At 39.9% G+C, this 288,358-nt stretch overlaps 4 protein-coding genes and 2 long non-coding RNA genes across 15 annotated transcripts; 3 read left to right on the plus strand and 3 right to left on the minus strand.

Annotated features, from left to right (window-relative positions):
* Positions 1-20,005: 20,005 nt before the first annotated feature.
* On the plus strand, positions 20,006-118,566 carry esyt1b (extended synaptotagmin-like protein 1b). The gene is made up of 52 exons (XM_053636218.1): positions 20,006-20,685; positions 21,577-21,618; positions 25,901-26,035; positions 30,888-30,961; positions 34,337-34,409; positions 34,591-34,680; positions 34,921-34,976; positions 43,724-43,844; positions 44,200-44,376; positions 44,631-44,713; positions 51,547-51,595; positions 53,387-53,476; positions 53,610-53,705; positions 56,589-56,660; positions 57,848-57,934; positions 63,336-63,485; positions 65,034-65,138; positions 65,216-65,392; positions 65,480-65,565; positions 65,660-65,708; positions 67,016-67,105; positions 67,215-67,310; positions 69,419-69,490; positions 69,785-69,871; positions 73,239-73,385; positions 77,566-77,669; positions 77,844-78,018; positions 80,766-80,942; positions 81,034-81,116; positions 81,258-81,306; positions 84,669-84,758; positions 84,862-84,954; positions 85,693-85,764; positions 85,845-85,931; positions 86,034-86,180; positions 88,642-88,937; positions 91,390-91,498; positions 91,621-91,736; positions 92,757-92,862; positions 96,025-96,201; positions 99,056-99,138; positions 102,946-102,994; positions 104,126-104,215; positions 104,445-104,540; positions 104,627-104,698; positions 105,926-106,012; positions 106,097-106,243; positions 106,797-106,936; positions 108,630-108,761; positions 109,015-109,120; positions 109,212-109,261; positions 115,638-118,566. Exons 1-52 carry the CDS (start codon positions 20,356-20,358, stop codon positions 115,660-115,662), a joined length of 5,592 nt encoding a protein of 1,863 aa, XP_053492193.1. The 5' UTR covers positions 20,006-20,355; the 3' UTR covers positions 115,663-118,566.
* A 515-nt stretch (positions 118,567-119,081) lies between these two features.
* Positions 119,082-127,114, minus strand: eif6 (eukaryotic translation initiation factor 6). Of its 4 annotated transcripts, none has more exons than XM_053636222.1 (7): positions 127,019-127,114; positions 122,604-122,753; positions 122,394-122,479; positions 121,124-121,299; positions 120,647-120,823; positions 119,636-119,817; positions 119,082-119,428 (listed from the first exon to the last, which is right to left on the minus strand). In XM_053636222.1, exons 2-7 carry the CDS (start codon positions 122,708-122,710, stop codon positions 119,419-119,421), a joined length of 738 nt encoding a protein of 245 aa, XP_053492197.1. In that variant the 5' UTR covers positions 122,711-122,753; positions 127,019-127,114; the 3' UTR covers positions 119,082-119,418. The 4 variants fall into 4 exon arrangements, with proteins under 4 accessions (XP_053492197.1, XP_053492200.1, XP_053492196.1 ...); XM_053636225.1 differs by having other exon boundaries at positions 127,016-127,039; XM_053636221.1 differs by lacking the exon at positions 127,019-127,114 and adding an exon at positions 124,694-124,791.
* LOC128614679 (uncharacterized) lies at positions 125,013-132,389 on the plus strand. Of its 3 annotated transcripts, none has more exons than XR_008387083.1 (3): positions 125,013-126,551; positions 127,000-127,120; positions 129,722-132,389. It is a non-coding gene; the product is annotated as an uncharacterized LOC128614679 (long non-coding RNA). The 3 variants fall into 3 exon arrangements; XR_008387082.1 differs by having other exon boundaries at positions 127,000-127,094; XR_008387081.1 differs by lacking the exon at positions 125,013-126,551 and adding an exon at positions 126,562-126,925 and having other exon boundaries at positions 127,011-127,120.
* Positions 132,390-139,272: 6,883 nt separating this feature from the next.
* Positions 139,273-202,426, minus strand: mmp24 (matrix metallopeptidase 24). 2 transcript variants are annotated; one of them, XM_053636219.1, is made up of 9 exons: positions 202,155-202,426; positions 185,879-186,027; positions 180,269-180,376; positions 174,054-174,358; positions 167,193-167,354; positions 161,727-161,941; positions 154,281-154,419; positions 150,443-150,709; positions 139,273-144,983 (listed from the first exon to the last, which is right to left on the minus strand). In XM_053636219.1, exons 1-9 carry the CDS (start codon positions 202,278-202,280, stop codon positions 144,646-144,648), a joined length of 1,809 nt encoding a protein of 602 aa, XP_053492194.1. In that variant the 5' UTR covers positions 202,281-202,426; the 3' UTR covers positions 139,273-144,645. The 2 variants fall into 2 exon arrangements, with proteins under 2 accessions (XP_053492194.1, XP_053492195.1); XM_053636220.1 differs by lacking the exon at positions 167,193-167,354.
* Positions 202,427-234,438: 32,012 nt separating this feature from the next.
* LOC128614607 (uncharacterized) lies at positions 234,439-243,004 on the minus strand. Of its 4 annotated transcripts, XM_053636061.1 has the most exons (4): positions 240,461-243,004; positions 240,258-240,323; positions 239,845-240,171; positions 234,439-239,733 (listed from the first exon to the last, which is right to left on the minus strand). In XM_053636061.1, exons 1-4 carry the CDS (start codon positions 240,477-240,479, stop codon positions 239,273-239,275), a joined length of 873 nt encoding a protein of 290 aa, XP_053492036.1. In that variant the 5' UTR covers positions 240,480-243,004; the 3' UTR covers positions 234,439-239,272. The 4 variants fall into 4 exon arrangements, with proteins under 4 accessions (XP_053492036.1, XP_053492033.1, XP_053492034.1 ...); XM_053636058.1 differs by having other exon boundaries at positions 234,440-240,323; positions 240,461-243,003; XM_053636059.1 differs by lacking the exon at positions 240,461-243,004 and having other exon boundaries at positions 234,440-240,171; positions 240,258-240,416.
* A 16,146-nt stretch (positions 243,005-259,150) lies between these two features.
* LOC128614987 (uncharacterized) lies at positions 259,151-284,119 on the plus strand. Its single transcript, XR_008387123.1, has 3 exons — positions 259,151-259,449; positions 279,682-279,938; positions 281,843-284,119. It is a non-coding gene; the product is annotated as an uncharacterized LOC128614987 (long non-coding RNA).
* The last annotated feature ends 4,239 nt before the right edge of the window (positions 284,120-288,358 follow it).

Here is a 288,358-nt window from a genome sequence, read left to right on the forward strand (position 1 = left end):
ATTACACTTACATTTATTCATTTGGCATTTGGCAAGTTTATGCATACCCTGGGGATTAAACCCATGATTCTGCCATTGCTAGTGCCTTGCGCTAGTGACTGAACTACAGGAACAACACTGATAGTATAGCTGCATGCAACAGTGCTCTTTACATGTCTTACACACAAAAAAACAACAGATTCTACTTTTCTGCAGGAGAGAAGGAGACAGGTGCAGACACAAACATGTCCAATTAATGTTTAATGGACTACTTGCACAACTGCTTGTTCTACTTACTCTTATTACGTCTCTGGTGTTACGGTAACACATTCAGTGCACCTACATGCAGAGGTTTAATCATGGGAATTGATTAATTGATCAAAACAATAAATAATTTGTCTTTGATGTGACTGATCTGGAATTTGCTCAAATTTGCCTCTAAATAATTTTTTCTAAATACACAGGGGATGATTTATTTATTTATTTATTTATTTATTATTTATAGAAATTTCTTAAACAGGCGACGCCACAATCTGATGCATGTGACTTGGGCTACACATAGCCTACAACATGAGCAGCAGATGGATGGGAGCATCTGTGGAGTTTTACTTTTAAAAGTAGGGAAACAAAGTATTTATCTTCAGTGACATTATGATATATAATAATGTTCATGCATAACTTGATTTGTTAGTTTGCAGAGGTTTACCTAACCACAAGGGAAGCTCTCAATGTCCAGACAGATACAAAATGTGGAAGTGGCAGGATATCGTATAGCATGCACATTAATTGAACATGGCGGGAAGTGTATTTATTTGCAATCAAATTCACTTTCGCCTTTTAAAGTCATAGCTGGAGACTGGTATGATGGTCTGTTGAGGTCCTTTTGGTGTTTCAACAGCACATACTTGGCAGTGCTAATACTTCTTTATTATCAAGCTTCCATACCCAAACACAATTTATTGATAAGGTGGATCATATTGATAAAGTAGTTTTGGTAAATACCCATTATTTTATTCCACAAGGTGACATTTATGCCCTCTGCACAGCTTGTAACAAGATAAACCCTGACAATGACATCTCTGACAGCTTTGCCATGGTAAATGACATATAAATTCATACTATGTTCACAAGATAAACTTTAAAATATTTTACGTATTTGTTTAATTATTTTTAATTTAATGTAATTTTAAGTCACTTGACTCTTTATAGTTGCAGTGAAATTTGTGTTGCACTTAACTTGCATCTCTGATGTCATGACTGCAGAGGAGCTTCCAATAGAATATAATTGCAGCCAATGCAGATAATAATCCAGTGTTTGGGATTCCAGCTGATCTGTTGTTTCACAATTTGATTACTGGGTTGGCTGTCTTAATATACACTACTGTGCAAAAGTCATAAGCATGTTAGATTCTTCACCCCAAATGTTTTTTATAAGATGGTTATTTCTATCTTTTGCTTTAGTGTGTCAATAGAAAATATCAGTTTACATTTTCAAACATTCCTTTTGCCATTTATTGTAATAATCCAGTGAGATATTTGTATGAACAAGGAGTCCAACAACAGATGGTCTGATCCACACAGAGATCTGATCTCACCATCAAGTCAGTCTCGGATTACATGAAGACATAGAAGCAACTGAGTGAGATACATCCAGAATAACTGTGGCAACATCTCCAAGATGCTTGGAGAAATCTACCTGTAATAAATTCTTTATAAATGCAGCAAACATGTCGGCAGTGTGGAAGCATTTTAAAGTGTCAGAGGAAGACGCAAAATGGCCGTTTGCAGACACTGTTCTTCTGAATTTTCTAGAGGGGGTGCATCTACAAGAACTTACAGCACTACAAGTTTAATTTATGATCTAAAATCAAGACACCCCAAACGGCATGCAGAGTATGAGAAAGACACTGCGACAGCAGCAGCGAAAAGGAAAGTTCCTCCTCCCAGTCCCATCACATTAAGTGATTGACTTAAGTAAGCTTATGTCTAGGACAATTATTCATTTGTTGTGGGTTCATCCACTTTTTTCGGTATTCGGCCTTCAGTCAAGTGTTTCATTATATTCGGTTTTGGCCAAGAATTTCCATTTCGGTGCATCCCTAGGTGATAGGAAATCAGAGAGCTTGTTACATCCATCCCACCATAGCTAATTTGCATTGTTTTACCTCATTGTACCAGCACAAGGCCCAAAGTGTCATGGAAAGGCTAAAAGGTGAAGCTAAATGACTAAGCAAATTGAATGGATAACAGGAAAAGGAAAAGCAGCAGTGAAATGCAAATAAGAAACGGAATTGCCGAATTTAAATGCCTGAATAAAACCTGTATTTGTAATTCAATTTGTGAATCTAGTTATATATTTCTCTTTTTAAATTGCATTTTCAAATGCATTGTGAAATTCCACTATTTATTTATGAATTCATTAATTGTCATGACTTCCCCTTGCAGCGTGCTCTAAGCGCGAATGCGCGAGCACCTGCTTTTCCATTGTTGATAGTAGTGACATCTGGACACGTGTGTTTTGTTTATGTTTCTGTCATGTCTCCTCCCTGTTCTGTCATTGGCTGGGATTTCACGTGTGTCTGTATTGCCCTCAGCTGCTAGCAGTTTAGACGCTGATCATGTCCGCATATATATCGCGCACCTCCCAGCACACAACGCGGAAGATTATCGCAGGGTTAGATTAGTTCGTTTAGTAGTCATAGTCACTGTCCATGGTTAGAGTTAGTTCACGCTGGATTATCCGCTCCCAGTTCCTCGTCATAGTTCATGTTTCTCGTTTTATTTATCGACCCTGTTTTCCGTGACCACGACCTTGATTCATGTTTAACCCTGTGTATGCCTGTTTGCCGATCGCCTGACCTTCGCCTGTTTTGGATTACGTTTATGGATCACGTTTTGGATTTGTCTGCCTGTCTCTCTTTTAAAATAAACAACTGTTCATACTGCACTTGCATCCATCCTATCTCCGCTCCGTCACGATATGTGACATTAATGTATTGTTAAATGAGGTACTTATGATGTTTTTGTAAATTCCTTTTTAATTTGAACTATTTATTGATGGATTATTTCATTTATAAATTATATTTATAATTACACTGTTTTTTTGGGGGGGAGGTTGCCCATTAATCTCATATCACAGCAAACCAGTGACTACATTTCCCATACTGTACAGCGGCCTACAAACATGGCCGCCATGGACTGCAATTCCCAGAACACACACACACACACACACACACACACACACACAGAACACTCATACTAATCGCACACACTCACAACCACAGTATATAAGAGACTGTTCTAACACTATGACCTTTGCAGAGTATTACGTGAGTTTTCCGTATACCAAGCGTTTGTTCTTGGTTTATGTGTTATTGTTTTGATCTCGTTCTCGCCCTCGTTCTTGATTCTGATTTTGCCTCGTTTATGCCTGTTTGCCAATCGCCTGACCCATTGCCTGTTTTTTGACCACACTATTGTCTGATGATTTGGATTTGTCTGCCTGCCTCTCTTTAAATAAAAGCTCTTATCTGCACTTGCGTCCATCTTAATGTCCATTACATTTATTATGTGACAATTAAAATATCAAATAATGAATTACTTGGTAACTTAGTCTATTTATTTATAGAGTAATAGCTAAATTAATTTGTAAAGAAATGTATTAATGCCTATTTTTAATGTACAATTAGTTTGTAGTTAATTAAATGTTTTATTGCTATTCCTGAGAGACTTGTGGTCTTCCATATTGTGAAGTGACTGATAAAAAAAAAATGTAATAAAATGCGCGCGATTCCTTTTGCCTCTGTCCAACTGTGAGCTCCACCTAACGGACGGCGCGGTGCAAACTAATCAAAACAAAAGCAAGAAATTAGAAGAGTCCATCTCACTCAGCCTGCGGAGTGAATTTAAAAACCACACCGAGTTGTCCATATATATTCATCAGAGAACGCTATTTATTTATTTTTCACTCTTAAATCTAGCCTTCTACTTTTAAAGTGTGGAGTGGGGCAAACCATGTGTACAAATCCATATAAGGCTATTCAAAAGCCATTTCTAGGAATAGATTATTAAGAGATTAGAAAAGAGTAAAGAGGTTACTTCAACAACAGGGATAAGTTGCTAGATTAAAATAATTGCAGTAATTTAATTCATTTGAGTTGAAAATATGGTCGGAATACATAAAGGTTTTAGTAACTGATTCAGATTGAGTTCTGCTTAATATAATCTGTTACTGAGTTCATATATATATATATACACACAGTATCTCACAAAAGTGAGTACACCCCTCACATTTTTGTAAATATTTGATTATAACTTTCCACGTGACAACACTGAAGAAATGACACTTTGCTATAATGTAAAGTAGTGAGTGCACATCTTGTATAACAGTGTAAATTTTCTGTCCCCTCAAAATAACTCAACACACAGCCATTAATGTCTAAACCGCTGGCAACAAAAGTGAGTACACCCCATAAGTGAAAATGTCCAAATTGGGCCCAAAGTGTCAATATTTTTGTGTGGCCACCATTATTTTCCAGTACTGCCTTAACCCTCTTGGGCATGGAGTTCACCAGAGCTTCACAGGTTGCCACTGGAGTCCTCTTCCACTCCTACATGACGACATCACGGAGCTGGTGGATGTTATAGACCTTGTGCTCCACCACCTTCCATTTGAGGATACCCCACAGATGCTCAATAGGGTTTAGGTCTGGAGACATGCTTGGCCAGTCCATCACCTTCACCCTCAGCTTCTTTAGCAAGGCAGTGGTCATCTTGGAGGTGTGTTTGGGGTCGTTATCATGCTGGAATACTGCATACTGATCATGCTCTGCTTCAGTAGGTCACAGTACATGTTGGCATTCATGGTTCCCTCAATGAACTGTAGCTCCCCAGTGCCGGCAGCACTCATGCAGCCCCAGACCATGACACTCCCACCACCATGCTAGACTGTAGGCAAGACACACTTGTCTTTGTACTCCTTACCTGGTTGCCGCTACACACGCTTGACACCATCTGCACCCAATTAGGTTTAGCTTGGTCTCATCAGACCACAGGACATGGTTCCAGTAATCCATGTCCTTAGTCCGCTTGTCTTCAGCAAACTGTTTGCGGGCTTTCTTGTGCATCATCTTTAGAAGAGGCTTCCTTCTGGGACGACAGCCATGCAGACCAATTCGATGCAGTGTGCGGCGTATGGTCTGAGCACTGACAGGCTGACCCCCACCCCTTCAACCTCTGCAGCAATGCTGGCAGCACTCATACGTCTATTTCTGAAAGATAACCTCTGGATATGACGCTGAGCACGTGTGTTACAGCCATTATGCCATTTTTTTGTGGAGTTGGAATTTGGGGCTGTTTTTGATCTGTTTGTTTGGGACTGTGTTGTGTTTGTGAGGTTTGGTGGTGCATTTGCTCCTGGGTCATGGGTCATGTCTGGTATGGGAGGTGCATATAACGCGGGTTAACCTTCCAACAGGTGTGGATAGAAATGGAGAGCTGGGAAGCACACCTTTTTTTTTTACCACGCTCCTGCACACCAATTCACAATAAGTCATTTTACGTTAAATTCAATAGTAAGGTTTCATTTCAACAAGTTTTCATTCATTATTTGTTTTTGTCAAGAAAAATAAAGGTCTTTTTATCTACGGCAGGCGAGAGAGTGTGTTAATCCATCCCTGGTTCCCCCGTTTCCCCTGCATCGAACAAATCGCCGAAACATAAAGTCAAAAAAAAGTGTATGGATGGAAGAGTTTGGACTTCAAAGGGCTGGAAAAGGAGATCGTTGGACAGTAAAGTTTGGGAAGATCATCTCTATGGAACCGTGAGTAAAATGGTGTTTGAAAGGCACAAACTGGGCCGCCGCACTCAGGACTTCCGCGTTCAAGAGAAGTCTGAAAGCACGGATTATATTCGCATCTTCGAATGTTGATTTTACTCTGAAATAATATGAGAGTGAAAATGCAGGAACAAGCAGACGATGTTGAATCCCTGGTTCAAAGGGAAAGGGAATTGTTTAAATTTATCGCGTCGCGAAGAGGAAGGCTGGGTGTCCTCACCCGAAAACGTAATGAGATAAATGCTCTTATCGAAGCTCGTGACACAAAGGATGAAATAAAACAACAAACTGCCACCTATATTCAGTATCTGGACGAGTTTATGGAGTTGCAAATCACGGTTCAGTCCTTTTTGCTTGATGAAGAAAAGGAGCATGATCATAGTGACTGGTATGAGCCTAAACTATCGCAGTGCAAAGAGTTCCTCAAAGGTGTTGAACTTTGACTCAAAGTGAATGACGTGGATGGTGCACTGGAACAAGTGTCTGATTATCTGCATGGTGCTGCTGTTCTGGAATCTGTATCGCCACACGACAGCGTTTCACAGGCCGCAGAAAAGGCCCGAAGCAAGGCCTCCAGTCAGGGCAGCAACGCGTCTAGCGCTCTTTCTGAAGCTCGAGTACAACGAGCTATGTTGATGGCGCAATCAGAGTCATTGGAGGAGCAACTGGAGTTGGACATGGAAGAAGTGAGAATAAAATCAAAGACAAACTTAAACTGAGAACGAAAATAGCAGAAGCTGAAGCCAAAATAAACGCTCTTATGGAGTCACAGTTCTTGCACTCCCAAATGAGTAACACCACAGCTTCATCTAGAACTTCAACTATTATATTGTTCCAGTGACAACGAAAAGGGTTCAAACGAAACACAGAGCATACTCTGACCAAAATGTCACTAACAAAGCAACACATATGCCATCACAAATGAAACTGGAGACCCAAGACCTATCTTCAATCACTATCAGAAGGCCTTTGCAAAGCTCAATACAAGAGGAAGCTCAAAGAGATGTCCCTCGTTTGGATGATGATTCCCTCACGGATGTCATGAAAAGGCAGAATGTAGAAAGAGCCGTGGCATGGCTTTTGAAGGTCAAAGAGACACTTAAACGAAGATGTGATGAAAAGACGAACAACACACAATCTGATAAAACCATCCAAAAGAAAGCGTCGACTCACAGACTCTCAGTGGTGGATCTCGATAAAGCCGAAAAGGCAATTGTTAGTTTTGTGCAAAATCAGCACTTTCCTGAGGAAATCTCATGCTTGAGTAAAGGAAAGGTTGTAAGGAAATCCAGTTCGCTATACAAACTGGATCCAACAATTGTCGATGGCATTATAAGAGTAGGTGGTCGGTTAAGCAAGTCTGCATTACCCGAGGAGGCAAAACATCCTGCTATCCTGCCAAAGGGTAGCAACGTCTCAGAACTCATCCTTCATTTCGTACATGAAAAGGTTGGACATAGTGGAAGAAATTATATGCTTTCCACACGTCGACGACGGTTTTGGATTCCTCGTGCCAATTCATTGGCTAGAAGGATCATTAGAAAATGCATGACATGTCGCCGTCAGCATCAAAGACATGGAGAAAAGAAAATGTCTGATCTCCCTTCTGACAGACTATCAATGGACCTCCCTCCATTTACTCTGGTGGGAATTGATTATTTTGGACCTATTGAGGTAAGAAGAGGAAGGAATACTGTTAAAAGGTATGGCACTATATTCACTTGTCTAACGTGCCGTGCCGTTCATCTTGAAGTGGCCTATACACTTGACACAGATTCCTGCATTAATGCTATAAGAAGGTTTATCTGTCGAAGAGGACAAGTCAAAGAAATAAGATCAGATAACGGAACTAACTTCGTGAGTGCAAACCGAGAATTGAAGCAGGCACTACAAAGCTTGAATCAAACCAAAATCCAGAACACTCTCTTGCTGGATGGAATAAAATGGACCTTTAACCCACCCCACGGAGCTCACCATGGTGGTGTCTGGGAACGTCTCGTACAACAGACTAAAAGGATCCTTTGCTCGATCACTGGGCAACAAATGGTTGACGACGAAGCCCTCAGTACCATATTTTGTGAAGTTGAGGCTATTTTGAATGACTGACCAATCACACCTTCCAGTGATGATCCTAACGATCTCGAAGCGTTAACACCAAATCACCTTTTACTGTTAAAAGGAAAGCCCACTCTACCACCAGGCTCGTTTGATAAACAAGAAACCTACGGAAAAAGACGCTGGAAGCAAGTACAATACCTCAGCGACATATTCTGGAAAAGATGGACCAAAGAATATCTCCCCATCATGCAACAGCATCAGAAATGGAATAAGCCCCACCGAAATTTCTTAGTCGGAGATCTGGTGCTTATTATTGATGATTCTGCCCCCAGGAACTCGTGGTCTATGGGGCGCATTATAGAAACTATGGAAGACTCCAAGGGGTTTGTACAACACAAACCAACGAGCTTGAAAGACCTATTACTAAGTTATGTCTTTTGCTTGAGGCGGAATAAGTTGTATGTAAATACGATGACTTACAGAAGATGCATAATAATGTATCCTGTAATGGATAATAACATTTACTCAGTCTATGCATTTTGAATCCTGGTCACAAGGTTTTGCCAACATGGACTATTTGAATGAACATTCTTTTTGCTGGCATCCCCTCTTTTTGATGTACTATTTTTCATACACACACACACTTAGGCACATGCACTTGAATGGACTCTAATATTCAACCAAAATCTGTTAGCCATAAATCTGTACTGACTGGTTGTTACATAATACTCAAATGATTCATGTTTGTTTGTGGTTAATGCATGTTGATGTTTGAATGGCTATAAATGTATGTTTTATAATTGTTTGTTACACAAAAATTAGGGCCGTTATGTTACAGCCATTATGCCATTTTTTTGTGGAGTTGGAATTTGGGGCTGTTTTTGATCTGTTTGTTTGGGATTGTGTTGTGTTTGTGAGGTTTGGGTGCGTTTGCTCCTGGGTCATGGGTCACGTGTGGTATGGGAGGTGCATATAACGCGGGTTAACCTTCCAACAGGTGCGAATGGAAATGGAGAACTGGGAAGCACACCTTTTTTTTGACCACGCTACTGCACGCCAATTCACAATAAGTCACTTTACGTTAAATTCAATAGTAAGGTTTCATTTCAACAAGTTTTCATTCATTATTTGTTTTTGTCAAGAAAAATAAAGGTCTTTTTATCTACGGCATTCAAATGAGTGCGTTAATCCATCCCTGGTTCCCCCGTTTCCCCTGCATCGAACAAATTGCCGAAACAACGTGCATTCAACTTCTTTGGTCGACAGTGGCGAGGCCTGTTCTGAGTGGAACCTGTCCTGTTAAACCGCTGTATAATCTTGGCTATCGTGCTGCAGCTCAGTGTCAGGGTCTTGGCAATCTTCTTATAGCCTGGGCCATCTTTACATAGAGCAACAATTCTTTTTTTCAGATCTTCAGAGAGTTCTTTGCCATGAGGTGCCATGTTGAACTTCCAGTGACCAGTATGAGGGAGTGTGAGAGCGATGACACCAAATTTAACACACCTGCTCCCCATTCACACCTGAGACCTTGTAACACTAATAAGTCACATGACACCGGGGAGGGAAAATGGCTAATTGGGCCCAATTTGGACATTTTCACTTAGGGGTGTACTCACTTATGTTGCCAGTGGTTTAGACATTAATGGCTGTGTGTTGAGTTATTTTGAGGGGACAGTAAATTTATATATATATATATATATATATATATATATATATATATATATATACATATCACACACACAGTGCCCTTCCAATAATATTGGCACCCTTGGTAAATATGAGCAAAGAAGGCTGTGGAAAATTGTTGTCTTAATTGTTTGAACTTTTGAGGTTTTTTTAAAAAAAATTACAAAAATACTCTGTTCTCATGGATATTAAACAATTGCAAACAGAACACAGGTTTATCAAAAAAAAAAAAATCTTTGTTAAATATAGGTGTGCAACAATTATTGGCACCCCTATGAAATCATGTGAGAAAAATATATCTGAAGTATATTCCCATTGATTTTTTAAAAATCTTAGTACAACTGGGTGACTAGGAACAGGAAATTGTTGAACCATGACTTCCTGTTTCACAGGGGTATAAATACAAGGTAACACATAGGACAAATTCCCTTAGTGATTCATAACAATGGGTAAAACCAAGGAATATAGCTGTGATGTGCAGCAAAAGGTTGTTCAGCTTCACAAAAGGGGAAGTGGCTATAAGATAATAGCAAAAGCATTGAAAATGTGCATTTCCACCATCAGGACAATAATTAACATGTTCCAGTCAACTGGAAATGTTATGAATCAACTTGGAATTGGACGTGTGTCTATATCGTCTCAACGCACTTTGAAGCGGATGGTTCAAGTGGCCAAAAAACCTCCAAGGATCACAGCTGGAGAATTGCAGAAGTTAGTTGTGTCTTGGGGTCAGAAAGTCTCCAAAATTACAATCTGAAGTCACCTACATCACCACAAGTTGTTTGGAAGGGTTTCAAGAAAAAAGACTCTATTCTCATCCAAAAACAAACTCAAGCATCTTCAGTTTGCCAGACACTACTGGAACTTCAAATGGGATCGGGTTCTATGGTCAGCTTTTTGCCAATAAACACAGAAGGTTTTGGCGTACATGAAGAGGTAGCCATATGGAAAAGTACCTCACGGTTAAATATGGTGGTGGCTCTTTAATGTTTTGGGGTTGTTTTTTTCTGCCAGAGGACCTGTACATTTTTTAAGGATTCATGGCATCATGATCTCAACAGATATTAAATGAAAACCTGACTGGCTCTGCCAGAAAGCTTAAAATGGGCCGTGGTTGGATCTTCCAGCGGGACAATGATCCAAAACATACATCAAAATCAACACAAAAATCCACAAAATCAAGGTCCTGCCATGACCATCCCAGTCCCCAGAGAGATTCTGTATGGGGCAATGGGCTCAGATCGCTTGCCATGTAATTTCCAACCTCACCAGGCATTATAGAAGACTCAAAGCTGTTATCTTGGCAATGGGAGGTAGCACAAAGTATTGACTAAAAGGGTGCCAATAACTGTTGCACACCTGTATTTAACAATTTTTTTTATTATTGTGAAAATGTATTAAATTATATATATATATAGAATCAACTTGGAATTGGACGTGTGTCTATATTGTCTCAGCACACTGTGAAGAGTTTGAATAGGGGCAGTAGTGGCTTGGTGGTTACGGCTCTGGGTTACTGATCGGAAGGTCGGGGATTCAAGCTCCAGCGCTGCCAAGCTGCCACTGTTGGGCCGCTGAGCAAGGCCCTTAACCCTTTCTGCTCCAGGAGCGCTGTATCATGGCTGGCCCTGTGCTCTGACCCCACCTTCCTAACATGCTGGGGTATGCGAAGAAAAGAATTTCACTATGTATATGTGACCAATAAAGACTCATTATTTTATATATATATAAATGCATATTTATTGTTACATATTTACATTTATCAATATTTTGTGCCATTTGTGTCTTGAATCTGTCCAATAAAATGATTAATAAATTTGCGGTGGTTATTATGAGTTGTGTGTTTTGTTTTTGATTTATCATTGCACAGAAGAACATTATTTTGTATAGTTTGGTGAAAGATTCATAATATGAACCCTGGACCGACCATGGGCCATCAGCAAGAATTTAGTGTAAACTAGTGTAAACTCTCCCACTACGGGGGGAAGTGGGTCACAGGCCAGCTGGTTTCCCAGCCTGCATCGGGTAGTGGAGGTACTATGGCAGATGGGATCATGGTTTAGCGGGAATCTGCAACAGGAGTGGAGGGGAATGAGCAGATGAGCAGAAATGAGCAGATTAACATGGCACACCTGTCGCTTAGTTGTGAATGCTTTTTTAATACACTGTTTTCTCTCTCTCTCTCTCTCACTCTCTCACTTTCTTTTTCAGTAAGCAGAGCTGATGTGTGTGTGTGTGTGTGTGTGTGTGTGTGTGACAGCAGAACTGAGCTGAACTGAACTGAACCAAGTCAGTGGAAAGCTGATGACCTTTTGTTTAATTTTTGTTTTTTGTCTTTTTATTCCTGTGCATGGCATAGGCAAAAAAATAAATGCTCACCATTAATTTCACCCTGACTCTACTGTGTCCTTGAGTTGTGTTCTATCACACACATACTGTTGTTATTACACAAATGTCTGGTTATTGCACATATTGCAGTTATTGCACCGATTTTTAGTTATTGCACATATTCCAGTTATTACATAAAATTCTTAAATATTACGCAAACTGTAGTAATTGCAAAACTTCTTAGCTAGTACACATGCAGAGGACTTATTGACAGTCCCAAGATAGGTCCCCAGTGATATCAACCCCAAGGAACTTACTTCTGGATATCCTAAATTATATGATCAGTTCCTTGGTTTTCTTGATGTTGAGAATCAAATTATTAAAGTTTTTGGCACTTTTGCCCTGCTTGTTGTCAGGGTCTCTATACAGGGCTTTGTGCACACACACACACACACACGCACACACGTGCATGCACACACACACACACACACACCTGTGCTGAAGAAGTCTTCAGTGTCCTGCCCCAATGACTACCGTCCTGTTGCACTCACATCCATCATCATGAAATGCTTCGAGAGGCTCGTCATGAGGTACATCAAGACCCTGCTGCCCACTTCACTGGACCCACTGTAGTTCGCATATCGCACCAACCGCTCAACAAATAATTGCCACCACCCTACATCTGGACCTCACCCACCTGGACAAGAAGGACACCTACGTTCGAACGCTGTTCATAGACTTCAGTTCAGCATTCAACACAATTTGTTTGGTTGTTGAATTCAGGAGAGCACGGAGCAACCACTCTCTGATGAACATCAATGGCTCCTCCATGGAGATTGTCAAGAGCACCAAATTCCTTGGTGTTCACCTGACGAAGAACCTCACCTGGTCCCTCAAGACCAGCTCCATAACCAAGAAAGCCAGCAGCGTCTCTACTTTCTGTGAAGGTTGAAGAAAGCCCATCTACCACCCTTCATCCTTGCCATGTTTTACCGAGGAACTATTGAGAGCATCCTGAGCAGCTGCATCACTGTCTGGTTCGGATATTTCACCTCACTGGATCGCAAGACCCTGCAGCAGATAGTGAAGACAGCTGAGAAGATCATCGGTTTCTCTGTCCCCTTCATCACAGACATTTACACCACACGCTGCATCCGCAAAACCACCAGCATTGTGGATGACCCCAGACACCCCTCACACACACTCTTCACCCTCCTGCCATCTGGAAAAAGGTACCAAAGCATTCGGGCCCTCACAGCCATACTGTGTAACAGCTTCTTCCCCTAAGCCATCAGACTCCTCAATACTCAGAGACTGGACTGACACACACACACACACACAGACACACACAGACACACACTCACACACTCTGAAGTGAACATCACCCCACTCCCATTGCAATATTTGCACATTCCTGCATTGACTCCTGCACTCCCATTTGCAAACTGCAAAGCCCAGATTGCACTCCCGTTGCAATATTTGCACATTCCTGCATTGACTCTGTTGCATTTTTGCTGCTACTGTATTATAAAAATATAATATTTAATTTATTGTCACTATTATACACTTTACCTGGCTGCTACCACAATAACTGCTATGTCCATATTTGGTATATGCTAATCTGCTGAAGACTAAGTCATAGCATGTTATGTTTACATTTATACCATTTGTAAATTATATTGTTACTCTTTGTCACCTATTTTCTGCACTACCTGTTATACCAGACACTTCCACACTAGAACTGTGTACTGTTTGTAATTTTGGAAAATCCAAATAAGCGTTACAAATCTTTATTGGAAAGGGTTTAAACAGTGTTTTTCATGCATGTTCAATGAACCATAAACAATCATTGCACATGTACCTGTGAAGCTGTCCTTAAGACACTAAGTGTTTACAGGTGGTAGGCAATTAAGGTCACAGTTACAATAACATAGGACACTAAAGAGACCTTTCTACTGACTCCAGAAGAAGTCAGGTGTCTGCTCACCTTCATGAACATGCCATAGCCCCCCCCCCCCTTCCCCCCCAGACGTGATCAAGAACTTGCATATGTCTTGTTGGAAGAATGGGGTAACATCTCACAGCAAGAACTAACAAATCTGGTCCAGTCCATGAGGATGAGATGCACTGTAGTACTTAAAGCAGCTGGTGGCCACACCAGATACTGACTGTTACTTTTGATATTGACCCTCCCTTTGTTCAGGGACTCATTATTCCATTTCTGTTCAGCAAATGTCTGTGAAACTTGTTCAGTTTATGTCTCAGAGAGAAATAGAGATATAGTGATATAGTGGCTTACTCAGTCAGATACTACCTTACTAAATTCCAAAGATCAAATTTCCTCTTCTGTGCGGAACTCAAGACTGCTGATACCAAGACCTACCAGCAAATGGTCACTGTTGAACAGACAATGGCAAAACAGTCAACCCTTAAAAGTTTCTTCCTAAAAGCAAATGATTCTGATCAGCCTAACTGAGCCAGTGGGGAACAAGTTGTGGTCACGGAGACATGTGATCCTAGTCCAGCTGCAAAGAAGCATAAATGTCGTACATATGAAAATATCTGTTGCAAGGTAACGTTTGGTTGCTTCTGTAAATACATTTTAATCTAGTTAAAACAAAGATGAATATTATTAGCAGCCATAGCCTAAAGTAATATATATATATATATTTTTAAAGTTTCGTTGTTCTTGACTGTTTGTTGCATTCTTAGGCCTGTTGACAATTTAATTTATGTGTTGACTGTATGCAATTTTTTTAAATCAAACTTTAATTTTGCTTGATGGCGTCATTCTTGTTTATCAAAAAAGTTTTTTTTTGCAACAGTAATAATTAACATATGACCAGAATTACACTATAAATAAATAAAACGTATATGTGTGCATGTGTGTGTGTCTGTATGTATGTATGTATGTATGTACAGTATCTAACAAAAGTGAGTACACCCCTCACAAATAATAGTAATAATTCCTCTATGACTCCAAGGATCCAGAAGTGTGTGCTAAAAACTGAGAGCAGCATATAAAGAGCTGCTTGAAGTGATTACTAAGGCTGGATGAGCTTTTCTCTCCAGTGAAAGTAAATCCCTCACACTGCAGAATACTCCCCTTTTTTCCAGAAGTGCATGACAAAATATCAGGCATCTGGGGGAAAACCATGCATAAGCCATATTTATAACCCCACGATGTTGGATTATTCGGCCATTGTGGGGAATGAACGGCATGGCTATTTAGCTATACTGAAGATTGAGGAGATGCTTGCGAGCTACCTCTCTCCATCGACGGCAGGTAATTTAGGGGGGCCGGCTTTGCCATCCAAGCCACCGTGTAAGGCCACCGTGGCATTGGTGGGCAAGGCCTATGCAGCAGTGGGTCTTGCTTGTGGGTCACTGCAGACAATGACCGTGTTGCAATGCTGAGTGAGCTCGACATATGGCAGCATTCAGCCAGTTCCTTCCCTGTTGTGTCGAGTTCACCCAGGCAAAAAAGGCACATGTGGAGCCCGGGCCAACGCTAGTACGAGGGAGACCCAGAAGGCGAGTATGGCAGCCCACCAACCCCTGCAGACAGCCAGGGGAACCGGGTGGCCACAGTCGCGGCCTGCTACTAGGCCTGATATGAGAATGGTCATAAAGGCCAAGCAGACAAAGAGGAGCGGTCCTGACGGGGCGTGGAGGGTCGTATCAGGGGACATGAGGTTGTTAGGGCAGTTAGCCCCCAGTGCTACGGTAGGACCTCCCCTAGCCAAGGCTGTCCCAAGTTTTCAGTGTTCTCTGGTCAGCGAGCTGTCACAGGGCAACAAAAATCTGATGCTTTCCCTCCAATAGATTGTGGAATAGTTAACGTCACTAAAAGTCCATCTGGCAGCGTGGAAGCTACTGCCAAATGTGTCTCCATGGTTTCTGTCTACCGTAGAAAAGGGTTACGGATCCAGTTCAGAGCTCGATCCCCCCGGTTCAGAGGTGTGCTCATCACAGTAGTCAGCACAGACCAGAGCCCGATGTTAGCGCAGGAAGTAAGATCCCTCTTGGACATAGGGGCCATAGAACATGTACATTCTGGGCAAATGGAATGTAGGGGCAGACATCCTGTGTAGGCAGGGGCTGAGGCCCAGGGATTGGTGGCTCCATCCACAAGTGGTAGAGTCCATATGGCAGAGGTTTGGCCAAGCGGGACTGCATGTGTTCGCCTCCGAGGAGACAACACACTGCCCACTGTGGTTCGAACTCACTCCTCCCGCACAATTAGGCCTGGACGCCATGGTGCACATGTGGCCGAGGTCAGATCTGTGCGCTTTTCCTCCGATCGCTCTGCTCCCACAAGTTCTAGCGAGAGTTTGCCAAGACAGTCTACGTCTGCTGCTAGTAGCACCTTAATGGCCAGCTCGAATATGGTTCTCAGCGATAATATCCCTGCTAGATGGCACTCCTTGGGAGATTGCCATCCGCAGGGATCTACTGTCGCAAGCCGGAGGGCTGATTTATCACTCTTGGCCAGAACTATGGAAACTGTGGGTCTGGCCCCTGAGGGGCACCAGCTCATAGATTCTGGTCTCACAACTGAGGTTGTAGAGGCTGTGTTGAACTCTAGGGCACCCTCCACGAGGAAATTGTATGCGCTCAAGTGGCAGCTTTTTGTCTTGTGGTATGAGGAACGCCAGCTAGACCCAGTGAACTGTGTAATAGCTACAGTCCTGGAGTTCTTACAAGGACGTTTCTCAGCGGGGTGGGCTCCTTCTACAATCAGGGTTTACGTGGCCACCATTTCGGCCAACCACGCCCCTGTTAATGGAGCCTCTGTGGAGCAACATCCTCTAACTTCGAGGTTTATGTGTGGTGTCAGGCGGCTGAGGCCCATCTGCAGGCCGTACATACCTTCCTGTGACCTTTCTGTGGTCCTGGAAGGTCTGTCAGGTGCCCCATTTGAGCCCTTAGAGTCAGCCTCTGAGAAGCTTCTGACTCTAAAGGTAGCTCTTCTGCTGGCTCTTACATCTCTCAAGTGAGTAGGAGATCTACAAGCTCTCTCTGTTGCCCCTTCCTGCCTTGACTTTATCCCTGGATTAGCCAAGGCCTTCCTAGGCCGGATTATATTCCTAAAGTGCCTACATCGGCTGCCCAGCCTGTGGTGTTGCAGGCTTTCTGCCCTCCTCTGTTCCTCACACCAGAACAAGAGAGAATGCACCTGCTGTGTCCAGTAAGGACTCTCTGTACTTACGTCCACCGCTGTAGTGGCGTAAATTGGAGCAGCCGCTGGTCTGCTTTGGCGGCGACAGTAGAGGTGATGCTGTGTCAAAGCAGCGCATCTCTAATTGGATAGTGGAAGCAATCTCGATTGCTTATGAGGCGCGGTCTCACTACGCCTCTGGGAATAATGGCTCATTCCACTAGGGCGGTTGCCTCCGCAAAGGCTTTGTCCAAAGGGGTATCCTTACAGGATGTGTGTGCTGCTGCAGGGTGATCGATGCCACACACATTCATTCATTATTACAGCCTGGATGTTCATTCCACCCCGGGCTCGAGTGTCTTGCAGTGACCCTCGGGCGTGGGTCTTTTTGAACAGGCTGTACCCTTGGTATGACGGAGTGGGTATTCTCATTCCCATAGTGTTATGCTAAACGCAACGTCAAAGTTCCCTTTGAAAGGGAATGTCTGGGTTACGCATGTAATCCTGTTCCCTGAGAAGGGAACGAGACATTGTGTAGCTTTGTCATACCTGGGTAGGCCTGTGAATTGCATCTTCGCTTCAAATAATAAAGGCTGATGGCACAGTTCACAGGTGCCACGTACATGTAATGTCTAGTAATGTCTAAACCGCTGGCAACAAAAGTGAGTACACCCCTAAGTGAAAATGTCCAAATTGGGCCCAAAGTGTCAATATTTTGTGTGGCCACCATTATTTTCCAGTACTGCCTTAACCCTCTTGGGCATGGAGTTCACCAGAGCTTCACAGGTTGCCACTGGAGTCCTCTTCCACTCCTCCATGACGACATCACGGAGCTGGTGGATGTTAGAGACCTTGTGCTCCTCCACCTTCCGTTTGAGGATGCCCCACAGATGCTCAATAGGGTTTAGGTCTGGAGACATGCTTGGCCAGTCCATCACCTTCACCCTCAGCTTCTTTAGCAAGACAGTGGTCATCTTGGAGGTGTGTTTGGGGTCGTTATCATGCTGGAATACGGCATACTGATCATGCTCTGCATATGAGGGAGTGTGAGAGCGATGACACCAAATTTAACACACCTGCTCCCCATTCACACCTGAGACCTTGTAACACTAACAAGTCACATGACACTGGGGAGGGAAATTGGCTAATTGGGCCCAATTTGGACATTTTCACTTAGGGATGTACTCACTTTTGTTGACAAGTGTGTCTTGCCTACAGTCTAGCATGGTGGTGGGAGTGTCATGGTCTGGGGCTGCATGAGTGCTGCCGGCACTGGGGAGCTACAGTTCATTGAGGGAACCATGAATGCCAACATGTACTGTGACCTACTGAAGCAGAGCATGATCAGTATGCAGTATTCCAGCATGATAACGACCCCAAACACACCTCCAAGATGACCACTGCCTTGCTAAAGAAGCTGAGGGTGAAGGTGATGGACTGGCCAAGCATGTCTCCAGACCTAAACCCTATTGAGCATCTGTGGGGTATCCTCAAATGGAAGGTGGTGGAGCACAAGGTCTATAACATCCACCAGCTCCGTGATGTCGTCATGTAGGAGTGGAAGAGGACTCCAGTGGCAACCTGTGAAGCTCTGGTGAACTCCATGCCCAAGAGGGTTAAGGCAGTACTGGAAAATAATGGTGGCCACACAAAAATATTGACACTTTGGGCCCAATTTGGACATTTTCACTTATGGGGTGTACTCACTTTTGTTGCCAGCGGTTTAGACATTAATGGCTGTGTGTTGAGTTATTTTGAGGGGACAGAAAATTTACACTGTTACACAAGCTGTACACTCACTACTTTACATTGTAGCAAAGTGTCATTTCTTCAGTTTTGTCACATGAAAAGATAGAATCAAATATTTACAAAAATGTGAGGGGTGTACTCACTTTTGTGAGATACTGTATATATATCACGTGACGTGCTTAATTGCCATGTCGCTTGCTCATGGCAGGCCTATAAATAGGCATGATATTACCCAAGCTTCAGATGCCAGTCGCGCGCAAGGGCACTCCCATAGTGTTATGCTAAACTCAACGTCTTGTTCCCTTCTCAGGGAACAGGGTTATATGCGTAACCCAGACATTCAGTTGTCATTTCTAATGGTAGACATGGTCTGGAGAAACCGAGAGCGCGAGAGATAGACCTGGTGAGAGAGTGACACAGCATGCGTCCTGATTGGTCTCTCTTTGTGCTAACTAACCTATCAGTTTTCTTGGGAGGCGCACGACCTCTCTCTCTCTCCAGTTTATCTGTCAGTTCGGTTCAGTGTAGTGTCTGTAGCTTCTTGACAGTGTTCAAATAAAAAAAGAAGTTCAAAATGCACTTTACTCCAGATTCCACTAAAGTGTACCCATGCATAATAAGGGTAAAAAACAACAACAATGTAGCTTGCTGTACAGTTTGCAGCAGTGATTTCTCAGTTGCCTATAGTGGGTTAAATGACAGTAAAAGACTTGTTGAGGTGGATTTAATAGGTGTCATTCGTCCATTAGCACGGCTAACGTTATTTTAACTGCTATAAGGAGCTACTGTATTGATGTCTAGGCGATGAGGTCAAACTCCCTGTGGACATGTGTAAAGTAGTTATGGAATTAAAAAAAAAAATCACTCCATGAGTTGAATAATACAGTAATATAAAGCATATAGTATAATATAATACGAAACAGTATTAGTCCATATTTAAGTGTCACATTTTCTGCATATATCAGACTTAGATTAGGTGAAATCACAAAAACAAAGTATATGTAACCTATTACATAAGACAATAAGGATAAACCTGGGGGGGGGGGGGGGGGGGGGGGGGGGTGCTTTTATTTATTTTTGCAGGTTGGGATGTCTGATACCAGGAAATAAAAGCTGAAATTTTAAACACACACACACACACACACACACAGACTTTTTGGGCGTTTCCATCATTCGAAACTTCTTGCTTGCTTGAGAGGCGCATAAACAGTGTGCGTGAGCGCATTTCAGGCTCCATTACCGAGTGAGGAGGGGGAAAATCCCATTCTTTCGAGCTGAGTCACGACTGAGTCGAGCTGTGAAAGAGAGAGGGAGACAGAGAGAGAGAGAGAGAGATAAAGAGAGAGAGAGAGAGAGAGAGAGAAGAAGAAGAAGAAGAAGAAGAAGAAGAGAGAGAGCTCCGCACTGCGACGCGTTTTTCTCCGTACATTTTCATCGAACACGAGCAAAGCAGCCGGAACTTTGAGCCAGAGCGGATGCGTACTGTAAGCTCTAAATTGTTTTTGTTGCATTGCCCGCTATCTGACAAGTAAAGTAACCATTTAAAAACCGTGCAAGAATGTCGGAGAAAGACACAGGGCCGAGCTCTTCAGCAAAGGAGCAAGCAAGCGAACCCAGAGAGAGCCAGAACCCTGAAGCCAAGGGAATAGATGCCATGGGCATTCTTTGGACTTTTGGCAAATGTCTCACAGCTTTGTTGCCAGTTTACCTGGCCGGATATTACCGAGTGAGCAGCAGTCTGTTGGTGTTTGGACTCGCGCTATACTCGGGGTGGAAACACACTCGGGAAGCCAAAGAGGCGAGGTTGAGGTCCGCCATACAGCTGCTGAACGAAGAGCATGAATCATCCAGCGGCGTGTACAGAAGCCAAAAAGACCTACCTGCTTGGGTGAGAACGTTTAATAAAGCCGAACAAAGAAAACCAAACAAAAGTATTGCGAGACATTTCTGCGTCTGTGAGTGACGTTGTAACAAGCTACTGCATTTAGGAGTAAAAAAAAAAAAGAAAAAAAAAGGAGTCCTTAACCGTTAGACACATGTGCTGCCGCTAGAGTCCTCACGATCAGGTTATACTCTTTCCTTCGATCATCTGAAGGATTTATGATTAACAGCAAAACAAAACTAAATCTAATATGAAACCTATATATACACCTAATTACCTATTATGAAATCTAGCATGCAGGATGTCTGTTGAACTACTGTACTAAAGAAGCATTTAGGGGGAAAAAATCCTCATAGGCTACTATATATTTTGACTATTTAGTACAGTAGTATTCACTAATATTGTACATGCCACAATATTAAATATGGTAGCGTGTGCTAGTGGTGATTTTGCCATTAACTTTGTTAATGAATTCATGGGCAACATGTGTAGAAAATAATAGTCCCCCACCCTATCCAGAAAAAGAGGTTTGCTTTGAGCAACTAAATGGCCTACTTGCTAACTGTCCCTCACTCTCTGTCACTGTCTCTGTGTTCCAACCCCCATCTCTCGTATTTTATTGATCCTGTTTTGGCAGTTCATGCTGGCCTTTTCCAAATGTCCTGACGTGTTTCTTTGAGGGCGGGTAAACTTCCTTCTGAGCAGATAGGGGAATATGCCCATTATTTTATCCATAAAAGGCATGTTTCTTATAGTAATGAAAATTTTAGGTTTAGGTGGCTATGGAAGAGCTGTGTATTTGCTACAACCACTTCCTTTCTCACATCTTTTCTGGTGCAGGTAATGCCATATGACACATTTATTACTCACAAACATTTGTCTACCTATGTCCCACAGGTCAATTTCCCAGATGTGGAGAAGGTTGAATGGCTTAATAAGGTATGTCACTCTATGCAGTTTTATGAAATATGTGTTTACTGCCTTTAGCAGGTTTTAGTGGTTACATGGAACCACAAAACCATAACTTACGCTATACCTCTGGCAGAAGAGAGAAACTTGCTGCGTCTCCTAACCTCTCACAATATTTTTTTAAAATAAATATACAGCATCTTTATTTTGGTCCTTTGTTATATAAAACAGTTGTATAAGTCAAGAAAACCTTTACAATAATAAGTTTAAAAAAACAAAACAATGAAAGTTCAGTTTTTCTGCTCCCCTGTACAGCTGTGTGTCTGGAGAGGTTTAGTCAGAACAGGAACTGCATGTAACCCTGCCTAAAACCAAATGCTTGCCTCAAGAAAAGGGGCAACTAGTTCTGTAAATGCCATCAGTTTTGCCATGTGCACACACACACACACACACGCACAGCCACTTCCTGGCATAGATATGTTTTGCTCGAGATACTTTTCAATTGAAGAGTTCACAACCTGCTACTGCCAGAATTTTCAAATTAGCATTATATGAAAAAGGAGGGCCATGGAGAACACACACCATTCCACTGGCCAGAAGTCAGTTACAAATCTGCTTGTTTTGAAGCCAGGCCTGTGCTCTAAGAATAGAGAAATCACTGTGTAACAAAAAATGCATGGCCAACAGTTCCTGAGTTTGTCTACAAGTTGCTCTGGACTCATTCCACTACCACACCCAGTGAGTATGTTAACCTGTGTTCTGTTCAATACTTGGAAATGTCTCATAAAAACAATAAATGTCTCATTATCCCAGGCCATGTATCAACAGTTCTGATTTTAAACCAATACAAGTGTAACCCTTTGAAAGATATCCAGACTCCTTCAATGTTTTATTGTCTTATAGATTTAATTTAAGATCGATTAAATTTACTTTTTTGCCATCTACACACAATAGCCAATAATGAAAAAGCGAAAATAAGTTTTTTGCAAGTTTGTTAAAAAGCAAAAACTGAAAACCTCTCATTTAAAAAGGTACTTATTAGAGCTGTTATTTGGTACTTTGTAGAAGCTTTGAGTATTTTTGGGTAACTCTCTACAAGCAAACCTGGATTTGGGCAGTTTCTCCCATTCTTCCTGGCAGATCTTCTCAAGCTCAATCAGATTGTAACTACAGTATGAACTGCCATCCTCAAGTCTCTTCACAGATATTCTATAGGGTTAAATTCTGGCCTTTAGTTGAGCCACTCAAGGAGGTTCACTTGTCCTGAAGCCACTCCAGCATTGTCATGGCCATTTCGTATGGTTCAGGTCATTGTCCTGCTGAAAGGTGAACCTTCTCCCCAGTTTTGGTTTGTGTGCACTCTGGAGCAGGATTTCTTCAAGGACCTCACTGTATGTGGCCTCATTCCTCCTTCCCTCAGTTTTTGAGATGGTTGTCCTACTGGCACATTAGCCCATCTCTCTTGAGGACAAAATAAAATTGACAGAAACTGAAGGGTTCTGAATAAATTCGAAACCCACCGTATAAACATTTGTGTGGGCAGACAGAATTTGTTTGATATTTACTTTCATGTGAGTAATAAGTCCAATAAAGACTAATTCTAGTCCGCTAATTAACATTACATATGTTTCACAGTAGTTGTAGAGGGCGGGATGTTGGGTTGCATTCCCCCTCACAGCTCCTGGGTCCTGGGTTTGATCCTAAACTTGGGTTACTGTATGTGTTTTTCATGTTCTCCCTGCGTTCCTGTGCTTTCCACTGGGTTCTCCAATTTCCTCCTGTCCAAAAAACATGAAGGTTTTGATTGGCTATGCTAAATTGGCCCAGTTGTGAATGTGTTTATGTGCATGTGAATGGTGCCATGAATGAATAAATGAATTAATGTAGTTTTTAAAATGTAGACATTTTATTATCATGTGCAACATGATATGGACATGGAGCAGACCTGCGCTTATATTAACTGAATAAAGTAAGCTTAGCTTGTTGTTTCTAACTCCAAACATTTCTGCAGATTACATTTCAACCGATAGATGCATGGAACTGTCCTGCTCACCAACATACCCTAGTTTTTTTGGTAGAATTTTTCTCTCTGGCTGCTCTGGCCTTTGTGGATATATGTCACAGAGAGTTGTACATCATCCTGCCCAGTGCTCACAACCAGCAACCCCCTCCTCTCTTCGTAAAATTTAAATGACCATTTGCAATCACATGATGTTCTTACAGTTAGCTCTAAAAGTCTGAGGTCATTATTAAGAACTGATTTGATGCACAGAAGAGACTATCAATATCATGTCAACAGACATCAACAATATCATGCATGTGTTATTATTTGAGCGTTATCTGTTGTCCAAAAATATTATTCAGATATATTTAAATTTAATGGCAGGATTTATGTAGCAGGAGGAAAGAAATATATAATTACAAATTCAGTTCACCAAAACCACATTAGTTCTTTAATAGATGTGTATATAACTACTATGGCTGCAACTAACGATTATTTTCATAATCAATTAGTTGGCCAATAATTCTTTTGATTAATTGGACAGGGAGGGGGCAAACCTCCAGTACCATCGTTTATTTAAAATAAAATGCACAAACTGAGTGTTACAAAATAAAAACTTCAGACTGAAATTTTACACAACTGTTTGTCCAATTATATAAGACTGAAAAGAACCCAATACACACAGACACACACCAGAATATATATTATTAATTTAGGACTGTAGTTTAATTCAGTGCTTTTTGTGCATCCATAAAAAGTTATGCATAAATACTTACTTGCGCTTCCACTGTTTATCACTGTGTCTACACTGCGAGTGAGGAGCAACAGGGCCTCGTTACTAACAGATCACTTCCGTTATAATAAACGACAGAAATAACACTACAAGCATGCAAATACACTATATAATGACAATAAACTGGAATTAAACTAAACTTTTTAAGCAACTTGCACCAGTTTCCCCTGCCCCTTGCACACAGTGGAACATTTTGGATATAAACATAAGTTTGTGCTCGTGCATCACTGTCGTGTTTCCGTGCTACACAAACTCCACTTTATAATGTTTGATCTTCTTCAGGGTGTTTAATATAAAATGCCCACTGCCTTAGAGGAGTTGGAGGTCGCACACTTTCTCCTCAGTCACTTGACGATTACGCCTCCGTCTGATGGTGACTGAGGTCATGTTAAGAATAAAAGATAACCTTGACATAAATGTTAAACTGAAGAAAGTCATTGTCAGTGACTCTGGGTATCTGCTAAAGCTAGTGGCATCACATTATGTGGGTATGATGTCATGCGCCACTAATTAGGAAGCGTTTTTTTTTCCGATTAGTAAAAAAAACGCTCGTGTTCTATTTGAGACGATATTACCTTTCTAAAATTCACACACTAGGCCATTGGTTCTCAACCTTGTGTGAGCTCTGGACCCCTAGCATATTTCGAACAATCCACAAGGACCCCCTCACTCCACAGTAATTATAGGCTATATGTTAAACATTCATTTCTATATATGTTGCTTTATTTTATTTATATTTTTACATTAATAATATTAACATTGGGCATTTAAAATTGAATCAAAACATTTCAATATTTTATTTTTTACATTTTATTGTTGGTGTGACATTTAATTTGACTCTCTGAATTATCTTTTGTTTATTTTATCCATCAGTACGACACTTTAAATTGTCTACCACTCATAGGTTTTTTGCAAATTATCATTTCATTTTAAATACATTAAAAATAAATTCATTTATGAACGATCGTCAGCTCAGCTAACGTGATATTTGTGAATGCTCGCAAATAACCAAATTGGTTCATTTTAAAAAATCTCATTTGAATATATGTTGATACATTTAACATTATTATGTCTTATACACACACACACACACACACACACATATATATATATATATATATATATATATATATATGTGTGTGTGTGTGTGTGTGTGTATAAGACATTATTTAAACATTATTTAAACATTTTTAAAAACCTCCAAACCCCCCCTTTTTAAAATACTGCACTAGACGGTAGAGTACACAGTGTATAGTGTAAGTGTACAGTACTTCTTTTGGGACACAACTTTAGTATTTACTCTCCCAAGCGTGTTTTCGGAATAGAAGTAACATAGTATATTTACCCCGTGCAGCACGCAGACCAACTAATCGATAATGGGATTTGTTGACAACGATTTTCATAATTGATTATTATCGATTTTATCTATTAGTTGTTGCAGCTCTAATAACTACACTGTACAGTTCTCATTCTCACTCATTCTCTCCATCTCTCTCTCACTCTCTCTCTCTCTGCAGGTCATCCAGCAAGCATGGCCATTTATTGGTCAGTACTTGGAGAAGTTGCTAACAGACAGCATTGCACCATCCATCCGAGCATCCAGTGTACACCTGCAAACCCTCAGCTTCACTAAAATTGACTTTGGTGACAAGGTTTGTCTCACTACTAAGGGTTTTCTTCAATTTTACTATTTTCTTTTTTAGAATAATAATGAAGACATTAACACTATAAAATAATGTATGGAATTAAGTACTGGCTGTGAAGTGCTATATATATATAACAAATAAAAACTATGTTATATTAGATTCTTGATGAAATAGGAATAGCAATTTTTTTCTTAGAACGTTGTAAGGAACAATGTTTATTACATTTTTACATTGCTTTAGTAGACAGTGGTAGCTAGATTTTCCTACGGGATGTTTGAATGATTGATCATCTTGATTTATAATTACTGAATTAATGGTAATAGAGAGCACAGCATGTCCTCCTGAAGTTAAAAGGAAAATAGCTAAATTAATGCTCGGTCAGATAATTGTGGCAGAGTTTCTGTTCTTCTGCTGATAACAACTCATAAGCACATGAGGATGAAATTTGGTCTTGATAAACACACTCTATGCATGTCATGCTCAAGTTTTGAGTGAGAAGGCATTCGTATCCATGACTCCATGGACCTATTCTTTAATTTCATAGATTCAGAATCAGAATCACTTTCATCGCAAAGTACTGTGGGTGTACATGTACAAGGAATCTGTCTCGGTGTACTGGTGCTTAACAATAGCAGTAAAATACAATAAATAAAATAATATTAATAAGATAAACGAGAGAAAGTTATGAAAATGAGAATCATTAAAAAATATATCAAGCCATGTAAACTATGAGCATAAATATAAAAATATAAAGATTTAGGAAAATAAAAATAAAAGACAACTGTACATTAGTGCAGGATGTGCAAAAGTGGGTGTGCAAATGCTCACAGTTGTAGTAAAAAGGTGCAGTATAACAGTCTGAGTTGTGTGCGTTAATATAACACATATGAAACAACAATGTGGGGTTTTTCATTAATGTAATGTGTAATGTCCTTGGAGATGGATAAGAGACCATGGTAGTTCCTGAGTATTGTTAATGAGGCTAGTTGTGAATGGAAATAAACTGTTTTTTTGGTGTGAGGTTTTGATCTTGATAGACTGCAGCCTTCTGTCGGAGCTGAGTGACAGGGGTCAGCCATAATCTTAACTGCCTGATTTAGGGTTCTGGAAGTGTACAGGTCATGAAGGGGTGGCAGATTGCAGCCAGTCACCTTCTCAGCAGAGGGAATGACATGCTGCAGTCTGTCCTTGTCCTTGGCAGTGGTAGCAACGTACCAGATGGTGATGGATGAGGTAAGTATGTACTGATGGAGGTGTAGAAGTGCTTCATCATTGTCCTTGGTAGGTTGAACTTCTTCAGCTGCTGCAGGAAGTACATCCTCTGGTGTGCTATTTTAATCAGAGACCTGATGTTCAGCTCACACTGGAGGTCCTGGGTGATGATGGTTCCCAGGAAGTGGAAGGAGTCTACAGTATCGACTGGCGAGTCACACAGGATGATTGGGGCAGGTGGGGCTGGGTTCTTCCTGAAGTCTACCAACAGCTCCACAGCTTTGAGATCCAGTTTGTTGTGACTGCACCGTGTCACCAGACGGTCAATCCCCCACCTGTAGGCAGACTCATCCCCCTCAGAGATGAGCCCAAAGAGGGTGGTGTCATCCGCAAACTTCAGTAGTTTGACTGACTGAAGGTGCAGCTGTTGGTGTAGAGGGAGAAAAGTAGAGGAGAAAGAACACAGCCTTGGGTGGGGGGAGGGGGGGGGGCAGTACTGATGGTCCAGGAGTCAGAGACATGTTTTACCAAGCTCATGTGCTGCCTCCATGATCCACCTGCACGTGGAATCAGGCACACTCAGCTGGGAGAGCTTGTCCTGTAGCAAAGCCGGGATGATTGTGTTGAAAACACAGCTGAAATCCACAAACAGGATCTTGGAGTAGGTTCTTGAGGAGTCTATGTGATGGAGGATGATGTGGAGGGATGTCAGAGAGTCATACTTGTGGTGAGGGAGGAGGGGGAGGGAGCTGTTGATGTGTGCAGCTGTGGAGAGGCCCCAGCCCGTAGGATTAGGAGTTGTTTGTTTAGTTATTGGGAATCACTACAAAATATTATTTATTGGTAAGGACAAATTTGTTTGTTCTCACTACAAGTGGGCATTTGGACCATTTTAAATTCACTCTTTGCATTCCGTCCTTGCTTTACTAATTTGTCTCATTGGGTACAGCAAAAAAGGGAATAGTGGTTATTCAAGTGTTCAAGGAGGTAGAATAAATGCTTAGAATTACATAAATTAGTTGTGGTTACGATATAGACAGACCAGCAATAACATTAAAATCACCTGCCTAATATTGTATAGGTCCCCGTTGTGCTGCCAAACTAGCTCGCATGGACTCCACAAGACCTCTGAAGGTGTGCTGTGGTATCTGTCACCAGTATGTTAGCAGTGAGGTAGGGCCTTCATGGATCAGACTTTTTTGTCCAGCCCATACCACAGTTGCTTGAATGGATTGCGATCTGGGGAATTTGGAGGCCAAGTCAACACCTTTGGCATGTTCCTCAAACCATTCCTGAACAATATTTGTAGTGTGGCAGGGTGCATTATTCTGCTGAAAGAGTCCACTGTCTTTAGGGAATAGCGGTGCCATGAAGGGGTGTACTTGGTCTGCTACAATGTTTAGGTACATACATGTCAAAGTAACGTATTCATGAATGTCAGGACCCAAGGTTTCCCAGCAGAACATTGCTCAGCTCATCACACTGCCTCCACTGTTTGCCTTCTTCCCATAGTGCATCCTGGTGCCATCGTGCCCCATTTAAGGAATGCACATGCACCAGCTGTCCACATGGTGTAAAAGAATCATGATTCATCAGACCAGACCACCTTCTTCCATTGCTTCCTGTTCAAGTTCTGATGCCCACATGTCCATTGTAGGCCCTTTCGGCAGTGAACAGGGGTCAGCATGACCAGTCTGTGGCTATGCAGCCCCATATACAGCAAGCTGTCATGCACTGTGTGTTCTGAAACCTTTCTATCATAGCATTAACCTTTTCAGCAATTTGTGCTACAGTAGCTCTTTTGTGGGATCGGACCAAATGGGCTACAGGGATCTACAGTGCGACCATTTCACTTGCATTTGCGACTGAACTGTACTTTGTGCGACTGTGAAAAAGTATATAGGTGCTACTAATTCACCCAATCACATCCTATACGAGATTATTCAGATATATACATACATATAACGGTTGTTTTTTTGCATTCAGCCTGTAAAATTAAATGAAAATATAAAATTTAGTTTATCAGAAAGTAAATTAATTTGTCATGGCTCACACTATGTTCCTAAATTCTGTCATAATTGTCAAGCTCAAGTTTTCTCATGACTATTTGTGCGTTATATTGTGGCACGTTAACGTTACTATCTCTTAAAAAAACACTAAATTCAACCGTGCTCCTTAATTTTTGACTATGCTCCTAAATTTTTGTAATTAGGAGCACTTAGAGCACATTTGCTCCCCATGTGCTCTCCAACCTTGGACGCCCATGACCCTGTTGCGAGTTCACTGGTTGTCCTTCCTTGGACCACTTTTGGTAGGTACAAACCACAGGGAACACCCAACAAGACCTGCAATTTTAGAGATTCGCTGACCCAGTTGTCTAGGCATCCCAGTCTGGGCCTTGACAAAGTCGCTTAGATCCTTATGCTTTCCCATTTTTCCTGCTTCCAACACATCACCTTCAAGTGAACTGATTGTTCACTTGCTGCCTACACTGAAGACATTTGTGTTTGAGTCAAAATCTAAATACGAGATGATAGATCAGAGTTTCAGCTTTCATTTGCTGATATTTAAATAAGTTCCAAAAATATTGGAACATGCGACTGACAGGTGTTTCTTCTGGTCCAGCTATGTCCTATTATCTTGATTGTTTAATACTGTAGCTTGGAGGGCGTTGTGTGCTGCTCTGCCTACTGAATCCTGCTCAACTATCCTGTTTCTACTTCACTGCATCACAGCTGGTGCTACTTCCAGGGATTTGTTTGTTTGTTTATGTGGCCATGTGTGTTTTGTTTATGTCTTATCTCTGCCTCTGTCTTGTCATTGTCTGACCCCTTAATGTGTCATGATTACTCTCACCTGTTTTCAGTCCTTCACTTGATTAGTCTGTGTATTTAAGCTGTTGTGTTTCTTTGTTCCAGGGTGAAGTAATAATTTGTTCTAGGGCGAATGTATTCCTGCCTGACTTACCACGCCTTTCTATGTGTTTTGTTATTCTGTTTTTCAATCTTGTTCTGCTTCATGGTTTCTCGATTTTTGGATTTTGTCTTGTTTATTTGGTTTGCTGATTATATCTCACATTTTGAACTGTTTTCCGGTTTTTACTATAAACATCACTTGCAACTCCAACTGTCTCCTCTGCACTTGTTATCTACAGTAGATCTCTAAGTTCTAAATGAAAGCTACTAGTTTTAAGTAAAACCATCCATCCATCCATCCATCTTCTATACCACTTATCCTTTTCAGGGTCACGGGGAAACCTGGAGCCTATCCCAGGGAGCATGGGGCACAAGGCGGGGTACACCCTGGACAGGGTGCCAATCCATCGCAGGGCACAATCACATACACACTCACACACCCATTCATACACTACAGACACTTTGGACATGCCAATCAGCCTACCATGCATGTCTCTGGACTGGGGGAGGAAACCGGAGTACCCGGAGGAAGCCCCCGCAGCACGGGGAGAACATACAAACTCCGCACACACAGGGCCATGGTGGGAATCGAACCCCTGACCCTGGAGGTGTGCGGCGAATGTACTAACCACTACGCACTAACCACTTTATACAACATGAATAGTAGCATGGTTTCTGGAACAACATTTTTGGTCTCATATGCAAAAATCTGCATATCCATGTTTTTACAGGCTATGAAGGTTGTAGGAGTGAAGGCTCATACCGAGAACGAAAAAGGACATGTACTATTGGATGTCTACATCAGGTGAATCTAAAATGTTTTTATAACAATATTTTTATATTTATAAAAAAATATTTAATAATTATGTATCTGACTGCACAGTGAGAGGTAGGATCAGTGCAGAATTTGGCAAAAGAAAAAGTTGCAGTATCCTGAGCACATGACCGTGTATCTAGTTGTATTATAGTGTAGTATAGCATGCATTGAATGTACAGAACAAGAAAAATAATAGGTCTTGCATATCATGTTTGTAGAGAGAATGGATAGAAAAAGTGAAGTATTGGATGAAATAAAGAATAATTTAATGGTTTATACTGTACTTAAGGATCATTTATGCCAATATTCTACTGAAATTTTACTCTTTGCCTTTCGTCTCTCCCTACAATTCATTGTCACTTCTCTATTTTTAAAAAAAAAATTGTGCCATCTAAATGAAGTTTCAAATCATCTTCCAGTTTAACCTCCAACAGCTTCATTTCATTTTTGTGATAGTTCTGGTTTGGTTGACTATTATTGGGTGTTTTCCAAACCCTAATGCTGCTGGATACATGTTCTTGCTCAACCAATACGTTTGCTTCATAGACAGCACCACAATCTTGCACAATGCATAGTTGTGCTTTTGCAGATGTGCATGTTATATTAGAAATTTGTCAACTGTGAGTCAGGAACCATGAGACTAGTGTAGGATAGCAACACATTAACATTAAATGTTAACTACAGAGATGTAGGCATTTTTAGATACATTGAAAATGAACTTAACATGGTGTATTCACAGTTATTGGACTGTTTTTTATATACATTAAATTAATTGATGTATAATCAGTTCATGGTTGCACATTGTTTAAGCCATTTTTTAAATCATAAATATTTTGCTTGCTCTTTTAATTGTATCTCTTAGTCTTGTATAATCCAAGCACAGAAGGTGCTGAAACGCTATTGTTTTTGCTTTGAGTTTTTTCCCGCATCCCCTAAATCATGCATACCAAACCGTAAGTCAGAGAGACATGAAATTTGGTCAACAGATCCCAAGTCAGGCTAGTGAGATGACCTAATCGGCCTAATGGTGGCACTAAAGCATTGTTATAATTTTTGCTGTATCTTCACAAACTTCAAAATACTCAGTGAACTTCAATAATTATCAAAAACATGTTGAGACTTTTAAACAGCACAAGATTCGGAGGATATCTGCAAAATTTGGGTCGTCGTCACATAAAGGGCATGGAGGTACAGTCAGGTAACTTTTTCTCGGGAACCATAAGTGTGATTGCACTAACATTTGGTATACAGCACAGACTTTCTGCTAAAAAATGTTGGTGCCAGCCAACATGTGTGTGAGGTTGAGAGTTGAATAATGCGAGCAAATCAGAGTACATGTTACAGGAGAAGCATTTGCGAAAAAAAATATTTGCACAGTCACAGAGATCTTATCTAAGTGTGCAATTGCGAACGCACTTTGTCTAACATATGTCTGCTTCGTGTTTATAGTTTTACCGGACAAGTTTCTGATTTTATCGGACATTTTTAATTGTTAACGGACAAAAAACAGTATTTACCGGCTAACGGAAACTCTGATACAACGTCGTTGTGCAAACCTGTAACAGATTTTTGCCAATTTCCCCCCTAGTTGGTCTTGGACAATTCCCACCCTTTGCCTTGAGGACATTTGGCACTATTTACTTCCGTACTTATGCAACAATTATAGCGCATCTGTGAATTTGCAGCTCACTGAGTCGAAAATGCTGCTTCTAGCTTTAATTATTATTATTCTACTTCTCCTGCTCTTGAAGTCTATGGCAGCCCATAGAACCATACATAGGAAAGTTATGGAATTTAGCACACAGATAGGGGACAGTCTGAGATGTTACCATAGCAAATTTAGAGTCACTATCTCAAATCCTTTAGTGCCACCAAAAGCCCAAAATTGCACTTGTGTTTATACTAATAACTTTTAAACTGTAAGGGCTAGAAACAAAAATCTTTTCCCCTCTGATTCCTTGGCTCGTGCTGAGTCGAGATGTCATTTTCTGTCATGAAAGTTTTCCACCATTTTGAATTTTCTTTAAAAAACTTCTCATAGACCGCTTGTCCGATTTTCATGAAAATCATCTTCAGACCATGGCGACCAAAAGATACGGAATTCAAGTTGATTCGTCAAACTCTTCTTGAATAACGTGCAAACAAATTCGATGATGAGCATGCTGAAATGGACGTGTTTTAGCATATTCAGACCAAATTTAGTATATGTCATAGCAAACATTACCTGAGAGTACTTGCGCAGTTTCGGAACATCACCACTTAGTGATCACGACATATGAAAAAAGCATATGTTTGCTTATAACTTCTGAACGGTTTGTTCCTGAAATTCTTCTATGTCGGCCATATTTGCTTTTTTGTTTTGAAAATCAGTATGAGTCATTGGCACTATGCCCTGAAGGTATTTAAAAAGTTTAAGGACCACCTTGTGGCCTGTTTAGTACAAGCTTCTGAGGAGGTCTGCAAAGTTTGGGGCATGGTCATCAATAGGGGTGGAATTAAGTTTAAGTAGCTGTTTCTCTGGAACAATAAGTCTCATGTAATGCATCTTTGTACTAATTGCTAACTGGATTTTTAATGATATTTAGTTAGTTCAAATGCCAGGAGGGATGGCATTACTGGGTTAGTTCAAATTCCATCAGCAGGCATTTTACAGGCTGGACACAGTGGTTAAGGCAATGGACTACTGATTGGAAGGCCATAAATTCAAATCTCAGCATGGCCATTCTGCCACTATTGTGCTGCTGTGCAAGGCACTTAACCTTCAACTGCTCAGTTGTATCCTGTCTCATTTCTACGTTTCACTGGATAAAAGCGTCAGCCAAATGAGATAAATGTCAGTTTAGAAAGAACTGGCTGTTGGAAGAGGTAATTGTTGATCTTCCTGTTGTTTTGTTTTATGTACAGTGACAAGGTTGTGTGCCAGCTCAACATTTTGTCTACTACACATTTTGTTTAAACAGTAGGGGCAAATCCCACACGTAAATAGGCCCTTGGTGTGTGTATGCATCTAGCCATTTGCTAACCGTAATCATCCATTTGTGCTACCATTTGCTGTGGGAGTTAGACAGCTGCCCTGGTCAATCATTTTTTTAAAAAATATTTCTAATTCCAAACAAATGGGCTTGCTCATTTAATAGCTTGGATATTGTTACAGTGGCTGTTGGACACTTCAGTTGTGTCAGAAAATTTCTTATTTTGGCTTTATTCTCAGGTGTTAAACTAATGTTGCATGCAAACAAAAAAATCTCACTTACCAAAGTTAAGTATTGTTGCCAAGGAATATAAAATTTTCTTCTTTGGACAAAAACTATTTTTGTGTTATTGTCTTGATGTCTGTCTAACTGTATATCTCACTTTTTGCAGCTATGTGGGGGATGTAGAGATAAATGTGGAGGTGAAGAGGTATTTCTGTAAAGCTGGAGTGAAAGGGATACAGGTGAGCTTTAACTCATACTTTGCTATGTGCCTAGTTTTGAAACATCACACCATGTATCAAACTGTAATTACCATAATTACAATTGCTATATTGTAATTCTTGAATAAACTATAATTACTGTACCAAGAGTAGAGTAATTACATGAAGGTGAAGGAATATTCTTTAACACTGTCTTTCTCAGCTGAGTGGTATGATGAGAGTGATTTTGGAGCCTTTGATCGGAAATGTGCCCATTGTAGGAGCGCTCACTATGTTCTTCATCCGTAGGCCTGTAAGTTCCTGTACACTTACATCTCCTTTGCAGTCATCTATACCTTTCATCTTTTCATTGTAATCATTTTCCAGAAGTCTGTACTTGATTTAGTTTAGTCTTTTATTATATCAGTGTTGTACTTTCACACTATTATGTACCTACCTTGATCTTGTTAATATAGATTATTCTGTTCTGGAAGTGCCAAGTCTCCCTCTTTTCTTCCTCATCAGACTTTCTCCTTTTTCTCCTCTTTATCAGAAGCTGGACATCAACTGGACTGGTCTAACCAACCTATTGGACATTCCAGGACTCAAGTGAGTCAAGTAGAAATAACTGTTTTATAAAGGGACAATTTGATGATATTATTTTAACCGGTTAAAAGCTTGTTGATTTAAAAAATATTAAGTTGTACGTCCATTGTGATGTTTTTAATTGTTCTTAAATTACTGTTCTTCATTTTTGTTAAAATAATATTTTCCTAAAAAATCATACAGGCATTATTATGAAATAGCACTTGAGGAACCCCAGTCTGACTCTCTTCGAGTAGCATGCAGTGCAGTTTTCTGATCTTTCTGGAATGTAACATACTCAAAAACTTAAGTGAATTTGCTAACATATTATTCATTTTGTTAGCATAACATCATTAGCATAAAATACCGTGTATATACACCGATCAGTCATAACATTAAAACCACCTGCCTAATATTGTGCAGGTCCCCCTTGTGTGCCAAAACAGGTCTGTCCCATCAAGGTATGGAATTCCACAAGACCTCTGAAGGTGTGCTGTGGTATCTGGCACCAATATGTTAGTAGCAGATCCTTTAAGTCCTGTAAATTGCGAGGTAGGGCCTCCATGGATCAGATTTGTTTGTCTAGCACATCCCACAGATGCTCGATCAGATTTGGAGAATTTGAAGGCCAAGTCAACATCTTGAACTCTTTGTCATGTTCCTCAAAGAATTTTTGTGGCAAGTTGCATTATCTTGCTGAAAGACACACTGCCTTTAGGGAATACCGTTGCCAGGAAGGGGTGTACTTGGTCTGCAATACTGTTTATTTAGGTGGTACATGTTAAAGTAACAGCCACATGAATGTCAGGAGCCAAGGCATCCCAGCAGAACATTGCCCAGAGCATCCCACTGCCTCCACCAGCTTGCGTTCTTCCCATAGTGCATCCTGGTGCCATCATGTCCCCAGATAAACAATACACACTCATCTGGCCATCCACATGATGTAAAAGAAAACGTGGTTTATCAGACCAGGCCACCTTCTTCCATTGCTCCACAGTCCAGTTCTGATGCTCATATACCCATCGTAGGTGCTTTTGGTGTTAGACTGGGGTCAGCATGGGCACTCTGATCGGTCTGCAGCTATGCAGCCCCATACACAGCAAGCTGCAATGCACTGTGTGTTCTGGCACCTTTCTATCATAGCCAGCATTTTTCAGCAATTTGTGCTACAGTAGCTCTTCTGTGAGATGGGACCAGATAGGTTAGCCTTCACTCCCCACACACATCACTGAGCTTATTTTGAATGCTTATTGCATCTCTGAGTTTTGAAATCTCCTGCTTTTTGGCATGGGAAGAGAAATAAATATTTTTTCTCTGCAAAAAGGCTTTAAGAGGCCCCACAGTATAGCTCTTGAAATGCCAGGTACATCATTTGTCTCCAAAAAGAAAGCTATCTCTTTGGATCGAAATTTAATACATTTGTCATCCATCAGTAGGAGGGAATTCAACCTCCAGGGTTTAAAAGATGAATGGTGATTGAGGAAACTGAGCTTAAATGAACAAGATCTGATATGACCATATTATGATATTCACTTGATAAAATAAAGGGCATCAGTCTTTTAACCACCAAAAAAACCATATACAACCATATGTACGGAGGAGAAAAAAAGAGAATATCCTGTGTAACTTACAGCAAGGTTGATCAACTCTAATTGAGGATTGCTCTGTTGGACTGAATTGACAAAGTATTAATAATAATAATAATAAAATATAATCAATTATAATAACAGTAATAAATAACTATTATTAGTATTATTATTATTATTATGTTTATTGTTATTATTATTGACTACACACTAAGTAGGAAACAATGTAAAGAGCATGTCGTCACCCTTATAGATTGTCACTCTTCGTAGGCGGAGACGGAAGCATTTGCAGGTCAAAGCAATATAATCCAAACGGGAAAGGCAAAGTTCGTGGTCGTGAAACAGGCAGGGGTCAGGTGATCAGGCAAACAAACAAAACAAGGCAAGGCAGAAATCGGGGTCGAGAGCAGACATTATGGTAAAAGTCACTTGTCAAAAACATGATGAAAAGGCTTGGAGAAGGGCAAGTCTACTGAACGTTTACTTCGCGCCGTCTGAATGTTCCCAAAGTTCCTTTTATGCTGTGAGTAGGTGTGTGTGTGATTAGGTGTGTGAGATTAGAACTCCAGGGAAGGCGAGCATGTGCGTGTGTGGGAAGTGTAGTCCTCAGCGGCCATGTTTGTAGTTCGCGGTGCCTCCTGGGAAACTGAGTCACGGTTTGGCTGTGATATGACATAGATGAGCAAGCACCCAGAACAACACCAAGCATTTACTGTCCTGACTTGAATCACAAAATGCATTGCTTGTAATGTTGACTGTCCATAACTACCATTATTCATGGGACACCGCAAGTGAGTTTGGTCCTATGGAAACAAGGAAGAGTCTGTATATATCCACTGAACAGTCAACAATGTATTGAACCAACATTTCGTTGCTTCTCTCGCAAATGCGGATGGGCACATGCTCTCAGAGTGCTCAGGAATGCAGATTATTCTCACATTTTGCCCTAATTTTTTCATTGTCCTTCATCAGTGCTGCACAACTGGTTTCAAGGGCAATAACATAACCATCTACATCAGTGAGGGATTCTTCAACTTCCTTCTGCTTTTGCTCCTGTGCTTGCAGCGATGTTTTCACAGCCAAAATAGAGGATTTCACCTTGTATATAATCTCCACTCTGAGTGCAGCAACCTCCAATCTGATACCACCGAGGAGCTCGTGGATATCATCCCCCTGGCCCAGTGCAGTCATGTCTGCTGCTTGCATAGTTTGTTCGGCAATGTTCTTTTTCATATTGGCTTTCTAATGGATTTAATTAAAAGCAAATTAACTTTGTGCTAAGATGCCAGGTGTGTCGCACACGCAAATAAATAGAAATAATAGGTAAAATCAGAAGCGCTACTCAGAGCAGAAACTTCTCACTCCTCCAACTGGAAGTCCCTCTCTGTAGAATTTTCTTGACTTTGCAACACTTGCTATAATAAAGCAGTCAGTTGTAGTAAGAGGGGGAGTCATGCACCAAATATATTTTTAGTTATTAGAAAATCTCAAAGAAAAGAAAAGAAAAATAAAACAAACATTGACAGAAAACATAAACATAAATCAATCAACATTTATTTCTATAGCACATGTAAAAACAACACAAGCTGAATAAAGTGCTTTACACTCCCAAAAGTACAAAACACCAAAACACACACAATAAAACACAAAACTCATCACTGTTCAATCTCCATGCATCTAAGGACAATTATATGCAACAGAGTGGAGATGCGTTTTCAACATGGATTTAAAACATCCAATCAAGTCACAGGATCTAATATGTAGGGGGAGGCTATTCTAGATATATAAATATATATTGACCCTCTTCAATTTCCCAATGGTCATAGCATTGTTGAAGATCACTAATTCATGAAAGCATAAGACATAAGCATAAAACTACATTTAAATGATTTCACCAAAATTTCATGAAGATGGAAGACACCTAGAAGGTAACAATGAGACATAGTGTGTCATGGTCCTCAATTAGAGTATAGTCCAAAGTCTAAGGCAAGCATAGTGAGACATCATTGAGACATATAATCGACCCCATGAACATAAAGAGTGGAACAGAAGTGGATTATTATATATATATATATATATATATACATATACACACACACACACACACACACACACACAGTGGGGGAAATAAGTATTGGACGTGTTAACATTTTGTTCAGTACATACAGCGGCAAGAAAAAGTATGTGAACCTTTTGGAATTTCATGGTTTTCTGCATACATTTGTCATAAAATGTGATCTGATCTTCATCTAAGTCAAGGGTATTGACAAATATAATGTGCCTAAAATAATAACACAAAATAAATTCTGATCCCTCATGTCATTGAACACACTCATTCAACACTCAAAATGGCAGTGGAAAAAGTAAGTGAACCCTTAGAATTAATAACTGGTTGACCCCCCCTGGCAGCAGTAACCTCAACCAGGTGCTTCCTGTAGCTGTGGATCAGACCTGCACATCATTCAGGAGGAATTTTAGCCCATTCTTCCTGGCAGAACTGCTTTAACTCTGTCATATTATTTGGACGTCTCATGTGTATGGCTCTCTTCAAGTCATTCCATAGCATCTCTATTGGTATGAGGTCTGGGCTCTGACTTGACCACTCCAAAAGGCTGATTTTGTTTTTCTGAAGCCATTCTGTTGTGGACTTGCTCCAGTGTTTTGGGTTGTTGTCCTGTTGCATCACCCAACTTCTACACAGTTTCAGCTGACGTCCAGACATTCTCACATTATCTTGAAGAATTGTCTGATATACTTGGGAATTCATCTTCCCTCAATGATTGCAAGCTGGCCAGGGTGTGATGCAGCAAAGCAGGCCCAAATCATGATGTTTCCTCCACCATACTTTACGGTTGGGATGGTGTTTTCATGATGATATGCCGTGCCCTTTCTACACCATATGTAGTGCTGTGTGGTTTTTCCAAATAGTTAAATTTTAGTTTCATCAGTCCACAACACATTTTGCCCATACTGCTGTGGATTGTCAATGTGCTCTTTTGCAAACTTCAGGCATGCAGCAATGTTATTTTTAGTAAGCAGTGGATTCCTTCGTTGTGTCCTGCCGTAGATACCCTGCTTGTTCAATGTTTTACGTATTGTAGACTCATGAACAGAGATGTTAGCCAGTTCCATTGATGCCTTCAAATCTTTGGTGGTCATTCGGGGTTGTTTCTTTACCTCACTGATGAGTCTTCATTGTGCTCTTGGTGTCATTTTGACTGGGCGCCCACTTCTTGGTAGAGTAGCAACAGTCCCAAAGTGTCTCCATTTGTGGAATGTTTTCCTAACTGTAGACTGGTGAATTTCTAAAGTCTTTGAAATCACTTTGTAACCCTTGCCAGCTTTGTGTAAATCAACAATTCTTGATCGTAGATCCTCTGAAAGCTCTTTTTGGCGAGGCATGGCTCACATAAGTGTGTGGTTCTTGTGCAGAGCAAACTCCAAAAGTTTGAGGGGTGTTTATCAGTCAAAGTAGCTGTAGTCCACACCTCCAAACTCATTTTCTTAACGAGACTGCAGGTGTGCTAAAACCTGACTCCAATTAGCTTTTTTGAAGTCATTAACTCAAGGGTTCACATACTTTTTCCATAAGCACTATGAGGTTTTTTTGGTTGTTCTCAATAAATACATGAAAGATCAGAATTTTTTTGTGTCATTATTTTAGGCACATTATATTCGTCAATACCTTTGACTTAGATGAAGATCAGATCATATTTTTAACAAATTTATGCAGAAAACCAGGAAATTCCAAGAGGTTCACATACTTTTTCTTGCCACTGTATATTTCCAATGAGGCTATTCACATGAAATTTTCACCAGACATCAGTATTAACTCAAGAAATCTGGAACTATAAAGAATTCACAACATTAAAGTCCATAAATAAAGTTATGTGTAATAAAGTGGTATGACACGGGGAAAAAATATTGATAAACTTAATTGGTTTGTAAGACGATGTGCCAAGCTTGGGACTGTTAATTAACCTAATAAGGTTGAGTTGTTGCGATTTAGTGAACGCTAGCAATCACAACGTTAGCTAGCGTACTTGTTATTCCAAATTTCACTTGTATAAAGTTACTGACATTAGAGCTCTGGGACTACTTCTTTAACATTACTAACATTACCATTTTCCTGACGATTACAAAACAAGTTGAGCTCCTCACATTAAAGTGTCAACTTAACGTTAAAATTTGCCCCTGATGGTTCCATTTTCTTTATTCTAAGATATTAGCAAGGCTAATACTGTCATAACCACAAGATAATTAAATTTAATTTGCTTTTGGATTTGTTTTGGAACATGAGACTAATTCACTAATTCAATGACAAAATTGTGTGAGTAAATGCAAGATGGGTGGCAACATATGTGATCATTTACTTAACTTTTGTGGTTGGTCAGATCAGTGTAACACTGTTCTGCATATTGAAGTTTAACCCTCTTACCCCGTATGGCCGAAAAACCGGCTTGCCCGTCTTTGATCTATTTCCGTAAGGACGATATACTGGCTTGGTCGTCTATGCCAAATCCCCGTAAGGCCGATATAGAGGATTTACAGTGTAAACGTTATCCCGTAAGGCCGGTGTACCGGCATTACTCTGCTATGATTCCTTACTTATTTAATTATTATTTTTTGACCCGGAAGGTTGATGACGTCATGACGTCACGACGTGATTATGTTATTACGCCGGCATTACGATGAAGCTGATCCAAGCGTGAATATTGGTGTACTAGTAGAAGTGAACTAAAAATGCCGAAGCGAAAAGCTAATCGTGTTCCAGCTAAAGTTACACCTACAGTGAACACAGGTACATCTAAAACAGTGAAAAAAAGGAAAAAAACATATACAGTTACACAGGCGAGAGCGAGGATTCTAGATAGTGACAGCAGTGAAAGTTCAGGCGATGTTGAAACCGAAACCGAAACTGATAGAGACGCAAACTCTCCTGATTCAGACCCTGATCCATCTTCATCTTCAGCATCAACCAGTGCGACTGACACTGCAGGGGTCTGGAGTCATAACCTGACCATCTCTTCGTGAAAACACTACCTGCTGGTCTGATTATCACCAGAAACTTGACTTTAGGCGCTAAAATGCATTTATTTATTTATTATTTACTTGAATTTATTCAAAGGCATTGACCACGCTGATGCTTGTATGGTACTTCTAAATGAGTAGAAGGATTTTAGCGAGCATTTTTTTGTAATTTCTCTAGTTAAGAATTGTGCTCTAAGTTTAGTAAAAACACGGAACTGCTTCATTTTCAAAGTAATATTACACAAATACATTATTATAAGTTGTTTCAAGGCCTAAAAATGTTAAAATTAAAATGTTGATTTTGGCCCAGGAACTCAGGGTTGGCGTGCTGTTTCTCTGAGGAATATAGGGTTATGGGACATAATACTGTGGGAACTTAGGGGTTAGAGGGTTAAAGGGGTCATATTATGATTTTTAAACATTTTTAAATGTTAATTATGTTGTTTATTGGTGTAATAAAATAGGTTAACATGCCTTAATGTTCAGAAACACATTATTTGTCAAATAATGTACATTATTGCAGTACCTTTATTCCCAAGCTGCCTAAAATGCTCGGATTTCTCTCGGAAGCCCCTCCTTCCAAAAAGCCCAGAGTGTTCTGATTGGCCAGGTGACCTGTTGCATTGTTATTGGCCAAAAGTCTTGCATGTGTCAGAAATGTAACAGCCCTTGACTTAGCTTTAATCTCCAAAGTTGATAAAGAAATTCTACGCTCCTAAGCAACATGTCGTCGGTTTTACCGTATCAGTTTGATCCCGAGTCAGATTCAGAAAATGCAGATGATCAAGCGGAACCAACTTTGCAAACATGACTTGAGCAGAACATTTCACAGTGGTTTTTATTTTGTAACTCTCTTACCTTTCAGATACGATGTAAATTCCGTGGGAAAAACTATGCTATGTACACAGTTTCTGGGTGTACATAGGTACTCATGCAATATATCTTTGGAAAGCGCCGATTCTTGTGATGCAATTGGTATAAACTGTTTCAAGAGAGAATCACAACAGCAGCTACAATCAACATCTCTGTCAGACCACCAACATAAAAACAAATGATAAAAAAACTGAGGCAATTTAGCAAACATTAGCTAGCACGTTAGCAGAGGTCTACAACTGAGCCACAACACAAAACTCCGCATTTGGACAGTCAATAGCAGATACTTCATAAAATAATCAAACACACTTACAGGTTCTGATTCAGAAGCACAAGACTGTCTGAGCAAAGTGGGAATCACCCGACTTTTCAGGAGTAGCCTTTGTGTGTAACCTGCCTTGTACTCGCCCAGGTTCAGGAAGCTGTCCTTCATTAAATGTGTTGCACACAAGCATAGGTACAGATTGTACTTTTCAGGAAAATAATAAATAAATAAACAGTGTAAAAATAAATAAACAGTAACCACTGATTCTTACTTTGGTCCCTTTTGGAAGGCTAAACACACAGCATCTCCACAACATGGTAAATGGTCTGCACTTATATAGCAGTTTTATCCAAAGCCCATTCACACACACACTCACACACCAATGGTAGCAGAGTTGCCATGCAAGGCGCTAACGTGCCTATCGGGAGCAACTCAGGGTTCAGTGTTTTGCCCAAGGACACTTCAGCATGTGGAGTCATGTGAGCCGGGAATCGAACCACCAACCCTACAATTAGTGGACAACCCGCTCTACCACCTGAGCCACAGCCACCCAGTGCCTGGATTCACTGAAGCCTCAACTGAATTCATAAAGCCTCGCCTTCTTTCTTCATGGCTCCCTTTGAGGGGAATTATGCTGCTAGCACACTCCGTAACGTAGAGAAATTACGGAAGTAAATCTGGACTTCAAACGGTGCGTTTTGGGTAGGTCTGGAGCAGTGTTCTCTGTTAGATAGAATAATTCCCTTTGGGGAAAATATGAGTTTTGGGACATTGCAGAGTTTATACATGCACAGATACATTACACTCCCAAAGAGAAGGAAAACATAAAAAAAAAAATCATAGTATGACCCCTTTAGCAGGCCACCGGGGGTGGGGGAGCAGTTGGGGGAGGCATGTCCCCGAACCCCCCTAGGGGATTTGAATCTTTGTCACCGTTTTCACCCCTGATGAGTTTGCATCCCTGCAGATAAAACAGTAATCACTCTTTATTCTTTATTGCTTTCATTCTCTCTCAGCTTGAAGTCAAACACTATGATAATGGATGCCATTGCCTCCTTTCTGGTGCTGCCTAACCGCCTCACCATCCCATTAGTGGAGAATCTACCAGTGGCACAGCTTCGCTCCCCTTTGCCCAGGGTAACATGCACACGCAATTGCATATACACACATACAGTACATTTACCATTCATTCATAAATAGCTGCTCTCATACAAAATCATCTGTAAATACACCAACTGTCCAATTCAATTCAATTCAAGCTGTTATCCAATCATCCAATCATGTGGCAACTAGGTAATTATCATTTTTACTAGTTTTATGATGATCACTTTGTATAACCGCCGTGAGCAGAATAGCATTTCAGTATGTACAACACCTTGAGGTGGATGGGCTAAAACAGCAGAAGGCCGCATCAGACCACATTTTTCCATGCCAACTGAAGGTCTTAAATTATATACACATTCTCTTTCCCTGTTTCTCTTCCCCTTTTCAGGGTGTGGTCCGTATTCACCTGTTGGAAGCTGATAGATTGGCTGCTAAGGATAACTATGTGAAGGGTGTGATGTCAAGCATGTCTGACCCTTATGCTTTGATAAGAGTGGGGCCACAGACCTTCAGATCCCACCACAAAGACAACACAGACAGCCCAAAATGGGGTGAGGTATATGAGGTAAGACACACACAGACACACACACACACACACACACACTCAGCCATTACCCGTCCAGTTTTATAACAAAGTAATATGCAAGATGTAAGCGTCATGTTACTGAAACGTACAGTAACATGTTTCTGCTAAAACTAAAACAGCCTTTAAACCACCCTTGAAAAAAATACAAAATCATATATCAAGACATTTTCTCTGAGAGTGGTCCTCTGTGAACCATACTGAGTTTCACCTTGACTGTGTTGTGTGTCTTTCAGGTAATTGTTCATGAAGTCCCTGGTCAGGAGTTGGAGGTAGAAGTGTATGATAAAGATCCAGACCAGGATGACTTCCTGGGAAGGTATCATCATTTTTCTTTGTTGTACATTCATTTATTTTTATCTTTAATATGTTGCCATGCTTCTTTTACAGAGGATTTAAAATTTGTCCTCAAGGATATTTAGTTGTCTTTTTTTAACTTATATAACTCAGATTCTGTTTATATTTTTTCATATTTTTTATATTGTTTCATAACTTACAGCTGGAGTAACCAATTAACTTTGATTTAATTGGTAATTAAAATTTGGAATTACTGTGGTGCTTGAAAATTTGTGAACGCTTTATTTTTATTATATATATATATATATATATATATATATATATATATATATCTGCTTAAGTATGACCTAAAACATCATCCGATTTTTACATAAGTCCTAAAAGTAGACAAATAGAACCCAGTTAAACTAATTAGACAAAAATATTATACTTGGTCTTTTATTTATTGAGGAAAATGATCCAATATTACATATCTATGTGGCAAGCGTATGTGAACTTCTAGAATTAGCAGTTAATTGGAAGATGAAATTAGAGTCAGGTGTTTTCAATCAATGGGATGGCAATCATGTGTGAGTGAGCACCCTGTTTTATTTTAAAGAACAGGGATCTATCAAAATCTGGTCTTCAAACACATGTTTGTGGAAGTGTATCATGGCATGAACAAAGGAGATTTCTGAGGACCTCAGAAAAAGAGTTGTTGATGCTCATCAAGCTGTAAAATGTTACAAAACTATATCTAAATAGTTTGGACACCAATTCATGGTCAAACAGATTGTGTACAAATGGAGGAAATTCAAGACCATTGTTACCCTCCCCAGGAGTGGTCAACCAACAAAGATCACTCCAAGAGCAAGACGTGTATTTGTCTCTGAGGTCACAAAGGACTAAAGCCTCTCTCACATTGGCTAATGTTAATGTTCATGAGTCCATGGCAGAGTTGCAAGGAGAAAGCCACTGCTCTCCAAAAAGAACATTGCTGTCTGTCTACAGTTTGCTATAGATCATAAAAAAATGTTCTGTGGACGGTGAGACCAAATAAAATTTTTGGTTTAAATGGGAAGCATTATGTTTGGAGAAAGGAAAACACTACATTCCAGTATAAGAACCTTATCCTGTCTATGAAAAATGCTGATGGTAGTATCATGGTTTGGATCTATTTTGCTGCATTTGAGCCAGGACGACTTGCCATCAATGAATTCTAAACGAAAATGTCAGGACATCTGTCCGTGAACTGAATCTCAAGACAAAGTAGATCATGCAGCATGAGTGAACCCAAGCATACAAGTCGTTCTACCAAAGAATGGTTAAAGAAGAATAAAGTTAATTTTTTTGGAATGGCTAAAACAAAGTCCTGACCTCAATGTTGTAGAAGGACATGAAACAAGCACGGAATGTGTGGAAACCCACCAACATCCCATAGTTGAAGCTGTTCTGTACTGAGGAATGGGCTAAAATTCCTCCAAGCCGATGTGGTGGACTGATCAACAAGGGGGTCACAACAGATACTGAAAGCAAAGGTTCATATACTTTTGCACTCACAGATATGTAATATTGAATCATTTTCCTCAATAAATAAATGAATAAGTATAGTATTTGTATCTCATTTGTTTAATTGGGTTCTCTTTATCTACTCTTAGGACTGTGAAAATCTAATGATGTTTTAGGTCATATTTATGTGGAACTATAGAAAACTCTAACTTTCAAGCACCACTTTATGGTGGCTTTGTTGTACAGCAAAGCATCTACAAAGAATCTGATTAAGGCACTACAAAGAGTATGCACTCATGCCGGTGCTGTGTCACACAGCAAGGTAACACACTCTGAGAAAAGTCTTATCTGTCCTGTTCTGTGTATATGTGAGCTCACAGATGCCGATGATAGGCTTGTGTTGCTCTGATTGACAGGGGAGAGGCAGTAATGCCAGCCCCCCAACTTGAGAGCACGGTCAAATTTGCTGTCTTGACACCTTGCCCTGGATGTCTGTGGCACTGTTGGGATTCGAATTCTTGATCTCCTGATGATAGATCAAATACTTTTCTATTGTGCCACTTGGGGGCCCAAGACAGTTTCCAGCTGTCTAGTTGATTGTGTCCCAGTGACTGTTCTATCTGGGACAACAGGTTAGATTTATTAGATGCCATGTGCAGAGGGCCCTTCAGTATCAACAACAGGCAGAAACACTGACTGTACAGTAGGTTGAATGCCCTGCAGTGTCAGTGACAGTGCTGGAAGTGGGGAATCATGCACCAGTAATCCTGGCCTAAATGGTACCTCTGCAGGTATGTAGCTCATACAGACAGAATGTGTGAATCTGACAACTCAGCATTGCTTGGTGGTTGATATGAAATATCACTTTGTTTTCAGTCCTGAGATCATCTTTTCTTGTGATTGACTGTTAGTTCCAGAGTTTCCAGGTGATGAAGTCTGCCTGGTTTGTCTGTTTGGACTGTTCACACAGTCAATCATCCAGATAAGGGGTTAGACACCGAGCCTGATGTTGCAGAGGCACCTCACACTCACTCTGCTTATGTAAAAGCTGAGGAATGGCCTGTTTTCCACAGGAATTCAGCTGTGGAATTGTGTATTATAACCAGTTGCTTGCATCATACAGTGCCCTCCACTAATATTGGCACCCTTGGTAAATATGAGCAAAGAAGGTTATGAAAAATTGTCTATATTGTTTAACCTTTTGATCTTTTGTTCAAAAATTCACAAAAATACTCGGCTTTCATGGATATGGAACAATTACAAACACAATACAGGTTTATCACCATTTTGAAGTTGTGAAAAAGAGGGAAAATCAATCAGAGGCATTGCACAATTGTTGGGCATAGCCAATACAACAATTTGTAATGTCCTGAAAAAGAAAGAAGCCTCTGGTGTACTGAGCCACGGACACCGACTGGGTTGGCCAAGGAAAACAACAGTTGATGACAAACATTGTGAGAGCTGTGAAGAAAAACCCAAAAACAACAGTCAGTGACATCAACAACAACCTCCAAAGGACAGGGTTGAAGGTATCACAATCCACTGTTCAAAGAAAACTTCAAGAGCAGAAATATAAAGGCCATACCCCTCTAAACCCCTGTAAACCACTCATCAGCAGTAAGAATTGGAATTCCCAAAGAAATACAGAGATGATCCACAAAAGTTCTGGAACCAAGATTAACATCTACCAGAGTGATGGAAAGGCCAAAGTGTGGAGAAAGAAAAGATCTGCTCATAATCCAAAACATACAAGATCATCTGTGAAACATGCTGGAGGTAGTGTCATGGCTTGGGCTTGCATGGCTGCTTCTGGAACATTCTCACTAATCTTTATTGATGATGTAACTCATGATGGTAGCAGCAGAATGAATTCAGAAGTATACAGGAACATTTACAGAAAAATGAAATTCATCCAAACTAATCGGAAGGAACTTTATGCATGCAAGACGATGATCCAAAACACACTGCCAATTCAACAAAAGACTTTATCAGGGGGAAAAAGTGGAGGTTTTAGACTGGCCAAGTCAGTCACCAGACCTTATCCCAATTGAGCATGCATTTCAGCTCCTGAAGAGGAGACTGAAGGGAGAAACCCCCCCTAAACAAACAACAACTGAAAGAAGCTGCGGTAGAAGCCTGGAAAAGCATCACAAAAGAAGAAACCAACAATTTGGTGTTATCAGTGAGTCACAGGCTTGATGCAGTTATTGCAAACAAGGTATATGCAACCAAATATCTGTTTATATTTATATTTATTTAACATAACACAAAAGTGTTATGTACTAATTTACTTCAAGACTTATTTATTCCTATACTTTTTCTCACCTAAAAATTGGGTGATCTGATACAAAAGGTTCTGTTTTATGCTGTTTAACACATCTAGATGTAAATACTAGAAAATAAAAGCTGAAATCCTAAACTCTCATCTCGTATCTATCTTTTGATCTCAACCACATTTGTCTTTGGTGTATAGCACAAACAAATAAATTGGACTTGCCGTTCCAATAGTTTTTCTGCTTGGCCCAAAAAAGTCATACACACTAATATTAATTTCATTGCACCACCTTTAGCTTTGATTATGGCATGCATTTGTCATGGCATTGTTTCAATAACCTTGTGCAATGTCACACTATTGGGGCAGTGGTGGCTTGGCAGTTAAGGCTCTGGGTTTCTGATCAAAAGGTCAGGGGTTGAAGCCCAAGCACTGCCAAGCTGCCACTGTTGGGCCCTTGAGCAAGGCCCTTAACCCTCTCTGCTCCAGGACCGCTGTATCATGTCTGACTCCAGAGCGCATTTCTTATGCAAAGTTGACAGTCCACCACTATCCTTCCAGGTTTTTATAATGCAGTGGACAGGTCTTAACCCACTTCCGGTGATTTCAGCAATCTCCCTAGTTGTTTTCTTTGCTTGATGCAGGCCAATAATTTGCCCCTTCTGAAACACAGTAACATCTTTTACACGACAACGGGGTACGTTTTCTGACATGGTTGTTTAACAAATGAGAAGCTACACACTGCATTGGTTAGGGTTAAAAGAATTATAGCCAGCTGAAACATTAATCACTGCAATAATGATCCAATCATAGGCTCTTAAGTATTTGTTTATTTAAATCCAAACAGCTACCTATTTTTGGCCAGGCAGTTTATCTACTACCTATATCTGCTTGCTGTTTGTAATTGTCTTGTTGCAGTGTTGTAACTTTGCAGGAATAGTGTGATTGCAGACAGGGAACCAAAAAACAGAAGGTGGCGCATATAAATATATATATATATTTTTTTACCAGGCTCTGGCAATGGCATTTGAGCCAAGCAAACTTGTTTTCTAGATTGTATAATGTAATCTGCATAGCATGGACTATTAATTGGACATTAGTAAATTTGCTGTGTTAGAAATATGGCTTACATTTGCCAGAGTATCATACACTTTTGAAACCATATGTAGCATGACTTTACATGCAAAGTTTCATCAATCTGTACCCCATAATGGCAACACTAGTGTAAAAGAGGCATTGATTTCAGCCCTAGAGCTTCTGCATATGCTATTTCAGCCAGACTGTGTAACCTATTATCAGATTGCAGCATTAATGTGCTCTTGAACTCTTGAAGAGTGTCTGCAGCACCCACATTGCCATATGCCGATGCAGACAATGGGCCGCATATATTTTTCAATAACAAAACCCAAGATGCCTGTCAATGCACAGTCACTGGATAATTCATGAGGTAGCAAGGACCTTTTACAGGCTACCCACTTGGGGTCACAAAATTGAGGTGATGACTTTGTTCTTGAAACAAGTAGACAGGAATTGAAAAACAAAGAAAGCACAAGGAACATTGCAGAATGTAAAGAAGTACAACAGCAATCTCTGGTGTAGGGGAATGCACAGACTAAAAAACACATGACAACACAACAGACACTGCTTAGAATTTCAGTATGTTTACATTTATCCTTTAGTATATGCCTTTGGTAAAAAATAAATAAATAAATAAAAAATAAAAAAGTGAACTTGAAAATATTTAAGTAGTTTAAAGGTCAAGGGCTCAACTTTCAGAATTTTAACCCAAGTAACAGAAAGCATAAGCAATACTTTGCAAAAACAAAGACTAACAAATTATACTGGTTGAAATTAAAAAGCAAAAATATAGCTGCATGTAGCGATGATGGGCCCAAGCACTACTGTGCCATCGCCACCTGGTGGCTATATGAAAACAATGCCTGGTAAATAGAGTGCTGTAGAGTAACTTGTTTTGTGCTGATGTTAGGCTTTACAGCAGCTTCCATGTCCAAACATACAGCTCACATTTGCTGATATAATGCATTATAGATAAGATAAGAAGATAAGAGATATGTTTTATCTAATTATTAGCCATTAATTAATTGTAATGAAGTAATGTGTAGTGAGCACATGCATTTAAGGTGGTGCAAAATACCTTCGTTTATGTGCCTTTCTCCTAGTTTTTGATTTGACTTGAATTAAAATATAACAGTTATGCAAAGATTAAGTGTAATTATACCCACATTTAAGCATGTCAATATAAGAGGACTATTGCAAAGTCTGTTGTGTGTGCCACATTTCCTGCTGCCAGCTGGAGATGCTATGACCGTGACCCACAATAACCACATCCATGTGATCAGCCCCGATGTTCAAACATAGAACAACAATTTGATCTAAATCAGACAATGCATTTAGAAGATATGAGACTCTTCCTATTTCCCTTTTTTGTTATTAATTTAATTCTTTGCCATGGCCACACCGCTTGAGATATCAAATATCCTTATGAATTTAGCATCATCCATGTCTTCACATAATGTTGACACAGTCGGGTGACAATCACATGAATCCCCTAGGAGTATTTAAAAGTTCGCTGCATGTGCTTCTCACAAAATCCAAAATATCTGACTTCCTGTTGTACGGAGCTAGTGAGTGTCATTGTGAAAGTTGTTTGTGTTGATGAGAACAATACATTTACTGAGTTTCATACATATATGTACATGTATGTATGATATATGTTCCAAGTTTATGCACCCTGTAACGGGGTGCCGCAGAGTGCCCCCCACCATGCCCATGTAATACCTTTTGCCTGGGCCAATGACTCTGACGTATATGTAAATTGTTTGAGCATTGTTTGTTAAGTGCCCAAAAGACCCTGAAACCTTGAAAATGAATAAATAATAATAATAATAATAATAATAATAATAATAATAATGATCCTTAGAAGAACAATAGACAGAAATGTGAACAGTAATGGATGGTAGTACAATAGCACTAAAGAAGTGGATAACAATAGTGCTATTGTTTTCTGACAATAGCACTAAAGAAATGGAGTGGCTGGAGTTCCTTCAGGGCTGTATTTTTGTGTTTATTTTCAGAACTAAGATGGATTTGGGAATAGTGAAGAAGGCTAAAATTGTTGATGAGGTGAGATCCTTTTAGAAGATAACATAATTCATATTGATATTCATATTGCACCTGTTGCTCTTCTCATGTGTGTATGTGTTTTCTAGACATACACACACATACAGTTGTGCTTGAAAGTTTGTGAACCCGTTTAGAAATTTCTATATTTCTGCATAAATATGACCTAAAACAACAAAAATTTTCAAAAGTCCTAAAAGTAGAGAGAACCCAGTTAAACAAATGAGACAAAAATATTATACTTGGTCATTTTTTTATTGAGGAAAATGATTCATGAACATATCTGTGAGTGGCAAAAGTATGTGAACATTTGCTTTCAATATCTGGTGGGACCCCCTTTTGCAGCAATAACTGCAACTAAACATTTCCGGTAACTGTTGATCAGTCCTGCACATTGACTTGGAGGAATTTTATCCCATTCCTCAGTACAGAACAGCTTGAACTCTGGGATGTTGGTGGGTTTCCACCAAATGCTTGCTTCAGGTTCTTCCACAACATTTCTATTGGATTAAGGTCAGGACTTTGACTTGGCCATTCCAAAACATTAACTTTATTCTTCTTTAACCATTCTTTGGTAGAACCACTTGTGTGCTTAGGGTCGTTGTCTTGCTGCATGACCCATTTTCTCTTGAGATTCAGTTCATGGATAGATGTCCTGACATTTTCCTTTAGAATTTGCTGGTATAGTATAGAATATAATTCATTGTTCCATCAATAATGGCAAGCCGTCCTGGCCCAGATGCAACAAAACAGGCCCAAACCTGATACTACCACCAGCATATGTCACAGATGGGATAGGGTTCTTATGTTGGAATGCAGTGTTTTCCTTTCTCCAAACATAAACAAACATTCTCATTTAAACCAAAAATTCTATTTTGGTCTCATCTGTTCACAAAATATTGTTCCAATAGCCTTCTGGCTTGTCCATATGATATTTAGCAAACTGCAGACGTGCAGCAATTTTCTTTTTGGAGAGCAGTGGTTTTCTCCTTTCAACACTGTCATGCACACCATTGTTGTTCAGTGTTCTCCTGATGGTGGACTCAGAGAGAGGCCTTTATTTGCTTAGAAGTTACCCTGGCTGCTTTGTGACCTTGCGTACTATCACACGTCTTGCTCTTGGAGTGATCTTTGTTGGTTGACTACTCCTGGGGAGGATAACAATGGTCTTAAATTTCCTGATATCTGTCTGACTATGGATTGGTGGAATCTAAACTCTCTTTAGAGATGGTTTTGTAACCTTTTCCAACATCATGAACTTCAACAACTCTTTTTCTGAGGTCCTCAAAAATCTCATTTGTTCATGCCATGATACACTTCCACAAACATATATTGTGAAGATCAGACTTTGACAGATGCCTGTTCTTTAAATAAAACAGGGTGCTCCCTCACACCTGATTGTTATCCCACTGAATGAAAATACCTGACTTTAATTTCACCTTCAAATTAAACTGATAATCCTAGAGGTTCACATACTTTTGCCACTCACGGATATATAATATTGGATAATGTTCCTCAATAAATAAATGACCAAGTATAATATTTTTGTCTCATTTGTTTAATTGGGTTCTTTTTGTCTACTTTTAGGACTCATGAAAATCTGATGATGTTTTAGGTCATGCTTATGCAGATATATAGAAAATTCTAAAGGGTTCACAAACGTTCAAGCACCACTGTATAGAGTAACTGATGACAGCACATCTGTCTTAAGTCATTAATTATTCATCATATCACTTTCTTAATTAATTCAAATTTAATTTCAATTACAAAAGGGCTAATGTTCTTCCTCCTCAGTGGTTCACTTTGAAGGATGCTCCTACAGGGCGTGTTCACCTCAGACTGGAATGGCTGACATTGCAGGACAACACTGATACTCTGGAGCAGGTGAATGCCTGTATACACTTTTAAACACACCTATATTAAACAGTTAAACAGTAGTGAAGCAAGATCTTTAACTTTGAGGCATGTCTTTGTGTTCTGATTTAACACAAACACACACCTTATTTCTCTGTCTCAGGTTCTGAAAAGAAATGAAACAGTTCCGAGTAATACTGCACATCCCCCCTCATCAGCCATCTTGACAGTGTATTTGGATAAGGCCGAGGCGCTTCCTGTGAGTCACAGGTTTCACTTCATTTTTCATGTGCTTAAGTTGTTTTCCATTGTATATAACAGTTAAATAAGTACTTCTTAATAGCTGTCTGTGTGGCTATGTTTCTGACTGTTTTACTAATATGCAGTGTTAGCTAGTATTATTTCCTTGTACTGGATGTTTTTATTTGAATGTCATGCATTGTTTCATTGACTAAAATAAGAAAACAATTAGAAGTTTTTACAGGAAGATCCTATTTAATTTTACATTGCATAGATACTGCTATCATACAGTGCATCCAGGAAGTATTCACAGCGCTTCACTTTTTCCACATTTTGTTATGTTACCGCCTTATTCCAAAATGGATTAAATTAATTATTTTCCTCAAAATTCTACAAACAATACCTCATAATGACAACGTGAAAGAAGATTGTTTGAAATCTTTGCAAATTTCTTAAAGATAAAAAAACAAAAAAGCACATGTACATAAGTATTCACAGCCTTTGCTCAATACTTTGTTGAAGCACCTTTGGCACCAATTACAGCCTCAAGTCTTTTTGAGAATGATGCTACAAGCTTGGCACACCTATTTTTGGGCACTTTCTCCCATTCTTCTTTGCAGGACCTCTCAAGCTCTGTCAGGTTGGATGGGGAGCGTCGGTGCACAGCCATTTTCAGATCTCTCCAGAGATGTTCAATCGGGGTCAAGTCTTTGCTCTGGCTGGGCCACTCAAGGACATTCACAGAGTTGTCCTTTAGCCACTCCTTTGTTATCTTGGCTGTGTGCTTAGGGTCGTTGTCCTGTTGGAAGATGAACCTTCACCCCAGTCTGAGGTCCAGAGCTCTCAGGAGCAGGTTTTCATCAAGGATGTCTCTGCACATTGCTGCATTCATCTTTCCCTCGATCCTGACTAGTCTCCCAGTTCCTGCCGCTGAAAAACATCCCCACGGCATGATGCTGCCACCACTGTAGGGATGGTATTGGCCAGGTGATGAGTGGTGCCTGGTTTCCTCCAGACATGACAATTGCCATTCAGGCCAAAGAGTTCAATCTTTGTTTCATCAGACCAGAGAATTTTGTTTCTCATGGTCTGAGAGTCCTCCAGGCGGGCTGTCATGTGCCTTTTACTGAGGAGTGGCTTCCGTATGGCCACTCTACCATACAGGCCTGATTGGTGGAGTGCTGCAGAGATGGTTGTTCTTCTGGAAGGTTCTCCTCTCTCCACAGACACACGCTGGAGCTCTATCAGAGTGACCATCGGGTTTTTGGTCACATCCCTGACTAAGGCCCTTCTCCCCCGATCGCTCAGTTTGGCCGGGTGGCCAGCTCTAGGAAGAGTCCTGGTGGTTCCAGACTTCTTCCATTTACAGATGATGGAGGCCACTGTGCTCATTGGGACCTTCAATGCTGCAGAAATGTTTCTGTACCCTTTCCCAGATCTGTGCCTCGATACAATCCTGTCTCGGAGGTCTACAGACAGTTCCTTGGACTTCATGGCTTGGTTTGTGCTCTGACATGCATTGTTAACTGTGGGACCTTATATAGACAGGTGTGTGCCTTTCCAAATCATGTCCAATCAACGGAATTTACCACAGGTTGACTCCAATCAAGTTGTAGAAACATTTCAAGGAATATCAGTGGAAACTGGATGCACCTGAGCTCAATTTTGAGTTTCATGGCAAAGGGTGTGAATACTTATGTACATGTGCTTTTTTTGTTTTTTATTTTTAATAAATTTGCAGAGATTTCAAACAAACTTCTTTCATGTTGTCATTATGGGATATTGTTTGTAGAATTTTGAGGAAAATAATGAACTTAATCCATATTGGAATAAGACTGTAACATAACAAAATGTGGAAAAATTGAAGCGCTGTGAATACTTTCTGGATGCACTGTATAGCAACAAAAGCCTTTTAAGAGGTAGATTTAATTCACATTCAGAGCCGAAAAACAAGACAAAAACCTGTGAAACTAAAAACCTTACTAGAACAAGACACAAGCAACAAGATGACAGTTTAAAAGTGACATATATAGGGATATATTTTTTGAATTAGCACAGTGTTATTGGTTTATTTTTCATTCATTCATGAAGTTAAAATGCTTCAATATATACCTTGCTTGTTAACAAAGCTACCTATATTTCCTGGACTATATGAAGATGAGTGACAAATTAAAGGGGAAAAAAACAACATACAGTGTTGGGTCACCACAAGCCACCAGAACAGCTACAGTTTGTCTTCACACAAATTCCACGTGGCTTTGGAACAGCAGTGGAGGAATGAACACCATTTTTCAATTGTTATTTGATGATAGTGGTAGAGAGCGCTGTCTAACATATCAGTCAAAAATCTCCCATAGGTGTTCAATTGGTTTGAGATCTGCTGACTCTGAAGACCATTGCATGTAATTAATATCATTTTCATACTGGTCAAATCACTCAGTGAGCCCTTGTTCCCTGTGGATGGGGGTATTGTCATCCTGGATAGAAATGTTATCATTTTGTATTGATTTGTAGTGACCCAAGTTTTTCCAAACCATAGTTACAAAATTACACTAGTTTTTTTCCTTAAGTTGTCATTCATTTGTACATCCTGAATGCTTTTTTGCCATGATTGAAGGTACTGTAACTTATACTGTGAAGCGAGAAATATGTTGATTTTCTTCTTCAAGCAGAGAGATCTTTGAGACTATACTCCTTTCTCTGGGGAAATATAGAGACTGGGATTATAACAGGACAAGACACAAATGAGACAAAGTATACATGGGACAAAACATTGATTGGGGATTAGTAGGAAGAGGAGTTTGTAAAACCGATAGCATTAACCTCTTCAAAAAACAGACAACTTGGTTGTGTTCATATGTTGTTTACATCATTTAAAAGTCTCTCTTGTTATCAATTTCAGATGAAAAAAGGCAGTAAAGATCCCAGTCCAATGGTGCAGCTTTCTGTGCAGGACATAACCCAAGAAAGCAGAGTATGCTACACAGATACACACAAACACATACACAGTTTTTCTTTCCAGTGCAAGCATAATTTGATGAACAAGGCCAAAGTGTTGCTGTTTTGGTTGGGCTCAAGACAATTTTTTGTGTTTGGTTTCTGTTCAAATTCATCAACAGCAGTTGAGAGGCACTCCATAAAAACTCTCCATCTACTCTATTTTTATGTGCACTTAAATTGTATTTAACTAATAACCAGCAATATCAATGTTAGGATGCCAATAGCATTCTCAGACAGATTCCACAGTCTCAACGTCATAGTTGTGCCACACTTTTATTTGTTTACTCTCAAGAGCTTTCTGATACATTACTTTTAAACCTGCTTTCAAAAAAGCTGGATTCAGAGTTGAGTTAGACATGCAGTATTCAGTATTCAGACCTCAAATGCAACTACAGATTAATGTGCTGTTTGGACAGTTGTATGTGCATTACGCATGTGGGGCAGAGTTTGCCACTGAGGTGTGTCTCAGTTATGTAATGATTCTGACCTTAAGTCATTTTAAATCCAGTAGCGACAGACTGTAAATCACTCACCAAACTGGCTGATGCTTATTTTTTAAGGTTTACTACATTGAATGGAACATGAATTCTTTCTATTTCTTCACCCTTTTTTTGTGTTAAGAGGCCAGTTTGTGCGTGTTGCTGTGTGCATGGCACATAAATTGTGCTTTAGGCTCCAGTGGCAGGTTTGTATATAACAAGCAAGTTTTTTCGTGAAGAAAGTCATTGATTTGTACTTGAAAACAAGCACAAAAAGCTGACTACATCTGGCCCCCAAATCATATTGAGAGGAATGAGAGGAACTGATATGATTAGATATCACAGCTGCATGCCTACCCACACCTCTTAATAATGTATTCATCTGTACCCAATCCAATCCCGTTTTATATTTGCACAGCTCTGTGCCATGTTACCACTTGCAGTGCCGTTACCACCTACATTATGTTTTTAGTCATGGAGACACAAAAAATATGTATGGCATGATCTTTTGTCTTGTTTTTGTGCATATTGCATGATCTACAAAATAGAGCACATATGTGTTCAGCAAGCTTGCAAAGGTAGTGGTTATATTTTACAGAGGTACTGGTTTATTATTACTTATTTTTACTTATTATGATGATTATTTTTTATTACTCTGTTCTACCTCCATGTTTTCATGTAGACCTGCTGGAATACGGTTAATCCTGTGTGGGAAGATGCCTTCACATTCTTCATCCAAGATCCACACAAACATGACATTGATATCCAGGTATGGAAGTCCATTAAGACATTGTTTAGCTGGGCTAATGGTTCCATAGTGCACTGCAAAACAATCTTAACTCCTCTCCCAGTATAAAGAAGATATCACAGGCAACATTCTAATACCTTTATGCATTAAAATTACATAGAGGAATTTCTGGTGTCTTTCATCCCCTGTGTATTTGGCTACTTGACATGATCTACCCTATCATATCATATAGAGCAGGATAAAATAGACAGTTGAGGCAGCATAAAAACCTAATACTACATAAAACCTAATACTACAAAAAAAAAAACCCACAGTACAGAACACGGATAACTTACAGTCATGTGAAAAAATGGAGTGGAACCTGTCTTATTTATACCCCTCTCATATCTAGTGTCTGGTGTTTCCTTTGTTATTGAGGTGTGTGGTGTCAACGTGCCAAAATCTAAAGCGTTCTATAAGGCCTTCAGAAAAAAGGTTATGGATGCATATGATTCTGGCAAGGGATTTATAAAGATCTCCAAATTATTTGAAATACATCATTCCACTGTAAGGAAAATCATCTACAAGTGGCACCGATTTCAAACGACTGCCAATTTGTCAAGTACTGGCCGTCCCAGCAAACTCAGCCCAAGAGCAGACCGTCTGATGCAAAAAGAAGTCTCCAAGAACCCCAACATTTCATTACAGGATTTGCTAGTATGTCTCGCAACTGCTGATGTCAAAGTGCATGCTTCTACAATCAGAAAGAGATATTTTGACACAATTTTGACCTGCATGGGATGTGTCCCAGGAAAAAGCCTTTGCTGCCTAAAAAGATCAAAATCAATTTGCCAATGAGCATATAGGCAAAGACCAGACCTTTTGGAATAATGTGCTCTGGACAGATGAATCAAAGCTAGAGTTGTTTGGCCACAGTAACAGCAGACATGTTTGGTACAGACCAAAGACATCTCTTCACTAGAAGCACCTCATACCAACTGTAAAGCACAGTGGTGGAAATTTTATGGTTTGAGGTTGCTTCACTGCTTCAGGGACTGGACAGCTTGCATTCATAGATTCAACTATGAATTCTGCATCATATCAAAGAGTGCCTGAAGATAATGTGAGGCCATCTGTCCAAAAGTTGAAGTTGAACCGAAAGTGGACCTTTCAACAGGATAATGATCCTAAACACACGAACAAATCCACCAAGGAATGGCTCAAAAAGAAGAAATGAAGGGTTATGGAATGGCCTAGTCAAATCCTGGATTTGAATCCCATTGAAATGTTGTGGGGGATTTGAAACTGGCAGTACATGCAAGAAAACCCTCAAACATCCTGAAACTGAAAGAATATTGCATGGAAGAGTGGTCAAAATTTCCAGCAATCCGTGATCAGAGAATTGTGGACAGTTATCCAAAATGCCTAAAAGAAGTTATTTCTGATAAAGGGGGTACTACTAGCTTTTGAGGCCAAGGGTGTACTTACTTTTTCCACAGAAGAATATCACATCTATTGATATTTTTGTTGAATAAATGATTGAAAAAGCTAATTTTACTTGTGGGTTTGTTCAAGTATATCAACTTCATTAATAGACACTGTTTCAAAGACGTTTGCTTGTCCAAATATGTCAAAAAAGCCAACAATTTCCATGAGGTGTACTTATTTTTTCACATGACTGTATGCAATGATATTTCATTGCTGTAGCATGTCCTCTGAAAAGGCTGTCTTATTATCAATCAGGCTACAGGCTCATCTGGTAACACACCAAAACAAGCATATACAATGCATTGGGAGGCCTAGGAGGCAAAAAAAAAGATACATATATACTGTTGTTAAGTCATTGTAAGTATTTTATGACACATATACTTCCTTTAAGGAAGACATCATAAAATGCCTTTTAGAGTAACTCTCACAGGAGCCCATTGTGTTGGAGTTCCTTAAGACCTCCCTGTACCAACCCATACAGGATGCTGATCTGAAATGGGTATCACTGAAAACAAGCTATTTGTAAACTTGCACTGCATGTGCTGGTGGACAGATGTTTATGGGGAAGAGATCCTGTGGCTGAACCTTGTTCTTAGTCATTTGACCTTGCAGCATTCTAGGAAGATCAATCTGCAGAATACTCCCTGCTGTGTCTATTATGTACTGGACATTAGGCTTAAGACGATTGACAATTGGGAATCGCAGATAGATGACTATCATGATGACTATCAAGTCTTACAATTTAAATTTCTGTCAGAAAACGTGGTTTCTGCAGCTTTAAGATTGATAAAAATAAATTGATGTGTCTCATGATGATTTGTAGTCCAATATGAACCTTAATAATCTATATTGTCTCACTTCAGAGCAGAGCAACAAAATATCTTTCTCTGATGCATTTTAGATAAAGCAGTCTTTGTTTGCAAAACATGATTGATGGTTTAAATTTTGAAACTGAAAGAGCCTGTTGTTCATAAGGGCTATACAAGAATCAGTATCTTGAATTCTTGAATCAAGAGCATTCTTGACCCTGTTTATGGGTAATTAATAAAACTAGTTGGCTAAATGCTAATGCTAGTAATTAGCATGCAACAGCTGACAGCTTCTGGTATTTTTTTCTGCTGTAATGACGTGATGTGTGCACAACAAGTTACCATTGTATGGCCATACCTCCTTCTTTTCCTTTCTCAGCATCGGTGCCCCTACACCCCTCTAAAACCACATGTGATACTATCAGCAATCTGTGATAGTTAGTTGGCACGATAGGACGATGGCATATTGTACACAACCTCACAAGACTCCTGGGTGGTACTATTTGAACCTAACAGGTTATTCATCTGTCATTGTGCAAGGACATAGGGTGGCCCAATGTCTAAGCAAAGATTGGCCCATTGGTTGAGAAAGGCTGTCACTATGGACTACAAACAGCCTATACTGTAAGGTACCATTCCATGAGGAATTTTTCCTCCTCATGGGCACTACTGAGAGGCATGCCACACCACAAGGTCTGCACTGAAACTACCTGAGCATGACCATGTTATTACTCCAGATTATATGTTGTCCCTCCTAGTCTAAAGGTCAACATCACCTAGCTTAATAGTGTGGGTATCCAGGTGATAGACAACCCCCTGAGACAGAACGCTAATTACGGATGAAAGCACTGGCAACCTAATAAGCATTTAATTGGAGGTTCCAAGAAAGAAGTGACATGGCATAAAGGTATAGTGCATCCGGAAAGTATTCACAGCGCTTCACTTTTTCCACATTTTGTTATGTTACAGCCTTATTCCAAAATGGATTAAATTCATTATTTTCCTCAAAATTCTACACAGAATACCCCATAATGACAACGTGAAAGGAGTTTGTTTGAAATCTTCTCAAATTTATTAAAAATAAAAAACAAAAAAAAAGCACATGTACATAAGTATTCGCACCCTTTGCCATGACACTCAAAATTGAGCTCAGGTGCATCCTGTTTCCACTGATCATCCTTGAGATGTTTCTACAACTTGATTGGAGTCCACCTGTGGTAAATTCAGTTGATTGAACATGATTTGGAAAGGCACACACCTGTCTATATAAGGTCCCACAGTTAACAATGCATGTCAGAGCACAAGCCATGAAGTCCAAGGAACTGTCTGTAGACCTCCGAGACAGGACTGTATCAAGGCACAGATCTGGGGAAGGGTACAAAAACATTTCTGCAGCATTGAAGGTCCCAATGAGCACAGTGGCCTCCATCATCCGTAAATGGAAGAAGTTTGGAACCAGCAGGACTCTTCCTAGAGCTGGCCACCCGGCCAAACTGAGCGATCGGGGGAGAAGGGCCTTAGTCAGGGATGTGACCAAAAACCCGATGGTCACTCTGATAGAGCTCCAGCATGTCTCTGTAGAGAGAGGAGAACCTTCCAGAAGAACAACCATCTCTGCAGCATTCCACCAATCAGGCCTGTAAGGTAGAGTGGCCAGACATAAGCCACTCCTCAGTAAAACGCACATGACAGCCTGCCTGGAGGACTCTCAGACCATGAGAAACAAAATTCTCTGGTCTGATGAAACAAAGATTGAACTCTTTGGCCTGAATGGCACGCGTCATGTCTGGAGGAAACCAGGCACCACTCATCACCTGGCCAATACCATCCCTACAGTGATATAAACCTTTTTTAGCAGCATTAACTGGGAGACTAGTCAGGATCGAGGGAAAGATGAATGCAGCAATGTACAAAGACATCCTTGATAAACCTGCTCCAGAGCAATCTGGACCTCAGACTGGGATGAAGGTTCATCTTCCAACAGGACAACGACCCTAAGCACACAGCCAAGATAACAAAGGAGTGGCTACAGGACAACTCTTTGAATGTCCTTGAGTGGCCCAGCCAGAGCCCAGACTTGAACCCGATTGAACATCTCTGGAGAGATCTGAAAATGGCTGTGCACCGACGCTCCCCATCCAACCTGATGGAGCTTGAGAGGTCCTGCAAAGAAGAATGCCCAAAAATAGGTGTGCCAAGCCTGTAGCTTCATTCTCAAAAAGTCTTGAGGCTGTAATTGGTGCCAAAGGTGCTTCAACAAAGTACTGAGCAAAGGCTGTGAATACTTATGTAAATGTGCTTTTTTTGTTTTTTATTTTTAATAAATTTGCAAAGATTTCAAACAAACTTCTTTCATGTTGTCATTATGGGGTATTGTTTGTAGAATTTTGAGGAAAATAATGAATTTAATCAATTTTGGAATAAGGCTGTAACATAACAAAATGTGGGAAAAGTGAAACGCTGTGAATACTTTTCGGATGCACTGTAATTATAGAAAATACGATGTCACTGTCAGTTTGTGACTTTGTTAAATTTCTTGGCATGTATGCGCACATGTGCTAGAGGATATCCACATGTTAAGCCCAAAGTATACGTAGTTTTTTTTACACATACGCTAGCATATGTGCACAGTCGTTGCATAGCCTTACAAAGTATACTCCTTTTGATGTGTACGCATACACAGGCAGTTGATGCAACTTGCACTACCCCTCCTGGCCTAAAAGAAAAAGTCATAATGAATATATCACTGCACTGGTTGGAAAACATTAATGTTTTGTAAGATGGAGAAAAGTCAAATGTATCATTGTTTAATGAATAGAACCTAATAATAAATTGAACGCCAGGGAATCAGCATTGCTACAGCCACAAGCACTCAAAGTAATTTTTAGCATAACACACTAGTGCTTTCTACAAAAACAGTATGTATGATATATTGTGCATTCTAGTTCTATAATCACAATACCAGTGAACATAAGAGTGAAAATCTTGTAGGGATAATTAACTTTATTCTGTGATAACAGTTTTTTGTTATATAAAATAAATGCTTCAAACTTTCTTTCTTGATTCTTGTTCAGTTGAAATGTGCCACAGAGAGGCTATGGCTTGCCAGCAGTTAACTCTCTATCACTCTGTTTTTGTTCTGCCAGCTGAAAGATAATGACCGTGTACAGCCCCTGGGCAACCTGTCCCTCCCTCTCTCTCGCCTTCTGTCTAGCCCTCAGCTCAGCCTGGATCAGTGGTTTCAGCTGAATCATTCTGGCCCAGCCAGTCGTATTCACATCAACACTATACTCAGGGTAACATCATTTCTAATATTTTGCACTTTGCAATTTATAAATACAGTATGCCATAAGCTTGTGCCTTAAAAATATTTTGTTTTACTTAAGTAAATAATAGCAAAATAAAGTCCATAAAATAACCTCATATAGTGCTGTGAAAAAGTATTTGTCCCATCCTGACTTCTTCTGTTTTTGTGTATATCTCATACTAAATTGTTTCGGAAATTAACACAATACAGTTTTTATTTTTATTTTTTTTTATTGAAGCAATAAAACTAATTGCCCCCTTAAACTTAAAATCTGGTTGTACCATCTTTAGCAGCAATAACTACAACCAAACTCTTCCGATAACTGGAGATCAGTCTTTCACTTACTTCTAGGACTAGGACTTACTACTATGCTGTGGATCATTGTCTTGGTGCATAATCCAGTTGCGCTTGAGTTTCGACTTACAGACTGAAGACCCTGAAGTCCTTTAGGATTTTCAGGTAGAGAGCAGTATTCATATTTCCCTCAACTATTGCAAGTTGCCCAGGCCCTGAAGCAGCAAAGCATCCCCACACCATCACACTTCCACCACCATGTTTGACCATAGGTATGATGTTCTTTTTGTGGAATTCTGTGATATAACGGACCCCTGTCTTCCAAACAGTTCCACTTTTGACTCATCAAGCCACACAACATTCTCCCAAAAGGTTTGAGTATCATAAAGGTGTGCTTTGGCAAAATTCAAATGTGCCTTAATGTTCTTCTGGGTTAGCACTGGTTTTCGCCTCACTTTTTTTTGCCCAATGTCTTTTTGATAGTGGAGTCATGAACAGTGACCTTTATTGATGCAAGAGAGGCCTGTAGTTCCTTTGATGTTGTCCTTGGCTCTTTTGTGCCTTCCTGGATGAGTCGTTGCTGTGCTCCTGGAGGAATTGTCAAAGGTCGTCCACTCCTGGCAAGGTTCACTACTGTGCCAAGTTTTTCGATTTGGAGATAATGGCCCTCACTCTGGTCCTTTGGAGTCCCAGAGTCTTTGAAGTAGCTTTGTAACCCTTCTCAGACTGATGTTTTTCAATAACCTTCTTCCTCATCATTTCTGGAATTTCCTTCAATTTTGACATAGTTAGTTACTGGGTAAGACCTATAAACCAGCTCCATGCTGTTGATTTGATTGAACAGGGTTTGCAGTAATCAGGTCTGGTTGCGTTTAGTCCAGCTGAACCTCATTATGAATGCAGTTTCATAGGGAATTAGTAACTACGGGGGCAAATACATTTCACACAGGCCCAGTTAATACTGGATAACTTTTTTTTTACACAAAAATAGAAGAAATACTGTTTCACAGCACTGTATATACCTCTGCCCTGCTCAGATCTTAGTTTAAATTAAAATAAAAAGTCATGTATGCGATATGCATACATATGTAGTATGTATACTACAGCCATCCAAGAAGAGTTTAAAAATTAGGTTTTAAAGTTCAGGGATAACAGCTTATACCTTGATTTTAATAAAAGTGTATGTCAAATTAATAAATGTAAACTTAATGTATAATTTATTTGATGGCATTTTGTTTTTTAGGTGCTCTGGAATGATGAAAGTGCTGTATCCGCCTCCCTTCTCTCGAGTGATCTGTCTTCTTCAAGACCTCAACATACCTCCCCTGATGACAGTTTTGGCACTGAGGTAAACTATAAGCCAACAATTTTTTTGTCTTTGCAAAGCATTGCTCACTCAATTTTACCCATGATTCCTCTCTATAGGGGGTGCTGCGTATTCACCTGCTGGAGGGACAGAATTTGATACCCAAGGACAACTTGATGGGGGGCATGGTGAAGGGGAAGAGTGACCCCTACATCATCATCAATATTGGGTCCAGCACCTTTAAAAGCCGTGTGATTAAGGATACCCTCAACCCCACCTGGAACGAGATGTATGAGGTAGAAATGTTTGGATGTGTAGGTCTGCACTAGTCCAGAATGCCCTTCATTGTCATTTTTGCTTAGTTCATGAATTTCTCTTTTCAGGTGGTATTGACTGATCTCCCTGGTCAAGACTTATCATTAGAGATATTTGACAAAGACATAGACATGAAAGATGACTTCATGGGCAGGTGATGCACTAAAAACATAGCTGGGTTTCTGTTCTACTGTGTTCACACAGCATAGTTAGCATGGTTTTGGTTAATGTTAATGTTTTGCTTCCAGACTGAAGATCAAGCTAAGTGACATTATTACATCCAAACATATGGATGAGGTGAGTTTTTGCTGATCAGCAAGTTAATATTGAATGCAGTATAAAGGTACATGTATAGTGATCTGAGAAAATGTGTCGCTGTGGCTGAATTTTGGCAAATAGCCAAAAGAGACAAACATCATTTGGCCAAAATTGTTTTGTTTTTTTAAGAAACCATGAATATATTTCACCAAAACAAAATGGAAATGTTTTGATTTACTTTTTAATCTTTCCTAGGCTAAATTCCTGCAAATGCTAAGGAGCCAAGTTAACAAATGCTGTATTTTAACTGCCTAAAGATATCTAAACAGTCACTGCCAGGCTTTGATCAAATTGGATAGTTGGGTACCATAGTGAAACAGACATAAGCCTAATCAATTCACTTTGAAATCAGGCACCAGCTATGAAAATGTCCACAAGGCTCCTGCACCACCTTTTTTTTTTTACTTTTAAATGTAACCAGTATTTAAAACGTTATAACTTTAGAGTTGCGACAAGTAATCGCTAAAATCGATAAGAATCGATTACGAAAATCATTGTCAACGAATCTCATTATCGATTAGTTGGTCTGTGCGGTACATTTACTTATTACGTTACTTCTATTCCGAAAACACGCTTCGGAGAGTAAATAAGTTGTGTCCCAAATGACTAGACACTTACACTGTGCATTGCCTGCTCTACTGTCTAGTGCAGTGTTTCCGCGGACCCCTAGTGGTCAGTGGTATAATTGCAGGGGGTCCGTAGGAAAGTTTTAAAAATGTTTAAATAATACTATATATATTTTTGTTAAATATATCAAAATATATTCAAATGAGATGTTTTAAAATTAACCAATTTGGTTATTTGCATGCATTCACAAATATCACAATCGTTCATTGATGGATTTATTTTAAATTTATTTACAAATGAAATGATCATTTGCAAAAACCTGTGAGTGGTAGACAAGTTCAAGTGTCGCATTGATGGATAAAATAAACAAAAGATAATTCAGAGTCAAATTAAATGTCACACCAACAATAAAATGTAATTGAACCTGGTATTTGTACCAGTGGTATTTGAACCAATCCCTGGGGAATGACCGGTTCTACAAGTCAACCAGGGATTGCTAGGACAGTAGAATTCAGTAAAATTTAAGTAAATGAAAAAATGGTACTGTAAGTTTGCCCCGCCCGATCCGATTAATCGGAAAAATAATCGGCCAACTAGTCGATTATGAAAATAATCGTTAGTTGCAGCCCTACTTTACTTACAAAAGAGAAACAAACTTCAGTCCAGGAAAGCCTTTGTGAGCTGACTACTGACTGTACTGACTGCTCTCTCTATCTCAGTGGTTTACTCTGAGTGACGTGAAACATGGCCGTGTTCATCTGAGTCTGGAGTGGCTGCACGGAGTAACCCAGTCGGATAAACTGCAACAGGTAAGAAGACTTTCGTTAACTTTTCCTCTAACTTCAAATGTTATAATCGCTGGGCAACATTATTCTTAAAAGGAACACACTAAGCTGCTTTAATTAATTTTCACTGCAGGTGTTGCAGTACCAGTCTAAGAGCTCCTACATGAACAAGGCAGTACCTGCTGTGGCCTTGTTGTTCGTATATCTGGAGGCTGCCCATGATGTTCCTGTGAGTGTGTTAACATATCAATTCACTAATACTTATCTTACTTTTTCCCTGATTTGAATGATTATATGAACGGAATATGGCCATTTGCCAACACACCAAAATAGTCATAAACAGAATGGCAGTGTCCTTTAGTTAACTTAAAAGTTTTATGTCTTTGCTTGGAGAACATATTTGTCATATTTCTTCAAATTGCCAGAATGCAATTCAGAAAGCATATATAACCAGTACCAATTATTGCGGGCTGTAATGTTGATTTCCCTCATGATCTACAAAGTTCTCTTCACATGTCCCTCTTTATTTTACTGGCAGTCACACAGAAAACATAAGTTGCTTGAGTTGTAAAGGCTATGTAGTGACTCCAGAGTGGTGCAGCAGAGAAGACATCACCCTATTGTTGGGAGATCATAAGTTCAAATCATGACAATGCCATAGCCATTCATGGCGAAGAAAGCATAATTTCCTCTGTTGTCTGTTTGGAAGGGATGACAATTCTCTCGTCTGTCAATCAGAGCACTACTGATCAATTATAGACCATGCAAATTCTTACTGAAAGCATTTCTGAAGTGTCGATTCAACTAATTATTAAATCCACAATTCTAGCTACCATGGCAGGATAGATGCTTTAGAGTTTTTTAAAAAATAATAACATTTTGCTTGCTGTGTGCTGTCTTTACTGGGAGTATATTTGAAGAAAAAAGAAAGTAAATTGTGAAATCTGACAGGTTGATTAAACTGCCCATCATAATGACAGCTACAGCTGGTATAAAGTCTCACCCTTTATATTTACATATAGCACAATATCATGATTGTGATTTTCTGGGGGAAAACCCCACATATTCTTCCTCGTGCTATTAATTTATAGCTTTCCATTATGTGAGTGTCATTGAGGAGAGATTATTAAAGACATCAGCCTGAGAAATTAAGCCTAAACTGATATTTTTAGAAGGATTTTTTCCAGCAGTTTCTTTTCTTTCAGGCTATGATGTATTTTTAATGGACTGCACTTTCAAAAAGTCGTTGCAGGAGTACATCCTCAGTCTATAGAAAACGGAAAGTTTCTGGATGTGATAAGGGAACATTTTGCTGTTTACACTTTATTGTTTAAAATCATATTGTTTACGGTGATGTTATGTGATGTATTTGGAACAATATTACCCTGAAACCTTTGATTAAACCCCGGGCACAGGGGGACAGCTGGACACACTTCCCCACCAACCAAACAGTATTCACATGAAGGCTGGTTGATGCACTGTAGTGATATGCGATTGCACAGTTAGCTTCAAGGAAGTCAGATTTACCCTTAAACATATTTCTGCATTGCAATACAAACATACAAAAGTGCTTTCATGCAGAATTATAAACTAGCCCTGAAATGCTTCATTCTTTTTGTGTGGTTTTTGAATAGTGTCTTTTTTTAATAGTACGGAGAGCAGAGAGATGGGAACAGAGCCCACCGAATGTGGGTCAATTCCAGCTAAATTAAGACAAGATTTGCTATGGGTAAACTAATGTGATAATCACAACAGTCACTGACTGTCATATCAAGGTTAATGTATTTTACAATATATTTGGCTACTAAGGTTTATATGAATTTTTTTTAATCTTCTCAGTTATGGTTCGAGTACCGGTAATCTAAACATCATTTTAGTCCTTTTTTAGTCCTATTGCAAAAAATAGAGTCTGCTTTGTCAGTATGCATTGCCCTATTGCCTAAGTTTTAAATTGCATGGCCTAGACACAACTATCTGGTATCACAGCTATCTGGCCTAGACACAACTACAACTATCTGCCCTAAAACTGCTGCTAAAGAAAACTTCTGAACTGTGAATTGCACACAGGTATTTATAGTAATATGAATAGGTTGCCAGGAAAATAATATTAAGGACATGCATAAGAAGAGTCTGAATACTGACCTATGTATTTTTATTTTTTTTTACATATATTTTGAACTTACGTCTCAAACTTGTGTGCTTACCGAGACTGTATCTGAGTCATGTTAGCTGTTTAGTTTATTATGGCAAATTGCTGAACTAGACATTCTTAAAATAATATTTTAAACCACAATCATATTAACTTGATTAAGCGTGTGTGTGTGTGTATGTGTGTAGTTAAAGAAGAGTGGCAAAGAGCCTAAGGTTGGTGCTGAACTTGTTCTAGCAGGGACCACACACAAAACCACGGTGAGAAATTTAGAGTTCTTTGCTATTTTATACATAAAGAAATAGTTGTTATTTTCCAGGTCTCTTAAATGTGTTTCTTTATTTTGATCTTTGTTACCTGTAAACATTACAAGTAAGCTATCAATTACCAATTGCTTTGTTCACTGCTAGTAAATTTATACTGTATGATTGTTCACTGCCACTGTATTTCACTTAAAGGTCTTGATCTTATTCTGGATATTATTCATAAATCTTACTATTTAACCAAACTGTAATTTTGAGAACATTTCTCTGCTGGTTTCACTTCAATTAAAGGTGTGTGATCGTACGAGCTCACCCCAGTGGAATGAGGCCTTTCATTTTGTGGTTCATGACCCCAAGAAGGAGGAACTTATTGTGAAGGTATGGAAATATACTCTGTCCCAAATGCTAGAATTTTTATCTAGTTATGCAGTGTCCAGTAATATAAGAATATATAGGACCTATATTTCCTTCTTGGTAGTATAACTGGGTGTTCATATGGTGTAGTGTCTTCCAAAGGAACAGTTAATTTCATTGTGACCTTGCTTCAGTTCAATTCCAAAGGTAATTCATATACAGTCATGTGACAAAATAAGTACACCCCATGGAAATGTTTGCTTTTTTGACATATTTGGACAAGCAAACATTTGAACATCTTTGAAACAGTGCCTATTAATAAAGTTGATATACCTGAACAAAACCACAAGGAAATTTAGATTTTTCTATGATTTATTCAACAGAAATATCAATAGATGTGATATTCTTCTGTGGAAAAAGTAAGTACACCCTTGGCCTCAGAAGCTAGTATTTCCCCCTTTAGCAGAAAAATGTTTTTGTAGGCATATTGCATAATTGTCCACCAGGCTTGCTGGAATTTTTGACCACTCTTCCATGCAATATTCTTTCAGTTGCAAGATGTTTGAGGGTTTTCTTGCATGTACTGCTTGTTTCAAATCCTCCCACAACATTTCAATGGGATTCAAATCTGGGCTTGGCTAGGCCATTCCATAACCTTCTATTTCTTCTTTTTGAGCCATTCCTTGGTGGATTTGCTAGTGTGTTTAGGATCATTATCCTGTTGAAAGGTCCACTTTCGGGTTCAACTTCAACTTTTGGACAGATGGCCTCACATTATCTTCAGGCACTCTTTGATATGATGCAGAATTCATAGTTGAATCAATGAACACAAGCCGTCCAGTCCCTGAAGCAATGAAGCAACCCCAAACCGTAAGATTTCCACCATCGTGCTTCACAGATGATATGAGGTGCTTCTACTAAAAGCTAAACTTGTCTGCTGTTACTGTGGCCAAACAACTATATCTTTGATTCATTTGTCCAGAGCACATTATTCCAAAAGGCCTGGTCTTTGCCTGTACGCTCATACTATAGTCTCGCAAAGGCTTTTTCCTGGCACATCTGCCATGAAGGCCAAATGTGTGCAGTCTGTGCAATCTCTGATTGTAGAAGCACACACTTTGACACCAACAGCTGCAAGACTTTCTAGGACATCCTGTGATTAAATTTTGGGGTTCTTGGAGACTTCTTTTTGTATCAGATGGTCTGCTCATGGGCTGAATTTGCTGGGCAGTCGTTTGAAATTTCCCCCATTTGTAGATTATTTTCCTTATGTTGGAATGATGTATTTCAAATAATTTAGACATCTTTTTAAATCCCTTGCCAGACTCGTAGGCATACACAACCTTTTTTCTGAAGGCCTTACAGAACTCTTTAGATTTTGGCATGATGACACCTCAATAGCAAAGGGAACACCAGACACTAGATATGAATGGGGTATAAATAAGACAGGTTCCACCTGCACTACCTAAGCAGGTTCTAGCCCTGGCACCCAATCTTGAACACCTGATTCAAATTATATGGATTTGAAGGTGTGATAAATATAGGGGTGTACTTACTTTTCCCATGTGACTGATCTGTTTTATGTTAATTTAAGTTGTGAAAATTACTATAAAATGTCAATTTTATGTGTCATTTGATAGTGTATCGCCTTTATTAATAGGCACTGTTTCAAGGAGGATCAAATGTTTGCTTGTACAAAACAAAAAAAAAAAGAAAAAAGCCAGAACAATTTCCATGGGGTGTACTTATTTTTTTCACATGACTGTAATTATATTCATTCTAACCATTAGGCTTATGTTCATAGCAAAATCCTTATTACAAAAGACTCTACCTTCTGTAGACTCTACCTTCCTTTCAAAAATAACAGATCATAACATTAACCCATATTTTCTGTTCAGGTCAACACCACCCAGCCATCCATCCATATTCTGTACTGCTTATCCTACACAGGGTTGCAGAGGGAACCTTGAGCCTATCCCAGGGAACTTATGGCACGAGGCGGGGGGACACCCTGAATGGGGACAGCCCATCACAGGGCACAATCGCACACATTCACACACTATGGACAATTTGAAAATGCCAATCAGTGTACAACGCATTGGACTGGTTTAGGGAACCGGAGTAACCGGAAGAATCCCCTGAGACATGGGAGAAAACTCTGTGCATGCAGGGTGGAGGTGCAATCAAACCCCCAATCCTTGAGGTGGCAGATGTGCTAACCACTAAGCCACCGTGCCCCCCTACTAACATAGTATTTAAAATCAAATTGTATTATAGAGATTCAGAAGTCAGTTTGATTTCAGAAATAAAATAGGTAAAATGACTAGAAATAGAAATTAGTTTTTAGCCTTTGTTACCATTGTCTTTGTCTTATATTTGTACTTTTACCTGTGTACACAAACACTTGCCATTATAATAATCAATTGAAGCAGATGAGATTTATTGTGGCCTATAGAATCTTATATAGTCTCATATTAAGATCAAAGACACTATATGGCCAAAACTATGATGACATCCCTCGTAATTGTTGAGTTCAGGTGTTTCAGCCATACTTTTTGCTAATAGGTGCATAAAATCCAGCACATAGCCATATAGTCTCTATAGACAAAGAGCTCAGTGACGTTAAACATGACAGTGTCATAGGATGCCACAATGTCATAGGATGTTCTCGTATTATGAAACTGAATTGTATAGAAGCAACAACATTACACAATGTGGGACTGCTAAGTGCTGAAGCATGTAGCACATAAAATTGCCTATCGTCTGTTGCATCACTCAGTATAGAGTTTTAACTGTCTCTGGAAGATGCACAAGAACTGCCTCAGGAGCTTAATGAAATGGGTTTCCATGGCCAAGCAGCTACATACAAGCCTAAGATGCACAATGCACAATGCAATCTTCAGCTGGAGTGGTGTAAAGCATGCTGCCACTGGACTCTGGAGCAGTAGAAACATGTTCTCTGGAGTGATGAATCACACTTTACTACCTGGCAGTCTGATGGATGAATCTGGGTTTTGCAGATGCCAAGAGAACACTGCCTACCAAAATGCATAGTGCCAGTTACAGCTGTTACAGCTGCAAATGGGGGACAACTCCATAGTAATGCCAGTGGCTTTAGAATGGGATTTCCAACAAGCTAATATAAGTGTGATGGTCAGGTGTCCATATACGTTTGGCCATATAGTGTAAATTAGTCTTACATTCAATGTTACCATGGATGTCTTAGATTAAGATTTAGGACCTTTAAATTATATAGTTACTTCTCATTATAAATTTCTTTTTTAATGACTCTCAAAATGGTGCCTTGTTGAACCAATATCATGTGGTGGGGAACTAATATAATGTAGCGATCTGCACCAATTATTGTTATATGTTGAATTTTCCTTTATAGTTGTCACACTGCTGGGACTTCTCACTTGGCTCTGTGGTGATTCCTATAAGAGAGCTTCTCTCCCAACCAAATCTGCTGCTGGACCAATGGCTAAATTTGGATGGAGCTTCACCTCAGAGTCAGATCCTGCTGAGGGCACAGCTTAAGGTATATATCACAGGCCAATTCATAGGACTAGTGAGTACTAGTCCTTGCTGAGCCTTACTGGCATCAGCCAAAGAGAAGGTACACTATTTATATATGCACATATATTTATAAAATATTAATCTTAGCCATATCTTAGCTTGTATTATTTTACTTGATTTGTGTAAGGTTAGGCTCTGGGTATAGGTGAGGATCCATGTGCAGTAACATTTATTAACAGAGTGGTAAAGAATTGTAACTCATAACTCAGGCAAGAGTCAAACAATGAGAAATACAATATCATCAAACAGAGGGCAAACCAAAACCAAGAGGCAAGTATCAGAAGACAGCCATACCCATTCAGCAAACCCATAAATTACACAAACAGTGAGATTGGGAATACTTTGCATGTGTGGGCCTTATACTGTATACTTTACTATAGGAAGTATCCCAGAAGTGGTGAGCTAGGCTAATACCAAGGTGAGGGTGACTTCTGTATAATGTTTTGGACTGTCTTTATAGTGTCTTGGACTGGTGTAACAATTCGAATCACTGCTGTCATTCTATGTGATATTACAATATGTAGAAGTATATCATTGTGTGTGGATTGATATACATTTTGTTATTCCATTTGGGTTTTGTTACCTGTTTAACAAAACTAGGAGTGAAAAAAATATCTATAGGTTATACAATTAGATATTGCTTTTATTGCATTTGGATTTGGATTTCAACTTATAAAAGTGCAGTATCAACACCATTATCAGATAAATTTATTCTCTATAGATTTATTGATGGTGATCCAGTTTTGTTTATTCAATGACTAGTCAATAGTGAGTTAAATGAATTCTGAATATAAACTATGAATCCTGTTTGTAAGGTGTACTATATCACTGTTTTTTCTTGCTAAAACATTACCTGATGGAGTGGTAGTACGTGAAAGAAAGGAGGCAAAAAGCCTTTGTCACATATACATACAGTATAATGAAAAGTTTTCTATGCAAATCTGACTCATTAGGAAGTTGGGTTAGTTATAATATAGTGCCCCTGGAGTAGAGAGGCTTAAGGGCCCAAAAGTACAGCTTGGGCAGTTCCAGGGCTTGAATGGATTCTTGAATTTTCCTTCTTTTAAAATAAATGCAGTTTTTTTCACCCCACCTGACGCACAGGAAAGGTGAGAATCACTCATTTGCTGTGCACGTTCACACATACAAGAACTTTCAACAAAGTCACAAAGGGGTGCTATATTTGTGGTATGTCATTCTGCCATACAGCCATCATTCTTTTCTCACACGCATCAGACCACAAGTACACCATATGGAGCTATCTGCTAGGCAGCTTCCAGGACATTCTTCCAAGTTGACAATGACCAGGAGGTTAAAATGCCATGTTTAACTCTGACCTCAGCAATGTCTGAGGCTGGGTCTGCTAGATTGCAGAGACTGCTGACAGGCTCTAAACTAGCTGCAGTAGCCACTCTTAAAATAGTGGCAGTCAGAGTTGACTTCATGTCTCTTAGAGGAAGCATGTGCTAGGCTTCAATCTCCCTGCTTGGTATCTGTTCTGTTATAGGGGAGAGCTAGCTTTCAGGTAGGAATTGGCAAATGACCAAATGAGAAAATGGGGTAAAAAAAAATTATAAGTATTATAATAAAAAATATATATGATAAAGTAATATTTAAATATTATAAATATAATTTTTTAGTTGTTTTCACAGCTGGAGATATGAGCTTTTCAGAATTCCCCAAAAGCCACAAATAGACATGTGTTAGTTAGTTACAGTTAGTTACAGTTACATTTATATAACGCTTTTCTCAACATGCTTTACATAGTATGGGGGGGGATCTCCTCAACCACCACTTGTGTGTAGCACCCACTTGGATGATGCGACGGCAGACATAGTGCTTCAGAACACCCACCACACAACAGCTAATGGTGGAGAGGAGAGATTGATGTAGCCAATTCAGGAATGGGGATTATTAGGGGGCCATGATAGATGTGTATGTCTTAGCGAGAGGAACCCAAGGTATAGCTTGCTGGAGACATAAGACTTTTGTAATGGAAAGGGGTCTGCATTGGAGCAGTGCCCCATCGTACATTTGCTTTACAGGCTGGGGAGCAGTGTGATATACCAGGTAGGAACATAACCCATGTGCAACTGTGTAAGATCAGAACACTTAAATCAGCTGTATTTGAGGGTAGTTCCTCTGGCTCAAAGTTATTTTTTTTACTGGTTTTGATATGTCATGGAACTCCACCTGTAAGAATTTGAAGAGACAGAACTCAGAAAGACGTATTTTATTAGTAAAATTTTTGAGAATTGAGAAGCACTCTGAAACAAGTCAAGAGCACTTTTACTGAGGCTCCATTACATTGATAATTATAGGGCTTTCTTAGACATGACTCAATATCATAATCACATGCTCTTACAAAAACAGGATTGCATATATAGAAAACAGGATCTTCAAAAACTGCTTACATGACAGTACAGAGGATACATAAATTCAAATAGAAAATGTGTCTTTGTCACACTGCCCCTTGTATATCAAAAATTGTACAATGCCAGAAACAACACCTGGGTCATTCCACCTGGGTCACTCTATACTTAATGTTGTAACAAGTAGAAAGCAGGAATAGAACAACACTCATGCGTTCATGATTCTTGAGTTAAATAATACAGAAGTTCACATTTAATACATTTTTACATTCTTTATGTGAATAGATGTTCAAATATTAGTTCACATTATCAAGCAAATACTGATTCACTGCCATTATTGATTATAAGTAAATTTTATCACCACATGATGTCATTACACTACACTATGCATGTTACTCTCATCTCTGCACACCACAGCACTGTGAATGACATATTTATTGATTCTTAAACTTATTACAAAATTTCTGGGAGGGATGATGTGCCTCCACTTGCCACAATTTCCTAATTCCCAATTTCCTCCTTGGCTGAAGTACTTTAAGGCCTCTCCTTAAAGGTCTACACAAGATGCCAAACTGTAATGGGTGTCTCTGAGAACTGCCATTTCCTAGTTGTCACTTCAGCAAATCAGAGAACTACCTGCTGTGGAGATAAGGTCTCTTTGTATGTTTTGTTAGCGAGACAACACTGGGGTGACCATATGGTTGAATCCAGGATTCCTAGCAAAGGTCATATCACTCAATATTGTTAATCAGTTGATTTGTCCATCTGATTCTCAGACCAACTGTTCATTTGTCACAAAAGAATGAAATGAAGAGCACCCTTCCATAAGCAGAGTTTGGACTACTGTGTGGTGGATGTTATCACAATGGGCTACAGAGGGGTTGGATGCACAGCCCCTACTGTGCCATGCCACTCTACATTTTCTTGCCTTGGGCATTATGTAGTAGCATGCCATCTTTGGGAAGCTTGTGAATCTGCTACCTGTGATTCACAATGCATACACTCTCCAGGTTCTACATTCTCCCTTTCTGTAGTGTGAGTGTGGTGGCCATCACTTATCACCGTTCTCATTAGTCCCAAGGAGAGTACTGTTCCTCATGAAATTGTTGTCATATGTTATCCAGGTGTCCACATACTTTTGGCCATATTGTGTATATAAGTGTTAGGAAGTGGGGGTGTGCTTCTGTGTTGCAGTGAGTGGAGGCAAGGATAAAAAGGAGAGAGACAAGTGTCTGGAGAGACAGAGAGAGACAGCCAACACAGAGATGTGTGCATGTGTGTACATGTTTGATTTAGCTGAAAAGCTAAATCATATATCATATCAAAGCACTGAAAAGCAAAAGTAAATTTGTGAATAAAGCCGCTTTTGAGTTACTCCAAGCCTGCCTCCTACTTACTCATTCTCAACCCAGTATAAGTGTCACTGTGTGGTTCTACAAACCTTGGATAACTGCCAAGGTTAATTATCATTCAGATCTGGTGCCGCCTCTGTGAGAACTCAGTAAGAAGGTTCCAGGGAAAAGTGGCTGTATGACTGTAGTATTTATTACAAATACTACATGTTGATTATTGTATTACAAGACTACTTTTATGAAAGGTCTTGGTATACATGTCTAGGTGATCCTCACTGCCCTTGAGAGTAACCAGGGTTCATAAAACCACAGTTACATATGTAACGAGTATTTTATATTGCGAATTAGACAATAATGAGTAAGATAGTTTAGGAGGTTTAGAAATATTATTTATGAATTTCAATGTTTAACATCCTAGATCCTGTGCCCTAAAGTGACAGAGGGTTCCACAGAGAACACAGAGACTGCTGTACCGAAGACCACCTCCAAGGACAGCAAACCCGAGGAAGAGCTAGTTCAAAAGTGAGAATGGACACACAAACTCCCCACATGCACCTCCCCAAAGATAACCATCAACGCTCATTAATCCCTGCTTATTTTTAACTCATACTCATGAGTATTGTAGCATATATTGTTAAAGGTAAATGCACAAATTGTGTGTGTGTGTGTGTGTGTGTGTGTGTGTTTGATCCTAAGGTCAAGTGAGCTATTGGTTCCCATCACTATAACCTCTTCTGTAACTGCTCCTGATAAAAATGGAAAGGAGAAAGTGAAGGAGAAAGAGAAGGAGACTGAGAAACCTCCAGAGGACATCTCCTCAAGTGATGTTCAACCTCCACATACGAGCCCAGATCCCAACTTTGGCACTGAGGTGAGGAAAAATGGCAGGAGATATGGTAATTTTACAGTGGTTCAAACAAGGACTGGTTGAGCGAACACAAAAGAAGGGTCATAGGTCAAAGAGCAAGAGAAACTTTGCTTGTAAGTGAAGTACAATTTACAGTGCATCTGGAAAGTATTCACAGCGCTTCACTTTTTCCACGTTTTCTTATGTTACAGCCTTATTCCAAAATGGATTAAATTCATTATTTTCCTCAAAATTCTACAAACAATACCCCATAATGACAACATGAAAGAAGTTTGTTTGAAATCTTTGCAAATTTATTAAAAATAAAAAACAAAAAAAGCACATGTACATAAGTATTCACAGCCTTTGCTCAATACTTTGTTGAAGCACCTTTGGCACCAATTACAGCCTCAAGTCTTTTTGAGAATGATACTACAAGCTTGGCACACCTATTTTTGGGCAGTTTCTCCCATTCTTCCACTGTTCATTTTATTTAATGATAAAATTCATGGTGGACTCATGAATTTTATCATTAGCCAATGTGAGCGAGGCCTTTAGTTGCTTAGACATTACATGCAGTTCCTTTGTGACCTCATGGACTATTACACGTCTTTCTTTTAGAGCGATCTTTGTTGATCTTTGTTATATCACAAACAATGGTCTTGAATTTCCTCAATTTGTACACAGTCTGTGTGACTGTGAATTGGTGGAGTCCAGACACTTTAGAGATGGTTTAGTAACCTTTCCAGCCTGATGAGCATCAACAACTCTTTTTCTGAGGTCTTCTTTTGTGCCATGATACACTTCCACAAACGTGTGTTGTTAAGATCAGACTTGGATAGAACCCTGTTCTTTAAATAAAATAGGGCACTCCCGTACACCTGATTGTCATCCACTTAATTTCACCTTCAAATTAACTGCTAATCTTAGAGGTCCACATACTTTTGCCACTCACAGATATATAACATTGGATCATTTTCATCAATAAATAAATTACCAAGTATTATATTGTTTTTTTTGTATTTACATTTGTTTAATTGGGTTATCTTTCTACTTTTAGGACTTGTGTGAAAATGATGTTTTAGGTCATATTTATGCAGAAATATAGAAAATTCTAAGCACCGCGGTATATCCCGCCCCTTGACAGGTGCCATTGTAACAAGATAATCAGTGTTATGCACTTCACCTGTCCGTGGTTTTAATGTTATGGTACATGATGCCCTGTGATGGACTGGTGTCCCATTCAGGATGTATTCCTACTTTAGGACCAGTACGCACAGGATGTCTCCAAATCCTCTGCAACCCTGACCAGGATAAACCAGTTACTGAAAGCGAGAGAGATAGTGAATGAGTGCTGATACAGTTAACAGTAGGCAAAATAAGCAAATATCAGCAAAAAATCAGCAATATCAGCAAAATCCTAATGATATCCTTCTGTTGGTGTTGTGATTTGCAAGCACACAAAGCCATTCATATGTGCAGAGCAGTTACTCAAGTTCGTAGAGAAGCTTCTGTACGTAAGTGTACTTCTGTTCTGCGTGTGCTCGGCAGCAACACACTCACTCTTTGTGATCACTCACTCATGGGGCTACAATCTACTTGGGATTCAGGTTGAATTTTGGAGTGGGAATAAGATGTATGTTTCCATGGCTATGATTAGTCACCCTCAACCAGTCTTCCTGTCTTTTGGAAAACTTGATCGTATTCAAAGTAAAATGTCCAGAACAGTAGTGAAGAAAGAAATCAAAATAAACTTCATTTTAATGTTTGTTGTTACCCAAATGAGGATGGGTTCCCTTCTGAGTCTGGTTCCTCTCAAGGTTTCTTCCTCTTAAAACATCTTAGGGAGTTTTTCCTTGCCACCATCGCCACTCAGTGGCTTGCTCAGTTGGGATAAATTTGCACCTTTAATATCTGTATACCGTGTTGATATTTCTGTAAAACTGCTTTGAGACAATGTCTATTGTAAAAATCGCTATACAAATAAAATTGAATTGAATTGAATTGAATTGAATTGCTACAGCTACAGCTGTATGTTGTATGTTTCATTGGGTAGGGTAGCTAACATGATGCCCATTTATTTGTTTGGTTCAGACATTACTACCCTCAGAGATCCTATTAATCCACATATCTTTAAATGAAAGAAAAATACACATGTACTTGGAACCACAAGCATTGTAGTGAGATTTGGGACAGTTGCTAATACTCAAATGTTTTGTTTATATTTGAAATAATTTTTAAATGGTGGCATATTTCACCCACTAAGCATAATATACCATCACAAATAATCAAAACACCCATCAATACATTTATATATATATATATATATATATATATATATATATATATATATATATATATATATATATATATATATATAGTTTATTTATCCTTGCATAAGAACATAATAACTGTAACATAATTTTGTCTGTTTCCAAAAGAAAGGGGATTGGTTGAGAGTGACCAATCATAGGTGCGGGAACATCTGTCTTATTCCCACCCCCAAAGTGTCAATCTGCAGATTGTAGCCCATGACCAAGTGCTAGCAACGTATGAGTATATGTCATAGCTGACCCTACATTCAGAACAGAAGTACACTTGCATGCAAAAGCTTCTCTGAACGCTTGATCCTTCATGCTCACAGCACAATTTAATGCTCTCTATTAATGATATTGTTTAAACTCCATGTACTTGGTCTGCTTACATGTCATGCACCAATTAGGGAAAAACCTCTGCCCAGTTTTGTCCATTTTTCTTGTTTACCTCTGCAGGGCGTACTGCGTATCCACCTGCAGGAAGCTCAGAATTTGATTGCGAAAGACAACCTTATGGGGGGCATGGTGAAGGGGAAAAGTGATCCCTATGTTAAGATCACCATTGGAAACAACACCTTTAAGAGTCATGTCGTTAAGGAGAATCTCAACCCCACCTGGAATGAGATGTATGAGGTAAGCAGTATTCTGTATAGGGTTATGCTAGCAAATAAAAGTGGAGCAATAAGGTCAAGTCTAAGATTTGTTTTCCCAAATATTCTTGCAGCTGGTTTTGGCCTCTGAGGCAGTTTCAGAAGTCTGCATAGAGGTGCTTGATAAGGACATTGATAAAGATGATTTTCTAGGAAGGTATGTAGACTACAATTAACTACAATTAACATGTACAGAAAACTACTGACAGGAGTGCAAGATTTTATGGTTAAAAGTCTTAATAAATCTTTCACAAACATTTAATTTTTTTAAAATGAAATATGATATTTTTTTCAACAGGTTCCACATCAGCTTGAGTGAAATAATTCAGGCTCAATACATTGACCAGGTCAGTCTTTAACTGTATTGCTAAGGCTTTAAATGACCATTGATTTCTGACTTTCAAGAACATGGATCAGTAATATACAGTGGATATGAATAGTCTACACACAACTGTTAAAATTGCAGTTTTTTGTGATGTTAAAAAAATCAAATCAAGATAAATCATGTTGTCAGCCCCGAAGCACGTGCACGTCCATGCACTTGCATGGTACATCTTCTATGTTTCCATGTTCCATGTTCTGGAAATTATTTTGTATCCCTCTCCTAATCAGTACCTTTCAACAGTGAGGTCAAATACATGATTTGTAAGCTATTTGTGGAGCATGGCTTCAGCAGTTGGATGATGTCAAGAAAGGCCTACAGAAATAACTGATCTATATAAGTACTTGATCAAAATCACTCCATTGATGGTGTATGCTAATTAGTTTTGAACATGATTATGAATGTGATTAGTTAATTTATGAATGTGAAGTTAATTCTGAGCATACCCGATTACAAAATTGTGTGTACACTTGTGTAACCAGGTTATTGTAATTGTTTTCCTTTCCCCCTAAAACTTTTCTATTTGTTTTTCACTTGAATGTCATTGGTTGCGCTATCACATTGTTTTGATGTCACAAAATCCTGAAATTTTGTGTTGGTGTGTAGACTCTTAATATTTACTGTAGATATAGGGTGGGATTTAGGGCACCGAAGATTCGGGAAGGGGTGTGTCTGGTTCTAGTATTTGTGTGTGTGTGTGTGTGTGTGTGTGTGTGTGTGAGACTGCTTCTTAATATTTTTCATGCAAAACCTAGCAGCCTTTATTATGTTTATTGTCTGAAAAGTGGTCTCTTATGTAATATGGTGCTTTCTTTACTGACATGCAAACATTTTTTCTGTAACATTTAATTTTGTGCTGGAAAACTAATGTTTAATAATATAGAAGTCCACCCATCCATCCATTTTCTGTACCTCTTATCCTATATAGGGTCGTGGGGGAGCCTGGAGCCTATTCCAGGGAACTCGGGGCACAAGGTTGGGGGCATCCTCAATGGGGTTCCAACCTATTGCAGGGCACAGTTGCAAACAGAACATGCTCTGTGCACACAGGCCGGAGGCGGGATTCAAAACCCGAACCTCAGAATTGTGAGACAACAAGCCAACCACTAAGCCACCATGCACCCCTAATGTGGAAGTCATAAAATAAAAATCTATAACAAAGTTGCTACTAAAACAAAATGTACCTAAGTACTGCACAGTACTGTATATATACACCGATCAGCCATCACATTAAAACCACCTGCCCAGTATTGTGTATGTCCCTCTTGTGCCGCCAAACAGCTCTGACCCATCGAGGCATAGACTCCACAAGACCTCTCAAGGTGTGATGTGGTATCAGGCACCAAAACATTAGCAGCAGATCCTTTATTTCCTGTAAGTTGTGACGTGGGGCCTCCATGGATCAGACTTGTTTGTCTAGCACATCCCACAGATGTTGGATCAGACTGAGATCTGGGGAATTTGAAGGCCAAGTCAACACCTAGAAGTCTTTGTCATGTTCCTTAAACCATTCCTGAACAATTTTTGCAGTGTGGCAGGACGCGTTATCCTGCTGAAATAAGTCACTGCCATTAGGGAATACCATTGCCATGAAGAGGTGTACTTGGTCTGCAACAGTATTTAGGTAGGTGTTGCGTGTCAAAGTAACATCCACATGAATGCCAGGACCCAAGGAACAGCAGAACATTGCACAGACCATCACACTGCTTGTACTGGCTTGCCTTCTTCCCATAGTGCATCCTTGTGCCATCTCCTCCCCAGGTAAGCGACGTACACACATCTGGCCATCCACATGGTGTAAAAGAAAACGTGACTGGGGACCTGGCCACCTTCTTACATTGCTCCATGGTCCAGCGCTGATGCTCACATGCCCATTGGAGGCGCTATTAGTGGTGGACAAGGGTCAGCACAGGCACTCTGACCAGTGGTATTTCATATATACCACTGTGATATTTATAATTGAGGCCTGGGGGCACTCACTTGCACAAAAACCTTTGTGAATTGTTTGACAAGGCATGGGTTGACTAATTGTCAACTTTGGTTCTTGTCAGAGCCGGACAATCTACTGGTGCATGATACACTGTCCTAAGACTGGCCTCTCTGTCTGCTGTACACATTTCCTCCTCTGCCCACATTTCACAAAATTCAGGAATCAAGCCTCAGATTCCTGTCTGTGGACATGAAGGTTTCCACTGCTCCTCTTACTAGTGATCAAAACATCTAGGGAACTTTCTCCTCAAATAGACCCTCAGGCAGGTTACCTTTACCTGTGGGTTTGTCCCCTCTGAGTGTTGTGCAGGTTTAGGATTGCGACCCAGAAGCCCAGTAAACACAGAACACTGAAGAGTCTCTAGTACATGGTCCTTTCTGGCCCCCATGTGAAAACCATGAAATCCATGAATTAATTCACCATTCTTCCCCAAGTGCTCAGTGGGCTGGAGTCCTATAAGATATCTGCTTATGAGCCCATGCAGGATGACTAACTGAAGTGGGTTTCTCATCACATCACATCAACTAAAAGGGCTTGCTTTGGTGACAAGCTGCATGCTTTGTTGATAAGCTCATCTTGCCTAATTTGGTGGCCAGGTGGCTCTGCAGTGACCTTTTTGTGGAACCTTTGGTCATAGAAGGGATAATTTTTTAGTCAGTCCAGTATATCCTCTATGGCACTACTTGGACTGGACAGCAGCGACAGTCATTTAAGAAAAACATGGAGATCTCTCCAGTCCACTGGGTGAAGTATGTCATCACTATGGCTTACAGGAAAGCTAGGCCACTAGTGTGACCTGCCACTCTTAGAGTAGTGTATCCTCCTTGTGGACATTACTTACAGGCACTCCAGGAATTCTGCACTGCTGTGACCTGTGCATCACCATTGTGCCTCTTCACCAGGTTCTACAAGTTTAACATTGCCCCTGTCAGTTGTGTGAGTGCAGTTATCTCAGAACACTTGCCCAATTCGTCCTAAAGTGGTTTGGTTTCTCATAACATTATCCAGGTCATATTCACTGTGTTGACAGTTAACTAGGTGTGTGAGGTGTGTGATGGGGTCATATAAACACCGGAGATTTAACTAGCATTCTATTTCACAACACCCCCCCCCCCCCCACACACACACACACAGCTGAAGTGCTGCCCTGCCCTTGACCATCTATACTCTTTATCTCGCTTCTCTCCCCCTGCTAAAATAGAAACAAAGCATGTTAATTGCTCAAAATAGATTTTTTTTTATGGGTCAAAATATACTTGGCCAGTTGTCAGTATATCTGGGTGCAAGCATGGTTGGTGTTTGTTTATGTCATGTTTTTTTCCCCTCATGTTTTTCAGTGGTTTACTCTGGATGATGTGAAACATGGATGCCTTCATCTGGTTCTGGAGTGGCTCCCCAAAGTAACAGAGCCAGATAAACTGAAACAGGTACATATGTTTGGTATTTAAAAGTCTAATTTACATATGTTTGCACAAAATTATAGTCAGAGACATTTATTTGACAGTTGAAATGAATTAAAATACTTTTTAGGCACTGCAGTTACAATCCAGCTCCTATGAGAATAAAGCCTCACCCTCTGCAGCCTTGCTGTTTGTTCTTATTGAGAAAGCTCATGCACTGCCAGTGAGTTGCACACACACACACACACACACACACACATACACACACTCACGCAGTACACTCACACCCCTTTATCACACATTATGTGTAGATATCCATGAATATTGCAGTGTTGTCTATTTATTACTGTAGGCTTAAATACACAGACATTACATAACATTAAAACCACTTGACTGGTGAAGTGAATAACATTGATTATCTTGTTACAGTGGCACCTGTGAAGGGGTGGTATATATTAGCCAATTGTGAATAAGTGATCTCAAACTTGATCTGTGCGAAGCAGGAAAAATGGGCAAGTGTAAGGATCTGAGCGAGTTTGACAAGGGCCAAATTGTGATGGGCAGATGACTAGGTTAGAACTTTTCCATTTTTTTAAAAATTATTATTTCTTTTAGAGATAGAGATAGCACCAGGATGCACTATGGGAAGAAGGCAAGCTGGCAGTGTGATTTGCAAAAATTGTTCAGGAATAGTTTAAGGAACATGACAGAGAGTTCAAGGTGTTGACTGGCCTCCAAATTGGCACTAGATACCACAGCACACCTTGAGAGTTCTTGTGGACAAAGCCTCAAGTCAGAGCTGTTTTGATGGCACAAGGGGGATCTACAAAATATTAGGCAGGTGGTTTTAATGTTATGGCTGATCAATGTACATACAGTAACTAAAATTCACAGAAGGTGGGTAGAATTGCATGGATAGTCGACTATCGATAATTCAATTTCAAAATGTATATGTGTGTAGATGGTGAAGGGTGGGAAGGAGCCTAAAGCTGGAGCAGAGCTTGTAGTCACTGGAACCTCTTATAAAACCAAGGTAGGTCTTCATTAATATTTAATCATTTAATGAGGGTTTGTTCATTTTATATTTTAACTGACTTTTGTTATATCACAAAGTTGTGTGATCGCTCTACCTCTCCTCATTGGGGTGAGATTTTCCACTTCCTGATTCATGATCCCAGAGAAGACGTTCTTATTATTAAGGTAATTTAGACTTCCTTTTCCTTTAGATTCTGTAGACAAAGAATATCAGAAATTTCTAAGTTAAATTTTCTAACTCTTCCTTCTCCTTTCTTACCTCCTCAGCTCTCCAGTGGGTGGGATCAGCCACTGGGTTCCCTGGTTCTACCAATTAAAGAGCTTCTGTCACAAGAAGGAATGCTGCTGGACCAGTGGCAAAATCTGGATGGTGCTTCCCCTGAAAGTCAAATCCTACTCAGAGCAGAACTCAAGGTAAAACACACTGAAATCTGTAGAACCTATACTGTGCGGGTGTTGTCTGCATGTTTACTAATGTTACAGAGTAGATTTGCATGACACCAGGAACAAGGATGGCATGCTCTATAAGATGGTAACATGGTGTCACAGCGGGAAGCATTGGTGCCTCACAGCTCCAGGGTCCTATGTTCAAACCTGATCTCCGGTTACTATCTTCAGAGTTCAAATTCAAATTTTATTGGTCACACACAGCCATACACAGTATGATACAGTGACCTAAAAACAGAATTTTCATAAACCAGAATGTACTTGCATACAAGTAGCTAAAGAAAAAAAATATATAATATAAAGAATATAAAAGATAGATGGCAGAAAAATTATGTATTATATGCGGAATAAAGTGCCGAAACAGTGGGGGAAATAAGTATTGAATGCAACAACAATTTTTTCAGTAAATATATTTCCTATGAGGTTATTCATTTATGAAATTTTCACCATACATCAGAATTAACTCAAGAAATCTGCAAATATAAAGAATTCATAACATTAAAGTCCTTAAATAAAGTTATCTGTAGTAAAGTAGAAAGGCACAGGAAAAAGTATTGAATACGCTAATAAAAAGCAGTTCTCCAAGGTAACATAAGGCAAGGAATCAGCTGAAATCCGTAAGTAGTTAGAAAGTAATTATACCTCCTATCTGCAAATTTATATCAGCCGTGTTAGTAAATTGATAGTCTATAAAAAGGCTTTTCGTTACCAAGGTGTCATCCAAGAAACATCATGATGGGTAAAAGCAAAGAGCTCTCCCAAGACCTTCACAACCTTATTGTTGCAAAACACATTGATGGAATCGGATACAGATGTATTTCTAAACTTCTGAGTCCTCCAGTAAGCACCATTGTGGCCATTATCCGCAAATGGAAGCAACATCATTCCGTCATCAACCGGCCATGCACAGAAGCTCCTCACAAGATCTCTGACCAGGAAGTAAAAGAATAGTCAGGAGAGTAGCCCAAGAGCCAAGAACCACTCGGAAAGAGCTCCAGAAACGCTTGGAGGCAGCAGGTGCCGTCGTCACAGAGAAAACAATAGGCAATGCACTCCACCGCCATGGCCTCTATGCACGCTCATCCCGAAAGACTCCATTACTAAAGAAAAGCTTGTTTAAAGTTGAAGCTCATTTAAAGTTTGCAACAATTCATTTGGACTCCACCGCCTATGAAATGCTGGGAGAGTGTAGTCAGGTTAGACGAAAGCAAAATGTAACTTTTCATACTACACAACATGTTTGTAGAAGAAATGGCACTGCACATCACCCTTAAAACACTATACCAACAGTGAAGTTTGGAGGTGAAGCATCATGGTGTGGGGCTGTTTTTCATCGGATAGTACTGGTAGACTTCATAGAATTGAAGGAACGATGAATGGAGCCCTTTACCGGGAGATTCTTGAGAAGAATCCACCAGGATGATAAAGAAGAGACATGGGTGGACCCTCCAGCAGGACAACGATCCAGAGCATACAGCAAAGGAAACTCTCAATTGGTTTCAGAGGAAAAAAAAAATCAAGGTGTTAGAACGGCCCAGTCAATCACCTGATTTCAATTAAATTGAAAAAGATTTAAAAACAGTAAGTTTAGAAGAATGGGCCAAAATCACACCTGAATACTGCGGACCATTAATTTCATCATACAGGAAGCGTCTTGAAGCGTCATTGCAAACAAAGATTTCTCAACTAAGTATTAAATAAATTTCAGTTAGCGTGTTCAATACTTTTTTCCTGTGTTGTTCCACTTTATTACACAACTTTATTTATGGACTTTAATGTTGTGAAATCTTTATATTTGCAGATTTCTTGAGTTAATACTGATGCCTGGTGAAAATTTCATGTGAATAACCTCATTGGAAATATATTTACTGAAATTTTTTTTGATGCGTTCAATACTTATTTAATCCACTGTATCGGCACTTTATTCCACATATAATCCATACTTTTTCTGCCATCTATTATATTTTAATTTTGTCTTTAGCTACTTGTATGCAAGTACACTGTGGTTTATGAAAATTCTGTTCAGTGCTTATTTCCCCCACTGTATGTGTAGTTGTATGTGCACTACAATGCTGTGGAACATCAGGCTGAGGTATTTGCAGTGAAATTTTCATAAATATTTACAAATACAGGGTAATACAGGCATATTAACAGGAATGTAGGGCATGTGGGTGTTGTGTAAACAGATCCAAGGAGTTCTGTGCATGTTCTCCCTGTGTCCATGTGGGGTTCCTCCAGGTTCTTCACTTATAAATAAAAATAAAGCCTGAGTCCTTAGAGGTGTATGGTGTTTTGGGATGGACTGGCATTCCATCAAGTGTGTATACTTATACTTCTCAATGTCCAATATATACATCTCACTTGCCTACACTTAAGTAGTTGATGTGTATATTAGATAAATTGTATAACTTCTTCTTTTGGGTTCCAGATTTTGGCATCAAAGATAGACAGAAAAGGCGAAAAATCTACTGAAAAAAATACAGAAAAACATCCTGAAAAGTCTATTGAAAAGACACTGGAAAAGCCTGTGGAAAAACCTATTGGAAAATCTCCTGAAAAGTCTAATGAACCTGCAGAACAGGCTACAAAAAAGTCAACAGAAAGCTCTGTGGGTGCAAACAACTCTACTGGTGGGCAAAGTGGCAAGAAAACACCAATCAATGCTGAGCAATTGTTGACAACAGCCAATAAAGAGATAAAACAAGAGACCAAGCCAACACCAAGGTATGTTCTAGAGTTTGAGTGATGTCCATCCTTGTTCTTACATATAGTGCCCTCTAGAATTATTAACACCCTTCATGAAAATGGGCAAAAATACTGTATAAAGACATCATTCAGTAAGTGATATTCTGAGCTTGAGCATACAGGTGTCACATCTCAAGACGTAACAAAGATAGGGGACGGATGCAAATGCAGTTTTACAGTTTTATTGAAGAGTGAGACACAGGCAGGTAAATCCAAATCGTGATCAGAAACGTAATCCACAAACATGCAAAGGTCAGGCGATCGGCAAACAGGCATACACGGGGCAAAGCATGAATCAAGGTCGCGGTCACGGAATACAGGGTCGATATACAAAACAAGAAACATAAACTATAACGAGGAACTGGGAGCGGAGAAACCGGCGTGGACTAAATGCACTAATCTAAACATGGAACATGACAAGGACAATAACTAAGACTATGACTGTGGTTAACTATCGTATGGAATCTAAACTAATCTAACCTGCTATATCTAACGTAAGTTATCTTATCGAATATTCCGCGCCGTGTGCTGGGAGACGCGCGGTAATTATACAAGCACAATCAGCGTGTTGATTGACGACGGCTGACAGCAATCTAGACACACGCTAAACAGCAGGCAATGACAGAACAGGGAGGAAACATAACAGAAACATAACAAAAGCATGTGTCCAATGTACACAATGTCACGATTGTCAACATACGAAAAGCAGTTGCTCGCGCCTTGCTCATGCACGCGTGCCCACATGCTCTCCAGCGCGCTGCTTAAAGGGGAAACCGTGACAGCAGGGACATTGCATAGTTTTATTTAAATATGCTTTTTAACACAATGTTTTTTTAAGTAGTGCATTTTCTTCCACAAACAATTTTAAAATTATTGGCACCGTTACAATTAATATTTCATGAGGCCAGCCCTAGAGAGAATAAGAGAATGTCACTCAGTCTCCTTTTGTAATGTTTAACAGTGTTGGCGACACTCGTAGATAGTCCACTCCTCCATGCAGAACATTTTTAGCTCCTTTATATGTTTAGATACAGTATGTACAGTTGAGGTCATAAGTTTACATGCGCCTTGTAGAATCTGCAAAATGTTAATAATTAAAAAAAAAAAAAAGAGATCATAAAAATTGCGTTTTGTTATTTTATTTAGTAATAAGCTATTTCACATAACAGATGTTTACATATATTCCACAAGACAGTAATAACTAAACTTACACAAATTAACCTGTTCAAAAGATTGTGTGTTGTTACCTGGATGATCAATGATTGGTTTTAAATTTTGTGATTGTTCATGAGTCCCTTGTTTGTCCTGAGCAGTTAAACTGCCCGTTGGTCTTCATAAAAATCCTCCAGGTCTTGCACACTATTTGGTTTTCCAGTATCTTCTGCATATTTGACCCCTTTCCAACAGTGGCTATAAGATTTTGAGATCCATCTTTTCACACTTAGGACAACTGAAGGGATTCATACACAACTATTACAAAAGGTGCAAACATTCACTGATTCTCAAGAAGGCAACACGATACATTAAGTTTGAACAGGATAATCGTGTAAATTGTTATTTTTTTGTCTTCTCGGAAACGTAAATATCTTATGTAGCTTGTGAAGGGCAGTACTAAATGAAAATAAAAAGATCTTTAAACAAAAAAGGCACATGTAAACTTATGACCTCAACTGTACATGTGGAATTCCCATGTGTTTTCAGTAAGTTTCATATCAAGAGACTTATATCCAGAGATTAAGATGGTCATTACAAAACAGTATTTCTTTCTGGGACCAAAGCATGTTAGAGCGGTCAACACATGGAAGGGTGCTCAAGTATTTTACAGTTTTTTCATCAGATAAACAAAGTCTAACAGAAAAGGTGACAAGATCAGAGATGCATCTTTTGTTGTTGAGCACAGCCTGCAAGTGCTGTGCAAACATACAAGAAATCTATGTAGGAAAATGTGTTTCCTGACTCACAAGTCAAAAACATAGCCATGTACTTCATTAAATGTCACTGCTTCATCCACAAATTTATTAGTATTTTGCCCATTTTTATGTGGTGTCAATAATCACTGTAACAGTATCAATATTTATTGTATTGACACAGCCACTGAAGGGTTTTATTACCTCTGCTCGTTTCCTAAAATCATTGGTCCTGAATTTGACAATATACCCATGTATGAACTAAGCTTTACAGTTGGTTGGCTATTATACCAAATCCAAATATAACAGGTTTCTCAAAAATGAAAAAAAGCAAATGAATGTGTGTATAATGAATTCTAATATTAAAAATGTCTCTGTAGGACTTTATTTGACAGCACATTTATCCACCCAGATAAACCACCAACAGAAACAAAATATGGATTCTGTATGTTTATGGCATGAATATTTGTTATGTTTACAAAATAACTAATAAGCACATCTATTTATGTGTCTCCTTTCATCAGGCTCAATGAACTAGTGGCTTCTACAGTACCAGTACCTGTATCAGTTTCTGAAGACACACAGAAAGTACTGGCAGCAGATATCACTCATGACACAGGACATGAGACAAAGGTAGGTGTGTGGGTGTGTGCATATGTGTGTGTGTGTGTGTGTGTTGTGTGTGTGTGTGTGTGAAGGGGAGAGAGAGAGAATTAATGAAACTTTGCAAACCTTGTCTCGTACTATGTTTACAGGATTTGAGTAAAGCGTCCTCAGTGGGAGGAGCCAGTAAGACTGTGAAACCAATCACAATAAGCGATTCAGCATGTACAACCAATAATGAGCAACACTTGGATAAGGCAGCTGATAAGTGAGTTAAAAGCAACTCTGCCTGAAATGTAATCTCTGTTATAGACCTTTTCTTTTCAGAGGACATTGAATGAAATTTAGCAGTGTGGCCCTGTGCTGCTACACTCTTATTAATATGCCCTTGTTCATTTTCACTTGCAACCGGATGAGTGGTCACTTGTTGTACAAGGAGAGTAGGGTATATCAGGAGCAAATTTGAGTTGGCACAAAGCACATTATAATTGACAGTTCATGGATTATTTCCTGTTAAGTATGTACTGAGTAAACAGATGCTTAACAAAAAACATGCTAATTACCTAGCTAGTTGGCATAATAATGTGATGGAACTGTCATGAAGGAAAGATGATCGGCTAGTAAATATAAATTTGAAGCAGTTAAATGTTAAGCTTTTTATTTGCTCCCATTTGCCCTTTGGCTTTTCTAAAAAATTGGATATAATCACAGTGGTTAGCATTTGTAGCATGCCCATTAGAAATGGTTTTGAAATCGATCAGTGTTATTTACTGTTTTGGATATAATTAGGATATTTCCCATTTGTATATAATAATTTATTATTGATCAAATTGAATCCAACTTTAACCTAAGAGTCAATGAAAGAATGAAAAGTATAAACTAAAGGTGATTCCATATAATCCCTGCATTGACTTAACATTATGACAAACTATGTCAAACTATGACAAACTATACTATATACAAACTATGACAAACTATGTTACTGTAGCAGCCAGTTAATATTATTACCCTGATAAACAACTACACTTTACAACTACATTACTGACCAATACTAATCCAAGTTATGAATTTGTGGAATGCTTAATACAGATGTTTTAGAAAAGGAGAAAAGGAGGATTAAATATTTCACAGTGGTACTGAATATGTAACACTCATTATTTCTGTATTTATTACCTTTCTCACACTTTTGTGCATTGGTCAGCAGTTACATTAGTATTTAATGGCAGATGCCTCACCTATGGGTAAATAAATTGTGTGTGTGTCTGTGTATGTGATTTGTGTTTTTCAGTTCTCATGAAAAGGTTTATCCAACTGTTCCTGCTGCTGAAAAAAATACAGAAATAGCACGTGTGCTACCACAACACACATGTTCTTACCCTGGCTTTGGCACCCAGGTGAGGAAATATGTAAATATGCAAGTGACAATTTCCTTCTTATTCGTCCTCTTCTTCTTCTTTTTCTTCTTCTTCTTCTTCTTCTTCTTCTTATTATTAATAGTGGGCCAAGCACCAAAGGTACATAGGCACCCTATTGTTATTCTACCTTTTCTTCTTCTCCTTATTATTTTTTTCTTCTTCTGGCTAGGTTGTCTATAGCAACCCATAGAACTGTCTGGTAAATTTGGGCCTAATAGGGGGCCAGGCACTACCTTACTTAAGGTTTTACATCTGGGCTTGCCATACCTGTACAATCTGGACATGGCTGAGTTCTCATTTAGACTATCAGCCGTGTTGAGTTAAGTGAGTTAAGTCTGTTAAGTCTGCTCACAAGCAGTAGGGGTCCTAAAGTCCTGCCTGAAATAAGAAATAATATTTTCCTGTTCAACACTGTTAAAGTGTGGCAGGGCATGATAAAATTTGCAGGGAAAGGGGGCTTACTATCAGGCCTGACACCATTCATTCAGAATATAGATTTTTTCCATGGTGTTCAAAAATCTCTATTTCATACATGGCATGGAAAGGGCCAAGAGTGATAGGTGATCTGTACCAAAACAATACCTTGATATTTAACCAACTACGAGAACAATTTGAGTTTGGATGTGAATCTTTTTCGGGATACGTGCAGATTTGCCATTTTATTAATTCCACTAATCCCAAAGCTACCAGCAATATTCCAGAGTACTGCGACATAGATCATACGACATAGATAGACATTTCTTGCTGAAATTGAAAGACACACAACATCTTATCACAAAAATTACTTGCTTTTTTACTCAATGGAATCCATTGGTATTGATCATATCTGGTGTGATTGGAGAAAGATCTTAGTGCTGAGTATATACTGTACAGTGCCCGCCACTAATATTGGCACCCTTGGTAAATATGAAGTATGTGAAAAATTGTCTTTATTGTTTAGACTTTTGATCTTTTGTTAAAAAGAATTCACAAAAATACTCTGCTCTCATGGATGTCAAACAATTGCAAACACAACACAGGTTAATAAAAAATAATATCTTTGTTGAATATAGGTGTGCAACAATTATTGGCACCCCTATGAATTCATATGAGAAAAATATATTTGAAGTACCATTGTTCAATCATGACCTCCTGTTTCACAGGGGTATAAATATGAGGTAAAACATAGGCCAAATTCCCTTAATCATTCATAACAATAGATTAGACCAAGGAATATAGCTGTGATGTGCAGCAAAAGGTTTTTGAGTGTCACAATCATTGAAAATGCCCATTTCCACCATGAGGCAAATAATTAAGAAGTTCCAGGTAACTGGAAATGCTATGAATCAACCTGGAAGTATAATATAGACATATTGTCTCAATGCACTGTGAAGAGGATGGTTTGAATGACCAAAAAATCTCCAAGGATCACAGCTGGAGAATTGCAGAAGTTAGTTGTGTCTTGGGGTCAGAAATTCTCCAAAACTATAATCCAAAGTCACCTACATCAACACAAGTTGTTTGGAAGGGTTTCAAGAAAAAAAGCCTCTACTCTCATCCAAAAACAAACTCAAGCATCTTGAGTTTGCCAGACACTACTGGAATTTCAAATGGGATCGGGTTCTATGGTCAGATGAAACCAAAATATACCTTTTTACAATACACACCAGAGGTGGTTTTGGTGCACACAGAGAGGTAGCCATATGGAAAAGTACCTCATGTCCACGGTTAAATATGGTGGTGGATCTTTAGTGTTTTTGGGCTGTTTTTCTGCCAGAGGACCTGGACATTTTGTTAGGATACATGGCATCATGGACTCTATCAAATATCAACACATATTAAATGAAAACCTGACTGCCTCTGCAAGAAAGCTTAAAATGGGCTGTGGTTAGATCTTCCAGCAGGACAGTGATCCAAAACATGCATCAAATTCAACACAAAAATGGTTTACTGACCACAAAATCAAGGTCCTGCCATGACCATCCCAGTCCCCTGACCTGAACCCCATAGAAAACCTCTGGGATGAACTGAAGAGGAGTGTCCACCAGCGTGGACCTTGAAATTTGAAGAATCTGGAGAGATTCTGTATGGAGGAATGGTCCCTTGACATGTATTTTCCAACCTTATCAGACATTATAGGAGAAGACTCAGAGCTGTTATCTTGGCAAAGGGAGGTAGCACAAAGTATTGACTGCTCTTTGGAGAATTTTTGAGTGATGACACAAACTAGTGTTACCTTTTCTACTCAGTGGGGCTACTAGTCACAGAGAGCTCAAGGGTTAGTGTGCTAACCTTTCTGCCACTCTGGTGTAATTTCTATCTTTTCAGGTCTTTTCCCTTCAAAATGATTAATCAGAAGATAATGCTGTTGAATGAGCTCCATTTATTCCAGTTGTTTTTATTTCCACAGACGAAAACAAAAGAAACATATGCATGCTTGCAGACTAGTTTGCCTCCCAGCTCCAGGATTGTGGGTTCGAATCCTGCCTCTGCCCTGTGTGCACGAGTTTGCATGTTCTCCCCCGTTCGTTCCTCCTGGTACTCGTTTTTCTCCCCCAGTCCAAAGACATGCATTGTAGGCTGATTGGCGTTTCCAAATTGTCCGTAGCGTGTGAATGGGTGTGCCCTGAGTTCTCTGGGCCAAGGCTTCAGTCTCCCCTGAGAACCTGTGTAGTATAAGCATTATGGGAAATGGATGGATAGATAGTGTCTCTGTGGTTCACACACACTCATAGCCCCAACCCCCACCCCAGGCTATAATGCCCATAATGCAGTGCATCTAAATATTAACCCTAGCCTAACCCTAAATATTAACCCGAACACTAGCTTTCTCCAGTGTTTTTTCTGAACTCCTATGCACAATGCATAATGGTTGTCAGGTGTGGTAATACATAATAATCAGTGATAAACATCATGACGATGTAAAAATAATTTTATTATATTGTTATATATAGCACAAGTCTAGTAGTAGTAGTAACAAAGAGCAGACAGTAGTAGTGGTATTGGTAATGAAAGAATAATTAAATAGTAATAGTTGTGTATAAGTTCTTTTAATAAATTAGATAGATAGATAGATAGATAGATAGATATGTTGAAGTACCTCAGGTGCCTTCAGGTTTCTTGAAAGAGTTTCCTAATTTTTTCACTGATTTCTCTCTTTAGGGGGTGCTGCGTATTCATCTGTTGGAGGCTCAGAATTTGATTGCTATGGACAGTTTGATGGGTGGTATGGTGAAGGGAAAGAGTGACCCCTATGTGAAGATCAGTGTTGGAACCACAACCTACAAAAGTCATGTGATCAAAGAGAACCTCAACCCCACCTGGAATGAGATGTATGAGGTAGGAATTCTGGGGGTGTAACAGTATGTTAGAATGTGTATTAATTAGCCTAAATTTTGACTGGAGACTTGGGGTTTCATCTATCAATTGTGCACACAGTTTTGTGTGTAAGCTATGAATGCACACATTTCTATGCAGAGAATGGGAAATACTAAGTTATTCCTGTGTATGAGGATATGTGTACACTCACAGATGAGCACTATACTAATACTGGGTAGCAGGGGTGTAACCTGGCCTGGCCATTTGGGGTGTAGGCCTAAAGATTTTTTCTTTAGCCCCAGATAATTCTCCACTTGGAGCAGCTTGTCACTAACTGAACGTAACTGAACATAAGTAAAAGAAGACTTATTTTGAAATTAATGCATGCAACACATTCCAAATAGTTGGGACGGGGCAGTTTAGGACCGATAGCAATGTGACAAGTTGAAATAAGAAGGTGATGTGAAAAGGTGAGGCAATCGTCTAATCATAGTATATAAGGAGCCTCCAAAAAGGACCTAGTCCTTCAAGAGCAAGGATGGTCGAGGCTCACCAAACTGACAACAGATGCATCAGCAAATAATCCAACAGTTTGAGAAGAACATTCCCCAAAGACAAACCAGTAGGATTTTGGGCATTTCACCTTCTACAGTGCACAGTATAATGAAAAGATTCAAGGAATCGGGTCAAATCTCTGGGCAAGGCTGAAAACCACTTCTGAATGCGCACGATCTCCGATCCCTCAGACATCACTGTCTTAAAAACCGTTACGAGTCTGCAATGGATATCCTGGCATGGGCTCGGGAATACTTTAGTAAACCTTTGTCAGTCAACACCATTCACCTCTGCATCCCCAGATACAAGTTAAGGCTTCACTATGCAAAGAAGTAGCCATACATCAACACTGTCCAGAAGCACCACCGATTTCTCTGGGCTCAGTCTCATCTGAGATGGACAGTAGCACAGTGGAATTGTGTTTTGTGGTCTGACGAGTCAACATTTCAAATAGTTTTTGGACAAAACAGGCATCGTGTTCTCTGGGTCAAAGAGGAAAAAGACTATCCGCGTCAGGTCCAAAAGCCAGCGTCTGTCATGGCATGGTGGTGTGTCAGTGCCCATGGCATGAGTAACGTGTACATCTGTGAGGGAACCATTAATGCAGAAAGATAGGTACACATTTTGGACCCACATATGTTGCCATCCAGACCAGGACAACGCCGAACCACATTCTGCCCTGATTGCAAGAGCATGGTTGCATAAGCAGAGAGTGCGGGTGCTAGCATGGCCTGCCTGCAGTCCTGACCTGTCTCCCATTGAGAATGTGTGGCACATTATGAAGTGCAAAATAAGGCAACGAAGGCCCCAAACAGTTGCACAGCTGAAGAAATGCATAATGGATGAATGGGGGAAAATTCTGCTTGCTAAACTTAACCAACTGGTGTCTTCACTCAGCATCCAAACGAAAAGGTCATGTTGCACAGTGTTAACAGTCGACTGTACCAACTTTTTTTGAGTGTGTTGCAGTCATCAGATTTTAAATGAGTGTATATTTTCAAAAATAAATGAAATTCACAATGTAAAACATCAAATAATGTGTTAATAATGAGTTATCAATATAGTACAGGGTGGATAGAATTTTCAAATGACTCTTTTTGTTGTTGTTTTTTTTGCATTTTCCAACTATTTCAGAATTGGGGTTGTATTTTTTATCACTCTGGTAGTCCTGCAAACTGTGATAACACCCAATGCAGGATTTATGATAATTCCAACTTTCTTGTCCAATTTTCACATTTTTAAGCAATTAGCCCTCACATGCAAGAAAACAAATGAATGGAAACTATTATAAGTATGTTTTTTGTTTTTTAAAAACATTTTTTGATGGAGAATAATCTGGGCTAAGCCCTGCATGATTAACAGTCCAGCTAATGCCTGTGCTGGGTAAGGAATCCCTTTGCTTTCAAAATAGAAGTGGAACCCAACGTGGTCTTCTGCTATTGTAGTCCATCTGTCTCAAAATTGCTCACCCTAATTGTACAGTGTGGTTATCAGAGTTACTATTGCCTTTCTGTCAGCTGAAACCAATTTGACCAGACTGGCTAGCCTTCGATTCCCATGCGCATCAATGAGCCTTGGGCACCCATGAACATGTTGCCAATTCACTGGTTGTCCTTCCTTGGACCTCTTTTGGTAGGTACCAACCACTGCATACTGGGAACATACCACAAGGACTGCCATTTTGGAGATTCTCTGACCACGTTGTCTAGCCATCACAATTTGGCCCTTAGATCCTTAGACTTGCCCATTTTTGGAGAACTGACTGTTCACTTGCTGCCTAATATATCCCACCCCTTAACAAGTGCTATTGTAACTAAATAATCAATGTTATTCACATCATCTGATCAGTGGTTTTAATGTTATGGCTGATCAGTGTAATTTGTGATGCACAGTTAAGCTTCTTGAATGTTACTGCAAAGTGGCCAGGTTGAACTCAAGGTTCTTTTATTATGCAGATCAGCACAGTGGGACTTTGTTTTAAGATACATGACTTTGTATACAGTTTAGAATTTTATGGGATTTATCAACGATAATTCTTAATAAATTCTAAACTGTATACAAATTTGTGTATAAAATTTGTGTGTAAAGAAACATGTTGATGTGATAATGTTTTTTAGATGGCAGTTTCCTTACACACAAATTTAAAAAACTTGTTCTTTGCATGTTTTTATAAATGAGACCCTTAGTCCTGGAATGCCCTGCCCTGAATATTTTTCCTTTTTTAAGACCATGCAAGTAATTTTTTTAGTACAAGTGAAAAGATAAGAAAATCATATTGGATTATGGTCATTTAAAATTTTTATGATGATTTTTGTACTAGGTGATTCTGAATCCTGACCCCAATCTAGAAGTGAAGTTTGAGCTTTACGACAAAGACATTGACTCTGATGACTTCCTTGGAAGGTTAGTGAAGTCACTGTCAGTATTGCATGGGTGTTTCAACAAATGTACACACATACTTCAAGTATACGTCAAAACTGATCCTTATATGTACACTATTGTACCAACTGACACTGTAAAAACAGCCATAATAATAAAATGTTTTTCATTAAAAATAACACAATAGTAATTGAATTATGTATAGTAATGTGAAAAAATAAAGAAATTTGTTGGCTTTTTTGACAAGCAAACATTTGATCATCTTTGAAACAGTGCCTATTAATAAAGTTGATATATTTTAACAAAACCACAAGGAAAATTAGCCTTTTCAATCATTTATTCAACAGAAATATTAATAGATGTGATATTCTTCTGTGGAAAAAGTAAGTGCAGCCTTAGCCACAGAAGCTAGTATTGCCCTCTTTAGTAGAAATTACTTCTTGTAGGAGTTTTGCATAAAAGTCCACCGGGCTTGCTGGAATTTTTGACCACTCTTCCATGCAATATTCTGTCAGTTGCAAGATGTTTGAGGGTTTTCTTGGATGTACTGCCCCCCACAACAATGGGATTCAAATCCGGGCTTTTATAGGCCATTCCGTAACCATCCATTTTTTCTTTTTGATCCATTCCTTGGTGGATTTGCTAGTGTGCTTAGGATCATTATCCTGTTGAAAAGTCCACTTTCTGTTCAGCTTCAACTCTCAGACACTATCTTCAAGCACTCTTTGATATAATGCAGAATTCATAGTTGAATCAATGAATGCAAGCTGTCCAGTCCCTGAGGCAGCGAAGCAACCCCAAACCATAACATTTCCACCACCGTGCTTCACAGTTGGTATGAGGTGTTTCTCCTGAAAAGCTGCCATTGGTTTGTACCAAACATGTCTGCTCTTACTGTGGCCAAACAACTGATTTGTCTGTTCAGAGCACATTATTCCAAGAGGTCTGGTCTTTGTCTATATGCTCATTGGCAAACTGTAGTCTTGCAAAGGCTTTTTCCTGGCACACCTCCCATGCAGGTCAAATTTGTGCAGTCTCTTTCTGATTGTAGAAGCATGCAATTTGACAGTAACAGTTGCAAGACTTATTAAGACAGTCCTGGACAAATTGGCAGTCATTTGAAATCTTCACCATTTGTAGATTATTTTCTTGACAGTGGAATGATGTATTTCAAATGATTTGGCCTTACAGAACTTTTGATCTTGGCATGATGACACCACACACCTCAATAGCAAAGGGAACACCATACACTAGATGTGAGAGGGGAATAAATAAGACAGGTTCCACCTGCACTCCCTAAGCAGGTTCTGGCACCCAATCTTGAACACATGATTATAATTTTCTGCATTTTAATGTGTGATAAATGTAGGGGTGTACTCACTATTTCCATGTGACTGGTCTGTTTTTTGTTAATTTAAATTGTGAAAATGATTACAAAATGTCAATTTTATGTGCCATTTGATCGTGTATCAACTGTATTTATAGGCACTGTTTCAAAGAGGATCAAATGTTTGTTTGTCCAAATATGTCAAAAAAGCCAACTATTTCCATGGGGTGTACTTATTTTTTCACATGTCTGAATATTTATTATACATTATAAAAAATATATTATAAAAAAAAATATATATATTGATGCATAACTAGCATATAAAATGTACAGAGATTTTCAGACACTGTTTTGTGCACCAGATTATAGAACAATATTTACAGTTGACAGAATTATCAGAATTGATAACCTTTTTCTGTTAGGCCTCCAATGTTTCTGAACACTTTTCCAATATCCATAGTAACACTGATAGTCAGGGATTTTGGAAAAGTGTTCAGAAACATTGGAGGCCTAATAGAAAAAGGACCAACACAGTTGGAGAAAGATGGCTGACTTGTAGTCATTAACAATAAAAGTGAAATATTATTGGCATTTAATGCACATACAGTGGTGCTTGAAAGCTTGTGAACCCTTTAGAATTTTGTATATTTCTGCATAAATATGACCTAAAACATCATCAGATCTTCCTAAAAGTAGATAACAAGAACCCACTTAAACAAATGAGAGAAAAATATTATACTTGATCATTTATTTATTGAGAACAATGATCCAATATTATGTATTTGTGAGTGGCAAAAGTACATGAACTAAGATTAGCAGTTAATTTGAATGTGAAATTAGTCAGGTGTTTTCAACCAATAGGATGACAATCAGGTGTGAGTGCCCCATTTTATTTAAAGAACATTGATCTTTACAGCACATGTTTGTGGAATTGTATCATGTGATACTCAGAGCTGAAGCAGGGCAGAACATAGACACACAGGAGGCAGACGTGGAGAAAAGTGCTGTTTTATTTGTTAATAAAAGCCAGTGTGTGGAGGTGAGGGGTGCATGAGTGAAGTGTGCAGGGTGTGACCTTCTTGGCATGGAGCGCAGCGTGTGGGTTTCAGCAGCATCAAGGCGGTGCCCAGAGTGACGGGAGTGGAGCTTGGGTGCTGGCCGGGAGGCTGTGGAGCAATGTCTTGTGTGACATTGAAAGCTTCTGTGTGTGAGAGAGAGCCGTGTTACTCTCCTTAGTAATGGAGACGTTGCTCACCTCCGCACACTGGATGCGCCCTTTTATACCCTCCTGTCTCCTCCAGGAGGATGAAGAGCAGCTGCTCCACTTATTAGCTGCCAGCTGCATGTGTTTCTGTTGCCCCACTGCGTAGCCATGTGCTTCCATGTTATCCCAAACATTCAGGGTGCTGATGTGACGCTGTCCGTTCAGCACCCTGCCGGAAGTTGTGTGAGGAGCGCGTTGTATTTGCAGGCTTGCCGTCACACATGGCTTGAACAACAGAGATTTCTGAGGACCTCAGGAAAAGAGTTGTTGATGCTCATCAGGCTGCAAAAGATTACAAAACCATCTCTAAAGAGTTTAGATTCCACCAATCCACAATTAGACAAATTGCAGGGTTGCAAGTAGAAAGCCACTGCTCTCCAAAAAGTACATTGCTCCCTGTCTGCCTTTGCTAAAGATCACATGGACAAGTCAGAAGGCTATTGGAAAAATGTTTTGTGGACAGACAAGACCAAAATAGAACTTTTTGGTTTAAATGAGAAGTGTTATGTTTGGAGAAAGGAAAACATGCATTCAAACATTATCCCATCTGTGAAACATGGTGGTGGTAGTATCTTTCTTCGGGCCTGTTCTGCTGCATCTGGGCCTGGACGGCTTGCCATCATTGATGGAAAAATGAATTCTAAAGTATACCAGCAAATTCTAAAGGAAAATATCAGGATATCTGTTTATGAACTGAATCTCAAGAGAAAGTTGGTCATGCAGCAAGACAACAACCCCAAGCACACAAGTTGTTCTACCAAAGAATGGTTAAAGAAGAATAAAGTTAATGTTTTGGAATGACCAAGTCAATGTCCTGACTTTAATCTAATAGAAATGTTGTGGAAGTACTTGAAAAGCAGTTCATTGAGGAAACCCACCAACATCCTAGAGTTGATGCTGAGGAATGGGCTAAAATTCTTCCAAGCCGATGTGCAGGACTGATCAACAATTACTGAAAACATTTAGTTGCAGTTATATTGCTGTACAAGGGGTTCACACCAGATACGATTAATAAATAAACATCTATTAGTTATTCCGTCTAAACAGTTCACAGTGAAGATCCATCACTAATTGACATAATATATAATGCATTTTTCTGAGATTATGTGGTTCCTCATGAAGAGGTCAGGTCCTATTTTTAGCCCTGAATACATACGCACAGTTGTCTAAATGATATTATATTTGTTTGTCATAAAAGAAGCAAATGTCTGTGCATTTTACTTTTTCTTCTCTACAACAGATTCAAAATTAAGCTTGGAGATATTATTAAATCCCAGTACAATGATGAGGTGAGTATTACCTCCATTTTACTAAACCTTGTAATCCATTTTTGTTACTTTTGTTTGACACCAATTTCATAGCAAAAACCTAGTAGTATTTTGTTGAACATAATGCCCAAGTTAAACAGTGGGTGTAAAATCCTAACGTGTAACAAGACAAGTCATAGATTTGGATTAGGCACTAGTGACTACTACTGCTTCTGCTGAGATTCTGCAGTATGGAAGCAGTGGTCACTGCTTTCCGATAAGGCAGCAGGACTGGCTCAGAAGAGCTGCCAGAATCAAAAGTGGCGGAAGGCAGCATGTCAGCTCTTTTTAAGTTGTAGGTCACATGACAACACCAACATGGATGTAGCATGTCCAGACAGTATTCATACTACATACATATACTGATCAATACGTATTGTATCAAGAGCCAAGCAGTAGGTACTGAATCAAATGTAGTAGGTGCGCAGTGATTTTGAATACAGCCAGTGTCACATGGAAACAAATTCTGGGCAAACACAGTGCAATGGATAAATCTACACCAGTCACCTTGGAGGTCTCTACAATAACTGTGGAGATACCACCAGTTGTGAGCCAACTGTGTTGGATTCAGATTGGTGGCTAGCTTGCATTGATGTCCAGAAGCTCCATGAAGGCCTTCCAGTCCTGTGAAAGGTACTGGGTTCCTCGGTCAGAGACCGTGTCTTCAGGAAGAACAAGCGATGTAAGACATGCTGAAAATAAGCCTCTAAAGTCTGGTACGCAGTGAGGAGCCCAAGAAGAGGGCTCAGCCAACATCCTTTAGAAAAATGATCGACTGCTGCCAGTATGGTGGTAATTTTCTTGCTAAGGAAGGCCTATGACAAAATCCATTTACAGTACATTACATTTATGGCATTTCAAGACACCCTTATCCAGAGCGACTTACATTTCTCATTTATAAAGCTGAGCAGTTGAGGGTTAAGAGCCCTGCTCAAGGGCCCAGCAGGTGTTGCTGGCTGAAAAAAAAAGAACTTAGTATGAAAAATTTAAGAAGACATTTTGCTAAAAAGTGTTCATTTTCCCTATATTCACATACTTTTGGGACACCCTGTATAATGATTGGTAAATGAAAACCATAGCTGCATTGCAGTAAATTGTCTTTCTATGTTGCAGTGGTTTTCTCTAAATGATGTGAAACATGGCCGTCTACATCTGGTTCTTGAGTGGCTGCCCACAGTAACGCAAACAGACAAACTACAGCAGGCATGTACTAATGAATGTGTAGCTAAATGAAATTTGTCCAGTCTGACTTGTTAAGGTATGTGTACAGTAGTGCTTGAAAGTTTGTGAAGCCTTTTGAATTTTCTATATTCTGCATAAATATGACCTAAAACATCAGATTTTCATACGAGTTATAAAAAGAGAATCAAATTAAACAAATGAGACAAAAATATTATATGTAAAGTTTGTAAATGAATTCATTTTTAATCAGGTGCTGCAGATGCAAAGTTTCCAGTCAAACCAGAATAAAACTGTCCCTTCATCCGCCCTGCTGTTTGTCCTTATTGAGAGAGCACATGCACTGCCTGTGAGTTATACACACACACACACACACACACATACACATTTTCTATATGTAATTGCTTATGTATTTTTTTGTGTATGCATCTGTAGTTGAAGAAGAGTGGGAAGGAACCTAAAGTTGGAGCTGAACTTGTGCTTGAAGGAACCTCTTACAAAACAAAGGCAAGGAATTTAATAAAATAATTATATATTCTCTGTTATTCTCCACACACACACACACAAACATAATGTGTGTATATGTATGTATTTACCATCGGTCCGTAAGTATTTGGACAGTGACACAATTTTTGTAATTTTGCTTCTGTACACCAGCACAATGGATTTGAAATGAAGCAATCAAGATGTGATTGAAGTGTAGACTTTCAGCTATAATTCAACGGATTTAACTAAATTATTGCATTAACCAGTTAGGAATTACAACCATTTATTTTACATAAATGGTAAAGAAATTACTGCATGTTTAAGGGACCATAAATAATTTGACAAACTAATATAATCATAGATTACATTCAAATGATTAAAATTATTTTTAATGCTTGTTTGCAAATCCTTTTCAGTCAATGACTGCCTGAAGTCTGGAACCCTTAGACATTACCAGAAGCTCAGTTTCTTCCCTGGCAATGCTTTGAGCAGCCAACTGTCCAGTTAGTTCTGGTCCCTTATATAAAAAGTGTTGTAATTCCTATACCATTTGCCTGATTTGGATGCATATACCCTCAAATTAAACCTCAAAGTCTGCACTTTTAGCCCATGTTCATTATTTAATTTCCACTCCAACATACTGTGGGCGACAGATAAAAAAAACAAAAAACAAAACTTTGTCAATGTCCAAATATTTATGGACTGGACTATATTCAATTCAATTACATTTTATTTATGTAGCACTCTTAACAGAGGACATTGTCACAAAGCAGCTTTACTGAAATCCAGATATGAATTTAGATTTAAATCCCTGATGAGCAAGCTAAAGGTGACAGTGACAACTAAAAACTCCCTGACGCAACATGAGGAAGAAACCTTGAGAGTAACCAGACACAAATAGTAACCCATCTGTTTCAGGGTGACACCAGGTTATTGTCCAATTATGAGTCATTACTCATCCACAACTGGATACTATAACGTCAAACAACACTGAATTTGTTGAAAGTATGAGCATAAGAGGCATTTTTATTTTATTTTATAAGCATTTTTAACTTTGGGTTCAAATCTATATTATCCAAGTGAAGTTATCCACTGAATAATGAAAGTGAGACCATACAAAGCAAACTTTTGGCTATCCAGGTGAGACCATCCACAGCAATCAGACAGCAATCTTACAACAAACTTCAGGTTATCCATATGGGCTTGCATTACCTTACAGTATATTCTCCACTGCTCTCTTTTTTATAGGTGTGTGACCGCTCAACATCCCCTCAGTTTCATGAAGCATTTCATTTCCTGGTTCAAGACCCCAACAAAGACATGCTTGTTATTAAAGTAAGGATTTATATGTATTTAAATATAAATAATTCATCTGGTAATGATTTTAGAGTTTGTAACCTATTAACCTTTTCTTTATAGCTCTCTAGTGGGTGGGATCAGCCACTGGGTTCCCTGGTTCTACCAATTAGAGAGCTTCTCTCTCAGCCAGAGCTTATGCTGGACCAATGGCTCAGCTTAGATGGAGCTTTAGCTGAGAGTCAGATTCTACTGAGGGCAGAACTCAAGGTATGAAATATCACACACATCTGAGCTTTCACACATCCAGACTGATACTGACATGCTGAGAGTGATTTGAAAGGGGAAAAAATTAAAATAGACAGAAGCCATAAATATAGCTAGAATGTGAGAATTTATGCTGCAACAAATAATTAAAACTATCATTTTCCAGCATCCTTTGCATTGTTGCTGTTCCTCTTATTACCAGCAACAATAAACCAATTACATGTCCATTCTATAAATGCTGTTTATTTGAGTTACTTGACAACAGAAGTGTTAATAATAATTTCTGTGTGATTAAGCTTTATATATTGGGCTAACATTTGTCATTAGGTATGCCCTGTAAGTCAATTTTACAATATTATCATTTATCATTAGCACCTATCAGTTACAGTTTGAATTTTATGTCGTTTAAAAATTATTCAACAGTGATATAAATTATGCAGCATAAAATTGACGTTTCAGCTGCTCAAAGGAGTCCTGCATATTCAGAAAAAAATGTAAATACAAATGGTTAGTACTAGTACATTAATCATTATTCATGTTATGTGTTTCAATGCAGATCCTGAACTCTAAGATGGCAGCACTTGTGGCACTTGGTGCTGGTCCTGTCTTAAGTAATAAGCAGATGCCCACCACTGGACAGATCAGAATTTCTCTGTCCTATCAGACAAAACTTACTGTGATCATTCATGGCTGCAGGTATATTATTTTTCTTTTAATTTTATTAATTCTGCCAGATTTATTGTATCCAATCAATTTATAAGTGAGGTTGAATTCAGCTCAAGCATACAGTTGTGGTTAGGGTTTTTTCAAGGATCAAACTGTGACTCTACAAAACTTTTCCATAACCCTCAATGGAACATACACTTGTGTAATGTGAATGAATTCATTTAATTCTAAATCAGTTAATTAATACTGGCATTGAGCAATTCGGATAATGTCTCTATAATTGGCCCTTCAATATAGTTATATGGAGACTTTAAGACACAAACAGTGTATCACTTCCTAAACAAAAAGGCAAAATGAAATGAAATTTTAGTATTTCAGAAAGTAAACTTTCAAAGGTGGAAGGCATTAAAGATTTGTTTCTCAAGAGTGTCGAATCTTGAGTAAAAGATACTGATGCTTAAAAGACACTTGTATCTATAACAGGGGCTCCAAACTTTAACCAACTACCCAGCAAACATGACCATGTGGGCCCACTTTGGGTAGGAGTAGGTTTACTGTGGGGCATTGTGGTCAGGGCAAACCCACACTAATCCAACGTGGCCCCCATGTGGGTTAGCCTATGCAGAGCTCACAGCAATTTTGCCATTTGTGACCCCCATGTGGGCTTTCTGCAAGCAGAAAATATAAAGCAAATGCTTCCAGTCTATACTATTTTAAGTGGTTTTTGAAATACCAGCCGACAAGCCAATCACAGTAACTTTTTTCCACAGAATCTAAATCAAACTTTGGAATAGAAAACAATAGATTCTTGTTTTTTCTCGTACATTGCTTAGTTTTTCCTTAAGTAATATCCTGTTATGTGTGGAATCGATATGCCACTTTGATTGGCCATTCCATTAAACATATGCACAAGTCTTAAGCCAACGGAGATGGCACAGTACATGGAAAAATTTCTGCCATGCAGTGTTTCTCTAGTGTCTTCGAGTCTATATCTGCAGTCTATGCAAACTGAAACAATATCCTCCTGAAACACTATGCATGTTGTTTTATATACATACACAGTGTACAATAAATGGCTAGCTAACCAATAAAAAGTAATCTCTATTACAAATCCAATTTATATATATAAAAAAAATGCTGCTTTAGTTTTCCACTAAACTTGGGACTGAGATGGTCATCTTGTTTAAAACTGAAGTGCTAAACTGGAGTACCTCTGTTTTTCAGTATGAATTCCTTCTTACTTACATTCCTGTTCCTTACTGTTTTTTCAAAACTTCATCAATCAGCTACCAATAGCATTTTTGACTGTTCACATGAATAAGGTTTTTTCTTTTTGTAGTCCCGATCTCAACAATCTGAACAAACTTGCTCCCAGCTATAGAACATCATGGAAACACAACCATAGCAACTTTGAGGGAATTTTGTTTTTGTTTCTACAATTAGGACTATTATAGGATTATTGGTGAACTCATTGGTGAATTGGGCAACACATATATAGATTGAGTATTTGGCCTCCTTCAAAGCAATGATTGCCTTAAATTGGTTTACATTATGCAACTATATAAAATATGAATTACCTGCAAATTAATGAAAGAAAAAAAACCTGAAACAGAAACAGCAAACCAGTAGAGTAATAGTAGTCAGTATTAAAACATTCACACATGCTGAATATCTTGCATTTAAAATGAAGTACTGCTTTTTATGATTGTTTTTGGTATTTTAGAGGCCTGGTGACATCATCAAAAGAAGGTGTAGACACTTACATCTCTCTGATTCTGCTGCCTGATAAAAGCAAAGCCACGAAGAGAAAGACTGCTGTTAAGAAGAAAGATCTGAATCCTGAGTTTAATGAGAGGTGTGAGGAACCTGTGTGTGTATGTGTGCATAAATGTGAGATAGAGCATTATAAGGACAGTTCTTTCTTTGGCTCTGTTTATGAATTTATATTTCACAAATGTAGCCTCATAAATGTTTATTCATCATTATTATTCAATCCACACTTAAAACAATCACAGTTAATGATTAAAAACAAAGAGTAATTAGAACAATTTAGGATGGTGTGACCTGCCATGGTGTAGGTGTAGTACAATGTCTAAACTGTTTCTCAGGTTTGAGTTTGACATGAATGTGGAAGATGCTCGGCAGCGAGTACTCAGTGTGTGTGTAAAGCACAGCTTGTCCTTCATGAGTCGAGACAAAGACATCATTGGTCAGGTGAGTCAGCAATTAGTGAACTTTGGAAACATCCTGCCATTAAGCTATTCAAGAAGTATATTGATGTAATAAATACTTTTTATGCCTATAGGCAGAAATTGATCTGGCACAGATTGACTTTCTCTCAGGTGTTGCAGAATGGTAAGTTCTGTGATGCACACACAAATACACACTTTCACAATGTTGTTTGGGCTAGCTAGCAGAGGTGGCTACAGTTGTAGGTAAATGCCTTATTCAAAAACAGCAGGGAAACATTTCCAAAAGGAACACAAGTGCTTGGTCAAAAACAGGCAAAGGTCAGGCAATGAACAGATTTGTGTAGACAAAACCAGATTCCAAAAGAACAAGGCTTGGTATGTCAGCAGTGAAAAACAGGATGATACTTTGCATCATGAGTCTATCTGTGACTGTTTTTTATAGAGTGTGTGTATGTGTGTGTGTGTGTGTGTGTGAGGATGTGCGAGTCTAGGTACAACAGTCAGTAATCAGGTGAGGTGAAGTTTGACATGGAGCATGTGTGTTGGGAAATGTAGTCTGTGGCAGCCATATTTTAGGTTATGTAGCATTTGTCCTGATTGTCAGTATAGAACATTCTGAGGAATCTGCCAATATCCTGGTTAGCTCTCTCTACTTGGCCTTTGGCTTGATGGTGATAATCAGATGTGAGGCTTACTGACACTCCCAGTTTCTCCATGAAATTGTTCCATACACTGGATGTGAATTGTGCTCCCCTGTAACTCACTACGTCCTCCCAGGTGCCAAAGTATCTAAACACATGGTTAAAGATAGTTTCTGCTGTCGTGAAGCCAGACGGCAGGTACCGCAGAGGAATGAATCTGAAGGACATTGAGAAACAGTCTAGGATTACCATGATTATGGGGTTGCCCTGAGGTCAGGGAGAAAGTCTATGGCCAGGTTGATTAGGCGCGGGGAGCAGAACCAGTTTGCCAGCAGGCAGTATTCTGGGAAGCTTGGCTTCGGCACAGATGGAACATGATAAAATGAATGTATGAATGTCAGTGATCATATGGGGCCTCCAGTATTTACCTTTAAGGGGTTGATATGTTCTCTGAATGTTCTGTGCCAGGTGAGATGTGTGCCAAAGTGATCAGTTTATTCTGCAGGGTCGCTGGCACATAGGTCTTGCCTGCTGGGCATGAAGTTCTTGAAAACAGGCCACATCTTGATTTGAGGACCAAACTAATTCCTGATCAATGTCCCAGGATAATGCTCCTACAAAACATGACTGGTCAATGGGTGCTGTGGGGTTGTGGGACAAATGTGTGTGAGAGAGTCTGCTGTGATGGGTTTTTTTTATCTAGATGGATATGAGATGGTAAACTGGAATTTGGTGAAAAAATGAGTACCCACTGTGCTTGTCCTGAGTTGAGTCTCTGTGCGGTTTTTAGATATTAAAGATTTTTATGATTTGTATTGATGATGAACAGTTGCGTAGCCCCCTCCAGCCAATAACACCAGGGATAAATTCAGCTGTGAGGGGGCATAGTGCCAGGCATGAGCTCTATGGCACAGTCATAAGTTCTGTGAGGCTGGCCTTGCCTTTGCTGAAAACTTCTTTTCAGCTAGGAAGAACAAAATCAAGTGACCAAAGGCCAATGTATGGCCTGACAATTGTATTGCACAGACTGGATGCAGACCTGAGAAAAATACTGGAGAGATCACTGCGAGTGTATGTGGAGGCTAGGCTCAACCTGTTTGGAGAAATTCTCTACCAGGAGTATAAAGTCAGGTTCAGCATAATTACCACCAAGAAAACCACTGTGCTGAGACAAAAAGGGAGGCAAGAGAGAGCGATCGAGCAACTGGTGCACCAGCGACAACAACTCTGAAGGAACTGGAGGAAGGCAACACAGAGTGAGAAAGACGGTCTCAAAGTGCTGTGGAAGGATATCAAGCGAGTCCTGTGGAGCAGCCTATAGATTCCTGAGTGCACAGGAAAAGGAAGGAGAAGGAATGAGCAACTTCTACAAGAATCCCTTCAAGCATGCCAGGCAGCAATGGAAGAAGCAAAGAATGGTAAGCTATAAACGACCAGGTTAAGCTGGAAGAATACATCAGAAGGCAATACAGCAATCCAGCAAGGAATGAGCCATTAGGTTTGCCAGGGTAGTGCCTCATCTAGCCCTGCCCGTGTCCCAGTTTAACATCTTGCCCCCCAAGCTCAGTGAAGTCAGAGAGGTTGTCAGAAAAGCCAAATCATCAGCAGCTTCAGGCCTTAATGGTATCCCCTACAAGCTGTAAAAGAAATTCCCTGCATTGCTGAAGCCATCAGCGTGATGAAGAGCGGTGGCGGTATTCATCCCCAATTAAAAGGACTCTAGAGTGATCAGCCAATTTAGGAGCATCGCCTTGCTCAGCATTGAAGGAAAGACCTTCTCTGTTTTGGCACGAAGAATAACCAGCTACCTCACAGAGAATGACTATGTTGACACCAGCTCCAGAAGGCAGGGGTCCCAGGTTTCCCAGGGTGTGTGGAACACTCATCGTTGATTTGGGAGCAGATCAAATGGCCAAGTACGAAAAGAAAGATCTGCACGTTGTTTGGCTTGACTTTGTGAATGCATATGGTTCAGTGGCACATCAGTTCATCAACTACACCACTGAGTTCTTCCATATGCCTGATGACATTAGGCGCCTGGTCTCCAATTACTTCAAGTACCTGCAGATGTGCTTTGCCCTCTAGGATATAACTACTGGATGGCAGCAGTTGGAGGTAGGAATTGTCATGGGATGCTCAATCTCCCCCATCTTGTTTGTGACCACCTTCAAGGTAATACTCATTGGAGCAAGACAGGTGGTGGGAGGAGTCAGATTGCCATCTTGGCAGAAACTGCCCCCTCGAGAAGCTACATGGATGATGATATTAGCCTCTTGCTGACAGCACCATGTACAGCTAGGCTGCTAAAAAGGATGGATGAACTGATGTCCTGGGCAAGGATGAAGATCAAGCCCACTAAATCCCAAAGTCTCATGCTTAGGAATGGCAACACCTTCTTTGTCACTGGTGGTTAGAAAATCCCACTGCTGGATGAACAGTCCATCAAAAGCCTTGGGAGACTGTACACGGCTGAGCTCTCTGATAAGCATATGGGAAGAGTGTGGGAAGCATTTGGGAAGCATTTGCGAACAGCTTTCTGATGATCTGGCAAGGATTGACCGAAGCCTACTTCCAGGAAAGTACAAGGTCTGGTGCTACCACACCACACTGTATTAGAGAATAATTTGGCCATTGAAGTTGTGTGAAATCCTTTTATCCACAGTTAGAAAGATGGATGGGAAAGCCAACTCTTTCATCAGAAAGTGGCTAGGTTTGCCACGATTCCTATTTGAAACTGGTCTCTTTGGAAATAACATCTTACAGCTACCGCTGCAATCTAGCAGGCTAGTGTCAGAGATGAGGGAGTACACTGACCATACAGAATACAAATGTCCAAGTCCACATGGGCCGCAAGTGGAAAGCCTATGCTGAAGTCGATCTGGCAGTTAGCAGGCTTCAGCGCAAAGAGCTTGTCGACAGAGTCCAGATAGGAAGAGACAGGTCTTGGTTGGGGAGAAGCTCTGCAGGTCTGGTCCAAGGCCAGCAGGAAAATAAAGGAAGGAACTGGTAGTGTCTGAGGTGACAAGGATGGAGGATGAGCGCTATAAGTTCAAGGCTGTTGCACAGGCACAACCAGGGAAGGAATTGTTAGCAGAAACATTAGCATGGCGGACCTGTGGAAAATCCCACAGGCAAGGCATAATTTTCTTATCAGAGCAACATACAACACACTCCCCTGCCCACTGAACCTGCACTAGTGGTTTGGCCAAGAAGAATGCTACCCCCTCTGCAGCAGTCCAAATGCAAGTCTCCAGCACATCTCATCAGGCTGCAAGATTGCGCTTTCCCAAGGGTGCCAGAGGTGGCAACACGATCAAATCCTGAGCAGACTGTTTGAGGTGCTGGTGAGGTGTAGACAGGTCATAAGCAGTGGTATTAGGTGTAACAGGAGGAAACCATATGGAACCAATGGCACTGAGCATGCGTTAACTGGGCCAGTGGGGTTGTAGCCTTATATATTGGAGAGGCCTGTATGGTTTTGGTTCTGATAGGCATGGTGGCAAGGCTGAAGGAAGAGCGGTAATCCTATGGACACCAGAGGAGGTGCAACAGGCAGTAATGCCATACCATTACTCTGGAGACCATCTGCACTGTAACAATGGATAGACCTTCTGAAGGTCTAATCTGGACTAATAATGGAAAATGTCTGAGAATATAGAAAACGAGATGAACTCACTATAGCGGGGGGGGGGGGGGGATGGAAACTTGGGTGCAGGGCACGAGGGACATTGGATGACTTGATGTGTGCGACTGAACAGTAGTAGCAAAGTCCCTCTCTGCTGTGTTTTTGGCATTCCACAACATTCAGATTAGCTCGGCCAATCTGCATGGGTCCTATGGTGCTATGGTCTGATGATGAACGCCACTCCACTTTATTCATTCTTTTGTTCTTGAGGAGTTGATGTAGGCCTATGCAGAGCTCAGTCATTGAATCAAGAGACACTCTGTGGTCACGGCAGGTGAGCTCAGTGAGAATGTCCTAGTTTAAATCTTAGTGATACGTTTAAATCAAACTTCAGCAGTGCTTCAGCAGTGGTACATTGGCCTTTCTTGACAGAGAGAAGTAATTCCATGATTTCCTCTGCTTCTGGAGAGTGATCAAAGGTTCTTGAGAAAAGTTCAATGAAGTGGTCATACACTGTGATGTGTTCCCCACCTTGCGACCAGACTAGTGCCAGGCTAGCTATGCCAGGCTAGCACCTTTTCTGTCAGCAGTTTAATGAACTGAGCAATTTGGTGCTGCCCAGAAACTCTCTCCTGACCAGAGAAGTTGAGGGAATATTGTAGCAGGAAATCTTTACACAAGTCACGCTCCAAGTGAGTAGGCACATGACTGTTTTGGGAGATGTAGTCCGTGGTGGCCATTTTTGTAGGCCACGATGCATTCTGTGAACTGGAGTTTAATGTCTGGCACTGACATCACAGTTCGAATAACCCACAAAAACAAAACCTATCAAAAGTATAGAGACATTGTACAATTTTGTACATTAACCTTTCTTAACCTCTTTACATGTGCTTTAATTGTACCTGTTATTATTCTATCAGTGCTTATGGTAGGCACTTGATTGTAATTCATGTTGCCTTTTCCAGACTTGCTTAAGAACTCTGGAAAGATTTAGAAATGGCATTTTTTAAATAAAAGAACCTAGATGACCAAAATATACTACACTAAATATAGTATCCTAAGTTTATACTACATTTTACTACAATGTAATAAAACATTTTGTAGGACTTTAAAAAGCTCACCATCAGTTGTGTATTTTTAAACCTGGCACCACCAGACCATTTGTGGTGAATCATACTTTGGTGGTTTGGTCAGTCTTTGTCCTGACTGAACCCACCTTTGCACTCTGGTCCACTGCAACAGTCCTAATTTGGCATGTGCTGCATTCTGCATAACTCCTTCAGAAATAATGTGATCATGCTAAGGGCTCCCCCTGATAGCACTGCATATGTTTAGTTTGTGCTAGGAGAGTTGATCATCCAGTGTCTCCTGAACTTGTGCTCCAAAGACCTGCCCAATCACAAGTGGCAGGTGACCCAATGATTTTTCCAAGCCCTATTACTATAGGTCTCTTAGCTTGCAGTGATGCCTGTATGATCTCTGTTCCTACTGAATTAGTTTCCATTGAAATGGTGTTAGCAGTACAACTTACGGTTGCAAGCACGTCCTACACTTTGCAAATATGTCAGCTCTTTTATATATTAAGCTATTCATAGTGCTGAATCCTCTTCTTCCACTCCTCAACAAGATGAAAATGGGAAAATGATGAGTATACCAGCGTATGCGAGTTAGCAGCAGCCTTTTATAAGTTACACACGTCACCGCCCTCAGGTTACAAAAGGAAGTAAACCAACTTTGCTCTGGCGATGCCGTTGTTGCGATGCCATATTATCTCCACCAAATCTTTAAATTCTGCATATGATTGTGTTATAGCTGAATCCCTTCTCATTGCTTAAATATGTAAATGCCTCAGTGTTAGCAAAGGAACACTTAATATCTCAAAAATACAGTGTGATTTCTTAGTTTCTCTGTTTTATGTGAACATTGTTTCCACCTGTGTGTAACTGCCCAACCTTCATTACTTTTTACTCATTCACTCTTTTTACTCATTTTTTTTTTTGCAGTTAGCATGTTAATTACCTTTTGCATTTTCTAGTTAACTACCTAATTTACAACTAGCAGTTTGTAAGCCAACGTTACTATATAGTTCATAGTAAATGAATCTTGTGTTTTATTATACTATGTTGATTGTGAATGTGTAATAACAAGGTATTAATTTTTTTTTAGATAATTGTGTGTAGAACAGGTTAAATGTGCACTACAACCTCTGACTTGTATTGCAACCCTGTAACTGTCGCTTGGCTTAACAAATTTCTCCATTCTCTCAATGTAAGGTTTGACTTAAAAGATCACAACTAGCTGGAGTGTGTGAAGTTTGAGACCTTTTCTCAAAGTGGCAATACCCGGTCATCAATTCAACTGTCTCCACAGATGCCTTGCTGAAACATAATTTTCCATCTCCCCTTTTCTTTTACTGCAGCTGATATCTTTAGGGCACTAGGTTTACTGAAATTGAAAAATCGATGATGGAATCAGTATTACTTATGGATAGAGCTTTGTTAAAGTTTATTGAAGTTTATTGGCGAGACATAAGTGGTATTCCAGGAAATGTAATATATCTACATTGATTTTATAATTGCCACTATCTAATTATGCAGTTGGCCAACGATGCAAATTGACATAATGATTGTGTTTGATTATGCAATGATGAATGTTTCAGATGTTAATGTCACTTTGTTATTCCTACACTGAGCATTTTTCTAGTTTCAAGTTTAAACCATGCTAGCCTCTTTTACTTTGATCTACAAACTTCTTGTGTGTATCCAAACGTATTTAGTTACGCTGCTATAATAATGAGTTTTACTGTCAAAAGCTTATGGAGTTATCAAATTTTTTTTCACTGTTAAGCAAAATTAAATAAAAAATAATAAGTTGACAAACACCCATGTAAACTTCTGCACACACTTCTGTAAATGTTTGCAGATAAATTAAGTAGTTTAAAAAAGCATTTTCATTGGCCTCCATTATAATAATATGACATTGTAAGTCTGACCAATACCAGGGCTACATTACAATACAGTTACTGTTTTTATACAGTTGTTGACAACCTCTATTTGACTTCCTCCTGCCCACTTCAGTATTTTACTAGCCAAGTAAAATTCATTCTGAAATTCGGAAGTTTGGACAGAACGGTTATAAGTGTATAATTGTGTTCTAATTGTTTTTTTTTGTGATCACCTAATCGCACATCGCAGACAGCATTATTTAATTCTGCCAGATGTTAACAAGATGGGTATCACTATCTATTTAGCTAGTTTGCAAAGTTATATTAAAACAGTTTAAATTGATTCTACTAATTGCTAAGGAAATTGCTTTGTGTTTATCGCGAAGGGCAGGAGTGTTCAGATGTCTCCACTATACCCCTTGTGCTGCATATGCCAACTCGTGCAATATGAACTCACAATCCACTTTATTAGGAACACCTTTACACATGGTCATTTATGCAGGTATCTAATCAGCCAATCATTTGGCAGAATGCATAAAATCATGCAGATACAGGTCAAAAGCTTCAGTTAATGTTCACATCACACATTAGAAGCTGGAAAATGTTTCCAGTCTTCATCTGCCCAGGTTGGGTGAGTCTGTGCCTATGATGGCCTCAGAGTCTTGTTCTGCTCTTGTAGCCCAGCCACCTCAAACTTTGATGTGTTGTGCCATCTGAGATGCTTTTCCGCTCACCACGGTTGTCGAGTGATTATTGGAGTTACTACAGACTTCCTGTCAGTTCAGATCAGTCTGGTCCTTCTCCTCTGATCATCATGTTGTGGGCGAAAATCCCAGGAGATCAGCAATTTCTGAAATACTCAAACCAGCCCATCTGGCACCAGCAAGCACGCCATAGTTAAAGTCACAGAGATCACACTTTTGATGTTTGATGTGAACATTAACTAAAGCTCTTGACGTGTATCTGCATGACTTTATGCATTCTGGTGCTGCCACAGGTTGATTGGATAACTGCATGAATGTGCAGGTGTACAGGTGTCCTAATAAGTGGACGGTTAGTGTAGTTCATAAGCAAAACTGAGTGGTGAGAGGAAAATTAAAACTGAAAACCTATAGAGTACTTCCAATAGATGTTCCAAGAGTTGTCTGACTACTATTAAGGCCATTATTGCACATTAAATCAATTAGATTTACCACACATATAGGCTGCACTTCCAAATTTTGGGGTTGTTTCCCAAAAACACCGTAGTGGTAAGATCATGTGGGGGGCCTGACTGTACCAAATTGATATTATTTACAGTGAATGAGGAAACATTTTTGAGAATTCGGTTCTCAATATAAAAATGCAAAAATCAAGAAAAACGAACTTGGTGTGTTTCGGCCTTTTAGTCACTAGAATGTTGTTAATGCTTGCACTCAACCATGAATGGCCTTACAATTACGTGCTACAAACTGCATATATCTTTTTGCATTTTAATATTTTGCTTATTATATTTGAGTGAGTTTATAACTTGGGAGATATGGAGATGGACATTTTAACATTGGTCAGGTGGGACCCATCAAAATGTGTGTTTTGTATGTATTGTTGTATATGATGCTCTTACTGATGTTAAAATCGTTCAGTTTCATAGCAATAGATCAGGGACGTATTCACAAAGAATCTTTGGGCCAAGAGTAACTCTAACTTGATGATTTAGGAGAAACTCTTTAAAGAAAGGGGAATGCTAATCCCAATATTAATCACAAAACATTTTAGCACTAAAAAAAACAGGCCCTCTGGACTACATCCAAGTCAAAAAGCTTTAAATGGGTAAAGTATGCTATTGAACATGCCAATTTCATACTACACAAATAAAAAGGTCACGTTCTGGCATGAAATACATTTTCTTTAAGATGTTGGCAAATTATAAAAAAGGCGTGGATACACTGGTGTAGTTGGCTGCACAAGTTTTTCTCAGCACTTTTGTGAAGAGGTTTTAAAGAGAACTCTTATTAATAAGATTCTTTGTGAATATTGCATTAATTAGGAGGTATACATTTTGTTTTACCTACTCCCTTTGTTTGTTTTTATTCTATGATGCAAAACTTGCTTGAATGTAACTGCTGCATAGATGTACATGAAAAAGCAAAACACCAAAGAATGAAGCACTTCAAACAGTTACTAATAGACTGCATTTCTCACAGCTATGCATTGTTCAGTATTTACTCTGCTTGCAATCACCACATTAAAATGGCAATAAAGTGCACACTTATCCACCACATGGGCTCACTGAGATTTGAATGAAGTCATTACAAAAATCTTGCTTTTGTTATCTAACATTTTAACCAGCTGTAGCAAAAATGATCACATGGGTATAGAATATTAGATTACAATATATAATTACAACATTTAGTCCCAAAGAAGTGCAGTGCTACATTTAAAAAAGGCATACTGACACTTTAATCAACACTGAAAAATAGAGAAAATTCAATACAAGTGGAACCTAGTGGCAAATGCATTATATATATATATATATATAAAAATATAAATAAAAATATATAAAGGGATCATCTGATGCATAAACTTTTACATTTTTCAGTGGTAAAGTGCTGATATGAATGATATAAAACTGAATTTGATATATCAATATTATATTGTTGCTGATCATATGACAAATAAATCATTAACATATTACTTTTTTCCTCCAGTAAAACAGACTAATTTATTAAAATTATTGGTTTGCAATGACACAAGGAAACGATGAGGTTAAGCAGAAATTCTCCAAACATCAGCATGAGTATTAACCAAAGTTTTAATGGTACTGCACTACATTGACACAATAAGAGACAATAAAATTCTTTACTCAATGAATATTTTACATGGTAAGCCCCCCCCCTCACTTTGTTCTGCAGCTTTACCAATGAAAATGTTGCAAACTGGATTTATCAATGTAATTTTGCTTACTTAAATTTAGATTTACATCACTTTATACACTACAAAACAATACAAAGTGTATGTGTATCTCTATAGTTGTGTCCAGGAAGGGATAAATGTTGCACTTGATGGTGATGTCCATATCCTGGTCTGGTATTCAACCCATTTCCAAAACATGTTTTACATCCATGCAGAATTTATGTGAGGCTGGAACACAAAATGAAAACATTCCCGTTAGCACTGAACACACATCTTCACAAGCATTGCTTTTCCCCATAGACAAAGTTGTGTACTCTGTCCCAAATGCTGAAATTCATGTCGTTTGTGTTCTTAACTTTTTATCAGTGGGGTTTTTTTTGGACAAAGAAATAAGAATAAAAGGTTATGTAAATCACTAAAGCTACTGTACTGTACCTGTCAATAAGCGAGTCCCTCATGCTGGTGGCTATGGTGCTCGGTTGAGTCTCACTCAGCCTGAACACACTCTCAATGACTGACAGCTCTGTGCTTGTTGTATCCAAACCACAGAAGGCACACCAGTCATTCACCACCATGCCAGCAGCGATCACCTCACTGCCTCGGTTTACAGTACCGGCCTAAAACAAGAGCCCAATTACTTGCACTGCATTAAGCACTGCATCACAATAGCATTTAAGTGCACCTATTATGATTTTGAAACGTGCCTAATTTTGTTTTAAAGGACTCGTACAATATATTTACATGCATCCAAGGTCAAAAAACACTTTAATATGCTCATAATTTAAATTGCAGAATTACCCTTTCCTCCAGTTTCACAAACAACTTGTTCAACGATCTGTTCTAAAGGATTCATTCTAAACACCTCCTTTCAGTGAGAACACTCTGCTCTGATTGGTCAGATGGCCCAGTCTGTTGCGATTGGTCTACTGCGGTCAGCGTGTATCGAAAAGGAAACCTCATTACCATATCCAATTTCAGCTCAGTCTGTTTGCCAGCAGCCAATGAAGACCAGAGGTGGGTTTTTTATTACAAAATTACGTAGGTTAGTACAGGAAGTAAGTCTGGAATTACTAACGACTCATTTCAGCCATTCGTTCTTCTGGGAGTCAGTAACCCCGTTTGTCATGCGCTCTGATTTTTTTAAACTTTGCAGATGTTTTTACATTCAAAAACAGCTATATAAACACACTACATGAAAGGTAATATTTGAAAAACTATAATAGGTGCACTTTAAGTAAAATAAGTAGATAATAAAGAACAGCTGAGATAAGCATTTAAAAAGGATTATATTAAAAGTTTACAAACAGCATTTTAGAGCCAATATTCTCACAGTATAACTGCATAATTAATCTCAATTATATGTGACTATTCATTAAGAACAATGTAACAGAAAACCACAGTGTATTAATACGAGATTAATATGCGAGTTTGAGAACATTCACTCACGACTAAAGGCACTTGTAGGAGTGATGAGAGCTCATCTTGGTCTTCAATAGATGTTTTGGGGTGCACAAGGCCTCCCTGGTTACTGAAGGCACAGTAACTACCCACAAGCACCTGCTCAGCCACCGTCTGCCTGAACACCTCCACTTTAAGATTGTCAGCCAGAATCTCTTCTGTTTCCTGTGCAGCACAGCAGCCGTTAATCACACTTGAAATTACGTCACAGCACACCATGTTTTATGAAATACCTACAACTGCTGCCAATTATTTAAATTAAAATCCAATTTAAATTCTGCTACTGCCACGGTGTTCTATACAGTACACACGTAGGCAACATAGCACGTTTATTTACTTGTGACAGGCATTCACATCTTTACATAGTATACTGAAAACTAAAATCTTTTAGATGTTTTCATACACAAACTCTGGACAATAGGTATTGGTTCATTTTTAGTCTTTGAGCACAAAAATAATTCTGACCCTGTCAAGATCGGGGTGAACTAGAGCCACATAGTCATTGCAAGCAATGACATTTCCAAGTGCAGACAGTCGCTCCTCCACTCTCTGAATGCGCACAGCATCTGGCAAGCAGTTCCTCATGTGCTGCAGCTCTTGATCTGTTGTGTTGTTGGGCACAAGAAGTCCGTGACGGTTTCCTTGGAAGTAAAGGGGAGATTTTTGCCAGAAATCAGGACCAGTTCTCTACACAGATAAAGGTGAATGCAGTTATACGCACGTGGATTTGAGTTTGCCACTGAATGGTTCATTTTAACAGAATTTGAACATGTGCTTCTCAATAAAACTCCACACATTAATAGTGGAGTTATCCAAAATCAAACATCATCACAAGTATAATCTCAATGCATCAATTTGAAATGCACACATTTTTGGAAGTTATAATGATTGGAATAAGTAAGGAATAAAGTTTGAGAGTGCTGTGATGACAAGTGTATTATTTTCATAACATGGTCCTATGCATTATTCAGCTTATGCCACAGTAATGTGCAAATTCCCCCCCATTAATGAACACAATGTACTCCATAGTTACATCACTAGTTACAAAACTATATCACTTGTTATAGCAGTTATAAATAATCATCCCCTCACCATCCTGCAGTGGTTACTACAGAAATGATAATGTATTAAAATGAGAACATTCATATAAACTTGTTTTACCTCGCAGCCAGCACGACTGTCAAAGCTGCTGTTATAGATAATTAATACCACCCGACCAGCCAGATTAGGGAATTCAAAAGGGCTGTGGTATAATATGCAATTAAGCTTACATAATCTTTTTGGGGTCAAAACCAAATCCATTTAAACCAGATTGTTTACTGTCTTATTTATTGTATTATTGTCTTGTTTATTGTATATTCCACTGCTGTGAAAAGTTTGTCGCTGGTGAATTCAGCGGATGTTAAAAACTTATGATTTTGATATTGAATTTGATAAATAATTTAATAGTTCCTTAAAGAATCAGAATACAGTATGTCCTGAACTAACACATGACTAGGAGACATTAGGAGAATACTATGGATACGTGTGTTTTTGCATTACACAATTAGACTTGACTGAAAAGGCCACTTAGTAGACAGCTGTTCTCTGAACAAAGGCCATAGCAGTGACAATATTTTTCTTAAGAAAAGTCTGTGTTCAATATTACAATATATCATATGGCAAAAAAAATAAAATAAAAAAGTAGCAGATGTCTAGTGTCAGATGACAACCCAGTGATGAGTTTCAAACTTACCTACACACATCCTCCCGATGATCCGGCATCCTGCTATAGACGCGTGCACCACTGGGATTGTTTCTGATAGTTCACCTTCAAAGACACTGCAAAGATCGACCTCTATTTACTTACAAATTGTACACAGACTCATGTGCAGCACCGAAATGTTTATGTTGTTACAATTACCTATATTACATACAGCCGCTTACAGATTGACGCAGAGCTTACCTGTAGAAGTTTTCTGAGCCACCTACTGCCACCAAGCAGTATGTGTTGGTGAGCTTTGCAAAGCAGCCAATTTCATTGTTCTTCTCAAAGGATGCTCTGACTGCCATTGTGATAGAGAACTGGCAATAACAGGATCACTCTGACCAGAAACTGTGAAACAGTGTGGTTGGTAAGTGAGGTACAAACTTATTATTGCTTTTATAACGACTAACCTGAGAGCTGCATAGTAAGAGTGAAGCTCAACCCCAATGCTATGAAGGTCTGTGCTAGTTCTCAATATTATGACACTACTGCTACTAATGCTATATTACTAGGGCACTAGCTTTAGGGGGGGGGGCTTTCAGTATGCTGAGTTTTCTGCAGAAGAACAAGAGTGTCTTACCAAGAGAACAAAAACATTTCTTACAAAGGCTACCAACATATAACACTTGTTTTAAACACAAATAAATGGCTGCAGTAGCAAAAGTAAGGGTGATGGCAACATGTACTTATTGCTTAAGATTATGATGTTCTGTAGCTGATGTACATTGCATACGTATATTTAGACTAAAGCAATCTTATAAGATTTCTTATTTTATGCTGGTGTTTTTCATTTCCATAATTTGTGTTCATCTTAACTGTTAATTTTGTTAATACAGAAGTAACCCTTGTGGTATCAAATGCACTTGGCAAGTAATTAAAGTAGAATATGTCTACATTATTTTCCACAGATGAGCTTTTCATAATAGGCTGCATTTCCAAACAATAATAAAGCAAGCCCCTTGTATACTGGAGCACTTCATTTTCAGTCTGTAGCTAACAAAAAGAAAGTTGAGATCCAGAAAACATGCTAGTAGATCCATACCACTACCTTTCCCCCCAGAAGAGTATAATAAAGAGTGGGTGGTTATGGAAAGCATTTCAAGGGGCTGTCCATTAGGTGCCTAAAGAAATGACTGCCTAAATATAAATTATGACTGAAAGTTTATTTACTGTATGTCCCAGGAATATAATGATGTGGGGGGAAAAAAACAACAACAAAGTCACTGGTTCTCAAAGTGGAGCCTGTGGCACCACAGGGGTGTGTGAGGCAAAGCCAGGGGGTCTGCGGTTATGTTTTTTTGTTTTCTTACTAACTGGTTTGACTAGTTACTTAAATTGAAAGGGTTTAATGCAAACCTCAATAACTCAAATCCAACTAGGCCTATAAATGTCTTAGAATTAGTCTGTTTTGTCCAAGATAAATTTGAAAAAGCCCAATGTCCCCAATAAATAAGCCAGATTAATGTCATACATTTGAAAAATAAAGCTTTATATTTGCATAGTTACATTATGCTCATACAATAAGTCTTTACTGAGTGCTCTGTAGAATTTAATGTACAGTTAAAGGGGTCCATGGCTAAAGAAAGTTTAAGTAAATTGGACTGACATGAACTGTAAAACAAGCTTGTAAAATTACAGAACACAAAACAAATAATAGTATAAAAAATAGTGGGCCCCTGTCCAGGGTGTACCCCGCCTCGTGCCCGATGCTCCCTGGGATAGGCTCCAAGTTCCCAGTGACCCTGAAAAAGGATAAGCGGTAGAGGATGGATGATCGTGGCCTACCCGTGTAAACTCTAGTAGATTAACTCTTACTCTCATTTCACCTATAGCTTGTAAGCGCATGAACAAAACAAACGCAGAGAAAATCGTGTTCGATTTACAGCGCTGTGCTGATTGAACACTGCAGGCAGGTTTCCGCTGGAACGCTTCGAAACCTGCCGTTTTACTTTTTAGCTTCTGAGCAAATTGTCACAGTAACTGATTTTCATTTTGTCTTAATCAAATTTCTGATTTAGAACGGAAAACTCTAGATCTAGATAAATCACAAGCTCACCGTACCTCACAAACGCTACTATTCATTGCTATATAGACAGCAGCCATTTTGCTAGTTCAGTTAGTTAGCCTGCAATCCGGTCAGTCACGGAACTTTTGGATTTAGCAGTTCTTCCGACTGTTTTCTTGAAACCGCTTATAATATAATTCATACACACAGACTTCCACCTTACTGAGACCTATAGATAAGAAGAAGAAGAAGAAAAAATAATAACATAGAATAGTATATTTACCACGGAGTAATCTAAACCTTCCTGAAAAGCGTGGACACTCGTTACCCACGTGTTCACTTCCTCAACAACGTCTTTACGTATTCACATTCCGGGTTTTCACGCAATGTTGCCAGGTCCGCCATTTCAAGGGATTTGTAAACCCACAACTAAAGCGGGTTTGTCTGCCGTTGGAAGGGTTTGCATACATTTATCATAACGATATATTTTAACATGCACTATCGGTCACGCCAGATGTTGTGCTCTCATGCCCAACTCTTGTACCGATTTACAACATTACCTCTGCACGTAACAGCATGAATGTACTATTTAGCCATTGGTAACCTTTCATCATGCATAGGTATTTTGTATTTGTGACAATAAGTGTTATATATCTATACTACATTTTATGTATTTGTTTTGACTACTTTTGACTGACAATTAATCTGGCTTGGTCACCCCCCAAGTATGAGTCTCTGCAGGTCAGAGTAATGGTGGTGTCGAAAGGTTTCTCTTATAGGTGGAAAGAGGTTCTTGCTGGGAACTGAACTTATCAGTCAGACTTAACTGTACATAATTTCACATAAGCCAGGTTCACACTGTACGATTTTGGCTGCGATTTGGTCATCTGAGACAAATTTTGAGAGTCCTAAAAGATTCCTATAATCCTAGGCCAAAATCTGTAGTCTTTGATTGCTAGGTTGACATGTTCCACGACAGCCAATTAATGGCCATTGCGCTAAAAATTTTTCCTTCGATTCTGCTAAGGCTCACAAATCTGTATTTTTATAACAGTAAACACCCTTATGGTGTAATGTTAATGTTATATTGAGTCATGTTTATCAAAATAAAACTGTTAAAAAATATAGACCACACTTTATTGGTTTTTAAATAATACAGGCTTATGTTGAACTTTATTTTTGTACATACAGGCTCTGTATTACAGTGTAGGTAAATCTGTATAATAGGTTAAGTATTCAGTGTTTCTGGTTGCTACATGTAAAATTCTGACATCTGTTTATCTGAGAAATATTACATCTAATCCACTTAAAGAAAACAAACACTACGGGAAGCAGAAAGTGTCCGACTTGACAGCTCCGTTTTCAACTCCTACCCCGACTGCAAGCGGAAACTCTTGCTGATCGTTTACATCCAGCCACAGTTGTGATTTTGTTAAGCTTTTACGTGTCTTGAAAAAAGCAGTTGCTGAATTAGTGGCTAAATGGGACTACAGAAGTTGTCTGGGACATTAAACGTCATTACACCGAGCAGGAAAACTGTACTACAGCCTCAAGTTTATACTTGTTCTCTTGCAAACTTTCCAATGTGTAGATTTATCAGTTTATACTATTTTCCAATTGTAGCATTAAAAAAAACAACAATTTTTAGCACTATAAATTCTATTGGAAGTGTAGCGTTGTAGTTCGTGGTGTAGTTCGTTTATAGCTTAATTTTAATGTTTTACTTCTGCCGATTGTATTTGGGATTCAAAATTCATAAAAGTTGTGTTCATTTGTGAAGATTATCTTGAAGAACAAAACGTGTAAGAATCATAAACTTTTGTTGGTCACAGAGCTAATTTTCTGCATTAATCCAAAAGCCATTTTTGTCGAGGGAACCAGGGTGATTATAACTTCCGGGTTGGCCTACAAAAATACGTCATCTCTGCAACACTGCAGTTTAACTTACTTGCAGGTTACTAGGTGTAACCAACAGCGCTCTCGGCCGATTGAAATAGCCTTTCGACACGCCCCCTAACTTTCGGCACGACCATCATGACCTGCCGTGACCTTTTGGCTGGATATGTTGCCGCCTGGCAACCTTGCCTACGCAGGCCGCTGTGGATGATGGGATATGGTCCTGTTTTGTTGTGATGACCCAGGTATGTTCTTTTTAGTCAACCATGATGTTGAAGAAATGTTTACAAAAGAGTTTGCTTTAGGACAATGCTAAAACGTTAATATAGTTTATTGTTTATTAATATTATATACAATTATATTTCATATTATTAATCGGTGGTATAATATGCGTATGAATATAATGCTTAAGTTTGTAACACTAAAGACAGAGAAATACAACGAGAAACACCATAACATAAATTCAGAAGAAGTATGTATATATACAGTAGGCGAAAAGCAGTACGCCCAGGGGGTAGACTGTCCGAATGATCTCTTCTTATGATATGCTATAGCTGAAACGACCCCTGCATAGCAACCACTTCTCTATGCTGATGTGTCAACCAATCAGGTTAAAAAAGTACGCTATGACGCCAGTGTATTATTATTATTATTATTATTATTATTATTATTATTATATTTATTTATTTGTAGACTTTCATTAGCTCACCACCTGTTCAACGAACGTCACTGCAGCGACACATTTTCTGCCTGGAAACACGGCGAGCTAACCGGAGAGGGTGAAAAGGGTGTGTGCGCACACACATCAGCTAGCGTCAGTATCCTATTAGCAGCCAACACACAGGCTTATATGGAAGTCTTGTATGTTACATGTGTAGTTATGGGTACAAAATCAAGCCACCAAAGTTTGGATATTTTCATTAATTGAAGCTGTAAATTGCCCTGTGACTAGAGTATCTTTTGGAAATTAAAAATGAATATGTACTGTATAGTCAGAGCCTCATTGGATTGATATTTATTAGTAGCTTTCTCCACATGGGGGTGACACTGAGAACTAGGGAGGCCCAGAATGCTCCATTTTTATGCTTCTTCCGAACTAATATTGCCATCCTACTTACAGTGCCCTCCACTAATATTGGCACCCTTGATGAGCAAAGAAGGCTGTGAAAAATTGTCTTTGTTGTTTAACCTTTTGATCTTTTGTTAAGAGAAAATTATGAACATACTCTGCTCTCATGGATATCAAACAATTGCAAACAAAACACAGGTTTATCAAAAAAAAATCTTTGTTAAATATAGGTGTGCAACAATTATTGGCACCTTTTAGTCAATACTTTGTGCTACCTCCCTTTGCCAATATAACAGCTATGAGTCTACTCCTATAATGTCTGATGAGGTTGGCAAGGGATCTGAGACCATTACTCCATACAGAATCTCTCCAGATTTCGAGGTCCACGCTGGTGGACTCTCCTCTTCAGTTCACCGCACAGGTTTTCTATGGGTTTCAAGTTAGGGGACTGGGGTGGCCATGGCAGGACTTGATTTTGTGGTCAGTAAACCAATTTTGTGTTGATTTTGATGTATGTTTTGGATTATTGTCCTGCTGGAAGATCCGACCACGGCCCATTTTAAGCTTTCTGGCAGAGGCAGTCAGGTTTTCATGTAATATCTGTTGATATTTGTTAGTCCATGATGCCATGTATCCTAACAAAATGTCCAGGGGCCTGTACCATGAAGCTAGTTGAACAAACTCAAAACCAATCCAATCAGGCTTTATTGGTACAATGATGCTGGTTATCAACATACTCTGTCAACTCAGGCTTTGATCCATAAGCCATGATTAGTCCACGAGCATATACACGTGGTTGAAAAGCAAAACTTATTTTGTGGAAATATGAGGAAACCTAAACTAACCGCAAAAAGCAACACCGTTGCTGCTGCCAAAGCTTCGGAACATTGCTGATTGTGTAAATGCGCAAATGTACTTTTATAGGCTCACACTGAGAATCAGTTGATTGAAAACTTATAACCCCACCATCTTTCATGTAATTTCATTTAATATAAATGCAAAAATATTTTAATTAAATGTTTCTCTGTGAAGTGCTCTTCTTACAGTTTGCGCTGGGGAGTTGAATTAGTTGCATCACTTATATGTCACTTTGCTCACAGCTGATTGGTCCAAGTTGGGTTTGAGTTCTCTTACCCAGAACATAACCTGCCCCAGAGCAGGTTAGCCATGGAGCGCAAGTTTTCTATGATGATGAACATCGGTAAAAGCCGAGCCACTTCATGGTACCTAAAACCCAGGGTTGGAACAAACTAAACTGAAACTTACCTGGCTAGTCACCTAAACCAGCTTCATGGTACAGGCCCCAGGTCCTCTGGCAGAAAAACAGCCCCAGAATATTAAACATCCACCACCATATTTAACCGTGGTCATGAGGTGTTTTTCCATATGGCTACCTCTGTGTTTGCACAAAAACCCCCTCTGTGTTTATTGCCAGAAAGCTCTATTTTAGGTTCATCTGACCATAGAACCCAATCCCATTTGAAGTTCCAGTAGTGTCTGGCAAACTGAAAACACTTGAGTTTGTTTTTCGATGAGAATAGAGGCTTTTTTCTTGAAACCCTTCCAAACAATTTGTGGTGATGTAGGTGACTTCGGATTGTAATTTTGGAGAATTTCTGACCTCTAGACGCAACTAGCTTCTGCAGTTCTCCAGCTGTGATCCTTGGAGATTTTTTGGCCACTCGAACCATCCTCTTCATAGTGCGATGAGACAATAGAGACACACATCCAATTCCAGGTTGATTCATAACATTTCCAGTTGACTGGAACTTCTTAATTATTGCCCTGATGGTGAAAATGGGCATTTTCAATGCTTGTGCTATTTTCTTCTAGACACTTCCCATTTTGTGAAGCACAACAGCAACGTTTTGCCACACATCAGAGCTATATTCCTTGGTCTTACCCATGAATGACTTAGGGAATTTGTCTTATGTGTTACCTCATATTCATACACATGTGAAACAGGAAGTCATGGTTCAACAGTTTCCTGTTCCTAGTCACCCAGGTGTACTAAAAAATGTAAAATATCAATGGGAAAATACTTCAAATATATTTTGTCTCATATGAATTCATGGGGTGCCAATAATTGTTGCACACCTATATTTAACACAGATATTTTGTGTTTTGTTTTCAATTGTTTGGTATCTATGAGAGCAGAATATTTTTGTGGATTTTTTTTTAAGTAAATATAAAAATATTTTGAACAAATTATCACTCAAAAAGACAATTTTTCGCAGCCTTTTACCAAGGGTGCCAATATTAGTGGAGGGCACTTTATCATCTTATGTCATTCAAGTTCAGATCTCCCCATGAAACAATCTATTGCTCACATCTCTTCTTCTGCAGTCATGGATGCAAGTTCCAATTCCTCAGATGACAAACAGAGGAATCAAAGTAAGAGGAATCAAAGCTGCCCGTCCTCCCAAGGAAATGAAGCCCCAATCACATGGGAACTTAATAGAGAACATAGGAGTGATTCACTGGGAGCAGCACCTGAACTTCCCCAGTGTAAAATGGGTAGCAGGAAGGTAGACGACATGAGCTTCATGATATCGTGCACAAACTGGTACTAGGGACATGTGATCTGTGATCACGTCAGCTTAGTAACCACTAAGCCACCGTGCGCCCTTGTTATCATTTATGTTTAAGATCATTGTATTTTTTTTCTTGAACTGATGGCCACGGTACCCTGTGATGTCAGTGTGTCACACAACCACTAAATCCTCACTGGAATAACAAAAATACAGCACTGAAACTGGACACTTGTGATCAGATGATGTTTTTCCAATCTTCAACTGACCCATTTCAGAGAGCCTGTGCCCACTGCAGCCTCAGATTCCTGTCTGACAAGAGTGGACCCTGATGTGGTCTTCTGCTGTTGTACCTTATTCACCTCAAGATTCGATGTGTTGTGCATTCCGAGATGTTTTTCTGCCCACCATGGTTGTAAACAGTGCTTATTTGAGTTACCTGCCTGCTCCATTGAATTATCTGCCTAATTGGCTAATGAATGTGTGAGGTGTCCCTATTAAAGTGACTGAGTGTTTTTAATGTGTTTCAGAGTGCAACTTCAGAAGTTTAGGACACACAAAGCTTATTTTAGTTGACTACTTGTCAGTGGTACAACATATAGCTAGAACACAAAGGCTATAACATATAAAAGCTAGTCATCGTCTCCAACTTTTCTATTATGCATGCTATTTGTTCCAGTTTATATTAGGCTTGAATTGTACTGTTGCATGCACAGTTGCTATATGATAACCAATACAGTTTTCACCAATAAAGTGAGTTATAAAGGACTCAAAGGACTACATATTCAGATGTAATTACACAACAAGAAAAATCACATTTCATAAAAGCAAATATTCAGTGACAATTAAATAACTGATCATTTTTGCTTTTATTGAAATTATGTTGTTAATAGGAAATGGAGATGATGATATTAGGTACACCTTGTACAACTTAAAATCAAACAAAAACCCAGTTTAATCTGCACAGATGTAAAAAGGCAAATTTTTGCAAATAAAGCTTAAATATTGTTAGATCAAGACTTTTTAAAAATGATTGCCATTGTTAGGAATGACATCATTGTATATGATGTGTAAAATTATACACTACTCTTAAAATGTGAACGAAAAAAAATCTAAAAATCCTCCATTAACTGTTGTATTTATATGATCCATCTGGAAATTAGACAATATCAAAAAGCCGCACAGACAGATTCTCTGTTGTTTGGTCTACATAACTGTTTCCTTCATAAATTCTTCAAATAAAGTAAATATTTATGTACATTAAATACATTGAAAATTAAACATAAATCAAACAAATAACGTTAAAGCTTTATCGGATAAAAGTTCAGTTGTAATCAATCCTCTGTAGACAAAGAACATAAATCAATTTGTGTAAAGTTCTAAACAAGCTCTGATATGTTTGTTTGCCCTCTTTATTTATTGTTACTCTCTTAAAATGAGTACAGAAACCAAAGGCAACAGCAGGTAGAGTTTAAGAGTGGCTGTCATCCAGCGCCACCATCACACCAAAAATGAGGCAATATCAACAGAGAATATTCATATTCCCATTTCTCTTTGTACATTTTTTTCCAGAACAAACTTGTACTGGCATGGCTTCACCTTTACTTAAAAATTTTTCTATAGAAATTATTGATACTTTTAAAAATTCTTTCCATAAAAATCATGTATGTTAAAATTTGACTATCCAGTGGTATGTCCAGAACAGTTTTAGCAGCAGGCCCAAGAGTAGCACAGACGTTGTCATGGGGGGCATCAATGTATACTAAATCCTGATCATGAGTCCAGCTATCAGGATCCATACAGTCAATCATTTGTTTGTGATATAATTGACAAAAGTAGAGTGGTAAATAATTCACATAGAGTTTTAACATCTATGTTTGACACCTTTGTCCTTTGTTTGTAGAAATGTTTTTTGATGTGATAACGACTCTCTGAGGATACAAAGCCCAGCTGAGTAAGTATGAGAAGTGATTATTAAATAAGTCAGTTACAAACAGTGTAAGTCGAATCAAAGTGCATAAATTACAAGATGTATGATCATAAAATTAAGTTGAAGTTTACCATTTTGGGCTTATAATTGTACTTTGGCCTTAAAAGTGTACTTTAAATTAATGTAGATTGCAGAACAAGCAGTCATTTAGGCTTTGCAATGAATTTAGCTACAGGCTACAGTAAATATGGAATAAAACACTTTTGGTTCTGGACATCTGCATAAAACCACTCAGTCATGGATTGTTTTCCTATAACAGCACACACAAAACTTACTAATTGTTTCAAAGTATTGACATTGAGACTCCTTCCATACATGTTCAATAAATTCACTATATCAATGATTATACATTTTCCCTTTCAATTATTATAATTATTATTAGCCTTAGATTATGTAGAGTATCCACCCTTCGAATGAGATCCCTATGAATGTAACTCTAATACATTATTATTTGTATAATGTATTAATATAAACCTGTGATTTATACTCTAGATGGCACTACTGTCAGAGCTGTTGTTATGGAAAATTAATCAACACCTTTATACAAATCAGAATAGACAATTCAAGAGCACTGTCATATAACATTAAATAACTCAGCCCATTCTACTTTAAAGTTCCATGTACTTATTTTCCATCCATCCATTTTCTATACTGCTTATGCTTCAGGGTCATTGGGAACCTTGATCCTATCCCAGGAGACATGGGGCACAAGGCGGGGTACACCCTGAACAGGGTGCCAATCCATCACAGGGCACAATCACATACACATTCAAACACCCATTCATACATGCCAATCAGCCTACCATGCATGTCTTTGGACTGGGGGAGGAAAGCGGAGTACTCGAAGTACCTGGGAGAACATGCAAACTCCCCGCACACACAGGGCAGCAGTAGGAATTGAACCATCAACCCTGGTGGTGTGAGGCGAACATACTAACCACTAAGCCACTGTGCCCCCTTAATTATTTTCCTGTTAATCAAAATAAAATTGCCTAAAGACTTCATAGGCTTACTGGTTTTCCTCCCTAATTGGCAACTGAATAGTTCTTATCTTGATTTGCCTCATACATTTGTTTGTCCCGTGATTTTTATTCACCAACCTTAAAATTTTTTAACCATGCACATTAGTCACTTGTATTGCCGGTACCATGATTTGTTAACATGTATATCAAGAATTATACAATTGCATTCAAAATTATTCAACCCTCATTCCAAATCAGGTTTATTGTCAAAATTTACAGACTTTCAGCTGTTTGCAATGAACAAATAAAACAAAAGCAATTGAAATAGTTAAACACAACGAATGCTATAAGTGGTTTCCCCAAATTCAACTGAAAATGCAACTTTATAATGATTTCTTCAGTTTCAAAATTATTCAATCCCTTCATGGCAAGCATTTTTATACTTAGTAGAGCTCCTTTTGCTGTTATGACCTGCTGCAAATTAGATGCATAGCTTCTGGCAGCATTCCTGAGGAATCTTAGCCCATTCCTTATGGGCAATGGCCTCCAGTTCAGTAATATTCTTGGGTTTGCGTGGTGCAACCGCCTTCTTCAAATCCCACCAGAGATTTTCTATGGGGTTCAAGTCAGGTGACTATGATGGCCCTGTAGAATCTTCCAGGACTTCTTCTGCAACCAAGCCTTGGTGGAATTTGAGGTATGCTTGGGATCATTGTCCTGTTGGAAGGCCCAATGAGGGCCCAAGCTTCAGCTTCCTCACAGAGGCATGACATTTTCTCTTAGGATTTAATGATACTCCAATGAATCCATCTCGCCTTCCATACACTGCAGGTTTCCAGTGCCAGAGGATGCAAAGCAGCCGCAGACCATCACCAATCCACCACCATGCTTGACTGTGGACAGAGTGTTCTTTCTTCATTCTTCTTCCTCCAGACATACCGCTGATCCATCGTCCTGAAAAATTCCAGTTTTGTTTCATCGCTCCACAGAACAGAACCCCAAAACTTCTATGGCTTATTTATATGATTTTGAGCCGACATTTCTTGTGCTTTTGGGTCAGTAGTGGTGTACATGTTGGAGTTCTGGCATGGAAACCTTCTGCGTTTAGTATGCACCACACTGTGCTCACTGAAAGCTCAGTGCCTGTTTGCCACCAAGTCTTGTTGCAGGTCTTTTGCAGTCACTTGAGGGTTTTTTCACAACCTGCCTTCTCACAAATTTGGTTGCAGACATTGATGGCTTCCTTTTTCTGCCCTGTCCAGGTATTTAATAAATTTTCTGCCTCTAGCCAGTTCAGGTATTTCATGTGTTCCAGCTCAAGCACACCTGGTGCAACTAATGGAGCCCTTGATTAGTTGATTCAGCTGTGCTTGAGATGTTTTGCAAATATGTGCTGTTGTGAGGGATTCTATTCAGGGGGTTGAATAATTTTGAAACTGGAGAAATCATTATAAGTTGCATTTTCAGTTGAATTCGGTGAAAACACTTTAAGCATTCATAACTATTTCAACTGCTTTTGTTTGATTTGTTCATTGGAAACATTTTGACAATAAACCTGATTTGCAATGGGGGTTGAATAATTTTGATTTCAACTGTATATGAATTAAATAAGTTGAGGCAGTTCACTTTTTGGGTTCTATTTTATTACAGGAATAATCCAGAAACAAAGATTGTGAGTGTGAAATAACTCCGAACCCATTTCTGTGTGCTTGCCTGTATTTGTTTGACACATGGGACAAGGGTCATTCTGATTTAAAAAAAAAATAAGCACAATGTATAGATATTTATATATTAGGATCCATTTTTAAAAGCAAATTTAATCTCAAAAATTATTTGTGTGTGTATTGGCTGTCTTCATTATCATAATGGAATGACCATTGTGTTTCTCTTGTTCCTCTTTAATCAGAATGTCTGAATCAGAAGAGAAGACTGTTTCCCCTTATAGTTATGTTTTCAATCCATGACCATATCATAATCAACTTCATCAATCCCAGGGATTTATTCATCAAGGAATATACAAAGTACCTGGAGATTGCATAAAAGTACATAAAAAATGTAAAATATGGAATACATGCTTCTGTGCTACAACTCTGCACCCAATTTGCTTTTTGATTTTTTTTTTTTTTACACCCAATGCCAGTTCATCAGACCATTCAAAGTGGAGGAAGACAGTCAACACAGTGTGTTCCATTTAAATTAATCCCACGTAAGGACTTCCTGTACCCATAATATAGAATGCCTCCTTGCTACATTGTAGACTGGCACTGCCAGGTGCTCAAATCAAACTTTTCATTTGCAAGAAAATGTTGAATCTGGGTTAAGCAGGGACAGCCATTACTGCCTTTGTGCCATTTCTCTACCCACAGACAGACAAGCTGCTTAGATATGTAAATTTAAAAGTAGGAAATGTGTGATGTAGTGATAGAGATGCACTTAAAGGAGAAAGGGAAAACAATGTAATCATGCTTGCTTACATTAACAGATGCACAGTAAATTCTAATAAAAATGTCTTCTTGTAATTAATTTGAATTAACTAGGTCATGGCAAAGTTAAAATGAGGTACAGTGTGTTAAAGAAGGCGTAAATGCTGTCTTAAGACAGACAAACAATCCAAAAGTTTTGCCAGTGGTGAAAATATGTTTGGAAGACAACAAAACAGAAAAACATTTTCTCCCAGACATATATAATGCTAGCAGAATGTGTAATACATTGCATCATTTGCCAGAGGCTTTAATCTAAACAATTACAAGTAAGGCTGAATCAATTCCAAGCACATAGCTGAGCAGTTGTTAAGAACCTTGCTTTCTTACTTAGTCTTGGGAACTGTACTCATGTCGTATAATGGGGGCATACATGGAAGCAGTTGCAGGTAAGGCAGCTTTAATGAATAATCCAAATCGATAAGCAAGTACAAAATCAGTAAGCAGGCAAAGGCCAGGTGATCAGCAAACAGATTAGACTAGGCAGGGCTATAATCAGAAACAATAAACAAACTGTCAAAAAAAACAGATGCAATAATAGACAAAGGCTTGTTAACGTCAGAGACAAAAGGAAACTGAGCGTATACTTCGCAAAATACTACATCCACCATGTTGGTATTGTCATGTGACCTTCGACGTCATCATAAACACAATCTTAAAGGGACCACCAGATTAAAGCAACCACACTAATGGCAAAATGCACAACAGGAAAGTTAACTGAATTAGTAATTTAATGTGGGCAGTGTTAACTGTCTGAAGTAAATTCGTAGACATTAGCTTGGCTGGCTAAAGCATGATGGAGATCACAAAAAAGGTTTTGAATACTGTGACAACTATTTTCTTGTTTAAACCTTCACCAAGTTAACAATTTATCCGGATATTGTTAAACAAGTCCTGTTTAACCAAGGTTTAATACTTAAAAAGCGCCGATGCGCTGTCTTCCGCATTTTTTTTTCTGAGCTTGTCCGCACCAGTCCTGTTGTATTATGGGATTTTTCAGTAGCATAGTGTCCATCGGTTGCATACTGCAAAATCTCGCCGGAAGCAGTACGCCATCCAGGTATTTATTGCCTACTGTTTCTCGCCTACTGAGAATTTGGACATACTACCCCTCTGGTGCACTGATTTTAACCTACTGTGTAGTAGGGTAGTATGCCATTTCAGACGTAACCCATGTGTGCGGTCTGGGGAGTGTAGTCTGAAGTGGCTATGTTTGAAGGCCACGGTGTCTGCTGTGAATTGGAGTCTGTGGTTTGCTGTGATATGACAGAGACTTGTAGGTAACTTTATTTATTTGTATATATCTTCATTTATTTGTCTTAGAATCTTGAATGGGCCAATGTACCTGGGGCTGAAAGTGTGAGGCTGTCTCAGGTCCTTGGTAATGAGCCACACATGGTCACCTGGTTGGTAGTGGGGATGTTCACTGTGCCATCTGTCTCCATTATCCTTGAAGATACGGGCGGCCCGTTCCAGTTGTTGGTCCCATTCCATGGGAACAAAGGAGGCTGATAGCCTAGCACACACTGGAAAGGGGTGAGACAAGTGGCAGAGTGGTGCAGGGAGTTTTGGGTGTACTCTTCCCATGGTAAGAACTGGACCAATCCTGAAGATTAGCTGCATAGAAGGTGCTGAGAAATTGGTCTACCTCCTAATTCGCTCACTCTACTTGGCCGTTAACCTGTGGGTGGTAGCCTGAGCTTTCTCCTTAAAACTTGCCCATATCCAGGAAGTGTGGACTCCTGTCACTGACAATATCCTCTGGGATTCCATGACTAATGAGAAGTTCTGCTGTAGTAAAGGCAGATGGAATGGTGGGAAATGGAATCAGACGTAGGGATTTGGAGAAGTGATCAATCACAACTAGAAAGGCTTTGTTGCTTGAGATTCTGGTAAGTCTATGAGGAAATCTATGGTTATATGTGACCAGGGCCATTGACCTGTGGTCAGAGGGAAGAGTTTACCAGTTGGTAGAGTTTGGGTTTGTTCGAGGTTGAACAAGGAATCTGTTGTCTAGGCATGCATGCCAGGGTCTGATCCAGCTCCCAGTCTATGGTGCCCATGGCACAGGAAGGTGGGGAATGAACTTCTTCGCTCTCTTTGGGGTGAGTTGAGTGAATAAGTGAGAAAACATCTGCTTTGGTGTTCTTCGAATAGGGGCGGTAAGACAGGGTAAACTGGAAACGGGAGAAAAATAGGGACCAACAAGCTTGCTGAGGATTCAATCGTTTGGCGGTGGTATTCCAGGTTCTTATGACCTGGTGGAGCTTAGGTTTGTGCCCGAATCTATGTGAGAGGATGGCTCCAACTCCCATTTCAGAGGCATCTATCCCCACAATGAAAGGCTTGGATCGGTCAGGGTGCTTGAGAATTGGGGCTATGGTGAATGTGTTTTTGAGCCGAGTTAGGGTGTTTTTGGCTGCAGGGTTCCAGACCAGGTGTTTAGGATTTCCATCAAGCATGGATGTCGAGGGGTGTGCTATGGTGCTAAAGCCCTGGATGAAGTGCCAGTAGAAGTTGGCAAAGCCCAGAAATCTCTGCAGGTCTTTGATAGTTTGAGGTCTGGGTCAGTCCACAACAGCAGCTACTTTAGACTGGTCCATGGTGATGCCATCTGGGCTAATAATATAACCCAGGAATCAGATGTGCTGATGGAATTCACATTTATTTGCCTTGACGTATAGCTGGTGGTGCAAGAGTCTTTGCAGGACCTGGTAGACAATGAGGACATGATCTTCAAGAGAAGGGGAATAAATCAAGATGTCCTCAATGTGTATGTTATGACGTATTTACCCAACATGTCCCTTAAAACATCTTTAATAAAACAGTGGAACACCATGGGAACACTAGAGAGCCCATATGGCATGACAAGGTAGTCATAGTGGCCAGAGGTGGTGCTAAAGGCCATCTTCCAGTTGCCCCTTTTTCTAATATGCACCAGGTTGTAAGCACTTTGAAGATCTAGCTTGGTAAAAATTTGGGCTGATCTGAGCTGTTCCAGGGCTGCAGGAGCTAAAGGCAGAGCATACTGGTACTTGACTGAACATTGATTGAGACCTCGGTAATTGATGCATGGTCTGAGACCACCCCCTTTCTTCTCCACAAAAAAGAAACCAGACGATGTGGGAGATGTGGATGGCCTGACATAATCTTGTTGGAGAACCTCCTGAATATATTCCTCCATAGCTTGCTGTTCCATTATTGATAGAGGATAAATCCGGCTGCCAGGGGGATGGTTCCACGAAGCATCTCAATGGCACAATCATATGTACAATGAAGTGGTAGCCCGCTGGCCTTATCTTTGCTGAACATCTCCCTCAGATATAGGGACAGAAACATGGTTGTTAGGGCTCTCAAAAGATGTGGCAGAAAGTGAAATTACTGGGTTTCTGAGACAGTGGGCATGGCGGTACGGGGACCAGCGAGTGAGTGGCTTGTTGGACCAGAAAATAAAGGGGTTATCTTGTTCCAGCCATGGGAGGCCCAAGATTACTGGATGTTTGGCAGATACTGTGAAAACAATTTGATGTATTCTTGGTGGAGGGTGCCAACCTGGAGGGAGAGGGGCTGTGTGTGGTATGCGATGGTTCCACCCCTGATAGGAGCTCTGTCAATGGCCTGGATTTTGCATGGTTGGTGCAGTTGTTGAATGGGGATGTTGAGGTAGTTCATGGTGTCTTGATCAATGAAATTCCCCGCCGAATTGGAGTCAGTTAAGACTGTCAGAACAGAAAGCTTGCCTGAGTATTCCATTATGACAGGTAGAACAAAAGCTTGGTGAGATGAAAACTGTGTTTGAGTCACCATATGGGAGTGTGGTGGGAGGCTTCTGGTTCAGGTCCAGAGGGAACACTGCCTGATGAGATGGTCAGCCTGACCGCAGTAAAAGCACCGGAAATCCCTACGCTGCCTCTCCCTCTCCTCTTCTGTGAGTTGTGTGCATCCCAGCTGCATGGGCTCTGAAGAGTCACTGGTGCTTGGTGGAAGTCTCTCTGACCATAGTGAACATTGGCTATGGAGCAGGTGGTCAAGATGAATGGAGGGGTATATGAGCAAGTCGAGGGTTAGCTGCTCAACGCTGCATGTTAGCTCTGTCAGGATTACTGTATTTAACCCGCAGCAAAATGCTGCTTTCAGTGTGGTGGTGTTCCATCCCCTTTCAGCCGCGATGGTGCGAAACTCGAAAGCGTAGTCTGCTACTCACCGCAAATCCTGGGCGACGGTTAGCAGTTGCTCTCCCGTCTCCTTGACCTCCGGCTAAGAGGTCCTGACCTCCAATACAGATGCTAAATGTTAAATGGTCTGCACTTATATAGCACTTTTATCCAAAGCACTTTACACTGTGTCTCATTCACCCATACACACTCACACACCACTGGTAGCAGAGCTGCCATGCAAGGCACTAACCTGCCATCGGGAGCAACTTGGGGTTCAGTGTCTTGCCCAAGGACACTACGGACTGTTGAGTCATGTGGGCTGGGAAGCGAACCGCCAACCCTACGATTAGTGGACAACTCGCTCTACCACCTGAGCCATAGCCACCCACTTCAGCGCTCAGCTGGAAAGCAGCTCCAGGAAGTGTGCAATCTTCCACGGCTCTGACATCCTCTCATAACTGGCAGAATACAGAGAACACTGAAGCAGAAAACCCTTGCCTGCAAAGTGTGACCTGCAAATTTCTCTGGCACGGGCATCGGAGGGTTGGGTGCGGCAGCTGATACGGGGGTCGTAGCGAGGGCTTGGGACAGAAGATTTATCTTGGCGTCGAGGTCTGCTAAGTGTCAATGCTGCTCTCCCATAAGCTGCTCGTGAGCCGCAATAGCTTGCCGCAAGTCCAGCCCTCCTGCTTCATACATTCTTAGGCAATGTATTCTGTTATTTAATGGAGGCGTATACGGACACGGTTTCAGGTAAGGCAGCTTTAATTAATAAACCAAATCCAACTCGATAAGCAAGTACAAAATCAGTAAGCAGGCAAAGGTCAGGCGATCAGCAAATAGACTAGACTAGGCAGAGCAGTAATCGGAAACAATAAAGAAACTGTGTCTCAAAAAACAACAACAGAAAAGCAATAATAAACAAAGGCTTGGTAACATCAGAGACAAAAGGCAACTGAGCATATACTTTGCAAAATGCTCTTGACTTAGAGTCTGTTTTAAAGCATCCTACGAGTGCGTGCGTGCGTGTGTGTGTGAGTGAGATTGAGCCCAGGTGTACTCAATCAGAAGCTGGGTGACTGTGAGCGAGGGAGCATTGTGTGGTCTATGGAGTGTAGTCTGAAGTGGCCATGTTTGTAGGCTGCGGTGTCTGCTGGGAATTGGAGTCCGTGGTTTGCTGTGATATGACAACTCACAACCTTCTAGATAGCGTATCATTTTCTGACCAGTTCCCACAACCATTTACAACAGACCTTGGACTTTGAGAGAACATTCATATTAACTAACGTACATAAGTCCTATAACAACCTTCCTGTGCCCAATTCTGACGTGGTAGCAATACACCAATTGTCGAGGCAAATTGCACCCAAATCTGAAGCTTCCCACTCCAGATTCATGCCTCACTGAACTATAAATTGAGCATTATAATTATGTAATGTGGAGAAATGAAAAGCAACTAGAGTCAACAATAAGTGGCACAACAGTAGAGCATTCAAAGAGAGGCCATGAGTCAGGATGGTACTACCCTCCCATGTCAATCAGTGACACTAACCAGTAGTGGCCAACATAAATGTGGAAATATGTACAGTCCCATCTGAAACTACTGGAATGGCAAGGCCAATTCATTTGTTTGTGCTATACACAGAAATTTGGGTTTGAGATCAAAAGATGGATATGAGAGGAGAGATGCGTTAAACAATAAACTAGATGTGTTAAACAATAAACATAGAACCTTTTGTATCAGACCACTCAATTTTTAGATGAGCAAAATTATACGAATAGATAAAACACTTAATATTTGGTTGCATATCTCTTGCTTGCAATAACTGCATCAAGCCTGTGACTCATGACATTACCAAATTGTTGGTTTCTTCTTTTGTGATGCTTTCTCAGGCTTTTACCGCAGCCTCTTTTAGCTGCTGTTTGTTTTAGGGGGTTTCTCCCTTCATTCTCCTCTTTAGGAGGTGAAATGCATGTACAATTGGGTTAAAGTCTAGTGATTGACTTGGCCTGTATAAAAGCTCCCACTTTTTCCATCTGATAAAGTCCTTTGTTGAGTTGTCAGTGTGTTTTGGATCATTGTCTTGCTGTATGATAAAGTTCCTCCCGATTAATTTGAATGCATTTCAATACAATCAATTTAACAGGGCACACCTGGGCAGCAAGAAACACCCATCATTCACATGTTCCAATATTTCTGATCACTTGAAAAAATGGGTGGGTTCAAACAAAATGTGGCATGTTTTAATTGTTTAACATATCTAGATGTAAACATGAGGAAATGAAAGCTGAAATGCTGATCTGTCGTCTCATATTCATCTTTTGATCTCAAAAACAAATGTCTTCAATTTATATTGAAAACAACAGAATTGGCCTTGCTGTTCCAGTACTTTCAGAAAGGTTTGTATTCAGCTGACAATGGTTTCCTCCAAGTGTGTTCAGAGTGTGTTCAGCTGCATTATGAGCAGCAGTTTGAAAAGATGTTGTTTGGAAGAAGCATGTACTGTCCCTAATCTTCCCTGGTTGGTAACCCTTATGTGATCTTGAAGAACTAGCTTGCTGATAAGAATTGGTAATGACTAAAACTGGGAGTAAATGGGTTAAAAAAAGTTAAATAAATAAGTTGCATTTTTTCATTAGCAATTGCTGCAGTCATACTGTACATGCAAAAGGCAAAAGTCATTATGTTTAGGTTTGCAAGAAATGAAAAAAAATTAGAATTAAAGGAAAGCTTTATCTAGTCAGAAATCTGAGAAAAAAAGAGGTATTTCTTACTAGATTTTAACAATCCAGTTTGCCAATACATACTGCTTTATATGCTGTATACTTCAAGTGTTTTCAAAGGTTTCTTTCATGTTTTGTCATTCTCACAAAAAACAAAACAAAAAAAACATAAATAACAACTAAATGTACAATAAGCAGAAAGTCATTCATTCTTCTTCAGAAACCATTTAAACCAGTGATGGATCTGGAGCCTATCCCAGCAACACTGGGAATATACCCACATGCACACACACACATTCATACTCATTCACACCTAGTGTAACCTGAGCTCAGGATCAAACCATAGACCTGTAATGACTCTGTAGTTGTGATAGAGTCACCTTTACAATATTTAAGTCTGCCTCAAAACAACTCTGGATAGGAATTCAAACTTCCAAGTTTAGGACCTTTGCAGAATGTTAATATCACTGAATGGGGTGAATTTAGATTGGATTGGATTTGGCAATGTTTTATAACACTTACCAAATTAGTACTCCTCTAGGGGCTGTTGGTTACACATAGAAATATTTCATGGCTACTTTACAAAGAATGTTATAGAACTGTGTAGGAATTAACAAACCCAGGATATCTACATTTTTGATAAGATTAACATGATCACCACAACCTATACTTCCCACAGTTTGTTATGCAGATGCAGAACAGTCAATACCACATGCAAAATCCAGCATATTTGGGAGGAAAAATTCTGCAATGTCTGCCTGTCACATTAAAAACTGGCCTTTAGGGCACTAAAATGTTTCAGGTCAAACATATTTGCATATTTGTAGGGGGAGGTGCATTAGCAGTGCTGATATGATGTGACACCAACCAATACATCAGTGAAAAACAAATCTATAAAATCTATAAAAACTCAGCCAAAGGACACTTGATACTTCCTGTGCACTGCACTCCGATATAAGAAATAGTGGTGGCTTAGGACATCAAAATGGTTTAAAGATGAATCATTACTAATATTCCATATAAATTAATAATAAGCTGATTGATCTATGGCATGCCACATTATCAAAGTTTTAAATGATACTCAAATGTGAAAACAGACTGCAAAAACACTCTTGATAACACTCTTTGTGTCAGGTAATTAGCATCAATAACTTTGTGTAACAGAAATAAATCATATGCATAAAAGAGTTTTGTTAAATCTTTCATAAACTGTTTAGATTTTTACATGCCTCCCCACTACACAATTCAAACCCTGAAAAGAAATACTCTAACCTCAAGCAACACTGTACTTGCATGTGCCTTAAAGATGCCACATACAGTTCTCTCTCATAGGACATACAGTGGGGTCCAAACATCTGAAACCACTGAAAATACTTCTATTTTCTATTCTTTTTTTAATTTAACACAATAATGTTCATTATAAATTATATTATTGACAACAACTTGAGTGGAAAGTAGAATCTTTGTCCCCTTTTTGCTTTAATGACTCAAGTGCACTCGAGCTGGCATGGATTTCTCAAATGTGTGCAAAATCTTATGATCCATTTTAGATCAAATCCATTGTTTTAACACATGCTCAATTGGGCATGAGGAAAATCTGACCTTTTGTAGTCAGTTAACATGGTCAATATCACAAATTTTCTTACATTTAAATAATGACCAAGAAATAATGCAGAATCTTGAATATTAAATATTTGGGATTTTGGGAACATTTCTTCATTTTAAATATTTCAAAATTCTGAAACCTTGTTTTCCCAATTTTAATTGAATTTCCAGTACTTTGGACCCCACTGTGTATATACTAATGTAATATTAACACTTCTCTAATGCTTTAAAAAGAGTCAGATGTCAAAGACATGTTAAAAGACTACAATATACACAAAACCTCTTTGTATTCTTTTCTACAGCCTTTCTACCTACAATGATATTCACGTCTTTAACACTTTTTGTTATTTTTGTTTTGTTCTTTTGACATATTCTTTCAATAATTCCTGTACAAGTCCATTTTGAGCGCATATATAGGACATATATTTGCTGGCAACTGAGCACCGTTCCTCTTGCATTCCTTGGACACATGATGGTTAGAATCCACTGTGGATGTCCTCAGACTGCCAGGTTGTGAGAGAATGGGGAAAAAAGGTTTTACAGTAGCAGTCTAAGGCCAAAGCAATGGTTAAGCTCATGTACCTGCAATCCACCACTCAGTTAAAGCCTAGCAAACCTGTGCTTTTGGCTCATATGTTTAAAAAAAGATCTTTGAGATTTTTGTTCCAGACAGAAGGACCTTGAGTCAACAATGTTTCAATCCCCACCTCTTGCATTACAATGCAGTAAACAGGCACTGGTTGTGTAGGTGCTTGTGAACATTGTCATGTTAGCCCTCGCTAGCATTTTTAGTGTTTAACTTTGCAGTGTTCCCTAGTCTGTCATACCCATTCCTGCACTGGCTGTTTATAGTAGGTCACAGGTTGAGGGACAGTTTTGTTCTTAAACTGGAAGATGGTGTAAATGAGGACCAAGATGCACAGAGACAGAATGCATGGAATTACCACAGCAATTGCATTTATGGTGCTTGGCACATCATTTATGGCAACCATGATGTCGACATCATCATGGGGGAGGTGTCTGTCCTTGTTCTTCTCCACTTCTGTTTGGTCGCAACCCATCCAGTCGTTAAGGATGGACTTTGGGTAACCAGGTTCTACTGTTAGCTTCTGGTTGTCAAACTTCCAGTAGTCCTTTCCTTTGTAGAAGTAAGTGTGAACTGGAAAGAGGATCAGGGAGACATAATGTGAGGTAGAACCATAATGTATGTATTCGTGACTTGTATTCGCTCATTTTTAATTTATTCTGACCCATATTTTGAGTTTTATAAATTGCTATACAAAGTAACCTCTTAGCTTTCTAGTGATACAAATGCTATCATAGTATTAGACTACTATGTTTCCCAAATACTAAGATATTAATGTGTAAGATATACTCAGTTAAATGTCCACTGTCATCACAACTTGTGCTAAGTTAGAAACACATTTTTAGACAATATTCAAATAAATTAGAGCAATTATGTGAAATATTTGCAGTGCTTTTCCACTATTGTGTATGTGTGTCCATACCCCATCACATAACATCACATAATTCGTACAAAAAAGTATTAAAAGTACTCTGGAAATGAACGGGTAGTGATTTGTGATGGGCAAGATTAGGAAAATACAAAAATTTGAAATTTGCAGACTGATTTTCTTTGACATAGAAAGTAAATTGTCCTAATAAGACACAGCATTTTATTTTCATGGTACTGAGTGTACCCATATAAAGTGAGCTACTACAATAATCATGAAAACAAATAATTTTCAGGCCTTTGTCAGATAATCATAATAAACAACAAAACCAGGAGTCACTCTTTTACTGTGACTGAACCTCAAATGGTGTTCTATTAGGTACAGTGTCCTCCACTAATATTGGCACCCTTGGTAAATATGAGCAAAAAAGGCTGTGAAAAATTGTCTTTATTGTTTAACCTTTTGGGACTACTGTTAAAAAAAAATCACAAAAATACTCTGCTCTCATGGATATCAAACAATTGCAAACACAACACAGGTTTATCAAAAAATATTTGTTAAATAAATGTGTGCAACAATTAGTGGCACCCCTATGAATTCATATGATAAATATATATTTGAAGTATATTCCCATTGATATCTTACATTGTTTTTAGTACACCTGGGTGACTAGGAGCAAGAAATTGTTCAACCATGACTTCCTGTTTCACAGGGGTATAAATATGAGGTAACACGTAGGCCAAATTCCCTTAGTCATCCATAACAATGGGTAAGACCAAGGAATGTAGCTGTGATGTGCGGCAAAAGGTTGTTGAGCTTCACAAAATGGGAAGTGTCTATAAGCAAATAGCACAAGCATTAAAAATGCCCATTTCCCATTCAACTGGAAATGTTATGAATCAACCTGGAATTGGAGGTGTGTCTATATTGTTTCAATGTCAAAAAATCTCAATGTCAAATATCAATGTCAAAGGATCACAGCTGGAGAATTGCAGAATTTAGTTGTGTCTTGGGATCGGAAAGTCTCCAAAACTATAATCTGAAGTCAACTACATCACCAGAAGGTGTTTGGAAGGGTTTCAAGAAAAAAGCCTCTACTCTCATCCAAAAACAAACACAAGCGTTTTCAGTTTGCCAGACACTACTGTAACTTCAAATGGGATCGGGTTCTATGGTCAGATGAAACCAAAATAGAGCTTTTTTGCAATAAACACCAGAGGTGGTTTTGGAGCACACAGAGAGGTAGCCATATGGAAAAGTACCTCATGCCCACAGTTAAATATGGTGGTGGCTCTTTAATATTTTGGGGCTGTTTTTCTGGCAGAGGACCTAGGATGCATGGCGTCATGGATTCTATCAAATATCAACAGATATTAAATGAAAACCTGACTGCCTTTGCCAGAAAGCTTGTCCAGCAGGGCAATGATCTACAACATATATCAATATTAACACAAAAAATGGTTTACTGACCACAAACTCAAGGTCCTACCATGGCCATCCCAGTCCCCTGACTTGAAACCCATAGAAAACCTGTGGGGTGAACTGAAGAGGAGAGGTTCCATATGGAGGAATGGTCTCAGATCCATTGCCATGTATTCTCCAACCTCATCAGACATTATAGAAGACTCCGAGCTGTTACCTTGGCAAAGGGAGTTAGCACAAAGTATTGACTGAAAGGGTTCCAATAATTGTTGCACACCTATATTTAACAAAGATTTTTAAAAAAATTTTCTTATAAACCTGAGTTTTGTTTGCAATTGTTTTTGTGAATTATTTTTAACAAAAGATCAAAATGTTTAATAATAAAGAATATTTCACAGCCTTTGTATCACAGATAAAAAAATGTCAAATCAAGGTAAAATATGAGTGACATGAAAACCAAAATTTGGGTAAATAAAAAAAAAAAGAAACATTAAGTTATATGATAAAATTGTGATATTGCTAAATAAGCTGAAGGAATCTTTACCTTAGTACCAAAGATTTCTGCATCATATTACAATTAAAAATAAAAATAGTCTGGTTAGTGAACAAATGGGCTGTTGTGACTTCACACCAAACAACAGAACATATAAATGTGGCTAAAATAATTTCTGTTTGTGAATTCAGTTTGACGTAATGTTTTTGACTTTGGCTGACTTTGACTGGGGCTCCAAGATGCATATGGTGTGGACTAGTTGTCGACAGATATATTGCCAAGGCCGATATATTGGCCGATATTGGGCATTTTTTAATTATTGGCATTGGCCGATAAATCTTCCCCTTCGGCCGATATGTGACAAATCAGACTTTTGACAACATACAGCACATACTTCCTGATTCTGGAATGCAAAGGGCAATATTATATTACATAAATATTATGCACAATAAATGATCATTTAGTTTCACCAATTTTCTGTACTCATTTACTGTAATTAAATTTGTGCTATATCAGCCTCATATTAGATATTGGCATCGGCCATTAAAAAACCCATATCGGTTGTCCACTACTGTGAACTTGAGGAAACACGATGAGAGGGATGTAAAATTATAGTGGTTATGAAACCAAATGCTTGCTTTTACATATAGACAGTGATGCATGACCTTTTATAGGCAACTAACTCCATATTCATGAGAGTGTAAGAAGCTAAAGTACAGTGAGGGAAGAAAATCCCATCACAGCTGATCTGGTTGTGATGACTGATAATAACATACATCAGTGAAACACACTCCTTCTCAAATGCATGCTAAGGGACAAACATAGTGAACAGAAACAACGAATAGGTGTGGCACTTTTGGCCATAATGTAGGTTTGGCCAAAACATTTTTTCTACCTATAACATATTTTGAGAGCTCAGCATTAAGAAAATGATAAATATATTTCATCAAAACATTGTGGAAATGTTTTAATTTTCTTTTCAATCTTGCTTAAGCTATCTTCCTGCAAAGATCATGTTGAGTAAGAAGCCTGTTAAATGCAGTGGTAAATGCAGTGGTAAATGCAGTCAGTCTGCCTATTGATGTCTAAAACCTTGCTAGCTAACTGTGATTTTCTCAGGCTTTCAGTTGTTGAATATGAATTTGGCATAGGCAATAGGCATAGTAGTTGAAAATGGCATAGGGAATAGGACATAAACCTAATCAATTCAGTTTGTAACCAGACACAGGTTGTCAAAATGTTCCTGATGTTTCTGCACCCCAGGGGGATGGAAACTTTAAATTAAATTTTCTCGCTTTTCACTTTTGGGGTTAATCAGAATGCAAACTTCTTGGACTTTATTTCTGGTTGAGGCACATTCAAAACAGAAGCATATTTCAGTTAAAACACTTCATAAATGCTTTCAGTGAGAATTCACGGTAGGTTTCTTTTCCCCTGCACTTTTCAAAACAAAATATGTCCATTATTATGTTTGAACTCTAACTCCTCCTAGGGCTTTTAACCTACATCCACCAAACTTTCATACACTGTCCGACTTATATCCAAGAAGATTGCTCGTGCTTTTCTAAGGGATCTGACCTACGTGGTTCATCTTTTGTCCCTTTTTTCATCCTTTCCCCCATTTACTTGAAGGGAATTAATATATTTTTTTAAACTCCTTTAATTCATTCAGTTTGCAATTTACAACCACCAAAATTTACATGGTCAAACCTGGCTATGCCAGGACCTATCAGAACTGATTGTCTGTAATTTCTCTTTCTAGTCATCCTTCTTTCTTCCCCCATTCATTTTAATAGAGGAAAGCTAGAGTCTGTGATAAAACTGCAAACTCAGACCATTTATAACAAAACATTTCTGTCAAAAATCTTTATACTTTTACCTAAAAACTCCATTCGAGCTTTAAATTGTTGAGCTACTCCCCTGTTCAAAAACCTCTAAATATCTAATCATTTCAAAATATATTTGTCAAGTTATGAACATTTGTTTGGCACTAGGGCAAGTCAAGACTCTCATTCATTTCCATTCAAAATCTGGCACCATCAGCCTTGGCTGTTACTAAATGTTCATTTGTTTTTAAGCATCCATAGATCTTTTTGCATCAAATTGATCAGCAAAGTCTCCTTACATGAACTATACCATGTCACCAAATTAGCTATTTGGTGAATATTTTGAGCACTTGTTTGTGGTGACAAAATTCAGCCTGCTGTTCAAATTTTGTAATAGACTCCCTTTAACCCTCCTATTATGTTGAAAAAAAAAAGTTACATCCATTATGTTATGGGTCAAAATAATGTCCACAGTTTAAATACACACAAAAGAACTAAAAAGAAAGCACTAAAGAACAGCTTAAAACAGTAAACCTTTTTTATGGCTTGTCCAAGACCACAAAAAGAAGAAATATTTGCATATAAGTTCATGACCCTAAATGAGGAAAAGACAAAGAATTTCAAAGAGAAAAAGAGAGATTTCAGTATTTCAGACATCTCAAATGTGGAAATTGGTCAAATTGACCCACAATATAATAGGAGGGTTAAAAGTACAAAAAAGGACAGTGTCAGTTAAAATGTTCCGGAATGTCACATACAGCAATTTCTAAAGTAATCCTCTGTCTGTTTACTCACATAAATACCACTAAGCCTGCTAACTGCCACAAATCCAGAATGGGATGTACAATATGCACAAATAGATGTGTTGGTCAGGTGTCCACAAACTTTTGACCAATTAGTGTAGCTCACTAGGGGATGCACAGTTAGTATCCTTAACTGAATTAGCTAAATTACTTGAAAAATAATTTGTCCAACTCAAACAGTTAAATTAAATATTCTATAGTAGCTTGCTGTAGAGTAATCTACAATAGCACCCATCTCGGCAGATCTGTCCAAGTGGAGATGTGCCTCTGCTTTTCAGCACCAATTCTTACTCATTTACATTGCTTGGCCAGTTTTCTGATACTTGACCTAACAGCACAAATTTTTTTAGACTAATACCAATGTTTGGTCAATTACATTTGCATGTTTTCACTCTGCAGTTCAGCAGTTCACCCTAAAGACATCACCTAGGTGTACACACACACACACACACACACACACACTCACAGCAAAGCACTATAGCAAGAGAAAATCTGCTGCTGTTATACAAGTAAATCAATTTTGAGCATCAGCTATTATTCCTAATTTCTAAGATTATCTTTTAGCGCTTCCTCTCAAGATGTCATAATGGAAACTTTCTTTCTCAAGCCCTTTCACTTACATCCTTCACGGCTGACAAAGGCTCCTTGAGGTGATTCAGGGATGCCCTTCCACACGGTGATGGGTTTGGGATAGCCTGGGTCAGCTGCATGCTTTTCCTCATTGTAGCGCCAGTACTGGTCACCTTTGAAAAAGTAGGTTTTGCCCACAGGCTCCCAGCGCAGTGCTGTGTCAATGCCCTCACGGGGCAAACAATTGCCCAACTCCACTAGGCTGTGCGGGTAACCTGGCTCTGCTGTCACTTCCTTAAATACCCAGTACTTGTCTCCTGTGGGACAAAAAATTAGATCAGAAGTGATATAGATGTTTGATGATTTACTTAGCATTGCTTATTTTAATTAAAAGAACTGATTGATTATATATAACTTTATAAATATATTATATTATACATTACAAACCCAATTCCAAAAAAAGCAGGGACACTGTCTAAAATGTAACTAAAAACAGAATGCAATGATTTGCAAATCTCATAAACTCATGTGTTATTCAGAATAGAACATAGAAAACATATCAAATGTTTAAACTGAGGAAATTTACCAATTTAAAGAAAAAATAAGGTAATTTTGATGACTGTAACACATCTCAAAAACAGTTGAGATGGGGCAATAAAAGGCTGGAAAAGTAAGTGTTACTAAAAAGAAACTGGATTTTTGATTTCCATAAGTTGTAAACTGTAACCATCAAGATTAAAACAAAAAGAAAGCTTGAAATATTTCATTTTATGTGTAATGAATCTAGAATATATGAAAGTTCCACTATTTGAATTAAATTACGGAAAAAATGAACTTTTCCATGCTATTAAAATTTTTTTTGAATATCGTCAGAAAAAATATTATAAGTTAATATATCAACACTGATGGTGAATTATGCACTTTTGTGATACATCCTGAAAGCTTGTTTTTCTTTTAAACTGAAAACATTTATAGATGAATTCTTCGTAATTCCTTCTTTATTCTGTCAGAGATCTAGAGCCTTGAATTAAAAATAGTCTCTCTCTGCACAAGAGGACACAGGGATTAGAATTGTCCAGAGGAAGCTCTGTGCTAAATGATGGATAGGTTCATAGCAAGGAGTAAAGAAGAATCAATACTGAGTTTTCTTGAGATTAGGTACTACTTCTACAGCCACTAGAATTCTTGGAGGAGTGATACTGGTTTAGTGCCAGTTCTCTCTTTTCATAATGATTTATGAATGTTGTTCCTAGTCTTGGAACGTACAGTTTTTTACATTTGGAACCTTTCAATCAATTTTCAAAAATAAATTTAGATATGCACCCAGAAACACTAAGGCCAATTCTTTTGTTTTTGCTATACACTGAAGACATCTGGGTTTGAGATCAAAAGATGAAAATGAGACGTTTTCATGTCCTGATATTTACATCTAGATGGGTTAAACAACTTAGAATATGGCACCTTTGGTGGCAGACCACCCAATGTTTAGGTAAGCAAAAATATAAGAACAAATAGTCTAAATAAACTAAATAACATGTACAGTAATATTTGGTAGCATATCCCTTGCTTGCAATATCTGCATCAAACCGCAACCAACTTAAATCACCAAACTCTTGTATTCTTCTTTTGTGAGGCTTTTCTAGGCTTGTACTGCAGCTTCTTTCAGTTGCTGTTTGTTCTGGGGGGGTTTCACCCTTCAGTCACTACTTCAGGAGGTGAAATGCATGCTCAATTAGGCTAAGGTAAAATCCTCGCAATTAGATTGGGTGTGTTTCTTTGTAATTTGGCAGACAAAGATTTTCTGTAGACTACTGAATTCATTCTGCCATCATGAGTTACATAATCAAGTTACTTATTCAATAAAGATTAGTGATTCCAGAAGCAGCCATGCAAGCCCAAGCCAAGACACTACCTCCACCGCGCTTGACCAATGAGTTTGTATATTTTGGATTATGAGCAGATCCTTTCTTTCTCCACACTTTTTTCCCATCACTTTGGTAGAGGTTAATCTTGGTTCCAGAACTTGTGTGGCTCTTTTGTGGACTTCCATCCATCCATCTTCAACCGCTTACTCCTTTTTTGTGGACTTTTGTGTAGCAAATTCCAATCTGGCCTTCCGATTCTTACTGTTAATGAGCTGTTTGCATCTTGTGGTATGGCCTCTATATATCTGCTCTTGAAGTCTTCAAATGGTGGGTTGTGATAGCTTCACCTCTGCCCTGTGAAGGTTGTTGGTGATAACATTGACTGTTGTTTTTGTATTTTGTATTACAGCTCTCATAACGTTTCTGTCATCTGTTATTGTCCTTGGCTGACCTGTTTGATGTCGGTTTGTTAGTACACCAGTGGTTTCTTTCTTCTTTTGGACATTTCTTTGTATTGACTAATTACCAAATTATTGTATTGACTATACGCAAAGCTTGTGCAATGTCTCTGTGATCCATTTCCCATCTTTTCTAAGCTTCAAAAGGGCTTGCTTTTCTCTTTTAGACAGCTCTCCGATCTTCATGTTGGTCGATCCTTTTTAACAACAAATGCAGTCTTCACAGGAAAAAAACAGGGCTCAAACCAAGAGTAAACAGTCAGAGCTATTAATTGTTTAAACACTCAATCTAACAGGGCGCACCTGGGCAACAAGAAACACCTGCCAGTCACATGTTCCAATATGTTTGATCACTTGCAAAGTGGCAGGGTCAAACAAAATGTACCATGTTCTAAATGAAAACAGAAGTTTTGATTTATCAGTTCATATTCATCTTTTGATCTCAAACCCAAATTTGTATAGTAAAAACAAATAAACTGCCCTTGCCATTATAATACTTTTGGAGGGTAAGATTGTGGGTAGTAAGTGATTTACACACAATGGCTTCTTTGCATGCTTGTAAGAACAACAAATAAGAAGTTTAAAAAAGGAGAAACATTCAGTGTGTTTACATGGACAACAATAATCCAATGTTAACCCTATTAAGCCAATGCTCTGATTAAGAAACTAGCATGTAAACAGCAATTTTTAATTACCTTAATCCGATTAAAGTCATACTCGAAGTAAACACAAATGGAATTAAGACATGTGGAGTACTCCTGTTTTAGTCGCATTATCAACGTGTATTACAGACATGTACACACCTTAATCACACTATTAACGTCATGTGAGAGTTTTCACCACATTTTGCGAGAGGACACGATCACGCACGGCAGTGCTCAACCGTTTAACGGCAAACGAGAGTATGGCTGCGTCCCAAACCACGTACTTGCCTACTATTGGCCTGTAGTAGACGAAATACATGTATCTTGGCTACTATACAGTAGGTAAGTACGCGGTTTGGGACGCAACCCATGGTTTCAAGCAGTCGTCTATTTGCACGTAGAGCATGACAAATAATTAACCGCACTTGAAGCGTTCGTAAAAATTTTAAATAAAAACACCCAAAACTGTATACGGTACCATAACGAAGACGAACTGTATGATGACACATGAAATTCTGGAGGGACATCAGACGGTGTGGTGCGGTGACGTAATGACGTGTGCCGTTAATCGAACTATGTTCTATAACATGTAAAACGGGAACATGAAAGGAGTATTCTAAAAGCGACTTGTGTAAACACCTTAATCACAATATTGTCTTACTCAGAGTAAGGTCAATAATTAGATTACTGCTGTCCATGTAAATGTAGTCATTTTAAAATATATCACAGCAAGCAAATGTATTAAAGGAAACTGAACCTATAACAGACTACACATTAGAATTTTTTTTAATGACCATAGTGTATAAACTTTTTTTACTTAGTGCTTTTTTTGTTCAAGCAAAACTATTTGATATTCAATTTAAATAATCATTTTACTCATTGTGTATGGCAAGCCCATATAAATCAGGCATGTGTATGCACCTTTAAAGAACACAAATTTGCCATCGGATCTCTCATAAGCAGCATCAATGCGGGGTGGGAGACCTTTCCAGAACTGGTCAATCAGCATGGGGTAACCCTCTTGAACCTTGTTACTGCGCAAACGCCAGAACCAGCGATCCTATGACAAGAACATATTTGGCATAATAATTAACATTTAGATAACTAACACAAATATATTCATGTGAGTGGTTATTATGCCTTAAGCAAAAGCCAATGAATGCAAGGCATAATAAACACTCAAATTAATATTTTCAAATGAATCCATATGTACAGTATCATTCTTAAATATGGTAACTGAAGTATGTCTTTAAATTATGATGATTATATATGATCATATATTTTAGAGTCAAGTCATTTATCTTTCCTGCTTAAAAATCGATTTGACTATTATATTTTGCTCTGCAGTTTGTCTGATTTGATTGGATGTGATTAGGTGGTCAAGTTGTCTGTCAAGCCAAGACAAATGTATTCATATATCACTTTCAAAAACAATTTCAATTTGGTTTCATTCATGAATGTGCTGTACAGAGGTAGCTTAAATTGTAAGGATGATTGAGATTTTAAAATTTAATAATAATAATAATAATAATAATAATAATAATAATAATAATAATAATAATAATAATAATAATAATAATAATTGTACCATTCACTACAATTGTTGCCTAAGCTATCACAGAAATCAGAGCAATAACTTTAGACAAAGGGATTCAGGAGTGATTTGTTTCACTCATGATGTGTATGTTTTGACCTTTTGGAAAGGTCTAGCTCAGGGATCGGGAACCTATGGCTCTTTCAGTGATTGCCTATGGCTCAATGAAGGGGAAAAATAAATAAAAACAATCACTAAAGTTAGTGTATCAATTCAATTAAAACTCTATATATTACATATTTTAAAATATTACATAATTCATAATCAATGCCAGGGCGCACGGTGGCTTAGTGGTTAGCACGTTCGCCTCACATCTCCAGGGTCGGGGGTTTGATTCCCACCATGGCCCTGTGTGTGTGCGGAGTTTGCATGTCCTCCCTGTGCTGTGGGGGTTTCCTCCCCCATTCCAAAGACATGCATGGTGGGCTGACTGGCATGTCCAAAGTGTCTGTAGTGTATGAATGGGTGTGTGAGTGTGTATGTGATTGTGCCCTGCGATGGACTGGCACCCTGTCCAGGGTGTACCCCGCCTTGTGCCTGATGCTTCCTGGGATAGTCTCCAGATTTATTTCACTGGACAATGTGGAGCAGAGTGGTAATTTCCTTGTATAATTTATAAATCGGTTGAAAACTACATTTTCAGTTTTTTTTAACAAAGGTGAAACGGCTAGAAGAAAAAAGACGATGAGTATTGTGCTTTCCAATAAGAACGGACAGAGGAATTTGCATATTTGAAAGTCGTATTAATGGTAAGCAATTTACTTGTGTAATGAATGGTGCTCAATTTACTCTTATTTAAGTACTGCATCTTGTATTTTATTAAATGAAAACCAAGTCCCACCTGCTGGCCTATTAGGTGAAATGCAGGCTATTAGGCCAAGAACACACAAAATGTGAAATGGCCTTTATTACATTACCACTTTGTATAATTATTCAATAATATTACTGGTATTAGATAATAACTAATAATAATAATTAAAAATTAAGTTAAAAATATGTTAACTTTTCTCTGGCTCTTTAAAGAAAAAATCATAACTTTTTTTTTTCCTTTTATGGCTCTGCCAGCTAAAACGGTTCTCATCCTCTTGTCTAGAATTCAGTGGTTCCCAAACTTGGGTATGCATACCTCTGGGGGTACCTGAGGTGATGGAGGGGGTATGGGAGCAAAATGCTGAGATTTACTGTTCATTTAATTCCGCCTCACTAAACAACATTAAAATTCTAATTCATGTTTTTCTCATGGCCAACAAATAAACTTGTGCCCCCACCAGTGTACAAACAGCAAAATTGCAATGTTATAAAGATCAAATACATGACATCCAATCAAATTATCCTGTCTTTCGTGGTCAAAACTGCATCCACTCAGTCAAGCGTCAGTGCGCATCTTACCGCATGTCATTTATCGCCAGCACATGGCTATATGATGAAGTTAAGTAATAGATCGTAACATCAAAATGGAGAAGTGGCTACAAAACTATCTGCCCGCAACCACCGCAAGCACTGCTGAGCCACAGTCCTCTGACAGCAGTGGGCCAGGTCCCTCTAACACCGTATCCGTAGCAAGCGTAAGTGGACCCACTGCTACTAGCCCAGTTCACGCTGATACAGACAGCAGTGTAATCGAAGTTGAAACGCCACCTCTTCTTCACCAGCAATTCGCAGAAAAACTATCAAATAGGAGCAAATATGGTGAGAAATATATTTATTTGGGCTTTACATATGCTGGCAGTGAAGAAAACCCCCAGCCACAGTGTGTATATGTGCAAACGTACTCTTTCATAACTGCATGAAACCAGCATTTCTGCGCAGACATTTAGAAATAAAGCATGCTACATACTTTTCCCTAAATAAACCTCGAACTTTTTGAAAGACATTTAAGACAACTCAGGAGTAGTAAGACCCATATAACAGCATAGGAAAATCTAAATAGGAAGGGTCTGGAAGCATCCTACATGGGGAGTTGCAGAGTGGCTCAGATGGGCAAACCCCATACTATAGTGGAGGACTTAATTCTTCCTGCTGCGGCCGATATAGCTGGTCTAATCCTTGGGGAAAATGCCAAAAAAAAACAAAAAAAACACCCAAACAAACCAGAGGATGCCATCGTCAGACAGCACAGTTTGAGAGAGGGGGTACGCAAAGGGATATTAAATGCCTGAGGGGGTACGCCACTGTAAAAAGTTTGGGAACCACTGGTCTAGATGAACAAATGACCATCAGGATGGCATTGCTTCTGCAGCTTTGTGCAAGTATCTGCACCAAACTTATATCTGTCTTATATTGTGTTTGTTTTTTGTGTTGTTTTTTTTTTGTTTGTTTTTTTACTGAAAATTGCTCAATATAAATGCTATTTGATATTAAACCCTGTCACTCATGTGTTGTCGGTATAATTGCACACTGAACAGCTTGAAAGGCAGTAGACAGTTGTTTATACTGGTCTAAACAACTATCCAAACTAGCCAAATTTAAAAATAAGTACACCCCATGGAAATTGTTGCTTTTTTTTTTTTTAACATATTTGGACAAGCAAACATTTGATCATCTTTGAAACAGTGCCTATTAATGAAGTTGATATACTTGAACAAAACAACAAGGAAAATTTGATTTTTCAATAATTTATTCAACAGAAATATCATATTTTCTATAATATATTCTTCTTTGGAAAAAATAAGTCAGTTAAACTTCAACTTTTGGACAGATGGCCTCACATTATCTTCAAGCACTATTTGATATGATGTAGAATTCATAGGTGAATCGTAGAATGCAAGCTGTCCAGTCCCTGAGGCAGTGAAGCAACCCCAAACCATAACATTTCCAACACCGTGCTTCACAGTTGGTATGAGGTACTTCTGCTGAAAAGCTCTCTTTGGTCTGCGCCAAACATGTCTGCTTTACTGTGGCCAAACAACTCTATCTTTGATTCCTCTGCCCAGAGCACATTATTCCAAAAGCCTATATGCTCAGTGACAAGGTTTAGTCTTACAAAGGCTATTTCCTGGTACACCTACCTTGCAGGTCAAATTTGTGAAATCTCTTTCTGATTGTATAGCATTGCACTTTGACTCCAACAGTTGCAAGACCTACTAGCAAATCCTGTGATGAAATTTTGGGGTTCTTGGAGACTTCTTTTTGCATCACATGGTGTGCTCTTGGGCTGAATTTGTTGGGATGGCCAGTCCTGGACAAAATGGCAGTTGTTTGAAATCTGCGCCATTTGTAGATTATTTTTCTTACAGTGGAATGATGTAAATGGTACACTTATATAGTGCTTTTATCCAAAGCACTTTTCACTGTGTCTCATTCACTCACACACCAATGGTAGCAGAGCTGCCATGCAAGGCACTAACTTGCCATCGGGAGCAACTTGGGGTTCAGCATCTTGCCCATGGACACTTTGGTATGTTGAGTCATGTGGGCCAGGAATCGAACCACCAACCCTAAGATTAGTGGACATCCCGCTCTACCACCTGAGCCACAGCTACCCCATGTATTTCAAATAATTTGGGCATCTTTTTAAATCTCTTGTCAGGCGTATAGGCATCCACAACCTTTTTTCTGAAGGCCTTACAGAACTCTTTAGATCTTGGCATGATGACACCACACACCTCAGTAGAAAAGGGAACACCAGACCCTAGATATGAGATCAGTATAAATAAGACAGCTTTCACCTGCACTCCCTAAGCAGGTTCTAATCACTGGCACTCAATCTTGAACACCTGATTCTAATTTTATGGATTTGAAGGTGTGATAAATGTAGGGATTACTTTTTCCATGTGACTGATCTATTTTTTTGTTCATTTAAATTGTGAAAATTACTACAAAATGTAAATTGTACGTCATTTGATAGTGTATCAACTTTATTAATAGGCACTGATTCAAAGAGGATCAAATGTTTGCTTGTCCAAATATGTCAAAAAAAAAAAGCCAACAATTTCCGTGGGGTGTACTTATTTTTTCACATGACTATAGATGGAAGCATTTTTGGCATGTTATTGTAACTTTTGACCAGTAAGTGGTGCTGTCATGAAATTTGTTGCATAGCCTCAGAGCATGGTCCTGAAGCTGCCTATCAAGATTTGTGTCAGACTGCAAGGGTGTTGGTAAGATACAGCATCACTTTTTGTTTGCCGGCTTTGCCGTCAGATTTGTTGGCACGTTAGAAGTTATCAGGGAATTGCACGGACAGCGGATATAAGTGCAAATTTTATTGTAGAAGGTGCAACACAAATAACCAAAACAGAGAAAAGAAGAACTATAGGTTACAAGGCAAAATAGGCAGGCTAAGAGTGAGGCTTTGGCACACATGACAATTACAAAAGATTGGTAATGAATCGCACAAAAACCAGAACTTAAACTGGGGTGCGTATTAGGGGTAACATAGAACAGGTGTGACTGCTAAGTCGGACATGTGAAATGACAAGTTCAGCACTGATTTCAGCATAAACATGACACGGGTAAACCAGTTGGAATATCAATATTCTTTTGATAACTTTTATCTAGGTTGGTCTCAAGATGATGTCTACCAAATTTGGTGTTGATTGGACATAGATTACAGTGGTGCTTGAAAGTATTTTCTATGTATCTGCATAAGTATGACTTAAAACATCAGATTTTCACACAAGTCCTAAAAGTAGACAAAAATAACCCAAATGAGACAAAATACTATACTTTGTCATTTATTTATTAAGGAAAATGATCCAATATTACATCTGTGAGTGGTAAAAGTATGTGAAACTCTAGGAATATTAAGGTGAAATTAGAGTCAGGTGTTTTCAATCAATGGAATGACAAACAGGTGTGAGTGGGCACCCTGTTTTATTTAAAGAACAGGGATCTATCAAAATTTGATCTTCACAGCACATGTTTCTGGAACTGTATCGTGGCACAAACAAAGGTTATTTTTCTTAGGACCTCAGAAAAAGACTTCTTTTTGCTCATCAGGGTGGAAAAGGTTACTAAACAATCTCTAAAATGTTTGGACTCCACCAATCCACAATCAGACAGATTGTGTACAAATGGAGGAAATTCGAGACCATTACTACCCTCCCCAGGAGTGGTCAACCAGCAAAGATCACTTCAAGAGCAAGACGTGTAATAGTCTGTGAGGTCACAAAGGAACCCAGGGCAAATTCTAAGCAACTAAAGGCTCTCTCATATTGGCTAGTGTTAATGTTCACGAGTCCACCATCAGGAGAACACTGAACAACAATGTTATGCATGGCAGGGTGGCAAGGAAGAAAACACTGCTCTCCAAAAAGAACATTGCTGTACTGCTGCAGTTTGCTAAAGATCACATTGACAAGCCAGAAGGTTATTGGATTTGGTTTAAATGAGAAGCATTATGTTTGGAGAAAGGAAAACACATTCAGCATAAGAATCTTATCCCATCTGTGAAAAATGGTGGTGGTAGTATCGTGGTTTGGGCCTGTTTTGCTCCATCTGGGCCAGGACAGCTTTGATGGAACAATGAATTCTAAATTATACTGGTGAAATCTAAAGGAAAATGTCAGGACATTATGGAGCAACACAATGTCCATAAGCACACAAGTTGTTCTACCAAAGAATAGTTAAAGAAGAATAAAGTTAATGTTTTGGAATGGCCAAGTCAAAGTCCTGACTATAATCCAATAAAAATGTTGTGGAAGGACTTGAAGCAAGCAGTTCATATGACGAAACCCACCAACATCCCAGAGTTCAAGGTGTTCTGTACTGAGGAAGGGGCTAAAATTCCTACAAGCAGATGTGCAGGACTGATCAGCACTTACCAAAAACATTTAGTTACTGTTATTGCTGCACAAGGGGGTCACACCAGATACTGAAAGCAAAAATTCACATACTTTTGCCACTCACAGATATGTAATATTGGATCATTTTCCTCAGTCAATAAATGACAACGTATAATATTTTTGTTTCATTTGTTTAATTGGGTTCTCTTAATCTATTTTTAGGACTTGCATGATATTTATGCAGATATATTGAAAATTCTAAACGGTTCACAAAATTCAAGCACCACAGTAGGAGGAGTAGCAAAAAAAAACAACAACAACAGTTTCCGAGATGGTCGACAGGAAGTATACTTGAATTTCAAATGTTGGTGTGCGATCACTTCAGCATACTCCAGGGAATTATATGAAAAAAAAGGATTGCGAATTTAGCACATTCTTCAAATTATATAAGGCAAAAAATTTAAGTTGTTACAGTGCTTGACCACAAAGTGGCTCAGTCATGAAACTTATTGAGTATATTCAGGGCATGATTGTGAAGATAGAGATTTGGGATGATATGTAGATGCATTGCTGAGATACACCCTTATATCCTATTTTTGCATTTGCCAGCACAGGATGCCTAACTTTAAACACACTAACTTTTGGACACATAGTTCAAAAGTTATGACCATAAACATACTTCCAAATTAGGCCCAAGATTGAACCGATGGTGGTGCTAGAGTGTTGGCAACACTTGGCCCATATTTTTGTCAGAAATGTTCCGTAAACCCTCCCCAATCAGTGTGCAAAATTTCACTTTTTACCAGATGCCATAGAGACCCTAGCCAGAAGAAGAAAAGGAAGAGGAAAAAGAGGAAGAGGAAGAAGAGGTAGAATACATTTTTAACCCTGATCAGAAACTTCGAAACATATTCACCAATGTAACTGCATCAGCCATTCTGCTGAAACAAAATTTGCTTCATGTTACTATAAATACAAAATGCATCACAACATATCGACCAGTTGATGGCAGGAGTCCAGAAAATGACAAAAAGCAAGGGAGCTCACCTTGAAAACAAACATCTCCCTCCTAAAAAAGGCCACTGTGTTAAAATTGCCATCACAGATATTGGGTTTTCCATAGCCAGGAGAGGGCCTGTCACCAGAGGGAGGTCGAGGAGGACGGGACTGACGGTCATTTTTCCTTTCAGAAGGAGAGTAAGTCCGCCGTGGTGGGAGGGTTGGAAGAGACCGAGTTGGCTCCAACATTGCAGTTGGGACACCTGGGAAGTATTCCAAAAATGGGGTTTGATAAAATTCAAAGTTGAGTTGAGTAAATGAGAATGATCTCACAGTGAACCTAAGAAGTCATCATTAATGTAGACCTGATAAATGAATTCATAATGGAGGAATGTTACAAAAAAGTCTAGCTGAGGGCAGTCAAACATATAGACTACAGGCCAAAACTTTTTTTGGACGTTTTAAATAAAAATCATATTGTGGGCCATAATTGAACTGAAAGATTAGAAAAAAGAGTTAGTCCTTGTTATGGCCCTAGGGGCAAAATAGAGCAATAAACTTGGGGCCATCAACTAAGCTACTAACAAAACGTACTAATGATATGCAAGTTTTCATTAGCTATCTAAAAAATGTGAAGCTTCCATTGGGTTTCACAGCAATGGCAGGGAATACTTATGCAATCACAACTTTAATGTTTTTATTTGTGCCTTTCAGATAAATGCAGATAAATGAACACATTTATGAGTAGCTGTTGATGTGTCATTCGTCTGCTAAACTGATTTTTTTTGGTCCAGCCCACTTGACATAAATGTAATGTGGTCCATTACCTGAAATGAGTTTGTCAAACCTGCACTAGATTGTTGTATTTCTCTCAAATGGAGGCCATAATACTGATGTCTCTACATGTAGGCTGAAAACGTCCGGGGTTATGCATGTAACCCTGTTCCCTGAGAAGGGAACGAGACGTTGTGTTTAGCATAACACTATGGGAAGCGCCTCTCACATGTGACCGGTATCTGAAGCCTGTTTAAAATCATGCCTATTTATAGGTCTGCCATGATCAGGTGACATGAACCGCGCCATCAGCCTCTATTATCTGAAGCGAAGACGCAATTCACAGGCCTGCCCTGGTATGACAAAGCTACGCAACGTCTGGTTCCCTTCTCAGGGAACAGGGTTACATGCATAACCCAGTCGTTCCCTTTAAAAGGGAACTTCGACGTTGCGTTTAGCATAACACTATGGGAACGAGAATACCCACTCCGTCATACCGAGGGTATGGCCTGTTCAAAAAGACCCAAGCCCGAGGGTCACTGCAAGACACTCGAGCCCGGGGTGGAATGAACATCCAGGCTGTAATAATGAATGAATGTGTGTGGCGTAGACCACCCTGCAGCAGCACACACATCCTGTAAGGATACCCCTTTGGACAAAGCCTTTGCGGAGGCGACTGCCCTAGTGGAATGAGCCCTTATTCCCAGAGGCGTAGCAAGACCGCGCGCCTCATAAGCAATCGAGATTGCTTCCACTATCCAATTAGAGATGCACTGCTTTGACACAGCATCACCTCTACTGTCGCTGCCAAAGCAGACCAGTGGCTGCTCCAATTTACACCACTGGCCGGAGCGGTGGACGTAAGTACAGAGAGTCCTTACTAGACACAGCAGGTGCATTCTCTCTTGTTCCAGTGTGGGGAATGGAGGAGGGCAGAAAGCCTGCAACACCACAGGCTGGGCAGACGATGTAGGCCCTTTAGGAATATAATCTGGCATAGGATACAGGAAGGCCTTGGCTAATCCAGTCAAGGCAGGAAGGGGCAACAGAGAGAGCTTGTAGGTCTCCTACTCGCTTGAGAGATGTCAGGGCCAGCAGAAGAGCTACCTTTAGAGTCAGAAGCTTCTCAGAGGCTGACCCTAAATGCTCAAATGGGGCCCCTGACAGACCTTCCAGGACCACAGAAAAGTCCCAGGAAGGTATGCGCGGCCTGCAGATGGGCCTCAGCGGTATGCGCGGCCTGCAGATGGGCCTCAGCCGCCTGACACCACGCATGAACCTCGAAGTTAGAGGATGTTGCCCCACAGAGGCTCCATCAACAGGGGCATGGCTGGCCGAAATGGCGGCCACGTAAACCCTGATTGTAGAAGGAGCCCACCCCACTGAGAAACATTCTTGTAAGAACTCCAGGACTGTAGCTATTGCACAGTTCACTGGGTCTAGCTGATGTTCCTCACACCACAAGACAAAAAGCTGCCACTTGAGTGCATACAATTTCCTTGTGGATGGTGTTCTAGCATTTAACATGGTCTCTACAATCTCAGTTGTGAGACCAGAATCTATGAGCTGGTGCCTCTCAGGGGCCAGACCCACAGTTTCCATAGTTCTGGCCGACTGTGATAAATCAGCCCTCCGACTTTAGACAGTAGATCCACTCTAAGGACTCAAATGGGGCACCTGACAGACCTTCCAGGACCACAGAAGGTCCCAGGAAGGTATGTGTGGCCTGCAGATGGGCCTCAGCTGCCTGACACCATGCATAAACCTCGAAGTTAGAGGATGTTGCCCCACAGAGGCTCCATCAACAGGGGTGTGGCTGGCCGAAATGGCGGCCACATAAACCCTTATTGTAGAAGGAGCCCACCCCACTGAGAAATGTTCTTGTAAGAACTCCAGGACTGTAGCTATTGTGCAGTTCACTGGGTCTACAGTGGATCCCTGCGGATGGGAATCTCCCAAGGAGTGCCATCTCGCAGGGATATTATCTCTCAGAAGCATATTCGAGCTGGCCAATAAGGTGCTACTAGCAGCAGACATAGACTGTCTTGGCGAACTCTCGCTAGAACTTGTGGGAGCAGACCAATGGGGGGAACAGCGTACAGATGTGACCTTGGCCACATGTGTACCATGGCGTCCAGCCATAATCGTGCGGGAAGAGTAAGGGTGAACTACAGCGGGCTGTGTGTTGTCTCCTCGGAGGCGAACACATGCAATCCCACTTGGCCAAACCTTGCCATATGGACTCCACCACTTGTGGATGGAGCCACCCTGCTCCAGATGAGGGCTGCACCAGAGACCGTGAGCTGGACAGCTGTCTAAGACTGCGCTCCAGCCCATGAGGGAGGTGTCTGTCATTACCATCTTGCGCTAAGGAGACACCCCTAGAGTGTGACCCAAGGCTAGAAACCAGGGACACTCAAATTCTCAGAGCACGTAGGCAGCGCCACGTGACACAGATTATTCTCTGAGGTTTCGTCTTTGGAAGAAACCCCCAACTTCTCAGCCACCACTGAACGGTCTCCTGTGCAATAGGCCCATGCAATTGGCCCATTTTCAGTGTTCTCTGCTCGCTGACCAGAGAACACTGAAAACTTGGGGACCGCCTTGGACAGGGGAGGCCCTTCATTAACACTGGGGGCTTCCTGCCCTAACCACCTCATGTTCCCTGATACGTCCCTCCACGGCCCCTCAGGACCGCTCTTTTTTGCCTGCTTGGCCTTTATGACCATTCTCAGATCAGGCCTAGTAGCAGGCCGTGACTGTGGCCACCCGGTTCCCCTGGCTGTCTGTGGGGGTTGGCGGGCTGCCATACTCGCCTTCTGGGTCTCCTTCGCACTAGTGCTGGCCCGGGCTCCACTTGTGGATGCCCGGGTGAGCTTGAGACAACAGGGAAGGAACTGGCTGAATGTTGCCATATGTCAAGCTCACTCAGCAGGTCTGCTTAGTAGGCCTGCAACACTGTCATTGTCTGCAGTGACCCACAAGCAAGACTACTACTGCATAGGCCTTGCCCACCAATGCCACGGTGGCCTTACACGGTGGTTTGGATGGCAAAGCCGGCCCCCCTAATTACCTGCCGTCAATGGAGAGAGGTAGCTCACAAGCACCTCCTCCACCTTCAGCATAGTTAAATAGCCATGCCGTTCATTCCCCACAATGGCCAAATAATCCAACATCGTGGGGTTATAAATATGGCTTATGCATGGGTTTCCCCAGAAGCCAGATATTTTGTCATGCACTTCTGGAAGAAAGGGGAGTTTCTGCAGTGTGAGGGATTTACTTTCACTGGGGAGAAAAAGGCTCATCCAGCATTAGTAAACACTTCAAGCAGCTCTTTATATGCTGCTCTCAGTTTTTAGCACATCCTTCTGGCTCCTCGGAGTCAGAGAGGAATTATTACTATTATTTTTGTGTGTGTTATTTTTTTTTCTTTCTCCCTTTTGGCTTTCCATAGCGGAAGGAGGAGTCGCGACGCAAGCTCCAAGATCCAGCAGAGAGCCGAATCCGGATCCTCAGAAATCCCCCGAATCTGAGACGGCTAGTTGCCTCGGCAGCGGCCAGCCCAAATCCTCAAGGCGCTGAAACCCAACTCGCTTCAGCTTCTGAGAAGAGCGCGAGTCGAGCGCCCCTCGAGGCTGCCATCGCATGCTATACCCCTAAACACTTCACCCAGAAAGTGTGCACTATTCGCTGTGATGAAACGGGAGCAAGCCGTAACACACTTCCCGAATTCTCCCACTCATATTTTTCTCTCTCGTTCATTCCTTTTTTTCTTCTCTTTTTTTTTTAAAGGGATAGAAAAGTTCTGAGATTTTGAGAAAAGATAGCAAGGAAATTAAGCGTCTTTTTGTTTCTTTACACAAACAACTGACATGCAGTCTTTCGCTGAAGATAATAAAGGCTGATGACGCGGTTCACAGGTGCCATGTTTATATTACGCGACGTGCTTAATTGCCACGTCACCTGATCATGGCAGGCCTATAAATAGGCGTGATTTTACACAAGCTTCATATACTGGTCACGAGCGAGAGGCACTTCCCATAGTGTTATGCTAAACACAATGTCAAAGTTCCCCTTTGAAAGGGAACACATTTTCAGGAACAAAATGAACTTGTCACCATCATCAAGGGACCCTGAGTTAGCAAGGCAAAGAATAGGAGATCTTCAGTACATGTCCACACCTCTTATGTTGCCCTTTTCTACTCAAGTATGCAATACAAGAACACAATGTTTCACATTTACTTATATGTAAAGTAAATGTGAAACATTGTGCCCAATGTTTTTGGGCACTTTGGGCCCAATTTGGAAATTTTCACTTTTTTTACTCACTTTTGTTGCCAGCGGTTTAGACATTAATGGCTGTGTTGAGTTATTTTGAGGGGACAGCAAATTGTTACAGAAGCTGTACACTCACTACTTTACATTGTAGTAAAGTGTCATTTCTTCAGTGTTGTCACATGAAAAGATATAATCAAATATTTACAAAAATGAAAAATGTGAGTGGTGTACTCACTTTTGTGAGATACTGTGTGTATATATATATATATTACATATATATATATATACACATATATATATACATACATACATACATACATACATTATATATATATATATACACACACACACACACACACACACACACTTTCAAAATCATCTTTGTCCAGCATAATCTCTTTTACCAAAATAACATGTACAGGATTGCTCAGTAATGCTGAACTGTAAATAAAGTTTCACTACCATATATTTTCTGGATGCCTTGAAGGTCATCTAGTGGCAGTTTGAAGTTTTGTGTCTCCATGTATTGGTAGAAAGGGGCCATGATTGCACTCGGGTCATTGGAATGTTCCAGACCCAATGCATGTCCCAGCTCATGCACTGCCACCAGGAAAAGGTCATTACCTAAAAGGGCCAAAAGTCAAAATTGCAAAACATCTCTGTTAAACAAGTGATCATCTTGAATATAGTCTAACAATAAGTATTTTCTTTAGCTGAATTCCATGAACCAAAAATAGTAACATACTGTATGTATGTATACATAATGTAAACTTATGTATGGTCTAATTTGCATATCATTATTTGCTCACATCCACATACCATCAGATTTTCTCCCTCTCTCTTGTTTTCTCTCTAATATGATCAGTATATCCTCCAATTTTAAATTTTATTAACTTAATTTTCTTTAACCCCCACTTCAACCCTACTTTTAGGCACTTTAACCCCAATCTCTTTTGTCCTTTTTCCTGGATTTCCATTCTTCTCTGCTTTTTTCATCTCTCTCTCTCTCTCTCTCTCTCTCTCTCTCTCTCTAACATGACATGAATTAAATGAAACTTAAAACCTAACACGATGTCAGCATATTCTGACACAAATAAATTTATAACTTTGAATGGACTGTGACGAATCAGGTTTGATTGTAAACCCATTCTCCCTGGAACAAAAAAGGGAATTTTATGAAATGCACTCATAATGCTGACAGTGTATGACCAGAGATCATCAACCAGAAGAATCCTTCAAATATACACTTTATGCACACAGCACACCATGGATGCTGATAAAGTGCTCTGCCTTTACTTTTGCGGTTTGTGGATAAAAAATGTCATAAAATAAACATAAGGGAGACCTAGCATCCAGCAAAGGGGAGAAGAAGAAAAGATGGGCACCTAGACACATAGAAGCGGGATTAGGCGGACATTGACAAATTGGAATTACACTTTAAAGATCTTTAAGAGCAGTAGTAGTCAAAAAAGTCAAAAAGAGGTATACGAGCTGAGCTGAGGAGGGCTAATACACACACACACACACACGCTCGTACAGTCAAGGGCAGGCAAGTAGACACAACATACACACACACTCTCTCTTTCTCATACACACACATGAATAACTTTAATAATATCTTATAGTAATAGAGAAACTCTCTATAAAAAAACAGAATAGTAGGATATGCAGGACAGTAGAACTGTAATGATATTAAGAAGTTGGAAGTACAGTAAATCGCTTTTCAAGTAGTATAAATATATATAAAATAAGAAATATAGTGCAAATATGAAAATAAATTATAAACTAGAAATACAGGAAAATGTAAACTTACTCATCACTCAAAAGGTGAGGGTTCTTGTCTCGCAAGGAAGGCCTTAATTTTAAGAAAGAACCATGAGGAGCCATTTATAAGGGTGGCTGAGTCAAGCTGCCCCCCCGCGAGATAACAGTAAGACCAAGGTCACTCTAGATTGTTTAGTCTTGTCCACTTTCTATTTTACGCGTTATTCAAATTCTCTGGTTTCGATTCTCTGGGTAATTCAAAACTCTGGTTTCTGATTCTCTGTGTAATTCAAAACTCTGGTTTCTGATTCTCTGAGTAACTAAAAACTCTGGGTTTTTATTTTCTGGGTTATTAGAAATGCCTGGGTTCTGATTTTATGTGTAAATTAAAACCCCTGGTTTCAATTCTATGTGTAAGTGAAATAGCCCTTTTCTGGAACATAAGAGTAAGGTAAATGAGCTCTTTTTTAACCCTATTGGTAGTGAGATCATAGTCTTCTTGAAACATATGGGTTATTTAGTGTGTAAATACAGTATAAATACTGGAGCTTAAGCTCAGGGTATTGGGATCACCTCTGAGAATTCTCATCAGTGTGGATCTCGTGTGGTGGAATGGAACAATAAAGCTGGACCCTTGCTTCTTCTCACTCACGGCTGGTGTATTTTTTTCTATCTCCAACTGGGCTCAGAGGTAGATGTGAGTATTGGCTTCTAAGTTGAATTTTAAATGTTTTTGGGTAATAGGCTAAATTTGAGCCAACAAGTGCTCTGCCTTTACTTCTTAAACAAGCGGAAGCACAAAATTATTTCAACAAATCAATTAAAGTACCCTGCACTCAAAAACTTGATTTAATTGTTAAATCTTAGCTGGATGATTTCACCGTTATCTAAAAAACGTTTTTAAAAAAAACCTTAGTATGAAACACACTTCTGTGTGTCATGTATGACCGTTATTGCTAGCTATCTGTGTGCTTAAAGTACAATACAGTACCATGTAGAACAGCAGAGTAAACACAAGTCACCAGCTGAATCTATCTGTTTAGTGAAAGGAATATCTAGGGGCCCAAAATGTGATTATTTTGTGAGTAAGTTGATTCTTTATGCATCCTGATATCTCAATTTTTTGTTTCTATAATCACAGTATGATTATTTTTGTAAAACTAATAGCTGCTTTTTAAGTAATCATGTAAAAATAATGTTTTCCATTATGACTGTTATAATGACTATTACAGGAATATTGCTAATATTTAATCATATTTAAACACACCTTATAAATCTTTTGGCCAAATGACCCTTTTGCTTCTTGCACAAAATGACTTTAAATAAATGCACATACTTTCTTTTCACATTATTATGTATCAATTTATTAATATTTTTTTTTATTCTAAACAAAATATTAAATGTCTTAAATGTCATACTGGAAAATTATTCAATTATCATGCATACTATTAGAGACTTGCCCATTGAAATTTTGCTACTGTCATGCTGCCATCACTGCCCATTTCCTGCACTGCTTGCAAGCAGGTGAACTACATGGTTCACAATCAACCTCCATGCTCTGTCTTGTGACTAATCTCTGGATTCACCATCAGCCTATTCACCCTCTCAGCCACTGGACTTCTGATTATACACACCTGATCACAATGAGTACATGCCTTTATAAACTCTGAACTGTTTCCCCTAACTTGCAAAGTCTCATTCCAGCACCTTGTCTTTACTGAGCTGATTTTGCAGACCTGTTTGGTTTTAACCCTAATCACATTACACTTTTTGCTTGTAGGGTGAGTATAGAGGGTCCGAAGCAATTTCAGTAGTTTGGACATTAAAAATATATGAAAATGTTTATTATTTAAAATAATTTAATGTTAAATGTTATCAGTTATCTAAATGGCACCAGACTCCAGTCCTGGGAACCACAGCACTGCAGTACCTCACACTTAATGCAACTCCTCATCTTATAGGCCTTTATTCACTGAGAACCCAACAGTACATAAAGGTTTAGATCTATATGAATAGGGAAAACATACTGGGATACTTGATTGTATCCCAGTATTTGCAAATATTTGTGATGTATAAGATGAATAAACATATTTCTGTCTGCCAAGTATCTTTTGACCTCTTCCTAGGTGAGTGTGTTCCTCCACTTCCAGTTCCAGTGCTGCATTTTACTGGTGAGCTCCTGAATGTCTGCACAGCTAATACACGCCTAGGCCCATCCACTCCCACCCCTCCCCCACACCTTTCTAATGCTCCCTGGTCTGCCTTTATTCTCTGTCTCTTTGCCAAAACTGGTCATTCTTATTCCTTGTCTGCTTATTTGCTACATCTGTGATTCAGATGGATATGAAAATGTAGCAGTGATTGTTTTGTATTCTCTGCTACAAATATTACTACCTTAAATTATTACTAGTAAACTATATAATTTCTTCATTAACAAAAACTACAAATGCATAAAATGTCTTTCCATTTTTTTTAATCATAAAAGGATAATTAAGGTCACAAGACGGTGATCAGCCCATTTTGGTTCTGAGCAGATAAAAGCAGAAGCCCTGTTGTAGTTCCCTACCTGGTATATCTGCGTTATCTACAGATCTCCACAGCCAGCTATATCTGTTATGTAAGGTATCAAACATAACAGGGCTTGTTATAGGAAAATAATCTAATACTAGAGTAGTGTGATGCTGTTACCATTCTGAAGTTGATCACTACAGCAAGTTTTATTCCTCTTATACCTGTTACGTACTGGAGGCTGAGACGGAAGCAAGTGCAGGTATGGCAGTTTAATGAAACAACAACCACAAGTCCAAAGGATCAGGCAGAAATCAATAAACAAAGACAGGCAGAGGTCAGGCGAACAGACAAACACTCCAAACAAGGCAAGGCAAAAGGAGGAGGTCGAAAACAAGAACAAGGCAACTGAGCGTATACTTCGCAAAGAGTGAATGCATAGAAAGTCCTTATAACCTGTGATTGTGCTGTGAATTGGATGCAGGTGTGCGTGATTAGAAAGAAGGCAAGTGTTGTGGGAATTGCGGTCCATGGCAGCCATGTTTGTAGGCCACAGTGCAGGATGGGAAATGTAGTCACTGGTTTTCTGTGATATGAGAGAACCCATCCAACCACCCCCCCCCGAAAGCGCCAAAATACACTCTCTCCCCCGGTGGTCCTGGCCCTCTGGGCAAAATGTTCACACAGCCCCTCAGGTTCCAATGCAGGCATTGTCCAACAAGTAGCAGGTTCCTCAAGGATATGAGACTGGTGCTGGTTTGCATGAGGTCATTAGGCAAGACCCAGACTTGGGAAGTTGTGTCGTCAGCTTTAGACGAGAGCTTGACTTGGTGGGCAGTCTCGTTGGCCTTTCTTGAGTGTGGCATGACATCCTCTGCAGGCCAAGGAGGTGGTGCGACGTCCTCGGCGGAGCAGGGAGGTGGAGCAACGTCCTCAGATATATAGGGATGTGGAGCGGCGTCGTCAGTCACACAGAGAGACTGAGCGTCGTTCTTTAACGACTCTGCAGGCTGAACTCGGCTGGCCGTGTCGTCAGTCTCAAGCCTGAGCGTAACTTGGTTGGTCATGACGTCTGCTTCAGGCGTGAACCGAACTTGGCTGACCGTGTCAGCAGACGTGGGCATGAGCCGAACTTGGCTGTCTGTGTCAGGAGATTTAGGCGTGATCCGAACCTGGCTGTCCGTGTCAGGAGATTTAGGTGTGATCCGAACCTGGCTGTCCGTGGCAGGAGACTCGGGCATGAGCTGAACTTGGCTGTCTGTGTCTGCAGACTCGGACGTGAGCCGAACTTGGCTGTCCGTGTCAGCATACTCGGGTGTGAACATGCCTTTTGAGGCCATCTCTTCAACCTCGGACTGGAACCTAGCATGGGAAGCCATCTTTTCGACCTTGATCAGGAACGTGGCTTGGGAGATCACCTTGTCGACCTCGGACAGGAACTTGACTTTATGCTGGAGCTTTGGAGATGAGACAACCTCATGGATCTTGTGCTGAATCTTTTGGGAGGAGGTCGCCATGTTGACCTCCAACTGGGACTTTGGGGAGGAGGTCGCCACGTTGACCTCCAATGGGAGTTTAGCAGGTGAGGCCACCTCATGGGTCTCAGGCTGGAGCTCTGGAGGTGAGGTCACCACATTGACCTTTGGCAGGGGCTCTGAAGTGGAGACCACCTCATGGATCTCAGTCTGTAGCTCTGAAGATGTCACCACATTGACCTCTGGCTGGAGCTCTGCAGGTGAGACCACCTCGTGGGTCTCAGGTTGGAGTTCTGGCGATGAGGTCGCCATGTTGACCTCCAACTGGAGCGCTGGAGAGGAGGTCGTCTTGTAGGTGGTGAATGGCCTCGCAGGTTCATTCAGGAGACAGGCCCTCCCCCAAAACTCATCCAGTTTGGGGGTGTACTCTGGACTTCCAAACTCCTTTATCAATAGTCCCACAAACTGAGTTACATTGTGAAGACCCTTGGATTCTGTACGGGCCAGATGCTCCGCCCACTGGCAGGCTTGGCCAACGAGCCGGGAGAGTATGAACCCCAGCCACTGCCTCTGGTCTGACTTGGGGTGTGGCAGGCTCAAAAAATTTAATTAGCAGTCGAAAAGAAAATACTCAGGGTGGCCAAAAAATCCATTGTATGCCGCTGGGGTATCCATGGCAACCCATTGAGGAAGCTTGATAGAGTTGAGTTGGTAGGTTGTTGGTAGGTTGTTCCTTACTACCGTGGTAACAAGTTAGTAGGTTGTTCCTTACTACCTTGACCTTGATGTCTCCTTCGCTTTCCTGCTGCTTCCATGTTATCGGCGAAGTATTCTGTCATGTATTGGAGGCTGAGACGGAAGCAAGTGCAGGTATGGCAGTTTAATGAAACAACAACCATAAGTCCAAAGGATCAGGCAGAAATCAATAAACAAAGACATGCAGAGGTCAAGCGAACAGGCAAACAATCCAAACAAGGCAAGGCAAAAAGACGAGGTCGAAAACAAGAACAAGGTCAAAACCAGAATAAACAAACACTATATAAAGACTGGTAATGACAGAGACAAGGCAACTGCGTGTATACTTTGCAAAGAGTGAATGCATAGAAAGTCCTTATAACCTGTGGTTGTGATTGTGTGTGAATTGGATGCAGGTGTGCGTGATTAGAATGAAGGCAAGTGGCCTGGAAATTGCGGTCCATGGCGGTCATGTTTGTAGGTCGCAGTGCAGGATGGGAAATGTAGTCACTGGTTTGCTGTGATATGACAATACCACAGCAATCCACCAACCATTATCATTTTTAATTCATTAATGAACAACATACTGTACTTTTAAAGCATTTATAATTACATTTAAATTTTGTTTAATATCTGTGAGACAAATTAGTTCCCCAAACCAGCCTCTCTTTTTTTCTCTTTCATAAAGATAATAAGACATAAAATCAAAACAAAACAAAACAAAAACGGGTTGTCATGTTATCAAGAAACATGACAACTTTACAATTGTCAATTTTCTATTGTAAATAAAGTACTTATAGACTGGAAACACTCTCCATAAAGTATGACACTGCTCACTTACCATCATGGTTAGCATTGCCTAACGTCCAAGGCTCATCAGAGTCAAAGTGTGTGTCCCCTCCAATTCCAGGGCCAGGGAAGTAGGCATGGGCTAAAAAACCTCCCTCTCCATCAAATGGAGAACTATCACCATGAAACCCTGAGGCAAAGAAGATCATGATGTCGGCCTCTTTGCCCTCCTTCTTTATCTCAGAGTAGGCCACTTCCTGAAAGGTCAGTGGGGTTGCCATCTGCCACACATCAAATGCTTGCCGGATCGCCCTCTGTGTGTCCTTCTCACCTACCTTAGGGGTGAAATTGTGTATGCTGAAGAGAGTAGGGAAAAAAATAAGAAATAAAATATTTAAAGTGCATGCTATACAATTATGAAATGAGCATCTCTGATTGTATTCCACAAAACATGCAAAAACGTTCAAGGATGTATTTTAATCACGCAGTAGTTATGTGCAGCTTCATTACACATACTAACACTAACAATACTGGAATTTGTATAATAATATAATAAGTTATTTGAGCACCCACCAAGTGAATTATAGCCATTTGAATACAAAGTGCTTTACTAAATAAACAGTGGGTGTGGGTGCACAAAAACTGCTGGATATTAGGGGTGGGTGATATGATGATTTTAGATCATGAACAATTAAAATGTCTCCACAATCTGTTTTTACAGAGAGTGTGTACAGTGCTGTGAAAAAGAGTGTGTACACTGTTGATTTCTTTTGTATATATCTCTAACTGAATAGTTTTAGATTTTCAAAAGAAAAACAACATAAAACAAACCTGAGTAAACACACAATGCAGTTTTTATATTTTTTTTTTCTATTGAAGCAAAAAAAATTATCCAACACCTATTACCCATGTGAAAAACTAATTGACCCCTTAACCCTTAAATGCATACCTCAGGTTGTTATTGTTCAGTCTGCAAACATACAGTATGCTGCCGCTCTACCTTCACTGTCTTCACCAACTCTAATAGACAGCGCATTCACTTCATTTAAGCTCATGGTTGCTCATATCACAAGAAAAGTCTACTCCAATTTTCATGTTTTTCATGACTTAATCCCCCACAAACCACAATATTATCAGCAGACATGGCAACACTGTACTGGGGGAACCGATCTAAAAGGGACAACTGATAAACAAACTAGGGCTGCAACTAACGATTATTTTCATAATCGATTAGTTGGCCGATAATTTTTTCGATTAATCGGATGGGGCGGGGCAAACTTTCAGTACCTTTTTTTGGTTATTTAAAATAAAATCCACAAACTGAGTGTTACAAATATAAACTTCAAACTAAAACTTTACACAACTGTTTGTACAAAACAGAAAAGAACCCAATACACAGACACACACCAGAATATATATTTTTAATTTGGGACTGTAGTTTAATTCGGTGCTTTTTGTGCATCCATAAATAATAATGCATAAGTACTTATATACAATGTAAATTGAATAACATTTTTATATATATATATATATATATATATATATATATATATATATATATATATATATATATATATACACACACACACACACACACATATATAAAATTTATTTTACAGTAGTTATCCATTATTTTTTTATGGATGCACAAAATGCACCGAATTGAACTACAGTCCTAAATTAATAATAAAAACTCACTTTCAGTGCACCTTGTGGTTTCTGTTACTCGCTACCTTTAGGAATATTATTCTACTTGTGTTTACTTTTGATCATAGTGTTTAATTAGACATCACAGATATTATTTGCGCTCCCAAGCTGTATCAGCGCGTCTACACTGCGCATGATCAGCAACGCGGCCGCATTACTAACACATCACTTCCGTTATAATAAACGACAGAATTTACAGAATTTGCAAGTGCGTGAATACAGCATATAATAACAATAAACTTAAATTAATCTAAACCTTTTAAGCTAACCCTAACCCTGTGCGAACGAGAATACTTACTCCGTCATACTGAGGGTACGGCCTTTTCAAAAAGATCCGAGCCCGTAGACCAACCCGGCATAGACCAACCCGCCGCAGCACACACATCATGTAAGGATACCCCTTTGGACAAAGCCTCCGAGGAGGCAACCCCGCCTAGTTTAATGAGCCCTTATTCCCAGAGGCATATCGAGAACACGCGCCTCATAAGCGATAAAGATTGGCACTGTTTCAAAGTTGATCAAATGTTTGCTTTTCCAAATATGTTAAAAAAGCCAACAATTTCCATGGATGGTACTTATTTTTTCACATGACTGTAACGTTTATGATACTATAAACTGAGACTAAAATGTACCAAATTAAACATTTGGATACTATAATTTAACGTTTAAGAAATTAGACATTTAAGAAAAACAAATAAATCCGCTTTACACTGACACTTGCTGAATAAAAACAGCACATAATGGCACCGTTCAAAAGGGAATGAATACTGAGAAATGCAGAATCTCTCTTTTTCCCCTCTCACTCTCTCATTATATCACAACATTTTCTGACTGCTTTCCAAGATCTAATTCACCAGCCTTCTCTAAATATAGATTTTCAGCAGCACAGAAGCTCAAAGGGCAGTTAAAGGTACAGATCACTGCTACACTCCCGTAACCATCTTTCTGTTTTTCTCTTTGTCAAAATTTCCCTCTCGCTCTATTTCTCTCTCTCTTGTGCATATAGACATGGAAACATAGAAGGCCATCATCAACATGTGGAGAAAATGGATCAGGACACACACACACACACACACGTCTTACTCTTCTTGTGAGGACCCTCCAATGATATAATATGTAAAGCAGCCAATTAATGCCTACACCTAAATCTAACCCCAGTAAACAAAAGGAAACATTTAGGCTCTTTTAGGGGGTTTTTTTGTTTGTTTGTTTTATTTGTTGATTTTGTATTCAAGCATTTTTACTTGCAAGGACCAACAAAATGTCCCCACAGGGTCAAAACTGTCAGATATTTCTATAATTTTCCAATCAAGACCAGTTCATTTGTTTGTGCTATACACCAAAGACATTTGGGTTTGAGATCAAAAGATGGATATGAGATGAGAGTTTAGGATTTCAACTTTTATTTCCTGGTATTTACATCTAGATGTGTTAAACAACATAAAACATAGAACCTTTGTACGTAAACAGTTAATATAGGGTTGCATATGCCTTGCTTGGAATAACTGCATCAAGTCTGCACCTCATTAACGTCAACAAATTGTTGGTTTCTTCTTTTGTAATGTTTTCCCAGGCTTTTACTGCAGCCACTTTCAACTGTTGTTGTTTCAAGGGGTTTCTTCCTTCAGTCTCCTCTTTAGGAGTTAAAATGCAAGCTCAATTGGGCTAATGTCCGGTGATTGTCTTGCTGCATGTTCCTCAGTTCCTCCTGATTAATTTGGATGCATGTCTCTGTAAATTAGCAGAGTATGTCAAAATATTCCTATAGACTTCTAAATTCATCCTGCTGCTAGCATCATGAGTTACATCATCAATAAAGATTAGTGAGCCTGTTCTAGAAGCAGTCATGCAAGCCCAAGCCACCATGTTTCACAGATGATCTTTTATGTTTTGGATCATGAGCAGATCTTTTCTTTCCCCACACTATTGCCTTTCCAAAACTGTGGTAGAGGTTCATCTTAGTACCATACCTTCTGTGGCTCATTTCACTGTGAATTCCAGTCTGGCTTTCCAATTCTTGCAGCTGATGTTGTAGGGCCTCTATATTTCTGCCCTCAAGGTCTTCTTCTAACGGTGGATTGCGATACTTTCACCCCTGCCCTGCGGAGGTTGTTGGTGATGTTAATGACTGTTGTTTTTGGGTTATTCTTCTCAGCTCTCACAATGTTTCTGTTTCCTTGGCCAACCCATTCAGTGTCTGTTGTTCAGTACACCAGTGGTGTCATTCTTTTTCAAGCCATTCCAAATTGTTCTATTGGCTTTGATCAATGTTTGTGCCTCTGATTGATTTGCCCTCTTTTCTCAGCATGAAAATGGCTTGCATTTTTCCTGAAGACAGCCCTCTGATCTTCATGTTGGCTTATCCTTTTTAACAACAAATGGGGGCGGTAGGGGGAGAGATCAGGGCGCAAATTATTTTCAAGAAAAAAAACACAGGTAGGGCATCATTTGGGTACTCTGTGTATTTTGTTGCTTTTCAAATAATGTGCATAAATGAAAAACCCCGCATTCCCTCTCCCTCTGCATTTTTTTTTTTGCTCAGGAGAGGCAGACCTTAGCCTGCCTTTTAATTAGCTGTCAGTGCAGACCAGTGTTGCCAACTTAGCGACTTTTCAGACCCCTTTAGCGAATTTTTGGACAAACCTTAGCAACTTTCCAAATGTTGCCAGTACTGTCCTGCAGGTGCAATTTCTTGCTTTCCCGTTGCACTCACACCTCTCTCTGCGTCTGCTCTGTTGAGTGAATGGCTGAGAGCTGGAGCAGCACATTCCGTTGATGGCACGGCAGCTGACATATACTACTTTTACATGGACAGCAATAATATAATTATTGACCTTATTCTGAATAAGACAATATTCTGATTACAGTGTTTACATGAGTTGCCTTTGGAATATTCTTTTCATGTTCCTGTTTTACATGTTATATAGCATAGATTGATTAATGCACACGTCATTAGGTCCCCATGCCATGTCGTCCGACGTTCCCTCCAGAATTTCACGTATTGACATACAGTTCGTCTTCATTATGGTACCGTATACAGTTTTGGGTGTCTAATTTTTAATTTTACGAGAGCTTCAAGTGCAGTTAATTATTTGTCATGCAATACGTGCAGATAGACAACTGCTTGAAGCCATGGGCTGTGTCTGAAACCGCATACTTACCTACAAGTATTTCGCCTACTATATAGTAGGTAAGTATTCAGTTTCAGACAGAGCCATGCTCTCTTGTTTGCCGTCAAACGGTTGACCACTGCCTTGTGTGTATATGTCCTGTTGCAAGATGCGGTGAAAACTCCCACACGATGTTAATAGTGTGATTAAGGTGTGTATATGTCTATAATACACTTCGATAATGTGACTAAAATAGGAATACTCCATGTCTTAATTTGATTTGTGTTTAATTCGAGTATGACTTTAGCCGGATTAAGGTAATCCAAAATCGCTGTTTACATAGTAGTTTCTTAATCAGAGTATTGTCTTAATCAGGTTAATGTCAGATTATTGTTGTCCATGTAAACGTACTGATAGATGTGAATGTAAAAAGAAGCAAGTGCATGTGTCCCACTGATTGATTTAACAATGTCATGGCTAATGAGACGCACCCTTCATACCAATTTGCATAATTCGTATGTGAATGTTTTTTTGGAACGCAAGACAAATGCAACGTGTTTTACATGTAAAATAGTACACACTATTACAACCTAGTTCTCTTGTTCAAAGTAGTTATAGTGTTGAGAAACATTTTTGATCATTCATGTTCCTTACCTGTCAATTATATAGTTTGATAAAAGTCATAAGTTATTTTAAAAATCATAAAAGTTATGAAAGTAATAAAAAAAAGTACAAAAACACAAGCAAAAAAATCTATCTATCTCTTTATCTATGGATATCTTATAGATATCTTATAGAGATATAATCTTATAGGTTAGGTTATATATAGATAGATTTTATATAGAATAGATAATCATCATACCTGGTCTATTCCAGTGGGGGGGGGGGGGGGTGCCACATGATAGGGGAGACTTAGGGGGCTTTAGTTACAAAAGGTTGAGAACCTCTGGTTTAAACAATCAATCTGACAGGATACACCAGGGTAACAAGAAACACCTGTCAGTCACATGTTCCAATATTTTTGGTCACCTACAAATTGGGTAGTCTGATACACAATGTGCCATGTTCTTTGTCATTTAACACATCTACATATAAATACCAGGAAATACAAGATGAAAGCATATTCATCATTTGATCTCAAATCCAAATGTCTTCAATCTACAGCAAAAACATTAATTGGCCTTGTCATTCCAATAGTTTCAGAGGGGACTGTAGAGAGCATTTTGAGAAATAATTATAGCATTTTGAGAAATAAGTGCTAAACTTTAGTAGAAATTGCTTACACTGAAATTAAGAGAATGCACTGTACTGTAGATATACCCATACACAGTATTCTCTCTAATTAATTAACCTATCACTTTATTCTCCATTCATCTTTACTTTTATTTTGTAAGTCAAATAATAGCTACATGTAATCAAAAATCACCTTGCTATGAAACAGTATTTATACCTGTATGTAATTTTTTTGTCCCTCCATTTTTGACCAGTGAGAGCATAGCGCTTATTTCTCCTCCGTTGAGGGTGATCAGGAACCCCACACCGAGGTTTCTTCATCCACCTAAACAATGAGCAGACACAAACAACAAATTACTTTCTTTCATAATCAGCAAATAAATGCAAGCACTTTCAGTCACAACATTTTGCTTTACTTAAAAAGAGGCTGGAAGATAATAGTAAATATTTGTGACATTACACAAAAGGATATTGATAGTATGTACAGTGGTGCTTGAAATTTTGTGAACATTTTAGAATTTTCAATATTTTTGCATAAATATGACCTAAAACATCAACAGATTTTCACACAAGTCCTAAAAGTAGACAAAGTGAATCCTACTAAACAAATGAGACAAAAATATAATACTTGGTCTTTTATTTATTGAGGAAAATGATCCAATATTACATATCTGTGTATGGTGAAAGTATGTGAACCTCTAAGATTAGCAGTGTTACGCCACGGCCAGCAGAGGGCACTGTGGCTCGGCTTCTGACGAGTCACGTGACATTGTTTTTGTTCGCTCGCTTCCGGATTGAGCATTTCGTATTAAGTGACTTTAATTTGCCCCAGGTGTCCATGCTTTGAGTTAATCATGTTCTTGATTTAAATGCCTGGGTGACTGAGCACTTCGCTCAGTATTATATCGTGTCTATAGTTTGTATAGTTGATGTCGTTTGTCTCCATGCCACGATTCCAGTTTTCCGGTGAAGACCGCGTTTTCTTTGATTGTGAGTTACATGTCTAATAAAGACTTTGATCTGCACCTGCATCCGCCTCCAGTCCCGATCCGTTACAAGCAGTTAATTTGAAGGTGAAATTAGAGTCAGGTGTTTTCAATCAATGCAATGACAATTATGTGTGAGTGAACACCCTGTCTTATTTTAAAGAACAGGGATCTATCAAAGTGTGATTTTCACAACACATGTTTGTGGAAGTGTGTCACGGCATGAACAAAGGAGATTTCTGAGGACCTCAGAAAAAGAGTTGTTGCTCATCAGGATGGAAAAGGTTACAAAACCATCGCTAAAGAGTTTAGCCTCAAGTCCACAGTCAGACAGATTGTGTACAAATGGAAGAAATCCAAGACCATTGTTACCCTCCTCAGGAGTAGTTGACCAACAAAGTCACTTCAAGAGCAAGGCATGTAATAGTCCATGAGGTCACAAAGGAACCCAAGTTAACTTCTAAGCAACTAAAGGCCTCTCTCACATTGGCTAATGTTAATGTTCATGAGTCCACCATCAGGAGAACATTGAACAACAGTGGTGTGCATGGAATGGTTGCAAGGAGAGTCACTGCTTTCCAAAAAGAACACTGCTGCCTGTGTGTATTTGCTAAAAATCACAGGGACAAACCAGAAGGCTATTGGAAAAATGAGACCAAAATAGAACTTTTTGGTTTAAATGACAAGCATTATGTTTGGAGAAAGGAAAACGTCTGGGTTATGCATGTAACAAAGTTCCCTGACAAGAGAGCGAGACATTGCGTTTGCCGAAAGCTGTGGGAAGTGCCCTCGTGCCTGACCGGTATCTGAAGCTTGTGTAACATCAAGCCTATTTATAAGCCTGCCGTGATCAGGTGACGTGACAATTAAGCGCGTCACGTGATACATAAATAACACCTGTGAACCGCGCCATCAGCTTCTATTATCTGAAGCGAAGACACAATTCACAGGCATTCCTCACAAAGCTATGCAACGCCTTGTTCCCTTCTCAGGGAACAGGGTTACGTGCATAACCCAGATGTTACCCTTCAAAGGGAACTCCACGTTCTGTTAGCTGAACGCTGTGGGAACGACAATACCCACTCTGTCATACTGAGGGTACGGCCTGTTCAAAAAGATCCAAGCCTGAGGGTCACTGGAAGACACTGGAGCCCGGGCCGGAATGTATATCCAGGCTGTAAAAATCGAATGAATGTGTGCGGCGTAGACCACCCCACCGCAGCACACACATCCTGTAAGGATACCCTTTTTCACAAAGCCTCCGAGGAGGCGACCCCACCTAGTGGAATGAGCCCTTATTCCCAGAGGCATAGCGAGAACGTGCCTCATAAGCGATAGAGATTGCTTCCACTTTCAAATTAGAGATGCGCTGTTTCAACACAGCATCACCTCTACTGTCGCCACTCAAGAGGACCAACAGCTGCTCTGACTTACGCCACTGGCCAGAGCGGTGGACGTAAGTACAGAGAGCCCTTACTGGACACAGTCGGTGCAATTTCTCTTGTTCCAGTATGAGGAACAGAATAGGGCAGAAAGCCTGCTACACTACTGGCTGGGGAACAGATGTAGGCACTTTAGGAATATAATCAGGCCTAGGATACAGGAAGGCCTTGGCTAATCCAGGGGTAAAGTCAAGGCAGGACGGGGCAACAGAGAGCTTGTAGCTCTCCTTCTCGCTTGAGATGTCAGGGCCAGCAGAAGAGCTACCTTTAGAGTCAAATGCGGCACCTCAAATGCGGCACCTGACAGACCTTCCAGGACCACAGAAAGCTCCCAGGATGGTATGCTTGGTCTGAAGATGTGCCTCAGCCACCTGACACCACGCATAACCCTCGAAGTTAGAGGATGTTACCCCACCGAGGCTCCAACAATAGGGGCAGGGCTGGCTGCAATGGCGGAATAATCCAACATCGAGGGGTTATAAATACGGCTTATGCATGGTTTTCCCTCAGATGCGTGATATTTTGTCATGTACTTCTGGAAAAAAAGCCGAGCTTTCTGCACTGTGAGGGATTTATTTTCACTGGGGAGAAAAAAGCTCATCCAGCCTTAGTAATCACTTCAAGCAGCTCTCAGTTTTAAGCAGACCCTTCTGACTCGTCTAGGTCAGAGAGGAATTTTTATTATTTTATTTTCGTGTGTGTGTTTTTTTTGTTTGTTTGTTTTTTTTTTGGCTTTCCATAGTGGAAGGAGGAGTCGCGACGCGAGCTCCAAAATCCAGTGGAGAGCCGGACCCGGAAGACAGAGCAAGTGATAGAGCAGCGCTCATCTCCAGCTCCTCTTCCAGATCCATATGGGATTCCCCGGACCTGAGACGACTAGCTGCACGGCAGAGGCCGGCCCAGATCCGCGAGGCTCTGAAACCCAACTCACTTCGGCTTCCAAGAAGAGCGCGAGTCACGAGCGGAGCTGCTTAGTTGTAAGGCGTTCACAAAGCGCACAGTCAGACCTCTCGAGGGCTGCCATGGCGTGCTCCGAACCTAGACACTTCACACAGAAAGTGTGCAGTCCTCCCCGTGATGAAACAGGAGCAAGGCATAACACACTTCCCGAACTCTCTCACTCATACTTTTCTCCCTTTTTTTTTTTAAAGGGACAGAAAAGAAAAGAGATTTTTCTTTTTTTTCGGAAAAGGAAACGAAGAGTCTTTTTGCAAGCATTACACAAACGACTGACATGCAGCCTCGCTGAAGATAATAAGGCTGATGGCGCGGTTCACAGGTGTTGTTTACATATCATGTGACGCACTTAATTGCCACGTCACCTGATCATGGCAGGCTTATAAATAGGCATGATGTTTCACAAGCTTCAGATACTGGTCACGCGTGAGGGCGCTTCCCACAGCGTACAGCTAACACAACGTGAACCATATCCCATGTGTGAAACCTGGTGGTGGTAGTATCATGGTTTGGGCCTGTTTTGCTGCATCTGGGCCAGGACGGCTTGCCATCATTAATGGAACAATTAATTCTGAATTATACCAGTGAATTCTAAAGGAAAATGTCAGGACATCTGTCCATGAATTGAATCTTAACATTAAGTGGGTCATGCAGCAAGTCAACTACCCTAAGCACACAAGTCATTCTACCAAAGAATGGTTAAAGAAGAATAAAGTTAATGTTTTAGAATGGCCAAGTCAAGGTCCTGACCATAAACCAAAATAAATGTTGTGGAAAAACCTGAGGCAATCAGTTCATGTGAGGAAACCCACCAAAATCCTAGAGTTGAAGCTGTTCTGATCTGAGGAATGGGCTAAAAGACTGATCAACGGTTACTGGAAATGTTTAGTTGTGGTTATTGCTGCACAAAGGGGTCACACCAGATACTGAAAGCAAATGTTCACATACTTTTGCCACTCACAGATATGTAATATTGGATAATTTTCCTCAATAAATAAATGACCAAGTACAATATATTTTTTTATTGTACTTTTTATATGGTGGCCACTTTTTTGATATTAACTTCTCAATAGAGACATGTAACTCAACTCTAAATACAGCCCTTAATGACTATAAGATAATGTATATGTTTCACCTATCTGGTGTCACCCTGTCATCTAAGGGAGTTTTTCCTTGCCACTGTCACCTCTGGCTTGCTCATTTAGAATCCAAATATACATCTGGATTAATTTCACGTTAATTAAATAATTTTGTTTTTGGGGGTTTTTCTTCACAGCTCTCACAATGTTTCTGTCATCAGCTATTGTTTTCCTTGACCAACCCATTCAGTGTCTGTTGCTCAGTACACCAGTGGTTTCATTCTTTTTCAGGACATTCCAAATTATTGTACTGGCTATGCACAATGTGCTGAAAAAGTTAATGCTGGCTCTGGCAGATAGGTGTACGGACACACAGTGCATCGCAGCTTGCTACATATGGGGCTGCATAGCCACAGACCGGTCAGAGTGCCCATGCTGACCCTTGCCCACCGCCGAAAACACCTACAACAGGTACAACTTACCTGGGGAAGAGATGGCACCTGGATGCATTATTGGAACAAGGCAAGCCAGCAGAGGCAGTGTGATGCTCTGAGCAGTGTTCTGCTGGGAAAACTTGTGTCCTGGTATTCATGTGGATGTTACTTTGACATACCACCTGCCTTAACATTGTTGCAGACCAAGTATACCCCTTCATGGCAAAGGTAGTCCCTAAAGGCATTGGCCTATTTCAGCAGGATAATGCTGAAATATGCTGAATGCAGAAAAATGCAGAATGCAGAAAAATGCTGAAATGCTGCCACACTGCAAAAAATGTTCAGAAATGGTTTGAGGAACATGACATAGAGTTTAAGGTGTTGACTTGAACTCCAAATTCCCCAGATCTCAATCTGATCGAGCATCTGTGGGATGTGCTGGACAAACAATTCCAATCCATGGAGGTGCCTTGCAATTTAGAGGTCTTAAAGGATCTGCTGGTAACTTGGTGCCAGATACCACAGCACACCTTGAGAGGTCTTGTGGAGTCCATGGCTCAATGGGTCAGAGCTGTTTTGGTGACACAAGTGGGACCTACACAATCTTAGGGAGGTATTTTTAATGTTATGTCTGATTGGTGTATGTGGTTAAAGCCCAACTGGCTTTGACAATATGCATACAGTATATAGTTGAAATAATACTTCATGGTAATTGTTTTATATTTGACAGGGGATGGACAAGTAATAGCCATTCCAGATATTTTCTACCTGCCATTATGAAAACGTGCATGTACGTAGAACGTGAAAATTATAACTTTTTGCAGAAACTGACAAGACAGAGGCAAGCAGAACCAAGAGTGATTTATGGCCTGCCAGTGTGAAATTACCTTAAAAAATACTTGTGCATGTTTATATGTGCAAGTACTCACTCTATGGTTGTTTGGTCAAGTACTCCAGTCACTGGGATGCCATAGAACCACTGCATAGCAGCAACTGCTGATTGCATGGCTTTCTCCGAACGCAGGTCTGATGTCCGGATGTCATGCGGGAGTAAGTAGCCGTAGTTCTTCAGCCATGTCTGAGCAGACATATACAAAGAAGAGATACATGATAAAAATCAATGAACATTACACACAATAATTAAAACTTCACAAAACCCCTAAATCATGTCTAAATAATATACAATCAAGGCCAATAAATGGTCAGTGCTGAGAAAAGAAAATAGTTAAAAAAAAAACAACAACAACAAAAAAATACATGCTTCTAATAGGGTGCTAAAATTTCTGTTGTTAATATTATATATAATATTATATATTAATCTATTGCAAAGTGTACCTAATGTTAAGTTATATTAATGTATATTGTGATCTGCTTATGCTCAAACCTCCTTATATTTTTTAGCATAAAAAGGAAAGTCTTAACTTAATAAAGAAGCATAAGTTAATATAGATGTCTCCTGCCTTCTAGTCGCCACTATCTCAAAATTCACTCAACTTGGCTTTCATCTCTCTTCACTGACATGTGCAGAGTGAAAGGCAAGGCCCTCATTTTTTTAGGGTCTTGCATGGCTTTATGGTTATGTTCCTAGCTGACGATAGATTTTTTTTCACATGAATGTATCATTTGCAGAATTTCATTGGCAGAATTGATAGAAGATTGAAAGCTACCCTGTAGCAAAGCTAGCACATGGTCAGCATTCCTGTTGTACTATCATACCTCTTTCACTCTGAATCTAAGGGGAGGAGATGTTGTTCCTTTGAGTATAACTTTACTGGGAAAGCACTTTACAACAATGCAAATGCTAAGCCTGGCTGAAATAAGACCTGCAAAACTAGGAATCTTAGGCTTTGACAAGAACAACCTACAGAGTCTGGCAGGTGTTAATACATTCATAGATAGTCAACAGAGAGTCAAAATAGAATAATTTTTCATGTACGACACAGTCCCCATCGTTATCCTGTGTTACTAATACTTGACACAGATTTGATCATCCTGAGATGGCTAAGGATTTGTAGTGAGTGGTATTATTATTCTTATACACTCACTGTCCACTTTATTAGGAACACATGTACACCTGCACATTCATGCAGTTATCTAATCAGTTAATTATGTGGCAACAGCGCAATGCAAAAAATCATGCAGATACAGCTCAAGAGATTCAGTTAATGCTCACATCAAACATGATGTGTGATCTCTGTGACTTTGATCATAGCATGGATGTTGGTACGAGAAGGGCTGGTTTGAGTATCTAACTGCTGATCTCCTGGGAATTTCACATACAAAACTCTATATTTAACACAGAATGGTGCAAAAAACAAAACAAAACATTAGTGAGCAACAGTTCTATGTGTGGAAACACCTTATGATGAGAGGTTAGAGCAAAATGGCCAGATTGTTTGAAGCTGCCAGGAATGATTTAGTAACTCAAATAATCTCTTTACAACTGTGGTGAGCAGAAAAGCATCTCAGCATTCTGGATGGGCTACAACAGCAGAAGACCTCATTGTGTTCCTCCCCTGTCAGCCAAGAACAGGAATCTGAGGCCATCATGGGCACAGGCCCACCCAAATTGACAAGCTTGACAAAATGACAAAATTGACAAAATGGGCAGACTGGAACATGCAAATGAGCTAAACCGGTTTTTCAACAGGTTTGACTCAGCCCCCACCCCAGAGAGCTCAAATGGACATTCACACACTCCTGATGATGAGGACAATACAGGAATTGTCCTACTGCACAGTGCTTACTCACACCTGGAGAGGCCAGGAAGCACACTGAGAATCATGTTTTTCGGTTTTTTTATTACATTTAACACCATCCGGCTGCCTCTGCTTGCAGAAAAGCTCTGAGACATGCGGGTAGACCATGACATGGTGCCCTGGATCATGGACTATCTCACCAGCAGACCACAGTACGTCCGACTGCAGGGCAGCCTGTCAGATGTGGTGATGTACAACACCGGTGCACCTCAAGGAACCTCAAGGTGCTTTCACCCTTTCTATTTACCATATACACCTCTGACTTTAGCTTCAACTCTGGAACGTGCCACCTCCAGAGATTCTCTGATGACTCCTCCATCATGGGCTGCATCAGTGAAGATAAGGAGGAGGAGTACAGAGGCGTAGTGGAGAGCTTTGTCAGATAGTCTGAGGATAACCACCTTCAGCTCAACATCGGCAAGACCAAAGAACTGATAGTGGACTTCTGCCAAAACAGAAAGCCCCCAACACCTATTACCATCCAGGGGGAGAAAATAGAGATGGTGGACTTGTACAAGTTCCTGGGAGTGCACATCAACAGCAAGCTGGACTGGTCAGAAAACACCGAAGCTCTCTACCAGAATGGACAGAGCAGACTGCTCTTTCTAAGGAGGCTCAGGTCATTTGACGTGAGCAGTAAGCTACTGCAAATGTTCTATCAGTCTGCAGTAGCCAGTGCCCTGTTATTTGCTGGGGAGGTGGAATTAAGGCTGGGGAGGCTGACAGACTCAACAAGTTGGTGAAGAAGTCCATCTCTGTTGTTGGTCACAAACTGGACAATCTGGAGACAGTGGTCGAGAAGAGAATAAAAACAAAATCAGGTCCATTTTGGGAAATCCTCTTCATCCACTGTATGCTGAGCTGTGGCAGATGGAGAGCACCTTCAGCCATAGGCTCACCCCCCCCCAGGTGCAAGACGGAACGCTTCAGATATTCCTTTTTTCCGACAGCCATCAAACTGTACAACACCTAGCCACACCCTCCTTTGACTTTACTTTTGACTATACTACAAATATGCTACTACACTGTTGTAATAAGGTGCCATACTGTACTTTTTGCACTGCTCACACATCACATCACTGCTTCACAGCTTTTGTTATATGTCTACACTGATCGTACAGCTGCAATTTGCATATAGTATTGTACATATGCGATATTTACATACACTTGTATAGTGGGACTGTACACTGTTGCTTGCTGTAAATACTGCTCATATGTGTGTGTGTGTGTGTGTGTGTGTTTGTGTGTATATATATATATATATATATATATATATATATATATATATATATATATATATATATACACACACACACAGTATCTCACAAGTGAGTACACCCCTCACATTTTTGTAAATATTTGATTATATCTTTTCATGTGAAACACTGAAGAAATGACACTTTCCTACAATGTAAAGTCGTGAGTGTACAGCTTGTGTAACAGTGTAAATTTACTGTCCCCTCAGAATAACTCAACACACAGCCATTAATGTCTAAACCGCTGGCAACAAAAGTGAGTACACCCCTAAGTGAAAATGTCCAATTTGGGCCCAAAGTGTCAATATTTTGTGTAGCCACCATTATTTTCCAGCACTGCCTTAACCCTCTTGGGCATGGAGTTCACCAGAGCTTCACAGGTTACCACTGGAGTCCTCTTCCACTCTTCCATGACGACATCACGGAGCTGGTCGGATGTTAGAGACCTTGTGCTCCTCCACCCTCCGTTTGAGGATGCCCCACAGAAGCTCAGTAGGGTTTAGAGACATGTCCATCACAGTCCATCACCTTCACCCTCAGCTTCTTTAGCAAGGCAGTGTTCGTCTTGGAGGTGTGTTTAGGGTCGTTATCATGCTGGAATACTGCATACTGGTCATGCTCTGCTTCAGTATGTCACAGTACATGTTGGCATTCATGGTTCCCTCAATGAACTGTAGCTCCCCAGTGCCGGCAGCACTCATGCAGCCCCAGACCATGACACTCCCACCACCATGCTTGACTGTAGGCAAGACACACTTGTCTTTGTACTCCTCACCTGGTTGCCGCCACACACACTTGACACCATATGAACCAAATAAGTTTATCTTACTCTCATCAGACCACAGGACATGGTTCCTGTAATCCATGTCCTTACACTGTTTGTCTTCAGCAAACTGTTTGCGGGCTTTCTTGTGCATCATCTTTAGAAGAGGCTTCCTTCTGGGATGACAGCCATGCAGACCAATTTGATGCAGTGTGCGGCGTATGGTCTGAGCACTTACAGGATGACCCCACCCCTTCAAGCTCTGCAGCAATGCTGGCAGCACTTATACGTCTATTTCCCACAGACAACCTCTGAATATGACGCTGAGCACGTGTACTGAACTTCTTTGGTCAACCATGGAGAGGCCTGTTCTGAGTGGAACCTGTCCTGTTGAACCGCTGTATGATCTTGGCCACTGTACTGCAGCTCAGTGTCAGGGTCTTGGCAATCTTCTTATAGCCTAGGCCATCTTTATGTAGAGCAACAATATTTTTTTTCAGATCCTCAGAGAGTTCTTTGCCATGAGGTGCCATGTTGAATTTCCAGTGATCTGTATGAGGGAGTATGAGAGCGATGACACCAAATTTAACACACCTGCTACCCATTCACACCCGAGACCTTGTAACATTAACAAGTCACATGACACTGGGGAGGGAAAATGGCTAATTGGGCCCAATTTGGACATTTTCACTTAGGGGTGTACTCACTTTTGTTGCCAGCGGTTTAGACATTAATGGCTGTGTGTTGAGTTATTTTGAGGGGACAGTAAATTTACACTGTTATACAAGCTCTACACTCACTATGTTACATTGTAGCAAAGTGTCATTTCTATAGTGTTGTCACATGAAAAGTTATAAGCAAATATTTACAAAAATGTGAGGGGTGTACTCACTTTTGTGAGATACTGTATGTATATATATATATATATATATATATATTGTGTGTGTGTGTGTGTGTAAATAAATAAATAATGTATATAGAGTTTGTGCTTATGTCTATACATATTTATACATCCTGTATATACTCTTTATATATCTCTGTATTGTTCTCCTTTCTATCTCTTTTTATCTCTTTTTTACACTTTTTTTGGCTGCTGCTGTGACATCCTAATTTCTCCATCTGGGGATTAATAAAGTATTATCTTATCTTATCTTAAATTGGACAGTTGAACATTAGAAATAAATCAGCTGGTCTGTGTAAAGACAGAACAATGAGCAGAATTCCATGGGAAGCTCTGAATCCACACTCTAGGACCATCTGAGCCATAAACCAGAGATTCTGTCAAGATGGTGCCAGCATGTCTGAGCTAAAGATGAGGAGGTGCCAAGGCTGATCAAGACTAATGATCCCAGAGGAAAACTGGCTTGGGAAGCAACACCAAAGTTATAATTTATTCCCTGGGATCAGGACTTGACTCAGAACAAATGGACTAAACAGCTAAAAGTAAACACAAGGCGATGAAAGGGTGGTTCCAAGGGGGAGCTGTAACCTATATTAACCATGCCATCATATATGGCAAGTTAAACGTTATCATTTGTAACATATATTACCCATGCCTATTACCAAAATGTAACCATTGTGCTTTTTGTGTTCATGCCATCATATCTAGCAAGTTAATTGTTATGATCTGTAACCTATATTATTACCCATGCCTATAACCAAAATGTAACCATTATGCTTTTTATTACAGTGAGGGAAAAAAGTATTTGATCCCCTGCTGATTTTGTACGTTTGCCCACTGACAAAGAAATGATCAGTCTATAATTTTAATGGTAGTTGTATTTGAACAGTGAGAGACAGAATAACAACAAAAAAATCCAGAAAAACGCATGTCAAAAATTTTATAAATTAATTTGCATTTTAATGAGGGAAAAAAGTATTTGACCCCCTCTCAATCAGAAAGATTTCTGGCTCCCAGGTGTCTTTTATACAGGTAACGAGCTGAGATTAGGAGCACACTCTTAAAGGGAGTGCTCCTAATATCAGTTTGTTACCTGTATAAAAGACACCTGTCCACAGAAGCAATCAATCAGTCATATTCCAAACTCTCCACCATGGCCAAGACCAAAGAGCTCTCCAAGGATGTCAGGGACAAGACTGTAGACCTACACAAGTCTGGAATGGGCTACAAGACCATTGCCAAGCAGCTTGGTGAGAAGGGGACAACAGTTGGTGCGATTATTCGCAAATGGAAGAAGCACAAAAGAACTGTCAATCTCCCTCGGCCTGGGGTTCCATGCAAGATCTCACCTCGTGGAGTTGCATTGATCATGAGAACAGTGAGGAATCAGCCCAGAACTACACGGGAGGATCTTGTCAATGATCTCAAGGCAGCTGGGACCATAGTCACCAAGAAAACAATTGGTAACACACTACGCCGTGAAGGACTGAAATCCTGCAGCGCGCGCAAGGTCCGCTGCTCAAGAAAACACATATACATGCCCGTCTGAAGTTTGCCAATGAACATCTGAATGATTCTGAGGACAACTGGGTGAAAGCGTTGAGGTCAGATGAGACCAAAATGGAGCTCTTTGGCATCAACTCAACTCGCCGTGTTTGGAGGAGGAGGAATGCTGCCTATGACCCCTGGAACACCATCCCCACCGTCAAACATGGAGGTGGAAACATTATGCTTTGGGGTTTTTTTTCTGCTAAGGGGACAGGACAACTTCACCGCATCAAAGGGACGATGGACGGGGCCATGTACCGTCAAATCTTGGGTGAAAACCTCCTTCCCTCAGACAGGGCATTGAAAATGGGTCGTGGATGGATATTCCAGCATGACAATGACCCAAAACACATGGCCAAGGCAACAAAGGAGTGGCTCAAGAAGAAGCACATTAAGGTCCTGGAGTGACCTAGGCAGTCTCCAGACCTTAATCCCATAGAAAATCTGTGGAGAGAGCTGAAGGTTTGAGTTGCCAAACGTCAGCCTCGAAACCTTAATGATTTGGAGAAGATCTGCAAAGAGGAGTGGGACAAAATCCCTCCTGAGATGTGTGCAAACCTGGTGGCCAACTACAAGAAACGTCTGACCTCTGTGATTGCCAACAAGGGTTTTTAAACCAAGTACTAAGTCATGTTTTGCAGAGGGGTCAAATACTTATTTCCCTCATTAAAATGCAAATCAATTTATAACATTTTTGATGTGCGTTTTTCTGGATTTTTTTGTTGTTATTCTGTCTCTCACTGTTCAAATAAATCTACCATTAAAGTTATAGACTGATCATTTCTTTGTCAGTGGGTAAACATACAAAATCAGCAGGGGATCAAATACTTTTTTCCCTCACTGTATGTTGTATTTATGCCATCATACATGGCAAGTTAATTGTCATACCAAAGTATGTCATGTTTAGTATCTGTGTGCTGGATTTTACAGTTCAAGAATGTTTGTGGACAGCATATTTTAATAACTCACACTGTAATCTTACTGTAAGAATAAGAACCCAATTAACACTAAGTAAGTGTGGGGAAAATAGAAAGTATGTGACCCAAAAGGTGACATGCAAATTAGTTGGAGGGGAAGGCAAAACTAGTCACCAGTTTTCCTGAAAATAACCTCTGGGTTAGCCAGAAAGGGTTAAAACCCCATGACCAAGCTGGCAACGGCGAAGTCCCAGTTTGTCAGTATCATCTAGTTTGTCCTTTTGTCCTGCTGTTCAGTCTTCATCTACTTTCTTTACGTTTTGTATCAGTTTCTTATCAAATCAAGTAACTTGATTTTCCCAATGTCTTTTGGTTAATTATACACTGAAGTCTTCATCTTAAATTAGCTTTTGGTGTGATTGACTTCTTCAGATCTCTGATCCAGATTCTATAAGATCTCCTGACAGCTGATGATGTCTCAATACTCTCTTCCTACGAACTATGGCAACGCCAGTATGATACTTAATTAAGCTGGTGCAGTAAAAGCTAAGAGTGTTACAACCCAGTTCACGATAATACATAGGTTGAAATTCATAAATTGATGGTTCGCTCAGGTCATGGTCTAACTAAATTCCATACACTCCCATAAAATCTAGCATTCTATCAGTTTTTCACTAGAAAAGTAATTTCTTCTCTGTCATTCCTGTGTATTTGTATGTGTGTGTTTGTGAACATGTATTAGATTAGTTTCTATGTGGTAGTTTAGAATAGTGTAATAAAGTCTTGTCTTGTGAAGTTGTACTGTGATTTTCTGCTTATAATTTAAGTCCCTAAACTGCCTGATCTTGTTATCTTGCTAGGAAATAGCACTGTCATCATAACTAGAAATTACTGTCAAAGGCCATGAGAGCAGTACATTTCCAGAATTAATGTACGTCTTCACCAAAGTTTTCGGTGGACGAATAAGTTGCTGTAAGTTGAGAGAGCGAGAATGTCATCCCTCCCACCCAGAGAGCACAGCAAATTTTGCTCCCCTGGCTCCTGACCATGGATGGCTATGGCACTGTCAGGATTCAATGATCTTCCAACAATAGACTGACGGCTTTTCTGACACCTGACCATAACACTCATATATGTGCTTGTTCCCCCCTTTGCTGTTACAATAACCTTCCCTCTTCTGGGAAGGTTTTTCACTAGATTCTGGAGCATGGCTGTGGGGATTTGCCCATTCAGCCACAAGAGCATTAGTGAGGTCAGGCACTGGTGAGGTGGCCTGGGACACATTTGGCATTGCAATTCATCCCAATGTTCACAGGGGTTGAGCTCAGGGTTCTGTGTAGGCCACTCAAGTTCTTCCACTGCACACTTGGTATACCATGTCTTCATGGACCTAACTTCATGGGCACTGTCATGCTTGAACAGGTTTGGGCCTCTTAGTACCAGTGAAGAGAAATCGTAATGCTACAGCATGCAAAAACGATCTAGACAGTTGAGTGCTTCCAAATTTATGGGAACAGTTTGGGGAAGGCCCACATATGGGTGTAATGGTCATGTGTCCACAAATGTTTGGCAATATAGTGTAAATAAAAAAACCAACCAACCAAAAAAAAACATTCAATCACATTATCAACACTACCTGCACTTTGAGTGATACCCATTCTGTAGAGGGCAGTATCAGCAATTTGAAGAAATACTAAATAAATACATTGTCAGCAGTATTTATAAGTGCTAGGGCTGCAACCATTGTGATGCTTTGTTATGCTTCTAATGCAATTGCACTGTTTGAACCCCAGAGGTCCCAATCTCCACAACCCATTGCTGTCTTTCATACAGTACGTTTACATCGACTACAATATTCCAATATTAACCAGATTAAGACAATACTCTGATTACAAAACTACTACGTAAACAGTGGTTTCTGAACCTTAATCTGACTAAAGTCATACTCGAAGTAAACACAAATCAAATTAAGACGGGAGTATTTCTATGTTAGTCGCATTATCGAAGTGCATTACAGACATGTACACACCTCAATCACACTGTTAATGTCGTTTGGGAGTTTTCACCGCATTTTGTGACAGGACACGTACACACACTGCAGTGCTCAACCGTTTGACGGGAAAACAAGAAAGCATGGCTGTGTCCGAAACCGCATACTTACCTACTATATAGTAGGCAAAAGACATGTAGGCAAGTATGCAGTTTCGGACGCAGCCCATGGCTTCCAGCAGTTGTCTATTTGCATGTATAGCATGAAAAATAATTAACTGCACTTGAAGCTTTCGTAAAATTATAAATGAAACAGTCCAAACTGTATATGGTACCATAAAAAGATGAACTGTATGTTCATATGTAAAATTCTGGAGGGAACGTCAGACGACGTGTAAAACAGGAACATGAAAGGAATATTCCAAAGGCAACTCATGTAAACACCTTTCAGAATATTGTCTTATTCTTATATATGCCTTACTCTGATTAAGATAATAATGTGATTAAGGTGTTTACATGAGTCACTTTTAGAATACTCCTTTCATGTACCCGTTTTACATGTTATAGAACATAATTAGATTAACGGCACACGTCATTACGTCATCGCGGCACGCCGTACAACGTCCCTGCAGAATTTCACGTATCAACATACAGTTCGTCTTCGTTATGGTACCGTATACAGTTTTGGGTGTTTTTATAAAAATTTTTTTACGAACGCTTTAAGTGCAGTTAATTATTTTTCATGCTATACGTGCCAATAGACAACTGCTTGAAGCCGTGGTGTGCGTCCCAAACCGCGTACTTACTGTCTATATAGTAGCTGAGATACATGTATTTTCCCCCACTACAGGCCTATAGTAGGCAAGTATGCGGTTTAGGACGCAGCTGTACTCTCTTGTTCGCCGTAAATCGTAAAACTGCCGTGTGTGATCGTGTCCTGTCACAAGATGCGGTGAAAACTCCCACACGACATTCATAATGTGATTAAGATGTTTACATGTCTGTAATACATGTCCATAATGCGACTAAAACAGGAGTACTCCACCTGTTTTAATTTGATTAGAGCTTAATTTGAGTATGACCTTAATTAGATTAAGGTAAGTAAAAATTGCTGTTTACATGGTAGTTTCTTAATCAAAGTATGGTCTTAATTGGGTTAAGAGTGGATTATTGTTGTCCATGTAAACGCATCTATAGAGAGCCTGTGAGATTACCAGGAATCAGGAATGCACTTGTGAGGTGGCCAATAGCTCTGGAACACAGCGACGTGCATTATAGTTTATATGGTGACACAACCACGTTATAACAGTTAAAAAGAGCTCTTCAGTAACTTTCCACCAGCCCAACGCCACTAAAATCTACAGTGCCCGAGAGAGAGGCCACAGAATTCAGGCATTTTAGTTGACTTTGGAGCTCTATTGCTGATTAAAATGACACCTTAGGTGCTGCTACGGAGCTCATGATGTTTCAGTTGATAATTTTCCTTGGGTCAGAGACTTTATTTATTCCATCTTTTCAAATGTATTAAATTTTTGGAAGAATTTATAAATGCATTTATTTATTTTAAGATATGGTGACAGTAGTACATTCGGTTTACAATTTTTAACCCCAGTTTGTATAAATTTTTTATTCATTTAGTTTTATACAGTAACGCAGAAAATAGAGAATGATAAATCAGTCTATGAAAATTGGTAAGGCACATATATGCTAAACTATTCCATTCAATTGAAAGGAAAATCCATAAATGAACCCTGTCACAAAATTTGGCATGCCATATTTCATTTTCTACATACTTTTTGATGAACATTTTCTTCTCACCTTAATATAATAATGGCTGTTCAAACTAACGAGAGAATAAGATGACAATTTAAAATGCAAACAGAGATAAACTACCTCACATGAAGAAGACAGAGGAAAAAGGGAAATGGGACAAGCTAAGCCAAGGGAAAATAAGATAGGATGTGGACAAAGAGAGTGAGCAGGAGAAAGATGGGCGCAGAGAGTGTACAGTAGATGGAGGTTGGGGGATGGGAACTGTAAGTCCATCAACACTGGAGGAGAGAAGCACAGACAAAGAAAGAAAGACCAGCTGCCATCTTTTTTGTTCTAATGCTTACTATATCAAAATGATATCAGTCCAGCTAACTTTTACCTTTTTAGAAGAAAGCATTATCATTAATTTATTGATCAATGTCTATCAATATGTTAATTATTTAATATGCATTGTTAACAATGATTACTATAACTGTGTAATATTTACTTATATGCTGAAGTATAAAGACAACAAATCAGTAATTAAATAATAATTGTCATGGTTATGCTGAATAAGGCACATGACTATGTTTCCCATCAGCCACTTCACCTCACTGGATTGCGGCACACTCACATCACATGACTGGTTGCACCTGATTCATGTTTTAGTTTAAAAAGCACTAGTATTTAAGTCACGGCTTGCACAGCACTTATAGTCTAGCTTTTGTCTTTCATTGCCATTTGTTGTCAAGTCGTACCCGCTAAGAACTATTTATGTTCTTGAGATCATAGTTTGTGTTTAGGTGTCCTAGGTTTACTTTTTCTGTATTGTTCATGTTTTGTTAATTAATAAACTCAAGCTGCACTTGTATCCACCCCCTCTACAAATACTTGGCAATAATACACAAAGATAACAAACAAGCAAAAACAGCAACTGTTTTTCATGACGAGTTTATGATCAAATTAGGTGCTATCTATTTTTCTCAGCATGTAAAAATAAAAACATTTATGACTAGTAAGGTAATGTTTTGAATGTTTTAAAAGTTTGTGACATTTTCAACACTTTCCCAGTGTCCACTGTTCTCTTCTAACACCTTACTCACACACAACCTCCCACATAGGCACACACAACCAAATATAGACTTGCAAGACAAAAATCAATAAAGTATTATGTTACTGAGTGAGTAGCATGCTACTTTTGTGTGCTGTAAATTTTAAAAATTTACACTGAAAAATGCTCATGTTATGAAGCTTATAATAAATCATTTTACCCATGAGGTTTCAGAAATTGGTTAAAATTCTCATAAAAGCCTGTACTGTATTAATCTGTGTTATGCTGTAATATGAGCAATACATTGCAGACAAATATTTATATAATTCACCTTGTGTTTTTGTAATTTGATTTGATGCACAAATGGGAGTTGAACCTTGATTCATACAAATAATTGCTAACAATTGCACCAACAGTTTAGTGAGTGGAACATGATGCATTTTACGTAACAATTTCACCAGCATAAAACATAAGATTACATGTGTAACCCCGCTTCTATGACTGAGTGGAGGACCACTATGTTGGTTTGCTTCAGAACTTTGGAACTAGTGGAGGCCCTACATCAGTCTTCACAAGGGTTAATAACATATCCTGATTCACCTTGCAAGATAACAGACAGCACTCTTAAAAAGTGCCAATACCATAACTTATTGAGATGATGAATCACTCGAAATGTTGGCACTACTCCCTATTGAGAATGTGAATCACTAAAGTGCTGATATTTTTATTTATTCAGGATGAGAATCACACATGGTTCTAAACTGACAATAAAAATTTCTCAAAACTTTGCATTATTGTTCTGCACTGAGGATAAGTAAGAATTGCACAATGTTCGTGTACTGTTCATTGCTATTATAAAAATCACCCAACATTGTGATACTGCTCTGCATTACAAGTGAGAATCATTTAAACTGGCATTTAATGGAAGAACACTCTTGACCTGTTCCTTCTACATGCTTGGAATCCTCACTGGACACAGGGCTGGCCTGGGCACATTCTCATCTGCAAGAGCAGATAGCTTGATGGGTTTGTTAATACATCACAGTGTCAATATATTTGGCAGGAACACTGAGTTCAGCACTCTGGTCTCCAAAGCAGAGCATACTGACCAATAACACATGTAGTTCACTCGTCTGGCCATAGTGATGGCCAGCACATAAGAGGTCTTAAGCAAAAGCCACTTTATATGCAAGTTTCTCATTGGTTCATATGACAATGGCTTATTATCAAATTCATGGTTTTGCATGAAGGTTCTGCACTTTTAAGAAAAGTGCCCCTGTCCTTTGTGAAAATACCATTGTGTTTGTTTCACTTGCAGAGGCCAGACCCATATTTTTCAAAGAACCATGGTCTGTTCTGTCAGAATGGGGCTTTAATCAAACAATGTTATACGGTCAGTCTCGTGGGCTGTAGTCCATAGAAAAATCATACAACTGTAGATTTGGCCAATGGAACCAACACATCCTGACCCAAAGTGTTTGTCTCTGCTCTATCCATGAACCACATTATACATGTTCCATATTAACAGAACGACATTAGCTGACTTGCTAATCCCCATAGCATAGAACTGTCCTCAGCCTGACAACATCAGCTGATTAGTTAGGCAGCTCGTAAAGGGAACCCCGACTATGAAGGCTTGTATGGTTTATTAAATTAATGTTGACCGGTTTATTAAACTAATGTGAGCTATATAATCTATATAAATCTGTTGTACAAAAACACTCTAGATGTCATTTAAAAATTTTTTTTTTAAATCCTTGAACTCATAGGCTGCCATTGCTGTTTACGTAACAATGCATTCTGGGTTAGGACATCAAATGATTGCAACGGTCTTGATTCTGCAGCGACCCTACAGCGATATAAACATGTCTTCAGCCTTTTCAATTTGAAACTGAGCGTAACATAAGCGAGGAGGCTAATATACAAGACATTACTCAAAATGTACACCAAAATGAAGATGATCAGAGAGGTGAGGAGGTGAGAGTGGGGCAAAATCGATGGTGTCTGTGCAGCATTACAAAAAATTCACTAACAAGATGCTTACATGTTTGATTATATTGACAGATATCCCATGGATCACAGCACACAAGAACTAGAAAATTAGAGCTAAAAGCAGCACAGTGTGGCATTCTTTTCCAGCTAGGGGGCTAGTACCTAATTCTTTTGAGTGCTCAAGTGCAACCATTTTAATCCATCGACATGTAATGGCGGCCTCCGTAGGTTAAAATATGTATTAAATATTAAGGATTTTTAAACTAATTAACATTTTCCATGTGTTTCTAACAATGTATTTTTGTAGGAGAGGGCAATTACTGCGTGTTAAGGCCAACAAGTCTTCATAGCCAGGGTTCTTTTTAAAATATAAGATGTACATCTGGCCAGCGCTTGCTTGTCCAATCTCAACATTGCTTGTGAATGTAAAACACCACCATGGTTATATATATATATATATATATATATATATATATATATATATATATACACACACACATACTAGGGATGTCACGAGAACCGATACCTCTGTACCAACATTCTTAAAACGTGATGGTACTTGTTTTTCTGCAGTAGCGTCGGTACCTTTAGTAATAAAGGTACCGTAGTTGCAATTCTTCCGGAACTGATGGGGGCAGCAAATATGTGTAAGTGTTTTAGTCTGTCCACAAGTGGTAAAGAAGAAGAAAAACGCCTACAAGCACATTGAGAGGAAAGGCAGTAAGAGTTGAATATGGAAATACTTTGCATTCGATGCCAATAGTATTTCGTCTGACATCTACTCTGACTATTTTTTTTCTGAGTATCTAGCTAATTTGCCAGATTACACCCTAAACAGCTTCAATAAAATGACAAATTTTGTTTTTGAGATATACTACATATTGTGTTTTGAGGATCTCGGGTACAATGACTTGATAAATAATGTCAACAGTCAACTAGGTTACCTTTCAGAGATGTCTGATTTGGATCATTTGCATTATCTTTTTACAGTTTTAAAAATTTCTTTTTAATTATTTTTTTTAATAGCCTAAGTATTAATTGTAATTTAATTTAATTTAATAAATAATTGTAATAATGATCATTCTTTTCCCTAACGACACGTGAATATGTGACGATCCAAGAACCATCCATCCATATCCTTTTCAGGGTCATGGGGAACCTGGAGCCTATCCCAGGGAGCATCGGGCACAAGGCGGGGTACACCCTGAACAGGGTGCCAATCCATCACAGGGCGCAATCACACACACATTCACACACCCATTCATACACTACGGACACTTTGGACATTCGAATCAGCCTACCGATCCAAGATAAACAAATAAAATAGAATAATATATGCAACGATATGACGTCGCATATTCTGTAATGTATGAATAACAACGGCAGCAAAAACAACAACAACAACAACAACAACAACAAGCTACGCTCACCCAGTTTCTATAATGCCACACTAAAGTCATTTGCCCGAAGCACACATTATTAGTTGTATACGGTTTGGAAGTCAGTCGAGCCCCATGGCAGCCACAGCATCGTCATAAATTATGTAGGATGCTATATTTGGAACCATTAAAGGGAGAAGAATATAGCTTGTGCTTCACATAAAGGAAAACCAGTGCCAGTGTACCACTAAACGTGACCAAATGTACTACAGAATATAAACAATAGAAATGATGAGCAGGATGTATGCTGATGGCCTAAACGCAAACACGTTCTCTGTGTGTTAATTCACCATGACATGGATAATTAATAAATAATACGATTTATTATAAATAATAAATAATTAAATAGACTATATATTTTTAATCTAGGACAAGGAAGTGATACATAATGGTTTAGTAGTCCGCGATAGCATAAATATAATATGTGTACAGGATCGTGTGCCTGTCACTCCTGTAAATGCAGCCGTTGGCGTATCCTGCTGGTGTTTATAGTAAATTATAGATAACATTAATTGGTTCGGTCAAGTAATACACAAGCCCACTGTCGTATTCTGTGGGTCCGCTTGTGTGTTAAGGGATAGTTATACCATTTCCCATGTGTTTCAAAAAGATTTTAGCTCTGTATTCTTTTCAAAACGCTGCCAAACACATCAAAGATATGCATAACAAACTACAGGGAATTGATTATTTCATCTATATTCGTCTACATTTCAGGCTTTTCGTGTAATTCGTTGGATTATCTATTTATGTATTTATTCTTTCTATTAAAGAGGAGGTGATGCTCGGCAAAGCCTTTAAGCCTCAATATGGACAACGCAGTGTGTTCATTGTCTCCTACCTCCACCACAAAGCTCTTCTCCTCTCCACACACAGACACGACCCAAAACACGACGTGAAAGTAGCAGGTTTTCCAACATAAACCCGGGAGCCTTGTCCTTTTCCCCGTCGCTCCCACCCCCGCCATGACTACCCCGCCAACAAAGGTCCCCCAAATCCTCCAGCAGTTGAGGTCAGGTCTCTTTTTATTTACGCTGTCATGAAAAAAAAACACTAGCCTTTGTGTACTGTTTATTCCCAACGTCCAAACTGACCGTCAAACTCGGCGAAATCGTTGCGCAGGCGCGGACTCGCACAAAGCGCGCGCACGGCTCGGTGCGTGTAGAGCTGGGCGCGTGTGCTCGCGCTGTCAAAACAGACAGCGGCATATAGGATTGTGAATAATTTTCGCCTAATCATTAGTAATATGTAGTTAAATAGAAATAGACATAATTTAAACTATTAATGAAATGTAGTTAATGAGAAATTAGTCAGCTTGTCTGCGGGTATGCGCGCGTGCAGCATAGATCATGTATTTTTATGTAATTGTTTTAACAATATCAAATTTAAATTCTACCAGTTTTGAATGTTAAACATAACGTAGTATACATTTTACACAGTTTGCAAAAAATAATAATAATAATTAAATCAGACGGTAAAGGCTTTCCCATGTACCTAGGGATCATATTTCTGCATTAATATAGTTGCGTTGTATTTCTGAGATGAATATAGGATATATAATCATAAAAATGTTTTAATGTTTTCATATTGATTTAATAGCTTTGTTTCTAAACTACACATTTACTGACACAACTTGCTTTATTTAACCAATGATTATAAGGGTTTCTCACTTGTCACTTAAGGTATTGTTCACCTTGTTAAGTCTGGTTACTGTCTCTTTAAATTAAGCTCTGTCTTGTGTAATTGCATCATTTCCTGGAGATAACATCATCTTTTTGGAGGGTAAACAACTTTGGGAGGTGAGCACCTAAGCTGACTTTTTACTGTTTTATTTTTCCTCATTTTATTCTATTAGTCTGATATGGTCAACCATAACATGTCCACCCTGTTAGAGGAAATTCCACAGAAAATAATTTCCACCTTGAGTTCAATTTTATGCTAACCTGGTCTTGCTCACACAGTGTGTAATGGCTAACGTTTTGTCAGAATGTCCACCATATATTGGTCCACCATGTTAGCAACAAAGACCTAACAGGGTGGACATGAGCATAACAATGTATACTATTTAAATAGTTTATCTATGTACCGTATGTGTGTTAGCTTTTAGCATTTTCTTTTGGCTTGAATGATAGAAATATTGATATTCAGTGTGTATCTCTTAAAGTATGCCCTTAAGTGCAGCTGAGATACAGAGGCACTACAAGAAACACCAAGATTCAGTTCCTGAAAGGAGGAGCCAATACCTACAAAACAAGGTTTTATTGTAAATCTCGAAGCGAGCATTGTCATGGTAAAATGCATGTACCACAACAGATGCAATAAATACTTCTGGCCAAGTCTAAGCTGGAATAAGCTCTATATAATCTATATAAACTGGTATACAGATGGCCAGATAGTATACTTAATGCAAGAGAACAAGCAGTCATTCCAACCTGAAAATTCACATGGAAGTAGGTTACTGTTACATGCAAGACTGGGCACTACAAGGTTTCATTATCATATGATATATAATGTCCTGTTATTTAGAAGTTTAAAGCTGTGTTTAATTGCTGTTTTTGCATGTTGTTAACTATTTTTACGTAGTGTTTTTATTTTATGTAAAAAGGAAAAAACATGAAATGTTAAAAAGAGCTACTTTTAAGCATATAATTGATTATCTATTAATTGTCCACCCTGTTATACCAGAGTTTTCTGTCTATAATTTAAAGTCCATAAATCCATTTTCCTTACCAGTTATCCTACACAGTGTTTTCTTTTCTGAAAGTTTTGAGGTCCCAAATGCACCAAATATCAAACATGACCCATGAGTGTGTGTGTGTGTGTGTGTGTGTGTGTGTGTGTGTGTGGGTGTGTGTGAGAGTGAGAGAGAGAGAGAGAGAGAGAGAGATTTAATTGGTTTCATATTTGGCTGATCTGACCTGTTCAAGTTCTAAATTTAATAAAAACTTAACGGAACTAAATTTAACCTTTAACTGAAGTACATTAAAAAAAAACCCTCATTAAAAAAAATAGGGGACTTTGTCTGACAGATGAAGTGTGTTCTGCCTCTGTTAGAGGCTGTGTATAGTTTATTCTGGACATTTGAATTTATAAATATTATATTTTCGTATTTGTTTAATAGTCTGTACAAGTTCTGTTTTACCTGCCATTATTCTGTAAATTTATACATGAGAACTCTTATTGTGACGTCTTTTCGTAAGCACTGGGACAGCAGGAACAGGATAACAGGAAGCAGCGAGCACATGGCGCGGTGAAGGTTCGAAATATGTTTATGTCGCATCTGAGTCAATCCTCCTTCTAAACTCTAACTAAAGCAATGGCTTTTTACTCGGTTCAGTGGCCGGTGTTTCTGCAATGTAAACTGCATGTTGAATCATTAAAGGAGCAAGACGCTCATATCCTGGCTCTTGAACAGAGTTTGGCTTGCTGTTTATATACATTCACGCTTGGGAAAGCAAACATTTAGAGAGAACAATACAAAGTGAATTACATTGATTATCTCATTACAATGGCACCTGTCAAGGGGTGGGATATATTAGACAGCAAGTGAACAGTCATTAAATAAAATAAAATTTTCTCAAAGTTGATATGTTTTGGAATCTGGAAAAATGGGCAAGCATAAGGATCTGAGCGACTTTGTCAAGGGCCAAATGATGGCTAGATAACTGGGTCAGAGCATCTCCAAAACGGCAGTACTTGTGGGTTTTTCCAAGTATGCAGTGGTTCATACCTACCAAAAGTGTTCCAAGGAAGGAGAACTGCAACCGGTGAACTGGAGACAGGGTCATGGACACCCAAGGCTCATTGATGTACGTGGGGAGTGAAGGCTAGCCCATCTGGTCTGATCCCACAAAAGACCTACTGTAGCACAAATTGCTGAAAAAGTTCATGCTGGCTATGATTGCTACGTATAGGTCTGCGTAGCCACAGACTGGTCATGCTGACCCCTGCCCACTACTGAAAGTGTCTTGTAGGGAAACTTGCCAGCGGTGGGTGGAGCACAGACAAACGGGAGGGCGTTTTAGTGTTGCAGAGTAAGATCTTTATTCAGGACAATATTCTTTATTGTGTGCTTGCATGTGGGCGTGAAATCGTGTGGTGAGGGGTTCAGTTGTCTGCGGGGTTGCCAGAGTCGTGCCGGGGCTTTCCTGAGCTATGGGGATTCCTCTTGGTGTCTGGTGTTTCCTTTGTTATTGAGGTGTGAGGTGTCATCATGCCAAAATCTAAAGAGTTCTGTAAGGCCTTCAGAAAAAACTTTGTGGATGTGTATGAGTCTAGCAAGGAGTTAAAAAGATGTCCAAATTACTTGAAATACATCATTCCACTGTACGTAAAATAATCTACAAATGGTGCAGATTTCAAACGACTGCCAATTGGTCCAGGACTGGCCATCCCAGCAAATTCTGTCCAAGAGCAGACTGTCTGATGCAAAAAGAAGTCTCCAAGAACCCCAAAATTGAATCACAGGATCTGCTAGTAAGTCTTGCAACTGTTGGTGTCAAAGTGCATGTTTCTACAATCAGAAAGAGATTGTAGAAATTTAACCTGCATGGTAGGTGTGCCAGGAAAAAACCTTTGCAAGACTACAGTTTGCCAATCAGCATATAATCAAAGGCCAGGGAATAATATGCTCTGGACAGACTAATCAAAGATAGAATTCTTTGGCCACAGTAACAGTAGGCATGTTTGGTGCAGACTAGGGGCGTTTCTAGAGTTTGATCACTACTGGAGCATAGGCCCCCCAAGAATTTTATGGAAGTACATAAACATTTCTAGGTGGGTTTAGGGGCATGCCCCCCGCCCACAATTATTTTTTTTCTGCAAAAAACAGCACCAAAGCATTAAATTCCGGTGACTTTGGGAGTAGTATTTATTTATTTATTTTCTTTAAACATATTAAATAACAAATATAAATAAGTATTCATAAAAAAAAATAATAATAAGTATGTGCTGCAGATCATTGCATTAGTTCAATTTTACATTTTAATTTACTGTAAAGGGCTTTGATAAAATTGCCTATGTAAACTTTTTTTAGGTATCAAAACTGGTTACTGTTTGGTTAATGACAATGACAAATTCCATATTTTAATACCTTGGAACTGTTTTATCATGGTTATTTTTAAACAATTAGGCTACTAACAACATTAACTTCATCAGTGCAAGTTTACATTTTATTTGATACTTGAACATACCTAATTTCTATTAAAATTCCTGAAATAAATACACATAGGTATACACTCTGTTCAAAAAGACAAGAGAAGAAATAATTTTCTGAAATAAAAAATACAGAAGTGACTTGAAATAATTTGTGTATAAGACAACAAATATATAAACATTTTTATTGCATTTAAAATCCACCCTCTCCAATCCTGGTCCATCAGAGCCCCAAAAACTAATTAATTATGTTTTGTTCACACAAATTCCAGACTGTGTAAATACTGGAAGAGGCCACTGAAGCTGAAATTAGCTTCTAAACCCGGGATGGGCAGTTCCGCTCCTGCAGCATTTAGCTCTATTCATAATCAAATACACTTGAAAAATATAACCAAAGTCTTCAGGATTACTTGAAAATTACAGGCAGGTGTGTTTGATTAACATTTTTGTGAGTAAACTAACCTACTAGCCCCCTAACTGAACAAATCACTTCAAAAGGTGATGATATCTAAATCACATTGTTTTTGGCACAATGCCAAATTAGAAGAGATAAGCAAGCATTCTTTTAGCAGTTAACACACTAGTGTTATCAATTAATTTGTGCCAAGTAAATTAGATATGGAAAATGGAATGTCCTCATTCAATTAAATAAAAATTTACATACTACTCATTAGCACAGAGATAAGCATTAATCTGGTCGTTACCTCTCCTCAGCTCCAATGTCGTATTATGAATGAGCATTTGACTGCAAGTGGAGGTTTCCACTGTAACGGGGAAAAGTGAAGGGATTACAAGCACAGTGAGGGGGAGGGGCATATGATTGAAGAGGATGCACCGCATATTTTTGCTTCAGCTGGCATTACAATAAGCCTTCATGGTTTAAATAATTAAAATGATGTAAGTGATAACGTCCAATGAATAGAAAAGCATATTTTCAGACATTTTACTGGGGCTCGTGCCCTGGAAAAAAGGGTGCAACGATGCCCCTGGCCAAAGACAGGAGAAGCACCTCATACGAACTGTGAAGCACGGTGGTGGAAATGTTATGGTTTGAGGTTGCTTCACTGCCTCAGGAATTGGACAGCTTGCATTCATTGATTCAACTATAAATTCTGCGTCATATCAAAGAGTGCTTGAAGATAATGCGAGGCCATCTGTCCAAAAGTTGAAGTTTAACTGAAAGTGGACCTTTCAACAGGATAATGATCCTAAGCACACTAGCAAATACACCAAGGAATGGCTCAAAAAGAAGAAATGGAGGGTTATGAAATGGCCTAGTCAAAGCCTGGAATTTAATTCCATAGAAATGTTCTGGGGGGATTTGAAACAGGCAATACAAGCAAGAAAACCCTCAAACATCCTGCAACTGAAAGAATACTGCATGATAGAGTGGTCAAAAATTTCAGAAAGTCTGGTGGACAATTATCCAAAATGCCTAAATTAAGTTTTTTCTACTCAACATCATCATAACTACGGTCAAGCATGGTGGTGGAAGTGTGATGGTGTGGGAATGCTTTGCTGCTTCAGGGCCTGGGCAACGTGCAATAATTGAGGGAAACATGAATTCTGCCCTCTACCAGAAAATCCTAAATGAGAATGTCAGGTCTTCAGTCTGTAAACTGAAACTCAATCACAACTGGATTATGCAGCAAGACAATTATCCAAAGCCTAGAAGTAAGTCCTTGTGCTAGAAGTAAGTGAAAGACTGATCTCGAGTTATCTGAAGCATTTGGTTGCAGTTATTGCTGCTAAAGATGGTACAACCAGATTTTAAAGGAGTGATGTCATGATTTTTAAACATTTTAAACATTAATTATTTTGTTTATTGGGTGTAATAAAATAGGTTAACAGGCTTTAATATTCAAAAAACATTATTTGTCAAATAATGGACATTAATGCAGTACATCTATTCCCAGGCTGCCTGAAATGCTCTGATTTCACCAAAGCACCTCCTTCCGAAAGCACAGAGTGCTCTGATTGGCCAGCTGACCCATTGCATTATGATTGGCTCAAAGCCTCACGAATGTGTTGGAAAAGTAGCTTTAGTTTTAACCTTAGCCTCCAAGGCTTCTAAAGCAATTAGAGCTACTAAGCAACATGCTACCATATTTTACCATATCAGTTTGAGCCCGAGTCCAATTAAAAAAAATGCAGATCAAGCGGAAGCAAGTTTGCAAACATGACTTGAGCAGAACATTTCACAGTGGTACATTTTTATTTTGTAACTCTTTTACCTTTCAGATAGGATGTAAATTCCAACCCCACTGGCAGGACTAATGGAAGGGACATAGATACTCATGCAATATATCTTTGGAAAGGTAGGATTCTTATGATTCGATTTATGTAAACCGTTTCAAGATACAATCACAACAGCAGCTACAATCAATGTCGGACCACTAACATACAAACAAACATTTTGAAAAACTGAGGCAACTTAGCAAACTTTAACTACCACGTTAGCAGAGGTCTATAACTGGGCCACAACACAAAACTCTGCATTTGAACAGTCAATAGCAGATACTTCATGAAATAATCAAACACACTTACAGGTTCTGATTCAGAAGCGTAAGATTGTCCGAGCAAAGTGGGAATCGCCCCACTTTTCAGGAGTACCCTTTGTGTGTAGCCTGTGTTGTACTCGCCTAGGTTCAGGAAGCTGTCCTCCATAAAATGCACTGTGCACAAGCAAACGTTTGGGTTGTACTGCTCTGGAACAGCGTTATAAATAAACAGTAACCACTGATTTTATTAGGCTAAACAAAGAGGTTTTGCTTTTGCACCGAAACACACAGTGTGGCGCCTGAATTCACTGAAGCCTCGACTGATTTCACTGAACCCTCGACTTCTTTTTTCATGGCTGCCTTTGGGTGGCATTATACTGATTATGGAAGTAAATCTGGACTTCATAAATGTGTGTGTATATATGGAAAAGGAAACAGTTCAACAATTACAGGGGTGAGTTTGAATTTGGAATTTGATGGAGTAGGACGCGAAGTTGGAGGCTAATTTTGATTTCGATTAAAATTGTAATTAATTTGCGCTTTTCTATACAATAGATTTTGACATTCTACTCCGTTGCTTTGTTTGCACTTTTAATTTTGTGGCACGTTAAAATGTCTGGAAAGAACATGAAAACCCGTGGTAGCATTCAGACACAACTGAGGCCTAGTGTGCGCGCCGCGAGCGAGTCCCCTTCTTCCCCTGAATCTGCATTGCCGAGCGGTGACCCTGACTTCGCTGCACTCAGGCTCGAGCTGCTGGCTTCACTGAGGAAGGGCATCGCCGATATTTTTTAAAAGGAGCTCCAGGAGACTCTCGGGGATGCGCTGTCTACTATCCAGCTTGAACTGCAGGCCATGAAAACACAGCTGGCTAGTGATAAAGTTGCTACCAAGGCTACCATATCAACACTGAAAGGTACTGTTGTGGAAATGGAGCACGCTCTCTCCGGTTGCACCGATGACATAACTCACATGAAGACTACTATCGAGTCTCTCAGTGCGACCGTGACTCAATTAGAGAATAAATGTGAGGATTTGGAGTCGAGGTCACGGCACAATAACGTTAGGATAGTCGGAGTTCCAGAGGGGCCTAACACATGTACAACTGCTGCTGTAGCGGCCTTGTTAAAAGAGGCGTTTGGTCTGGAGAAGGAGCCGGTTTTGGACCGGTCCCACCGGACTCTTCAGCCGAAGCCCAAGCCTGGTGAACGACCACGAGCTATTGTGTGCAGATTCCACTATCATGGTGACTGTGTTGACATTTTACGCCGTGCGAGAGAGCTCCAACGGATTAAAGTGTGGGATTTGACCATATCCATTTTCCTTGACTACACTGCCAAGATAGCCCGGGCCGGGCCGCATTTAACGAGGTTCGGCGTCAACTTCATGGTATTGAGGGCGCTCGCTATGGAATACTTCACCCAGCTCAGATTCGCATTACATATAACGGTGTTCAGAAGGACTTTATTTCAGCAGAGGAAGCAGGAGACTATGTTAAACTCTTGATATCGGGGTGAACTGCATCACCTACACAGCGGCGTCTTTTTCGCTCTTCTTTTATTTTTTGCACTTGGCCTTCCAGCTCTACAGTATTCGGATTTTTATGGAAGATATTGTCGTTGCATTACTTCGCCTAGATTTTGTGGACTCACTCCTCTTAAATCTACTTCTGTATTAATGTGGTTCTCTGTTTTGATGCTCTGACTGGGTTAGAGTTTCTGTTTATTTAATTTTATTAGTGTTTTTTCCTCGGCTTTACATGCTACACTGTTATATTATTTGTTACAAGTCTTTAAAAGTTAAGGACATTATATTTGTTATTGTGCGTAGACTGTTTATCAGACTTGAAGTCAGTAGGGGCTTTTTCTCTTACTGGAATTTTTTGTTTTGGTAATTTTGTTGGTTAGTTCAACTTACTCTCCGGGTTGCTTTCACATTGTGGACGACTTTTGGTTATTGTGGGAAACACTGCTGTCTCCTTTGTTTTATGGAGACTTTGGGTGTGTGTGTGTTTGGGGGATTGTTGGGGGGAGGGGGAGGAGGTCCCACTTCGGCTCTAATTGGCTATTTATATCCCTATGGTTTACTTTATTTAAATGGTTAGTTGTAATATGGATCCCAGCATAGCTGGGACAGGCACGCCTTTAAGATTTATTAGTTGGAACGTCAGAGGTATGGGTAATCCTGTAAAGAGATCTAAGGTTTTTACACATTTGAAACGTTTAAACTCCGATATAGTATTTTTATAGGAGACTCACCTACATATTAAAGATCATCATAGGTTACACTGCCCTTGGGTGAGTCAAGTCTTCCGCTCGAACTTTAATTCGAAGGAAAGAGGGTCGCTATTTTAATTGGCAAAAGGTCACAGTTTTCGTCCACTAACGTTATTGCTGATGTGAATGGCAGATATATTATAGTTGCTGGTTCTCTAACGCAAAGACAGGTGTTGTTGGTAAATGTATACGCTCCAAACTTTGATGACATGGAATTTGCTAATAGATTGTTGAGCAATCTCCCTTTCTTAAATACTCACCTGTTGATTTTCGGGGGAGATTTAAACTGTGTTTTTGACCCAAACTTAGATCGGTCTAATCCCCGTACTCTGAATCAATCTGTTATGTCTAAAATATTTTCCGATTTTATGTGTCAGAACGGTCTCGTTGATCCATGGAGATCCCGTAACCCCTCTCTTAAAAAGTTTACTTTCTTCTCAAGGTGCATCATTCCTATTCGAGGATTGATTATTTTTTTATAGACAGCACTCTTGATTCTTGTGTAGTTTCTTCTGACTATCTGGGTATTGTAATTTCTGATCACATGCCTCTACAATTAGATATTCATCTTTCTATTTATAAACGTAGCCCACCGCCTTGGAGATTTAATTCTCTTCTTTTGGCAGACAGTGAATTCTTTGAGTTCATTTCCACTTCTATTGATGACTTTCTTTTCTTCAATCAGAAAGACTCCACCTCTTATTCATTGTTATGGGAGACACTTAAATCCTATATCAGAAGGCAGATTATCTCTTACTCCGCTCTCTATAATAAAAAGCACACTGCTAGGGTTAATGAACTCACATCTGTGATCATTAACCTTGATCAGAGATATGCATTAAACCCTTCTCCAGAACTTCTTAAACAGCGTCTCGACTTACAGGCAGAATTTAATCTTATTTCGACTAAAGAGGCGGAACGCTTGTTGTTACATGCTCGTGGTTCATACTATGAACATGGCGACAAGCTGAGTTGTTTACTGGCACATCAGCTACGGCGACAGGCCGCTTCCGGTCTCATACCTAGTATTAAAAACACTTATAATATTGTCACTACAGATCCCATGGAAATTAATGCTACTTTTAAATCGTTTTACTCTTCGCTTTATAAATCCGATTTTCCTACAGACAATACTAAAGTGAATGCATTTCTTCAAAACCTTTGTAACCCTGTTATTGATTTGAATACTGCCATGCAACTGGACTCCCCACTTTCTCTTGAAGAAATTTTAAATTCAGTTAAAACTATGCAATCCAACAAAGCTCCTGGCCCGGATGGGTTTCCAATTGAATTTTTTAAAACGTTTATTGGAAAATTAGCTCCATTGCTTTTGGCTATATTCAACTAATCCTTGGAATGTGGGTCTTTGCCTCCAACTCTGACACAAGCCTCCTGTGGTTCTTATAGACCGCTGTCTCTGCTTAATGCAGATGTAAAGGTGTTGGCGAAAGTAATGGCATCTCGTTTAGAGAATGTAGTCCCTTATATTATATCTGAAGAGCAGAACGGTTTTATAAAGGGACGTCAGTTGTTTTTCAATACCCGTTCACTCTTTAATATAATTTATTGAAAGCATTCGGCTGAGCTTCCTGAGATTGTGATTTCTTTAGATGCTCTAAAAGCATTTGATAGGGTTGAGTGGGAGTATTTGTTTGCAGTCTTGAGGAAGTTCGGATTCGGGGATAAGTTTATTTCTTGGATTAGCCTCCTTTACTCATCCCCTAAAGCCAGGGTTCAGACAAACGATATTTATTCTGATTATTTTGCTCTCAGACATGGGTGTCGCCAAGGCTGTCCTTTATCACCTCTGCTTTTTGCTGTCGCTATCGAGCCTCTGTCTATCGTATTAAGATCTTCTCCCTTGTTTAAAGGAATAGTTTGATACGGTGTAGAATACAAATTGTCGCTATATGCTGATTATTTGTTATTGTATGTAACCGATCCTATTGCCTCTATGCCTGCTGCCTTGGGTGTTCTGGAGACCTCCGATGTTGTCTCTGGTTATGAATTAAATTTGGACAAAAGCGACTGTTTTCCCATCAATACTCCAGCATTTTCTCTCCAACAGTCAGATCTACCTTTAGTCAGTCAGGGTTTAAATACCTAGGTATCAACGTGACACGTTCTTTATCTAATCTTTTATCAGTTAATTTCACTCCCCTTATCTCAAAGGTTAAATTCAGAGTTGGGGTAACCTCCCCCTTTCTCTAATTGGCTAGATCAATGTCGTCAAAATGAATATATTACCGAAGTTTCTTTTCTTGTTCCAGCAACTTCCTCTTTTTCTGCCAAAATCATTCTTCGATTCATTGGATAAGATAATTAGTACTTTTATTTGGGGTGGGAAGCCACCAAGGGTTCGTAAATCTTTATTGCAGAGAGATGTAGACTTAGTGGAGGACTTGCATTACCCAATTTTCAATTCTATTACTGGGCTGCGCACATCCATAAACTCTGCTACTGGGTTAAATCTCCTGGATCTTCTTGGTGTAAATTGGAACTATCTTTTTGTAGGGAATCCTCTTTACCTGCTTTACTTTATTCCTCTCTACCTACAAAACTCTCCCTATATATTGATAAGCAAGTTGTCCTCAACACACTTAAGACTTGGTATCAATTTAGACGGCGCTTTAAATTTGTAGGTGCATCCTCTTTGGGTCCTTTAGAGGACAACCATCTATTTCCTCCATTGTGTTTGGACTCTACATTTTCAGTGTGGTATGACAAGGGCATTAAACAAGTTAGAAATCTGTATGCTGATGGTGTCTTTGATAGCTTTGCCAATCTGTCATCTACTTATGACCTCCCTGTGACGCATCTCTTTCGTTATTTTCAAATTCGTAATGTTGTCCTAATTGTCAGATGTCAGATGTTTTCCTAATTTCCCCTCTGCGCCTCCTGAACAGGCTTGGGAAAGCTTGTTTTCAAACAATCCACATCAGAGAGGAATGATTTCTAGGATTTATGATTTTATTCTGGCGTTAGGTAGTGAGGCGAGCACCAAAATTAAGAATGCGCGAGAAACGGAGTTAGGAGTACAGATAAGTGAAGAGTGTTGGGAACATGCTATAGGGAGGGTACAGTCTACCACTTCTTGTGCTCGTCTTGGATTTATCCAGTTCAAAGTTTTACACAGAGTCCATCTGTCCAAGTCGAGACTTTCTGTAATATATCCGGATGTAGAGGACAAGTGTGATAAATGCCATGGCTCTCCCTGTCATCTTGGCCATGTTTTTCTTCTGCCCTGTTCTCCATGGTTTTTGGTCTGGTTTCTTTACCATCATGTCCACTATTCTCAGGGTAGATTTAAAACCTTGCCCATTGATTGCTGTATTTGGGATTCCTGATGCCTCAGTTCCATTGAGCTCGATACAAAAGGATGTTATCGCTTTCACATCCCTTATAGCAAGACGTTCCCTACTGTTGCATGGGAAGTCTGCTAAATATCCATCTATCTCCCAGTGGCTAATGGACGTGATGTTTTTTTTTAAATTCGAGAAAATAAGGTATACGATGAGGGGTTGTACTGACAAGTTTTTGTTTTTTTTTATAAATGGGAACCCTTTATTGCATATTTTATGGAGTTACAGACACTTCCCACTTAAATTTTTGTGCCTGTTGTTGGGTTTTACAATATCTATATAACTAGCGATAGTTATTGGTTAGCCATGATGAGCCGGGAGGGGTTTGTTTTCGGTGTTTGTACTTTTTAATTTTGTTTTCTTTTGTTAGTATAAAAAGAAAAAAACTGTGAATGATTGTTGCTGTGTGTCAGCAACAATTTTGTTTTTCCTCTCAATAAAACTTTATTGGAAAGAAGAAAAAAAAACAATGACAGGGGTATAAATATGAGGTAACACATAGGCCGAATTCCCTTAATCATTCATAACAAATGGGTAAGTCCAAGGAATACTGTGATGTGCAGAAAAAGGTGGCTTCACAAAAGTATTGAAAATGCCTGTTTTCACCATCATGGCAATAATTAAGAAGTTCCAGTCAACTGGAAATATTATGAATTAACTTGGAATTGGACGTGTGTCTATATTGTCTCAACACACTGTGAAGAGGATGGTTCGAGTGGCCAAAAAATCTCCAAGGATCACAGCTGGAGAATTGCAGAAAGTGTCAGAAGGGTCAGAAAGTCTCCAAAACTACAATCCGAAGTCACCTACATCATCACAAGTTGTTTGGAAGGGTTTCAAGAAAAAGGCCTCTACTCTCACAAAAACAAAAATAAACATCTTCAGTTTGCCAGACACTACTGGAACTTCAAATGGGATCGGGTTCTATGGTCAGATGAAATCAAAATAGAGTTTTTTTGCAATAAACACCAGAGCTTGTTTTTTTATGCGCACACAGAGAGGTAGCCATATGGAAAAGTACCTCATGCCCACGGTTAAATACGGTGGTGGCTCTTTAATGTTTTGGGGCTGTTTTTCTGTTAGAGGACCTGAACATTTTGTTAGGATACATGGCATCATGGACTCTATCAAATATTAACAGATATTAAATGAAAACCTGACTGCCTCTGCCAGAAAGCTTCAAATGGGCCCTGGTTGGATCGTCCAGCAGGACAATGATCCAAAACATACATCAAAATCAACACAAAAATGGTTTACCGACAACAAAATCAAGGTCCCATCCCAGTCCCCTGACTTGAACCCCATAGAAAACCTGTTGGATGAACTGAAGAGGAGATTCCACCAGTGTGGACCTAGAAATTTGAAGGATCTGGAGAGATTCTGTAGTCAACAACCTCATCAGGCATTGTAGTGGAATACTATAGGAGAAGACAAGCTGTTATCTTTGCAAAGGGAAGCACAAAGTATTGACTAAAAGGTGCCAATAATTGTTGCACACCTATATTTAACAAATATATTTTTTTGGATAAACCTGTTTTGTTTGCAATCGTTTGCTATCAATGAGAGCAGAGTATTTTTGTGAATTTTCTTTAAACAAAAGATCAAAAGGTTAAACAATGAAGACAATTTTTCACAGCCTTCTTTGCTCATATTTACCAATGGTGCCAATATTAGTAGATGGCATTGTATGCTCCAATAGAAATACGAAACTGTAGCAAGCAGCTTGTAAGCCTTGTGCCCAACCCACACAAACGTTGTCTCGGCATTGAGGATGCTGAGGCCTTTACACTATTGCACTTTAATTACCATTTGTACCACATATTTCTGTATTATTTGTGTGTTGCTGCAGTTCTGGAGGTACACACAATGTAAATCACTGTCATTGGATCAGAAACACATGAAACATGCCCTGAATATGGGTCACAATTTGCCGAGCCACAGAGTGAGTCGTGGAGGAGGACTGCATTCACACTCTTTCCATCTGGAGCTATAGTGGGGTGTATATACACACTTTTCCAAGGTACAGCCAATGTGAATCACTGTCACTGGATCTGAAGCCCATGAAACATGCACTGAATCTGGGTCACAATGTGCAAAGCCAGAGTGTGAGCCAGGGAAGCAGTGGGGGAGGACTGCATCTCACACTCCTTAAATCTGGAGCTGTGCTGCAGCAGATTACAGAGCATGCATTACTAAACACTAACATCAAATGGGCACACTTTACAAAGATTTTTCAGCACACACAATGTTCATTGTAGAAAGTACATATATTAATATATTTAATGAAACATTAGTCTCACTCTCCTCCCAGCCCAATGTAAAACAATGTTAAGTTATTGTTTTGGAAACATCTAGAATATTTCTGGTCTGGTGTAACAAAACATGTATAACAAATAGTTCTGTTTTCTGAATAAAGTCATAAGAATGATATGGGTTTCATCCATGAAACAAATATTTTCATATTAGGCTTGTGTGATATTGATTTTTCCCTGTTCAAGATTTACCAGTTAAAAAATCTTGTCATCTGGAACTGTTTGCCATCTAGTGGCCATCACAAAAACTCAGCTGGATGCTGGATTTTAAGGTGGTTCTGTGGTATTGAATAGTAAACAATAAAAAATAAATTAAAAAATAAAAAAACATTGCAGTACATTTTCAATCTAGTTATTTTACAAAGCTGTTGTCACATGTCCACATGGCTGACATTTTTCACTGTTGATTGGCTGCTTCATGCATCTGACCCCTTAAAGGTGCAGACGAGCAAAAAAAAAAAAACCCACAGCTTATTTAATCACCTTCTAATTATAATCACCATTAACATTACTTGTAAAGTGGTAGATACACTGTACACCTATTTAATCTTGTTTAGTTCAAAATGTTCCTGCTTTATTCTGTTGCATGCCATTTTTTTTTCTATTTTTTTGGGCACAATGTTTTGGTGGTGTCCATAATAAACATAGTTAACTGATGTTAAGTATATGCTTCTTTAGTGTTAGCTAAACTGAACATATGTTGATAGATTTTATTTCATTTTAATGAACTTAAAACATTCTCCATTTATCTTGGCAATAAGTGAGTCTAACAAGGGCGTGTGAGATATGAGGAAGGGGTTGGGCTTCAAGCTTTTGTTGACTAATATTAGAGAATTCAAAACATGTATTTCAAATGTTAACACGTAATTACAGATTAATATGCTGATTGACTCATCTGTTTCACTGGGGAGAAAAAAATGCTCTTTGGCATATTTTTGAGTGATAACTGCTACGTGATACGATTATCTGCCTAAGCCTAGTACTGCCTGTTTGCCTGATCGTCTGACCACTGCCTGCCTTGTGACTACGCTTTCTGCCTGACCCTCGCATTTCGAAATCATTCCAACCTGCGCTTGCTTCCGTCTCAGGTACTATAGCATAACAGATTACTTCGTCGTGTTATAGAAGCAGCAGGTGAGCCGGAATGGCATCAAGCCTTAGACGGCCACGGAAGAGCGACAAACGTCCACCGAAACCAGCTATCTATCCTAACGGAGCAGGTGGCTTATCTGCCTCAATCCGTGCTATGTGCCACGGCGTCCCCTGCACAGTTTCCTCCACTGCCGATGCCGGAAAGGTTTGCTGGAGAGCCAGAGCGATGTAAAGGGTTCCTGCTACAATGCTCTCTGGTCTTTGCCAGCTACCCGGACATGCCGGATCACACACTTCCTGGAGCAACAACAAGATCACACACTTCCTGGATCTTTTAACTGGACGCACTTTGTTATGGGCTACAGCAGTGTGGGAGCGGGAGGGCGGCACTATCGCTTCGCTAGAGGAGTTCATTACACATTTCCGGCATGCCTTTGATCACTCTCCCGACGGATGGGAGACGGGACAGGAACTCGTGAGAATAACGCAGGGCACACGTGATGCTGTGGAGTATGCTCTCAAGTTTCGTACCATCGTGGCAAGGAGTGGATGGAACAAACCGGCCCTCAAGACAGCGTTTTGTCAGGGACTGAACCCCGAACTGGTGAAGGAGTTAGCCTGTTGGGATGAACAACTCTCCCTAAACCTCGCGATTCATCTGGAACGATTGCGCCAAACCAACCGCCCGGCGCTGCGCTAGCCCAATGTCCCCGTGCCCCCATGCAAGGAGCAGCTGTGGAACCCATGCAGCTCGGGTAAGTGCGGCTTCACGAGGAGGAGAGGGAGAGGCGTCGCCGAGAGTTCCGCTGCTTTTACTGCAGAGAGGACAACCACCTCGTCCGTCGGTGCCCTCTCAAGACGCCTCTCAAGAGCGGGAACAACAGACCCCGGCACCAATGGTGAGTTCCAACCAATTACGTACTACTCATGTATTCGTGCTACTTGTTGTGATCGAACACTCAGGGGTGTCTACTGTGCTCACAGTGCTGATTGACTCAGGAGCAGCCGGTAACTTCATCGATCAGAGAACAGTGCACGACCTAAACCTCCCCGTTCATCCCCTACTTCAGCCACGTCACATCCAGTCCATCGATGGGTCCCCCATAGGAGGAGGCATCATCTCTCACTCTACAGCACCTCTTGTACTCCAGGTCAGTGCCCTCCATAGTGAAACCATAGTCCTTTACGTCACTGTCTCAGCCCGGCACCCCATCATTTTAGGCCTCCCATGGTTGGAGCTCCACAATCCCCAGGTTTCTTGGGCGGACAAACAAATCATCCAGTGGTCTCTGTACTGCCACAATAACTGCCTGCAATCCCCAGTTATCCCAGTGGCAGCCACGACAGTGGAGAGTCCCACTCCACCCATTCCAGTCCAAGTTCCTCTCGAATATCGTGACCTCATGGAAGTATTCAGCAAGGAGAAGGCGAGCAGATTACCACCACACCACACCTATGATTGCACAATTGAGCTCCTACCAGGAACCAGCCCACCGCGAGGTCAAGTGTACCCGCTCTCTCAAGCCGAACATCAGGCCATGGAGGAGTATATTCATGAGGCGCTCCAACGGGGATATATCAGACCTTCCACGTCTCCCGCCTCAGCAGGTTTCTTTTTGTGGAGAAGACGGGAGGCAGCCTTAGACCATGCATAGACTACCGGGACCTGAACCAAGTTTCTGTTAAGTAGAGTTATCCCTTGCCACTGGTACCCGCAGCCCTCGAACAACTAAGGTCAGCGATCATCTTCACCAAGCTGGACCTACGTAGTGCCTACAACCTGGTCTGCATCCAGGAGGGGGACGAGTGAAAAACGGCCTTCAGTACCACCTCAGGTCACTATGAGTATCTGGTCATACCTTATGGGCTCTCTAACATCCCCTCAGTGTTCCAACGTCTCATTAATGACGTTCTAAGAGACATGCTGGGGAGGATCGTCAACACGTGCATATACTTTGCATCCCTAGAGGAGCATGTCGGCCATGTCTGGCAGGTTTTGCACCGTCTCCTGCAGCATAAGCTTTACGTAAAGGCCGGAAAGTGTGAGTTCCATCGACACACGATCTCCTTCTTGGGATATGTCATCAGTCCGAAGGGGGTCACCATGGACCTAAAAAAGGTTCAGGCGGTGGTGGAGTGGCTCATGCCACAAACTGTCAAGGAGTTTCAGTGGTTCTTAGGCTTTGCCAACTTTTACAGACGGTTCATTAGAGGGTTTAGCACAATAGCACACCCCCTGACGTCCCTCCTACGTGGCAAGCCGAGGCAGCTAGCTTGGACCCCAGCCACCCAGGAAGCATTCAACAAGCTCAAGAAAGCCTTCACTACTGCTCCCATCCTAAAACACCCTGACCCCTCCAAGCCCTTCGTCGTGGAAGTTGATGCTTCCGAGTGGGGGCCATCCTATCACAGAGATTAGTAGACAAACCAAAACTTCACCCCGTGGCTTTCTTTTCCTGTAAACCATCCCCAGCGGAACGCAACTATGACGTGGAGAACAGAGAACTCTTTGCTGTCAAATTCGCCCTGGAGGAATGGAGGTATTGGCTGGAGGGCGCCACACACCCGTTTGTTATTTTCACTGATCATAAAAACCTGGAGTCCATCCTTAACTCCAGGCGCAGGAGAGCCAAGCTGGAATACCTTGTCGACTGGGAGGACTATGGTCCAGAGGAGCAGTGCTGTGTCCCACCTCAGGACATTCTGGACCCAAACCTGTGTAAGGACTTTCATGCCGCTCACCCAGCGAAACCAGGACCCCAGAGAAGGGGTAGGCCTAGAAAGGACTCGGCTCCTGGAATGAGCCCTTTTTAGGGGGCTCTGTCATGTCGTAGCAAACCAGCAACTACAATTCCCAGAATGCAACACAAACTACCAACATTGCCGATGAGGACTACACTTCCCATACACACACACGCACACCTTCTCCGGAGTTCTGATCACACACACGTACACACACACACACACACACACACACACACACACACACACAGTATTTAAGTGACGGTTAAAGCATTACTAGCTTGCAAAGTAAATGCTCAGCAGCCTCGTCTCTGCCGTGAACCAAGCCTTAGTTTCCATATTCGCTAACCTGGTTTTGATATTTGATATTTGATAGTTTCTTGACTACGATTATCTGCCTAAGTCTAGTACTGCCTGTTCGCCTGATCGTCTGACCACTGCCTAACTTGTGACTACACTTTCTGCCTGACCCTCTCATTTCGAAGTCATTCCTACCTGCGCTTGCTTCTGTCTCAGGTACCGTAGCATAACACAGGCTGGACAAGAGCTGTCTCTCCAGTGGAAATAAATCTCCCACACACCACAGAAAACTTCCATTTTTTCCAGAACTGCATTATGAAAGATAACGATTCTGGGGGAAAACCATACACTAGCCTTGTTTATAACCCCGTGACCTCAGATTATTCGGTCATTATGGGGAATGAACAGCAAGGGTATTTAGCTATGCCAAAGGTGGTGGAGGGGCTTGCAAACTACCTCTCTCCATTGACGGCAGGAAAATTAAGGCCACCTCAGCTTTGGTTGGCAAAGCCTATGCAGCAGCGGGTCTCCCTTGTGGGTCACTGCATACAGTGGCAGTTTTGTAGGCCTACCAAGCAGACCTGCTGAGTGAGCTCGACAACGGGGAGGGAATTGGGACAAATCCCTGGTGCAGTGAAGCTGCCACTGCTGCGAGGCAGTGGCAGCTTCACTGGACCAGGGATTTGTCTCTCCGGGCAACCAAGCAAAAAGCCCATCATATGGACCATTCAATGGGTAGTTTGCTTGCAGTGGAGAGGCAGATATGGCTCAGCTTTACAGAGATGAGGTATAAAAGGTAAGGTTTCCCTGCTGGATGCCCCTGTTGAACCTTTCAGCCTGCATGGTGGAGTGGTTCGGTGGAACGGCATCGCCGACATCTAAGGAGAAAACCCCTGAGGGTAATCAGTGTCACATGGCGATGCCTACATGCTCTGAAAATTTAGAGGTGTCCCCGGCTTTTAGCCTCGGGTTACAAACTTGGGGCATCGCCAAGACCGTCTACATCTGCTGCTAGTAGCACCTTATTGGCCAGCTTGAATATGGTTCTCAGAGATAATATTCCTGCTAGATGGCACTCCTTGGGAGATTCCCATTCACAAGGATCTACTATCTCAAGGCTAAGAGTTGATTTATCACCATCAGCTGGAACTATGGAAACTGGGTCTGGCCCCTGAGGGGCACCAGTTCATAGATTCTTGTCTCTCAACTGAGGTTGTAGAGACCATGTTGAACTCTAGAGCATAATCCATGAGAAAATTGTATGCAATCAAGTGGTGACTTTTTGTCTCGTGGTGTGAGGAACGTCAGTTAGACCCAGTAAACTTCTCAATAGCTACAATCCTGGAATTCTTACAAGGACATTTCTCAGCAGGGTTGGCTCCCTCTTCAATCAGAGTCTACGTGGCCACCATTTTGGCCTGCCATGCCCCTATTGATGGAGCCTCTGTGGGGCAACATCCTCTAACATAGAGGTTTATGCTTGGTGTCAGGCAGCTGAGGCCCATCTGCAGATCACGCATACATTCCTAGGACATTTCTGTGGTCCTGGAAAGCCTGTCTGGTGCCCCATTTGAGCCCTTAAGCCCTGTTCACACCGGAACGATTTTTACAGAGTGAAAAATGGTCCGTTTAACGCCCCAATGGTCGTCACTGGGAGTGTTCATACCCAGGTGTAAAACACGTGGTGTCAGAGCTTAATTTTTTTTTAACGTCGAGGGGTTAATGACCAACGAGATTCACGCTTTTGTTCACATGCCTGGAGCCGCTGAAGTTACATAAATGTGTGACTTGATGGCTCGAGTACAAAACTGTCTTACAGATGAAAAAGAAGCCGAAAAAGTAGACGAAGAAGATGCCAGCACCCACCATTTTAGTGAGTGTGCATGAGTGACATAAGTGAAATAAAATGCTCACTGCTAATAAATTCCTTCTGCCTATTGTAAGGATCCAGCTAGATCCTCATGGGTTTCGCAGGAAAGTTGATATAACTCAGCCGGACACGAAGTGAAAGTGCTGTTCTTCGTTTATTACACTGCAGGATACCATAGGCTTACGCATGGTTACAGGTCGGTCATTAGAAGAGGATTAACCGAGTAAACATCCCGAAGATGGTACATTAACGTGAGACAGCATGTCAACACCACGATGTATAGGTCACAGAGAGGGAGAACAGGGCAGCGACCACACCCCTTGACCCCACATGACATCATCATAGCCGATCATTACACTACACACATAAACAAGGTATCCTTTGAAAGTACCAGATTCAAAATTACACACTAAGTACTAAATAATCTTTTATGTTGTGGCTATTTTTTGATGACACTAAAATGCAAGCATATATTCTAAATGATCCATTTAATTCTTTCAGTGTTGTTTTCTACACTAAATATCATTGTTTGTTTCTTTGTCTCTTCCCTGCAAATGATAATCCGCTGATTGACAGACCAATGTATTTAATTTTCACCTGACATATATATGCATGTAAGTATTCTTGACCTCTTATTTAAATAGCTAAGTGCCCCATTATTGCAGCTTTGTGTTATCATAATGACCACAAAAAATACTATTCATATTCAGCACTTCATCAATTTGCAGGGACATTATCATTTTTGGGCACACCAATAGTTGCCTTATACTCCCTCCCTCCCAAAAAAATAGCTTAAAAAACAAAATAATCTTGGTCTTCCCAGAAGTATGTGAATGCTATTGCTGTGACTTTGAATTAATTAAAGTAATTACTTATTTAAAGAGTATACTGTTTAAAATTCAAACTTTAAGGGTAAATCCTTAAAGAAGTATTTATCGCAGTGGCCAAATCACCAAATACCTTACATTTCGCAAAAGTGCATACGTGCTTTAGCGAAATTGCAAAAAATGTGTGAACGGCTTAACCCTCTTACCCCTAAGTTCCCACAGTATTATGTCCCATAACCCTATATTCCCCAGAGAAACAGCACACCAACCCTGAGTTCCTGGGCCAAAATCAACATTTTAATTTTAACATTTTTAGGCCTTGAAACAACTTATAATAATGTATTTGTGTAATATTACTTTGGAAATGAAGCAGTTCAGTGTTTTTACTAAACTTAGAGCACAATTCTTAACTAGAGAAATTGCGAAAAAATGTTCGCTAAAATCCTTCTACTCATTTAGAAGTACCATACGAGCATCAGCGTGGTCAATGCCTTTATAAATAATAAATAAATAAATGCATTTTAGTGCCAAAAGTCAAGTTTCTGGTGATAATCAGACCAGCAGGTAGTGTTTTCACGAATGCACGGAAATGGTCCCGTTATTACTCCAGACCCCTGCGGTGTCAGTCGCACTGGTTGATGCTGAAGATGAAGATGGATCAAGGTCTGAATCAGGAGAGTTTGCGCCTCTATCAGTTTCGGTTTCGGTTTCAACATCGCCTGAACTTTCACTGCTGTCACTATCTAGAATCCTCGCTCTCGCCTGTGTAACTGTGTATGTTTTCTCTTTTTTTCACTGTTTTAGATGTACCTGTGTTCACTGTAGGTGTAACTTTAGCTGGAACACGATTAGCTTTTCGCTTTGGCATTTTTAGTTCACTTCTACTATTACACCAATATTCACGCTTGGATCAGCTTCATCGTAATGCCGGCGTAATAACGTAATCACGTCATGACGTCATCAACCTTTCGGGTCAAAAAATAATAATTAAATAAGTAAGGAATCATAGCAGAGTAATGCGGTACAACGGCCTTACGGGGATAACGTTTACACTGTAAATCCTCTATATCGGCCTTACGGGGATATGGCATAGGTGACCAAGCTGGTATATCGTCCTTACGGGAATAGATCAAAGACGAGCAACCCGGTTTTTCGGCCATACGGGGTAAGAGGGTTAAAGATGTAAATATTGGCTCTCTTCTTCTTCTCAGTGATAAGTGGGTGTCAGAAACAGAAAGTTGTGCAGCGCCACCTTGTGTACTGGAGTATTTCTGCTTTTCATTCAGCGCCATCTACTGTCAGGGAGTGAATTTGCACTTTCATTCAATGCCTGGATGTGAACACAAAAATACGCAGGGAAAAACGGACCGTATAATGCACCGCAAATAATGTCCAGGTGTGAACAGGCCCTTAGAGTCAGACTCAGAGAAGCTTCTAACTCTAAAGGTAGCTCTTCTGCTGGCCCTGACATCTCTCAAGCGAGCAGGAGATCTACCAGCTCTCTATGTTGCCCCTTCCTGCCTTGACTTTGCCCCTGGATTAGCCAAGGCCTTCCTATATCCTAGGCCGGATTGTATTCCTAAAGTGCCTATGTCTGCTGCCCAGCTGGTAGTGTTGCGGGCTTTCTGCCCTCCTCTGTTCCTCACACGGGAACGAGAGAAATTTCACTTAATGTGTCCAGTAAGGTCTCTGTGTTTACTCCCACCACTCCGGCCTGTGGCGTAAGTTGGAGCAGTTGCTGGTCTGCTTTGGCAGGGACTTTAGAGGTGATGCTATGTCGAAGCAGTAAGTCTCTAATTGGATATTGGAAGCAATCTCTATCGCTTATGAGGCATGCAGGCTCACTATGCCTCTGGGCATAAGGGCTCATTCCACTAAGGGGATATCCTCCTCAAAGGCTTTATCTAAAGGGGTACGCTTACAGGATGTGTGTGCTGTGGCGGGGTGGTCTACATTGCATACATTTGTTATTACAGTCTGCACATGTATTCCACTGCGGACTCGAGTGTCTTGCTGTGACCTTCAGGCGCAGATCTTTTGAACAGGCCATACCCTCAGTATGACAGAGTGGGTATTCTCATCCCCCCAGCATGAAGCTAACTAAATGTTGAGTTCCATTTGAAAGGGAACGTCTGGGTCAGGCATGTAATCCTGTTCCCTGAGAAGGGAACAAGACGTTGCATAGCTTTGTGGGGAATGCCTGTGAATTGCGTCTTCACTTTAGATAATAATGGCTCAAGGTGTGATTCACAGATGCCGTTTTTATATCACGTGACATTCTTAATTGCCATGTTGCCTGACCACCTGGCCTATAAATAGGCATGATTATACACAAGCTTCAGATTCCGCTTCCCACAGCATGAAGCTCATTTAAAATCTTGTTGCCTTCTCAGGGAACAGGGTTACGTGAGTAGTTATATCATACACTTTCTGTCAAACTGTCAATCAAAGTGTTGTGTGTGATAATTTATGACCCTCTGTGCTTCCCTGACTGGCAGGTCTGTAGGGGTGGTGAGGGGGGTAACCCTATGGAGTTTATCAGCTGGTCAATCTGGCTCCTTTGTGTCTGGGGGTGTTGTGGAGAGGTGTGTGTTGGGGGGAATAGCCCCCCTCCCAACAAAAGGTGTTTATGTTAATGAGTTTGGTTTTTGGTGGGGTGAAATACGTCTGAAAAGAAATAATGTTTTTAATATGGGGCTGTGTTTGTGTTACTTTGTGGCGTTATTTCGTTTGTGTAAACACGCTGTTAGAAAAGCATGATGTTTGAATGTGTACATATATGAGTAGAATATTTGTTTTGTGAAATAAATGAAAACAAATGTTGATTATGTTTTTTAGGGATCCCGGTTTACCTTTGAATAAAAAGTTTAGGAGTTAAAGCGTCTTTTTTAAAAAAAGAATCTGTTTAAAAAAGAATCTGTTTAAAATAATCGTTTGTATTACATACATTCTAAACACAAACCTTTAGGATGTAAAAAATGATCAAAAGAGCTGTTTAAAAAGAATCCGTATTACTAGGTTTCCAAAAAAAAAACACATAAAAACTTTAGGAGGTAAAAATGGTTAAAAGAGCTGTTTAAAAAGAATAGCACCTATTACACGGCTTCTAAACAAAGATCCTTACGAGGTAAAAATGTTAAAGTGCTGGCTAAAAGAATCTCCGTAATGTTTAAACTAGGAGAGAAGTATTTTCCAGAGATGTCTTCCAGTCGCTGTGTTAAGCAGTAATGAAGTTAAACGGAGACACTTCACTCTCGCTAAACCCCGCCCACACATACGCGTTTTCAGACACGCCTCTCTCTCTCTCTCTAAACACACCCATTCACATGTTTTCATCGTAGCCAGTACGTTCTGTCAAAATGTCAATCACGGCGGTAGAACTAGAGGGCTAATTTATGGCCTCGTCCTTGACAGGCCTGCGTTTCTCTAGGAGTGCTTCATTTATGGCTCTTTGTTTCTTCCTGACCAAAGAGTTTTTTTATGACTAGGGGGGTCGTGGTGTGATCCTACAGATTGTTTATGATAATGAGTGTCTGCGGGGGTGTTAATGGGTTTTAAATAGCTTGTTAAGACATTATGGTTAAACATAGAAGACAGTCTGTAACTAACTGCTACAATGGCTACACCGAGAACTCCTAATATCTCTAGAAGACGGTTCTGCATCACGCCTATAAGAGACTCTGAGGAAAAGATTGAGGAGCTAACTTTCGCTCCGAGAAAAAAACAACAATGTATTAGTTTGTCAAAAAATCTTCGTGTGGGCGATGAGGTTGTAAAGGAGCTGTCGTTTAACCCCGAGCAGGGCGTTACCAACTCCGGAGATCCTCTCTTAAGACCGCCCTCATGCTGTGATGATTAAAACGGGGTGGCCTGTGTCACAGTTAAACACATATTACGAAGATGTCTCAAGATTCTACATACGCCTGCTACAGCAACACCCCGGAGACAGCGCCGGCTCTGCCCGACGACAACGCGACAACGCTAGAATCCACTCCGCAAACATACGACAACAAGTGGTTGGATAATTTCTGCAAGGAATTAGGATATCACAACCTAAGTTTCCTCACAACTCTGTACGGAATCAGCGGCTCTTTAACTGGCGCCTCGGCCTACATCGGTGTTGATGACACAGACGGCTGTATTCGATCTGACGCGTTCAAGATTATAAAAGCGACAGTCGTGGTCCTTCTGGAGCATGTTATCAATAAAAAACTGAAAGATCTCTGTTTGGGGTGCGAAGTGGATCATCCGAGTCAGCTTAGACACTCTTGTCTCTTCGAACCTGACGCGTATTTCTTTGACAAATACTTTGAGGAACTATCGCGTGATCTGCTCAAACCTGGGCTTAAACATTTCATCGCACAAGCCTTGAGTCGGTTTGGTTTGAGGGTTAACCCTCAGAGAATTCAAGGATCGGTGGATGCCGTTCTACACGAGCTGCGGGACGAAGTGTACATCGTGCAAAGGCTTAACGCAGGTCAGAGAGAAACTTGTGGGATGTCAGCAGCGAGAGATCGTCTACGACGCCGTGGACAGCGGAAGGGAGTCACACCAACCGTTTGAGATGGGATGTGTGCAGCGCTACAGGATTAGCAAGAGGTCTGCCTTAAACGCCGTATTAGTGCGAGATGTCCGGTCTGTTGTACAAATGCCTTACGGATCGTGTTGGTGTATCCGTAGTTGTAAACGGATGCGATGCTGACCCGAGACGTCTAACAAATCTCGTGAATCAGATGTGTCTTGTGCGAGGTACGGTGTGTGATTGGACTGCTTTGGTACATATGTGTATTAACGCATGCGAACCGATTTTGGTTTCTATCACAAAAATACTAGATATTGTGACTGAATGTGGCAGACGTATTAGAATTGCAGACATTTTATGTATGTGTACGTATGTCTATGATGTGTGTGAAATTCTGCTGTCGAGAAATGACCAGACAGATGTCTGTGAAATAATAGACGCATTTATAGCGTATGTGGTTGACAAAACATTGTGATGTGTATAAAATTCCTACACTCCCTCAATGATGTTGTATGATAACGTTTATGATCTTTTACTGAAATAAATACCAAGACGTTTAAGACCATCTGTGTTATTCTTTTGTGCTTGTTAAAGTGTCGACATGTCCGGAGACATGACAGCAGACCTGAAAAAAGTCTATTACACACCTTCAAATGCGGGGTCTTTTGGTGTAAAAAACGTTTAAAAGACGGTGTTTTAAAGGAAACAGGGGTTCGTTTAACAGATAAACAAGTTTCGGATTGGCTCGCCGGCGAGGATGCTTACACGTTACACAGAACTGCACCGCTAAAATACAAAAGAAATCGTGTTTTTGTTTATGGTATTGATATGCAGTTTCAGTCAGATCTGGTCGATATGTCTGCATACGCCAAGGAAACGACAACGTTCATTTTCTGTTGACGTGCATAGACATGTTTAGTAAATATGCGTGGACTCGGGTTTTAAAAAAACAAATCCGGTGTCGAGGTGTCTAAAGCTTTCCAATCTATACTGGATGAGGGCAGGGTGCCCCGTAAACTACAGACAGATAATGGGAAAGAATTTTTTAATAAACATTTTCAAAGCATGAAAAAAAAGTACAACATACAACATTTTGCAACAGCCACCGATTTAAAAGCGTGCATCGTCGAGCGGTTTAATAGAACCTTAAAGGGCGGATGTGGAGATATTTAACTGCTACAAACTCCAAACGCTATATCGATATTCTACCAAGACATCACGGACGGATACAACGCCAGCTATCACAGGAGCATTAAGATGAGACCTATTGATGTGTCCAAAGAAAATGAATCTGCCATGTATAAAAACCTATATGGATCTAAAGACGGCCCGGCGTAACCCCTAAATTTAAATATAAAGTTGGCGACATTGTTAGAATTTCTAAAGTAAGAGGTCCGTTCACAAAAGGTTATAAAGAAAACTACACGCACGAGTTCTTCACTATAACAGAATGCATATCACGCGAACGTCCCGTCTATAGGTTGTGTGATTATGACGGCGATGTCATCGATGGTGTTTTTTATGAAGAGGAATTACAAAAAATATTTGTGAACAAAAACAAAACATTTAAAGTGGAAAAAATTTTAGACAAGAAGAAACAAGGTCGAAAAACAATGGTTTTGGTTAGATGGCTCGGATGGCCCTCAAAATTCGCATCGTGGATCGACCAGAAAGAATTGGTCGATGTACAGAACCCATAAAAAACAGACGAAACCTCGTAGATGGCACACATTCATGTAAAAACCAACCATGACTGCTGGTGGTTTTTATGTAACGCTTCCCTGTAATGCCTCAAGGACCGTTTATCCGGAAAATAGTATCTCGTGTTATACCAACTCGATTATCAAAAACTATCAATCTAAAAGGAGAATGGCAAGTCGGGTTAATCGAATTTGAATATCCGCTGTCGTGGTACACATTTAATGAGGAAGATGCTACGTTCATTTTCAACTATGGTGAAACAACGAAGACTGAGAATCGGGTCACCGAATATAATATTGAAGGCAATATATCAAACGCATCTTACAGGTTAAAGACTGGATATTATGACGACGTCGTTTTTTTGATCAGGGAGATCAACGCGACTCTCACACAACGTGCGAGTCTCGGCTATGACCATGTTAAAAATAAAATTTTTCTCAAAGGCCCCCCGAAGACATCGCTGACATTTTATGGAAAGGTGGCCAACATTTTAGGATTAAAACCGGGAGTTGCTATTGAAACTACGGACCATGCTGTTGAAAGATCTGGCATGACTTATGCACCTTTTCAGGCTGATATTAACGCGGGGTTTTACAGTATGTATATTTATACCGATATCATAGAATACCAGACCGTGGGGGATTTCTACGTGCCGCTACTGAGATGTGTACATATAGAGGGGGAGAACCACAAGAATGTTAGTGTTAGATACGACACCCCACACTACGTATCGGTTAATAAATCGTCCGTCAGTGAGATAACCATACAGGTGAAAGACGATCAAAATCGAGACGTGCGCTTCAGTTACGGGAAGGTGTGTGCCAAGCTGCATTTTAGGCCTGTGAAACAATTTGTTTAAAAAATAATCATAATGGCATATTTCAACAATCACCACACAGACCCTTTGCGTTATGTCCAATATTACCAGAATCAAGCGGGGAATGGGCTCCCCGGTTATGCAGGGGGCGGAGTTATGTACGGAGCCGGGTTAGGGGGTGTGTTTAGAGGTCTCTTTAGAATGGCCATTCCTTTGCTAAAACGCGGTTTTAGCATAGCCAAACCACATCTTAAATCAGCAGCAAAAAACATACTAAGCGATGTTGTTAGCAATACATTATCGCATACGTTTAATAATAATAACAACAACAATAAAAACACTCAAGATGGATCCGGACTAATGGTGATGGCTCGCAGTAGAACATCTAAACCGCCAGGGACTCGGAGGAGTGGCCAAACGACGAAGAAAAGAAAACATAACACCAAGAAATCGTCAGTTGTAAAACGCAAGCACAAGAAGACGCCAACCAGCTCTACAGCAAAAAGACCAAAGACCTGCGTTAAAACAATATTTTAGACCATGTCTTTACTACACAATATGTCAGAAGAATGTTTAAAAACCGAGCTGGACCTATTCACAGTACCATTAACACAGACCGTTATTGAAAAAAATACATATATAGAAGTACCACCGTTGTCAGCAATATCAGAAACATCACCTCTGGAGTTTTTTATAGCGGGGACTGGAGAGGATTATGTGGACCTAAACAACACCCTGGTTTTTTTGCGTCTCAAAATCACTAACGCAGACGGCACAGACATAGCAGACGGAGCCCCCGTGGGGCTTATTAACTATGCCGGATCTACGATATTTTCACAAGTGGACGTGTCGCTTGGAGACCGTCTCATATCACAAAGTTCCAACACATATCCTTATCGATGCATAATAGAGTGTCTCACCAATTATGGAAAAGACGCTCTTGAAACGCTGTTCTCAGCGGGGCTCTTTTACAAAGACACGGCCGGTCACATGGACGTAACGGACCCCGCTGGTGGTAATAGAGGTTTGACCAAACGAGCTGCATTTACCAACGCCAGCAACGTTGTTGAACTACTGGCCCCCATTCACAGTGACATATCCTTTCAAGAAAAACTAATGCTTAACGGCGTGGACATTAAAATTCGCATGACGAGGGCGAAAGATGAATTCTGTTTGATGAGGAACGACGCTGTGGCCTATAAACTAAACATCGTGTCAGCTTCACTGTTTGTGAAAAAAGTGTCGGTATCACCAGGTGTGAGATTGGGGCACGCGCAAGCATTGCTCTCGACGCCAGCCAAATACCCCATCGACAGGGTGTGTGTGAAAAACTTCTCAATCCCTGTAGGCTCACGTGTTTGTAATCAAGAAAACTTGTTCTTAGGAACTCTACCAAAATCCGTTGTTCTGGCTATGGTTGATAATGATGCGTTTACAGGCTCGTATGATAAAAATCCGTTCGCCTTTAAAAACTATGACCTAGAATTTTTGGCAGTTTATCTGGACGGCCAACAGCACCCCGCTAAACCTCTGCAGCCTGAATATGGAAGTGGCTCTGCGGTATGCGAATTTTACCAGTTAGCGTTGGCTTCTGGAAAGCATCTTAAAAATCAACCTCTAGCTATTGATAGGGAGGATTTTCTGCATGGGTATACCCTTTATGCGTTTAATCTCACGCCGGACGAAGACTGCAGTCAACACGTGTCGCTTATCAAGTCTGGGAACATTAGGCTAGAAGCACGTTTTAGACAACCTCTACCCCGAACGATCAACTTAATCGTTTATGCCATATTTGACAGCATCATCGAAGTGTCAAATCGCAGACAGATCCTGGTTGATTACTATTAATAGGCAGAATGGACACCATCCAGCTTACGGCAATAATGGATAAGATCTCATGTAACACCCATTTTCTCGGCGTACTACCGTGTGACCACCTACCAAAAGCCCCCTTGAGAAAATTACCATCCATGGTGATAATCAACACGCATCCTTCAGGACTCCCGGGTGAACACTGGCTAGCCATCTACATAAACGAGGTCGGCGTGGGTTGTTTTTTTGACAGCTTTGGTAATAAACCAGATGACAATCGTTTTCCACAGAATATCAAAAACTTTTTAAACCGAAATTCTAGAGTGATTCAACATTCAGCAGTACAAGTCCAAGATTTTTCATCAGAGACCTGCGGGCAGCATTGTGTGTTTTTTCTCTATCACATGGTGAAGGGACATGATTATGACCGAGTGCTGAAGATGTATACCGGCGATTTTATTAAAAACGACAAGATGGTGTCAGCATTTATGAAAAAACTAAAACTAAAAAAAGGTCTTTGTAATGAAAATGTTTTCAAATGTATTCGTTGTGTTCAGACAGGTGAAATGTTTATGTCTAACACTAGATATTTTCAATAAAAACAAAGAAAAGAGATTTCTTCTTCTTTTTTGACTCTTTATTATTATTATTATTAACATCATTATTATTATTGTTATACAAACACCACATACAGCAATACAGATAATAACAAGATCATAAACAAAAGAAAACTCATGGTTTAAAAACGTAGCCACTGACTCGTGTCAAGAGTGGGTGATTTGAATACAGGGCCATCTGAATAATTTGATTTTGCTGATGGTGTGCTCGGAAGTATTTTCTGCTTTTTACGCCTCTTAGACGAATTGGTTATAGGCGAAGTCGATTTGGTTTTGAAAGATTTAATTGCGTGTCTGACAGAATGGTTTGGCACCGTTGAGTATGGTATGTTTAAAGTAGCAAAAGCCTCCAGAAATTCGAGCCAGCCGACAGGTCTTCGGGCATCGGAAATCTTTTGCGGAGCCGTGATGCCTTTAACTAAATCGAGCATATGTGAGCCGGGAATAGTTCTACCCTTAAACACAAACTCCCCCGAATCGTCCCAAGATGTGACATCTTTCATTTTAGACATCTTATCTAAAATGTAGCGATCGTTTTTTACACTCCTCTGCGGAATATTCTTCAAAATATCCGCCGCTACGTTATCTAAACCGTCCTGGTGGTTTACGCCGGGTGGCGCAGACGGCTTTTCTTGTTCAGGATGCTCAGTCTGCATAGTCGTCAATGTTAATGTGCTGATTTCACGGTCCCCTTGTCTAGCGACTGTTAAAAAGCGCTGTAAAACGTTTGTGTACAGCTTCGCTTTTTCATAACTGTCCAAGTCAGAGCGGTGCAAGATATTTCTTATAGCAATGTCCAAATCATTCTCCACGATTTGTTGAATAGATTCGCGTGCTGTCCCGGTCTTTAGTTTGTCCAACTGGTGCTGCGGGACTAAAAACATTTTCTCTGCGTGCTCCATTCCCTCTGTTATCTAGATGCAATCAGGCTGGAGATGAAAGGGATAGCCACGCTTAAGAGCGGTAGAAGAAAGCCCCCCCTGTTGATTTATCACACGTCTCTTTCTTTTAACACCAACAGTCTTATCCGCTACAAATTTGATCACGCTTTTCCTTTTTCTGAGCTTCTGGTATTGTTGAGATGTGAGAGGTATATTGCCGTAGAGAACGTTAAGAGCTACTTCACACAATGTCGCAATGAGCTCGTCTGTGGCAGTTTGTAAAATAATCCGTCTTTGTTTGGGTGACGCTTTTAATAATATTTTTAAAAGCGGCAGGTTTCTACAAAGTCTGGCATACATATCGCTATCTTCTTTTCTGGAGATATACCACAGGGTGTGGCGCAAGTAAATCTGTTCTGAGCCGATAGTGTTCGGGAGTTTTTGTTTTATAATCAATCAGCAGATACCCGAAAGGCTTGCTGGTTGCGTCTCGATAACATTCCATAAAAAATTTTGTGTTGCCGGGATACATTTGTCTTCCTAGAACACTACTTGATTAGCATCTCGGGGATTTTTAAACAACATTAGATAATTTGTGTTTAAACTGATGGTCCTACTGGATTTCCCTTGGCAAAATAAATTCTGCACAATATAAATAGCGCTAAGATTTCTATGATGTACATATTGGGTAAAGACCTTCTCCACTTCGTTGCTCCCGCTGGCCTCTTTCATCAGATCATCGAGGATTAACAAATTAACAGCGTTGGCCGGAAACAGAGCATCATCATTCAGAGTCTGTGGTAATCCTTCAACAAATTTTATTTTGTACATTTTCAACAATTCATCATACAACGGTTGCCAACAATCATAAATATACACAATATTTTCAATTTTTTTAGAAATCAAATGTACAGCATTTTGCAACAACATTTTTACAAAATATGACTTCCCCGAGTTTGAAGGACCGCTTATCACACACGAGAAAGGGTGATGTAATCGGAAATCAAACCCCTCTGTGTCTCGCACACCCCTATGTCCAAAGAGATTGTCAGAAGCCATATGGGATCGTTGTGAAATCTGGGAGCAGTACGCGTTTGTTGTACACAACCTTAAACTTTTTAACAACTGACCTGTTGTGTAGTGTGAATTGTTTTTTATTACGTACAATGGTATCTGTGTATGCCAGTATATGACGACTATTATCCTCCCCCACGACGTAGTGATCGACAAGTCCAATCAGGGTGTCTAATCTAATGGCTTTTGAATTTACTGCGTTGAGCGTGACACCTTTGGCTTTCATGCAAACCTTACCCTTCGCAGTGCGGTAGCCGTATGTTTTCGGGCCGCCTGAACAAAATTCTACAATATGATCACCAGCTCCAACCTCGTCAGTTAAATTACCGAGATAGGGGCCCAACGGAGGTTCCCAGTCGCCCTCTCTAGATGTAAAGATCACACTGTCTGTGTCACTGTACAACAGCCTGTCACCCAATTTGTCCATTAATTCGTAAAGTTCTAGACGGGCATGAGCTGTTGTGAAAGCCCCAAGAAAGATGTTGATGTCGCGAGTCTGCCCCCCTTTCCCATCCGCATAACACCACTGAATTAGAGCCACGCTGTCTGAAACGAAGGAAAAGTGTTTAACATCATACCCGTCACCGAATATGTGCTGTGTAAATTGTTCCGGATCCGAAATTAACTCTGTACACGGCAAGTTTTCACGCATGGAGAAACGACCCCAAAGTGAGTTCAGCAGAAGTTTGTTAATAGAACGCCGTGCTGGATTGCGACTTATCTTACCGGCGTCCATCTTAATCCCCTCTTTCTCAAAGTAGTCTGAGATGTAGGATTCCTTGTCTGCGTCTGTCATAACGTGTGCGGGGAAACCGCTGGCCTCTTGTTTATATTGTAAAAATGTTTTAACATAATCACAAAACAAAGTTTCTGACCGTTGTGGAAAATGCCACACCTCGTCCACGTTCGTTACAATATAACCCTTTTCCACACCTTTCAACAGCTCTATGCTGACCCAACACCCTGAAATAGCTCTTTCCTCATCAGTATGACCACACGGGTCTGTCTGATTCTGATGTTCGGCGCATGTACGACAAAGTGGAAACATAAGCTTACCACCGGTCCTATAGGGAAGGACGGGGTGAAGCAGTTTTCGCGGTGGCAGTACTGTAGCCTTGACAAACCCATAATAATTTTCAAGAGGTTCAAAATCCTTGAAAATTATTTGTGGATGTCCTATGGGGTAACATTTTTTGGCCTGGCAAAAGGGGTACAAACTTGTAAAGTCGACATATCGTATTTTTTCACTATTGTGGGCTTTGTGATACAATTTGTACGCGTTAGTACGACCACCGAATAGCGCGTTGCGTGGTTTCAATCGTTCAGGATGTATGTAAGTGGACATAAACGCCATTACAGCGACATCGTTCTGTTTAGCGTTATTCCAATCACATTCCCACATCACCTCAACATCGAGACCATACGCCTTTTCCAAAATTTCGACCTTATCATCAAACTGTCTTCTGAGCAAACCGTAGGGCACTTTTGATAACGGATGTAAATGGTTTGGGTTATAACGACATTCATGCCCGTGAAACATGCATCCGTTGAATTCGAAACCATATTTGACACCATCCTTTTCATAATAACCATCGAGATGATATTTTCCAATCACCATCTCTCCATGATTTAAAGCGTGCTGAATGTTCACGCCTCGTGTTGTTTTGACATATTCAAGCCATTCAATGGAAACGGCTGAATATGTCTTGTTCTGATTTGTGTATGCATTGTTATGGGTCAGAGCTAGTGTGTCTTTTGGTAGGTAGTGGGTTTTATACACGGCCATGCAGCACGCTGCTAAAGTGGTGTATCTGAATGGGTCGAGTTTGGTACATTGTATGAATTCGTCACGGTACTTCATGCATGCCTCACGGAGCAAAACGACATCGTTCTTGCCGTACATGGCGAGCTCTTTTTTTAAATCAAAAACCTTACCCGACACCGTAACATACCACTCATCAAACAGAGCCCTCTCTTTGTCAGACATTGTCTCATAGCCGTAGAAATGCTTATCAGGGTATGGGCCTACGTAGTCTTCATTTTCGGTTCTATTGAACAGATGTGGAGAATGACCTTTCTCAGCACAGGTTAGATTTAACGCGGCGGATGTCATGGACAGACGCATAGGGATGAAAGAGTAGCTATCGATGAAACGTTGCTTGAATGTCTTATCATACATTAAGATGATCCGACAGCCTTGCATAGTAATTTGGAGTGTTAGCCCTGCTTTTGCAAAATATTCCAATAGTATAAAATTGTCAAACCCTGAAGCGTTGTGTGCAACCCATGTGTAATTCTGATAATGAGGCTGTCTAAACTTTTTAACAAGTTGATCTATACAGTCTGTACCAGCGGCTGTGAACTCTTCCCCTTTAAATGTAATGGCGCATACGAAATTTGCCACGTGTTTACCGTCCGTGTGTTGTGTCTCAAAATCATAATAAATGTATTTGTCGCTAGGTGGTTCCATTTTTATAGGCTGTATGAAACATTGGTGTACTCCGTCATTAACCAACTCAGCTTTACAATGGATACAGTGTTCTGCAGGGCACACATGTTTTTTTGGTACTGCTCCGTTGACGTGATATCGCCTATTACATTTCTGACAGTATTTAGTGACATCACACTGAGCGTACTGTTGTCCTGTTTGCGTTTGTTTATGTGCGTTGTAACAGTAGGTTGATCTGCAGTACCGCAAACAATCGTGACATTGCCTCGTTTTGCCAGCGTATTTATGACAATCAGGTGCATTACATACATCGCAAACGTATTTACACCTGTGGTCTCTGCGGCTAGTAAAACCACGATAGCAGTATTCGCACACGTATGGTGTACCGATGAATGCTTTTAGGTTCTTAATCAAGAAATAATGTTCGTTGTGTAAATACAAGAACACGGTCTTATTATGAGGCTCGTCATTGTTCGTAAAGTGTTCCAACAGACCAGAACATGTCCTATGGAACACCACTATTTTAACATGTAACAACCGTTCAAATTGTGTGATGTCATTAAACCCTATCTTTTGTTGTACCGAATACCCTGCAGTTTTCTGTAGAGACGCTGCTAACGACTCGAGTTCACTACATGGCGTATGCGGTTGTAGAAAATGGGACAGACAGATCGCAAAACACAGATTGTTAGATATGTTGTTGGGACAGAACAGATTCATTCTGTTTCTGGCAATCACCTCGTTATGAGCTAAATCACGTATCTTTCGATAAGCGCCACCGTGTTTACCGCGAGCTATAGACACGTACAGATCTAGACATTCATCAGCCCGTACGTCAGAATTACTCTGCATAATGTTCTCTAGTTGTTGTGTGAATATGTGCAAATCGTAATCGTTATCAGGTGACAAGACAGCGTTAACGTCAGAGGGTAGACTAGGGCCTCTCAAGGTAATGTTGATTAAGCCCCCATCGCCGGCCAGCAGTCTGGAAAACGACACTATTTCAGACATGATATCATGCAGAAATATAGCGTACGCTGCCAGGTCTGGAGCGGTTATCACACGCATGTTTATACGACGCCGTATCTCCAAACCATTAAATCTGCGTCTTGGTACCACCGTATAATCACCAACAGACCCACCCTCTCTTACGATAGACTCAATAGCGGCTTCGGATAACCCAAAATTTGGTTCCGAAGGATTAAACGATTGACTGTCCGACCCGCACCCCACCTGCTGTGAATTTGAATCGCTGTCTAACAACGAATTTGAACCGATGTCTAACAACGAATTAGGCAGCGGCTCTGTTTGAACCTCAGCCATTGATCTAACAATGTTTAATAAGTCCAACAAAGTATCGGTGGTAGACTGCTGTCTATTCAGATCCTCCATTGTCCGAATTAAACCCTGTAACGTCTCTGTATTGCAACGCTGTTCAAAAGTACACAGACCATCGTCGTCGCATCTTCTAAATTTAATTGCAGCTCCCAGATTACACGAGTTTTCACCACACCGCTTTGACATTTTTATTATTGAAACAAAAACTAGTAAAAATCACACACAGTAAACCAGATACACACCAGCAAATAAACGCACCACACACACACACACACACACACACACAGGGGTATAAAATACTTATTGTACAACTCACCCGAGTTTCTTGTTTTTAACTAACTGTACAAACTGTTTTAACAATTCCGCCGTCAGGTGTTGATTGTGATCAACGCGACGAATGCCCCCAATACGACGCCTCTGGTTTGCTATGATTTCTTTATGTGTGATGGTATGTTTTTGTAAAGTTTCCACAAGACTTTGATTATAAAGACGCTGATTCTTCTCTATAATGTCCAGACGCTCGGTGACGCTGGCAAAAGTCTTTTCAAAACCAGCAATACGGTCCTCGATGGCCTTGAACCCGGTTCGTATCACCTCCGCCGAGTCTCTGTTATTGTCTATAACATCAGTAGCATCGCGACCAAATGCTTCTTGGTTTGAAGGCAGATCGTCTCCGGGAACCGGGGTAAATACACATGCGTCCCACGAATCTAACAGCTCCTGATTCCAGTTCAAACAAGAGTCTATAGTGCTCGGTTCATTCACAGCTGACTCTGTTTGGGGAAAAAAAACACAAAACATTGCTTAGGATACCGGCACTAATTAGGATGATGAAACACTCTTTAAAAAAATAAAATAAAAAAATAAAAATACATGCTACACACCGTCTGTCGATCGTGGGGGAGATCTTGATTGTTTACGTTTAGACGTTGCGACACCCGCGCTGTGGACCTGAGCGACTGTTTTACGCTTGGCTTTTCCAGAGCTCGTTGGTATACCGCGTTCAGTGGAAACCGCAGCACTATTTTTGAACTCGGGTGCAGCGATCTTGTCTACAAGATTTGACAATCCTTGAACAGTAAACAAACGAACACAATACGTAAGAAAACATCTTAAACCACTTTTTAAACATAACATAAATATCTCGTTATTACAGATCTTACCCAGCACGGGGTTTTCAAACCTGACTCGCGGGACTTCTGTGTTCGACCCTTTGTGAAAAAAAGAAGTAAAATCATTAAACACATACACATCATACATAGGATCGAACAATTATAAAGAATAACAACGCACGTACCGCTTGCCTTGTTCAGAAACCTGATTTCGTCTACGATGTCCGGGATAGACACAATATCATCATCACCTGTAGCGTTAGATACCTGTTTTATTCACCACAATAAACCCATAAATTCGTTTATAAATAAAAACATTCTTAACTATGTGTAATAATAATAATAATAATTATAATAATAATAATAATAATAAAAACAAAACACTTACTGTTACGACAGACAGCCATCTCCTCTTTGAAGTATTCTCAAAAATAAAATATAAAGCTTTAGCGGTGAGTTAAAACGAGAATCGACGATTCGCCTAAAATTACACAGCGCTCTGATACACGGCCGCGATCTTAGAGACTTCTGCGTAACTGACCCTACTTTTAAACATAAAGCATACCTATTGTAGGGTGTGTCGTAAAGCAATTAACACCCCCGCAGACACTCATTATCATAAACAATCTGTAGGATCACACCACGACCCCCCTAGTCATAAAAAAACTCTTTGGTCAGGAAGAAACAAAGAGCCATAAATTAAGCACTCCTAGAGAAACGCAGGCCTGTCAAGGACGAGGCCATAAATTAGCCCTCTAGTTCTACCGCCGTGATTGACATTTTGACAGAACTTACTGGCTACGATGAAAACATGTGAATGGGTGTGTTTAGAGAGAGAGTGAGAGGCGTGTCTGAAAACGCGTATGTGTGGGCGGGGTTTAGCGAGAGTGAGGCGTCTCCGTTTAACTTCATTACTGCTTAACACAGCGACTGGAAGACATCTCTGGAAAATACTTCTCTCCTAGTTTAAACATTACGGAGATTCTTTTAGCCAGCACTTTAACATTTTTACCTCGTAAGGATCTTTGTTTAGAAGCCGTGTAATAGGTGCTATTTTTTTTAAACAGCTCTTTTAACCATTTTTACCTCCTAAAGTTTTTATGTGTTTTTTTTTTTGGAAACCTAGTAATACGGATTCTTTTTAAACAGCTCTTTTGATCATTTTTTACATCCTAAAGGTTTGTGTTTAGAATGTATGTAATACAAACGATTATTTTAAACAGATTCTTTTTTAAACAGATTCTTTTTTAAAAAAAAGACGCTTTAACTCCTAAACTTTTTATTCAAAGGTAAACCGGGATCCCTAAAAAACATAATCAACATTTGTTTTCATTTATTTCACAAAACAAATATTCTACTCATATATGTACACATTCAAACATCATGCTTTTCTAACAGCGTGTTTACACAAACGAAATAACGCCACAAAGTAACACAAACACAGCCCCATATTAAAAACATTATTTCTTTTCAGACGTATTTCACCCCACCAAAAACCAAACTCATTAACATAAACACCTTTTGTTGGGAGGGGGGCTATTCCCCCCAACACACACCTCTCCACAACACCCCCAGACACAAAGGAGCCAGATTGACCAGCTGATAAACTCCATAGGGTTACCCCCCTCACCACCCCTACAGACCTGCCAGTCAGGGAAGCACAGAGGGTCATAAATTATCACACACAACACTTTGATTGACAGTTTGACAGAAAGTGTATGATATAACTACTTACGTGCATAACCCAGATGTTTTTGTGTATATCTCATGCTAAATTGTTTCTGTCATGGCCTCCCAGGGGTAGTTACATCTTGGACCAGTAGAGCGCACCCATTTTCCGTGTGTAGAACTTCTTCCTTTGTTGTCTCCCTCCATTTTCTGTGTAGCCATACTCACGTGTTTCTTATTTCCCTGATTGTTTAGTGCTCTATTTAAGTTCCCTGTGTTTCTTCCTTAGTTGCTGGAGCATTAACTCATGTCAGGTTATGTTTGAGTTTCTGGGGTTTTTTTAATGTTTGCTATGTTTCTGTTATTTGCACAAAAAATATGTTTTTGATTATTTAGCATTTTTCTTAGTGTTTACTTTCTAGTTTATTAAGTTCTGGTTTATTAAGTTCTAATCCTGGTTCTTAGTGTGTCTATTCCTCATGTTTGTCCCTTAAAGCCAAAAGTATGCTTATTTTTTTTACACGTACACTAGCATATGCACACAGTTGTACGCATAGCCTTCAAAAGTATACTCCATTTGACATGTACTTGTACACAGGAGATGCACTACTCCTCCTGGCCTACAAGAGTCAGCACAGAGCAGTAAAGCAGGTCTTCTAGTGTGAAGAATGACAGTGAAGAAGAATCATAACACAACTTATACAAATGTGGGTACTTTCTAATCTCCTTGCACAATCTCTCATTCATGTAGCCATCCATTGTTGCTCTGAGTTGCACTCATTTCCGTCTCTTCCGTTTATTCCATTATTTCTTCGACTACCTTGAAAATCAATGGCCCTGGGTCACTGTTGCCAGCTTGTGGAGCAACTAAATAGTGCAAAAGCATTAAATGCGCATGTGCGACCTTGCGCATACAAAGTACACGTGATTGGAAAAATCTGGCGGTGCGCATACAGTACGCATGTACTCTGCTGATGACTAAATTTGTGTCACACATACTGTATGCTGTTCCTAGTGTATGTGTAAAAATTAAAGTATACTTTGGGCTTAAGTCTGTTTCCTTAAGCCTGTTCCCTGTGTTGTCTTCAATAAAGAAGTTCTGCATGTGCATTCGCCTCCATGGACTCTCTGAGGTCTCCCTCGTGACAGTGTCAGAAATGAAAACAAAATCTAAGATAAAACAAAGGCAACCTAAGTAAACAAAAAATATGTTTTTAATTGATAGTTATTTATTGAAGCAAAAACATTATCCAATACCAATTGGGCCTGTGTGAAAATTTATTTGCCCCATAGTTACTATTTCCCCAAATCTATGAGGCTCCATTCATAATGGGGTTCAGCTGGAGTAGATGCAAACAGACCTGATTACTGCAAATCCTGTTCAATCAAATTAAAACTTAAATGGAGCTTTTTCAACAGCATGAAGTTGGTTAAAAGGTCTTACCCAGTAACACACTATGCCAAAATTGAAAGAAATTCCAGATATGATGAGGAAGGCTATTTCAAAGGCTCTAGGACTCCAAAGAAACACAGTAAGAGCCCTTATCTCCAAATGGAAAAACTTGGCACAGTAGTGAACCTTCCCAGAAGTGGTCGACCTTCCAAAATTCCTGCAACAATTCATCCAGGAAGTCACAAAAAGTCACTGTTCATGACTCCACTATCAGAACAGCACTGGGCAAAAATGGCATCCATGGAAGAGTGGCGAGAAGAAGCCCAGAAGAACATTAAATCTGAATTTTGCCAACACACACCTTAATGATCCTCACACCTTTGGGCAGAATGTTCTGTGGACTGATGAGTTGAAAGTGGAACTGTTTGCAATACTGTTTGTCCCGTTACATCCGGCATATACCAAACACAGTATTCCACAAAAAGAACGTCATACCTACAGCCAAGCATGGTGGTGGAAGTGTGATGGTAATGATAATGAGTCTTTATTGGTCACATATACAGTAGAGCACAGTGAAATTGTTTTCTTCGTAAACCCCAGCCTGTCAGGAAGCTGGGGTCAGAGCGCAGGGTCAGCCATGATATGGCACCCCTGGAGCAGAGAGGGCCCAACAGTGGCAGCTTGAACCCCTGACCTTCCAATCAGTAACCCAGTGCCATAACCACTAAGCCATCATTGCCCCTGTTGCTTTGCTTTGCTGCTTCAGGGCCTAGGCAACTTGCAATAACTGAGGGAAACATGAATTCGGCTCTCTACCAGAAAATCCTGGTAGAATGTTTGGTCTTCAGTCTGTAAGTTGAAACTCAAGTACAGCTGGATTATGCAGCAAGACTATGATCCAAAGCACAGGAGTAAATCCACCACTGTGGAGTGGCCTAGTCAAAGTCCTGATTTGAACCAGTTGAGATGCTGTGGCAGGACCTTGCTCAAAAACCCTCCAGTGTGGCTGATCTAACGCAGTTCTGCAAAGAAGAATGGGCCAAAATTCCACTACAGTGCTATGAAAGACTGATCTCCAGTTATCAGAAACGTTTGGTTGTAGTTATTGCTGCTGAAGGTGGCACAACCAGATTTTAAGTTTACGGGGGTAATTAATTTTTTTCCCCATGGGTGATTGGATCACTTTTTTGCTCAATTAAAAAAAAAAAAAAAAAAATTGTATTGTGTGTCAACTCAGGTTGCCTTTGTTTTATGTTGTATTTCGGTCGAAGATCTAAAACTATTTAGTATGAGATATACACAAAAACAGAAGAAATCAGAAAATGTGAAATACTTTTTCACAACACTCTAAGTATCTCTTAGAGTGGTAGACACTAATTACTCTACAGAGTGAGACAAAACATTTTTTGGATGGATATAGTGAAATTTTCATAATCATGAATCTAAATCCTTTCAGGCATGGTGGTCACAGACAGCTATTTAAAAGAAATGCTATTCTATGCATTGGTCTTATTTATATACTTGCATAGCATTCACTATATTCCAGGGGTTTCAGTACCGCGATGTAAAACAGGCATTTCTCTAGGTGTGGCAAAGACGCTCCCTTACAAAAAAAATTACAGGTCATTGAACATGCGCAGAATACTTTTTTGCATGGGCATTCCCAGGATCCGCAATGTAAGATGAAGGATGAAACAATCATATCGTTAACTATTTTTTAGGGGTTTTATATATCCTGTAAATGCTGAATTAACTGGTTCTTCAAACTGTCAGCTTTGCTCTTTCTGTCTAAATAAATTTGAGTATGAAAATGTGGATTATTTTGAGTTTGTTTTTTATAATGGGGCAACAGGAGCAGAAATGATACTGAGGTTAAAAAGAACTAAGGTTTCACTGCAGATTTTTAGTCTTGCATATTAGCACACATGATAGAATTGATATAAAGTCAGAAAGACTTTGAGCTTATTTAATTGAAACTAGCATTTCATAACAATAATATTTTTCAAACATGAAAGCCCTGTGATCACAGACAGGCATCTGAAGTTATAGCAGTATGATTGTAAAAGGTTATTTGGGCACGAAACCCCTGCAGTCACGGACAGGTGTTTGAAATTGAAGAATGAATGTAAAACCCCTGTGATCACGGACAGACAACTATCTTCAGCAAATGGCTTTTCTTCCCAAACTGTGCATGATCGTTGACCTATGCAGATTCTCAAAATAGGCCATGCCTACCTGATGATGCAATATCTGTTACACTGTCCTGAAATCCCTGGAAAACAGGAGGCACTGTTCAATGCAGAGCCAAATATGTGGAGTTGGATGTCTGTCTCCCCCTCGCTGGACATCTAGCTCCACTTCTATGGATTTAGTGAAGCGCCACTCATTTTGCCACCTACTGGTTTTAACATTAATGCAAGCCCTTCGTTAGATCAAACTTTAACTTAATGGGGAAAAAAATCTTTATTGTTGATGCACGAAGGTTAGGTCAAAATAACCATAAGACTTGCATGGAACTGGAGATGTAGACATAGCTAATATTGCCTTACCTTTCTTTAACATTTTTCATGATTTCATGATTTTTTGGCATTGTTTCTGTGACAAACGGCATGACTACACTATCTGTGCACCCCGCCTTCTTTTATTTCCAACATAATAAGGCTATGTAGGGTATTTGTGAATTTATCTCAATCATATGTTATTAATTAATGTAATAAAGTATGCTTCTAATATGCTCTTTGCTTTTAAATGTGGGAACTGAGTTGCCCTTGCAGGTGTGATAAAAAAAATAATAAAACGTCACCTTTCTGCTTATCTTTGTCACGATTGAAAGATGGATGCAGAAGCAATGGCAGATTTCAAACATTTAATAAACAAACAGACATTGTTAGATTTCCAAGTATCTCAGGAATCTCAGATTATGTCTTCAGATCTCCGTCAGCCCTTTCAGCCTGTTTTACAATTACTTCTATTAACTTTACTCTTAGTTCTGTGCTGCTATGAGCTAGAAAGTGTGGTTTACCGTAGAGTGTTCAGGCCGGGGGGGCTAAAATGACCACACACTGACACATGCATGCTCGCAGAGACATCCCAGTTTATTAATGCAAAACAAGAGTATTTATACACATAGATAAGAAGCAGTGCGCGGACGGTTTCTACTGGTACAGGTGCCAGACAGATAGACAAAACACACAGCATACTATGAAAATAAATCTTTTCAAGAAATAAAAAATACATGTGTCAGCTATAGAAAGATGGCAGTTGATCAGCTTATTCAAAGAGGTAATTAAATGAATACATTCATCATAGGTATTTGATAGCACAGAGACACACAAACAGAAACTATAACCCAGTATCCAAGGTGTCTTAACAGTTCATAATATGAGAATACATGATATAAGAGAATTTCCTTTCACAAAAACAAAGACACCGTAACACAAGGCTAAATACTGTGGCAAAATTAAACATCGCCGCGCAGATACTAGCAAGGATAGACAATTACATGAGACAAAGAAAGCATTGCAAACAGTGGCATATATACTAGTATGCTCATTAACCGAAACGTAAATCAGGTGCAGGTGGTCATGTGACACTGATGAGTATGGTGCAGTGGCTGCTGGGAAATGAAGTCCAGAGTTCCCTCGTTGATACATGACACTCTTATCTCATTTGTTCCTTTTAAATGTACACTTAGGGTCTCCACCTCAAGAAAGAAAAATGAATGCATGTACAACAACAGTGCAGTTGTGAATATAATTTAGATCGAATATGTGAATATAATTTTGGATGGACTCAGTCCACGTTGTCTTAATCAGATGGTAATAAGCAACCTGTCCAGTAGTTTGAAACCAGCCACGAGTCACACTAAAGAAAAAAACGAGGACAAGTGTGCTCTGAGACTGGTAGCAAGGCAGCCACTCCATAAACATTTGGTAGTAGACTGGGAATGTTACTTAATGTACAGTCACATACTCCACTGGCCTCAAGAGTCGCTGAATTTATTTTATTTTTATTAACCTTTATTAGCAAAATGTACAGCTAACATAAAAATCAATCTTCAATCTAGGAAAAAATGTATAATAAGATTTAAGATACAAAATTAAATTTTAGATTTAAAAAACATTTTTTTCCACAAAACTTTAAGATATTTTACAAAAACAAGACATTTTACAAAACCTAAAACTACCAAAAAAAAAACAATATTTATGCAGATCTACCCCAATAATTAGTTTGTTAGAGGTGAGGGTTGTACAGGCAAGACACACGCATATTTCTTTTATCGTATATTTCCTGCATGAAAAACTCCATGTCCTCTAATCTCTCAAAGGTGAAACGGAAGGGAGCCCGGATTTTGAGTTCGTCCAGTTCACCTTTGTAAAAAATGCTGTTGATAAACAGGTTTACCCGCATTGTAATGGCCAACAAGCCATCATCCTCATTCATCTTTATGATCTGTGGTAAGTGAACTTTCCCAGAAAAGTGGGGTCTGTTCACCCACTCACAGGCAAGCAGAATCTGTTTCATCACCGCCAAGCCCTTTGTGCAAAAAGACATTTCAATAATAATGTAATTAGTCAAGTGCTGCTCAAACACTAAAGCAAGGAAAACAGGAAAGGTACTTACATAAAACAGGAAAGGTACTTACATAAACAAACAATAGTCAAACAATACATAAACATTCCCTGTACATACATGGATTCTCTGTGTTGGGGTGACCTCCATGACATCTGGCACAGATGGGGTGACCTCCATGACGTGTAATACAGATGGGGTGACCTCCATAAGGTTTAGCTACTGTAGTTGGATTGTTTGTTTGGTGACTGACTGTTGGACTTGATTTTGAAGAAAAAGTGTCAAAACAGTAAAAAAAAAAAAAAATTACAGTGTGCATTATTTTTTATTCATTACAAATGACCTGTATACTGGGAATGCACATAATGGGTATCTTCATCCAAAGTATAATTATCATTATCATACCTTCCCAGAGGAAATGCCTGTACTAATTGATGGCACAACCACCCCTGATTACAGGCATGTCAGACTGATAAAATATGACAACTGCAAATCTTAATCATAAAATTTTAACTGTGTTTTCAGTCCTTTTTGTTGAACAAATAACCATAACTTGATAAAAACTCACTTCTGAAAAATCAAAGGGCTTTGGAATGGTCACATACAGGGCATACTGAAATACAAAATCAAAACTCTGATGTTATATTAACATGTTAAATGAAGTGGTGCACCCTGTTAATTAAGAGTGGAATAAGACCATATACTGTACATACAGTATGTAGTGTACTGTGATTGTATTATTTGATGACACTCCACTGCTGATAATAATGGTTTACATGCAAAAATGTTGTACCTCACAGTCTCTCAGTAAGGACATTGGCCAGGTGAAATTTGATTTGCCATGTTTCTATAATAAAACAATAATGCAATACATTTAATTACTATACAATATAACTTCTGGAGCAGTCACATGTAAGCAGAAAACAAAGTTTATCATATTGTATTTATCACGTAATTCAAGTAATGGAGGTTAGGACGGATGCAAGTGCAGATAAGAGCTTTTATATAAAGAGAGGCAGACAGACAAATCCAAATGATGAGACTATAGTGTGGTCAAAAAACAGGCAATGGTTCGGGCAATTGGCAAACAGGCATAAACTAAGCAAGGCAAAAGCATGTAACGAGAAACAAGAAACAAAATCAAAGACTATGAAACAAAATGAGGAACAAGGTACAAACGCTTGGTAACGGTGACAACACTTAATACTTCGCAACATACAAGATATACGAGGGGTATAAATAACAAACGTAATTAAACGGGTGAAACAAGACAGCTGCGAACAATGATGACACACATGCGGGGGTGGAGACAGGACATAAACCATAACAAATGCACGTGTAGACAGTAAACAAAGTCAGTGTCACTGAAAACCCAAAAGTGTGCACTCGCGCTTTGAGCTTGGGCTTGCGCTTAGAGTTCGCAAATCGAGCACGTGCTTCGGTTTTCTGAGCACACTGCATGCTACAGTGCTTATCTTGAGGGGAAATCGTGACAGTATTATAACATGGTCAGTCTCAATACTGGCTTCTGATTGGCTGGAAGGTGGTGTGCATTAAAACAGTTTACTGCACAGGTAGTTCCAGTCAGTTTACATAGACAGACACTGACTGTGTCTTCCCAAAATCAATGACAGCTTTAACTTTATTAATTGTGGCAAGACCATGGTATAAACAGGGACACAATTAATAGAAAACTCAATAGAAATAGAAAATTCAAAAACAGAAAACATATTTAAAAAATAGTTTGAATATATTTGGATTATTTACTTAATACATTAAGTATTGTTGTGGATAAAAATGACATGAAATAAACATGAGGGAGAGCTAGTATGAGTATAAAATGTAATTTTATTGAAAATTCACAGGACTGGTGGGTGTGTAATCTTGAGGAGAGCGGTAGGGGGAAGAAAATGGGGTGTGTCCTGGGGACATGGGATAGTCAGCAAAGGTGAAATAAGGAGACCACTGAGAGTAGGGCGGACTGACAGGTGAGAAGAGGGAAGAATGGTCAGAGCCCAGATCAGAGAAGGTGACATCATCCTCAGACTGAAAGCTGGAGGGAGGTTCTGTCTGTGTAGAGGCGTCAATACACACATTCACGGGGTGGATTCTGTATCGGGGGGTGGGGGGGGAACACCGCATTTCCATTTCCAGAGGGGGTGCTGCGAAGAACGTTAAGTAGCACCATGATGTCAGCAGTGAGATGCGCGAGCTGATAGTGAGTGTCCAGATCCAGATCCAGTAAAGGAGAGAAGAAGAAATGACAACGGGCACCTAGACACACAGAAGCGGTATTAGGCGGATATTGACGAATTGGATTCACACTTTAAGATCTTTTAAGAGTAACACACTATGGTTTATTAGTCAAAAAGTCAAAAAAGAAGTATAAGAGCTGAGGAGTGCAAACATACACACACACTCTCGTACAGTCAAGGGCGGGCATGTAGACATAACACACACACACACACACACACACTCTCTGTCTCTCTCTCTCACACACACATAACATTATAACTTTATAAGAATAATAAAAAGGAGTATTAAGATATTATAAGGGTAATATCTTATAATAATAAAATATATACTCTTTATAAAATACTATATAAATATATAAAAATAAAGAGTAGTAGGATATGTAGGATAGTAGAAGGGTAATATAATGATATTATGAAGTAGGAAGTACAGTAAACCATTTTGCAAGCAGTATAACTATATATAAAATAGAGATATAGAGCAAATATGAAAATAAATTATAAACCAGAAATACAGAAAAATGTAACTTACTCATAATTCAGATGGTGAAGATTCTTGTCTTGCAAGGAAGGCCTTAATTTTAAGAGAAAACCATGAGGAGCCATTTATAAGGGTAGCTGAGTCAAGCTCACCCTGCGAGATAATAGTGAGACCAAGGTCTCTCTAAATTGTTTTGTCTCTCTCCACTTTCGAACCTAATGGTATTTGGAAAGTCCTCTTTCAAAAACATAATTGTAAATTGGAAAGTCCTCTTTCAAAACATAATGGTAATGTAGATGAGCTCTTTTTTAACCCTATTGGTATTGATATCATAGTCTTTCTTAAATATATTGGTTATCTACTGTGTAAATACAGTATAAATACTGGAGCTTGAGCTCCGGGTGTCAGATCACTTCTGAGAATTCTCATCGGTGTGGATCTCGTGTGGTGGAACGGAACCAATAAATCTGGACCCTTGCTTCTTCTCACTCACGGCTGGTGTCTTTTTTTCTATCTCCAACTGGGTTCGGAGATGTGAGTATTTGCTTCTATGTTGAATTTTATGTGTCTTTGGGTAATAGGCTAAATTTGAGCCAGCATTTGGCACCCCAGATGGGACTGGGTTAAGATCTATATGTCTGTAATCTCTCCCGTGGGACTTCACTCTCTAAGCAGCAGATAGGCCGTGTAGGAAGAAGGCATTGCAGACGCCTGTTATTTCAAAGCTCTGTCTTAGTGGTCTGTTGTTACGATTGGGAAGCCCCCGGGGTGGGAAGAAAGACTAAATTGGACTCCAAAAGAACCTTGAGTGAGTGAGAAGAGGTAAGAGAAGTGTGAACCGATAGTAATTTTGTAATTGTATAAGGGCTATGAATAAGGTTCATAAGACTGTTTAATGAAATTGCATGTGTTGTGTGCGTGAAAGTCCTGCAATACCGCTGGTTAAAAAATTCCAGGGCTGGATAGGAAGCAGGTGGATATGTTGCCTCAAACCCCAGATACCGGCCACGAGGTGGCGGCTGCATTGGTGGGGGACCCCTAATACCGCTGGATTGAGTTCAGGTCTGGATAGAGAGGGGTATAAATCCTGGGCCCAGGTCCGGGTCATGCAACTCGGGGGAAAGGACCCGTCAAGAGAAGCGTGCCCGGTGTATGAATGTGTATTAACAAACGTGTGTGATAATATAAATAGGTGTAACAGTGTGTAAATATAATATTGGTGTGAGAGCTTGCATGCGTGTGTGATAAACTCCAAAAATTAGTTTTGGAGATAAGTGTGAGTGAGTGTGTGTTCTTTTCTGTGCAGGCCTGCTTCTGTGTGAAAGGAAAAAAAAAGAAAAAAAAAAAAACACACTGTGTGTGTGCTCTTCAGATTGAGATGGGTAACACAGAACGTTGTGAGATATTTCTGCTTTTTCATTGAATGTTTTGAATTTGGTACAGACTTTGTGTGAGTCGGGTGGGACTGTTTGTATTATAATTACTTTGGTATCAGTAACTATTGTATGAATGTTTTAAAAATTGGGGAGCAGTCAAGAACATTGTAAATATTTTAGACATCTACCTGATTGCCCGTTGTGTAAATCAGAACTTCTAGACCCGTATATATATGTAATATATAAAAACATATTCCCAGATTGTGTGATCCAGGGAAAGAGGAAGACTGAAGGTGGAAAAAAGTGTGCATTTTCAGGCCCCAGAAGCCATTGTTGAGAAGTGAGTGAGTCAGATGCTCGAAATGTGGAGGAAAAAGTCCATTTGGACCTTTCATTTATATTCCATAAATTAAGTTATAATAAAGGGTTTCTCTTTGATGACGTGTGAGCAGAGAGATAAAAAAAAAAAAAAAAAAAGGAATAGTTTTCTGTAGGCCTAAAAGGAGGTCTTAGCCCAGATTATAGAATACATGGTTTGGTTTGTCATTTATACATACAGCCTTATAATCTCAATAGCTCAATTGTAGTTAGCTTGGTCTTTCAGCAGCCTTTGGGATGTGGATAGTTCTATGGGAGATAAAAAGTAGTCGACACAGAGTGTTTCTTTTTTGTCTATATTGCTCGTTTCATTCAGTGCCTTGTCTATAAATCCTGCAGAGATGTTAGGTATAATATTTGTAGTATTTTAGTAACTATTGTTATACAACTTGAAGTTAGTAAGTTATAAAAATTGTGTTCATAATTATGGTAATTAAGTACATAACACTTAAATTCCTTTTAAATAATGTGGAAAAACTAGTTGGAACAACATGATTTTTATGAGTAATCAAGTTAAAAACTTGTGTTTATTATAAAGATTATTAAATGAGTTTTAATTGAATACATTTGACTGTAGAGGAAAAGGTGACTTCTCCAACTCAGTGTGGTTCGTTGGTTGAAATTAATTTAAAGTTGTCATAACTCAAAAATGATTGGTGTTTTGCAAAACTGTCTGTGTGGTTCGCCTGAAAGAGTTTTATGTGTGTTTATTGTTTGTTTAGTATTATGGTGTTACTGTGCGTGTTCTAAGTTATGGGGGAGGGACTCAGTCCGGCCCGGCTCCTCAGTCTCCTGGCATGACACCAGACTGGATTGAGACCGTGAGCGGATTGTATACAGTTCCATATTTATTTCCATATTGTGTACACGGCTGGTCAGAAGCATGCGCGCCGGAGCTCCAAATCATTCTTTTAATTTCAATTTGAATTCCGTGTGATTCCCTGTTTGGAAACTGAATGAAAGTGTTTTGAATTCCATGATGACGTTCATCTATACACAGAGCGCGCGAGAGAGGGAGAGAGCGCGTGCGAGAGATTTCTTTTTTCTTCCCCCTTTTCCAATCCTTTAGTTATCAAACTTCACACTACACATTAAAGTCAAGGTGACTCAATATATATATATATATATATATATATATATATATATATATATATATATATATATATATATATATATAAATGCTTAAACATATTCCTGTAAAAAATTATGATGAATAATTTCTGCATATTTTCTCTTTAAATGCTGGTTATGTCCAGTGATGAGTAATTAGTAAGATCAGATGGCAGTAGTAGTCTACACATTTTAAACTCTCTGTAAGGTGTTGTACGCCTGTTACGGATGTGATATCTGAGTCCATAACATTAGAATAAGGTGGTGATTACCTAATGTGGAATTTGGGTTTTGCAGGGAGTACGAGTATCTGGATTAGGCAGCCTTGCATAATGGTTCCTTTTGCTGACATGTTGTGCTGATGTGAGTTTGTGAGTTAGTTTAATTACAGTCTCTTTACAACAGTGTAGTTTGAAGTGATTTGTTTCTTTTCTGAACCGTAGATTGGTGAATAGAATAAAGTAGTTGTATATATATATATATATATATATATATATATATATATATATATATATATATATATATATATATATATATATATACACACACACTATACGGTGTGCTATGGATATGTCATACAAAGTATACGGGTTGCAATATTTAAATAATACAAAGCAGTGGTCACAAACTCGAGGAATGGAGCATATACTGCACAATCTGTGAAGTGAATTGATAAATCGTTATACGGTAGCTGTGACTGAGCTGTGAACTGGATGCAGGTGTGTGTGATCTAAATCACTTAAATTAGCAGTTATTAAACCCTTGATTAAAAAACCTGATCTTGACCCGTCTCAATTGTCCAGCTATAGACCAATATCAAATCTCCCCTTCATCTCTAAGATTTTAGAAAAGGTTGTAGCAAAGCAGTTATGCTCGTACTTAGGAATAACATTCATGAAATGTATCAGTCAGGGTTTAGACCTCATCATAGCACAGAGACAGCATTAGTTAAAGTAGTAAATGACCTTCTACTGACCTACGATCAGGGTTGTGTCTCTCTGCTTGTGTTACTCGACCTTAGTGCAGCTTTTGATACTATAGATCACACTATTCTCCTTGATAGATTAGAAAATGTTGTTGGTATTAAGGGAACAGTCCTCTCCTGGCTCAGGTCTTATCTGACCGATCGTTATCAGTTCGTAGATGTAAATGGTGAATTCTCCATGCGTACTGAGGTTACTTTTGGAGTTCCACAGGGTTCTGTTTTAGGCCCACTGCTCTTTACTTTATATATGCTACCCCTAGGTCAAATTATTCGTAAACATGGAATTAGCTTCCACTGTTATGCTGATGATACACAGTTGTATGTTTCAGCGATGCCAGAGGACAGACAGAAGCTTAGTAAAGCTGAGGATTGTGTAAAGGACATTAGACATTGGATGTTAACTAACTTCCTTCTACTTAATTCTGATAAAACAGAAATACTTTTATTAGGCCCACGTGTAGCTAGAAGTAATCTTTCTGATCACATGGTTACTCTGGATGGTCTTTCTGTTTCATCATGTGCAGCAGTTAAAGACCTTGGAGTGATTATTGACTCCAGCCTATCATTTGATGCTCATGTAGATAATATTACTAGGATAGCCTTCTTTCATCTCAGAAATATTTCTAAAATAAGAAACATATTGTCACTACATGATGCGGAAATACTAGTTCATGCATTCGTCACCTCTAGATTAGATTACTGTAATGCCTTACTGTCTGGATGTTCCAGTAGGAATATAAATAAGCTCCAGTTAGTCCAGAATGCAGCTGCTAGAGTCCTAACTAGAACTAGAAGGTACGACCATATCACACCGATATTATCAATACTGCATTGGCTCCCAGTAAAATCTCGCATTAACTATAAAATACTTTTATTAACCTATAAAGCACTAAATGGTCTCGCGCCACAATATCTAAGTGACCTTTTGGTTTTATATAATCCGCCACGCCTACTTAGATCAAAAGATGCAGGCTATTTGACGGTACCTCGAATAGTGAAGGCTACAGCAGGGGGAAGAGCTTTCTCTTATAGAGCCCCACAGTTATGGAACAGTCTTCCTATTAGTGTTCGGGACTCAGACACAGTCTCAGTGTTTAAGTCTAGGCTTAAAACGTATTTGTTTACTCAAGCCTACCCTGACTAGATTCTGTTCTACTACTTCGCAGTCATAATGATCTTTTTTCTCCCTCTCTCCTTTCGCCGAGCCCCACATGAATTTATGGAGATACTAGAGATCCAGATCCTTTCTGCCTCTGGATGGAGCTCAAATCTTCTCTAATTCCAGACTGCTGGGACTACGGCTGCTCCTAAGGCCATACAGACATCATATAAATCCATAATGAACTTTTTCACACTATCTGTTGTTACCCAAATGAGGATGGGTTCCCTTCTGAGTCGGGTTCCTCTCAAGGTTTCTTCCTCTTAAAACATCTTAGGGAGTTTTTCCTTGCCACCGTCACCACTCAGTGGCTTGCTCAGTTGGGATAAATTCGCACCTTTAATATCTGTATACCATGTTGATATTTCTGTAAAGCTGCTTTGAGACAATGTCTATTGTAAAAAGCGCTATACAAATAAAATTGAATTGAATTGAATTGAATTGAATCTGGGAATTGCAGTCCATGGCAGCCATGTTTGTGGACCGCAGTACAGGATGGGAAATGTGGTTTGTGACTTGAGTAGATTTAACACTACCTTAATATGGTCAAATATAGTTTAAATGAAATGGATACATTTATAGAAGGAATCTTATGCCTTTTCACAAATGGGCACTCAGCCAAGGAAACAAATTGGTGGTAAATTGAAACAAAGCTCATAGATGATTTTATTTTAGACTAAGTTAAATACATATTCACATTACTCCTAATTAGATATATTAAAATAAAGTGAACAAAATTTAAATGTCATGTATGGAGGGTCTGAGTGATATTTTGAGTGTGATACGGTTATAAGTTAATAAGGGACAAAGGGGTGCATGCATGTCTACCATTTAGACTAAACACTATTGTTGTACACATAAAACCAAATTCACTAGGTTGTTTCGATTAAAAATTAGTGGGATAAAAGTGACTAGAGGACTGTAAATACATATCTAGATCTCAACCTCGTTTACTCTGTTTATTAGTTCTGTATTATTGGGATTATCACTCCTTAGCACAGGTGGGATATTAATAAGTTAGGTTAGTGTACACCACAAATAGTCCTAGACTAAAGGAATTTTGTTTTCCTTTCTCAATATCCTTCTGGTGAATAAAAATCAGGAAGGGATAAGAATGTATCTTTGCCAATTGGGTTTGTATTTTTAAAGTCAACAGACTAGAACTCTTTTACAGATTAACTAAACATGAGAGTGGAAGACCCCTTTATGAGAGGTGTTATTCGTTTGATTAGAGAAGCTGAGATTACTTTATTAATTTTTAAATGATTTGATAGACCAACATTATTTAATCTCTGCAGCAATATTTCCTGATCCACTGTGCCGAAAGCCTTTTATAAATCGACAGACAGGGAAGTGCAGAAGGTACCGTGACATTGCTTTAGGACTTTCAAAACAGCGGTTGTGTTGATATGTTTATATGACCTTAGACTTTTTGCAGACTGATATGTCTTTGCAAACTGATAACATAGAAATGGCTTTCTAAAAGGGGCATAGGACAGGAGGCTTTGGGATTGGACTGTAATGATCTAATATAGTGGGATTTCCCTGGTTTAATAAGAAAAAAGCTGATTTCCAAATTTCTGGTATAACCCCGGTGTCTAATGAAAGATTAAAATGATAAGTTAAAAGAGATGAAATAATATCAGCTGCTAAAATTAAAAAATACAGATTCCACACAATCAGGGCCTTGTGATTTGTTTATATCGAACAATTTGAGTGCTCTGTAAACGTCAGAAGTCTTAATACATTGAAAACGTTAAAAACTGAACTCCTCATTTTGAATTGTTTTTGAATGGCTTTCTGCATTATTAAAATCAGTGTACAGTAAATCACTTGATAAGTATTCACCGTTTTAATAGGCCTAGATCTGGGGCATAAATTGAACATTTAATGATGGGTTTTGCAGTTGTGTGTTCCCAGTTGTCTGTCTCCGGTTTCCAAAGTGGGCAGTGATGATGCCACCCCTCATCCTGGACGCGCTAACATACCTGGCACATTGTGGGCTACATAAGGTTGAAGCACGGCAAGTAACATGTACACTGTATTAAGCTAAAGTGAAGTATAGTCATCCTGTGTCCTGTAAACAATATCCTCCATCCTCAGAAAAGGATGAAGGAACATGCCCACTTAGTCTAGCATTATTACCGTAAGCTGTAATACCAACTGCGATAAGTTCCGCAATACAACCAACCCACCCAGTAACCAGTGTTTAAGGCTGGAAGAGGATGGTATTTTACACAAAGGTTGCACAGTCAACTAACTAGTCATCCCAGCAGCTCCATTATTTATAGTATGTTGTATATAATATATATATATATATATATATATATATATATATATATATATATATATATATATATATATATATATGATGTCCCAACTGTAACCCATTCCATTCCACGTGATATTATTATTGATCAACGCTTTTTCCAAGTGACTGCATGTGAGAGCTCGAGGCCGTTACTCTCCTTAACATTCCTAGATCAGTAGTACACCTGGAAGCGTCTCCTTCGGGGGCTGAGGGTTCCCCTGCCGTGTACTCCTCTATGGTCATAGACTCCCTTGCACGCTCCCAAGGCCGACAGGACATGATTGGGGTCATCCTCCGCCCCATAAAAGCACAACAAATGTTCCTGGACGTTATCAAGTATGGTCTGCAGTGGATCACTGATTGCTCTCTACAGGACAAAATCCTGAGATCTGGGTGTTCTTTGGACAAGCCTGACATTGAATGGACTTATGCTCTGCACCTGTACTATGGCTGGCAAACGTCAACAAAGACTTTGTCTTATATGTGGCTGGGGGGCGCCGCTGGGGGGGTCCCGGCTCAGGAGTGTGGGCCGCTTACAGGGCTGTAGTTTATGTATTGAAAACGTTGGATTTGGTGGCACAAGGATTGCCAGCACGGTGCATGCCGCGGCTGGAGATGCTCTCTTAGTGCAGATCACAGGGAAAACTGCTCTCTCACACATCGATCTTACATTCATCACACCAGGTCATTTCTATTTTGAAAGAACAGGATATGGGGATATGGGGTTAATCTATGTGCCACCCAAAATGAAATTCTTAAACCTATTAGTGTGCCTAACACACCAACTGTAGTGTTGTATTGCCTAATTAATTCTGTGGAGCCAGTCTCTGAGAACACTCACGATTGCCTAGCCGAAATTCATATTTCCCCTAGCTTAAAAGTCTGAAGTTTCGAGTCTGAAATTTCACAAACATTATGAGCACCCTGATCTGCCAAATTGGCTGAATTAAAAGCTATCACTAAAGAGTGCAACCTGGTTAAGGGTAGAATTGCTAATATATAAATATATAGATAAATACTGACGTTTATGCCCATGGATTGTGTCATCGGTTTGGAGTTGTGCGAATGCAGTGAGGTTTTAGAATAAATTGGAACGCCACTTTAACATACCGAGCAAATAGTTAATTGAATTCTAATTGTACCTTCTGCACTTTGCACTGTATTACAGATGCCCATGATTTTAACCAGTGTGCGAGGGGGAAGGTAGAGGAATGATCTCTGTACTTACAGGCAATGGTGGAGGATAAACTGAGTGTGATATTTGTGCTCAAAAAAATTTTTTTTTTCCTTGACCAGGGATAGGTCCTAGATCTGGCATACCATCTCAAGTTAACGTAATTTGTGCTGATACTAAACATATTTCGGTAGATGCTCTACCTCTTGCACTAATGACCTATCGCATGCAGGCTAACAGCAATATGTATTTAACACCGCATGAAATGCTTACAGGTCGACCCATGTCTGTGTCTGTTCCTTATGAAGGACTGCCACTGGAGTAATTGCAGATGGATCAAAGAAAACATATATGAGACAACTAACTATTATGTATGAAGCTATCTATTCACAGGAAGAGAGCTGGGTGCATTGTCATGGGTGAGGCGTTACCGCCTCAATGGGGGGAGGTGTTCACCCGGAGGTGGGAGACCAGGAGCAGCGAGAGAATGGCTGAAGCTGACTACTGGGTTTGGAGATGTGAGTATTTGCTTCTATGTTGAATTTTAAGTGTCTTTGGGTAATAGGCTAAATTTGAGCCAGCAGTATCCTTGTGTGCAGAAATATGTGAACCTTTAGGATTCAGACTTTCCAAAGGTTTCACAATGCAAGGAAATATTAAATGAAATTATATGTTTTTACTTTTAAATTTCATGCAAAAAACAGAAGGGTTCATAACTTTCAAACATGATCACACACACACAATAATTGAACTGTATAAGAAATGTAGAATAATTCACACACACTTTCCTGATGAACTGCAATTCAAACATGATTTTGTACCTCATGCAAATGGATATACACCAATTTACTGTAGGCACAGTGGTATTTCCTGCAGCACACTGTGCATCTCTGAATAGAGAGAAGGGTATCATGCTTCTATGCAGGTTAATGTTTTTATATATATATATATATATATATATATGGCGCACGGTGGCTTAGTGGTTAGCACATTTGCCTCACACTGCCAGGGTTGTGGGTTCGATTCCCGTGGCTCTGTGTGTGCGGAGTTTGCATGTTCTCCCTGTGCTGCGGGGGTTTCCTCTGGGTACTCCGGTTTCCTCCCCCAGTCCAAAGACATGTAGGTGGATTGGTGTGTCTGTAGTGTATGAATGGGTGAGTGCGTGTGTATGTGATTGTGCCCTGTGATGGACTGGCACCCTGACCCTGAAAAGGAGTAAGTGGTAGAAGATGGATGGATGGAGATATATATATATATATATATATATATATATATATATATATATATATATATATATATATATATAGTCTGATGCTTCTGTGCAGGTTAATATATATTACATTATGCCATTACAGTATATTATCTGTGACTGTCTGCCATCTTACCAAGTGGTGCTGCACGTGCTGCAGAACCTAATGGCTGGAGCTAGATGTCCAGCGAAGGGGAGCTAGACATCAAGCTCTACCCATTTGGCTCTGCAGTGAGAACCACTTTGAAAAAAGTGCCTTCCATAGTTGCATAGTAACCTTTTCCATCCATCCATCCATCCATCCATCCATCTTGTATACCGCTTTATCCTTTTCAGGGTCTATCCAGCCAGGAAACCTGGAGCCTATCCCAGGAAGCATCGGGCACAAGGCAGGGTACACCCTGGACACAGTAGTAACCTTTTCAATAAACTTAACTTCATAACACTGTAGGTCTCCCCCTATGGCTAACCAGTTGTAAGTGTAAAAAGACACCCTTAACGAAGATGGTGGACAAAAGGTCAGATATGGGTAATGCCGCATTATTTTTGTTCAGTCATTCTACATTTCCATGTAAATAAAATATGGTCATAATTATAAGATTTAAGGAAAAAAAATGCATATATAAATGTGATTTTTTTTATGTGAGCAGCAATTTATGATTAACCATGTGTCCACTAAACTGTACATCATACATCCTTGATATATTTAAAATAACAAGTATTGTTCTACAATTAAGTCTATATTTTTTAACATTTATTTTAGTTACTGATTCAGTTACAGAGTATATTTAAGCTATATTCTTGTAACTTAGAATACATTTACTGAATAAACAATGCGTTTTGCCACTTTGAGGGCATCACGTGATAGGATGTGGTGGAGGAGGCATCATATGAATCAAGTGACATGGACACAGACAGCAGCAGTGATGATGAATGACAGCCAGATAAGGAAGGGTCAGCAATCACTAGCAGTAGTGACTCTGGAAATAATGAGTCTGATGATGAACTAACTGATAGAACTCTAGGGCAGGATAAAAACAGGAATGTTTGGAAAATCAAAGACAACCGATTTGAGGGAGATTTACCCGTTTTCTAATGAGAATGGAAACTGAATATTGAAGGAATGAAACCTGTAGATTTCTTTATGAGCCTGTATCTTAATGACATAATTGATTATATAGTTCACCAGACAAATCTGTATGCGTTTCAAAAAGGATGAGAAATCTGAAAAATATTTCTTTGTAAATTGGCTGACAACATTTTCCTCTAAACTTCTGAATTCATTCTGCTGCTACCATCATCATCAAGTTACAAGAAGTTACATCATCAATAAAGATTAGTTAGCCTGTTCCAGAAGCAGCTATATAAGCCCAAGCTATGATACTACCCCCACCATGTTTCACAGATGAGCTTGTATGTTTTGTATCATGAGTAGATCCTTTCTTTCTCCACACTTTGGCCTTTCCTCACTTTGGTAGGTTAATCATGGTCCAAAACTTTTGTGGCTCATCTCAGTGTTTCTTTGTGAATTTCAATCTGACTTTCTGATTCTTATTACCAATGAGTGGTTTGCATCTTGGAGTATGGCCTCTATATTTCTGCTCTCAAATTCTTCTTTGAAAGGTGGATTGTGATACTGTCATATAATGGGGATTGAAGATGGATGCAAGTGCAGTTAAAGCTTTTAATGAAGAGATGCAGGCAGAAATATCCAAAATATAGGGCAATATCATAATCACAAAACAGGCGAGGGGGCAGGCAAACAGCAAACAATATAAACTATGCTTAGACAAGAATCGAGAAATATGAGAACAAAATAGGATCATAACCATGAAACGTGGAACAAGGATCAAAAGGCTTAGTATGGGTCTGGCAATAAACACACTGAAACATACAATAGGTTGCACGGTACAAAGACACATAGGAGTTTAAATATACAAACTAATCAAAAAGGGAAACAAGAACAGCTGAGACATTAGGAAGGAACCAATTACATAATGGGGTGGAGACAAGACAGATTCAAAACAAAACATGTGTCAAGCTAAACAGTCAATGAAAACCCGGAAGCGCATGCTGTCACATTTGGGCAGTTCATGCTCCGGCACTCAGCACAAGGGGAAATCTGAGTCCCCCCAAGAACAAAACACTCCTCCCCCCGGTGGTCCTGGCCCTCTGGACAAAATGTCTACACAGACCTCATAATCTCCAAGCAGGCATTTGTCTTAGTAATGGGGTATACAGGTATACAGGAATGCAGGTGGTGAGTCGGCGACAGGCTCGCTGGGGTCAGATGGCTAGGCTGGGACATGTTTCCTGTAGTTCTTAGGCAGGACCCAGGCTTGGGAAGCTGTGTCGTCAGCCTCAGGCATGAACAGAGCTTGGTAGACTGTCTCGTTGGCCTCAGGAGTGAGCAAATCTTTGTGGGCTGTGTCATTGGCCTTAGGCATAAGCAGAGCTTGATGGGCAGTGTTGTTGGCCTCAGGTGTGAGCAGAGCTTGGTTGGCCATGTCGTCAGCCTAAGGCACGATCAGAGCTTGGTTGGCCATGTTGTCGGCCTCAGGCATGAGCAGAGCTTTGTTGGCCATGTCGTCAGCCTCGGGCAGGAACATGGCTAGGTGGGCCATCTCGTCAGCCTCTGGTGTGAACAGGACTTGGTAGGCTGTCATGTTGGCCTTGGGCAGAAACATGGCATGGGAGGCCTTGCCGTCGACCTCAGACAGGAACATAGCACAGGAGGCAGTCCCGTCGGCCTCTGGCAGGAACATGGCTTGGGAGGTCATCATGTCGGCGTCAGGCATGAACAGGACTTGGTAGGCTGTGCCGTCAACCTTTAACTGGAATTGAACCTGGGAGGTTGCCTTGTTCACCTCTAACAGGATCATGGCTGGATAGACCACATCATCAATCTCACACAGGGGCTCAGGAGATGAGGTCAACCTGTTGACCTCTGGCTGGAGTTCTGCAGGGGAGACCACCTCATGGGTCTCAGGCTGGAGCTCTGGAGATGAGGTGGCAACATTGACCTCTGGTGGGAGCTCTGTAGGAGATACCACCTCATGGGTCTCAGGCTGGAGCTCTGGAGTTGTGCAGGCCACAATGTTGGCCTGGGACAGGAACTGGGCTGTGGAGGAAACCCTGTCGGCCTGGGACTGGAGCTGGGCTATGGACGAGCCCTGTCAGCATGGGACTGGAGCTGGGCTGTGGAGGCTGTCCTGTTGGCCTGCTCATGGTAGGTGGTGAACGGCAGTAGGTGGGGAATGCAGGTTCATTCATCAGGCTGGCCCTCCCCCCAAAATTCTCTAAATTAAATTAAATTAGTCTGCCTTCCCATCGATAATGAGGGATATAATCCCCACTACACTCCCTAGGCCTATGGTGAGCCAGACCGACAATCCGGGATAACATGAATACTATATACTGTCTCTCCTTGGGCTTGGGGTTCACCGGGATCTCAAAATAAAATTAGCACTAGAGGAAAAATACCTTCAGATGGCTTTCAAAGCCCTCGAAGGGAGCCGGAACATCCAGGTTAAGCCACTGGGGAAATCGCACGGAATTAAATGCTGGCATAAAGATCCTGGTAAAGTATTCTGTCATGTAATGGGGATTGAAGATGGATGTAAGTGCAGTTAAAGCTTTTAATGAAGAGAGGCAGGCAGACAAATCCAAAACATAAGGCAATATCACGGGCAGAAAACAGACGAGGGGGTCAGGCAAATGGCAAACAACATAAACTAGGCTTAGATGAGAATCAAGAAAGGTGAGAACAAAACAGGATCAACACCATGAAACGTGGAACAAGGATCAAAAGGCTCGGTACAGGTCTGGCAATAACACATAGAAACACACAATACTTCACATGGTACAAAGACACACAAGGGTTTAAATATACAAACGAATCAAAGAAGGAAACGAGAACAGCTGAGACATTAGGAAGGAACCAATTACATAACCGGGCAGAGACAGGAATGAAGCTAAACAAAACAGACATGTCAAAGTAAACAGTCGGTGAAAACCCAGAAGTGCATGCTGTCGCGCTTCAGGCAGTTCATGCGTGCTGAATAGAAATCATCAGCATGAAGGGAAATTCGTGACAGATACTGCTGCCCTGTGGAGGTTGTTGCAGAAAGCCTGCAACACCACAGGGTGGGCAGCCGATGTAGGCACTTTAGGAATATAATCCGGCCTAGGATACAGGAAGGCCTTGGCTAACCCAGGGGTAAAGTCAAGGCAGGAAGGGGCAACAGGGAGAGCTTGTAGACCTACCACTCACTTGAGAGATGTCAGGGCCAGTAAAAGAGCTAACTTTTTGATGTCAGAAGCTTCTCAGAGGCTGACTCTAAGGGCTCAAATAGGGCCCCTGACAGACCTTCCAAGACCACAGCAAGGTCCCAGGAAGGTATGCATGGCCTGCAGATGGGCCTCAGCCGTCTGACACCACGCATGAACCTCGAAGTTAGAGGATGTTGCCCCACAGAGGCTCCATCAACAGGGGCATGGCTGGCCGAAACGGCGGCCACGTAACCCTGATTGTAGAAGGAGCCACCCTGCTGAGAAACGTTCTTGTAAGAACTCCAGGACTGTAGCTATTGTGCAGTTCACTGGGTCTAGCTGATGTTCCTCACACCACAAGACAAAAAGCTGCCACTTGAGCGCATACAATTTCCTTGTGGATGGTGCTCTAGTGTTTAAAATGGTCTCTACCACCTCAGTTGTGCGACCAGAATCTATGAGCTGGTGCCCCTCAGGGGCCAGACCCACAATTTCCATAGTTCTGGCCAAGGGTGATAAATCAGCCCTCCGGCTTTTGAGACAGTAGATCCACCCTAAGGGCTCAAATGGGGCACTCGACAGACCTTCCAGGACCACAGAAGGTCCCAGGAAGGTATGCGAGGCCTGCAGATGGGCCTCAGCCGTCTGACACCACGCATGAACCTCGAAGTTAGAGGATGTTACCCCACAGAGGCTCCATCAACAGGGGCATGGCTGGCCGAAACGGCGGCCAAGTAACCCTGATTGTAGAAGGAGCCCAGCCCGCTGAGAAACGTTCTTGTAAGAACTCCAGAACTGTAGCTATTGCGCAGTTCACTGGGTCTACAGTGGATCCCTGTGGACGGGAATTTCCCAAGGAGTGCCATCTCGCAGGGATATTATCTCTCAGAACCAAGTTCGAGCTGGCCGAAAAGGTGCTACTAGCAGACTGTCTTGGCGAACTCTTGCTAGAGCTTGTGGGAGCAGAGCGATGGGGGGAGCAGCATACAGATGTGACCTCGGCCACATGTGTGGACTCCAACCCAAAAGTCTCTCAAGATACAGCTTTATCTTGCTCAGTGTTGATAGGATTGACACTACGTATGCTGGGGATAGAAATGGCCTCATCGTAGTAGAATCCTATAACCCCTAGAAAAGTTGTCCACTGCACCGGGGAAAGCATACTTTTCTGAGATTCAACCTGAGCCCCCAGCCCTTCATGTGGGCGAGAACAACTTCTCGATGTTGAACCGCCAGCTCCCTGGATCGTGCTAGAATTAACCAGTCGTCCAGGTAGTCTGGTACACAGATGCCCTGGAGTCCCAATGGAGCCAGAGTGACATCCATGCACTTTGTGAAGGTGCGAGGGGATAAAGCTAGCGATATTCCTATGTGGAAATATGCACCTTTTAGATCTATCGCCACAAACCAGTTCTCGAACTGAATCTGTGGCATGATAAGTTTGAGCGTCAGCCTCTGAACCTGTATGTCCGAAGAGTACGGTTCAGATGACGCAGATCTAAAATTGGCCGCATACTCCAACTTTTTTGCAGAACAGGAAATAATGGCTGTAAACCTCCCTCCCTTCAGGAACGGGGTACATGTTCTATGGCCCCATTGTCCAAAAGGGAGCTTACTTCCTGCGCTAACGTCGGGCTCTGGTCTGTGCTGACTGCTGTGGTGAGCACACCTGTGAACGGGGGGGGGGGGGGGGGTCGAGCTATAACTGGACCCGGTAACCCTTTCTACGGTAGACAGAACCCATGGAGACACATTTGGCAGTAGTTTGCACGCTGCCCGATGGTCTTTTAGTGATGTTAACTATTCCACATTCTATTGGAGGGAAACATCAGATTTTTGTTGCCCTGTGACAGCTCACTGACCAGAGAACACTGAAAACTTGGGGACTGCCTCGGCTCGGGGAGGCCCTACAGTAGAACTGGGGGCTACCTGCCCTAACAACCTCATGTCCCCAGATACATCCCTCCACGGCCCATCAGGACCACTCTTCTTTGCCTGCTTGGCCTTTATGACCATTCTTAGATCAGGCCTAGTAGCAGACCGGGACTGTGGCCGTCCGGTTCCCCTGGCTGTCTGCGTTGGCGGTGCTGCCATACTCACCTTCTAGATCTCCCTCACACTAGTGCTGGCCCAGGCTCCACTCATGGACGCCCGGGTGAGCTCGAGACAACAGGGAAGGAACTGGCTTTTTTTTGAATGCCGCCATATGTCGAGCTCACTCAGCAGGTCTGCTTGGTAGGCCTGCAACCCTGTCATTGTCTGCAGTGACTCACAAGCAAGACTACTACTGCATAGGCTTGCGCACCAATGCCACGGTGGCCTTACATGGCTTGGATGCAAGCCGGACCCCCTAATTACCTGCTGTCGGTGGAGAGAGGTTGCTCGCCAGCACCTCCTCCACCTTCAGCATAGCTAAATAGCCATGCCATTCATTCCCACAATGGCCACATAATCCAACATCGTGGGGTTATGAATATGGCTTATGCGTGGTTTTCCCCTAGAAGCCTGAAATTTTGTCATAAACTTCTGGAAGACAGGAGAGTTTCTGCAGTGTGAGGGATTTACTTTCACTGGGTAATCACTTCAAGCAGCTCTTTATATGCTGCTCTCAGTTTTTAACACATCCTTCTAACTCCTCGGAGTCAGAGAGGAATTGTTACCTTTTGGCTTTCCATAGCGGAAGGAGGAGTTGCGACGCGAGCTCCAAAATCCAGCGGAGAGCCGAACCCGGAAGACAGAGAAAGAGATAGAGCAGCGCTCGTCTCCGGCTCCTCTTCCGGATCTATAAGAGATCCCCTGAACCTGAGACGGCTGGCTGCCTCGGCAGCGGCCGGCCCAGATCCGCGAGGCTCTGAAACCCGACTCGCTTCGGCTTCCGTTTTTTTTTTGAGAAGAGTGCGAGTAGCGAGCCGAGCTGCTTAATGTAGGCGTTACCATGCACAGCCTCTCGAGGCTGCCATCGCATACTACACTAACACTTCACCCAGAAAGTGTGCACTTTTCCCCGTGATGAAATGGGAGCAAGCCGTAACACACTTCTTGAATTCTTTCTCACTCATTACTTACCTCTCTTTTCCTCTAAAAAAGGATAGAAAAGTTAAGAGATTTTGAGAAAATATCGAGTAGAAATGAAGCGTTTTTGTCACACAAACAACAGACGTGCAGTCTCGCTGAAGATAAGGCTGGGCGTGGTTCACAGGTGCCATATACATATATATCATGCGACACGCTTAATTGCCACGTCACCTGATCATGGCAGGCCTATAAGTAGAGGCATGATTTTACACAAGCTTCAGATACCGGTCACGTGCGCAAGGCATTCCCATACTGTTATGCTAAATGCAACGTTGAAGTTCCCTTTGAAAGGGAACACCTGTTAGTCACATGTTCCAATATTTTTGCTCGCCTACAGATTGGGTGGTCGGATACAAAATGTGCTATGTTCTATGCCGTTTAACACAGCTACATATAAATACCAGGAAATAAAAGCTGAAATTCTAAACTCTTCTTATGTCAATATTTTGATCTCAAACCCAAATGTCGTCATTCTACAGTTAAAAAATTAATTGGCCTTGCCATCCCAATAGTTTCGGAGGGGATTGTAAATATTCAACTCTCATGACAGTTGCCTAGATCTCACGACAGTTCCCTAGTCCCCTATGTATGGAGACTTTTGGGACACCCTGTTGTTACTTCTCAGTTGTTGAATTGTAAAATTATTACCAATTTTTCTTTGTGTTTTTGAAGAAATATATTTTGTAAAAATGGTTACAAACATACAGTTTCTTCACAGGGCAACATTCTATAGCTGGCGTTGTTTTTGGCATAGCCCATTCGAGTACATGTTACACATTATTGCTTTTATACCATTAAAACTGCATTTTATGTTCTTAGTTTTCAAATAATAGACTGTTCTCTTCATTGGGATATTAATACTTACATGATATTGAACACTTGAACGCATGCTGTACACTTGACTGACCTTTTCGTAACATATTCATGTAAAATAAAATGATAAAATAGTTTTATAGTTTGTTTTTATTTGAAAATTAACATTACAAAATTCATATACAATACAGTTAACATAATAATAATAACAATGTGTTTCTATTTGAAATCTTAGCAAAAGTCATGCAATAGAAAAAAGACTAAAAAGAGGGTGGAAACTACCATATCAGATTTAAATAAAACTTAAAAGCCTTAGCAAAGCAATAGATTTAAATAGTTTCTGGTTTTAAAGAAAACTCCTTCATACATATATGTAATTGCATAGATCTGTGTGTATAAACAATTTGTATGAAGGCATCTTTCTGACAAACACTGACTTGTAGTTATTGTAATAATTACATTTATTATAAAGCACTCATCATGGTTAAGAATGCCAGAGGGCACCCTCCTCTGGATTTTGAATATAATCTTCAGTAGTCATTGTTAATTCTTTTTTGTTAACTATATAAAGCACATAGACCTTGACTTCTATGCAAAGCCATCGGTCATATCAATTCTGGGCTGTTTATTCTGATAGGATGCCTGTGAATGACCCTGCCATGTCTTGCCTCTTCACTGCCTGACTATGTTTTTTATTGTGTTTTGGATTGTCTGACGCAATTTTTTGTATATGATCCGGAATGTTTTGACCCTGTCTTTCGTATTAATGAACCTTTTGCTGGAAAGATTAATGTGACACACAATTAATAAAGTTTAATGAAATACTCAGCCATTGTGTACTTTGAGGATTCCTTGGGCTACTGGTTACATGCTCGCCTCTGTGAACTGGGAAAAGATACTCCCTAAAAAGGGTGATGCCATCTCAAATGGTCCAGTACAGGATGCTTGACCATTTAAAATGTTATTATTATTTTTTTTTTGACTGATTACCTATATGTATTGGCATTGCAAAACCACAATTTTTTTTATTTGACTTGGTTGAACTACAATGGCCAGCTCTGTGTCATGGCACACAACAGATTCTGTTTATACAGCTGATTAAGAAAACCTCAATATCACAGGCTCAAATGGTCCCAACTACTTGGAACAAAAATGGATCTCTAGAGCACATGAAGATGTATATAAACACTTTGCACATTCTTGTTCATTAAACTTAGAACTTAAGTGCGAATGTAATATAATGCTCAAGATTGCTCACAGTTCCAGATTTAGGATCAATTTATAATGGGAAGGGTTTAAGTTTCCATCTGAATTTTTTTTTTTTTAGAGTATATCTAGGTATGCATGCAGAACATTTCAGGATTGGGACTTCTCTCTCTTTTTTATGAGAGCAAGAAAATGCCATTTTTAAAATACCCTTACCCTTAAAATACCCTTATTTTCAGGTTGAATATATCTGGTGTGGTACCAGATATGAACCTGAAATGTTCACAGAAATAAGTCCTCTATAGTAGCATTCTACTGTAAAAAAATAATAATAATAAAAAAAATAAAAGGCGTTTAAAATCCCACTGGTTACAGAGCTAGGGCTAGTAGAAATCCTGGGGAGCTAGGGCTAGGGGAAAATCCTATTTATTCATGCATTTTTAGAAATGTACAGATGTAATATAAACATTACAAATAATAAAAATGAACAGCATTTTACAGTAATTATGTTTATGATTGACATACAATAGCTTATGTTCCCTTTCAAAGGGAACTTCAACGTTGCGTTTAGCATAACACTATGGGAAGCATCTCTCGCGCATGACCAGTATCTGAAGCTTGTGTAAAATCATGCCTCTTTTATGGGCCTGCCATGATCAGGTGACATGGCAATTAAGCGCGTCGCGTGATATAAATATGGCACCTGTGAACCGCGCCATCAGCCTCTATTATCTTCAGCAAAAGACTGCATGTCAGTTGTTTGTGTAAAGAAACAAAAAGACGCTTCATTTCCTCGCTATCTTTTCTCAAAATCTCAGAACTTTTCTATCCCTTTAAAAAAATAGTGAAGAAAAAAAAAAAAAAGGAATGGGCCAGAGAGAAAAATATGAGTGAGAGAATTCAGGAAGTGTGTTACGGCTTGCTCCCGTTTCATCACGGGGAATAGTGAACACTTTCTGGGTGAAGTGTTTAGGAGTGTAGCATACGATGGCAGCCTTGAGAGGCTGCGCATGGTAATGCCTACATTAAGCAGCTCGGATCACAACTCGTGCTCTTCTCGGACGCCAAAGCGAGTTGGGCTTCGGAGCCTCGCAGATTTGGGCCGGCCGCTGGCGAGGCAACTAGCCGTCTCAGGTTCGGGGGATCTCTTATGGATCTGGAAGAGGAGACGGAGACGAGTGCTGCTCTATCTCTTGCTCTGTCTTCCGGGTTCGGCTCTCCGCTGGATTTTGGAGCTCACGTCACAACTCCTCCTTCTGCTATGGAAAGCCAAAAGGGAAAAAAAAAAGTGAAAAACACACACACAAAAAAATAATAGTAATAATTCCTCTGACTCCGAGGAGCCAGAAGGATGGAGAGCAGCATATAAAGAGCTGCTTGAAGTGATTACTAAGGCTGGATGAGCCTTTTTCTCCCCAGTGAAAGTAAATCCCTCACACTGCAGAAACTCCCCTTTCTTCCAGAAGTGCATGACCAAATATCAGGCTTCTGGGGGAAAACCATGCATAAGCCGTATTTATAACCCCATGATCTTGGATTATTCGGCCATTGTGGGGAATGAACGACATGGCTATTTATCTATGCTGAAGGTGGAGGAGGCGCTTGTGAGCTACCTCTCTCCATTGACGGCAGGTAATTAGGGGGGCCGGCTTTGCCATCCAAACCACAGTCTAAGGCCACCATGGCATTGGTGGGCAAGGCCTATGCAGTAGTAGTCTTGCTTGTGGGTCACTGCAGACAATGACAGTGTTGCAGGCCTAAAAGCAGACCTGCTGAGTGAGCTCGACATATGGCGGCATTCAGCCAGTTCCTTCCCTGTTGTCTTGAGCTCACCCGGGCTTCCACGAGTGCAGGTACTAGGTACTAGGCCTGATCTGAGAATGGTCATAAAGGCCAAGCAGGCAAAGAAGAGCGGTCCTGAGGGGCCGTGGAGGGACGTATCAGGGGACATGAGGTGGTTAGGGCAGGTAGCCCCCAGTGTTACTGTAGGACCTCCCCTAGCCAAGGCGGTCCCCAAGTTTTCAGTGTTCTCTGGTCAGCGAGCTGTCACAGGGCAACGAATATCTGATGCTTTCCCTCCAATAGAATGTGGAATAGTTAATGTCACTAAAAGACCATTGGGCAGCATGGAAACTACTGCCAAATGTGTCTCCATGGGTTCTGTCTACCATAGAAAAGGGTTACGAGGTCCAATTATAGCTCGACGTTTAGCGTTTAGCGATCTGCGTGATCTGAACTGTACTCTTCGGACATACAGGTTCAAGATGCTGACGCCCAAAATTATTGTTCCACAGATTCAGTTTGAGGACTGGTTTGTGACGATAGATCTAAAAGGTTCAATTCAATTCAATTTTATTTGTATAGCGCTTTTTACAATAGACATTGTCTCAAAGCAGCTTTACAGAAATATCAACATGGTATACAGATATTAAAGGTGTGAATTTATCCCAACTGAGCAAGCCACTGAGTGGTGATGGTGGCAAGGAAAAACTCCCTAAGATGTTTTAAGAGGAAGAAACCTTGAGAGGAACCCAACTCAGAAGGGAACCCATCCTCATCTGGGTAACAACAGATAGTGTGAAAAAGTTCATTATGGATTTATATAAAGTCTGTATGGCCTTAGGAGCAGCCGTAGTCCCAGCAGTCTGGAATTAGAGAAGATTTGAGCTCCATCCAGAGGCAGAAAGGATCTGGATCTCTAGTATCTCCATAAATTCGTGTGGGGCTCGGCAAAAGGAGAGAGGGAGAAAAAAGATTATTATGACTGCGAAGTAGTAAAATAGAATCTAGTCAGGGTAGGCTTGAGTAAACAAATACGTTTTAAGCCTAGACTTAAACACTGAGGCTGTGTCTGAGTCCCGAACACTAATCGGAAGACTGTTCCATAACAGTGGGGCTCTATAAGCGAAGGCTCTTCCCCCTGCTGTAGCCTTCACTATTCGAGGTACCGTCAAATAGCCTGCATCTTTTGATCTAAGTAGGCGTGGCGGATCATATAAAACCAAAAGGTCGCTTAGATATTGTGGCGCGAGACCGTTTAGTGCTTTATAGGTTAATAAAAGTATTTTATAGTTAATGCGAGATTTTACTGGGAGCCAATGCAGTATTGATAATATTGGTGTGATATGGTCGTATCTTCTAGTTCTAGTTAGGACTCTAGCAGCTGCATTCTGGACTAACTGGAGCTTATTTATATTCCTACTGGAACATCCAGACAGTAAGGCATTACAGTAATCTAATCTAGAAGTGACGAATGCATGAACTAGTATTTCCGCATCATGTAGTGACAATATGTTTCTTATCTTAGAAATATTTCTGAGATGAAAGAAAGCTATCCTAGTAATATTATCTACATGAGCATCAAATGATAGGCTGGAGTCAATAATCACTCCAAGGTCTTTAACTGCTGTACATGATGAAACAGAAAGACCATCCAGAGTAACCATGTGATCAGAAAGATTACTTCTAGCTACACGTGGGCCTAATAAAAGTATTTCTGTTTTATCAGAATTAAGTAAAAGGAAGTTAGTTAACATCCAACGTCTAATGTCCTTTACACAATCCTCAACTTTACTAAGTTCTGTCTGTCCTCTGGCTTCGCTGAAACATACAACTGTGTATCGTCAGCATAACAGTGGAAGCTAATTCCATGTTTACGAATAATTTGTCCTAGGGGTAGCATATATAAAGTAAAGAGCAGTGGGCCTAAAACAGAACCCTGTGGAACTCCAAAAGTAACCTCAGTACGCATGGAGAAATCACCATTTACATCTATGAACTGATAACGATCGGTCAGATAAGACCTGAGCCAGGAGAGGACTGTTCCCTTAATGCCAACAACATTTTCTAATCTATCAAGGAGAATAGTGTGATCTATAATATCAAAAGCTGCACTAAGGTCGAGTAACACAAGCAGCGAGACACAACCCTGATCAGAGGTCAGTAGAAGGTCATTTATTACTTTAACTAACGCTGTCTCTGTGCTATGATGAGGTCTAAATCCTGACTGATACATTTCATGAATGTTATTCCTATCTAAGTACGAGCATAACTGCTTTGCTACAACCTTTTCTAAAATCTTAGAGATGAAGGGGAGATTTGATATTGGTCTATAGCTGGACAATTGAGACGGGTCAAGGTCAGGTTTTTTAATCGAGGGTTTAATAACTGCTAATTTAAGTGATTTAGGTACATAGCCAGTGCTTAGGGAAGAATTGATTATATTTAAAAGTGATTCAATTACTCCTGGACAAATCTGTTTAAACAAACATGTAGGTACTGGATCTAGTATGCAAGTTGATGAATTGGCTGAAGAGATTAATGTAGCTAGTTCGGTCTCTCTAAGCGGAGCAAAACACTCTAAACATTGATCTGATATTGCTACATTATCTTGTAATGGGTTTGTTACAGTACTGTCCGGTTTTAATTTAATGGCCTGTATTTCACGTCTAATATTTTCAACCTTATCATTGAAAAATTTCATGAAATCTTCAGTGCTATGTAATGATTGAGTGTGTCTCTCTGTAGTGGTTTCATTCCTAGTTAATTTTGCTACCGTGTTGAAAAGGAATCTAGAATGGTTTTTGTTATCTCCTATTAAGGTAGAGAAATAGATTTTTCTAGCATCGCCAAGAGATTTCCTATATTTCAGTAGGCTCTCCTTCCATGCTGTTTGAAATATCACCAGTTTGGTTTGACGCCATTTATGTTCTAATTGTCGAGATGTCTGTTTTAAGGTTCGCGTTTGATCGTTATACCATGGTGCTAATTTTTTCTCTCTAATTATTTTTCTTTTGAGTGGAACCACTCTATCTAGCGTGTAGCGGAGTGTTGACTCCAAGTTTTCAGTCGCATAGTCGAGTTCTATGGGATCTGACGGTGATCCAAATCTAATTGATGTTTCTGCGAGGTTATTTATGAAGCTCGGTGCAGTAGCTGATGTGTAGGTACATTTTACGCGGTAGCGAGGCGAGGTGGAAATATTATGATCAATATGTATTATGAACGAGATAAAATAATGGTCTGAGACAACTTCAAACTGCGGAAAAATGATATTTTCTATACTTAGTCCGTATGTTACTATGAGGTCAAGAGTATGACCACCATTATGAGTAGGCCCGATTACGTTCTGATTAATCCCTACTGAATCTAAGATGGACACAACCGCTAACCTTAGAGGGTCTTCCAGGTTATCAAAATGAATATTAAAGTCTCCGACGATTAATGCTTTATCTACAGACACAACCAGGTTTGAGACAAAGTCTGCAAATTCACTAAGAAATTCAGTATATGGCCCTGGGGGTCTGTAAATAATAATTAGAGGAATTGACTTATTTTTTGTGGCTACATAACTTATACTGGTATAAAGAATTTCAAAAGAATTAAATTTATGCTTAGGTTTTTGTGTGACGACTAGATGGATGTCACTCTGGCTCCATTGTGACTCCAGGGCATCCATGTACTAAACTACCTGGATGACTGGTTAATTCTAGCACGATCCAGGGAACTGGCGGTTCAACATCGAGATGTTGTTCTCACCCACATGAAGAGCTTGGGGCTCAGGTTGAATCTCAGAAAAGTATGCTTTCCCCAGTGCAGTGGACAACTTTTCTAGGGGTTATAAGGATTCTACTATGATGAGGCCGTTTCTATCCCCAGCATGCATAGGGTCAATCCTTTCAACACTGAGCAAGATAAAGCTGGATCTTGGGAGACTATTGGTGCTTATGGGCCTATTGCACAGGAGACCGTTCAGTGGTGGCTGAGAAGTTGGGGGTTTCGTCCAAGGACGAAACCTTGGGGTCCAAGGATGAAACCTCGGAGAATAATCAGTGTCACGCGGCGATGCCTACGTGCTCTGAGAATTTGAGGGTCCCTGGTTTCTAGCCTTGGGTCACCCTCTAGGGGGTCTCCTTAGCGCAAGACGGTAATGACAGACACCTCCCTCATGGGCTGGAGCGTGGTCTTAGACAGCTGTCCAGCTCACGGTCTCTGGTGCGGCCCTCATTTGGAGCAGGGTGGCTCCATCCACAAGTGGTGGAGTCCATTTGGCAAGGTTTGGCCAAGCGGGATTGCATATGTTCGCCTCCAAGGAGACAACACATGGCCCGCTGTGGTTCACCCTCACTCATCCCGCACAATTAGGGCTGGACGCCATGGTGCACATGTGGCCGAAGTCACATCTGTACGCTGTTCCCCCCATCAGTCTGCTCCCACAAGTTCTAGCTTGAGTTCGACAATCTATGTCTGCTGCTAGTATCACCTTATTGGCCAGCTCAAATATGCTTCTGAGAGATAATATCCCTGCGAGATAGCACTCCTTGATAGATTCCCATCCGCAGGGATCCACTGTAGACCCAGTGAACTGCGCAATAGCTACAGTCCTGGAGTTCTTACAAGAACATTTCTCAGCGGGGTGGGCTCCTTCTACAATCAGGGTTTACGTGGCCGCCATTTCGGCCAGCTATGCCCCTGTTGATGAAGCCTCTGTGGGGCAACATTCTCTAACTTCGAGGTTCTTGTGTGGTGTCAGGTGGCTGAGGCCCATCTGCAGGCCGTGCATACCTTCCTGGGACCTTCTGTGGTCCTGGAAGGTCTGTCGGGTGCCCCATTTGAGCCCTTAGGGTCAGCTTCTGACTCTAAAGGTAGCTCTTCTGCTGGCCCTGACATCTCTCAAGCAAGTAGGAGACCTACAAGCTCTCTCTGTTGCCCCTTCCTGCCTTGACTTTGCCCCTGGATTAGCCAAGGCCTTCCTGCTATGCCTCTGGGCATAAGGGCTCATTCCACTAGGGCGGTCACCTCCGCGAAGGCTTTGTCCAAAGGGGTACCCTTACAGGATGTGTGTGCTGCTGCAGGGTGGTCTACGCCACACACATTCATTCATTATTACAGCCTGGATGTTCATTACACCCCGGGCTCGAGTGTCTTGCAGTGACCCTCGGGCTTGGGTCTTTTTGAACAGGCCATACCCTCGGTATGACGGAGTGAGTATTCTCGTTCCCACATTGTTATGGTAAACACAACGTCAAAGTTCACTTTGAAAGGGAATGTCTGGGATACGCATGTAACCCTGTTCCCTGAGAAGGGAACAAGACGTTGCATAGCTTTGTCATACCAGGGCAGGCCTGTGAATTGCATCTTCACTTCAGATAATAGAGGCTGATGGCGCGGTTCACAGGTGCCATATTTATATCACGCGATGCGCTTAATTGCCATGTCACCTGATCATGACAGGCCTATAAATAGGCATGATTTTACACCAGCTTCAGGTACCGGTCACGCGCGAGAGGTACTTCCCATAGTGTTATGCTAAACGCAACGTCTCGTTCCCTTCTCAGGGAACAGGGTTACATGCGTAACCCAGACGTTTGTCAGTGAAGTCTAAAATGCTACTACATCTGATGTTGGCTATAGTGAAGCATGATCTATAACAGGGTTCTTCAAATCTGCATAGTTTAGCTCCAACCTCGAAACTTACCTGCCTGTAATTTCCTAGTAATCCTGAACACCTTGGTTAGCTTGTTCAGGTGTGTTTGATTAGGGTTGGAGCTAAACTCTGCAAGACAGTGAACCTTGAGGGCCAGATTTGAAGTACCCTGATCTATCATGTTTGTACAGGTGTACAGTTGGTATGCGTTGAGGGAATGCACAATTTAGGGTCACTTTAAGATCAACTGATCCTCTGTTTATCCTATATCATCATAGAAAACATCAGAGTGATATGCATTACTTATGGGCATTCAAGATAGCATCTGTTGAATGGTTAGGTCAAACTGAGACTTTACAGTTGAATGGGTCTGCCTGTTTCTTTGATCACAGTGAAGAGGATCAAAGTGTATGTAAACAAAGTGTATCACCATTTTCTTTGTGATGCATGAGCTTTCTTGCACCCATTCTTTGATGAGTGGCCATTTTCTCATGAATTAATCACTGTCAAATATGAATGTGATACCCTAGGTGTGGATATAGATATGTTAATTGGATTGGATGAAACTCCATGTGTTAATTGGATTGGATGAAACTCTCTGTAGGCTCCTGTAGCTTCTCACCACCTTTGTTATGCCCACTGAATGCCTATAAAATTACTATGTATGTCTCCCTTAGTTAAACTTGATGATTACTGTGCTGTGACGATTTAGCGTGTACCAAAAGGGATACCATCCATCCATCCATCTTCAACTGCTTACTCCTTTTCAGGGTCACAGGGGAACCTGGAGTCTATCCCAGGGAGCATTGGGCACAAGGCAGGGTACACCCTAGACAGGGTGCCAGTCCATCACAGGGCACACAGTCACACACCCATTCATACACTACAGACACTTTAGATATGCCAATCAGCCTACCATGCATGTCTTTGGACTGGGGGAGGAAACCCCCGCAGCACGGGGAGAACATGCAAACTCCGCACACACAGAGCCGGAGGAATCGAACCCCAACCCTGGCGGTGTGAGGCGAACGTGCTAACCACTAAGCCACCATGCACGAAAAGGATACCAGTCTTTTATATTATCCAGACAAATTTCAAGTATTCATACATTAAATCTAATAAATGTCCTCATCAATTTATATGATCCCTATCATATCCTATTTCTTTGGGGTTTTTTTTTCTTCTTATCAATTAAAAGGACCCTTCACAAACCAGAGCAGGTAAAACAACATATATTTACATATCTTGAGCTTGGGTATTGTTCATAGCTTGAATCGTATCTCGTATCCAGTTCAAAATAAACAAAACCCACCCCTAAATACAAATAAAATACAATTAACACAAAGTAACTATTGAATTTACAATATCCAATAAGAATGAAAAACAGCAAGAGAGAGTTGCACTTACACTTTACCTAGCATGAGTAGTTTATCATCAGTCTCCTTTTAAATCAGGTTACTTGCACAATTTCTCTCCATGGAAGGCTTCAGCAGGAGATTCAAACATTCCATAAACAGCGGGAGAGCGGGACATCAACGAGAGTAAAATGAACTGAGCCATGTGAAACGTTACCGTGTCTCCTGACACCGGACATTTTTCTTTACGTCACATCCACTAGCTTGTTATTTAAAGGGAAACACCGCTTTCATTAGTGGAATTCATCACATGAAGTTCGCTACAGTGTGAAACAGCATATTCTGATGTTGTAGACTAATGTGCTCATCTGCAATAAAGAATCCTGCTAAAGATACTTCCAAGCCTCCTGGTCATCCCTACAAATTCCCAATAATGTAAATAGATTTTATCCAAATATGGAATTACAGTGTTCAGTTGGGTGTTTTATGAATGAACAGTGTCATAAACAGAGCTATGGTGTCAGTTCTCCTGTGATAAAAGCAGTATGTGACTACAGATCAGATGTCTCTTACTGCTTGTTACATATGTACCTTGTAACATGCTCTATTGATTCTAGGCAGTTTTTATTCCAAGGAGCTAGGACCATCCTGCACTGAGATACTGAGATTTATGTAAACAGCTGTACAACCAAAATTTGTAGTGTGCAAAGATTGCACAAAGATGGCAATCATGGTTAAACTAATAAATAAATAAATAAATAAATAAATGTGGTGCTTTGCAATGCCAGCACATAGGGGTAATCACTCAAATTTTTTTAAAACTGAGCCAAAAGTGTGGTTCATTGTCTCATACAAGAATCTCCGGTATGCCATGTCTGGCAAACAATGATTTGAAATGCACCACTACATCTTCAAATCTTGTAAGGTTGAGTTTTGCAATTTCCACAAACCTTAAGTAGTAGTCTACATCTAGCAGGTAATTACTGTGGTTCAATGTGAAAATAACAGCCCTCAGTGTCTGCCATGGTGTTTCTGGTGACTTGCATGGCCTGAGATGTTGCACAGGGTTGGCATACATGCTAACAGTTTGCCACAAGCTCATTCATTTTACTATGCCCAGATGTCTTTCATGAATTTTCTCTTGGACACTGTTTCACATGGAAAGCCTTTAAGAAGAAGGCCATTGTGACACATTAGTGATGGTCTCTCTGGCCAGTACTATATCAGAACTCCATCCAGAGTGGTGTGGATTGGCCATCCTGTTTGACATAATGCCATGACTTTGCGAAAGAGGCTGTCTGCTTAGATTTCAAATCATCCATCATCTATCTTCTACCGCTTACTCCTTCTTCAGGGTCACGGGGGAACCTGGAGCCAATCCCAGGGAGCATCGGGCACAAGGTGGGGTACAACCTGGACAGGGTGCCAGTCCATCGCATCCCAGTCCAAAGCCCATGCATGTCTTTGGACTGGGGGAGGAAACCGGAGTACCCGTAGGAAACCCCCGCAGCACGGGGAGAAACATGCAAACTCTGCACACACATGGCCCTGGCAGGAATCGAACCCCGGACCCTGGAGGTGTAAAGAAGAAGTGCAGCTGTATGAGCTGAGGTAACTGCAGCAAAAAAGCTAATAATACTATATATATATATATATATATATAGAGTATCTCACAAAAGTGAGTACACCCCTCACATTTTTGTAAATATTTGATTATATCTTTTCATGTGGCAACACTGAAGAGAGTGAATGTACAGCTTGTATAACAGTGTAAATTTGCTGTCCCCTCAAAATAACTCAACACACAGCCATTAATGTCTAAACCACTGGCAAGAAAAGTGAGTACAAAAGTGAGTAAGTGAGTCTTTTACTGCTGCACATGATGAAACAGAAAGTCCATCGAGAGTTACTATGAGATCAGTAAGCTTACTTCTAGCTACATGTGGTCCTAGTACAAGTACTTCTTTCTTATCAGAATTAAGTAAAAGGAAGTTAATTAGCATCCAATCTAATGTCCTTTACACATTCCTCAACTTTACTAAGCTGCTGTCTGTCCTCTGGCTTTGCTGAAACATACATCTGTGTATTATTAGCATAACAAGGAAGCTAATTCCATGTTTATGAATAATTTGACCTAAAAGTAGCATATATAAATTAAAATGCAGTGGGCCTAAAACAGAACCTTGTGGAACACCAAATTTAACCTCAGTATGTGTGAAGAAGTCGCCATTTACATCTACGAACTGATACCAATTGGTCAAATAAGACCTGAGCCAGGAAAGGACTGTTCCCTTAATGCCAACAACATTTTCTAATCTATCAAGGAGAATAGTATAATCTATAGTATCAAAAGCTGCACTAAGGTCGAGTAATACAAGCAACGAGACACAACCCTGATCAGCAGCCAGTAGTAGGTCATTTACTACTTTACCTAACGCTGTCTCTGTGCTATGATGAGGTCTAAACCCTGACTGATACATTTCATGAATGTTATTCCTACGCAAGTATGAGCATAGCTGCTGTGCTACAACCTTTTCTAAGATCTTGGAGGTGAAGGGGAGACTTGATATAGGTCTATAGCTGGACAGTTGAGAGGGTTCAAGTGTAACTGGTTGTAGTCTGCGTTGTGTGTTTTATTTTATTCGAAGAAAAATAGGTGGACGGCAACTAGGTCGACTCTTTGTTTATTCTCTCTCCTCTCTCTCACTCCCATTCAACCATAACGCGAAAGGGCACCTCTCCCATTCAACCATAACGCGAAAGGGAAGAGGAGGAGCCAAAACAGGAAATTACACAAACCAATGACATCATGACAATTAAAAGGAAAAATACTCAGACAAACAGACAGCCACATCAGGTGCACATCCTTTTTGTGTAATTCTACACATTAAATTTATGGAATGTTTTCCATACCCGTTACACAAGGTCAGGTTTTTTAATCAGGGGTTTAATAACTGCTAATTTAAATGATTTAGGTAAATAGCCAGTGCTAAAGGAAGAATTGATTATATATAAAAGCGGTTCAATTACTCCAGGAGAAATCTGTTTAAAGAAACACGTAGGTACAGGATCTAGTATGCAAGCTGATGATTTCGATGAAAAAGATTAATGTAGCTAGTTCGGTCTCTCTAAGGGGAGTAAAACATTCTAAAGTTTGATCTGATATTGCTATATTATCATCTATAGGATTAGTTATAATACTGTCTGGTTTTAATTTAATAGCCTGAATTTCACATATAATATTTTCAACTTTACCAATGAAAAATTTCATGAAATCTTTGCTGCTATGTAATAACTGAGTGCTTCTTTCTGTAGTGGTTTTATTCCTGGTTAATTTTGCTACCATGTTGAATAGAAATCTTGAATTGTTTTTGTTATCTCCTATTAAGGTGGAGAGATAGACTTTTCTAGCATCACTAAGAGATTTTCTATAGTTCAGTAGGCTCTCCTTCCATGCTATTTGAAATACTACCAATTATGTTGCCAAAGCTAATGTTTTATTTGTCCTTTTAAAGTTTTCGCGGATGCGACACCTGTCTCCACAGTGACACCTAGTGGTCACTTGCAGGTGTTGATCTGAAACATCCTTGAAAACGATTCAGACAAGCGTTGACGAATTATGACCTACATGTTGTTTGCCTCAAACAACGAAGTGTGTGGGGCATGTTGCTGCAGTGGGTTCGAATCCTCGGTGATGTCTCCTTATCCACATCATTGCAAGAGATGTTTAAAAATTAGTGGGTTTTTTAATTGTTGTGTTATTTATTTATTTATTATTTTTTTATGTGTTGAGTTTTTAACAACTGTCTGACAACTAGGCTACATGAGCTTGGTTTTGAGCCTGTAGGCTCCTCATTGTAAATATCTATATGTAATTCTGGTCATGAAAAATTAAGATTAATAAATGCAAAACTGTTCAAATTCTTTCTTGCCTAGGTAATAACCCACAGTATCTGGCCAGCTGGAAATTTGGTGGGATTTCACGTCAGATGATTAACAAGGCATCCTGAGGCGAGCACTTACCATGGATCAGTACAAACATTATTGAATCATTTCCGTTTTATACCGGAGAACAGTTTAACTTGTATATTAAACACTGATTCATTGGTTCACCTGGAGATCAACACCCCCTAGCGGTGAACCATGGACATTTTCGAAACGTTTCGAAACAGTATTACGTAATGAAGCCTCGTATGCTGAAATCACGTGACTTGGCCAGTTTGATACGCGCTCCGAACCACTGATTCGAAATAAAAGACCCATAAAGGTTTCAAACCTTCATAAAGCAGTGTTTTGAAAGCGCCAATCACTATTAAATAAGAGTGTACCAAAATACCGTATATATGTAATTTGCTAGGAGGATTAATATGGGTTTAAAGAAGTCTTCGTCGGATTGAGCCTGCAGGGCGGCGTTTCGGCACTGCTGCTTTTCGTCTTCGGTCTGTTTCTGGCATGACGTGGCGTGCATGCATTCTTGATTTCACCTGTGTGCTTGTGTGACATGTGAGCTCGATAGGTGCACGTAGTGGTATAAGATGTTTCCTATGGGCGGAGGATGTTGTGTTGGTATATAGCACTGCTAAACTTGACTGTAATTTATGTGTTCGAGCTTGTGGGAACGCTGGAGTGTGACTGCTTAGTTATGCTAAGCCAATTTTAATGAATTGTGTTTAATACTAAAGTGTTAAATAAAGACATTTGTATATATCCTCGTCTGAGACCATTCCATGAAAAACGGACCTGTGTGCCCTTTTTGGGTGGTTAGGTTAATTTCACTGTATAACAGGGTTATTATAAATATATAATATATAGCTACCCAAGTGTTCAAATACGCACTCCGCCACAATACTAAGAACAAACACAACAAACATGAAGACAAACCTTTTTACTCGGGTAAAGATTGGGACATGTGTCTGTTGCATAAACTTCAGCTGTCCGTATACCGTCATCTAATTACAATTACAAAGGCTTGACTGGTCTTTATTTTGTAATATTTAGAAGTACTTGCAAGTTACCATGGTAAATTACATACATTAAAATCATAGGCGGAGTTGCAAATAGCACAGGCAGATAATGCAAACTGTCTCACATGTGCGGTTTGAATGCGGTTTAAAGGTGTAACCAGAAAAAAAACCCATCATTGATTATATTCATTCCCCATACATATTTTAATCAGATAAAGTTTAGAAAAATGGTTGGATAAAACTTCAGATTACTTACCAGTGTGTGGGATAATACTGTGCTAATGTAGTGTTCGTGTGCTTACGAACTCAAACGAGCTCAATCACCCCTTTGCCTGATAAAACACGCAATAGGCCTACCGATAACCGATTATTCAGTGTGATATCGGCCAATACCGATAGTTTGGTGGTTTTGCCTTTTATACCTTCTTTTAAATTAATAATAAATTGTTTCACAGTAACTGGTCTCATAAACAGAAAACACATTACTTAAATAAACATTAAAACGGTAACTAAGTTCTGAAGATTAAAGTCACTCACTCACCACAAACAAAAGCATTTCTACTTCTTCATTGAACATCAAACTGGTAATATATAATATAACTTTGTGTAAAGGTGATGACTCTTGTGTAGAATGACAACAAAATTGCAGTTTGTAATCTCTGCACCGCTAATCTTTTACACTGCACGCTGCAGCAAAGCAGAAGCAGTGCGTTTTTTTTCGGCGTGCATGTTAACAAATGAGTGCTTTTACCGTGCAGTAGTGAAGAATCGAGTCAAATTTTTTTTTGCCGCACTGAATTAAAGCTCCAGTGTACTGTTGAAAGATTTAAATGAAGATGAGTTGACAAAAAAAAAAACCCGTATATATTGCACAGAAAAATATATTTGTACAGTAGTATATTTCATATGCAGTTAATGTTAATATATATAAAACACATATATTATATATTACCAGTTTGATGTTCAATGATGGAGTAGAAATGCTTTTGTTTGTGGTGAGTGAAGGTGAGCCTAACAAGAGGTTTTTTAGAATTACTTCTGATAATATGAATTAATAACATTCAGTAAGTTAAGAAATCTTACTTTAATCTTCAGAATTTAGTTAATGTGTTAGTTAATTTAAGTAATGTGTTTTCTGTTTATAAGACCAGTTACTGTGAAACAACTTATAATTATTATTAATTTAAAAGAAGGTATAAAAGGCAGAACCACCAAACTATTGGTATCGGTATTGGCTGATTTCACTCTGAATATTCGGTTATTGGTATCGGCTGAGAAATTTAGTATTGGTGCATCTCTAATAACAGGTTTAACTGAAAACCCTCTGAAAAGCTATTTCAGTACAATGTTACAAACATCAAAGTGCTATTTTTTCTTCTAATGTGCTTTGCAAACAGACATGGCATGAACAATATGATGTCATTGAATATGTCTTTTTCTGTTCCTGTTTTTCCCCCCATTTTGCCTTCCTCAGAGTTCATTCCCAGACCAAAATGTCATTCCATCAGTCTTGCCATGACTCGTCATAAGCAAGCAAGTAACTGTCTGGTATTTCCAGTTAAATGGAAAAATTAATCCTACTGTACCTTTTCAAATGTTATGTGCACATAAGCTGTCATTGGTCAGCTGTGGATTGATATTTAGTCATACTGTTGACAATTAAGAACAATTAAATGCAACATACTTAATTCAAGTGGATTTAATGAGGCTGGATTTCTTACTTTGGACTGAGTGATAATACTATGTACATTAATAGAGAGATTTCAGAAGAAACGGCACAGTTTACACAAAAAAATTGGTTTTCATGAAAATTCTGTAATTTTACAAAAATGGAGGAAAAACCTTATCCATATCCCACTCATGAGTGTGGTTAAATTTATGCAAAAGAAGACTAATGTAAACCTTAACTTGATCAACTTCAAGTCGTATCATTTTCATGGATTTTTGCACTTTTATATATGGCTTATATTGTCAATTTTAAAATTCCTATTTTTATTACATTTAAAACATTCATCAGACACTCTTATCCAGAGTGACTTCGAGAAATGCTTGAGTTTCTATCAAAAATACATCCTCATCAAGAAAATGTTGTGAAACACAGCTATTTTATATCATTGTCATTAATTAAAGAACATAAAAAATAAATAAATGGTAAATGGCGCACTTATATACAAAGCGCTTTACACTGTGTCTCATTCACCCATTCACACACACCAATGGTAACAGAGCTGCCATGCAAGGTGTTAACTTGCCATCGGGAGCAACTTGGGGTTCAGTGTCTTGCCCAAGGACACTTCGGCATGTGGAGTCATGTGGGCTGGGAATCGAACTGCCAACCCTACAATTAGTTGACAACCTGGTCTACCAACTGAGCCACAGCCGCCCCACTAAATAAATAAACTAAGCAAGCCAACACAAACTCATATAGACAAATAAAAATATAGCTGCAAGCAGCAATTACAGGGCCAAGCACTAGAGAGGCAAAGTAAGGAGATAAGCAAGCATGCTTTTAGCATGGTCATGATTTTATGACAAACCATTCAGACGTTATAAGCAAAAATGTGCTTTTTTCATATCTTGTGAACACTAGGTGGCGCTGTTCCAAAACTGTGTTGGTACCCTCAAGTTATGATGCCCATGGCATATACTAAGTTTGGCCTGAATATGCTAAAGCATTATGGAGATATAACATCATGCCCATTTTGGCATGCTCACTTTCAAATTCATTTGTGCATCATTTGAGAATGGTTTGACCAATCAACTTGATTTCCACATTTTTTGTCAGCATGGTCTGAAGGTGATCTATTTCAATTTTGGTGAAAATTGGATGAATGGTCCAGGAGGAGTTAGAAAAAGTAATTTATTAAAGCTATATTCAAAATGGCAGATATAAAGTTCGGCCAACCATGGCCTAATTTGTATCATTGTTCAGGTACTAAGTTTTGTCTGAATACACTAATGCATTACGGAGAGATGGCCTCACATCCGTTTTGTCGTGATTGCTATCAAATTCGGCCGCATGTTATTCGAGAACAGTTTGGTTTATCAAAAAGCTTTTGATAACATTTTGCTGGCATGGTCTGAAGATTACCTCTTATGGATTTTGTCAAAATTGCATGATCGATCTAGGACGAGTTAAAAAAAAGTAGGTTTTTCAGATAATTATAAGTGGCAGACAGGAATTTAAGCCTACCATGGCATAATTGGTATCATTGTTCTCTGCATGACCCAAGGAATCTGTCAAGATCAATCTCATGACAATTTGCAAAAGTACTCAAAAGCTATTAGCATCTTTAAAAAATTACATTATAATTGTTGACCACAAGGTGTCACTGTCCTGAAACTTTTTGAGTACTTTCGGGGCATGGTCCTGATGACACCTACCAATTTTAGCAACTATGCTCCGGCGTTCATAAAAATACAGTATTTTAGACTAAATTCAAAAAGGCTGAAACACAAAATGGCTGACATAGGAAAATGTAATATGAAACAACTTGTTATACCCCCACTGAATCGGTAGAGACCAGTTTCATGATTTTAGGACAAACCACTCAAAATTTATAAGCAAAAATTTTTAAAAAAAAATATCTCATGACCACTAGCTGTCTCTGTTCTGAAACTGTACACATAGTCATGATGGCTATTACAAATATTAAGTTTGGTATGAATATGCTTGTCACGGTACGAAGTTGTGACGGATGCAAATGCAGAATTTTAAAGGTTTAATTAAGAAACAAACAAAATGCAAAGACACTATAACTCTAAGGCAAAACACTCTGGCAAAGCCAAAACACACACCAAAGACAAAAACCCAGCAGCAGAGACAAAGGTAAGTAAGTCAAACGTAAGACAAGACATGCAGTGCAAACAGTGACTATATAGCCATGTATATATGTGTGCTTGTTAACCAAAATGTGAATCAGGTGCAGGTGGTCATATGACATTGAAACAATGGCTGCTGGGAACTGTAGTCAGAGTTCCTTCTCTGATTCATGACAATGCTAAAGCATTTTGAAGATATAGCCTCACCTCCATTTTGGCATACTTGCCTTCAGATTCGTTTGCGCATTGTTTGGTCTATCAAAAACTTTTTTCCAGCATATTCTGAAGATAATCTCTTTGGAATTTTGTGAAAATCGGATGAATCGTCTAGGAGTAGTCTGAAAAAGAATGTTTTTTAAAAAAATTCTAAATCTAGTCGGGCATCCATTCGGGTCCATTTGACTCGGCACAAGTTAAGGAATCGGGGAAATTTTTTGTTTCTAGTACTGTTCAAAAGTTATTAGCATAAATGTGAGTGAGCTGAGTGAGTGAGTTTGGACTGTTAGTGGCACTAGAGGGTTGGAGATAGAGACTCCAAAATTGGTTTGGTTAATCTTGAGACTATGCTCATTCTGTGTGCCACATTTCATAACTTTCCTGCAAGCAATTCTATGAGCTGCCATAGACTCAAGAGCGAAAGAAGAAGAAAGAACACTAACGAAACCAATACCTGCCTATGCATCTTCGGTGCTTGGCTAGTCTAAACTAGTCATTTAATTATAACAAAAGAAATGCCACCTTATAATCAGAGCTTAATTTTAGCTGGATCCTGCTGGAACAGGATCTGGCACCTCTAAAATATATAAGACCTGTGTTCCGGAACGCAGTTTTTATGTGGATCCACCACCTCTGCAGCTGGATGTTTAAAGTCTCACGCAGCAATATTATAAAAACAAATAGTTTTAGTTTGTAATTCACCAAAAGTAAAATAGAATAACACAAAACTGCAAGAAAAATGGCAATCTTATATTACTGGTAGTCAAATATAGGTAATAGTCAATCAATAGCCTCTTTTACATAACATAATTTCAAGTTCAAAGTTCAAAAATAAAAGTTATTTAAGAAATGTCTAATGATTAATAAGCTAGATTACTAGATAAACTGGCAACTACAGGTATTATTCAAGAATACATCAATTACAGCAAAGACCATTAAAAAAGGTTTTATATGCATTTTTCACCACTGCCTTTCAGACCAATCTGTTAAGCATTTTCTGTGTGTCTCCAGTTTGCTAAAGCATGCCAG

Source organism: Ictalurus furcatus, chromosome 11, assembly GCF_023375685.1.
Source record: "Ictalurus furcatus strain D&B chromosome 11, Billie_1.0, whole genome shotgun sequence".
NCBI lineage: Eukaryota > Metazoa > Chordata > Actinopteri > Siluriformes > Ictaluridae > Ictalurus > Ictalurus furcatus.

What these genes read in the sequence shown, in the direction of transcription:
- esyt1b (XM_053636218.1), top strand. Translation starts at nt 20,356, where the DNA reads ATGTCGGAGAAAGACACAGGGCCGAGCTCTTCAGCAAAGGAGCAAGCA. An exon ending in AATGGGGTGAGGTATATGAG is followed by an intron (nt 44,377 to 44,630) that starts GTAAGACACACA and finishes TGTGTCTTTCAG; the next exon opens with GTAATTGTTCATGAAGTCCC. An exon ending in AAAGATGATTTTCTAGGAAG is followed by an intron (nt 81,117 to 81,257) that starts GTATGTAGACTA and finishes TTTTTTCAACAG; the next exon opens with GTTCCACATCAGCTTGAGTG.
- eif6 (XM_053636222.1), bottom strand. Translation starts at nt 122,710, where the DNA reads ATGGCAGTCAGAGCATCCTTTGAGAAGAACAATGAAATTGGCTGCTTT. An exon ending in GGCTCAGAAAACTTCTACAG is followed by an intron (nt 122,480 to 122,603) that starts GTAAGCTCTGCG and finishes CGATCTTTGCAG; the next exon opens with TGTCTTTGAAGGTGAACTAT. An exon ending in TTCACCCCGATCTTGACAGG is followed by an intron (nt 120,824 to 121,123) that starts GTCAGAATTATT and finishes TGTGCTGCACAG; the next exon opens with GAAACAGAAGAGATTCTGGC.
- mmp24 (XM_053636219.1), bottom strand. Translation starts at nt 202,280, where the DNA reads ATGGCGGGGGTGGGAGCGACGGGGAAAAGGACAAGGCTCCCGGGTTTA. An exon ending in AGAAGAGCTTTGTGGTGGAG is followed by an intron (nt 186,028 to 202,154) that starts GTAGGAGACAAT and finishes ATGTCTGCTCAG; the next exon opens with ACATGGCTGAAGAACTACGG. An exon ending in GACAAAAAAATTACATACAG is followed by an intron (nt 174,359 to 180,268) that starts GTATAAATACTG and finishes TACTCTCTTCAG; the next exon opens with CATACACAATTTCACCCCTA.
- LOC128614607 (XM_053636058.1), bottom strand. Translation starts at nt 239,146, where the DNA reads ATGTCAAAGCGGTGTGGTGAAAACTCGTGTAATCTGGGAGCTGCAATT.